Source organism: Mauremys mutica, chromosome 5 (assembly GCF_020497125.1).
Source record: "Mauremys mutica isolate MM-2020 ecotype Southern chromosome 5, ASM2049712v1, whole genome shotgun sequence".
In the NCBI taxonomy this organism is placed as follows: domain Eukaryota; kingdom Metazoa; phylum Chordata; order Testudines; family Geoemydidae; genus Mauremys; species Mauremys mutica.
The window spans coordinates 142,504,400-142,789,354 of NC_059076.1; the positions used below are offsets into that span (position 1 = coordinate 142,504,400).

The 284,955-nt window shown below is 52.7% G+C and overlaps 4 protein-coding genes and 2 long non-coding RNA genes across 6 annotated transcripts; 5 read left to right on the forward strand and 1 right to left on the reverse strand.

Annotated features, from left to right (window-relative positions):
- The first annotated feature begins 38,346 nt into the window (after positions 1–38,346).
- LOC123371767 (ventral anterior homeobox 2a-like) lies at positions 38,347–85,831 on the forward strand. The gene is made up of 3 exons (XM_045019647.1): positions 38,347–38,678; positions 53,311–53,498; positions 85,244–85,831. The coding sequence occupies exons 1-3, from the start codon at positions 38,390–38,392 to the stop codon at positions 85,721–85,723; spliced, it is 957 nt and encodes a 318-aa protein (XP_044875582.1). The 5' UTR covers positions 38,347–38,389; the 3' UTR covers positions 85,724–85,831.
- A 10,964-nt stretch (positions 85,832–96,795) lies between these two features.
- LOC123371745 (V-type proton ATPase subunit B, kidney isoform) lies at positions 96,796–173,966 on the forward strand. Its single transcript, XM_045019592.1, has 14 exons — positions 96,796–96,904; positions 128,389–128,444; positions 138,576–138,674; positions 146,071–146,164; positions 154,721–154,798; positions 157,659–157,798; positions 164,547–164,648; positions 165,725–165,822; positions 167,379–167,502; positions 169,535–169,685; positions 171,023–171,105; positions 171,544–171,648; positions 172,092–172,221; positions 173,051–173,966. The coding sequence occupies exons 1-14, from the start codon at positions 96,796–96,798 to the stop codon at positions 173,215–173,217; spliced, it is 1,536 nt and encodes a 511-aa protein (XP_044875527.1). The 3' UTR covers positions 173,218–173,966.
- Positions 173,967–205,488: 31,522 nt separating this feature from the next.
- Positions 205,489–210,540, forward strand: LOC123371742. Its single transcript, XR_006579937.1, has 4 exons — positions 205,489–205,533; positions 207,926–207,975; positions 209,848–209,960; positions 210,519–210,540. It is a non-coding gene; the product is annotated as an uncharacterized LOC123371742 (long non-coding RNA).
- A 2,210-nt stretch (positions 210,541–212,750) lies between these two features.
- Positions 212,751–216,218, forward strand: LOC123371511. The gene is made up of 3 exons (XR_006579819.1): positions 212,751–212,951; positions 213,779–213,950; positions 215,326–216,218. It is a non-coding gene; the product is annotated as an uncharacterized LOC123371511 (long non-coding RNA).
- Positions 216,219–219,762: 3,544 nt separating this feature from the next.
- Positions 219,763–237,975, forward strand: LOC123371820 (ankyrin repeat domain-containing protein 53-like). Its single transcript, XM_045019678.1, has 6 exons — positions 219,763–219,816; positions 222,200–222,338; positions 227,157–227,356; positions 228,112–228,276; positions 230,931–231,051; positions 237,307–237,975. The coding sequence occupies exons 1-6, from the start codon at positions 219,782–219,784 to the stop codon at positions 237,973–237,975; spliced, it is 1,329 nt and encodes a 442-aa protein (XP_044875613.1). The 5' UTR covers positions 219,763–219,781.
- Positions 237,976–243,331: 5,356 nt separating this feature from the next.
- LOC123371728 (protein TEX261) lies at positions 243,332–258,143 on the reverse strand. Its single transcript, XM_045019559.1, has 6 exons — positions 258,004–258,143; positions 252,433–252,512; positions 251,344–251,497; positions 246,910–246,977; positions 245,898–246,000; positions 243,332–244,936 (listed from the first exon to the last, which is right to left on the reverse strand). Exons 1-6 carry the CDS (start codon positions 258,071–258,073, stop codon positions 244,821–244,823), a joined length of 591 nt encoding a protein of 196 aa, XP_044875494.1. The 5' UTR covers positions 258,074–258,143; the 3' UTR covers positions 243,332–244,820.
- Positions 258,144–284,955: the final 26,812 nt, after the last annotated feature.

Genomic DNA, 284,955 nt, shown 5'->3' on the forward strand with positions numbered 1-284,955 from the left:
CTTGGGTTGGCTCTGTGCATCCTCCCCTTGTATCGGTTGTACTGTCAGTGCGGGGCATTGCGGGAAGGCTCCTGAAAGCCAGCAACAGGCGACATAAGCACCGTGGGGTCCACACTGACCCTGCGTCGACCTAATGGCAGCAACCTTGCCCCTGCCCTGCTGGAGAAGGGGGTAGCTGGCGCGTCGGCGGGAGTGAAATTGAAGTGTAGACACTTCCTTGGTTAGGTTGACATGGGCTGCCTTGCGTCGAGCTAACTCTGCAGCACAGACCAGGCCCATTTCATGTGCCTGCTGGGTGGGGGCTTAGCTAGCAAGGAGACAGGCACAGAGAGGTACCTCTCCCCTAAGAAAGCCAGCCCCCCTCTTGGCTCCCTTCTCCAAGAATTTGATCCTCCAATCTCCCTGTCCTGGCTCCATCCACCACCACCACAGGCAAAAACTCCTCTCCTAGTCCCTTCCCCACGTGTCCGGGCCCTCCTGGCCCCTCTCGGTGTGTCCTCGCTTGTGCAGCCGGTGCTGGAGCCCATAGGGCAGCACTCTCACTTCTATTTTTAGCAAGGTCGCTAGAGCGCAGCTAGTGGATGGGAGCCACACATCCCGCCCGCACTGCAGTGTAGACGCACCTGCCACCTCGGCGGGATTCTGGCTCCCCAGCCAGGTCCCACAGCAGTTATTCATCATGTGACCACTTCCAAAGTGGGCCTCCTTCCGGAAACACGACGCTCACTGCTCGCCAGCTAGGTCGGGGAGGCGGCGGGCCCCAGTGGGCAGAAGTCAGGAGACCTGGGCTTCATTCCTGGCTCTGCCACTGAGCTACGGTGTGACCTTGAGCAAGTCACTTCTCCCATCCGTGCTTCTGTTCCCTTCTCATACTTTGTCTGTCTCTACTGTGAGCTCCTGGGGGCGGGGCCTGTCTCTCGTTAGGGGTATGTACAGCACCTAGCCCATGCAGCCTGATCTCGGCTGGGGGCTTTAAGTGCTGCCTCCTCTCTGCTGCTGCTGATCCCATTGCTTATAATCCCAGGCTCCCAGTCTTGCAAATACAGATCATCAGGCTCCCAAGGGCCTGACCTCAGAGCAGGGTCAGTGGCGGGATAAGCTCCACACCCCCACCCCGCCCCACAGCCTGCCTGCATGCGGAGAGGGCTGCCCATTGTCTATGCCCGCTCCAGCCCTTGGCGGCTGTCGAGCGGTGCCGGGTGCTACTGGCTGCAGCGTGCGTTCCTGGCTGCACAGACCTAGCAAACTCATCTTGCACCGGACCACTGATGAGCCATCAGATGGTAACTTCCTTTGGCTGCCACAGGCCTACGGCCAAATCCTGAGCTCCACACTTGGCAGTTACACGTTCCTGACTTATGCTGAGCTGCCGTGGAAGTCAAGGGGGGCTTGTATCCGGAGGGGCTGGATGCCGTAAGGACCTTGGGCCATTGGGCTGCATTGCCTAGTGGTAAGAGTCACCCCTCCCCCAAACTATTTCCATTCACTCCCCACACAGATGTTCCTGATGATGCTAATTACATGTGTGGCTGCTGCAATAGACCCCTGTTCACTGCAGCTGAGATTCCCTCTCTCCGTGTCGTGCAGGTCACTAATGAGCCAGCAAATGGCAACAGTTCTGGTTCCCTGCCAGCCATGGCCAGCATGGACCCCGTGATCTCCAGGGGAGGGACTGCATTCCCCCATGGCCAGTCTCCTGACTCCCACTGCTCCCCCCAAACGGCATAATCTGTCATAGTTTACAGCATAAAATGAGATTCTCTATGAATCTGTCTATCCCCATAGATGCTCATCGAGCTAATCCATTCGAGTGGCCCACCAGGGCTGCTGTCATTAAGGTTTAGACCAACTTTCTGTTTAAAGCTCAAGTCTTCTAAGAGCTCCCAGCCCCCCCAGGGTTTCTTGGATCGAGCCTTCGTCAGCATGAACAATAGGTGGCGCTGTGAGGCTGGGTCATCACAAAACCTAAACTTAATTTCCCCAACACTAATTTCTCCCTATTGTTCCTCCCACCTTCTTGTCAACTGTCTGTAATGGGCCTCTCTCTTACCACCTCAAAAGTTATTTTTCCTCCCTTGGTATCCTGCTGCTAATTGATGTATCTCGTTAGACTGACCCAACACTTGGTAAAGCAACCCTATCCTTTGATGTATTTATACCTGCTCCTGCATCTTTTACTTCATACATCTGATGAAGCGGGTTCTAGCCCATGAAAGCTTATGCCCAGATAAATTTGTTAGTCTCTAAGGTGCCACAAGGACTCCTTGGTTTTTTTGCTCATACAGACTAACACAGCTACCACTGAAATCGGAGCCAGCAGGAATTCACCCATGGGGGGGGGGGGGTTGAACTTGCACAGCACCGTGTGGGAGAAAGGGGCTGTATTTTGTGTAAGGACGTTGGGATCTTTTCTAAACCAGATTGAAATTTCTCCATGGGTTTGTTTTGCTCGCATGGGCCTTACAGCATGTCTTGATCTAGATGGCTGCTATTTTCTCCTGCTTATTTACTGTCCTGAAATAATGTACCGTGACTTATCCTGCTGGGAGGAATGTTCTAAAGGAAAAGTATGTTAATCTCTCTGTGTTATGCAGAAGGTCAGATTACATGATCATACTGCTCCCTTCTGTCTTTATAATCTATTTTATTCCTAATGCACTTTGATACTCACGACACTAACTCACACAAAGAGGCTCTTTTCTTGGAGATTAAGAGCCATTCACATTTCTCTGTCCCAGAAATTCCCAGACGACTCCGCCTGACTGGGATTCGAGCAAAAATATAGACCTGGCCTTGGTTAACACTGGTTCAGCATCTTGACCCATAAATGGGATTAGACATGCAAGGGTTAAAGTGATCCCTCCGTGTCTGTGAAAAACGGTCACGTACCGCTGGCTGGTGTGTTAAAGGAGGCATCCACCCCAGGCTCATGTGAGAGGCTCTTCCGTGGTAGTGACCGTCCATATTCCTGGCATGCCATGGGCACGGCCTCCTTCACAAAGGTGAAGGTCGCCAGCTGGAGAACGTGAGCATGGCCACGCCACATCACTGCAGAGCACCAGGGAGACAACTACAACTGGCCTCTCACAACCTTAGGTTCAAACCTCCTGAAATTCTGCGCTGGGGCTTGTTATGCTTATTCATGTGACGTCAAGAAGTATCCTCCTTGAAATACCACACACCATGGCTAAGCCTGGAGCCATTGCTCCATTGACTCTGGCACCCACTGCTGACAGCCCCCTCAAGCCAGCAGTGCTTTGCCCCTTCTCACAACTCAACCTTCTGGCCAGGTGGCTTATAGTCCCCATCCTTTCCTGGGTAGCCAAGGCTCCAACAAACAAAGTCTAGTGGCCTTATGCCAGGTCTTTGCCCCCACTCTGGACTCAATAGTCTTTGGCCTCCATGCATTGGGAGGGGGCTCTCACATCCATTTCTCTGGTGACAAGAGGGGGACCCAGGCCCTCCAGCCAGGGATGCAGCTAAGGTCTGTGTGCTCAGACTCACTGCTGCTTCCCAGCACACCGCTTTCCTGGGCTTTGTCCCTGGAGGTCCCTTGAGCCATTTCCCACCTTTCTTCCTCCTTTAAATATCTAGCCATGACCTTCTGCCTGCTCCCTAGACTCTTCTCCCAGCTGTTGATGGTTCCCCAATTCACCCCAGCGGAGGCGGTATCTACTCTGTCTCTGAGCCCCTCAGGGGCTGCGGCAGGATGGATTCCCCCTCATCCCAGGCTCCACTGACGACCGGGCAGGCCTGGGGACTTTGGGAGAGACGTAGCTCACTGACCAGAAGGAAAATGCCAAGGGCTCTCCTGCAGTCCTCATACAGAGGGATAGAGACTCCTTCTGGGGCTCTGTATTAGAGGGCGCGGGTGTTCCTCTGCCACTGGTGCCAGCTGAGCTTTGGCTGGCACCTCGCACTGTGTCCAAGGCTGCCCCCTTGAAAGCAGCGCCGTGACTCTGGGTATACGCTGGGGTGGCTGAGAGCAGAACCTGGCAGAGAAGGGACAGGACTGGGCCATGACGAATCCAAGAGGAATTCTTTCTTGAGGCGGCTGGACACAGACACACCCTGCCGTTCCCTCTGGCTCCCTAGCTCACAGCCTGTTCTGCTTAGTGTCACCCCAAGGGGTCTGCCTCTGTCCTGGTCCATGGGAGGAATTGCGGACTACCCCGGAACTGGTGTATGTGTGTGTCACCTGGCTACCTGCACCGCCGGCTCTTTGGAGGGGGGTGGGCCAGAGCCAGACCAAAGCCGTGCAGCATCTCCACGGCAACCCCGGCGCAATCAGACACGATGGCATTAGAATACTGTTTACCGTGCTGCATTCAATCAGTTCCCAAACGTACCACTTAGTGTCAGACAAGCATAAAAATCCCGGCCCGCGTGTTTGGGCGAGGTGGCAGCAATCTCTGTCAGGAAGTGTCACGCTGCACAATGGAGACACAGCACATAATTCCACAGCTCTGTCACATGCAAATCGGGTGCTGCCACACAGACACTCCTATCGCTGGCATCCGGGATCCTGATTTTCCCCCTCCATTGTCATGCAAAGCGCTGCCTAATGCCATGTTGTCCCCAGAGCTGTTGGCAACTCGCCATCCTGCTCTGCAGAGAAAGAACGGGCTCTGGGTCTTGGGGCCTGGGTCTTCAGTCCCCCTCCCCATGGCTTTGCGGAGCCCAGCGTCCGCTGGAGCCAGCAGCCCCTGGCCCAAAGCAGGTGGCACAAGGATAAACTAGGACCACAAGGAAAAGGAAAACAGACTTGGGAAAAGATCAGTGACGGGACTCAGCCCTCAGCCTGTGTAAATCAATAAAGCAGAAGCAGGGAAGGGATAAAATCCCCCTAGCAAGAAGGAATTGTAGCTTTGTGCTGCGTGGAGCAAGACTTACTGAGCATACGCAGAAGATCCCCAGTGCTTAGCCTGGGTTAGCTCTGCAGGGCATGAAGACATTGCTTCTCAGTGAAGCGTCTATGACTTTTTGAAATGTAAGAGTGGAACTCGCCTGTGTGTGTCTCTGTTCACCTGCTTTAACCGTGTAAGTAATGCTCTCCTTTCCTGTGTAATAAATCTGTATATGTTATTGTAGGATTGACTACAAGCGTGGTCTTTGCTGTGAGGTCTAAGTTGCCACTGACTTGGGTTAAATGACTGGGCCTTCGGGACTGGGAGTAACCTGAATAGTGCCGTGAGGGACCATCCATCGCAAAGGCAGCTCACCGGGCAGCGAGACAGATCGGAGAACCCCAGGGACTGGCTGTGACGATACCCGCGGAGTTCACACTTGATGCTCGGTGGATGAACTCGAAGTACAGAACTCACAGCCCATGGGCGGGGGGGGGGGGGGTGCCCTGCTTCCTAACAGCCTCGCCGGAGGCTGGTCCTTGCGCTCTCGGGTCACTGCAGACAGCTTGACGTGCAGCCCCGAGCGTAAGTGAGGCGACGAGACAGAGCCTGGCTCGTCTGCAGGGTGAGCGGGGCTCTGCCTGTCCCCGTAAATACCTCAGGGCGGGAGAAGAGCGATGGTGGCCCACAACACATGGGGAGAAACATGGGCGGCAAGGGAAGCTTACCCAAGGGGAGGCTAGCGCCCTGTCCCGCCTCTCCTGCCTGAGGCCCCGCCCACACTCCACCCCCACTCTGCCCCAGGCCCTGCCCCCTCCCCGCTCCCTCCTACTCCCCCGCAGCTTCCCAAGGTCCCTCCTCTCCTTCACCCTACTCCGCCCCCCCAGGCGCCCGCCACTCCCACTCTGTGTGTCCCTCCTCTCCACCCATGGAGCGGGGGGGGGGGTGAGGAGGGGTGCGGCGAGCGGGTGGGGTCTCGTGGAGGAGGGGGGATGCAGTGAGCAGCAGAGACCTCAGGAGAGGGGGGCTGGAGGAGAGGAGGGGCTCCCCAGGCAGTGGGGACCTTGTGGAAGGGGAGGAGGTGAAGAACAGGTGGGGCCACCCAGGCCCAGGCATCCAGCGGCGGGTCGGCGGCGGCTGCACCAGGAGAGGCTTAGCCTCCCTTGGCCTATGATACCCGCCGCCTAGGGGGAGAAACCAGCCAGGAATAAACTGAGGCTGGAAATGAGCAGAAGATTTCTAACCATCAGAGGAGGGAGGTTCTGGCTCAGCCTCGCAATGGGTCCAGGGGGAAGACCGAGCATGCTAAGTCTAGGAACAGGATGATTTGACAGGAGAGGCTGTGTTAGCAGGGACTGGACTTAATGGCCCAGGCATTCCCTTCCCGTCCTAGACCCTAACTACTGCGGGTAGACAAGGCCTCGGCCAGCTAAAGAGAAACAGAGGCACAAGCTCTGCCCGCCGGTCACCGGCAGAGACAGAAACAGAACCGTGGTCTCCTCACAGATACTTTTGAGCCTTAACTCCTAGATCGCACCCGGAAAGCAAACCTGTGACTGCGTCTGCAGGGACGAGCTGCAACAGTCTATTTCTCAGCTTGTCTTCGCTCTCTCCTTTTCCTTTCAGGCTGGAGCAAAGCGTCTTACACCAAATCCTTCTCTAACACGGTTTAAAGGCAACGCGAGTAGCTCACATTAGGTCAGAAGGTAAACTGGAGGGCAGGGATTTACCATCTGGCCAAGTATCTTCTAAAAAAGCACCAGGCCTTCCTCCTCAGATAAATCCACTAGAGTATTCTATTTGACTCACTGTTTATACTAATCCCTGGGATGTTTGAAATGCACATTGATTTGTTGGAGGCAGAGTTTTGGGTTGCTCCTGACCATTGCATAAAGTGCACGGGTTTGAGGTCACAGGGCTACTCCTAAGAGCTGACTTAGGCTTGCTACAGTATGTTATTAATTATTGTTATTGCTGTAATTGGGTTTTGCCTTATGTGGAGCCTTTCATCCTAGGATAGCATCTCAATATGCCTTGCAATGATCTCTCACGTAATACATTAATTAAAGCTCACAACCCTGCCTCCCCCCGGCCGTAGATAACTAAAATAAAATGGGGATAACGCTTATTATATTTGTTTCAAGTGAAATACTAATTAAAAAGACCCCCAGTCCAAGGGTCTAGGAGCCCTAACACATAATTAATGCTACAACACAGCCCCAGCAGCATTCAGACAGGAATTATTAGCTGAACACAAGCTCCCAGTGCAACACGGTGGCCGAAAGAGCTAATGCAATCCTGGGATGCACAGACAGAGGACTCGCAAATAGAGTAGGGAGGTGATTTTACCTCTGTATCTGGCACTGGTGCAACCGCTGCTGGAATCCTGTGTGTCCAGTTCTGCTGCCCACAATTGAAGAAGGATGTGGATACATTGGAGAAGGGTTCAGAGAAGAGCCATGAGAATGCTGAAGGGATCAGAAAACTGCCTTGTAGCGAGAGACTCAAGGAACTCAATCTACACTAGGCCAGGGTTGCTTTGCCTTGATCTGCACCAGCGGATGCATTTGGTATGCCAGCCCAGGGCTGTGTCTGTCTCGTACCCCAGATCCCCAGGAATGGGTGTGCGGATGTGTGTGAGGAATGGTGCACAAGAACATTCACTTTGTATTACTGCTATAGCTGTACGTGGTTCCGAGCTTTGGTGTCTTCATTAATTGTGCTAATACAATTGCAGAGTTTTGCTTTCCCCTCAGAGAGTGTCTTCACGGCGCACGCTGGGATTCCCAGATAGATATTGCATTTAAAAACCTTCAATCTGTTGTGCCTGATTCTGGGATTAGAACCCTGCAGTCCCCCAGCTCTTTCAATCAGAATTAATTGGGAATCACTAATCAATCAATAACCACAAAAGAATCGGGCAACACGCTGTTGCCGTGTTGTTAACGGGAGCTGGGCTGTTCATGCTCGTTTGTTATTGGAATTATGCCTGGTGTAAAATAGTCATGAAAAAACAGGCCAATATTAATATGCCAGTATCATAAAGCCCATTCCCGTAGTTTCCCATTATGTATTTCATAGAACAGAGATCAGAGCCAGAATAGAGTTACGAGATCCCCATACACTCCCTGCCAGGCAGTGCAGGACTGCCTGTGAGACACTGCCTGTGAGACACTGCTTCGTGTTTGCCCAGGCTGGTTTTAAATAGCCCAGACTGGGTGATTACCATCTCTTCCCTTCGGGAAACCGGTGGCCAGCTAAGTTCATCCCATCGGCAGGACACTTCTCCTGAGCTTCAGCCTACGACTATCTTACTTCTATGCCAGCACCCCTAGTTACACCCCCCTTGGGTCAAGGGACTCATCCCTGTCCCTCCAGAGAGCTCACAAAGTTGTAGGATGTTGGCATGGCACACACCCCTGCCCATAGCCGGGCTTTTTCAGTCTTGCCTCCTCAGTCCTTGATCATTACGACTGCAATACAAAGACAGAGTGGACAGAAGTCCTACTGGACCGGGACTCCACAGTGCCAGGTGCTGTACAACCATGGAACAAAGACAAGCGCCTTGGGGCAGGGCCTACAAGCTACATAAATCTTAGTCTGGACACAGGGGTCCCAGTGCAATCCCAGCCTGGCTGTTCAGAAAGAGTCTATTTCCCCCCAAGCTGATTATTACCCCTGCACGTGGCTAGTTGTAGAGCGGGAACAGTTGTTCTTGACTCTGGCAAGTACCTGCCTTCCTGCCAGCTCCTCAAGGCGACCATCACATCCATTCCCTTGGTTTCCCACGGTGGCCTCTGGATGTTTTTTCCTCCTTTTCTGGCTAGCAAGGCCAGGTGGAACAGAGAATCAGGTAGAGTAGAGGGCTGATCCTTAGAGTAGAGTGCTGATCCAGTTCCCACCTGTAGATGGCAGCGGTGGAGCTAAGATTTGCAGTTAAAGACCTTAGCCCAGAGGTAGGCAACCTATGGCACGTGGGCCGATGCCCGCACACAAGCTGATTTTCAGTGGCACTCACACTGCCCGGGTCCTGGCCACCGGTCCGGGGGGCTCTGCGTTTTAATTTAATTTTAAATGAAGCTTCTTAAACATTTTAAAACCCTTATTTACTTTACATACAACAATAGTTTTGTTATATTTTATAGACTTATAGAAAGAGACCTTCTAAAAATGTTAACATGTATGACTGGCATGCAGAACCTTCAATCAGAGTGAATAAATGAAGACTCGGCACAGCTCTTCTGAAAGGTTGCCGACCCCTGCCCAACAGAGACCTCAGCCACAATAATATAGACCAGAAAAATCTTATAAAAGCTACAGCCATTCGTCTAGCTTCTCTCCAGTCCCTCTGGAGCATCCCAGTGTCTTCCCCATTCCCCCAGTCCCTCCACCGCTTCTCAGAGTCCTTGGGCCCTGTGTGCTCGGACTCCCACAGCAAATACAAACTAAGCAGAGTGTAAGAACATCAGAACGGCCAGCCTGGGTCAGACCAATGGCAAATTTAACCCAGTATCCTGTCTGCCGTCAGTGGCTGGTGCAAGGTGCTTCAGACGGAATTAACAGATCAGGGCAATTGGTGAGCAATCCATGTTTGTCCACTCCCAGCTTCGGGCAGTAGGATTAGGGACACCCAGAGCATGGGGCTGCATCCCTAACCATCTTGGCTAATAGCCATTGCTGGACCTATCCTCCATGAACTTGTCCAATTCTTTTTTGAACCCAGTGATACTTTTGGCCTTCACAACATCCCCTGGCAATGAGTTCCACAGGTTGATTGTGCATTGAGTAAGGTAGTACTTCCTTTTGTTTGTTTTAAACCTACTGCCTGTTAATTTGGTTGGGTGGCGCCTGGTTCTTGTGTTATGTGCAGGGGTAAATAACACTTCCTTATTCACTTTCTCCACACCCGTCATGACTGTATAGACCTCTAGCGTATTCCCCCTTAGTCGTCTCTTTTCCAAACTGAGAAGGCCCAGTCCTTTTAATCTCTCCTCATACGGAAGCTGTTCCAATCCCCAATCAGTTTTGTTGCCCTTCTTTGTACTTTTTTAACTTGTATCTTTTTTTGAGATGAGGTTACCAGAACTGCACACAGGATTCAAGTGTGAGCATACTCCGGATTTATATTAAGACATTTTCTGTTTTATTTTCTAGCCTTTTCCTAATGTCTCCTAACATTGCTAGCTTTTTGGACTGCCACAACTATCCACAACTCCAAGTTCTATTTCTTGAGTGGCAACAGCTAATTTAGACCCCACCATTTTGTATGCATAGCTGGGATTATGTTTTCCAATGTGCATTACTTGGCAGATGAAATTCAGTGTTCATAAATGCAATTTTCTTGTCCCAAGACTCAGTTTTGCGAGATCCCTTTGCAACCGTTGACAGTCAGGTTTGGATTTAACTATCTTGAGTCATTTTGTCTCTTCTGCCACATGTGCAGCTTGACTATTGATCCCTTTTCCCAGATCATGTATGTGTTGAACACCATCGGTCCTAACAAAGATCCTTGGGGGATCCCACCATTTACCTCTCCCCATTGTGAAAACTGACCCCCTACTCCTCTTTGTTTTCTATCTTTGACCAGCTACCAATTCATAAGAGAACCTTTCCTCTTATCCCAGGACTCCTTACTTTGCTTAAGAGCCTTTGGTGAGGGACCTTGTCAAAGGCTTTCTGAAAGTCCCAGTACGCTATATCCACTGGATCACTCTTATCCACAGGCTTGTTGACCCCCCTCAAAGAATTCTAGTAGATTTGTAAAGGGAAATCACACCTCACCAAAACTGACCCTTCCCCAGCATATCATGTTCATCTAGGTGTCTTATAATTTTGTTCATTAGTACTAGGCAAATTGACTGAAAATACAATGAAGTTAGGCTCACCAGTCTGTAATTCCCAGGATTGCCTCTGGAACCTTTTTTAAAGATCAGCATCACATTAGCAGCCCTCCAGTCATCTGTTCCAGAGGCTGATGGAAATGAAGGGATACATACCAGGGTTAGTAGTTCTGCGGGTTCATACGGGAGTTCCTTCAGAACTCTTGGGTGAATACCGTCTGGTCCTGGTGACTCCTTTCTGTTTAATTTACCAATTTGCTCCAAAACCTCCTCTAATGACACCTCAATCAGGGACAGTTCCTCAGATTTGCCTCCTTAAAAGAATAGCTCAGGTATGGGAATCGCCATCACATTCTCTGCAGTGAAGACAGATGCAAAGGATTCGTTTAGCTTCTCCACAACAGCCTTCTGTTCCTTGAGTGCTCCTTTGGCACCTCCATCATCCAGCGGCCTGACTGATTGTTTGGCAGATTTCCATCTCTCTGGATGTAAGAGAGCTGTGGTTAAGATGCTCAGTGGGAACTTAAGCCATCTGAGTTCAGTCCCCTGCTCTGCCCAGGGGAAGCTGGCCTCTCTGTGTGCAGTTCCTCAGCTGTAAAGTGAGGAGAATTATTCATCTGTCTTGTCTGTTTTGATGGTCAGCGTGCTGGGGCCGGGACTGTCTCTCACTGAGCGTTCGTAAGGCACCCAACACAATGGAGCCGCGATCTCAAGCGGGGCCTCCAGACTCAGTAGCAATACAATCATCATAGCACAGCTGACAAACTGGGTTTCCCCTCCTGCTGCCCTCCCAGCTCGGGCTGTGCTAAGAACGGAAGCTCTTGTGATCAAGGCTTGAGTCAAAGGTCTCACCCACCCTGGGCCTGTCACTTCATCTTTCTGGGCCTCGTCCGTCCAACAGGGAAGATCATCCTGGCCTGCCTAACATGGCAACAGGGATAATTCATCTAGAGACGGGTCAGCGCTTGGCTGGGAGACCCAGGGATGTCAGGCAGGGTCATCGGCATGTGACACCTTTCTCTCCGGGTCTGTGGAGAACCCCATTTCCCCCCCACACCTCCCACAGTGCCAGCTGGGACTGTCAGGATCTGGCCACTTTTCCCACAACCCCAGTCACGACACTCACCCTCCTCCAGATCTCTCCTAGGAAGAGCAGGTCGAGGGGGAGGTAGGTATGATTGAGCCCTGTCCCCCAGCCTCTGCATGCTGCTTGTCTCCTTGGACTGTCTGCTCCTATGGGCAGGAATGTCTTCCCGAGTGGGTAGCCCCCAGCTCAACGGGGCGGCTGGGTGCTGCTCCAACCCCCTGCCTGATTATTATTAGGGTAGCAATGGCCCAGCCTGAGCACTGTGCCGCTGGAGGCACGGCCTTTCAGGTGAAACGTGAAGCCACATTCCTGAGTGGTTTAGGTCCTTAAAGGTCCCACCACCCTCTTTGTAGGTGTCCTGGGTAATTACATCCTGCTCCTGGTGTCTCCCTTGCTGGTGCAACTGAATATGGAATTCTTCCTCCCTTTCTGCCTGGACCAGTGTGAAACCTCTCCCGAGTGCTGCACTTTAATGGCCGCTCGCTATGGCGCGCTCCTGGATGGGCTGCAGTCCATTTATGGTGATTAGTTTTAAGGTTAACCCTGTCCCCCAAAGCAAAGACTGGAGCCATAGCGTACAAGGCCAGAAGGACCCCAATGATCATCTAGTGAGGCCTCCCGCCTAGCAACCCACTGCTGCCTCGCTGAGTTCATCCTCTTCTCCACAGCCCCCCCCCATGCCCCTCCTCCCCTCCACCACCACCACCCCCCCCCCCCCCCCCCCGTGAGCCTCCCGCCACTCACCATGTCCCTGCAGGTGGTGGGGGAGCTCGTGGAGGGAGGGGTGGGTAGAAGTGAGGATCACGGGGAGGGGGCTGATCGGGACCAGAGGCGGGGCCTGGGGCGCAGCCGGGGGGAGTGGCAGGGCTGTGGGCAGAAGAGAGGGACAGGGAGCTAGCCTCCCCCAGGAGAAGCTTCAGCCACAGCCCAGAGACCTTCCCTGAATTCATCCCTGTGGAAGCTAGAGGAGATTTTAGGAAAACAGCCCATCTCAATTTTAAAAACAGCCCGCAGTGGAAAATCCACACTCCTTATTAAATCCTTCCCATGGTTAATTCCCCTCACTGTTAACAATTTACTTTCATATCCAGTTGGAATTTGTGTCGCTTCAACTTCCAGCCATTGGCTCATGTTAGACCTTCCTCCGCTAGACTGAAAAGCCCCTTATCGAATTTCTGTTCCCCAAGTAGGTACTTATGGACTGGGATCAAGTCGCCCCTGAACCTTCTCTTTGTTCAGCTAAATAGAGTGAGTTCCTGGAGTCTGTCACTACAAAGCAGGTTTTCCAGCCCTTTAATCATTCTCATGGCTCTTCTGTGAGCCCTCTCCAATTTTGCCAACCAACAGCAAAGCCTGCACAAAAGCCCTACTATAAATTCAGACAGTCACATGCATCTTCACTCCAAATGACTGAAGCAAACAGCAGAACAATGACTAATGGTTATTTTCTTTCATCATTGGGGAAAATACAAATTAGCTGGCATCCCTTTAACACAGCCCATTAAGAGTCATCATTTCAGACTGATGCTTTTTTCCTGGCCTCAGAGAGGTAACTGCAGGAGAATGCTTTGCAGACAACACTGTTTGGTAGAACTAATAGAATCTCCCTCTGCTAGCCCTTCACTGCGACCCTCAAGATGTCAGTGGTGCTACCACACCCCACCGCACTGGGGCAGGGGGCACAATGGGGTTTGAACCCAGGAATTTCAGTGCTACAGTTCAGACCTCTGCTACTGGAGCTAAAGTCATAACTGCAGCAGCTGGTAGCACTAGTAGGCTGTTATCCTCTAGTGGACTAGACACAGTGAGTTACAATAGCAAGGTAATAGCATAGAACTTAGAACAGGGGGTCGGGAACCCTGAGAGGGTCATGAGGTTATTACATGGGGGGTCATGAGCTGTCAGCGTCCACCTCAAACCCTGCTTTGCCTCCAGCATTTGTAATGGTGTTAAATATATTTCAAAAAAGTGTTTTTAACTTATATGGGAGGGTTGCACTTAGAGGCTTGCTATGTGAAAGGGGTCACCAGTACAAAAGTCTGAGACCCACTGACTTCGAACCATTGGAGCTAAAGGAGACTCTCTCCAATAATTCCTACAAGTAAAGGGCATTTGACACAGAGTTGAACAGACAGGATCATAGGCAAATAGGACTGGAAGGAACCTCGTGTGCCCCTGAGTCCCGTCTCCTGCTATTACAGGCAACCCAGTCCTACAATTCCATTAATAAATGTATCAAGCTTCATCTACAATCTAGTTAGGTTGTTTGCCCCGCACTGCTTCTATTTGGAGGCTGATCCAGAACCTCCTTCCTCTGATGGTTAGAAACCTTTGTCTATTCCCCCAGTGGCAAGCTGTGATGCACACACTGCGCTTTACGCTTTAGCGGTAGCTGTGGGGATTGTGGCTTGGTTCCCTTCTCCTGGTGTTTTCACTGGTCTGAGTTAGTGTCCACCCCCTACAAGCTGAGCAGGCATGGGCACACCATGCCTGACAGGAACAGAGGGCTTAACTGGTACCAGTTAAGGACTATTTCACTTCAAATCTGGAACTGGTAGAAAATTTCCCCATCAAGAATATTTCTCAACTGAAAACAGACACACACACCCCCCACCCCCCCAATGAAACTCTCTCTTTTGAAATTTTCTTGTTTGGGGAACAAAAAAACCAAACCAAATCTGATTTTTCCTGCTTGCTTTCCCTCCCCCTTTCGTACCCCGCCCCCGTCTCGCCTCTGTTTCCAAAGGAGGAGAAAGGACAAATGGGGGGAAGGGAGAGGAGAAAAACTGAAAACAACAAAACCCATCCGTTTGCCAGAGATTTGATTTTTCAAGTCCCCACTTCGGTTTTTCCATCAAAAAACAAACAAACAAAACCACCATGTTCATAAGACCGTAAAGCGTAACGCCTCACCACCGCCTCATGCCGGGACTCAGCATTACAGGCCACCTTCTCCTCTCGCACCCTCCATTATCTGCCATTCTGGTTCTTCAATGGGCTGCCGCTCCTGCAGCCCAACCCTCCTTCCAAGCTGCCCCCTTCCAGGGGAACAAGTGCACACGTCTGCCCTCCTGGGCTTCTCTTCAGCCCTTCTTGTGAGCTCAGTTCTCAGCCCCTTCTGGGCTGCCACTGAGCTCTTCTCTGCTCTATTATAGAACCCGGCTTCCCCGGGCTGCTTTCCCGTCAGTCCCTTTCACTCCCTGCAGGGTCTGGGAGTTGGGGTGACGAGCAGGGAACCCCAGAGTTCCTCCTTTGCTCCCTTAGCTGTGCATTGCCTCCCACAAGACCCTTTTTCCTCCCACTAGCTCCCACCATCCGACAGCCCCTGCCTCAGGGTCTCACTAATCTGTTTCCTGTCATTCCTCTTTTAAGTCCATTCTCCCAGACCTTCTCAGGAGGCCGAGGTGTCCATCAGGCCCGGACCCCAACTAGGTGTTAGTTAGTAACGCCTGACCCCATGTAGTCCTGCTCCCTTGGACTGGGAGGCAGCTAATTATGACTCAAGTGGGGGTGGCCCCCCCATTGCCCCTCCATGGGGCCAGTCACCATGTGATTGAGAAATTTGGGGTTTTAAGTGAATTTTTTTCCCCAAAAAAATTTCCCCTTCCAAACATTTGTCAGTTTGGAGCCAGCGCTGCCCCTTGCGCAGAGGCCTCATGGGGGATTTATTGTTCCCAGAGGAAATACTGGATCTGTTCCTTTAAAGGGAGGGGCACCCTGCCCAGTGACAATCCACTGGGGCCAGCGGGCCTGGCTCTGACAGAGTTTGCAGCTCAGGATTTGCTGAGTAGGGACCGGAGCCCGAAGGGTTTGAGTTCCGAGGCTCGGCTCGGCTCAGGCACGCCTCGCTGATCACGTGCGCGGCTCAAAGGGGGAGGGTTAGAGAGGACTTGAGGACATTTTAAAGTGAAGTTTTGAATTTTGCCCTCAAAAGCGTGAAAATAAATATAACATTTTTATCACACACACACCTCCCCTTTTATTCCAACCGGCTCTAATCTGAGCTTTATCCAGACTTCCTGAGGCTGCAAAACTATGCCAATAATCTGAGCATCTTGGCCAGCTTCCACTTACTCATTTATATCACCAGAGCACCTAGTGGCCCTACTCATAGGCTACAACCCCTACTTAAATTCCCGTCAGGTGGATGCAGGACTCTTCTACACTTCCCATCCCCATCTGTTGCATAATGCTGTTGTGAGCTGTTAAACTGCTGCTGTGTCCCACCCCAGAGGTGGCTGCTCCTTAGTAGAGGGTGAAATTCCTCCAACAAATATGTAACCCTTCTGCCAGGCCGAATTGATAGCAGCAAGGGCCAGGTTCAGTACATAGGGGTCCCCTCCTTACAACGTAACACAAAACCAGCTTGAGCCCCCACCCAGTGACCTGGGAAAATCTTACACACACCCCTGGGCACCTCGAAGAGGCAATACTTCCCCTCTTGCAAGCACAGAGTCTCAGTGCAGCAGAAAAATTTTAACAACATGAGGTAAACGACATCAGCATTCAATTGAGAAACCACCACAACCAGAGTTCATAGACCAAACCATGAGCAAAGACCCACCCCAGCAAATTGGGCCGTGTCCTTTCCCTTTGGTTCTTGAGTTCAACACCCCCAAAGTCTCTTGAGTCCAGCACCCAAGAATCACCCAAAGTCCCAAAAGTCCAACAATCCAAAAGTCTCTGTCCCTGGTCAGTGCAGCTCCAGAGTTCAGAAGTTTATCTGCAGAGTTTACACACACCCAGCCTGGGTGGAAATGGGGGGTTGAAAGGGGCACATGGGGTGTTAAGGGGCACTTACATGGTCCGAGGCCGACTGCCCTGCCTCTCCGTGGGGTTCTGCTGCAGCCTTCACCACGAGCCGCTCCACTCCAGCAGCTGTGCTGTGAGCCGCTCCAGCCATCCCACTAACTGCTCCACTCTGCCAGCCGCGCCAGTCCAGCCGTCCCGCAAACTGCTCCACTCCACTCATCGTCACGTGGGCCACTCCAACCATCCCATGAACTGCTCCGCTCTGCCAGCTGCTCCACTCCACCAGCCGTCCCGTGAGCCAGTCCAGCCATCCCACAAACTGCTCCGCTTCACTCACTGTCACGTGGGCCACTCCAACCGTCCCATGAACTGCTCCGCTCTGCCAGCCGCTCCACTCTACCAGCCGTCCCGTGAGCCACTCCAGCTGTCCTGCAAACTGCTCAGCTCCACTGGCCAGCCTGTAGGCCACTCCAACCATCCCACAAACTGCTCCACTCTGCCAGCTGCTTAGCAATATATCTTCAGGCTTCCACACTAGTTAACACAGCACTCCATGATCTCAGCTCTTAGTGATTTCAGCTTGTAGGAGGAGAGCCCCAGTGCTGGTGCACCATTGGCCTAAAGTGAACTCAGCACAGCAGCCTGTAACAAAACTTACAATGGAATCAAAACTAGCTCTGCTATTCAACAATGGAAAGAGAAAATGCAATTGGTATTTCAGGCTTTTAAAAGGGGGCTCCTACCACCAGATACAAATCCCTATTCCCAGCCTCTCTCAATTCACTGAGTTGTGGAACCCATGTCCCTTGTCTAGCAAGTGCTTCTTAGTTGATGGTGAGTCCCTCTGTCATAAAACAGTTCCACTGGCCTTGATTCACGTAATCAGGGTAACTACACTTTATTCTTCCTGCCCCAATAACAGAAAAACTGCAGATCCCACAGCAGCCAAAGTGACCATTTGGGCAGCCGTGGGCTCATGCTAGGCGGGGTGGGTGTGCCTATGCAAACAAGACCAGCCCCTGATGTTCTTTTGCACAACTTGCCACCAGATGTCAGGGTACAGCTCATCCTGATTCCGCTTACAAATGTATAGTGGACTTATTGTTCAGTGCACCCATCTCTGTTGTCTCTGGTTGCATGCAGGTATCTCACAAACACTACAGCTACTTATACGCACCTGAGAGGCCCTTACTCAGGTGAGTTATCCAACTAAAATCATAGCAACATAGAAAAATAGGAAAATAGACACAGAACTCAAAGGGACCTCCTGGGTCTTCGAGTCCAGTCACTGCTATCACAGGCAACCCTATCACAGAATCCCATTAATAGACTAATCACGCTTCATCTTCAGGGCAGTTTGGTTCTGTGCCCCTGATTACTCCTATAGGGAGGCTGTTTCAGAGCCTCCTGCCTCTGATGGGAAGAAACCTGCTTCTAATTTCCACCCTAACTTTACTCCTGGCCAGTTTATCCCTATTTGTTCTTGGGCCACTATTGCCCATTAGCTCTTCTCCCTCCCGGCTGTCCTCTGTACCAGGGTTCACCCACCATTGTGGCACCTCCTTGCAGCTAGCTCTGGGGAGTAACTCTCACCCAGTTTGTCGCTCCATTTCATCACTGCAGAGGTCTCTCCTCCCATCCTTCACAGCACCCTCTCCTCATGACTCAGCCCTCTGGCTAGGTCACTAAACACCCCGCCCCCCTCCAGGGTATCAAGGTCTTCCTGGACCCAGCTGTCCCAATGGCACCTCCAACAGCCTTCTGCCACTCCCCAGTGGCTGGTAGGGGAACCCAGATCTTCCTGCTACACTTGGCTCCAGCAGCTTAGGTCTACAGAGTGCCCCCACCTTGGTGCTGGTTCCCTGGGCTTCTTCCTACCCTGCCTTCTCAGGGCCAGCTTTCTCCACAACTCCTCCGGGGGTGACCTATCTTCCTGAGGGACGATGCCAAGGCTTTATTCTCCCCTGGGCTTTCACCCTTCCCACCAGTCTGTGCCCAGAGTGACTGCAGACTCTGCCGCTGCCACCCTCCCAATTTCCTTTCCTTATCTTCCTCACCCAGCTGGGCTTCATCAGCCATCAGTATTTATAAATCCCTGGGCCTCACACCAGGTGTGACTGTGAAGGTTAACTGTCCCCTTCTGAGCCACCTTCACCCCTGCAGGGCTGGTGTGGGGGTGGACACCCCATCACAATCCCCCCTGATGCATTTAGAGTGGTTGTATCCCCTCTCAGCCTGCATTTTGCCAGGCTAAAGAAGACAAGCTTTTCTCATCTCCTCTCATAAGATCTGCTTTCCAATCCCCTGATCACCCTAGCAGCCCTTCTCTGCACCTGTTCCAGTCTGAATTCCTCTTTCTTGACTGTAGATGACCAGAATTGGGCACAGGATTCCAGATGAGATCTTCCCAGTGCCTTGCCCAATGGCATTGACACTGCCCTATCTCTGCTGGAAACACCTCACCTGATGCCACCTAAGAATTCATTGGCTTTTTTTATGGCGGCATCGCATTGGTGGCTCATGGTCATCCTGTGATGGACTAATGCACCCAGCTCTTCCTCCTCCTCTGTCATTTCATAGAATCACAGAACTGGGGGAGACCTTGAGAGGTCAGCTAGTCCAGTCTCCTGCACTCGTGGCAGGGTATTATCTAGACACCCCCCTGCCCCCCGACAGGGGTTTGTCTAACCTGCCCTTAAAAATCCCCAATGATGGAGATTCCACAACCTCCCTGGACAACTTCTTCCAATGTTTAGCCACCCTGACAGTTACAAAGGTTTTCTTAATGTCCAACCTAAACCTCCCTTGCTGCAATTTAAGCCCATTGCTTCTTATCCTGTCCTCAGAGGTTAAGAAGAACAATTTTTCTCCCTCCTCCTTGTAACAACCTTCTATGTACTTGAAAACTGTTATCATGTCCCCTCTCAGTCTTCTCTTCTCCAGACTAAACAAACCCAGTTTTTTCAATCTTCCCTCCTAGCTCATGTTTTCTAGACCTTCCATCATTTTTGTTGCTCTTCTCTGGACTTTCTCCAATTTGTCCACATCTTTCCTGAAATGTGGTGCCCAAAACTGGACACAATACTCCAGCGGAGGCCGTATCAGTGTGGTGCAGAGCAGAAGAATTACTTCTCGTGTCTTGCTTACAACACTCCTGCTAATACATCCCAGAATGATGTTTGCTTTTTTTGCAACAGTGTTACCCTGTTGACTCATATTTGGCTTGTGATCCACTATGACCCCCAGATCCCTTTCCGCACTACTCCTTCCTAGGCAGTCATTGCCCTGTTTGTATGTGTGCAACTGATTGTTCCTTCCTAAGTGGAGGACTTTGCATTTGTCCTTATTGAATTTCATCCTATTTACTTCAGACCATTTCTCCAGATCATTTTGAATTTTAATCCTATCCTCCAAAGCACTTGCAATCCCGCCCAGCTTAGATCGTCTACAAAATTTCCATCAGATGAGCCCCCAGCAAAGCCATTCGGTTTATTCACAGGGGTAGGGGCTACAGGATTGGGCCCTGGGTTAGCTAACGTTTATTACACATCCATAGGGTCATCCGCAGCCGGCATAAACCAGCACCACTGCAATGAAACCGGCGCCGTCTGAAAGCACTGTCACAACAAGCACCTCACAAAGGAGGCCATTGAGTTCTGCAGGCACTGTTCTCTCCCAGTGTTTGCAGGGCCGTTTCTAAAGCTTGGGAGGGAATTTATTTATAGGCTTTTCTGTGGGGTGCTGGCCCCCCATCGTTCATAGATTCCAAGGCCAGAAGGGACTATGGTGGTTGTCTAGTCTGACCCCTGCATAGCCCAAGCTAGAGACCTGCCCCCAAAGCATTCCTAGAGCAGAGCTTTTAGAAAAACAGCCTCTCGTGACGTTAAAATTGTCAGTGGTGGAGATGCCACCGCAAGACTTGGCAAACCATTCCAAGGGTTAATTACTCTCCCTGTTAAAAACATACCCCTTATTTCCAGTCTGAAGTTGTCCATCTTCAACTTCCAGCCACTGGATCATGTTCGATTTTTCTCTGCTAGATTGAAGAGCCCGTTGTTAAATATTTGTTTTCCCTTGTGGTGGGGCAACAACTCTCTGGCACGGCGCCTCCTGCTGGTCATCTCAGGAATTAGTTCTTCCAGCCTGGAGGGCCCTCTGCAGGCCAGTGTGTCACCTGCCGCTGGCCCCCATGCCCCTCCCAGACCCCGGTGCCCCTCTACATCAGGGTTCTGCCCCCTGCAGTAACCCACAATCTGGGTCTCCCCACCCAGGGGAACCCCCAACCCTCTATCCCCACCTCGCCTCAGTGGCTACTGCCAGTCACCATCCAGCCCCCGCTCCCTGGGGCAGACGGCAGCCTGTGAACCACTCATCATCGGCAAGGGGGGGTGGACCAGCCGCCTCCGCCTGGCTCTGGGCTGCCTCTCTGCAGCCTCAGTACCTTTTTGTAGTCCTTTAACTCAGGCTGGGGCTTTGCTAGGCCGGAGCTCCCCAGCTCCCTCTGCCCTTCCCCAGCCCTGCTCCACCCTAGGTACCTTCCTTGGCTTCCCAGGCAGCCAGGCCCTTCTCCCTCAGAAAGCCAGAGAGAGAGTGTGTGTCCATGCTAGAGTCTGGCCTCAGCCCTTTTATAGGGCCAGCTGTGGCCTGACTGGGGCATGGCTACTTCCCCCAATCAGCCTGGCTTTCCCCCCCCAACAGCCCTCTCCAGGGCTGCTTTAACCCCTTCAGGGCCAGAGCGGGGTGACCACCCCGCTACACCCCTGGAGATATTTACAGACTGTGATCAAGACCTTCCTTAACCTTCTCTTTGTTAAGCTAAATAGATGGAGACCTTTGAGTCTATCGCTATAAAGCAGGTTTGTTAATCCTTTAATCCTCCTTGTGGCTCTTCTCTGACCCCTCGCCAATTTCTCAACACCTTCCTTGAGTTGTGGGCACCAGAACCGGGCCCAGGATTCCAGCAGCGGTTGCACCAGTGCCAGATACAGAGGTAAAATCACCTCCCTGCTCTGACTGGAGAGTCTCCTCTTTAAGCACTCCAGGATCACCTTAGCTCTTCTGACCACAGTGTCCTCCTGGGAGCTCAGGTTCAGCTGAGGATCCACCATGACCCCCAAATCTTTTGCAGAGTCACTGCTCCCCAGGATAGAGCCCCCCGGGGCTGTAAGAATGGCCTGCATTCTGGAGCCCCTCCCCAGTATGAGCTGAGTCCTTGACGCACTTCAAGGGAAGGGTAAATATCATGATCCCATTTTATCAGTGGGGAAACTGAGGCACAACAAGATGTGGTGACTGGTCTAAGCTCACACAGCGGGCCAGGACTAGAACTCAGAGTCCAACTCTAGAGCCACAGCCATGGAGCTGCACTGCCCAACCCTTAATGGACTAGGCCTCACATCCTCTCTGAGACGCGCTCTCTCTGCTTGTCACACCTAGGGGAGCCGAGACACAAGACTGGTCCCAGAGCTGGGATCCAAGTTACAACCATCCTGCCCCTGGCTGAACTGTGCTATGGCTGTAGGAAGCGGGGACGGAGTGGGAGAGGAAGGAGGCCAGTGGGGGAGCCCCTGGCACTGCAGTGCTGGTTGCTAGCACATAGCAAGAGAGGTGATGGGGGAAGCTGGCTGATGTGGGGAGCGTCTGAGAATCACCCCCTGCCTGAAATAAGCAACCTGCCTTTTGTGCCTTCCTGGCCCCAGCCACTCTGAACCTCCGAGAAAGGACCAGCTCAGAGACAGCCGGGCCACTTCCATGCTGGGGGAGAGGAGGGCGAGTCTGCAGCAGACTGCATGACACCCTCCATGCAGGCCCTAGAGGGCAGTGCAGAGGCCTCCTCCCAGTCAAGTCAGGAGCTGCAGCCGGAGCCTGGGCACAGCAGCAGACCCATCTGAACCACTAATCACAACCAGGACCTGGCCGCTGCCTTCCTGGGACCAGCTGAAGATGCTTGAGTGGAGCAGTTTGAGGGGATCCTCTAATAGACACTCTCCACGTTCCCTTCGGTTTGGGTGATTTACTGAAGTGCATTTCAGCCCTACTTCTGCTCCCTAATTAGTTAGAATCTCTCTCTCTAGCTAATTGGCGGGTCTGTATTATCCTGTGTAGATAGGATGTGCTCTGTGAATACAAACGGACAGAGATAGCTAGAGAACAAACTGGGGGCAGGGGGAAGAGAGAGAGAATTCAGGAAATATACATTGAAATTAGATGTATAGGGCGGTGCGCTAATACTGTGTGTTAATTTCATTCAGTAATTTATTCCATGACTTAGCTTCTGTCTGTCCCTCTCCCCTTTTCTCTACATGTAAATGCACACACACACACTGCTTGTTAGTCACCCCCCCACACACACACACTGCTTGCAATTCACCCCCCCCCACACACACACTGCTTGCAATTCACCCACTCACCCCCACACACACACTGCTTGCAATTCACCCCCCCCACACACACACACACTGCTTGCAATTCACCCACTCACCCCCCCCACACACACACACTGCTTGTTAGTCACACACACACACACACACACACTGCTTGCAATTCACCCCACACACACACACACATACACACACTGCTTGCAATTCACCCACTCACCCCACCACACACACACACTGCTTGCAATTCACCCACTCACCCCCCCACACACACACTGCTTGCAATTCACCCACCCACACACACACACTCACTGCTTGCTAGTCACCCCACACACACACACACTGCTTGCAATTCACCCCACACACACACACACTGCTTGCAATTCACCCACTCACCCCCCACACACACTGCTTGCAATTCACCCCCCCACACACACACACTGCTTGCAATTCACCCCCCCACACACACACTGCTTGCAATTCACCCACTCGCCCCCCCACACACACACTGCTTGCAATTCACCCCCACACACACACACACTCACTGCTTGCTAGTCACCCCCACACACACACACACACACTGCTTGCAATTCACCCCCCCACACACACACACACACTGCTTGCAATTCACCCCCCCCCACACACACACTCACTGCTTGCAATTCACCCCCCCCCACACACACACACTGCTTGCAATTCACCCACTCACCCCCCCCCCCCACACACACACATTCTATACATTTCTCCCTCCTTCCCATTTCAGCCTTAGCCTCCTGACCCTCGCCTTCAGGATAAAACGCAAGGGAAGCCATTCAAACTGCTGGTAGAAAACCTTGACTTTGTCCCTTGCTAAAGCTGGCTGAACTAAAGCCGGTTTTCTTTTCTACTGGGAATCGGACTTTATTTCTCTGATGTCAAACACTTGAGCCCCACTGGAGTTTGGGATTTCTCTTAGTGTTATTAATCGATGATAATGATGTTAAGAACCTGGCGAGGAAATGGGAGTTCGTTGGGAGCTCTCGATTCCTCCTATTTAGATTCGGGGGAAGGTACCTTTTGACCAGGCTGCAGGTTCTGACAAAGAGCATCAGACATCCTGCTTCGAAACAGACAAGCGAAATCTCAGCGGCCGGTAGCAGCAGCCGGTGCCGAGCATTGTGAAATCTGAAATGACAGAACTAATATTCTGAGCCCCTCTTGCACAGACCAGGCAGTCAATGCAGGGGATCTGATTCCCTCTGATTTTAGAGAGAAATTCTCTCTCCCCCGGCCCGTATTTATTATTTAATCCGAGAGAGAGATCGCTTTCCCCCGCTGTTTATTTTTCTCTCTCTGTATCATCTGACTCTCCAGAGACACAATACAGTTCCACGTTTAGCTCTGCAGCTGAATTGACTCTCAGAAATTCTGTAACTTTCCACCTGGCTGTTTAGTCACCGGCTTGACGCTGGCCAGAACCTATGCCCCGGCTTCTGACAACCCACCAAGCTTTCCCCGCAAACATCCCCGACTGGCACATTTTGCAACAACTAGCGCGGTTTGCTTTTGTTCCGCTTGGTTTCGTTGTTCTTTACAGTATTTTTATTTCAGTGACTTCTTTAGAATTTCCACTTTTCCTTTGATTCTGGTTAGGGGGAAATCTCACATTTCTCAACGGAGCAAAAACCGGAGCAGCGATTTTACGAATAATGCGGCTTGTGTCGCGCCTTTTAATACTCGTGTTAAAACGACCCTCTTCGGGGATAAATTCGTTTAAGAATGAAAATCTCCATTAATATTTCAAGCGTTTCCACTTCTCACTTAAAGGCATTTGAAGGTGCCCGGTGGATCTGAGAATGGAGACTATTAAGGAGAGAGAAAGGAGCTTTTGAAAACTAACTCCTCGCCTTAGAACGAAACCCTCATCTAACAGCAGCCCTGAAGCGAGTCCCGATCGCCTGCCGTTTCCCTTTGCATCCAGTTATTTGCAAATCAGAATTTTTAACCAAAAAGCATTTTAAGGAAGATGTTGGGTAAATGGATGGATTAAAATCTAACACTCACCCCTGACATTTCTTTGTGAAATTGTAGCAAATGAAGAGTATTAAACTGTTTACTTGAGGAGTACGTGATATTAACAAGGATCTGGGTAGAGCCTTTGCTATTTAATATTTATTGAATGGTCGATTCCTTTTGAAATGTCCACTCCTTTCCTCACAAACACGGGTTCATTCCACCCCTTTCTTCTGATCAAAGCTTTTAGTTAAGAAAATAGCTCATCTATATCCTCCCTTGGCTTGCTATTTTCGATTCATCCATTAAAAATCTATTGGGGGGGGGGAGAATTGCACAATAATTGATAGAACCCAAATATCCGTGTTTACAAGCGATTTTGTCTCGTTGTCCTCTCCTTTTGTTTGTTTGTTTGGTTTTGTTTACATCAGTGAATCCTTTGTTAGGTCGTTTTCAGGAGACAAAAATCACATTGGTTCAGTTTTAGGAGAGCCAATACAGAACCAGGATTTTTTAAAATTTAAAATATCCTTGTAAACCATCTTTTAGAATCACCCGAAACTAAGAAACATTTTTACAAAAATCCAAACGTGAGAATGAAAGATTCGACTTTTTTCCTTTTGTACATGTTGATTTTTAAAAGAAAAAGAAAGAAAGAAAGAAAGAAAGAAAGAAAGAAAGAAAGAAAGAAAGAAAGAAAGAAAGAAAGAAAGAAAGAAAGAAAGAAAGAAAGAAAGAAAGAAAGAAAGAAAGAAAGAAAGCAGGCTACTAAAATAGAATCGGGGTGAGAAGCAGATTCTGGTGTCTGTTTGAGTTCTCCCCCCTGTAATCTCAGCTGTAGGGATGGGAAAACATCTAGTCTGTTTCCAGTATCCTCAGCATCAGATGTTTTGTTTCCTTTTTCTCGAGTTCATTCGGAATTCACATGCTCTGATTTCTCAGAGCGTGTTAGGAAACATCTCAACTTTTTGGCTTTTCAGATTTTAATTCTGTTGTACAAAGAGAGGGCCAATTATTTTCCCCAGGGGCTATTCGGTCCCAGTCCCAGTCACAGAAGGCTTCGGTGAAAGAGGGGGAATATTTGTAAACACACTCAATGATTGTATTCAACAGAGGAAACAAAAAGTGCTTGTGTTAGCCAGGGTCTAGAAAAGCACCTGGAAGAACAGACTCTTTGAAGCAGAGCCAGACTGTCTGCGGTGTGTGTCAACAGCGTCTTTATTTCCCCCAAATATTGATGGGGGGCATTCAAAATTGTATTAACAACGCACATCGCTGAATTGAGGGTAGGGTCAGGAAGGGAACATACTCCTCAAATGAATCTTCTTCGCGGATTTACGTATTCGTTTTTAAATCGGGGAGAGGAGGTTAAATGGGGGTTGAAAGTTGGGTCAGAGAGAGGCCATAACGATCGATCGATCGATCGATAGATAGATAGGGTGGCTGGGGATAGATAGATAGATAGATAGATAGATAGATAGATAGATAGATGGGGTGGCTGGGGATAGATAGATAGATAGATAGATAGATAGATCCTCCAATCCATGGGAATTATGCCTAAGGATCGCAGATTTGAGCTCTTGGATCTTCTTTGAGATATTGGTGATATTAACCAAAAGATTTAAAATTATTTTTAGGACAAAGACATTCAACGCAACGCACATCCACAAACACCGCTACCCCACGCCCACCAGTGATATTATATAACTGCGTAAGGGACGAGTTTACTACGCAAAATGACCCGAGAGGCATACACCGGAAAGGAGGAATTTTGCCTGAAATACTCCTTTCCATTCTGCCGTAACAGGGCAGAGTCTGAAATTGACGAGACCCTCAACAACCGAGGTTCCAAAAGGTGCTACCCCAAACCCAGGGCAGGTCGGGAAAATCGAAGTCTGCCAGATGAGCGGTGTTTGACCAGAGAGTTACTGAAACCCCCCAGAATGCAGCCAGTTCCAGATTACTGGGGTTTATTGTCTCTGTGGTCCTGCATCCTGGGTTGATTGGTTTGCTTCCTTTTCAGTCTTCAGGTGGAATTTCCCCTCCTCTCTGCTTTGATTTTGCAAAGTGTCTTTGTCCGTATTTGTGAGCCTGGATTTTTCTTTAGAAGCAGCAAAGAATCCTGTGGCACCTTACAGACTAACAGACGTTTTGCAGCATGAGCTTTCGTGGGTGAATACCCACTTCTTCGGATGCAAGCCCGATTTTTCTTGTAAACTAAAAATTGAATCTGATCTAAATCGAAGTTATAGGAGTATAAACCCTGCCACAATAGGTCCCAATGGTCCCACCCCCAGAAGGATTTTACTTTAAATCAAAGGCGACAACTTTAATGATTTCTTCCTTCCCCCACCCCCCGTTTTTTCCTGATCACACGAGTTTTTTATTTTTTATTTTATTTATTTTTTTAAGGAATTTCTCACTCATCCGCACTAATACCCAGAGGAGACAGAAAATGCCCCTGCACAGCCCAAGAAAGATTCCTTCCCCATCCTTGCCTAACACATGCCTTCCTGGGAACCACTGACAATTGAGTATGTTCCCCTAGTGACGATAATATTTCCCTCTGGCGCCTGGCACTTGAATCAAAATGCCCCGGCGTGGCTGATGTATTGAACAACGTGTTTGGGTTTTGGAGTAGCGGTGACCTGTTTAAAATCGAACCCTAGATCTGGGGCGCTCTGCCCAGCGTGTCATGTGGCGAAAAGAGGGGGCACTTTTGTCCGTTTCACCCTGCCCTCCAGCCAGCCCCCAACGCCCCTCGCCTGGTAGGGACGTGAACTGTGTGGGGCGGAAGGGGCTAGTATGATTTCAAACCGTGGCTGGATCTCGCCTGGTTTGTGCACCTGTGTAATAAATTATCGGTCATTCACGGGGGCTTTGGCTCTGCAGGGGAATGAACGGATGCACACGGAGAGGTTGTGAGGCCTGCGGCTTCCCCCTGGCCTTGCCGATGTGACGCTGCCTGTCCTCCCGCTCTTCGCAGCCAAAGCCTGGCGAGCAGGCAGGGGGGAGTCCCCCCTCGGGGCGCTGTGCAAAGCGGGGTCCCTTATCAGGAGGGGTGGTTGGAGGAGAGAGGCGTTGTTTTTGGAGCAGGCCCTTGTGGCAAACCCCCCACCCCCACCCCCGGGGTTCCTGTCGTTGGGGCAGATTCCCCAAGCTCCAGTTACGTTTCTTTTCTGGTGTCTGCCCCGATCTCCGCAGGACCCGGCCCACAGAGCCCCAGGGAAACCTCTGGGAAGGAAGGGGGGTCTTTGGTCTGTTTTCAGGAGGTTTAGGAGAGCAAAACCACACCCACACGGACAACCTGCACAACACGCACAAAATACACCCATGCACACACCACCTGCACAACACACACATACATACATGCACACACAACGTGCACAACACACACAAAATACACCCATGCACACACAACCTGCACAACACACACATACATACATGCACACACAACGTGCACAAGACACAAAAACACACACTTCCATGCACACACAACCAGCCCAACAAACACCAACCATACACATACATCCGTGCATACACAACCTGCACAACACACATACAACAGCTACAAACACATACAACAAAAAATACATACATTCACACTACATACACAGCACATACAAATACCCACTCACAAAACGCACACAGAGAGACCATACATATACACGACACATACACAGACACACAACATATGCACAGAAAACATATATATACACACACAACGTGCATACCACGGAAACCCGCACATAAAACATATCCATGCACAGCACAGCCACACACTCGACATACACACACCACACAGGCCCGTCCCGCTCACACACCAAACAACAAGTGCTAAGGCACAAACTCTTGTCCCCTCTTCAGCTCAGTGGGGCCTGTAACCCTTTGCCCTGTGCTCACTCTGAGCTGCCCTTAGTTCGTGTCACTGCCAGCCTTTGCTACCGCGCCCACACCCGGGGCCTGGCAGACTCGCCCCTTCGTTTCCACCGTCTAGCAAATAAGCGCGCTCGCTCTCTCTCTCAGAGAAATAAGTGTGCCCTGTTCTGGGGCGGGGATGGGGGGGGGGATCTCTCTGCTCTTGACCATGAAGAATCTCGGAACACCCCCCCCCCCAGCCCAGACTCCACTGAGGATGGCCCCTGGCTGGAAACACCTACCTTTCCCCGGAGCTCCAGCTCCCAGTCTGGCTTGCTGACAAGCACCCTCCCTCTCGTATTCATTCATAACATATGTGAACCGGCTCCCTGAGCTGAGCTCTCTGAGCTCCTCGTTAAGATGCCCCCACCCTGTGCTCTCCCTCCCGCTTGCTACAGGCGCAAAGCCCCCCAGAAATACCCTTTGCTAAACAACCAAGGGATCCCGGAGCGACGCGCACGTGCCAGCTCCGTCCTTTCCCGGGGGCGTGTTGGGTTTCTTGTCTTGCAGGGCTGGAGATCTCTCTGGGCTGGAGCTGTGGGCAGAACTGGACTGTGGGGGTGTGATCGCCCTGGCCAGACAGAACCGACCCCCCTCCCCTTCGCGGGGAGCTTGGCAGAGAGGCGAGGGGTGTTTGAGGACGGACGGGGATGGGTGTATTCTAGCCGCGTGGCAGGGGTGCTGAAAGGGTGGGTGACTTCGCACAGCCCGGGGGTTAGACAGGGTGACCCCCACGGTCCCTCCAAGCCTGTGATTCTGCCTGTGAAGACTTTATACAACCAGGAGTGGGTGAATCCAAGAGCTTGGAAGCGGAAGTTGGACAGATTCGGACTGTGCACGAGGTGACATTGTTACCCGGGTGGGGGATTAGCCGCGCCGCGGAACAACGTACCCGGGGCCCCGGTGAAATCTCCATCACGGGCCAGTTTAAAACCCAGGGTGGCTGGTGTGTGTGTGGGGGGGGGGGAGTGTTAATAACAGATCTGCTCTCAGTCAGCCAGGCGCTGTCCCGAGCAGGTTCGCTTGGCTGGGCCATGCAGGAGGCCAGAGCAGAGGATCACAGGAGTCCCTGCTGGCCTAACCATATGGATCTGTCCCGCTCACTCCTACAGGTACTTGCTGCCTGGGAGCAGAGCGGGGATTTCCTCTCCCAACGGAGGGAGCATCTAGTGAAGCTGCATTTCGCTGCCCCTGGCCACGCGACAATGGGCCACCTTCCTACTGGCTTGGGGATCGGGCCCCGGGTCCCAGTGGCCCGGAGGTCAGGAGATGAAAGGCGGGATCGGGGGTGTTTCTGTCCTTCGGCGGGGATTGTCTCCTCGGTGTGCAGGGAATGGGGGGCCCTGGTGAGTGCGTGTCACAGGCTCAGGCCCTGGCGATTTCAGCTCCTGGTCTGGCGCGTGGTTTAATCTACATTTCCCGAGCCGGGGGCTAACCAGGAGTGTGGGGGGGGGGGGATAAATCTGCACATTGTGAGGGGGCGGATTGTGCTCGTGGGCTGGGAGTGTCTCGCGCTGGAGGTTCCGGGCTCAGGTCGGTGGGTTCCAGTGGCGGAGGTGGAAGAATCAATCCGGACGCATCTTCCTTGGGCGAGCGCGCCTGGTTTCCCGGCAGGCTGCACAAGCCCAGCCCCCCTGAGTCCCGCCCCCATTGGGGATGACAGGCCCGCCCCCCCCCCCCCTTGCCCTTTTCACATCCCTGCGCACAGGTCACCTCCAGATCCCTCGGTCGGGGGTCGGACACCCCGCCCCGCTTCCCCTATTAACCCTGCAGCAGCAGCAGCAGCAGCAGCAGGGTGGGGGAGGGGGGGACGTTCTGCATTTCACATAGAAAGATAAACAGATACACCAAAAGTCATGGGGGGGGGAGGGGAAGCGGGACTTTCCCTTGGCTTGTTCACCGCTTCTTCTCCCCCGGCCCTCTGGCTTTAGACACCCCTCCCTCCCCCCCCTTTCCCGGGCACCGGCGGGCTGCGTCCTCCGCAGAGCTCCCGGGCTTCAGAGGCCGGGTTTGCTGCTTGTCGCTGATTTGCAAACTACAGGTGGCGTTTGGGGGAATCCGCAGCTAGGTCCAGAGACACTCCCCTCCCCTCCCCCAATGCTGGTGCAGTTTCCTGTTAGTTTATTTGCAGTTTATATCCCTCTCTCCACACACACACACACACACAACCTGCCCCCTAACACACACACAACCCCCAACACACACACAACCTGCCCCCTAACATACAAACAACCCTCCCCCAATGCACACACAACCCCGCAACACACACACAACCCTCCCCAACACACACACAACCTCTCCCAACACACAAACAACCCTCCTCCAATACACACACAACCCCCCAACACACACACAACCCTCCACAACACTCACACAACCTCTCCCAACACACAAACAACCCTCCTCCAATACACACACAACCCCGCAACACACACAAACCCTCCCCAACACACACACAACCTCTCCCAACACACACACATAACCCCCTGCCCCCCCCCAACACACACACACTCGCCAGAGAAGTGAAAAGTTTAGGCGCATTAAGTATCACACTGTTGACACTGTTGAGAGTTTGGGTTGATCAGAAAGGTGGGGTGCAGGCGTTTTGGGGAAGACACAATCCTTCCTTCCTCACTCAGTTGGACTTTTGCCTGAGTAAAGAGGGCAGGGATCGGGCCCTGCATTTGTATCTGAGTAATGATACTAATTCATTACTAGAATGCACGCCCAGGCCTTCCTTTTGCTGAGCAATGAGTGTCTCGTCAGACCCTGCGGAACGTTCTCTGTTTAAGGGACACTCCCCACCCCCGCCCCCGCCCAGTGGGGTCAGGAGTTTCAGGATTAGGTGGGAGGCCCGGCGAGGTACAATTTCGAAACCGCCCCCACCCCCCAATTTCAACCCAATTCCCTCCCCGCTTCCTCCACATCTCCTGATATTGGATTTATCCCCAAGAACGGAAATCATTTTTATCTCAATCGCTCCAGATTTTGACTCTGATCTTTGTTCCCCACCATCATGCAGCATTTTTAAATGACAGGCGTGGAAACGAATCGGCTTGTAGGTGGAGCCACGAGAAATCTCTGGTGGCGGAGACACCTCCCGAAAGTTGCAAAGGGGAAACGGATCGCTCTAGAAATCGGAGGTGGACTTTCAGGTACATCGTCTTTCTCCCCCTCCGAGCTGATTTCAGTGTCTGATCTTGAGTCGCTGTTTTATTTTGCTGACACAGCAGCGCGCCTGCTCCACACCTGGGATTTCATAAACTCCGCCAAGCAGACTGAGTTCTGGGATGAACCTTTCAATGTTACACTTCCCCCGATCTCGTTTCTCTTTGCTCCGCCCTGGTCTAGCGGTCCCCTCCTCCGCTGGGTCTTAATAAGAACATAAGAAAGGCCGTACCGGGTCAGACCAAAGGTCCATCTACCCCAGTATCTGTCTACCGACAGTGGCCAATGCCAGGTGCCCCTGAGGGAGTGAACTAACAGGCAATGATCAAGTGATCTCTCTCCTGCCGTCCATCTCCATCCTCTGGAACAGAGGCTAGGGACACCGTTCCTTACCCATCCTGGCTAATAGCCATTCATGGACTTAGCCACCATGAATTTATCCAGTCCCCTTTTAAACATTGTTATAGTCCTAGCCTTCACAACCTCCTCAGGTAAGGAGTTCCACAAGTTGACTGTGCGCTGCGTGAAGAAGAACTTCCTTTTATTTGTTTTAAACCTGCTGCCCATTAATTTCATTTGGTGACCCCTAGTTCTTGTATTATGGGAATAAGTAAATAACTTTTCCTTATCCACTTTCTCAACATCACTCATGATTTTATAGACCTCTATCATGTCCCCCCTTAGTCTCCTCTTTTCCAAGCTGAAGAGTCCTAGCCTCTTTAATCTTTCCTCGTATGGGACCCTCTCTAAACCCCTAATCATTTTAGTTGCCCTTTTCTGAACCCTTTCTAGTGCTAGAATATCTTTATTGAGGTGAGGAGACCACATCTGTACACAGTATTCGAGATGTGGGCGCACCATGGATTTATATAAGGGCAATACTATATTCTCAGTCTTATTCTCTATCCCCTTTTTAATGATTCCTAACATCCTGTTTGCTTTTTTGACCGCCTCTGCACACTGCGTGGACATCTTCAGAGAACTATCCCTGGGTCTTCACCACAGATCGACCCAGGGACCTTGTAAAGGTTGTTATGGGATTTATTGAGACCTTCTTCAAAGTTCCCAGACTTAAAAATCAGAATAAAAGCCGTATTTCTCCCCCTTTAAGATGCACCGTGTTCTAGCTCCTAACCCGTTTAGGTCCGTAGAAATAAGCAGGTGAAAGAGATTATGGAAGCCGGGCTCGATGAATGGCAGAACCCAGGCCAGCTGAGTAGGGAATAGAGCCGAGTGTCACTGGGAACTGCGTTTGATTTCCCCACTCACCTGTCCTGTTAAGGAACACACCCTCTAAAGCCACTGTCTCAGAGGGGTGTGTGTGTGTGTGTGTGTGTGTGTGTGTGTGTGTGTGTGTGTGTGTGTGTGTGTGTGTGTGTGTGTGTGTGCATTCTCTGCTCCTTTGATTCCCGAGGGTGCCTTTTCTGAGCTGCAAGAACTCGTGTCTGCAAAGGAGATGCAACATGTCTATGTATCAGAGGGGTAGCCGTGTTACATGTCTATGTAGTATCTTCATCTCAGAACCGCGGATGCTGACAAGATTCATTCCAATTTGCCCTCAGACGTTTCTTCCTTCCTGTTAGTTTTAAATCATTACTCCCCGAAAAAGTTTAATTTAATCTATTTTCACCTACTTTTAAAAAAATAAACGATGGATAGTTTCGGCATGATCTCTGGGTTTGTACATCTCGCCAGGTTCCCGACTTTGAGCGATTACAAATTCACTCCTCGCCTTGGTACATGATGAGATGAACATGATCAGAAATGGGGTGGGAGGTGTAAGGAATTTGTCAGATCATTAAATACAGACCCCAGAGGTGCTTTCCTCCAGTCCCGCCAGCTCAGCGGTTCCCAAACTTAAACAACTGGTGAACCCCTTTCACTAAAATGTCAAGTCTGGGGAACCCCCTCCTAAAAATGAATATTCCCAGGGATTTTCTCCTTTAACTGAATATAAATTATAAAAGCAGCGATCTTGGAAATATAAAATTTGTTTTTATGACATTCATATTACACATTATTTATTATTATTTATAATTACAGTATTTTATTACATTATGAAAACGGCAACACTTCCAAGATCTCACTGTCTTGGCTTGTATCACTTGGAAGAAGCCTGTTAGAGGACAAGGCTCCTATGTGTCATCAGGGAGTATGAGATGTGAAACAGCAGGAAGGGATTTAAGAAGCCAACTCAGAGTTCCTCCTACACAAGCATTCAGGTCTTGAGCAGCGCAGGCAAACAACGCGCGCGTTACAACAAAGCTTAAACTTGTTGTTCCTAATACTTTTAACAACACTAGCTGCCTATTTCGTTTTAAAAACAGCAAAATAATATCCACCTCCCTTTCCATTTCTTATAGGGAGGCTTGAAGTTTAAATCTCCCCAGTGTGACAGAGATGTTGGCTTTGATCGGCTCAGCTCCTGGAAGTCCAGGGACTCCAGCCCGAGCTGCCAGGGGTTCCTAGGGGCGGCTCTGTCCGCCATTAGGGAATTTTTTCCAGAGACCCCCCTGGAACATTTCATGAACCCCAGTTTGGGAACCACTGCTCCACCCAAAACCTGACTGGTTCCCAGTCGCAGCGACTATCTGCAGACAGACTCCTATGCAGAAGGGGGCGGGGGGGAGTTTGTTACCAATTATTTTTTTGTTGCTGTTATTCTGTTATGACCTGAAAGAAACCAGCCCCGCACCATGCAAAGCCGCCTCGGAAGGGAGAAAGGTGGAGGTGGTGGGGACGGACTCGCTGCTTCAGGCTCTGCACCCTGGGCTGAGAACCTCGTCTAAGGAAACATCCTTTCCCCAGCAGACCTCCAGTAAGGGCCCCGCCCCCCCACCCCCATCACTTTATTCTGCGTCCCGTCCCTGGGGTTGGCTGGCTGTGGAGAAGAACCTCAGCACGGACACAGGAGCAGGTACCGGAACTGGATCTCCCAGAGTCGGTAAATGGTTTTTGTCGGGGCGGAGGGGGGAGTTGGGGAACACCGCGTATTTTTTTTTTCAATAAATATGCACCATCCGGGGCCCGATCCTGCGGGAGATTTCCCGGCAGAACTCAAGTGGAAAACTAACCACACTCCCTAGTTCTCACATGCTAAGGCCTCATTTCCCCACGCACAGAATCCGTATAGGCGCATATCTATCTCTATACCTATATATTTAACATCAGAGGATCTTATTTATCCGGGTGATTCCCACAGGAAATCTACCCCGGGATTTAACGTGGGACATGATACAGCTCGGATTTAAATGATAGCTCTATCTGTATTCCAGTCAAGTCCATGTCCACCCCATCATACACACCGCCCGCCCCACAAAAAATAGCCAAATCAACCAGATTATTCTTTTGCGTCCCAAGCTGTGGTGCTGACACCAGTTAAGCAGAAGACGCCGCCTGTGAAGTTTCAAAGAAAGGCGGGTACATTTCATCGCAAATCTCCCAAAGGTTCCTAGCTTGGGGCTTGCGAGAGAAGCGCGGTCGGTCAGTCGCCAACTGGATTAAAAGCAGGTTTATTTGTTTTGTCCAGAGGAATTGTAACCGAAATCACTTCGGTTTTGAGGCTTTTCCAAATTAAATTGCGCAGTTCCGCGTCTTTTATTTAAAGTTGACTTGATGATGTAAAGAAAGAAAAATAAAAAAAAAACCCAAGGAAGGTGAGTTAAAAGAAAAAATTGCTTCTGATTTTCCAGTGTATTTTGCATGATCTTACAATGCCAATAAAGAGAGCTGTTTCTTTACAAAATAACTCAATAAAATCATGTAAAACGCCCACGCCTTTATGTTTATTAAGACTCTGAAACGGCTGTAACAAACAATGGGAAGAAACATCCTTAGGAACCCAGTAATAGAACGGATTCCGCGATCCGTTATAGCGGTGTCAATCAACGAGATTATTCCAGATTTGCACCAATCTAACCTGACCTCAAAGGGCGGAACTGGGCAGTTTTGGGGAAGTTGTACGGTCAAGATTTGGGAACTGATTTGCTTTGCGTCAAGCTGCAGAAATGTGCCGCCTGGTGTGGAAGTTATAAGAGAAGACGCATTTTGGGTATTCGGTTTTGTTTCGAATAAATCCTGGTCATTATCTGAAATAATTCCCCCGTTCTTTTTTCTGCGGTCTATATAAACTGTAGGACCCCACGTAGCAGTGAGCGAGAAGGAAGCGAAATGGGTGAATCGATTAACATTTTGGAACCATCAAAAGTAGGTTGGGGCAAAGTTTCAGAACTATCGCAGGGTGACAAGAATCAATCAGGCACCGGATCAGCACCAGTCAAGGTCTGGCGGTCAGTTGCAGGTGCCCCTTTCTGAATCACTCGGTCGTTTACACGAGTTGCTGGGAGATTTCGGGGAAGTCAGTGGGACTGTACAGAAAATGAAGGGAGGCTGGGGAACACTGAGCGCCGTGGTGAACTAAGATCTCAGCTGGGCTGCGGTTTGCTGCCCCTTTCCGCCGTCCGCCCCCAGCACTGTTAGGAACTCGCGGGCGTCTAAACAGGGGTGACCCAGGGTGGGGCTTCCATCGGGGCAGCGGCAGAAAGCCATCGTGTCTCGGCAATGAACATCCGTGATTGCAAATAAAAAAACCCTTCCGTGTGTTTTCCTAACTGCCAGGCTCCGGAGGCTAATCGCCCCCACATCTACGTTCAATAATAAAGGCCTCGGTAGCCCCCCCAAATGGAGACACGAACTCTAAGGAGAGGAGAACATGGCCCTATCCACAGCTGGGGGTTTCTGTAGCACTCAGTGACCAGAGCTGACGAGGGGAATTGACAACTCCAGGAGTCACTCTGGCGTGTCCGCACCAGACAGGCTCAATCACAACAGTCACAAACATTTACCAAAAATACTCCCCTTAGGAGAGGGGCGAACAATTGCCCGCTTGGATCAGCGATGGGGGAGAGGGTACTCTGTCCGGGGGGGTACTCTGTCCTGGGGGAGGTATTCTGTCCTGGGGGGGGTACTCTGTCCGGGGGGGGCAATTCTATAATAGTCTATATGCAAAATCCAATCAAACAAACAAACAAGAATACCCCGATCACGTACCTTTTTTTAAACAAATTGTGCTTATAAAACTAAAGGGCTGGGTCTGTTTTCCAACGCAGCCCACGCCAAGCCTCCGCCTACACCAGTGTGTGTGTTAGTTTGTTTGCTGCTCGTTCAGCGATCTGGGAGCCAAGGCTCTGTCCGCCTCCCCCTGCACTGAGCGCCTGCCTGCCACCGGGGCTAGCGGCCCGCCAAGGACCCAGTGAAGTGACTGACCAGCCCGTGGCCTTCTGTTCCTCTCCCGCTCTTCCTCCCCAAATCACCCCCTGACAATGCCCCGTGCGCCCTGGGCCTTTATAGCCCGGCCCGGCCCAGCTCCCTGGGAAAGGAGCCGAAGGGGGTTCGCCTGCCGGGGGGGGGGGGGGGGCAAAGCACAGGGACTCTTTGTTTGCCAATCAATAGCCAGGGAGGCTGCGGCAGGAAATTACGTGTGTGGCGAGCAGTCAGTTTCAAACGGCTGCTTTACTCCCATCGCTCGGCCGGCTCACTCTCCTGCCTCCCCGGGGAGAGCGGGCGGGCTCGGTGGCGCTGCTGCGAGCCGCAGGTGGAAGCGGGCGTTCTCCGTCCTCCGGTTACCGCTGATGATTGGTTATTCGCGTCTTTGGCGGCCGGGGGATGAGAGATGGAGAGAAGGAGGGGGCGCCTGAAAAATACCCCGGACTATTTTAATTAACCCCCCCCCCTTCCCTCACTCCCTCCCCCCCCAACCCAAATCCCCCCACCTCCCCAAAGCAGGCGCGATCGCTGGGCACGCGAATCAGCGGCGGAAGGCCGGCCCGGCTGGCTGGCAGGCAGGGCTTGGCGAGACACTGGCTCGCTCCTCGGGTTTTGCTCATCAGAGAGAGACACGGGAGACAGGAGACACGGAAGGAGCGGTCCGCGCGGGAGGCAGGCTCTGCTCTTGAAGTTTGCAGGAAGAGGGGTGCTGGGCTGGGCGGGGGGGGGGCGGGACGTGAGAACGGACCAGGACTGTCAAAGTTTTTAACTCTTCTCCCACCCGCCTCTGCCCCAGGCGCCCGGCGGGCACCGGCATTTCTTGACTCCTGCATTGAAATTTGGTCTTGGGGTTTCTTTCCCCTGGAGGGGGGAGCAGAAGGGGGGTCCGGGGAAGGGGCTGTTTAAATGGATCGAGCCTGCCCCGCAGCCCGGGGGGAAAGGCTCCGTGAGTAGGGCGAGAGAGAGCCAGGAGGGAACCGGGGGGACCTCGCTGGGTCTTCCCGACCATGGTGCTCGCCCTGGGGGAGGGCTCCTTAGCTGCACCCCGGGGCTGCCGCCGGCCGGAGCCAGGGCGCTGATCCCCGCCTGGTCTTGGGGGGCAGGAGGACAGCCCCCCCCCCGCGCACCGCTCTCTGTCTCTTGATGTTTGATCCCTCCGCGGCGGCCACAGGCATGAGCGATGGCGGTGCCCAGGCCGGCAGGAGCCCCCTGCTGCTGGGGGAGCCGGGCGCCCCGGAGCGCGCCCGGGGGAAGAGCGGTGCCCGGCGGGAGCTGGAGACCGCGCTGCGTGGAGCCGGCGGCGGACTCGGACTGAAGGACGTCCCGGGAACCTCGGCGGCCAGCCCCGGCTCGTCCCAGGAGTGCGTCCCGGAGAGCGACAGCCAGTCCGGGGGAGGAGAAGCGGATTACTGCCGCCGGATCCTGGTGCGAGGTAAGGGGGGAGCGCGGGCCGGCCCCCAGCCGATCCTTAGGGCGCATCCCCTGCAACCCACCCCCTGCAACTCCATCCCATCCCCTGCAACCTCATCTCCTGCAACCCCATCCCCTGCAACCTCATCTCCTGTACCCCGATCCCCTGTATCCCCATCCACTGCAACCCACCCCATCCACTGCTACCCACCCCATCCACTCCAACCTCATCTCCTGTACCCCCATAACCTGCAACCCCATCCCCTGCAACCCATCCCACCCCTGCAACCTCATCTCCTGTACCCCGATCCCCTGTATCCCCATCCACTGCAACCCACCCCATCCACTGCAACCTCATCTCCTGTACCCCCATAACCTGCAACCCCATCCCCTGCAACCCATCCCACCCCTGCAACCTCATCTCCTGTACCCCGATCCCCTGTATCCCCATCCACTGCAACCCACCCCATCCACTGCAACCTCATCTCCTGTACCCCCATAACCTGCAACCCCATCCCCTGCAACCCATCCCACCCCTGCAACCTCATCTCCTGTACCCCCATAACCTGCAACCCCATCCCCTGCAACCCCATCCCCTGCAACCCATCCCACCCCTGCAACCTCATCTCCTGTACCCCGATCCCCTGTACCCCCATCCCCTGCACCCCACCCCATCCACTGCACCCCACCCCATCCACTGCAACCTCATCTCCTGTACCCCGATCCCCTGTACCCCCATCCCCTGCAACCCACCCCCTGCAACCCCATCCCATCCCTTGCATCCCAACCCATCCCCTGCAACCCATTCCACCCCTGCAACCTCATCTCCTGTACCCCCACCCCCTGCACCCCATCTCGCCCCCTGTATTTCCAACTCCTATACCACTTCCATTCCCACCCCCTGCACCTCATCCCACCCCTGCCCCCCCATCCTCTACACTCCATCCTACCCCTGTCCACCCATCCGCCCCATATAGAGCGCCTCGAGCCCCGCTCCCTTCCCCCCGGAACAGCACCGATCCCCCCAACAATAATACCCCCAACCCGGCTCGTTCCCTGCCCCGGGGCCTGTCCGCTCCCTCCCCATCCCAGCGCCCCCTCGCCCCCAGGCCGAAGGCGGCCCGGAAGAGGAGAGCGGCGGGTGGCTTTGGTACAGGGCAGGCGAACGGCGCCCCTCCCGGCCCCTTTCCAGTCGCCTCCCTTGCCCACGAAGGACCAAAGCAAAAGGGACGATGGTGACTGGGGGTGTGTGGGGGGGTCCCTGCTTGTCCGCTGCCCCTTCCCCCTGCGCCGCCCGGCATCCCCCTCCCTCCCTCCCTCCCTCCCAGCTCCCGTGGGGCTTCATTGAGAGATTTGGGAGACTGGGTGCGTGTATTCGGCAGAGGGCTGTGCTGTGCTGTGCGGGGGGGGGGGGTGCGGAAAAGGGATGGGGGGTGACACCCCCCCCAGCCTTTCTGCCCCAGCCCCTCGTTTTTATCGTCTTCTCGTTTAAACGGTCGGTCTCTGCGATGCATTCAGCTCTGGTGGGGGAAGGGGACCCCTCTCCCCGAAATAAACACACGGGGGGGGGGAGGATCCCAGGGGGCTGCTTTGGGTTTTAAACCTTTGTCGCAGGAAAAAAGCGTCATGGAAGCATCATCGAGTTAAGAGGGTTTTTTTTAATAGCACTTGCTCCAGGGAAATAAATAAATAAATCAATCCATCCATCCCTCCCCGGGATCCTTTCAATCGTTTGTTCAATCGACGCCTCTCGGCACCGAGGGGTTCGAGCAGGAAATCCCCCAGCGAGGGCCCTGCCCTGAGACCCCGGAGATTTCCGCGTGGCGGGGGGGTCGGGAGGACGAGCGGTGTAAACGCTGAGCATCCAGCCCCCAGAGACGGTTCAGTCTCTCTGTGTGACTGTTTATTCAAAATAACAATCGCGTAATGGCTAGAGAACAGCGGGTCCGAGTAGGGAGGGAAACCCCCCTCTGCTACCAGATTTATTGTCGAAAGCCTCGATTTTGTTGTTTGCCTGGTTTTTAAATGAATATGGCAGCGGGGTTAACAGCTTTGGAGGGAGCATTGCAGTGGAGGAAAGAGACATTCTGGGCAGACAAGAAATTCGAAACATCCCTCGTCTTCTTTCCCTTTATACACTCAGAAATATCCCAGTCCCGCTCCCTTCCTCGGGGATTTTTGTATTTCCCCTCCAAGACTGATTTGTTTTTTAGTCAACCCTCCATGCAGAATTATAAACAGGTTCCAAGAACTGCGCTGTCTTGCATTTTAAGATTCCCTTCGGAAATATAGGGGCTTTTATAGAGGAATCTATTTTTAAAAAGGAAATCACGCGAACCTATTTGTTGTGTTTGTTTGTTGATGGGTTAGATAGATAGATAGATGGGGTGGATGGACATAGATAGATAGATAGATAGATAGATAGCGGGGGTGTCTGGGGATAGATAGATAGATAGATAGATAGATAGATAGATAGATAGATAGAGGGGGTGTCTGGGGATAGATAGATAGATAGATAGAGGGGGGTGGATGGAGATAGATAGATAGATCCGGGTGAAGCGGCCACATTTTCCCCTTGGCCCGAGCAGCCGGGGAAAGTAGGAGAGATTCAGATATTTCTCCGTACCCAAAGCGATTGCGAGTCACGTTAGAAAAGGCCTCGGACGTTTCTAATTCTTCTCTCCGCTTTGGCTTGTACCTTGTGGGGTGACATAATGTTGACCCCATTTGACAATAGCATCTGTTCTGCGGAGACCCTGCACATTTCAGCAAGATCCACTTGTACCACGGATTTTCCTTTTAGATCAGCTCATTTGCGTGAAATTACTCAGATAAAAAGAACGGCTAAGAATGGTGCACAAACTGCTGCCGACATGGCGAAAAGTTCGGGGTTTGCAGCTTTAGATTTCGTTCAGTGAGGCGTGCGGGGCTCTATCTATACGTATCTCCGGCTGAACCTCCGTTTGGGATTATCTGTACCTTTACATTTACTGTGTATCTATGCAAAAACAGCATGTGCCCAGGCTGTAACACTTCGAATCGGTCTATCTACACACGGATAAACACACAGATGTACAAATGTCTGCGAGTCATAGACGTGTGTGGCTATCTGTGAGAGAGATATATACCAGGTGCACATGGATATATTTGTAAATATGGGCGTGTATGTTTGTGGATATATAGTGTTTGTGCGTGTGTATATCATATAGGCAGTAAAGTATAAAAATACGCGTGTATATGAAGAGACGTGTGTCTGAATATAGAGATCTGTCACCATATATTGCTGTATGTGTATTTATACACAGAAACTCTCTCTCTCTATATATATATCACCATATATTAGGCTTGGAAGGACGAATTTTTGTCAGCAAATGTCAGTAAAAGTCCAGTTTTCACCGCAGACATTCAAACCAAAGGAAAAAATAGTCCCCTCAGTAATAATAATAAATTACAGCTAGGCAAAGTGAGACAAAGGCTGCTTGGGAACTTACTCGATTTTCAGTTAAACTTATTTGCTTTGCATGTTGGCCGGTGATACTGACAATTCGCGTGTTAATGGTTATAAATCTTTCACTCTTTGAATCTCACCATTTCTGGTCATTAAATAATTATTGTCTGACCGCTCCCATAATTCCCCCTCCCCGCAACTGTGAGCATTTAAATAGACACAAATAAACAAAATGCTTAAAAATAAACCTCAATCATGTCTGTGATAATGATCACGACGTTCAATTCGGATTCTGAGAAGCCTGCACATATCGCCAAACGTGTATGGAGTGCGTGTCCACACGGAAACCAATTATTTCTGGATGTGCATGTAGCGCGTGTGTCCACAGAAACGAAATATATATGCAGCCATATATGGCCAGATGTGCATTTAGTGTAGATATACAAAGAAGCAAAGTATATCTCGCCATATATTGCTAAATGTGTATGTCGTGCGTGGATACAAAGAAACGAGATGTATATCACATGTATTGCCAACCGTGTATGTAATGTACAGATACACTAAAAACGAGTTATATATCGCTATATATTTCTAAATGTGCACGTAGTGTATATATACCCGGACGAATATACATCGCCAGATATTGCTAAATAGGCATGTAGTGCATGTAGACACAGAAACAAAATATACATCCCCACGCATTGCTAAATGTGTACGCAGCGCATTTATACACAGAAACTAAACGTATTTATAACCCTATATTGCCCAACGTGTATGCAACCAGTGTGTATATACACCGAAACAAAATATACGTCGCCATAAATGTGTCTGTAGTGCATGCATGCAAAGTAACTAAATATATTTAGCCATATGTTGCCATGCGTTTGTATAGTGTGTGTATACACAGAAACTGACGTGTGTGTACATATATACGAGGTGTGGGTGTCCATAAGTGACCCGTATCTATATCTGGTTCGGTTGGGGTGTGCAGGCATTACAGGCACACACAGCACTCTGTGGCTATATATACACACACAGTCTCTAGCAACAGTTGTGTAACTTAACCGGGTAACATAGTGACATGGGGACTCGGAATCTTTCTCTGTAAGCGGCTGGAGGTGGTGAGCAAGAGAGGGCGGCATCTCAGTCCTGCCCTTCCCTGTTTCCCCCCAACTATTCGCTATTGGGGCGGGGGCAGAGATACTCGCTGCCTTTGGGGGAAGGATGGTGCCCCACTTCCTACAGCCTTTTAGGCTGCCACTGCTTTGGTGCCTGGCTGGAGGCGGCCCCAGGCGGGACTCCCGGGGTCTCTCGCTAGCTCTGCACGGAGAGGGAGTTGGGTCAGGGCTCCTAGGTTCTAGCCCGGGTCCCTTCGCTGTCATTATGTAACCATGAGGTGCCTGCCATCCTGTGCCTCGGTTTCCCCGTGCCCAATCCGGGGATCAGTAACACCTGGTTCAAGTTTAACACATGAACAGCTGATTGTTAGGGAAGGCCGGGAGGGTGGTTAGTTATCCCCCCCGGTTCCTCCTGCGGGTGGGGGGAGACTCGGGAGTGATTGGGGAGGGGTCCCTGGCTGCCATCCCATCTTGGGGTGGGGGCAGCGGAGTCCAAGGGGGCACATGGCGGTCGGGTGAGCGGGGCCCTGTATCCCTCACCCTCCTTGGAACACGGGCCGCCCCCCGGCAGCTGCAGGGCAGGGGAAGGGGCCGTCGTCCCGGGCGCTCCTAGCAGCGGGGTGAGCCGGCTGCACCGGGCTTTGCCCTGCGGACGCCGAGCGAGCAGAGCTGGGTTCCGGCGGCGGGGCAGGGCGCGGGGGTGTTTGCGGTACGCGCGGGCCAGGCCGGGCTCGGAAGCCGGGGTTCGAGCCCGCTGGGGTCAGCCTGAGCTCAGCAAGTGTCTCCCTGGCCTTGACTGACACCCCAGCGCCAAGCCACAGCCAGGGGCCCTGGGCTCGCGTGCCTGGCAGGCCGGGTCCCCCCACGCGCGGGGCTGAGGCTGGGGAAGGAGCGTGCGAGGCTCCTTCTGCACCAGAGGCGACTCAGCTGGGGCCTCCCTCTTCCAGCGCAAGAGGAAAAGGCGCCGCAGCCGAGCCCCGCTCTCCGGAGGGGCCTGACCCCCCACTCCGCTGGCGGGCCTGGGCCTTCGCCTGGGCAGGGCTCCACCATTTTGCAGGCTTCCCCACCGCGGGAACAAAATGGTGGCAGAAGCATAAAGTAGGGAACTAGCTGCATCATAATATTTAAAATATCGCCCCTCGCAGCCCTTCCATATCGGCCTCCCTCTGTCTGCCCGCCCGGTATTTCTCCCCAAAGGGAAAGAGCCCAACCACCGCCAGGCCAAAGCAGCAGCGGATCAGACACTCTGGCCAGGTAAAAAAAAACAATTCAAATCCCCCCAACATGTGATGAGACACGCGCCGTGTCCCTTACCAGTCCGGCCCTGGGCACATGCACCGTCCGATACAGGCGCGTTCCCTAGCAGCAGCCCCGGGCAATTGGCGCGGGGCGGCTGGAAGAGGCTCTGAATTTCTGGCAGTGGTGGCGTGAGGACCATGGGACGGGCCATTGCTCCTGGAACTGCTCCTTTCTTAATTTAGCGGTGGAGTTAATATTTTTCTCAGACCAGGAATAATTTGACGCGTAACTTCGGGCGGAAGGGGGCAAAGGGGGTGGACTGGACCGTGTGGCTTTTACATATTGTCCGTTGGAAGGGTTTGACTTTATTTTAATGCACTTAAAAAAAACCCCACCCGTGACTTTATTCCAGCCGTTATTTAAAAATCATCATAATTTCCTTGAAAAAAGACATGGCACTCGCCGGACGGAATATTGTTTGAACGCCTTTTCTGTGGTTATCTCAGGAGCGTTGCTGAACGGGGAAATCCCCTTTAAAACCCCCGGGCCTGATGCCGTTTGAACAAAGACAAGGGCGCATTGTCTCGGTTTTTCGGATCACCGGGATTTTTGCTTTAAAAATAGCCGGCGAAGGGGAATCAGAGACAGGTCCCTGCTCCGAAGATCCGCCGCCGCGTGAAATATACATGGTCCATAGCTTGACTCTGGATATTTCTCGCAGTGGCCTGTGCAGGAAATGTTCCCCATGTCCGTGCAACTCACATGTAAACGGGTTTTGAGCTTCCTTCCCGTTTGGATTTTAAAATGTAATTTATCTGCGATCAGTTTGCTTAACAACAGCGGATTCCGCTCCCCCCCCCCCCAGCCACAGAGACCATCCTTTATAAATCCACGTCCCTTTTTGGGGGGATGAGCTGTCAGCAGCACACAGCGATGACTTGAGGGGACTGACGGGTTGTCTTGCAAACAAGATACAGTGCATCGCTGCTCACAGATTGGAAAACGTCAGAGCGTATTTTTTCCCCTTTTTTAAAAATTCCCAATCCCCACAGGAGTCTCTCCATTTCCTATTTTAAAAATTGCAATGTTCAGTCCTCGCAGCTCATTTAAAAACCCAGGGAGTAAATAACTAGCGGGCGCCAGGTTGTTCGTAGGAAGCGGTTCTTGCAGGGGCTGGTTTTGCTGCTAAAATCGAAGGGGAATGGGAAAAAAATCGGTCTCAAACGTGTCCAGGTCTGAATGTAGAGCCCCGAGCTAGCAGCACTTCGCCGGCCTCCACAAAGCGGCCGGAGCGGATCCGGTTTGTCGAGGTTCCTAAATTGCACCAAAGCGGCTTGTGATTTACGTCCGAAGGGTCAAAGAGCAGCGCGAATGTAGCCGCGTTTTGAGAAAGAAACGGCCCCCCCCCACCCCAGTTCCTCACCCCCCGCCTCTTCTAGCAGGGTGCTTGGCTTGGGGCTTTGCAGAAGAAATGTGTGTTGGAAAACAGGTCTCCTTGTTTTCTCTCTGAGTGCGCCTCAAGCTATATATATATATAACAGGCTAACAGAGGCAGGTTTTTGCTTTCCTTTGAGGGGATCGCTTTTACGTGGCACGCTTTACAAAAACGGGTGCGATAAACTGCGGAGGAAGGTGCGTTACATTAGATGCAAAATAGGAAATACGATTCGGGAAAAGAGTCGCTACTTGCATGAATCCATAGTGGGGGCTTATGTACCTAGAACATCGCTGGGTTTTGCTGTACGTATGTTGGTGTGTGCGTATTAATATCTGTATCGTTATAGACACATCAACACGCGGGTGCATTTACGGCCGCGTCTAGACACCTGTCCGTAGAGTGTGTGGAAGGCACAGATTAGACAAACAGCACCTGCAGAGCCAACGAAACAGAAGGACCCTTTGCGCGTTCGTTTATGAAGGCGGCGCGCAATTTAAATATTGCCCTTTTGAAATACGCCTCGGATCTACAACCTCAAACGTGCAGCCGGGGAGTCCCTCAGCGCGGCGGGGTTTTCCCTCCGCTACCCTACGGACTAGAAGGGAAGTGTCGTCAGCTGTTGCTGAGATCTGACAGTGCAGGAAACGAGCAAGGGAGGCCTGGTCCCAGCCGCTGGGAGAGGAACTGATCAGGTTTAAACCCTCTCGTTGGTTCTCCGTTGTGGTGTGGACTCATTAGCACGATCCGCCTTCAGGGAGGTTGGAAGGTGCCTGGTGGTTTTCAAAGAAAATGTGCTTAAACGTAGAGATGGGGGCGGGGCACTTTGAGAGCCACCCCCCACCCCCGTCCCCGACCCAGCAGTCCCGGGTGTCCCGTGCGCCCCTCGCGGAAGGGCTGTGACGGTGCCCGGGTCTGGCACGAACGGGGAGAGGGACCCGGCAGCCGGGACAATGGGCGCCCTGTCCGCAGTTAAAGGAGCCGCGCGCTATTTCGGGTCGTTAAAGAAACAGCTACTGTTGGGGTGCGGGCTGGGGAAGCCAGACTCGATACTTCGGGCTGGAGCCAAGGGGAGGTTAGCGGGAGAGAGGAGGCTGAGTTCAGGGCCTGGGTGTATTGGTGTAGAGACACGCGTGGGAGGGGAGCGACTGTGGGTACCTAAAGAGGGGCCGGGATCATTCACCCGCATTGCCGCCTCCACCCCAGACACACCCTCACCGCTCCCCGAGTCCGAGCAGTGCTTGGTGCATCAGGGAAAGAGGCGTTTCACAAAGCAAGCAACCAGCCGAAAGAAACCCCACTAGAAACAAGCAACGGACAAACACCCCGTTAATATAGTAGACAGGTTAGACATGAGCATCTTGGAGGTTTACAACATCCCCCTCAGAGACCTGACATCCTGATCTATCGGTAGTGGCTTAGATCTGTCCCGTATTGTTCTGTCCCGAGGGGAGGGCTCAACTCTCAGCACGTTAGTTATACAGGTGAGGAAAGGGGAGGGGGGAGAGACATTGCCTGGTTTTCCCAAAGTCTGCCTCTGCTGGGGTCTGTACTGCAGTATATGGACATGGGGTAATATACATTTATGTTTAAGATACAGTATATATCTTGCCTATTCATAATGCATATACTGTAACACACACACACACAAAGTGTGTGTCTGTTTGTGCATGTGTTTATACACACACACACACACACACACAGACATATAAACTCAGAACCTGAGTTTATTTGCTTGTAAGAGCTAGAAATGTGTGGGCTGGAAGTGGAACCCTCACTGAAGATATTATGTTGTGTGTATAACTCTATAGACGCACACGTAGCTCAGTGGTTTAAGCATTGGCCTGCTAAACCCAGGGTAGTGAGTTCCCTCCCACTTTGGGAACTGGGGTAAAAATCTGTCTGGGGATTGGCCCTGCTTTGAACAGGGGGTTGGACTAGATACCTCCTGAGGTCCCTTCCAACCCTGAGATTCTATGATACAAATATGTATATATCTTATACATATGTGCATATACCATATAAATATATGTGCAATGTTGTAGCTGTGTTAGTCCCAGGATACTAGGGAGACAAGATGGGTGATGTATTATCTTTGCAGTGGTTCTCAACCAGGGGGTACATCAACTCAACTAGATATTTGCCTAGTTTTACAATAGGCTACAGAAAAAGCACCAGCGAAGTCAGTACAAACTAAGATTTCAGACAGACAATGACTTGTTTGTACTGCTCTCTATACGATACACTGACATGTAAGTACAAAATTTATATTCCAATTGATTTATTTTATAATTATATGGTAAAAATGAGAAATCAGCGAGTTTTCTGTACGGGTGTGCTGGGACACAGTGTTATTTTTATGTCTGATTTTGTAAGTCAGTCATTTTGAAAGGAGGTGAAACTTGGGGTACGCAAGACAAATCAGCTTCCTGAATGGGGTACAGTCGTCTGGCAAGGTGGAGAGCCGCTGGATTATTGGACCAACTCCTGTGGCTGAGAAAGCCAAGCTTTGGAGCATACAGTGAGCTCCGCTTCAAGGCCTCAGTTCTCTCACCCACAGACGTTGGCCCAATAAAAGATATTATCTCCCCCACCTTGTCTCTGATATAGATATACACACACAGACACAATGAGAGTGTGTTACCTATATCTGTGTATGTGTGCTGTAAACTGTATCTACTAAACACAAATAGTGTGGCGTACAGTGCGGGGGGGGGGGGTGTAGGGAATTTTTGCAGGTGTAGTTGGAAAGGACCCGCCAATTTCTCCATTTGATTTCCCCCATTACAGTATTTTCCCCTCCTCGCTGTTTCAGGTGTTAGGTCAGTGTTTCCCAGCGACCAGCGCCGGTCCCTGAGATCTCGCTGACACAGCTTAGGAAGGCAGCAAGCCGGTCCCCGGTATCAAAAAGGGCGAGAAACACTGTGTTTGAGCCATCTCAGCAGCCAAGGGCTGTGGGGCAGGGAGAAGATTCTGCAGACAGCTGGAGTTACCACTAAAAGCTCTTTCCCCATGGGCGATCGGCTCAGGAGCTGGGTCATCGGGGTCTGATGCAGCTTCTGCTCCAGCTGGACCGGTGGCTTCTCAAAGCCTATCCACAGGTCCAGCCCGTCTGTAACCTGTCAGCCAGTCTCAACCCCTCCCACCCTATTGTAGTAAAATGGTCACCCAAGGGTTAACTGGGCTACTCAGAAGAGTATTATGGGCTGGAGCTATGCTCCACCCCCTCTCCTAGTTACATCCTGTTTAGTTAGCCGGTGCCCCTCCCCCGTTACATGGCTGGAGACAGCATCACCATCCCAGCCTGCGGTGCTGTAAGTGGAGTGTGGGGTTTTGTGCACTGAGGGGCCCTTTGTAACACCGGCCATGAGGATGGGCTCTGCCTGGGAATGGCAACTGATGGGGCAAATGAGGGTTTAATGCAGAAACCGAGGACTCGCCGCCATGTATTAAGCCTGGGCTGCTCGTTTCTTGCAAATTAGAGGACAGTCAAGGACCCACGGTTAGGGCGGCCAGAGAGCAAGTGTGAAACGTCGGGACGCATTTTTCCCCGGGGTGGCGGTGGTGGTAATGGTAGCGGATATAAGAAAAGGCCCCTCAGAGCTGCCCGTCTGGTCCCCCTCCCGACCCACCGAAGACAATTGGGCCCATGGTCTGCGGCAGTAACACCTGCTCCCCCAGAAGGAGTTTGTTCCAGCCTCAGTCACCCCGAGAGAAGAGTTTAGATTTGCCACAATCGTTGACAGAGCCCTGCCCCCCTCGATGGCCACTTCACTGCACCCATCACAGCCCCCCCATAACCAGCCCCAAGAGCCCCATTCCTAGGCTAGCCGCGCTTGCCTCAGCCCCACTCCGCTTCCAAGCCTGCTGGCCCTCCTCTCTTCCTTCCACATTCCCATGACTGACCTCCAGCCATAGCTCCATGCCCGGCCTCATCACACTCCTCTCCCCGGCTGCCCCCTGAGCCGCTGCCCCCTGGCTCTGCCCTCCCTCGCTGGCTTTGCAATCTCCTCCCCTCCTGGCCCAACCAGAACGAGCAAGCGAGGCGTTCAAAGGCCGGGGCTCAGGGCTGAGCCCCATAACTGATGGGAGCAAAGGGGGATGAAACCAGAGCCTGATCTCCGGGCTCATCATAATGAATAATAGTAAATCTGCAGGCGATTCAGACGTGGTTTTTACTGTTATATTTAAAGACCCGCATGCAGCTCCCTACCCCGTGCACGCTCTGTCTGCCAAGCCCCATCCGTGCGTCTACCCCAGCTCCCGCTTGCACTAGCATCCATTGCCCAGTATGGCCCAGTTGGTCAGTCAAGGAGTGCTGCAAAGGTGGCCTTTGCTCTCCCCTCACCTGAGTGCAGCTCTGTGCCATGTCGGTGTCCCAGGCTGCTCCGAGTTACATCGAGAAAGGAGCCAATGTGGCATCCAGGGAGCTGCAGAAGGCCCTGGCCGCCCCTTCTGTGCCAGCGGGAAGGAGGGAGGTGGTAGAGAAGCTCCTTTGACATCCTGACACTATCAGAGGATTTAGTCCCCTGCACCGTGGGTATCTCCCAAAGGCCGACGGCACAACCCTCGGCCCAGACGCCACCGTCCGTGTGACGCAAGCAGCGGAGAAACTGGGCCTGGTTTGTGTGTGCTGGTGCTGATGGCAAACGTGCTGGGGAAGGGGCCGTGACTCCACAGGAGACCGGGGAGCAGCCTTCATAACGAGTTCAGTATTCGGCGACCTGAGCCTCTTTCACAACTGTCCCCTAGCACCTTGGGAATTTTTTTATGTTACAATTTGTTTTTTTGTTCACCAGGTAATTTCTGTGACTAATTCTTGGGCTGCAGGTCAAGTGAAAGCAGCTTATCAGTAAGCGCTCAATGATTCAGAGCTTAAATTTGGAGCTTGAGTTGCTTAGATTTGATTGGTCACATAGATCTCTAGATCTCTCACCCCCATCCACAGATCTCTCTCTCTCTCTAATTCATAGTTCCCCTCTCCCCACCCCCAGGCGCTAGGTGCCTCAGAGAGCAAATTCTTAGCTTGATCTTAGAGGCAAGTCCCCTCTTTCTGTTTCTTTCTCTGGTATTTGGGGGCCACCAAGGTATCTGGATTCCAAGTCATGTTGTATTGTTCCTGCTTCCTGGTTGGATGAGTGTAGTTTTAGAGCCACGTTTCTAGCATGAACGTTCACGATCTCGAGTTCAGATTTTCTCGTCTATTGATTTTTGTTGGTATTTGTTTAGCATTGGCCACTCTCTTACCAGGAAACGCATTCAGTCGAATATGTGCGCAAAGCAGACACGGAAGGGGAGTGAACACGGGCCCATTGCCCTTTATGATTTGAGGGAATATTTTTAGGAAATGTGTCTGGGTATTTGCCACTCTCCACTCCTTAAGTCTTTCCAGCGCCACGTACTTTTTTTGGCACCGTGTAAATAATGAACGTATAATCCAATGAGACTGGAGCTTTGTGCTTTCCCCATCAGTCCATGGAAAAGGGAAATTGACTAGGACATTTACCCCTAGCTGCTGAGGGCTTTACTGTTGTATCACAATTTTGGAGCTGATCACAGATACCTCTTGGGGGGAAATTTCCTCCTGTATGGAGGACCAGTGCAAGGGAAATGCATCACTTATGTCCCACATAAGCCATTACATGCGTTGTATGTGTTACACACCAGGGAATTTCACCTTTTGTGAGGTTTTTTTGTAAGGATGACTTTAGCTAACATTGGCCCTGGCCTCACATACCTGTCATGTTGAGAACTTCCACAGACTCTGTACGTGGAAGGTTACAAGATCACCCAGGTTTTTAAGTATCAGAGGGGCAGCCGTGTTAGTCTGAAGCCATAAAAACAACGAGGAGTTTGGTGGCACCTTAAAGACTAACAGATTTATTTGGGCATAAGCTTTTGTAGGTAAAAAAACCCACTTCTTCAGTTGCATCGGAAGAAGTGGGTTTTTTACCCATGAAAGCTTATGCCCAAATAAATCTGTGAGCCTTTAAGGTGCCACCGGACTCCTTGTTGTTTTTCCAGGTTTTTAAGTGAGATCTTTTTTACCTTGTTGCTCATCTCCCACTCCTCCATGCCCAGAGTGCTGGGATCTAGCTAGCTCCCATTTAGCACCACATGGGAAGGGCAGGGTGGTTACAAATCCCTGACACCTGTTCACCATCCCGCAGGTTGAGAGCCCGTGATAGAGAATTCCAGACAGGGTGTGGTCCCTGCTAAACAAGGGAAGCAAAGTTGGAAACCGAGCTGGGTAGAAGCCGGCGTGTCGGAGTTTATAGTTTATAGCTGTTCTCTAATAAATGTCTACTATATAAGACCACGACTTATTCCCTATGTCATGACACGGTGTCTGAAGCTAAACCCACGAGAAGGTGCCAACTGCGGTGGTGGAGTCCGTGATACAGACATGGGTAATGGCCATTGCTCACTTCTGAACTGGGTTAGGTCTCTCCGTGACCTAAACTCACCTCAGGCCCAATCCAGCAAGGTGCTGGCTGCTTTTCCCTCCCATTGCCTTCAGTGGTACCGCAGGGTTCTCAGGTGCATCCTAACAGGTGCACAACATCGTGGAGAGCCAGGCCCCAGACAGGCAGCTAGGAGAACAAACCCCACAGCTAGGGCCGGTGGGCATTTTTTGGCAGAACATGTTTTCCATGCAAAATGGCTTTCGGACAAAAATAAACATTTGTGCGGAAAATTTTTGATTCAGACAAAATGTTTCAGTTTTCCTGTGAGAAGTGGAAACCAAAAATGAAACGCTTTTGGTCTTAAAACGAGAAGCAGCTTGTTTGAAATATTTTCTTTGTTTCATAAACAAATTTCTGGTTTCAAAAATCACACATTTTTTGACCAAGAACACTTTTTAAAAGAGGAACATTTTTCTGCTTCCATCTTAAGTTTTTCATCCAAAAATCAAATAATCTTAATGGGAAATTCTGATCCCCCACCCCCAGATTTGTAGATTATAAAGCCAGAAGGGATCGTTAGATTAGCCTCCTGTATAAAAGGCCAGAGAATTTCACCCCCTTATCTTTGCATTGAGCCCAGTAACGTGTTTGGCTGAAGCATCTTCCAGAAAGGCAACTGGGCTGGATTTTAAAGGATTTATTTTTTTCAAGACCCCCCACAAAAAGAATTGGTGGTTTTTGACTAGCTCATAGACTCCTAGACTTTAAGGTTAGAAGAGACCATACCCAGGAGTCTCCGTCTCTTTAGCTCTGCCGTTGGGGGTTTTGGGGACTGGGTTTTTAAGGGCTGAGTCTCTGGACAGAGAGTCTGGGCAGGAGCCTCTGGAGCTCTTGGGAACTGGGCAGAGACTCAAACAGCTCTCTCGCTGCGCCCTCGCTGAGCCCACCCCCGGCCTCTGAGAACGGGAGCCTTCTCTTCACGCTGCTCTCCTTGTGCTGACTTACAGATGCCAAAGGGACCATCCGGGAGATTGTTCTCCCCAAAGGGCTGGATCTGGACCGGCCCAAGAGGACCCGAACCTCTTTCACAGCCGAGCAGCTGTACAGGCTGGAGCTGGAATTTCAGCGGTGTCAGTATGTCGTCGGCAGGGAGAGGACGGAGCTCGCGAGGCAGCTCAACCTATCAGAGACACAGGTAAGAAGCAAGGGGTCTGGTGGCTATTCCTCTCCACTCTGCATGGGGGGCAAGCTTCCAGGGGGCCATGCAGGATGTCCCTCGGCACCCTGCAGCACAGCTCTCTGGCAGCTCCTAGTCCTGGGGTGTTAGGGCTACGGCCGATTTGCTCCATGGCCTGGCTGTGTTGGTGTACCGCTCTGCAGTGTCGAGGCTGGCTGCTCCGGCTGGGTGCTGAGACGGGGATCATGCAGTGACTCCTCCCTATGGTGTTTCCCCAATAGAGAGGATTGTAAATCATCCAATTAATCAGCAGCCCTCGCTTGCCTGCTTCCCGCCACGGACGGACTCTGTGGTGACGAGGTCCTTGGGAGTGTGGGGTGATGCACACCGAGCGTGGTCAGGGTGAGGCATATATTCAGCCGTCTCAATCAATTTCCCTTTATTGGGTACCAAACCCCCACCACCTTTATCACCACAGTTTGAATCCAGGACAGTCAATCAAGAGCACAGGCTTCTGCCACTTGAGCTAAAGGAGAAGCTCCATTACCTATTTAGTAGTAGTAAGCTATCATATGCTGTGTGGACTAGCCTCAAGAAGAGGACATGACATGGTTAATCAGTGTTAACTTTCCTGGGAAGCTCATCCTAAGAGCTTGAGGTTCCCAAAAGGAACAGAACCATTTTGGGAGGAGAAGAAATACTGCTGAGAATCTGACAGGTACCCATCATGCACCTGTGAGTTCTAAAGCAATTCCCAGAGAAAACCTTGAAGGTAAAGTTAAAAGTCCATACTAGTAACAGAAAAGTAAGAATTATTATAAGGATGCTATTGTTACCAAACATGCTCATTGAGAGGCTAGGAAGTTCATAGCTAAGGTTAAACTTACATGAAACTCAGACTTTTGAAAGTAGGGAAAGTCTCAGCTATGATCCCCAAACAACCTTAACTCTACCCCCTTGACAATACCAGTCTCCAGTCTTCCCTGCCTTGTTCTTTCCATTGCAACCCGGTAAGAGGTGTTATTTCTGCAAGCAAAGACTTTCTCTAAGGACTTTAGAAAGCCTCTGAGCTACCATATGACTCTGGGCAGATAATATTTGGAGAGGACATTGTACTTATCTAGCTGGCTGGTGATGTACTGAAGGGGTGTATCCCAGAACATTGGTTTTATGCCTGATTTCATCGATACACATCTCTGAGAGCAAGTGTGATGCTTCATCATGATGCTAAACTTCACCTTTTTCATGTGCATGCTAAGATAAGATGATCTGTGCCTAGGAAATGTATATAGGGAAACTCTTTATCTCTCTGTCTAATGGCACTTGGAGAACTGCCTGACACACAGTCATAAGGTTTGATCCCGAGAGTTGCTGAGTGCCTTGCTTAGGTCAGCCTGCAGGATAAGGCCTTACAGGAGCTGAGGGGAATGATTGCCTTCAGCGGGCTGGTTGTGTGATCATGGGTTTGTAGGGTAGGTTTGTGTCCGTGGAATACATTTTTTTTGACAGAAAATGGCATTTGTGTCGAAACAGGCCAAAACTGAGAGGAGATGGTGAGCATTTTCATTGGAATTTTTCAGGTTTTTGTGAAAAAAATCTGAAAAAAATGTTGCCATTTCCGGCAACTGAAAACCGAAAAGCTGTGATTCAGACCTTCTGCGTGTATGAGGAAGGTTCTGTTTCTCCATGCGTCCAACCCAATGCCATTGAAATTAGTGGAAAGATTCCCATCCACTTTGATGGGAGTAGATGCTGTTGTGTATCTATTAGAGCTGGCAGAAACTAGATTTTCCATTTCCTGGGAAATGTTGCATTTTCACATTTTTCTTCCATTCCGAAATGGGCCCAAATGAAAAAATGACAAAATTTCACATGAAACAAAATCATGTCCCCTCTCCCACCCCGCTTTGTTTTGGGTTCATTAAAATGTTTTGTTTTGCTAAAATGGAAATATTTTGTTCCAATTTTGAGCTTTTTTTATACTTAAAAATTGCCAAAAAAGAATTTCATTCCAAAAAGTCGCTTCAAAACAAAAATCAAAGCATTCCATTCTGCAAACGTCAAAATGGACCATTTCAGCATTATGAAAATGCTGTGTTCAGGCAGGGTTGGGGGCGGTGTTTTGAAACACAATTCAGCTGAAATGGGCACTTTTTTTAAAATGTTGAAATGTAGATGGAAACCTCAATTTCCACTGAAAAACCCTTGAGATGAATATTTTCCGACCAGTTCTAGGGTCGGGGGGATCAATCTCATTCTAAGGAACAAGCTGAATTCCATGCTTGAGTATAGCCTATAGGCCGGGGGATCATATGAGGGTGATATAGTCCCCGCAGTGCCCTGGGGAATGCCCGCTGACATCGGTAGAAGGCTTGCGTCGAGCTCAAGGGGAAGGATGCAGCTTTTATGTAGTAACTAAATGTCTAGTTATTTATTAATTGTTCTGTGCCTCATTATTGCATTCATCACTCAGTGAGAAAATCTCCCCGTCTTCAAGCCGTGGCTATCTCTGCTCGTTACTCTTCCTTCTCTAACGTCTTTCTCTGCATCTCTCCATCAGCTTGGTTTTTGCAAATCCTTTCTGTGCTTTTTGCTGCATTTCCTTCCCTTTGGCCATTCCCAATTCCCAGCCCCTTGGGCTTCACTTCCCCATCTGAGCCAAGAAAAATGATCGGTGATTAAATGGTGAATGTTGACACTGAGACATCATCGCTGGGTTTTAAAGCTGAGACTCCAGTCAGATGAATAGGGGACAGTGGTGCTCAGCCCTAGGGGTCCCCGCCAAGATCAGGACCCCACTGTGCTCGGCACTCCACCAGCTCACAGGAAGTGAGAGTCTTGCCCCCAAAGGGCATAAAATCAGTAGGAGATGGAGAGAAACAGAGGGGACGTGGGTAGATGAAGGTCACACAGTAGAACAGCTGTGACTAGAACCCAGGTCATCTGACTACTCTATCCACTAGGCCAAGCTGCCTCTCTAAGCACTTCAGCATATTTCTTTGCTGCGTACTCATCAGTTTGATCCAGGACCACATTTTACTAGAGAAAAATGAAATTTACTCACCCTCACACAGGAAATGGTGAAATCCGAACACCAATCCCGGGGCAAGAAGGGAAGTGGGAATTTATTTTGGTCTCTTCATTTCCGGTGGAAATTCACCTGCTTTTTCCAGCAAACGAAACTGCTTCCCCTGCCTTATGCTCTTTCACGAGCTGTTCTGGACGGGAGCCACAACTGTCCGGCTATTTTACTAATCCATGGAAATGACTTCTTATTTTAAGCCAGTTTCATCAGCAGTGAGAATTTTTTCATACAGCTCCAGATGCAATAGGCTGGATTTAATCTATTAGAGCCAGAGCCAGATTCTAAATTACACCTGTGTCAATGCCAAGTGACTCTGTTGAGTCTCTCCAGATTTACACCAGTGTAAATGAGGATAGAATTTGGCCCTGTATTCCTGGCATAAGAGCAGGGCTTTCCCTAGGCAACGTACCCTCAGAGATTAGATGCAAATGACCCCTGTTTAGCATCACTGAGAGATGGGAAATGTGATACCATTGAAGACATGGAGGCGGAGATGTCACAGAGGTTTGTTTGAGGGCGGATAATTCCCACAAATCCTCAGGCACCAGAGAGGCAAGAAAGCAGGGGAGTGGTTAGCTCCTGGGACTCTCTGGCCTGGTCTTTCTAAGTCATGAGTTCAATCAACCCTGGTCTGGTGCCCATTGCTGGATGCTTATTCCCTGCGTGAAATGAGGTGCTGGGTCTCAGTCCCGGGCATGCCACATGCAAACTATCCAGTCTGCATGATGCACTATCTGGCATCTGTTAGTAGACGCGTCTATCTCAAGCTCTGGGCATCCAGTCCAAAGTCATCATGAACGATGATGAGAAGAAATCTTGCCAAGCAGCGGCACTGGCTCCCACAGGCACCTAGATTCATAGACCCCAAGGCTGCTGCTGTCCTGCGGTCCCATTGGGTGCTTGGGGAGCAGTGCAAATGCCTTGTCCCTCCTGTGCAGATGTCTTGGGGTGCATGGGATTTCCCTGTGGATCTTGGGGCATTCATACCAGTGGGATGGGTCTGCTCCCCAATCTCGTCCTCATCAGGGCATGCCCCACCCTGCCTCATCCAGCTGGGATAACGTGCTGGGTGCTCCTGGAGCAGAGACTCTTGGAAGATTCCTGGCTGCTCCTTGAGTTTTTTCCATGTAGGAATCAATCCGAATCTTAGAACACAAGGAAACGGTGCTCTCATGAGTCCTCCTGACTCATCTGAGCTGTCCCACGTTGGCATGAGCCAGAAGTACTCGCCAGGGTAAGGAACAGAGGGTGGGGCTCCGGAAAACCTCTTTGTGATTCAAAACGTCTCTGTCAAGGCCGCTACTCCAGAAACAGACGCAAGGGGTCTATTTATAGCATCACAATTAAGATGCCGCCATTAAAAATTAATCTCACATCTAGTCATTAACAATTCACAATCTCCACCAAGAGAAGATGATCAGATGCTGGCCTGCAACCCCACTCGGTGCCCTCCTGTCGCACAAAGAACCCACGACAATACACACGAGAGCTACAGTGTGCAAAGGGCAGCAATACATCAGGAGAGTATGATTGTCCGGGGTCGGCATAGGAGCCTAAGGAACTGGGTCGGAGCTTTTCAAAGGCACCTAGGGGAGTTAAGTGCCCGACTCCCTTTGGCTTACAGTGGGGATCGGGGACCTCATTGCCCCTGGTGTCTTTGGAAACCTCCCTGTTAACTCCCAGTGGGAGTGGGGAGCTGAGTACCCACACACGGCATTGAATACCCCAGCCTAGTGGAACAGAGGAAAGTGACAGAGCCGGGTGCTGTAGCCAAACAGCCTTTAGTCATCTGTCTCTCTGTCTGTCATCATAACTATGTGCTCATCTGACAGTGCTGCCCCAAGGGTCCTAGCAGGATTGTGGCCCCCCTTGTGCTGGGTGTTCTACAACACATGGGACGACCCAAAGACCATACGCCCAGATCCTCACAGGGGTTTAGGTGCCAAACTGCCTTTGAAATCGATGGAAATCAGGGGCCTAAATCTCTTGGAGGACCTGGGCCTTAAAGGCTAATTCTAAACAAGATGCAAAATGAGTGACAAACGTTAGGGAGAACGCATGAGGGTGATGAAAAGACGGTCATGTTGTTACGCAGGTAGCTAATATTGTGTGGTTCTTGATGGTACAGAATCTATCCAGTTCTCTAACTTGCCGGTCCGTCTGTCCTCCACAAAGGTAGAAACACTTAGATGAGAAGTGTTGCATTTAATAAATCTCCAATAGGAACTTTCTTCCCTTCTTGGCTCTAGCAGGGTGTAATTTTAAACCATTGCAGTGCTTGGCTATGGCTATATTTACAATTACCAGATGGGCAGTTGCTGAACTGAGCCAATCAACAAGCCCATGTGTTTTGCTTGGACTGATTAAATCTATAGATGGGCTCATAGCACAAGCCTCGTGTTCGGGTTTGGCTTTCGAATACCACCAAGTTGTGGGGTGCGCAGATCAGGGGTTTGGGTTATCTCTATAAACAGAACCTCTTTTTAAAAGAAATCTCCTAGCTGTGTAGCATCTCTATGGGAAGATGCAGGTGAGGAACCAGATGGGTTTTTAAGGACAGGAACAATAATAAGCTAAGGCCAACGTGTCGGTACAAGTCTCTTAACCACGTCATTTCTGCAGAAGAATCCAGCTGAAAATGTGGTAACCCGGAGCTGGATTCTGATCTCATTGGCACTTGTGTAGACTGGGAGAACCTCCTCTGAAGTTAGTGGAGTTACAACAACGCGAACCTGGTGTGAGATCCGAAATAGACCCGCTGTGTTCATGTTTTCGAGATGATTTCCATAAAACTTGACGATGAGCACGTTGAGTAGCACTGAGTGCTTGCCCCACAATGCATCCACGTACTGTAACAAGCCGAGTCACGGGGCAGCCTCATTGCTGTAACCCTGGCACTCCCATGCACCTCGTTTTTTATTACTCTCATTCCATTCCCCATCTTGTGTAAACTTACTCACATGAATACATCGACTCACGTGGGCAAATCTTTGCAGGATCGGGTCCCCAGATTGTAAACTCTTAGTGGCCAGGATCAGATCTTTGTATTTGCTCTGTAAAGTACCCAGGAGACTGTGGGGCTTAAATAAGTATTAAAAGAAGGAGAGATACTACTTTGATTGCAAACTCTTTGGGAAAGGACCATCGCTTTGTCCTGTGTCTGGATAGCACCTAAAATGATGGGATCCTGGTCCATAACTAGGATCCCTGGGAGCTACCACAATACAAATTCATAATGTGAATTATTACATAGCTAAACCATTCTGTTTTCCCTTAAACCCACGGAAATCTGGAGTCTGTCATAGAATCAGAATAGCAGGGTTGGAAGGGACCTCAGGAGATCATCTAGTCCAACCCCCTGCTCTCGTGCAAAACCCAAAAATCTAATACAAATCACATGCTTTCCCCTCCCTATCCAGCCAGCGCTACTCAGAATATATATGCACGGGGCTCATCCTGCTGCCAGCTACACCGGCATCCATTCAGAGGGAGCCCACCGACTTCCACTGGATTCCTCCAGATTTATACCGATGTAACTGAGAGCAGGAAGTGGCCCCCATGTCTCTAGCAGGATACGTGCAGCAAAATGAAGCCTGCTGCGGGGAATGGTTTAAAAGTCAAATGCATCTTGTGGGAGAGAAAGAAGAGACTGACTCCTCCGTGGTGCTGATGGAGAATTAAAATCACATGCAGCTTTCAGGAAAGCCTCTGAGAAGCGTATAGAGGTGCCCCCCCATTTCCCGAGCGCCACATCTGCTAAATAGACTGTAAAGAGCATTTCTGCCCCTCTTCTCCATGATGTGACCAGCTCGGGCCACCAAGGAGGTAGATGGTCGAGTCCTTGTTTTATTCTTCTCCGCACACTCTCCAGGCCCCATCACCACTCGTGGTTGCTAGTGTGTTTTGTTTAGAGAAATCTGTCTCATTCCCAGGAGACTCCCCCCTGTTGGGCTCCTGCTGTGTCTCGTGAGGTTACTCTCCTGAGGAACAGAAACTAGATCAAAACCGGAGGGCAAAATTGATGCAGGGACAGGTTTCCGGCCTCTGGTTTTGAGACTGACATTTGGGCTCCTTGTCCTCACAGTGGTAACAGATCACATGCTTAGACATTTGCTCCTGCAGATAATTGTGAGCACAAATTGTATCTGTGGAGTATTGAAAACTCTGTTAAAATTGTAGGCTGTCCATTTAAATTTCAGGGTTTTTTTTTCCTGGTCTTTGTTGCAGTCTCAGTGGTGACTGGGCCTAGCATCTGTCAGTGTGTAGTCAGCCCATCTAGAGTAAAGTGGGGTGAGTTGTGTCGCTAGGTTATACGGAGCAGCCTGCTTTGTCTCTCTCTGTTTTGGGGTTCTTGTGTGTTGTTGTGCTGCATTCTAAGGAATAAAGTAGGGTTACGCTGCAATCCTCCAGAAAGGATATTGATGCTTTTACCTAACTTCTCTGTGTGCACACTATGAGCATAACAGTATCTGCAATTTCCAGGCCTCCTGATCAAGACCTTGCTAAAGCCAGGCTTAAAACGTGGCTCCTGCTCTCATCCGGAGTTGGGCCTCAAATCCAAATCTTGGGTCTAAGCACCCGCAAACTTTGCAGCTGGCTCCTTTGTCTATAGTGGGCCAAACCAGAACCCAATATCTGACGCTTCCCAAACTTGGGGGAAATGTAGATCTATGCTTGGATTCACACTCCATGGCTTGGACTCAACTCTAGACTCAGCTTGGTGTGGCTGCACTTACTGGCCAAGGGAACTGCATGGCTAGACTCTTGCCCAGTGATCTGAGTCGAGAAACTCCCTGGCTGTTCTCCCAGCCCCCTGCTTACCTGACTGCTGGGGCGGGGCAGGGTGAGCCAGTTGAGGCAGGAGAACTACATCAAAGGGGAGGTTGATTTTGCAAAACCGTGTTGGCTGGAATAGTGGTTCTGTAACCAGGGCTGGGTCCCATCTGGGCTCCACAGAGTTCTGAGAGGTTCAGCTAAATGATTGCAGTTTGGCCCTGGTCCCAACCTCTTCCTGACCCTCGAGTCAACTGCTGAACTGAACCTTGTCTGTGGCTCCAAATATTTTGGCTAATGGGATTTGCCCTCCTTGTTTATCCTGCTCGCCCACCGGTTCCTGGCTTCCAGATTCTGGCTGAAATAGCAAACGGGGGACCAGAAATCTCACGAGCAGAGAGAGCTTCAGAGCGGAACCCCCGTGCTCAGATCTGGTCAGAACACTGAGATGCAGGCTCCTCTCTGCTCATAAAAGCGACGGCTGATGTGTGATTTCCAGCCCACGAAGTGCGGCTCAGCATCTGGGTACCTATCCAGAGCAATCCACTGATGCTAGCCCAGTCCTCAGTGCAGTGCATTCATACCCTAGATCCTTTGAGGGCTTCCCATCACTCCTCCCTCCCTCCTGGTGTTCCTTCTGCACCGCTAGCCACGTTGGACTCTGGGTTTCCTGGGAAGTTGGCCACCAGGGCCTGGGAGGATGGGCCTTCCGAGTCACAGCAGCCCTGCCGTGAGAAAACCTCCTGACCCTGCTGCAGCCTTGCTGTAAATGTTGGTTCATTTATGCAGTTCTAAGAGCCCGATCCTGCAGGTTGTCCTGCCCCCCCCCTCAGCTCTGACTGAAATCCATGGGGACCGAGAGCGCTCCCCAACCCCGGAATGGAGGGGCAGGGAGGGAAGAGGACAGATAGATGCTGCTAAAAGGTGGCCTGGATCCAGCCTTCGCCCTCTCCACAACCGTTGTCAGCTGATTGTCAGCATGAGCTAATCCCAGCGCGGGTAGGGAAAAAGGCCTCGGAGGGAAGCTATGAATAGCCCAGATGCAGGGAGTAACTGACACATGGCACAGAGAGCTTTAAACCTCCGAGGTCATTCGCAGGGCAGCCTGTTAAATAATAATCGTAAAAAAAAAACCCTGCCCAGCTCTGCCCATCAGCCTGGGCTGCGGCGCTGCCTGCTCCCAGCCTTGGGCACTTTACAAAGCAGTGGCCCAGGTGAACCTCCGTCTTGTCAGTTCCAGCATGGGCGGGCGCCGTGAAGGGGGAACCTTCCCGTCAGGATGCAAAATTCAGGCAGACACTGAAGGCCCAGACATTTAGGAAACCTTCACTGTCAGGAGCGGGGAGACGTGCAAAGAAGGCTTAACAGGAGGGATCACACGCCCGTCACGTAGGATGAGGAGGGAGGAGACAGGTGCAACAGAATTTCCGTCCGGTTTGGCGTGCGGATTGTGATGGGGAGGTAGAAACATGCCCCATTCCTGCTAACACCAGCCTAGGCGAAAGGCATTTCCTGGGGGTTGGATGATACCAAATATATCGAGAGAGGGCAGATCCTCAGCGGGTACAAATCGCCACACCTGTCTGGCCCAAAGAGAGACAGTACGGGGATGTGAAGGGAAACACTCGGTGTGTAAATGGTCGGCATACGGAGAGATCAGGAGCGTGTGTGAGAGCTACCTTCTGACTGAACGAGCAGAATGGTGGTGTGTGCAAGGCTACCATAACGGTGATAAGATAAACTCTAGAGTGGGGGGAGGGATAGCTCAGTGGTTTGAGCATTGGCCTGCTAAACCTAGGGTTGTGAGTTCAATCCTTGAGGAGGCCACTTAGGGAGCTGGGGCAAAAATTGGTTCTGCTAGTGAAGGCAGGGGGCTGGACTCAATGACCTTTCAAGGTCCCTTCCAGTTCTAGGAGATTGGTATATCTCCAATTATTACCTTAGGTCCTTAACTGATGTCACTTGCCATAGCTCCACTGAACTTAATGGAGCTTCACTGATTTACACCAACTGAGAATCTGGTCATCTAGACTATTTTTGCTTTTGTGTGACACTTCAAATTGCTTAAAGTTCTTTCTTTCTTTCACAAGGGTGGAAACTCCCCTTTCAAAGGCATGGTCATTAGATAATCTTGCCATCGTAATTACATTAGAGTTGGTGGAATTGCTCCGGATTGACACCACCGTCCCCGAGGGTGGAATTTGTCCCACTGATTTTGGGGATGTTAGTCTGGAGTTACCCCAATCTCACCACGATCAGAATCTGGCCCTTTTTTACATCTGGACATTTTTGGGGAGGGGTTTTGTAACTAAAATTGATTTTGTTCAAAGACCACAAAGCTTGGCTATGGCCCCAAATGTTTCCAAAATTGGGCTCCCAGATTTCAGCTCAGCGCATTAGGGAGAGATGGGGGCAGCCAAGGAATTTGGATCCAAACTTGCCCAGAGTCTGAGGTGGATTGTGGGAGCCAGGGGTTGGATTTGGGTCCACCTGATGTTTTTCCCCCCTCTCGTTGGCTGGTCCGTCTCTGTCTCCCTTCTGTCACTTTGCCCGGTGCTCCCGCTGGGTAACTGGTTGCGCCCCTGGCTTGCGTCCCACTTAGCTAGCTTTTCTCCTGCTCGCTCGCTCTTTCTCCCGTTCTCTCCTGATGAGTAGCGTGTAGATTAGTGCACTGGATGCAGCCTAGCTCCCAGGCGAGGTCCCTGACCCTACAGAAGCCAGACCCAGGGGAGCTGCAATCCTGTGCCTCGCTCCTGGAGCGGGATGCGTTTGGGGCCCTCAGATAGATTCCCCTGATTGTTCTGTCGTGTCAGAATCGAGGCAGCAACTGGAAGAGGAGGGAACGGGGGTTCCCAGGCACCCTCAGCACCCCTGACGGAATCAGACCGCGGCCGTGGGCAGCAGGTGAAATGCGAGGCTTTCACCAGGCTCACTACTCCATTGCAGCACTGGTTTGGGTGCAGTCGTAGGGGGACCATATGCCCCAAAACAGGACAGTGTGTGCCCCCCCCTGCCACTGGGCTGGCCCGAGCCACTTGCCCAATCCCCCCCACCCCCTGCCATTGGGCTGGCCCGAGCCACTCGCCCAATCCCCCCCTGCCATTGGGCTGGCCCGAGCCACTCGCCCAATCCCCCCCTGCCATTGGGCTGGCCCGAGCCACTCGCCCAATCCCCCTCCCATTGGGCTGGCCCGAGCCACTCGCCCAATCCCCCGCCCCGCCACTGGGCTGGCCTGAGCCACTCGCCCAATCCCCCCCTGCCATTGGGCTGGCCCGAGCCACTCGCCCAATCCCCCCCCCATTGGGCTGGCCCGAGCCACTCGCCTAATCCCCCGCCCCGCCACTGGGCTGGCCTGAGCCACTCGCCCAATCCCCCGCCCCGCCACTGGGCTGGCCTGAGCCACTCGCCCAATCCCCCGCCCCGCCACTGGGCTGGCCTGAGCCACTCGCCCAATCCCCCCCTGCCAGTGGGCTGGCCCGAGCCACTCGCCTAATCCCCCGCCCCGCCACTGGGCTGGCCTGAGCCACTCGCCCACTCCCCCGCCCCGCCACTGGGCTGGCCTGAGCCACTCGCCCAATCCCCCGCCCCGCCACTGGGCTGGCCTGAGCCACTCGCCCAATCCCCCCCTGCCATTGGGCTGGCCTGAGCCACTCGCCCAATCCCCCCCGCCATTGGGCTGGCCCAAGCCACTCGCCCAATCCCCCCCGCCATTGGGCTGGCCCGAGCCACTCGCCCAATCCCCCCCTGCCATTGGGCTGGCCCGAGCCTCTCGCCCATTGCCCCCCCCTTTGTGCTGGCCCAAGCCACTCGCCCAATCCCCCCCCCCGCCATTGGGCTGGCCCGAGCCACTCGCCCAATCCCCCCCCCTGCCATTGGGCTGGCCCGCGCCACTCGCCCAATCCCCCCCCCTGCCATTGGGCTGGCCCGAGCCACTCGCCCAATCCCCCCCTGCCATTGGGCTGGCCCGAGCCACTCGCCCAATCCCCCCTCCCCGGGGGGGCTGCAGACAGAGCTTGGGTGAGCACCGATGCACACACTAGATAGAGTGATCATTTTCCCCAAAGGCTGGAACTGGCATTGCTGCTCTCTCTAGCCCTGCTTGCCCTGCGCCTGAGCCCTGCCTCCCTCCCTGCACGGGGCTGGCATGGCCACTCGCCCCCCACATGTTCCTCCACCCCCCGTTTGCTCTTGCCAACTGGTTACGTTGTCTTTTGTCCCCAGGAAAAGGCTCTCCAGCTGGTGGCGTGGCTGCTTCCCCCCAACACACAGCCCACACTAAGGCTGTAGGCCTGAACGCCCCAAGGAAGTTGCCTTAGTATAGGCTGGGATGATTCTGCGTGAGCATGGTTACCGTATGGTGCCGTTCGCTGTGGCCTGTATTGGATGAGCTGGTGGGTGGGGGAGAGGCCTACGTCTGAGTGGGACGGGGGGGATCAGTGTTTCCAACACCCCCCAGCATGGCCAGTGCTAGCACCAACAGGACCCTGCACTGGCTCCCCCAGCTGGGAGGCTGAGCTCCCTTCCAACACCCATAGGAGATCCCTCCTGCCCAGACGTGGGGCTTGTTGGTGGGACAGCACGGGGGTGGCTTGTGCTGATGCTCTCTGGGTTTTGCCCTGTCTTGGGGAACCAGCTCCTAGAGCTGCCAGCTGCCTGCTCTCTTCGGCACCGAACTCTTGTGAAAATTGGAGGATGTGTGTTTATAGAACTGCCCCGAGGCGGTGTCAGAGGCAAAGCTGGAGTCGCCCTCTGCATGGCAGGCCCTGTTGCCAGCCCAGAATGTTACCAGCCCACGCTGTCTGCCGTGACAAGAGACAGCCCTTTAATTTCTCCAGCCCTTTCCCAGAGGAGCAGGGCTTGGCTTCCCCCTCCCCCGCCCGCCATCACCCCACCTTGCCAGCGATGTATCCAGAGATGTTTTCACTAAGGAAAGAGAAGGAAATTTCCCCAACAGAAATTTCAAGAAAAATTTGTTTCCAATTGTTCATTTTGGAACAAAACAAAAAATGCAATTTTGTTTCAAAATGAAACTTGTGTTTCAATTTGTTTTCATTTTGATATTATTTTTATTATTTCTACATTATTTCATGCCATGTCAGTAGTAGTACATAATATGACATGTCACGTTATATTGTGACATTGCTGACATAATATGATAGTCAAAGTATTCTGATCATTTTATATTATTTTATTATACTTTAAAATCATTATGAGCAGCTGTTGCTTAACACAGATTTAAATATCTTATGTTCTAGACCAGGGTTTCTCTTATTTGTGTTGTAATGAAACAGTGTGATGCTTTGACACTTTCAAGAAGAAAATAAGATAAATACTCAGTGTATTCATTAGAGCAGCAGTTGTTGTCAATATCCTAGACAAATGAATCCAGGCTAACACAAGGAGAGGAGAGGGCAATGGGTTGCGGTGGTGAGATGGGGCTGTTATGGTTAGGGCCCTGTGATGATCACAATTTCATGGATGGTGTGTAAATCTGAAATTAGCCCAATCCTGAGATTTTCCCAGCAGCCTTTGCTGCTTGGAATATAAGCAGCTGTGTCCCCAGTGGGGAGGCAGGAGCTGGCATCTGTGCGAGCTAGTCTCTGGCTTGGTGCAGCTTGTAGTGTGTCTTCTAGACAGGGGTGGTGCTCACACGAAAACGGTTGCCAAATCCCTGCTGTATTGCTGCTCTGACATGATGCTGCTGCCGCATGCTTTGAGCCATGCTGAGAACGAGACCTGTAAGTGTGGATGCCCGTTTCCACCTCTCCGTTGTTGGAAAAATCGCAGCAGTTCTGATGAGACTTGACGGCCGTGCATATTCCATGAAATTCTATCATTAACCGGTGACACTGCCGGGATTGTCTTAGGGACCAAACTGTGGTTCTAGGTCTTGGAATGAACGAGTGGTAAAAGAATAGGAAAGATGGCCTGATGGATAGGGGATTAGACCAGGGCCTGCTTCAGGTCCCAGCTCTGCTACAGACTCCCTGTGTGACCTTGGATGAGTTACTTAAGGTCCCAGTTCAGGACAGTCCCAATAACTTCAGCTTAAATGCTATAATAATGAAAAGTGATTTTTTTTCTGAATTGGGTTCTAAATCTCTCTGTGCCTGGTCAGTAGAAGAGGGACCATCATTCTTCCTTGTCTTGGGATTGTCTCTCACTAGGTGTATGCGCAGTGGCCACCACAACAGGGTCTGGATCTTATCTGGGGACCTGAGGTGCTCCAAAACAATAATAAAATCAGGTGCCACCTAGATCTAGGGACATCCAAGCTCTCATTCTGTCCTTTCAAGGGGCAAAAAAATATCCCTCGTTTCCGGTGCCTCTGAGCTTTGATGAAAGTAGCCAGCAATGAGTTTGGGTGATTTTGACCTCCCTCATCTATTTGAGATACAGCTTTAAATATGAGACTCCAGCGGGTGGCTCATTTCCGATAGCCAGTGAGGAACCTCCAGCTGGGTTCTCTGAGCAAGTCACTTAGCGTCTCCCAAAAACAAGCTTTCAGAGGCCACTAGCTGGAAATCTGAACACCCCTGTTCCTGCAAACGCTGCGTAGGGGCATGTGGCATTAGCGCCGCATTTCTCTCCAGCTGGGGACCAACATCATTGCAATTGCTCCTGCGTGCTTCTCTTCAGAGGTGGGGGGGGGCACTTGTGATTTTAATTTCTGAGCTCTTCTTGCCCCTCTGTCCCCCTTGATTGTTTATTTGATTTCCCCCTCGTCCCCCGGAGCAATTAATGGAAGGGTCTGTTGGAAGCGGAACCAGGGATGGGGGAGTGCAGGGAAGGGCTTTTCACTGGCAGTAAAAATGGGGAATAATGATCCATTCAGCCTGTATTTCCCCTCTCCAACGGTGCCTAATTAAGCTGCTAACTCCGACAAGCCCCTTTTCATGGCGATCCCCCCCCCCAACACACCCTCCCCGCAAGAGTAAAATGTAATGGAGCCGCTTAACTCCACGATGGCGAAATTCAAACAAAGCTCCCCCGAAGGCGACCCTCTCTGCTGTGTCCCCAGGTGATGGCGGGGAAGGGAAGGAAGGTGGGAGTCTGCCTGGGGCTCCTGGTGGGGGGAATACAGTGTGCCCCCAAACGCATTTCATCAACCAGTCCTAACAACCCTAATAACAGGACTCCCTGCTCCAGCCGCCGGTTGGTCTGTCACGGAAACGTGTGTACCTCCCTTGCCTTTCCTCTGGTGGTTGCTGGTTTTTTTATTTGTACTGGGGTAGCAGCCAGTGGGCCCATCTGAGATCAGAGCCCTGTTGTGCAAGGTGCTGTACACACACATACGAATGGAGTCTCTGCTGCAGAGAGCTCCCAGTCCAGCTAGAAGGGATGGGGGGTGGGAGAAGAAACAGAGGTGAAGGGAAGTTGTGTTAATTGAGGTGGAACATCTGAGCGAAGGCGTTAACATAACCCGGTCACTGGCCAATATCCGTTTTAAAGAAGGTCTGGGGTTTGGCATACAAAGACTTTAGGCTATTTAGTACCGTGTCACCATTAAAAATCCTTAACCTTTTATTGAAGACACAGAAAAAGAAGGGGAAGCAGGTAAAGCCTTTGAAATGTAAAGTGGTTCCTTGTTCCCTTTCCCGTTAGCTGGAGAGAGTTTTTAGAAGGAAACTTCCCCTCTTTGATAGTCTCTTAGATGGCACCAAAGATGGCGAACGCTGTCTTTTTCGGGGAAAAGAGAAGTGAATTGAGATAGGCTGGAGCTGATGTTGTTGTTAAAGTTGGATCCTGTTTCATCCCAGGTGGTGGCTGGGATTCATCTGGAGCTGGTCGAGGTGGTGATGTCATGTGGGTCCCTCTCTCTGGCCTGACCTGGTCAGGACATGTCTTAGGATCAGGAGGACGAAGGCCCAGAGTCCCAGGAGATGGTGGGGGTGGCAGGCATGATGGTGAAGCTCTTGCCAGTAGCCAATTTTTCTCCTCAAAGTCTCTTTCTTTAAGGACTCCACAAAGGGAGTGGTGGGTGGAATAGCCCGACCCCTCATTATTTTGTCCACCAGTTAGGTCTAGTTTCCAACACACCAGTTTGTATTTGCTAATTTCTGGTTCCACACTGTTCTTGTTTACCAGGCATAATCTTGACCCAGTCCTTGAACTATACCAGTTAGGAGGCCTTTTTTTTTTTTGATTGATTTAGTCTTTTCTGTCTCTTTTTCCCATCAACGTTTGTTGTTATAGGTTGTTGTGACGACTTATAAACTTTCACTCACTTTTTACAGTTAAACTCACAATTATGGTAAATTTGTAGGCCCAATTATCACAACAGTGACTCGTTCAAGTTCACACCGTGGGTCAGTTTCAGAGCTGGGAACCAGGTTCCCCATTGCCCCATCCAGTGCTGTGTCCCTTGGACCATGCTTCTTCCCTTGCATTTGTAAGTTAGATTTGCGTGGATTTGAGTAACTCTTGTGGGACGCGAAGTGCTTGTTTATCTGCGCATTAGTATGTCTGTTGGGGAAGCCAATCCTTCTACTAGAATATTTCTGTGGGTCACCATGTTTAGCATTAAGAGATCTCACCTTGTCTGAATGGCTCTCTGGGCCATCCCGTTACTCAGTGGGTATTTTGGCAAAGAGGTGATGACTGACATGGCTGGGTTTTAGCAAATTCCTGAAAGCGCACTCGTCAGAGTTGAGGTCCTTTGTCAGTGATCAGAACCTGTGTGATTCTATGTCCCAGACACTGAGATTTGATGTGGGCAGCTGCCATTCCACATCCTCGTGTTTGTTCGCTTTGAAACTTCCATGAAGTCAGAGTAGTAACCAACTAGCAGTAAATTCAAACAAGTCCTGTCTTTGCCGTGGTCTGTCTAGGATCTCCACGCTGATTTTATTGGCTGTACTTTTCAGAAGCAATGACGTACCGAAGAGTCTGTTATCTAAGCACTCAGTCCAGACTGGAGCAAAACGTCTCTTGGCCTTTGCTCGCATTTGTTAATACCTACATGACTGTCACGTTTTTCAGAGTTCCAGAGATTTTAAGACCAGAAAGGACCATTGTAATTATCTAGTCTGACCTCCTGCATAACATGGGTAGAGCGTCTGATTTTAGGGTTTAACCAATGAACACCGTTAAAACATCCCAATTATAAAATAAAATTAAATTAAAATAAATAAACATTTGGTGTTTATCCAATTAGCAGCGGAAAAGCACCTCAGATGGTTTTGGTATCTAAGGTAGGTTTTATCTACACGGAGCAATAATGCAGACTTCGGGGGGGGGGGGTGATTTATAAAGCACACTAACGTGTTGCTCATTAATTGGTCTGTGTAGACCCTTCTGGTGCACATTAGAGGTTCCCTCGTGTGCTTTAACATAGTGCTGATTGAAAGAGTACTACGTTAAAACGCACAAGGGAACGTTACAAAGAGATTAGTCATTAGAGTATATACTTTTGTAATGAGCAGTGTATATAATATGCATTAGTTAGTACAGTATATGCAAAGAGAGAGCCCTGACATCTACATAAAACTCAAAAATTGCTAAAAATAAAGCCTGAAAAATTAAATTAATAAATCCTGAGTGATGGAAGCCCTAAACACAGGCCATAACTATGGTTGAGCTAGAGCAGGGGTAGGCAACCTAAGGCACGGGTGCTGAAGGCGGCACACGAGCTGATTTTCAGTGACACTCACACTGGCAGGGTCCTGGCCACTGGCCCGGGGGGCTCTGCATTTTAATTTAATTTTAAATGAAACTTCTTAAACATTTTAAAAACCTTATTTGCTTTACTTACAATAGTTTAGTTATATATTATAGACTTACAGAAAGAGACCTTCTACAAACATTAAAATGTATGACTGGCACGCGAAACCTTAAATCAGAGTGACTAAATGAAGACTCGGCACAGCACTGCTGAAAGGTGGCCGGCCTCTGAGCTAGAGCGTATCTTTTAGAAAAATGTCTAATCCTGATTTAAAGACTTGAAGAGATGGAGATTCCACCATGTTCCAAGGCCAGTTGTTCCAGTGCTTCATCACCCCCAGTGTTAAAGTTCTGCACCTTATTTCTAATGTGAATTTATCTAGCTTCAGATTCCAGCCCTTGGGTCTCATTCTGGCTTAGTCTGCCAAGTTAAAGAACCCTCTACAGTTGGAAATCTCTTCCCCATGTAGGTGATGTAGACTGTAGTCAAGTCACCTCTTAACCTTTGGGATATGCTAAATTGAGCTTCTGAAGTCTCTCACTGTAAGGCAGGATTTCCAGACCTTGAATCATTCTTGCAGCTCTTTTCTGAATATTTTGCAACTAGTCAGCGTCTCTTTTGAAGTGGGGCCAACAGAATTGAACACAGTACCCAGTAATGGCCAGATACAGAGATAATACCACCTCCCTACTCCGTCTCAATATTCCCTTGCTTACGCATCCAAGAACCATGTTAACCTTCTTCACCACAGCATCATCAGCTCATGTTCAGTTGATTCTCTACCATCACCTCTATGACCTTTTCAGAGTCATTGCTGTCCAGGATAGAGTCCCCCATCCTGTAAGTGTGACCTACATTCTTTGCTCTTAGATGTGTGACCTTGTGTTTGGTCATATTCAAATAGATGCTGTTTGTTCCTATCACACTGTTTGATCCTGATTGCTCTGTATAAGTGACCTCTCCTCATCATTATTTTCCACTTCACTCATCTGTGCGTCATTTGCAAACTTTACCAGCAATGATTTTACATTTTTTTCCAGATCATTATTAAAGATATTGAATGACAATGGGCTAAGAACTGATCGCAGTAGGGCCCCAGTAGAAACTTCCCCATTGGATGATATTCCCCAGTTACAATTACTTCTTGAGATCTATCAGTTAGACAGTTTTTAATCCATTTAATATGGGATGCATTGATTTTGCATAGTGCTGACATTTTAATTATTTGGAATTAAATCAATTGCCTTACCGAAATCTGCCTATAATGTCAACGCAGTTACTTTTCTCAACCAAACTTGTCATCTTATCAAAGAACAATATGAAGTTTGTTTGACAAGACCTATTTTCCATAACACCATGTTGGTTGGCATGAATGATGTGACCATCCTTTAATTCTTTATCGAGTGAGGGTTCAAAAAAGAACTAGATAAATTCATGGAGGATAGGTCCATCAATGGCTGTTAGCCAGGATAGGCGGGGATGGTGTCCCTACCCTCTGTTTGCCAGAAGCTGGGAATGGGAGATGGGATGGATCACTCGGTGATTCCCTGTTCTGTTCATTCCCTCTGGGGCACCTGGCATTGGCCACTGTCAGCAGACAGGATACTGGGCTAGATGGACCTTTGGTCTGACCCAGTCTGGCTGTTCTAATGTGAGTCCGATATCAGCCATTCCACATTTCTGCCTGAGATCAATATCAGGCTAGCTGGCTTATATTTAGCAGGGTCATCCTGTTTATCTTTTCAATATTGTCACATTAACTGTTTTCCCAATCCTCTGCCCCACCCCCCAGTGTGCCCAGCTATGCAAAACTGAGTCTCAGTATATGAAATTAATATTAATCAGTATCACTTTCAGCTAATACTGATCTATTTATTGCACTTGCTCAGGGTGTCTGCTATGTGTAGTATTATTATTAATTATTTGTATTACATTTGCGCCCAGGGGCCCCAACTGAGCTCCATCTATCTGTCTGTCTTAGATACTTACCTGACCCCATTATGGTCATATCTGAGCCCTCACAATCTTCAATGTATTTATCCTCACAAGGGTAAGGGAAAGATCAGGGCCCCATTGTGCCAGGCTTTGTACAAACACCTAATGAGAGGCTGTCCCCTGCCCTGAAGAGTTCACAGTCTAAATGAACCAGACACACAAAGTCTGGGAGGGGAAACCGAGGCACGGAGTGGGAAAGTGACTGGCCCTAGGTCACCCAGCAGCTCAGTTGCTTAGCTGGAAATAGAACCCAGGTTTCCTGAGTCCCTGTTTATTGCTGTGTCCAGGCTGCCTCCCCAGACTGTTATTTATATTGTTGTATTATGGCAACACCTAGCGAGGATGGGGAACAATTTGACCTGATTTCTATTGCACGTGGGCCAGACTTTCAGATGCGGTGCGGCTGCTTCGTGTCAAATCCCTGGCAGCTGGCTACAGAGGTAGCACATCTGGACCAGAGAGGATCACTCCATGTGAGGGGACCCTCTGACAGCATAGAGACGACTGCACCCTGTCTTGCTATCAGCGGAACAGGGAAAAGGGGTGGAGCTTGTACCAAGGGGGCGTGGCCTGGATGCCCCTGTGTCACGCCTATCCCCGGCTGTGACTTCGGCATTTGAGCATCCCCGTATATACCTCTCCTGGTCGAACTTATTAGAGTTAAACACAGTGACCACGGTCTCCCTTTCGCTCGTTCGTGCCTGCCAGGCTTAGGGATCCCCAGGCAGACGCCAGTGACCGAACTCCAGGGATCCACGTCCTTCATGAGATGCACCTGTAGGTAATGCAACAGGCTGAGTGCAATCATAAGGGTTTCAAAGTGATAGGCCAACGATCATGGCTTGTTGCTGCTCGAAGGTCTGCTGATATTGGTCTGCTCAATGCCAGACAGGGTCAATCCCCTGCCGTCCCCTGGGGGAGCGTATTGACTGTCCGTTGGTTTAGGGTCAAGGTTTGTCAAAGAGTTTGTCGTCTCTTGCAAATCTCTGCAGATCGCAGAGCAGACGTTTCAACCATGCCTCTTGATCGGCAGAGGAGCCAGCTCTGCACAGCTCCCATCCAGAATGCAGGTCATTCTAGACTGCAGTCACCGGGCAGGCGTGCAGCTTGAGCAGACATACCTGAGCTAGCGTTAGTCCAGCTCGCTTGGGCCACGGAGCAGGGAGGCTGTGGCTGCAGGAGTTTCAGAGCAGGCGCTACAAGCCCGTATGGAGCCCTGAGTTTAAGCCCAGAGACAGCTGGGTGGGAGTGGTCCTGGCCTCAGAAGTGAGCAAGATACGGAGATGGGTGACACGTAGGTATTGTCGACCCCTGGGACAGTGTCTCAGTGCTTCCCCCCCATCGGCTTCAGGAACAGGGTGACAGAGCAGAACTGGGGGGCGATATTCAGTGAAAGTCATTGCCAGGGGGGCAATTAACTTCCCTTTGTGTCTTTGAAAATATGCTACAGGAGAACAGCCTGGTAGCCGAGGAGAGGTTGCCCACGGCCACGCTGAGTGTGGGCCTACAGGAAGGGTCTCCTCCAGCTTGGTGCTTTGCATGGCTTGCATCAACTAACAGGAATGTTTTATTTAAATTGCATGGAGAAATGCACATCCATCCTGGATTTGGCTTTTCATCTGCAGCTGTAGAATTACACTAACATATGGGTTTTACCGTTTCAGTAGCTCTCCTCTGTATTACCAAATTCAACGTTTACTTTACCTGCTGGATTTTTTCTAGGTGGGTTAGAGTTACAGGTTTGTCTGTTTGGGTGCAACTCTAGAGATGCTTAGGTGAAGTTTAACCGGGATCAGAATGCAGGCTTTAAAATCGTGTTCTCCTTCCCTAAATCCTAGGTGTTCTCCGACATCCAAGAATTCTCCGGGCTATGTCTATACTTTCCATTGGCAGTTACCAGTAAACATCTTTTTAACTAACTGCTTAAGTTAGCAGGTTTCCAGGTGGTTTATATGCATTTACTTTGTAGAAAATTATTGGCCCAGATCCCCAAAAGGAGTATGATTTTTAAAAGCAATTGTCAGAGTTTGTTGTGTTTATACAGATATTTTATTGCTTGACTATGAAACAAGTTTTGCCTTTGAATTCCATACCATTTCCTTAGCAACGGGGCTCTATATCTTCCTTGGAAAAACCCCATGCAGTGCTCCAGTCCCTAACTTAAAGGCTACAGCTCTGCCATGAATTCTTAGCAGCATCCATCCCTCTGAAGCAGTAACAAGAAGGAGATTTGTATCTCTATATCTTTTAAGCGTGTAGCTTTAATGGCAAATGTGATTTTTCTTTTCAGCAGCATTAATGACAAATGTGACCTGATGCTGGGCAAATGTTTCTCTCATCTCAACGGCACTGAGTGCACTGGAATTATTCGCTTTTCAGGAAACCTTTTATTCCTCGTCTGAACAGCTGATTCTTTTTGAGAAAGTGCCAGATGTTAGCGAGCTGTTTACTCTGTGCAGAGTCACTTAGCGCTCGCACTGCATTCCGCTGGCTCTAGAGATACCCCTGGCTTGGGGTCAGGAGAAATGAGACTCCTGAAGCAGTGCCTAGCAGTGCGGTGACTCCCTGGTGCGGCGCCTCCTGCTGGTCGTCCAGGGAATTAGCCTTTCCAACCTCTGGAGTGCCCTCTGTTGGCCGGTGTCTTGCTTGCCACTGGGCCTGAGTTCCTCCTGAACCCCACTGCCCCTTTCCTCCGGGGTGCTGCCCCTTGGTAGTACCCCCACAGATCTGGGTCTCTCCTCCCCGGGCCCCCCCCCATCCCCACCTCGCCTCAGTCTATGGCCACTGCCAGTCATCGCCTAGCCCCCGTTCCCTGAGGCAGACTGCAGCGTAAGTGCCACTCATCACCGGCAAGGGGGGGTTGGACCTGCTGCCTCTGCCTGCCCTTGGGCTGCCCTCTGCAACCCCAGTGCCTTGTGTGGCCTTTAACAAGGCCTGCGGCCTGGGGAGTTTCTAGGCTGGAGCTCCCCAGCTCCTCGGGCCTTCCTCCAGCCCTGCTCCAGTCTCGGTACCCTGCTTAGCTCCTAGCAGCCGGGCCCATCCCTCTCCACATCTAGCGAGAGACTCTGTGTGTTCCTGGCCCACTGTCATAGAATCATAGAATCTCAGGGTTGGAAGGGACCTCAGGAGGTATCTAGTCCAACCCCCTGCTCAAAGCAGGACCAAACCCAACTAAATCATCCCAGCCAGGGCTTTGTCAAGCCTGACCTTAAAAACCTCTAAGGAAGGAGATTCCACTACCTCCCTAGGTAACCCATTCCAGTTCTTCACCACCCTACTAGTGAAAAAGTTTTTCCTAATATCCAGCCTAAACCTCCCCCTCTGCAACTTGAGACCATTACTCCTTGTTCTATCATCTTCTACCACTGAGAACAGTCTAGATCCATCCTCTTTGGAACCCCCTTTCAGATAGTTGAAAGCAGCTATCAAATCCCCCCTCATTCTTCTCTTCTGCAGGCTAAACAATCCCAGTTCCCTCAGCCTCTCCTCATAAGTCATGTGCTCCAGCCCCCTAATCATTTTTGTTGCCCTCCGCTGGACTCTCTCCAATTTATCCACATCCTTCTTGTAGTGTGGGGCCCAAAACTGGACACAGTACTCCAAATGAGGCCTCACCAGTGCTGAGTAGAGGGGAATGATCACATCCCTCGATCTGCTGGAAATGCCCCTACTTATACAACCCAAAATGCCATTAGCCTTCTTGGCAACAAGGGCACACTGTTGACTCATATTCAGCTTTTCATCCACCGTAACCCCTAGGTCCTTTTCTGCAGAACTGCTGCCCAGCCATTCGGTCCCTAGTCTGTAGCAGTGCATGGGATTCTTCCGTCCTAAGTGCAGGACTCTGCACTTGTCCTTGTTGAACCTCATCATATTTCTTTTGGCCCAATCCTCTAATGCAGGTGTCCCCAACCTTTTCAGGACCAGGGACCGGTCATGACTGCGGAGGGAGCGCTCGTCCCGCGGCTCGGGTAGACCTCCCGCAGGCATGCCTGCGGGAGGTCCACTGGGTCGGTTCGGGGCCCGGTTTGTAAGAGGCCGCGGACCGGTACCGGGCCACGGACCGGGGGTTGGGGACCCCTGCTCTAATGTGTCTAGGTCCTTCTGTATCCTATCCCTACCCTCCAGCGTATCAACCACTCCTCCCAGTTTAGTGTCATCTGCAAACTTGCTAAGGGTGCAGTCCACACCATCCTCCAGATCGTTAATGAAGATATTGAATAAAACCGGCCCCAGCACCGACCCTTGGGGCACTCCACTTGATACCGGCTGCCAACTAGACATGGAACCATTGATCACTACCCGTTGAGCCCGACCATCTAGCCAGTTTTCTATCCATCTTACCGTCCATTCATCCAGCCCATACTTCTTTAACTTGCTGTCCTCTTATAAGGGCCAGCTGGGCCCTGATTGGGGTGTGGCCACACCTGTGGCTGGTTCCCCAATCGGCCGAGGCTGGCTGCTTTCCCCAGCAGCAGCCCTCTCGCAGCCTCAGCCCTCTCCCAGGGCTGATTTCAAGCCCTTCAGGGCGGTAGCGGGTGGCCACCCCGTTACATAGTGTGTCTAATGTATTTAAACTTATCTGGCCCCCTTATCGTCATATCTGAGCAGCTCCCACTCTTCCATGTACTGATCCTCAGTACAGCCTCACAGTGCTATTAGCCCCATTATACAGATGGGGAAACTGAGACTAAGTGACTCGCCCAAGGTCATGCAGATCCGGGAGTTCAACTAGGTCTCCCAAGAGACAAACTAGTATCCTAAGCAATGGACCATCCTTCCTCTTCTGCTGAACCATCCAGCCACGCGTCGCATGGGCATAGGGCATTCCACATACACGGCTCTCTGCCCAGCATCTTGTAGATCTAGACCTGTGTGTAGCCGGGACTTAAATATTTGTGTGAAAAAATCTATTTCCGCATCTCCAATCACCTTGGCATGTAAGCCCCGTTTACCAGCCCAGACCTTGTGCATGACAAAGTCTGAGTTGGAATTTTCCATGGGCTTATGCTCGAGGGTTATAGCAGATTCAGAACAATGTCCCTTTTTAAAGAATTGCTACAGGGTGTTTGCCTGGATTCCTGGATCTGAGTTCTGTAGGGACTAGTTTGAGCTGACGTTGGTGGAACAAAGCTTATAAAGTCAGGGACAAGCGTCATACCTGAGTATATGTGCTGTGTATGGGGATGCAATGGGAGCCTTTGGTGAGGGGTGAAGGGCTGATTCTGAGTGGGGAATACGTTCTTTATTTGTGAAGTGTATTTTGAAGCCCATAGAGGCTGGCAAAGGCTCACAGCAATCTAGGAGATCAGAAGTGGGTTCTGCTAGACTGGAACATAGAACTTGCCACACCAGATCAGATCAGGGGGCCATCTAGTTCAGTAATCTGCCACCAGCACTGACCAGCACCAGCCAGTTGAGATGAAGCCCTTTCGTGCTGGACAGTTATGAAGTCGCCTGCGAATGGGGGAAGCTTCTTATTAGCTAGAGTTGATTGGGAAATGATTTTTCCCCCTGTGAAATATTCATGGAGTCATAGATTGGAGTCATCGAGTCTGACCTCAGGCCAGAGAACTACCACACAATAATCCCTAGAGCAGAGCTTTTAGAAAAACATCCAATTCCCATGAAACCCAAACCAATTGTTATGTTTGTTTCCATCAAAAATTCTCTCTGAAATTTGGCAGGTTTTCATTGAAAAACCCAAAATACTGAGAATCATTGCAACTGACAATGGAGCACTGGGGGTTTAAAACAGAAAAGTTTTGATTTTCAGTAACCAAAAATCGGGGAAAAAATATAAATTTGGCATTTTCAGCAAATTTTTGACAAAAATGGACATTTTTTCCCGCAGAAATATCCATTTTGTCAAAAACATTTTGATGAAAATTTTCTATCAGCTTTATCCCTAATCCTAGCTCTTCAGAAGACGGGTCATTGTCTGAGGCATGAGGGCTGACATCCTGTAAAGGTTTTACTCTAACTCATATATCTGCTATTATTTTTATCCACATAGGGCTTTGTTTTCAAAAGATCGCGGCTCCCACCTAGCACTGCGGTTGCCAGAGAATGACGACTCTGTTTCATGACAACTTTAGAGGTTTAGAGATTTGATTTTGTTTTGCGCTGGAATGAAACCGAAACCTTCCAGACGTTTCCATGAAACAGAATTGTGTCAAAACGTCTTGGGTTGGGATCAAAAAGGTCCAGTTTTCTCTCTCTCTCTGGAGGTGACCAGAGAGTTCACCCTGAACCTTCCCATCAAAAACGTTGTTAACTTCGAGATCTTCCCGTGAAACATTTCTGCTTCACGAGACAGCCTCGTTTTCTATGAAAAAACGTTTAATCAAAAATGCGCCAACCGGGACCAAAAGAAGTGGCCAGGTCAACAGGCCCAGTGCATGATGGGTGCTGACTCTGAGCACTTTTGAAAACCTGACCCCACTTGTGGTGCTGAGGGCTTGATGCTCTGAGTCCAGAGCTCTTTTGTAAGTCTGCCCCTAAATAGCTCATTCTTTTTATATCCTGTTAAGTTATTTGTAGGGATGGGTGAATTGATAGCAAACGGCTTGTTTGTCTAACAGAGCCCTCCTTGTATGTTGTCTGTCCACTGATCACAGGTTTGACAATCCTCTCTCTCATCTGTCTCTCTGTTCCATATGGAGCATAGAACCTTCCCCCCGCCTTCCATCTCTGGTCTCCTGCTGCTGCCGCCTTAGCTTCTTCCCATGTTATTTTAACAGTACTATTGACATTATAATAATTACGCTATTGCCCACTATCTTCTTCTGGATCCATCCTAATGTTCCCGAGTTATTTTTTAGTGACCGTGTACATTGTTCAGAGGTCTCCATTGAACTGTCCGCAATGAGAGCCAGGTGTTTCTCCTCAGGGGAACCCAGCGACGCAGCGGGGCAGTTCGGTGTGGATTGCTTTGCACTTGTGGATACAGAATCTCAGCTGCTACTGGCCTGCTCATTCACCTGGATTTGTGAACCTTTCCTGGAGTGCCTTCCGATCCTTCCCGGATCTGATTGACCCACTTCATTCATGGCATCAAGAATCTATTTATAGTGTTACAAATCCCTGGCCCAGAGGACTTCACAGGTATCTCTAAATATGCCGTGTATACCCCTTGGCCTGGACTTTACAATGAGAACGCTGATCCTTCTGTCCCCAGTCCAGAGCTTCCCCTTAGCTCGACAAACCGGGTGTTTGCCTTTGTATTGTCCTTGAAAACAAACTGATTTACAAGCCCTAAATCACAGTGAAACTGGTTTGGTGAACACCACAAAACTAAGAGCACAGGGAAAGGGCAGGCCAGTGGTTAGCATGCAAGTCTGCAGCTTTGCAGGTGTGAGTTCAATTCCTACCTCTACCACAGCCGCCTTGATAAGTCATTCAGGCCTAGATCTGTAAAGGAGATTTAGGTGCTCAAATCTCATTGACAATCAGTGGGATTTAGATCCCTAAGGGCTTAAAACACTTTAAAAAGTGAGCTTTAAGCTCTTGGCATTGTGATGCTGGGTGCAGCAATGCCCTAATACCTTTACAAATCTGGCCTTAGGCTCGCTCAGTGCCTCAGTTTCCCATGTTGGCAATCTCAAACCTCAGACTCCAGTTCAGTAAGGGAGTGTCTGAGGCTTCCCTGAACCTTGCAGGGAAACCTTGAACCAGCGGCTGGAGTTGGCATCAAACCCGAGAGGCATTTGTAGCTTGACACGAAAGGAGGTGAAACTGGACAGACTGTGCCTTGCACTGAAAACTCAGCAGTGCTCAGTCAGGTGGGTGCAAAACCCAAAGGAAAAGTTTGCACACAGCTCTGGGCAGTAAACCTGGGCTTTGCTGGGGCAGAGCGTTAGCCCCCTCCCAGCTGCAGTGTAGCTACCCCCCATGCGCTACTGGACTGCAGCAGGAAGAGTCGCACGTTGAAGGGTTTGCTGAAGCCTAGTGCCGCTTTGTTACGGTAGGGTTAGCTCAGCCGGGCTGCTTGGGAAGCGCGTGGTTCAGGCGGGGTTTCCTTGTGACACCAAGCTGGGTGTTGCAGCGTCCTGGCTTGAGGCTGAAAGGTTTACACACAAAAACCAGCAGAAGGAGGGATGATCTACACTGCGGCGGGGAGCGGGTCTCCTGATCTGGGTAGACAGACCAGCGCTGCCAGCTCCACCCCACCTAGAGTGTTAAAACACTGCGGCAGGGGTGGGGGCACGGGCTAGCCAGCTGAGCATGGCCCCGGGGGATCAGGCAGGCCTTGTGCTGCCCCCATCCGTGCATGAGCCCGAGGCCACCGGTGACCTAGCATGGGTCTGTCTACCTGGGCTTGGAAGCTCGCCCGCGGCTGCAGGGTAGACACACCCGCTTTGCTGCTGGACGGTTATCCAGAATAACAGCACATGGAAGGCTTTGCTCAAGGGTGCTGCTTTGGTACTGTAGGGTTAGCTAAGCCAGGCCCTTTTGTTATTGTAGGGTTATGTGAGCCATGTTGACCCACCAGAGAAAAGAGCCTGGACACTATTTATACGCTGAAATATACAAGACCTTTCTAAACAGTGACATTTGCTGCAAGCCTGGGCACCCCAGCGTCTGATTGCAGTCCTTTCAGTCCTGTTCTCTTCGGCGGAGGGGACAGCAACCACCATCTAACCAGGTCAAAGAACAGATAGCCAGGCTGGGCGGGGATGGTGTCCCTGGCCTCTGTCTGCCAGAAGCTGGGAATGGGTGACAGGGGATGGATCACTTGGTGATTCCCTGTTCTGTTCATTCCCTCTGGGGCACCTGGCACTGGCCACTGTCGGCCGACAGGACACTGGGCTGGATGGACCTTTGGTCTGACCCACTGTGGCCGTTCTTATGTAGATACGTGCCTCTGAATCTGCTTACTAACAGAAAGAAAAGAGATGGCTGAGCCAGACACATGACTTGGAAAGAAGCCACTTCCCTTCCACCACAGACTCTTCTGCGAGCCCCGGCCATGCCCTGCCTCTGGCCTGTTAATCGGGGTGGATAAAAACTGACTTAAAAAAAAGAGAGAGACTCTAAATCAATGTAAGTTAAGTTTTATAGCTGTTAAACAAATATAGCTAGATATGGAGTATCCTCCTGGTTTGCAAGAAGCAGCACCACCTTTCGTGTAAAAGTTCTATTTAGTTAAAATCGGCATGTTCTACTGGTTACCAACCAATGAATAAACCTGGTTTTAGGAAAATAGCTAAAAAGCACAAATGCAAAGCTCAATAGAAACACAGGTTTCCTGCCTGCTGATTTAAATCAGGGTTAAAACAGGTGATTTAAATCACTTTGATTTAAATCCACCCACCCTGCTATTAATGGGAGCAGCGAATGTAAATCACCAGGTGCGGGGAATGAGCCCCTTAGATCTTTAATTACCCCCTTGCATCCTTATTTGTAAGCTTGTCCGGCCTCGAGCGGTACTGAGCTCCCACTGAACTGAACAGGATCGTATCCAGGCGCTCAGCACCTTGCAGGACTGGGCTCCCTGTGGGTTTCACACTCGCTTGAGAGCCCTGGGAAATGAAACCCACTTGTTATCCCCAGGAAGGACAGAGTGTGGGACATGATCCCCCCTCCCCCACAGCCCAACCAAAGTGTCTCCTTGCCCCTGGCTCAGAGGGACCAAGCCTGGGGGGCCAGAAGGGGCTCAGTGTCTGTGACCTATTTGGTTTGTCTCCCGAGCCCCCCGTTCCCACCCCCGTTTATCCCCAGTGCTGCTTAGAAACGGGGAGAGTCCTGCCCAGCCCTGTGCAGGGAATTCCCCAAGAAGCTCTTGCTTTGTGGGCAAGGGCACACAGGAACCAGGGCCCATCCCAATGAGTTGAGAGGAATCTCCCCCTCCCCAGGTTGCCATGCCCTCTCCGCCCCTCTAGCCCCTCGCTGATCCCAGGGATTGTGCTGCTGGCCCCAGAAAGAGACGCTTTTCTCCCAGAGATCTCAGTGCAGCTCCAAACTGGCCACTAGGTGGTGCTAGGGAGGGGCAGCAGGTGGGTGCCGCCCTTCAGGTGAGCTTTGGACCTGCACTGTGGGGTTCATGAGGTCCTGTCTCAGCAGTTATAGCCTCTGTCCGCAGGCCTGGTGCCGTTCAGCCCAGAGGCCGGGTATCGTCTATAGGATTTGCCTAACAGTGGCCAGTGCATGTTGCTTCGATAGAAGTTACTGGCCCCAGCATGCATCAGGCTGTGCTATATCATGGGAAAGGGTTTTCCCTCCTGACCCCAGCTGGTCTGGTGCCCTGGAGCATGAGGATCTGAAGCCTCTGTCCCGCCTGTCTTAGCAGGTGTCACTGCAGATGCTATTCCTGCCGTATAAATCTCCCAGGCTTTATCTAAGTCTGCTAAGCCACTTGCCTCGCTATTATCTTGGGAGAGGGTCCAAGACCCACTCCTTGCCCGTGGTCCAGCAGCTCAGTGCAGCAGGTCTGAGGTATCAATGGCTGTGTGAGGGCTGCGGGTTATGATGATGCGAGTCCTGCTGGCATGATTTGTCAATGACGTGGGTAAGTGAGATGCTCACTGCCCACAGTGCTAGAATTTAAACACAATTGAGATCTACAGTCTGACTGTCCGTCCATCCGTCCCCATCCAACCCCCCGCCTCATCCACCTCATCTATCTCCCTATACAGACCCCTCCCTTATCTGTCTGTCTTTCCATCTCATCTCTCTTCCTGGCATCTCGGTACCCGCCTCTCGCTCTGTCGCACTTCTCTATCAGGGGCACAGTCAAGTGGGTCCTCGGCCCTTTGGCGTCTAGGCAGTGAGGTCAGAGCAGGCCTGGGTCGGCCACGGGTCAGAGGCAGAGCAGCAGGAGGAGCTGATTGCTCTAGGGTGGCTGGGCTGCCTGGATTGGGAGGAAAAACAGAGACTTGGGATTTCGAAGGGCAAGTGTCATCCAGGGGTTGAGGCAGAGCCTGCGGTTTTGGTGTAGCCAGGGGTGGCTCTATGTTTTTTGCTGCCCCAAGCACGGCAGGCAGGTGGCTTTCGGCGGCACGCCTGCGGGAGGTCCGCTGGTCCTGCGGATTCGGCGGCATGCCTGCAAGAGGTCCACCGGTGCCGCGCCATCGGCGTCCCTGCCGCCGAATTGCCGCCAAAGCCGCGGGACTGGTGGACCTCCCGCAGGCACAGCACCGAAAGCCGCCTGCCTGCCGCCCTCACAGCAACCGGCAGGCTGCCCCCCGCGGCTTGCCGCCCCAGGCACGCGCTTGCTGCGCTGGTGCCTGGAGCCGTCCCGGGTGTATCTGGAGCCCACTGAGCCTTAACCCAGCCCCGCTCCTTATTTCAGTGAGAGGTGGCCATGTGCTGAGAGCTTCCACTCTGGACATCTCCAGAGTCCAGGCACGTCCAAATCCGGGGGTCTGGTTCAGAGATTTCAAGGTCAGCAGAGGCCGTTATGATGATCTAGTCTGACCTGCCGAACACAGGCCAGTGACTGCCACGCCCTGATTCCTTCCTCAAGCCCATGTCTTGTGGTCGAGCTAGCGCGTGTCTTAGAAAGAGACACCAATCTCGCTTTGGACAGTCCCCGATGGAGAATCTGCCACGTCCCTTGGTTTGGCCTGGGACAGGGCGCGTGCTCAGCTACAGAGGTCGGTTCCAGATTCGGAAGCAGCTCCACCAGAGCTTGGGGCTGCTCTGAGGTCTGGTTTGGTCCCATCTCTCTCCCTATTTCTACCCAGCCATCGCATTGCGCTCTGGGTAAATGTGCTGAGCGGCTAATGGGATCCCTCCCCCAGACAGCTTGCGGTCTAAAGGAACAATGGATACAGCCCAATGGGCAGCCCAGACGCACATCTGCTGGATCCATTTATCCCTCCACCTGCCACGTCCCGCCCTTGAGTGCTCCATGTCGCAAGGGCATCTTCTCCCCTGGGGGGACACAGCGTTTGCCACGGAGGGTCTTTTGCTCCAGATTTTGCTATCCCCTGGTGGCTGGAGACCATTGTCTCTCTGGCTCCTGGGAAGGTGAGTGGGTGGCTGGGCTGCTGAATCCATTTGCTCTAGGACGTTTAACACATTGTGACAGTCTCTTTCTCTCTCTCTTTTCCCATTCCCTCCTTTTCTCTCACTCCCTCTTTCTCTCCTTCTGCCCTTCTTGCTTGGTTGCTCTTTCTTCTTTTCCTACTTCCCGTTGCGTGCTCTCTCCCCATTCCCCCTCTTCCCCCTCGCCTCCTTCCCCCTGTTTTTCTCTCCTTTCCACTTCTGCTGCACTCTGTCCGTCTCCCACCCCCTGCCCAGGTGAAAGTCTGGTTCCAGAACCGGCGCACCAAGCAGAAGAAGGACCAGAGCAGGGACTCTGAGAAACGCTCGTCCTCCACCTCCGAATCCTTCGCCACGTGTAACATCCTCCGGCTCCTGGAACAAGGGAGACTTTTGTCCGTGCCGGCCCCTTCCAACTTGCTCTCTCCAAATGCGAATCCCATCGGGAGCCCTGCCGGGAATGGATCCAGCCTGGCTCCCTCTGGCACCACCTCGCCTGGGCTGAGCAGTGGAAACAGCCCTCCTGGGACAGGAGCCTTCAGCCTGCAGGTCCCGTCGCTAGCATCCTCCTCTTCCTCACCCAGGCTCCCTGCCACCCCGCTCTGTTTCAGCGGCCCGCTCCTGGGCAGCCTGCATGAGCTACCCAGCGGCTACGGACTGGGGAGCTCTGCCTTTGAGCCTTACATGCGGCTGGAGAGGAAAGACAGTCCTGTACCCAGCAAGAAGCCGAGTCTTTAACTAAAACCCAGTGTCAAAATCACCCCCACCCTGTCTCCCGCATGGGGCTGTTCTGTGGCCAGTGGAATTGCAAAGACCGTTGAACAAATGTCCAGGTGACGTGCGTGTGACTGTGTGTTCCTGTCACGGAAATAAAAATACAGCTGCAGGCAACACCCTGTTTGAGATGCTCGACTCGGCAGGGTTCCCCGGGGAGATGCACAGGGAAACCGCTGCTTCTGGGGGCCCCCCGATCCCCGATTGCTAGAGGGTCAAATGTGCCCCTCTTCAGGGTGCCAGCCAGGTAGTATTTATACACTGATGCTCTGTCTCTTGCCGTCGGGTCCAGGGTGGGGGAGCGAGGGACGGGGGAAGGTCGGCTGGCACCATGTGTTTTATTCTGCCTTTGTTTGCCATGGAGTGAGACTGCGCGGTCGCTGTGTGATCTATTTGATTGCAGGAGCCAAAAATCATCCAATACCCTGGATATGGAGCCAGACCTGGACTGAGGCCAAGTGGGACTGGAAACCCCTGGCAGCTAAAGCCAATCCCAGGGGGTGGGGTGGGGTGGGGGGGTTGAGATGTTACAGAATTCAGGGGTGGGGTGTGACTTTGGAAGAGCAGATCCCCGCTCCTGCATGTTGGGTAGAGAGGCAGTGGGAGCTAGTGGTTAGAGCAGAGACATGGGCGTCAGGGCTCCTGGGTGCTATTCCTGGCTCTGCCTCTGGGCAAGTCCCCATTGTGTGCCTCAGTTTCCCCATCGGTAAAGAACTTTGTGCTCCTTTGTTTAGGTGGCTTGGGAGAGTTTGGGGAGCCCATCGCAGGAGGGGGAGGCTCAGAGTCCAGTCTCTGTGATCTTGCCTTAATCTGTCCCTGTTGCACACGGGGACAGCACGACTCTCGCTTGGTTTGTTAATCCCATCAAGCTAGGGGGGTGCGCTTGAAGGAGGAAGCAGGTACTGAACATACAGGCTGGCGTTGGTGCCAATGATCCCTTCAGTCGTCCGTCCCCCCCCAGCACTTTTGGCACAGAGAAGAGTGGGACTCAGAGAGCCCCTTGCACAGATCCCGGTCCCCCCCGTCACTGTTCTCCTGCACTGCAGAGAGGCCTGGGGGCTTCTGGCAGCTCTTCTGCAGCAGTGCAAACGCAGGTTCCAGAGCAGCAGCTTTAAGGATGGACCTGACCCAAAACATTGCATCCCCCCCAGGCCCAACAGGGGTGTCTGGTGTCTGGATCAGCAGCCGTTGGCTTTTGACAGGGTCTATACCCAGCTGGGAAATGAATGGGGAGCCCTGCCGGTTGTATACAGCTTCTTAACAAACAGTCTCGGGATAGTCACCAATTTCATGTATCACACCAACCGCCCAGGGTCCATGCCCACTTGCCAAGCAGGATAATAAACACTGCTCCCAGGACGGCTGCCAGCCTGGACAATACGGCTGCTAGAGGACACTGCCACGCAGGGATGTTAACTCACGTTTTGACGGCTTTTCTGCTAGGGACATGGGAAAAGAGCCTAAGACCCAAACATTTCCCTGCCAACCAACAGTGACAGCATGTGGGTTAGTCATGAAGGCCCAGACCCTCAAAGGTATTTTGGTGCCTATGGGAGTTAGGCACCTCAATCCCTTGGAAGATCTGGACCTAAGCCTTTAGCAAGACCTTTGCTGACCCTTAAGATCGCTCAGATGGTGTCGGAAGATTGAGGCTGGTCCTTGCCTTAAAGAGATGCCACCCGTGGGAAGTTTGTCAGTTTCGAACAATCCAAGTTCAAAGCAAGCTGGGAATTTTCCTCCCTCCTCCCATGACAATTTTTGACCGAAATGAAAATGTTTCAGGTTTTGACTAAAAATGCTTGGCTGTAGAAAACCAGCCTTTGGAGTTATTTGTGTGTGGAGGGGAAAGGTTTAACCAAATGCTCAAAACATTGAAAACTTCCTGCAGTGACAGCAAGCCAGTTTGCACCGCAAAACAGTTTGGATTGAGCATTTCTCGTTAAACGTCGTTTCAGGCATGACACTGACCCCACATGCCGCTGGCCGTTTCAGTCGCCTGTTCTTACTGTTTTAGAAACCTGTGAAAGAGGGACACAAACAACAGGTGAAACAGACTAAGTGACTGGACAGGGGACAGCCTGAAAATGACTGTACAGAAATTTATCATCAAATGCACAAAGCAACCAAACTGAAAAGCAAAAATCGAACTCTTTTGCCTGTTTCAGCCCCCTCAGTTCTAGCTTGCGTGGTGTCACAGTGGGTAAAGGGTTTTCAGAGAGAAGAGAAATTGCTGGTACAGTACCCCGGTAACTGGAACTTACAGGTGGGATCAAGAGAAAAAATTGTCATCCAGATCCAGATTTTGAACCCTCCCGAATTCAGACCCAGGTTTTGGTTCAGCCCTCTATCAAGTGGGAAGCGGGCGCAGGCCTTTACAAAAGGGTTTCAGAAGCCCCCTGAGGCTTATTGGAATGTGGAAGGTCGGTTCTGGCCCATTTCTGAGCAATGGGGATCAGACTCAGATCCAGACTCCCCAGGCAGTGGTAGTGCAGATCAGACAATACCCAGATTCAAACCACCCTTGAGCTGGTTCTGTGAGGCCCAGTGAATGCTGTTTCCCTCCCCTGTTTCCCTCCCCCCATCTCTAATTTAACCCCCCCGCCGTGGCCTCGCTGCTGCCCTGTCTCCTTGCCGATGCAACCGGTGCAATAGGTGATTTCTACTGCTTTGCCACGGACACCCAGGGGTGCCTGATGTCCTGCTGATGGGCATGACTGATCGGAGTCGAGGCAGGCCAGGACTCCTGCCTGCCTGTCCAGCTGGGTCCTGGGAATAGGGATATAGACACAGAACCAGGCAGAAAGCCGGTGGATCCAGGATGTGTGGGCTGCGTAGGAGGGAAGAATGGCTGTGAGAACACAAGTGCATTATTAGCAATGGGCCCGATCCTGCAGTCCTGACGTGGGGCCAAACTCCCATCGACTCCAGTGGGAGCAGGGCTGGACTGCTGAGCACCTGCCCAGCACTTGCAGCTTCTTGCAATATCGAAGGGGTTGTGGGCGCTCAGCGTCAGTACCGCTCAGAATTGGGCCCAGATGGAGGGCCTGATCCTGGCATCCACATTTATGCTCTTGCAAGCAGCCTTCTGGATGTCAATAGGCTTCCTCATGTGAGTCGACTTGGAAGGGCTTCAGGATTTCCTCCTGCCCTCTTGGTCCTGATCCTGCAAGCAGCTGAATCCCCACTGGCTCTAAAAGAGATTTGGGGAGGTTGTGGGGGCTAATCAGCTGAACACAAACTCCCAGTGTGGCCAAAAGGGCTAATGGGGTCCTGGGGTGCATAACCAGAGGAACCTCGAGTGGGAGCAGAGAGGTGATTTTACCTCCGTATCTGGCACTGGTGCGACCCCGGCTGGAATCCTGGGCCCAGTTCTGGTGCCCACCATTCAAGAAGGATGTTGATAAATTGGAGGGAGTCAGAGAAGAGCCAGGAGAAGGATGAAAGGTTTCGAAAACTGCCTTGTAGCGAGAGACTCAAGGAGCTCAGTCTATTTAGCTTAACCAAGAGAAGGCTCAGGGGTGACTTGATGACACTCTATAAGTACCTACGTGGGGAACAAATATTTAATTACGGGCTCTTCAGTCTAGTGGAGGAAGATCTCACAGGATCCAATGGTTGGGAGTTGATGCTGGACAAATTCAGATTGGAATAAGGTGTAAATTTTGTAACGGAGGGTAATTAACCAGTGGAACATTTCCCAAGGGCCGGGGTGGATTCTCCAGCACTGACAATTTTTGAATCAAGATGGGATGTTTTCCTGACAGCCTCGGGTCTAGGGATTATTTCGGGGCAGGTCTCCGGCCTGGGCTATGTGGGAGGTCAGACTAGATGGTCACATGGTCCCCTCTGGCCCTGGCATCTGTGGCTTTGATGGCAGGGTTGGGCCCCACAGGCCTTCAACTGGCCATTGACAAGTCACAGGTGCCACCCCCCCCACCCCCATTGTAAACTAGGGCCCGATCCTGACAGCTTTACCCACCCTGCGCTGCCCCCATTGAGACCAATGACTTCCATAAGGCCAGGATTTGGCCTGTGGCGTATGGTGCTTGGATTGCTGTCTGCTGCTTAGCATGGTGTTTGGCCTGGCCTGACCTTGCTATCTCTAAGGGGTGGTGGGATGTGGGAGCGAGGGATGAGGCAGGGGGACAAGATTCTTGGGAAGGAGCACGACTTTGCACCCCGTTGAAATCTGCCATCCTCAGCTGCGTTGTTTGGTCATCACCTCACAGGATCAGGGCCGTAGGCGGGGCCTGCATTTTCACTGCTAGCAGGGGCTGAGGGCAGAGCCTGCTAATCCAGCCCATTCTCAGGTATCTGGCAAGCGAAATCAGCCAGCCACTCCTCCTTTGTCAAAGTCAAAGCCCCCGGAGCCAATGGCTGGTGGGGCCGACACGGTTCAGGCATGTCAGTTTCACAGCGGTACGCCAGGGCGGGATGTGGCCAGCAGGCAAACCACCTTTGGCGGCTCTCAGCTGAGCGATCAGGCAGCCATTGTGCAGCTGGGTGAACTCGAGAGGTGTGACTCGAACCCGTGACCTTTAGGAGCATGGTCGAGCAACTCCTTTGTCCCACGCCTGCATTAAAGGCCCGGCTTTGGGAAGCAGGAGTGGATAGATCCAGACCCATCACTATTTTGGCCTGGTAGGGCCCAGCCACCCCCCCCCCTTCCACAGCCCCCAAACCCAGCACTTCTGCTAGTGCTCAGGGTGTCCCTGCGTTGGGGTGATGAGGAGGGGGCGGAGTTTGGAGGCTAGGGCACATCCCACTGCGTAGCACTGAGGCCGGGCCCTGCCCGCTGGGTGGATCCCAGGTCACTTCATCTCATGACACCCAGGCAGACTTGCTCACCCGGTCGGAGCCTTGTGCAATATTTGCTGCGTCTTGGGAGCCAATGGAGGGGTGTGTGTGTGTGTGTGTGTGTGTGTGTGTGTGCGCGCGCGCAAAGATTAACCCTTACAGGGACGGACGATACCCACAAGCTCGCGTTCTGCCCAGGGAATCCTTAGCAAGGTGCCAGTTGACCTTGCCCGCCTGGCACCCCTCCCAGGGCCCACTGAGATCCCAGCTGCAAATGCCTTGTGGGTTGCAGGGAACTGTCCCCACGGGCAGGATCGGCCCTGGATGTTTGGGGGTGGGTGGGTTTCCCCTGCGATCCCATCAGTGATTGGGTGTGCAGGGCTGCTGCCCGCCGGGTGGGGGAGAGAGATCATGGGAGTGGGCGGTGCTGTGACACAGGTCGGGAGGGGGGCTGAGGTGGTACCCTCAATACCAGGATTGATGACACCCTGTGGCAACTGGGATGGGAGGAGCCCCCTGAGCTACACACGAACGTGGGTTCTGTCTGATTTGTTCCCCTTGTCCCTCCCCAGCTCTCCTGTTCCCTCTCTCCAGCTCCCCTTTTTATCTTAATTTGCCCCCCCCCTTTCCCCTCCTCTGTCTGCATCCCCGTTCCCCTGCTCGGCTCTCTGTGTTTAGCAGAACGGGGCCACGGCGCTTTCAGGGTTTGTTACAGCCCGGTCTGCGTTTGGGCTGGGACAGCAGCTGCCACGGGCCCAGGACGGGGGGGTTAGCGCACTCGCCATGTCAGAGCACTGGGCCGCGTCCACTGTGCCAGAAATGCTGCCCCTCAGGAAGGAGGTGGGTGGGGAATAAGCAATGGCGAGTGGAGACACCTTTCGAGGCCTCTTAGTGGGTGTGGCTAGGCTACACTCTAGGTTGTAACTGTAAAGCTACAGGTTCAAATCCCCTACGTGGTGGAAAGGTCATTTCTCATCCTGGGGGGTATAAATCCAGGGCCAGCTCCAGGCACCAGCAGAGGAAGCACATGCCTGGGGTGGCACGTGCTAAGCAGCAACATTCTGCCCATTCTTGGGGCAGCACAGTCCAGGCATTTTGGGGTTGGGTTTTTTTTTGTTTTGTTTGTTTTTTGTGCTTGGGGCGGCAGAAATGGTAGAGCCGGCCCTGTATAAATCAAAACCCTAGGGGCTTCCTGGAGAGGTAATTAATGCAGCATTGGTCAAAATACCTTTTGCAAACCCGGCTTTCCCACCAAACGGCCTGTTTTCATGGGAAATTTTCACCTGGGTCCCGTTTTTCAGCAACAAAAGTGCAAACCGAAAACAGACATTGGTCCGTAAAAATTTTGGCTTTTCAACAATGGAGCAGTTTCACCAGAAACCAATTATTTCAATCCATTCTCCCTCAGCTTTTGGCTCCATTTTTTTGTCTAAACACAGAAACGTTTCATAAAAAATATTTACAAATTAGTTACTTGCTGGCAGCCACTGATTGGCATTTTCCCCACCTGCTCTAGTTAAAAGCAAAGCCCTGTCCGGCCAAGGATGCTGTGATGCTTATTATGTAAGGAATCTTTGGCCTAAATTCCTTCCCACCCATACCCCTTAGTTGCTGTTTGTAAACCCCTGTAGGGTCATTAGTGGGGTCAACCATTCATCTTTCAAAACCCAGACCCCGGTTCGGGAATGGTACTTATGCACATGCTTAAAGTTAAACATGTGATTTAGTGCTTTGCTGAATCGGGCACTAAAAGCACATATCTCTACTGCTTTAACTCAGTGACCAGCTCCACAACTGCTCTCAGGAATAACTTGTTTTCCTCTGTATGGACCAGTCTCTTACCCTTAGCCAGTGTGTTAAACTCCTCCCCCTATTTTGAAGGGAAATATTTAAAATAAGTGTTTTTATAAAGAAGGTTTCACTCATTTTTTTTAAATCAATATCTATGAAATAATATTTATCGTGCATGTCACTGTCTGAGCACTTTGCAAATATTAGCTAATTGGCACTTTTGGGGGGTAGCAAAGTGTCACTATCACTTTTTCAGATATGGGGAAACTGAGGCACAATGCGGGGCCTGTGAGTTGCTCAAAGTCATAGACATCATTGGCAGAGCCCAGAATAAGGAGCTTCTCTCTCCCAGGCTGAGAGCCTCAAAGGGGCACCTTTGCTTGGACCACATCTCTCTATTCTTACCAGGGTTTGTTACCATAGCCCGTTTCCAGTTCCCCAAATTTGACTGTTCACTGGACTTTTTGGTTGACTTGCAACAACAAAAAATTGCAACAGCTTTTTCACGCTACGTTTTCCTACAAGCTCTGGGGCTGGTGGCAGTTTGGCAAAGGTCAGCATTGTTTATTACATTTTTTGGTTGACATATGGTGTTTCGACGGGAAAAAACGATACACTCCCAAAAATACATTTTTGCTATTTTTTTCTTTTTCATTTTCCTCCAGCTCTGTTTGCAATCCGTTTGTCTGAAAAACCAACACCTAGAATCGGGGCCTTATGCTAGCAAACTGCTTCCTGTTAATGTTCAAGGGCATTGCATGGTTTACTCCTGGTGAGGAGTATTTCTGACCTTTTGAACTTTGACACAGCCACATGCGGCAAAATTTGTGCACAGACCCTGTAATTAAAATACGAAGAATTTCGTATTTGCCTGGAGGCCCCAAACTTGGCAGAAATAGAATCCTCTTGCTTTAGGGTCAGGCTCCTCTCACAGAGGGGCATTAGAAAGCAGAAACTTTTGAGCAGATTATCCCATATCTGCCTGCTGCAGCTTTCATACACATTTCTCTGGTGCTGGCCTCTGGCTGAGACAAGATCCTGGGCTGGACAATCATCTCCAGTACAGCAGTCCCTTTGTTTCAAACGCCTGGGAAATATTCATGAGGAAGTTTGACAGCTTTGCAAGGTTTCTCGTGTCTTGTTCTAATTTGGGGGAAATGGTCCGATCTGGTGACAAACACATTGGACTTTGAGAGCTGTTTTTTGTCCTTGTAAATTTCGAGGAAGAAAGGGCCAACTTTCACCCCAAACAGGGCCGGTTTTCTTGCAAGAGAGCCTCCAAAGTTTTGAAATTCCAAAATGTCATGACACAATTAGGCTTTGTGAGCATTTGAAATGTCACAAGTTTGGATGTAAAAAACAAACAAACGAACCAACTCCCCCAAAACCCTACCAACAAACTGTTCATACTTCAGAGAGGATTTTGCAGAAAGTAATGTACTGGGGGAGGAAAGCCACTAATGGACCTAGAACAAAATGGCAAATATTTTTCCTAAAACTCCTGGGTAGGAGGGACGGGATAATTCCTATTTTTACCTGGCTCAAATCCTGATCCTCAGCTGGCACTGCTGCTTATTCCTTACTGCACAGAGAGTTCCTTCCAAAGTCACTAGCGTCCCATCTAGAAATGTTCAGATGTCTGCTTTAACCAGTCAATGAATCACCATCAAACCTGAAATCAGGAACACCAACCATTCAGGAAATAACCCTGTAACCCTACCGCCCTCTCTCTCTCTCTCTCTCTCTCTCTCTCTCTCACACACACACAGAGTTCTAACAGACTTGAACACCAGAGATAAATCCTGGAAATGTATCGTAACGTGTACAATTTGAAAAAGAAAAAATAAGTACTGTATGTCAAACTTTAATGAACAACGTGGTTTCTGATGGTTAATAAAAGTGATGTCATGATGCCCACCTGCCTTTTCTTCCTTGCTGTCAAAGTGCGCGGAGCAAGCGGTCGCTGTGAGCCAGTCCCACAGTTTGAACATCAGAACGCCAGCAACATCACCCACTTGGACTATTTTTAAGGGGAAAAAATTGAAACACGGTTCCCAATGTCCCCTCCCCGCTTCTAAACCAGCTCAGCAAAATATCAACTTTCTACAAATCAAATCTGATAGATGCTGTCAACCCGCCACGCTGGAGTAAGCCAGTGCTCCCGCGCAACCCTACACTAACAACCCAGTGCGTGCAGCCGGCGATTGAGAGAGAGCAGACGATAACCAACCCTGGGGGGAGGGATAGCTCAGTGGTTTGAGCATTGGCCTGCTAAACCCAGGGTTGTGAGTTCAATCCTTGAGGGGGCCACTTAGGGATCTGGGGCAAAAATTGGTCCTGCTAGTGAAGGCAGGGTGCTGGACTTGATGACCTTTCAAGGTCCCTTCCAGTTCTAGGAGATTGGTATATCTCCAATTATTACCTATTACCTTTTACCCAGGGGGAGGGAGGAGATATGGGGCCAGGGTAGGGGATGTGTATAAGAGAGGGCGTCTTTAAGGCCCTGTTGTGGCAGAGAGATTGGCCTAGGGAAATAAAACGCATAACAGACGTTTCCTCACAGCCACACAGTGACACACACACGCAGACACACACGGGCTCTCACAACGCTTTCATCCAATCATAGAAATTAAAGCTGGAGAAGGTACTGCTGCCTCTCCACTGCCCCAGCCCAAAAGCTGGGCCTGGATGATGGGATGGATCACTCGCTAATTGCCCTGCTCTGTTCACTCCCTCTGGGGCACCTGGCACTGGCCACTGTCGGCAGACAGGCCACTGGGCTGGATGGACCTTTGGTCTGACCCAGTCTGGCCGTTCTAATGTTCTCGTCAGTCCTCTCTCCAGTCCAGCCCAGTCTCATATACCCCCCACCCTCAGGGCTGCCCGAGCACTGGGACTGCACTGGGACCCAGCACAGGGCACATGACCATTGTATCCACCCCACTGTGCCCACCGGGGCAGGGAATTGCTGAGCCCTAAGTGACTGGACCAAGGCCACAGACGGAGGCAGTGGCAGAATGGGTTAGCTCCTGGCTCACAGGCCAGTGCTCAGATTGCTGGGCCATGCTGAAAGCTCCACAAAGACTGACCATGCTGCCACACACACACACACACACACACACACACACACACACACACACACAATCACCTTCCCGCCCACACTGTTACACAATCTTCCCCTTACATGTGCACACACACACAGACACACAATCACCTTCCCACCTACACTGTTACACAATCTTCCCCTTACGTGTGTGCACACACAGACACACAAAGCCATCTTCCCACCCACACTGTTACACAGTCTTCCCCTACACACACACACAAAACCACTTATACAAGCACACACACTTCTCCTGCATACACACACATTACAAAACCTCCTACACACACATACACATTTATCTCCTCCAAACACACACAATTTCACAACTCTTGCTCCACCCACAAAAAAAAAAACCCTTCCAACTCCCTCAGGACACAGATACACAACCCCCTGCCACACACAACCATCATCTACTCCCTGGCACACAGGTACACACAACCCTGCCACACACAACCAACCCCTACTCCCCCGACACACAGCTACACAACCCTCACCACACACAACTACCATCTACTCGCTGACTACAGCTATACAATCATCTGCCACACAAAACCACAGCCTACTCCTCTGCCACACAGCTAGGCACACCCTTGACACACAAGAAGCCACCACCTACTCCCCTGACACACAGCTACACAACCACCACCTACAACCTCAAGTACTACTACACACACCTCTGTCACACACAACCACCACCTAATACCCCAACACAAAACTACACACCCACCACCTACTCCCCCAGCACAGAGCTACACAACCCTCTGCCATACACAGCCACCACCTACTCCCCTGGCACACAGCTACACAACCCTCTGTCACACACACAACCACCTACTCCCCCAGCACACAGCTACACAACCCCCTGCCACACACCACCACCACCTACTCCCCTGGCACACAGCCACACAACGCTCTGTCACACACACAACCACCTACTTTCCCAGCACACAGGTACACAACCCTCTGCCACACACAACCACCTACTCCCCCAGCACACAGCTACACAACCCCCCTGCCACACACAAAACCACCTACTTCCCAGCACCCAGAGCTCAATGCCAAGCCCTGAGCTGCGGCCACACTCAGCCGCCCCCAGGTGGGAGCTCTCAGGTGACCTTCACCTGCGCTCTGGGCCCGGGGCTCCCAGCCAGGTGCTGAGGCTTTCCCAGTTTACAGTCAACAGGGGCCTGTGTGGGCAGGTCTGACCCCCGCCGGGGGCAGAGCGACGCAGCCGGGAAAGGGGCAGGTCTGACCGGTGTGGGCCAGCGAGGGACGAGCAGGGGAGCGTAACCCTCTGCTATAAAAACCCCCCGGCTCCCTCCCGCCCCGGCTGTGCCCAGCGATGGCTGCCAAGGTAGAGGTGAGGCTCGGCGGGCACCCAGCAGCGCTGGCAGGGAGCCAGGAGCATGCCCAGGCCGTCACCAGGAATTACATCACCAACCCCAGGCTGAGTGAGTACCGTCGGGGGGAGGCTGGCGAGAACGTCCCCCTCCTCCTGCAACAGCCGTTCTCACCCCCCCCATAACGTTAGCCCTTCTAGCACCCAGCCTGGGGCTGTGTATGGGGCGGGGGGCAGCAGGGGGGACTCGAGCTCTTTGCATTTAGGCCCCCCAAGAGTTTCAACCTTGACAGTGAAGCCAGAGCCATCCCTGGATCTCCGGCAGTGTTATCTAGTGTTTAGAGCAGGCGACTGGGTGGAGGGAGCTGGACTCCTGGGTTCTTTCCCCTGCTCTGCGGCCCTGGGCAAGACACGTCCCTGCCCCGTGCCTCAGTTTCCCCACCTGTCCTTTCTGAGTGGCTGGAGCACCTCCGGTGAAGTGCCGAGCCCGGTACACGTTTCTGGGAAGTGCACAGATGGATCCTTACACAACCCTGGCAACTGAGTGTGTCTGTCCTGCAGGCTCGGGGGGGCTCCCTTCCCCCAGGGGGTGTTGGATTGGAGTCCTTAACTCCCTCTAGGACGGGAACCCGTTTAGTCTCTGTCTTCTGCCTCCTCCTTGTGTTAGCTGCACCCCCAGCCCAGAATGGCTGAGAGGAAGTGACCCTGGAATGGTGGCAGGGCACCATTTCCCTGGGGCTATGGGGCTGAGTCCCTACCCGGGCCCCATAGCTTCATACAGCACCTGGTGCTCACACTGAGGCTGGCTGTCTGGGAGGCTGTTTCATACTGAAGTAAAAGGGTGGCATTTACCCCAAAGAGAAGGGCACTGGGCCAGATTCTGTTCTCAGCGACGCCGGCGTAAAAGTGGAGTGACTCCAGCAAAACCGATGGACTGACTCCAGATCTACACTGGTGTAAATGAGAACAGAATCAGGCCCAGAAAGTGGATTGCTCAGTGAGAAACTTTAGATGGCAAAGGAGTCTCTCTCTTCCCAAATTCTGTATAGAAGTCACTTGGCAAAGTACTCAGCAGTCGCCACCATGACCCCTCTTCCCCCCAACTGTTGTGGGTGGGTGAGCAAGAAAGAGAGAGAGATCGGGTTCTGTTTGTGTATTTAGTTGTGTGTGTGGGGGGGGGGGGTGAGAGAGAGATCAGATTCTGTTTGAGTATTTAGTTGTGCGTGTGTGTGTGAGAGAGAGAGAGTTTAGGTTCTGTTTGTGTATTTAGTTGTGTGTGGGTGTGTGTGAGAAAGACACATCAGGTTCTGTTTGTGTATTTAGTTGTGTGTGTGTGACGGAGAGAGAGATCAGGTTCTGTTTGGGTATTTAGTTGTGTGTGTGTGACGGAGAGAGAGATCAGGTTCTGTTTGTGTATTTAGTTGTGCGTGTGTGTTTACTTGCCTGTCTTCCTCTCTGGCTCTGGACACATGCAGACTGCAGGTCTGGGTGTGCGTGGCTGTCTCTGTGTGCAGACATGAGTGTCTGTGTCCCACCCACACAGTCAGTGCCTCAGGTTCCTGCCTTGCAAATGCTCCCAGCTAACCTTGCCCAAGGAGAACTCCCGGAAGAGGTCCCAGCAGCTCCGTGCTCCCTGACGTCAGCCCAGCCTGATAGCTCCTCAGAGTAATACACAGCCCTGCAACGGGCACTGGGACCCCGAATGTGCACCGCTCCCAGGTCACTGCTTCTTCATGAGCAGAAGCAACAGATGAGCTGAAGTCTTCAAACAAAATCAGTCTTCCCCCAACCACTCCGACAGCAGCACCTGCTGCCTGCATGCATCCCGTGGACTGGCTCGTGTCTATGCAGCACCCCCACCCTCCACTGGATGGAATCAGAACTGCTCAAGCGTGTGTCATGGGCCCTGCACTGCACACAGCTACCGGAGATGCTCTCCAGGCTTGGCTTTTGGAACAGGAGGATCTGAGTTGTGTGCCCCGCTGCTGCTGTGAAATGCTGAGTGGCCGAGGGATGCAGGGGAAGGAATCTGCAGGGGACTGGCTAGTGTGGGGGTGGGTTACAGGCCATTTTCCCCTCTAAGGCACGTGTTCCAGCTCAGCCCATCAGTCGAGACAGGTGACGGCTACTGAGTGGACTTTGAGCACTGAGTCTGGAGGGGAGGGAGGCTCCGTCCCGGTGTGCACCTCACACGAACGGCCAGCATGGTGGGCATTAATTGGCCCCGGTTGGCAATCTGTGTAGAAAGGGCCTCTGGAGAGAGACCGACCCGCTGGTCCCTCCCTGCAAGAGCAGCGTGGGGGAGTCTTCAATTCCTCAGTCCCAGTCCAGGGCCTCAATTGCTTGGCCACCCGTGGCATGAGCCGGGGACAAAGCCGTTATCCACCCAGCCCCCTGGGTTGTGGACACAGGGCAGAGGGGCTGAATCTGCCCCAGTAATTCAGCACAGGTGCAAAAACCGGTGGGTGCATTTTTCGCAGGCCCAAGTGTGCTCGTGACAGGACCAACTGGGCCTGATTCTCTTTGCACTTCCCCCAGCTCTGCGCTCGGGTGCGCCCATTGTTCCTCCTGATTGACACCCGTGGAAGTGAGGGGGGGCCCAGGCTTTTTCTGCCTATGGCTGAACAGCTGGGGTGAGCTGTGGCAGCAGCTTTCCAGGTAGAAACGTATCAGCTCATCGGGACCTGGTGCTCCCTGTCCCCCTCAGTCTGTCCTTAGCCGGCTGCTGTCTCCTGTCTTAGACTGTAAGCACCTCGGGGCCCAGACCGTCTCTTTGTGCAGTGCCGAGCCCAGGGGGCCTGGGGTGTGACTCAGGCCCTAGATGCACTAGCAGTACTGAATACCTAGAAGCTAGCTGGCTGTCATCAGCGTGGTGTTCCGGAGCGCTCCCTGCCTCAGTTTCCCCCGCTGTACAATAGGGTTAAGAACTGTTCAGCCCCGTCTCCGGGACGTGTTGGGTGCTTGTCAGGTGGTATCGGGTTCATGTGGGGCAGGGACCAGGGAGGGGGAAGGATCCTACGGCTGCTGTTCTGTACAGCTGCTCTGAGATCAGGAAGGCCTGAAACACACTTTCCTTTGCCTGAATGCTCCCCTCGCCCTGCCCGCCACAATCTCCTTGTGCAGTTCAAGGTGAATCCAGAACGCACGGGTCAGGCTCTGCCTCAGCCGCATCTATTTACCCTCACACTGGGCTGAACTGGTCCCGCGGAACAGCTCGTGTTTGCTGTCAACAGCGCGGGCTGGGCTCCGCGGGAACGGCTCCCCTCCTCGCCCAGCCCAGCCAGGGAGGGGTGGCTTTGCCCAGCTGCAGGGGGCAGGGGGGGGCGTCAGCTCAAGGCCGGAGCCGGCTTGCGGCAGGGACCGAGGGCCAGGCTGCTGCTGATTGAATTCAGGCTCCACAGGGCGAGGGGGGACCTTCTTGGGAGGAAATGGCTCCCCTCCTTTTACTATGGTAATTACAATGTTTGGAGAAAAGTCTCATTTAAAACTGATTTTTCTGGTGTGTGTTTCAGCAACTGGGTTAGGTCCCCCCCCTCCCTTTTTTTGTCCGTGCCCCATTTTTTCGTTTTTTCCCCTGAGAAAAGAAGAAGGGAGGCGAAAAAATGAGAAAAAGTCAATATTCGGGGCTTTTTGTAGAAAAACTAAAACGAGCACAATTTGTCAGCCAATAAAATCCCAGAACCTGCCCGACGGGACCTGGGCTGGCTCTGCTCGTAGGCCCGAGTGCTCTCGATCCCAGGATTTCACCCCCAGCCCCTCCTCCCGTCAGGGTGCCACGCAGGCTATATTTAGGCTTAGCAGAATGCGGTTTTTATTTTGTTATAATGTCACTGGGTAATACCGAGGTTCATTTCGAAGCATTTTTCCCCGGTTCTGATCAATGTACATTTTCCCAGATGTGGGAGATGGAGCGGGGGGGGGCGGAGGGGATGTCGGAGTAATTATTTAATGAGAGGAGATGCTGAGATTTTAAAGCTTTATAACCGTTAAAACACAAAGTGTCAATGTCCCGTGTCGAAATATACGGAGTAAATAGCCTCAAATCGAACTGGAATAAGTTCCCAAGGAGCATTTTCTTGCTTTGCCTCACTACAAATTCCCACGATTATCAGTGGAGACCTGTTTTCGCCGGTTTGTCTGCGTACGATGAAATGGAAGTTTGCTGACATTTGCCCCTCCCAAAATCAAATCCTTCCACACCAAGCAATATGAGGCCCTGCCGCATTCAGGGCTGCACCCTAGAAGCGATTTTCTGCCCCTGGTCGCATGTTGGCATGCTGGCCATGCATGCTGCTTGCATAGAGATTTTCGTTTCGTGGGGGCAGGTTATCAGGATGGGGGGGGGTCCATGCTCTCCATCTGGCTGTCCCTAGGGCTGGTCCCCTCCCACCCAGCTCCCAGTAGGGGTGTGCTAGCCACACAGCATGAAAGAGAGGGGCCACACCGCCGTCACAGAGGTTGCTAGGAGGGGCTCGCTTGGTCTGGCGTGCACCTCTGGTGCTTAGCGGAGGCTGAGCGCCCGGGGCTGCGGCACCGGGCTCACCCCCTAATCACGCCTCAGTGCCCAATCCCAATCTGGAGCCAGCGCTCAAGGCTGTTCGGATGTGGGGATCTGGTTCACTCGCTGGCTTCATTGGGAGCTGTGGCGAGAGGCTCTGGGTTTAGCCCAGTGGAATTTCCTGCCCATTTTCTAAGCTGAAAAGTTTCTGGCCGTTCAGCCAAAGCTTCAGAAAAAGTAACTTTTGGATGCCTCTCCTGGCCGACCATCTGGCCCTCCGGGCTGCTCCCCCGACACTAGTTCAGTAGTAAACCAACTCGGCGCTGCTGTGAGGTCTTGTCTGTATCACAGGAGCCGCTACCGGCCCCGACTAGGACCACGACCCCACTGGGTTAGGTGCTGCACCTGCGCAGAGTCAACAGTCAGTCCCTGCCCCGAGGAGCTGACGGTCTGAACAGGCAGAGGGGGAGAGGGGAAACTGAGGCCCAGAGAGAGGCGGGGACTGGCCAGCGGTCAGACAGCAGGTTTCCTGAGTCCCAGGCTCTCGCCACTAGGGAACACTGCCTCTCGTTTGAATCTTTACAATATGGCTGGTGTCCTGGCCACCAGCTGCCAGGGGACCCCCTGCTGCATTGCTGGGACCCCAGGCTTCCTTGTAACTAGTACGTCAGTGACGTGGGTGCCGAACGCAGCCCTGAGCCTGCCTGCTGATTTACCTCCCCGCCGGGCTGACGGGCTAGGCAGGGGCAGGGCTTTGGCCCGGAGCTCGCCAAGGAAAAGGCAGCAGCTGCTGGAGATGTGGCACGGATGGCCCCTCCCTCTGAGTCTCTGCGCCCTGCTAGGGGACGCTGTGCTGCTAGAGGGCCTGTCTTTTGGCTGAGATTGAGAAGGCAAACCAAGGTCCTGCCCACCTGCAGTCACTGACGATCCCCCGGCTCTCCCCTGGGGGCAGGGCTGGGAGCCTCGCTCCATGGGCCAGAGTCCGGAATTACGTTCTCCCTCTCTGGGTTCCCCTTGTGGCTTCAGCTGAATAGAGGAGTCTCCTTTGCCTCCTAAGCTGTTGTGTGCTGCGGCCATGGGGCTGCTGTGTCCCACCCCAGAAGTGGCTGCATTTCTGGCATTGGTGAAGTCGTTCTATAAGCTGTTGGGAAGGCACTTTGGGATCCCTCTGAGCCTTGCTGTGCCCATAACGGGAGGATCTTTTCACTAGACCAGGAACGCAGGACTGGGGGCCACTGAGGCCAGACCCTGCCATCCCAGGCAAGCCCTTTGTGTCACCCATTTACTTATCAAGCTCCACCTTCAATCTGGTTAGCTGGTTGTCCCCCAGCTTCTGCTATTGAGAGGCTGGTGCAGAACCTCCCTCCCGTGCTGGAGCTAGAGCTCACTGTAGGACCGTCGCTGTCTCTTCCTCCTCCATCTGGCTCAGCTGAAGGTCTCCCAGCCATGAAAGGCACCTCCAATGAGCAGCCCCCTCCACGACCCGCCCTGCAGTGCCCCAGAGGGTTAGCTCCAGAGAGGCCGCTGCAGATCTCCCCACGCTGCAGATGCTCGGCCGGGCCAATCCGCCTGGTAGCCCCCGCAGCATGCGTCTAACCTCCGTGACCTCCCGTCTGCCAGGCGTGAAGGCACACGCTGTTCCTAACAGGGATGTGCTCGGCGGGGTCAAGGGCTTGGAACCGTGTCTGAATGTGTCTTTCCGATTCCAGGCCTGCTCGTAAAGGGGCCACTTTCGCACTGCACAGCCGAGGCTGGAGGAGAGGGGGCAGGGGGAGCCGAGACTGAGGGCACTGGGTGAAGGGTGGGTCTCAGGGTTCAGGGGTAGTGGGTGTCCGCAACAGAAATTACACCGTAACTGTAGCAAAGTCGCCTTGTCCGCTATAGCTCTGGTCCCCCAGTGTGAGCTTTGCCATCAGTTCATAGATTCATAGACTTAAGGTCAGAAGGGACCATTATGGTCATCTAGTCTGACCTCCTGCACGACGCAGACCACAGAACCTCACCCACCCACTCCTGTAACAAACTTCTACCCTATGTCTGAGTTATTGAAGTCCTCAAACTGTGGTTTAAAGACCTCAAGCTGCAGAGACTCCTCCAGCAAGTGACCCATGCCCCATGCTGCAGAGGAAGGCGAAAAACCCCCAGGGCCTCTGCCAATCTGCCCTGGAGGAAAATTCCTTCCCGACCCCAAATATGGCAATCAGCTAAACCCTGAGCATGTGGGCAAGACTCACCAGCCAGCACCCAGGAAAGAATTCTCTGTAGTAACTCAGATCCCACCCCACCTAACATCCCATCACAGACCACTGGACATACTTACCTGCTGATAATCAAAGATCAGTTGCCAAATTAATTGCCAAAATTAGGCTATCCCATCATACCATCCCCTCCATAAACTTATCAAGCTTAGTCTTGAAGCCAGATATGTCGCTTAGCCGGCCCGTACGGGATGGGTGGCGAGAGGACCAGCTGGCACTGAACCAGGGGCTTTATTTTCTTGGCACGTCTCAGCTGGCACAGCCATGACTGCAGTGTAAACAGTGGTGAGCTGTCAGTTCGTTGGCCGCTCGTGTTCCATAGTCTCTCTGCAGCCCGGTCAGATAGTCGCGCTCTTGACTGAGAGTTTTGTTTCCCTCCCTCCCAAAATTTCGCTCCCCCCTTTCCCCTGGCACCTGGCCGTGCCCCTGCCTCTGGCACTGCTCTGGCCAGCTCTCCGTGCCTGGGGAGGCAGAAAGGAGACAGCCACGGTTAGTTACACCAGTTGTGAAACATACAACTCTGCCAACTCCAGCTACGTTTACCCCAGGGAGAGATTTGGCCTGTTAATTGGAACCCAACACAAAGCGATCGTGGTGGTTGGACGGGGCCCTAGTCTGCCTGGAGGCATCCAGCTCCGGTTCGTGATCAAGGCAGTTTTCCCAAGCTCAGGAAGGAGACTCAGGCCGGCTCAGTACCTGGATAAGAAACCACCGCGACATGGTGCTAGTGGGTGAGTGGGGTTGTAGATGCCGTAGGTACTATTCTACCAGCTGAGGGCGCTGTTCTGCTGGAGCTGCTGCCCTTTCGGATAAGATTGGTCGCTCTGAACACCTTTTGCTAGGCAGTGAGTGTGATTCCCAAAGCCCTGCCCGACTGCTTGGCTAGAGAATGACATTCTGCCAGCCTAGCTTGCAATTTCTGCTGGTTACAACGGTTTTCTACGCTTTCCACCCAAAACTGTTGTGCAGTGCTGCTACCTGTTAAACAGCTGCCACAGTCCGCCCCAGAGGTGGCTGCATCACAGTGATGGTTATAGTTTGCAAAGAGCATTGGGGAGCAAAAGGCCTTCTAGAAACCCAAGATATTTTCCTTTCTTTCCCTGAGCCCCAAAACAGTCTGTGGTCAATGAAACCGAGAGCGACCAGGAGGAAGAATTCAACACCTGCTCCCTACAGGGTCTTGGGGTGTGTTTGTCCTAACGTTTCACTTGAAATCCAGGCAAATGACTTGTTACAGCTTATACCTCAGGCTGGTGACTGATTCAGCGACTGAACTGCTGTGCTCTGAGCAGCTGCGGGTGATACCTCAGCGCTTGTTTCTTACAGCCCTTTGCAGGGACTGGAAAGTTGGCGGTAGGACAGTTATTCCCCATCCGACCCCGTTCCTTTCTCCTCGGGCACTGCAACACGAACGCTGCCCAGCGAGAAAGGCATTTGCCGGCTAACGGCATGCTAGCACGTGAGAGAGAGACGGGGCAGGGGAAACGGCCCAGATGGACGGCTGAGGGAAAATGCGTGTAAGTGAAATGACTGATCAGGGAGTTATACAGAGGGGAAAGAACAAGCAAAGCTGGAGCATGAGGGCAATAGAGGAGAGGGGGAGGGAAGAGGAGGTGACTAGGAGGTCAGAGAGTCTGAGGGGGCCCAAGGCTCTACAGCCCTGGGAGTGGGGTATTAAGTTCCTAAAATCTCATGCTTCAGGGCCCAGCCAGTCATCTGCAGGGATCAGGAAGGTGTCCCCCACCCCCAGTGTATTCTGGGCTTTGTTTTGATTTGTCTCCTTCCTCTGAAGCGTCAGGGATGGCCACAGCGAGACGTGGGACCCAGGAGGGGGTGGGCCGTGCTCGGAGATGGCAGCAGGTCTCTCTTGCTCAGCTGCTTGGCTGGCTGGCTCTTGCTCACGTGCTCGGAGTCTATCTGATCACCGTGCGTGCGGTCAGGAAGGACTTTCCCCCCAGCTCAGATTGGCAGGGGGCACTTCCTCTGCAGCGTGTGAGTGTGGGTCACTTGCCAGGATTATGTGGATCTAGCTCATATAACCATTTCCCTGCTATCGGGGCGGCCTCGGGCACTGGTGCGCCTCAATCCTTCCTATTCCCCGCCTGTGGCACATACTCAGCCGGTCTCCGGCAGCCAGGCGGTATTACTGCAGACTCATTTCCGTTGCTGGGTTTAGTGTGCGGGAGGTCAGACTGGGTGCTCTGGTCGCCCCTTCTGGCCTCAAACTCTCTGACTCCAGCTTGGAGCAGCAGGGAACCATCATGAGTAAGGGAGAAGGGGGATATCAGGCCAGAGGGCCGGGGGGTGGAGGGATAGGGTGTGAGGTCAGAGGGAGTGGAGGAGGTGGTGGATGGAAGAGCAGAGAGGTTGGGGGGTCAGGGGAGCGGAGCGGGTTGGGGGTCAGACTCACTGTGGGGCTGGGAGGAGTGTCGGATGGTGACACAGAGCCTGCTCCTGCTGCCATTGCAATCAATGGCACAATCCCCACCGGCGCCAGTCGTGCGGGACCAAACCCTTAGCCGTCCCTGGGCGGCTGAACGCTCGCTCCCAGAGCAGCGGTGCCGATCAGCGCCCTAGCTGGCGAGCGAGCCAGGCACTCCAAGTGCGTGCAGACGGATAAGCTTGTGCCTTGCAGAGGTGTTACCCGGGGTTCTTTCAACCCAGCCCCCCTCCCCTCCTGCCTTGGTCAAGCTGAGATTGCTTAATAGGTTGCTTTTAACAATAAGCCATAGTGGTTTCAGGCACTTTACTGGTTTGCCAAAGTCTCCCCATACAGAGGGATCTCAGCTCTGCTCGGGTAACGGGTCAGTGGCATCACAGAACCTGCTGTGGCCTCGCTAAGAAGCACGGCCCTCGGCCAGCACGCAGCGCCAAGCTCTGAGCGCGCGGCCAGGGAATCAGGGAGGCACAGCCTGCCACCTCTCCGAAACCACGGTGGATATTGCCAGTGAGCCGTCGCGCTGCTGGAAATCTCCCGCACCACAGCTGCTGCTGGTGACCATTTACTTGTCACGCTCAGCCAAGTTTATACCTAAAGACAGTTTCCGATTGCATGTCAGTGGGCGAGCTGGATTAATGCAGGTTTTGCGAGTGAGGCCAGCAGCATCCCTGGGTAGCCCGTCGGTGATTTGGCACTGGTGTGACCGCTGCTGGAATGCTGGGTCCAGTCTGGTGCCCACAGTTCACGAAGGACGTGGATAAATTGGGGAGGGGTCAGAGAAGAGCCATGAGAACAATTTAAGGCTCAGAAAACTGCCTTGTTGTGATAGACTCTCGGAGCTCAATCTGTTTAGCAAAAAAGAAGTTAAGGGGTGACTTGATCAGTCTACAAGTATTTGATAACAAGCTCTTCAGTCTAGCAGAGGAGAGTCTGACACGATCCAATGGCTGGAGGTGGAAGCTAGACAATTTCGACTGAAAATAAGGCGTGCGTTTTCAACGGGGGACGTAATTAACAACTGGAACAATTTAACAAGGGGCGTGGTGGATTCCCCATCAGCGACAATTTTTGACTCAGGACTGGCAGTTTGTCTAAAAGCTCGGCTCTAGGGATTACTGTGGGGCCGGTCTCTGGCCTGGGCTATGCAGGAGGTCAGCCTGGACAATCCCTTCTTGCCTTGGAATCTCTGACTCTCTTTGGGTTTGGGTTTCCGAGCTGGAGCAGGCCAAAGGCCCGAAGATGATAAGTGCTTCTTCCACTCACTCCTGCTAATGGATTGGGGGTGCTTCGAAACAGCTGCTAATACCTCCCCGGGATCTCAGGAGAAATGGCCCCAGCAGAGATTGTGCCTGTAACACAGCCAAGAAGTCAACAGTCGAGCACTGTGGCTTGCGTACTGTGTCCCTCTACTGTCAAGGCAGGTGTCTGTGCATGGGGGAAGCAGCACCAGGCTTCAGGCCTTTCCCCAGCTCCCTCTAGCATTCTCCATTATACTCTGCACTTGCTCGGTGCATTGGCATTACGTTTAAGCTGAGTATTCAGTGCAGGGCCGGCTCCAGCGTTTTTGCCGCCCCAAACGGCGAAAAAAACCAAACAGGCGCAGCGATCGGCGGCACTTCAGCAGCAGCTCTACCACCGACGCTTCATCCTTTGGCGGCAATTCGGCGGCAGGTCCTTCCCTCCTAGAGGGACCGAGGGACCCGCCACCGAATTGCCGCCAAGGACCCGGACATGCTGCCCCTCTCCATTGGCCGCCCCAAGCACCTGCTTGCTGCGCTGGTGCCTGGAGCGAGCTCTGATTCAGTGGTTCAGTGTAGGCCCAGGAGGGACCAGATCATCTCGTCTGACCTCTTGTACAGCACAGGCCAGCGAATTCTCTGCAGGGAGCCCAGGAACTTCTGTTTGGCTGAAGACACCAAGAGGACCCATTGTGAACATGGGATTGGAACCACCCCAGGCAGAGGAACAGCAAAGGGCTCCCAAACTTTGCCCTCCTGAAGGCTGCATTGAGGAATGACCGGAAGCCCAATGATTGCACAAAACTGGGCTGCAGGTGTCCAGGGGTTTGTTTCTGAACATACAGAGGAAGGACCCAGCGCTGATGTGACTGTTGCAGAATCCGAGTCGTGTCAGATCTCGATACAATTACAAAGCAAGTCGAGCCAGTTGGGAAACAGTTTTCCCATCCCACAAGAATTTCAGAGATTTAAAAAAAGGAAATCCTGTCTCGAATTGCAATGAAAAATTGAAATCGCAAACATTTTCACAAGCCAAAAATCTGAAAAAAAAATCACCAGATCAGGCTTTGCCAGTAAAAATGTTTCATTTTGATGTTGACCTTTTTATGTATTTATTTAGTGTGACAGACCCAGACCAGTGGGGTACAGGAGTCTGGTCGAGGGCAGATATACTGGTCACTGGATGAGCAGTTTTCTGTTCCCTGAGTGACCAGAGCAGGGGCTGCACTAGAGTGATCAGGAACCTGCTAGAACCAATTAAGGCAGCCAGGCTGATTAGATCACCTGCAGCCAATCAAGGCAGGCTAATCAGGGCACCTGGGTTTAAAAAGGAGCTCACTTCAGTTTGTGGTGGGCATGTGAGGAGCTGGGAGCAAGAGGCGCAAGGAGCTGAGAGGGAGAGGCTGCTGCTGCTGGAGGACTGAGGAGTACAAGCGTTATCAGACACCAGGAGGAAGGGCCTGTGGTGAGAATAAAGGTGTTGGGAGGAGGCCCTGGGGAAGTAGCCCAGGGAGCTGTAGCTGTCATGCAGCTGTTACAGGAGGCACTATAGACAGCTGCAATCCACAGGGCCCTGGGCTGGAACCCGGAGTAGAGGGCGGGCCTGGGTTCCCCCCAAACCTCCCAACTCCTGATCAGACACAGGAGGAGTTGACCCAGACTGTGGGGAAGATCACTGAGGTGAGCAAATCTGCCAATAAGCGCAGGACCCACCAAGGTAGAGGAGGAACTTTGTCACATTAGTCATTACATTTTTTACTCTACGTTCAATTAAATTTTGAAACAAAAAATCATTTTGACCCAAACAACAGAATGTTTTTTTCAAAAACTGTTGAAAGTCCCGTTTTAACAATTTAGAAAGGGTTGGGTTTTTTTTTTCTATTTTTCAAAATGGGGAAAACCAGCCCTTTCCTGCAAATAGCTTCAGTTTCAATGAATTGTCATTTTCCAATGAAAAAGTCTTGTGGAAACACTTCCAGGCAGTTCTCAAAGCAAGGATCTATGAGAGACTGATTGGGACCAGGGCCAGATTTCCAGCTAGGCACAGTAGGCACGTGCCAAGGGGCGCCAGCGTTTTAGGGGCACCTCACCTCTCTAAAACTGTGTACAACATGAAGGTCTGCTGTAGACAAGGGGGGTGCTGAAGATGCTGGGCCTAGGGGTGCATAAGGTGGCAGTATGATAGACAGGGAAATCAGTGACCCGCCAATGTTAAAACTGAAAACAAAGTTGGTTTCAAATAGCCGTCATCGAATAAGCAAAAGCCACGCGGTGGAGAGATGCCATAAGCAGTGTTTGACATAGTGAGAGCAGGATGCTTTAGGAAGTGGTAAATATAGTTCAGTTATACCGTTTCTGAAACAGAATCTGACCGTCTCAAACATTAAACATAGAATGACCTGGCATTGCAAGAACTGGAGAGAGTAATTCTAGATGGCTGGCAAATTTAAAAAAAGCCAGGTACTTCTCAGTACGAAAACATACTGGAACTAGACCAGATTAAATGGTTGCATATGCTATTGTGTGTGAAGGACGTTTCACAGAGGATGAAGGTTGGAAATATCTACCATAACCCACAGCACCCATTGGAGTACTGAGACGTGTCACATGAAAGTCTGACTTGTCCTTTGGCCAGGCATAAAGAAAAGGCATCATCCAAGTATGTACAATAAACACGTGAAGCAGAATGCAAAAGACCTACTGCTACCACGTGAGCTTCCTGAGTGCCCATGAAAGGGTGTAAAATTTGGGAGGGTGAAAAAACTCTCAATCAAGAGGGCAAATATCTGGAAGGCCTGCAAAGAGAGTACAGAACACGAGCAGCCCAGGGACTGACAGCTCACCACTGTTTATACTGCGGTCATGGCTGTGCCAGCTGAGAAATGCCAAGAAAATAAAGCTCTGGGTTCGGTCCCAGCTGGGCCAAAGTTGGCCCATGTGGACTTCAGTTAAACAAGGAAGGTTTCCTATTAGTGGCGGAGTGCTAACCAATGGTTTTGTTCAATGGAGCTGTTGCACAACACATCAAGCAGCAGTTAGTAGTACATTGCAGATTGCAGTTAGCTAGCCGTGCTATTGTGAGTGAGTTAATAAGCGATATTGGTTGTGGGAGCTCCCCCAAGACCTCTTCCACTCAGTTCCCCAAGAATTCAGTCCTGGTCCAGCATCATCACTCAGGTCCCTTTACGTGGTGTACAGCACAACTATGCTCAGTTGATCAGACTCAAGCGTAGGGCGTGGGTATAGGGCACAGCACACATCCAAAGTTACACAGCAACCCTCTTCCTTTCTAGACATTTACACACTGCATTGCACTTACTCTACATTGCATCACACGCTTTGGGCTTGGCCGCTTTGTAGGAACCAATCCCTGTACAGCATGCTCTGGCCACGCACTGTCCACGCACGACTCACTCTTTACCTCCTCTTATGTTCCAGGCTTAGCTTGTCCATTGAAAATAGTTCGCCGGGTTTTCCCTCTTATCAGAGCTAGTACAGACATTCTGTTCCCAGCCCGCTGCTCCATTTACCTCCCTGATCCTGTCTCCCAAGAAACGAGGCCTCTCCCATATCCAACTCCTCATGTCAAACTAGGCCTATGATGATCCACAAATATTTAATTTAATCCGTTATCTTTGATACATCAATACAAGCCCTTATTAGGCCCAGTCAGGTGGGTTATCAAAAAATAACAAAGGATTTGATTTTGAAGTCCAAGCAGAGTCAAGATATCTGTATTTTGAGAGTATCGCAATACAGCTCAGGATGATTTATTAGTATCCAATACTTATGGGGCAGAAGGATAAAAACCTGAGTGCCAACAGCTTGCCATTTGATGCCAACCTTCTTGCACCAAGAACCATTAAAGCAAGTCCAAACTTTTTAAATAAACAGGGAGTTGGTTTGGTTTTGTAAAAGATGGTCTTTTTTAAATAAAAAATTCCATGAAAATTTGCAGGAAAGGAACATTTTTTATAAAAGTGTTGTGCCTTTTTTAATTCAAAAATTGAACAGAAACATTACTGAAATGGTTTAGCAAAGCCTGGTTTTTTTTGGTAAATAATTTTTAATAATTACCTTAATAAATGTTTTTGATATTTTTTAAATCAGAAAAAAATTGCAAAAAAAGTTTGAATGAGAAACAAAAACTGGTTGTGCTTCAAACACTTCTAAATGAAAACAAATTAGAAAGTTTCCATAGAATTATCCTTGGATTCGTCAAACAGATATACTGGGCATCTTTACAAAACAGGTACTAAGACATTAAAGAACTTTTCTGATAAAATGTCCAACAGTAACCAAGTGCCATTGGCAAGTGGGAGAGAAAGTTAGAAGGAGAAAGTGTCAGATAACTTACTGATCAAAACTCAGAATTTCCATTTCCATCCTGTAAATCCCCCAAATTTCCATTTCAGAACATTTTATTTTAGGAAAAGTTCTACATTCTATTTCAGTGTTTAAAAAGAAATAGTCCCTGGGTAATTTGGTTGAAATAGAGAGAGGAGTTTGTTTTAAAAAAAAAATCAGTCTTGTCAAAACTGTTTCCACTAAATTTTCCAGTCGGCTCTAAACTTAACCACCCTAGTGGTCAGTCTGACAAGAGAAACCCCCAAAATGTCCCAAAAAAGCACAGTGCTCTATTTCTTGGGGACATCAGGGCTGCCATTGACAGTGCTTCATATGGGCAGAAGTAATCCGTGCCCACCTGGCCACTGAGCTGGATGGACACAGGAAGCAGTAGTATTGTATCTGCTTTTGGGGTTGGTGGATAGCGATTTTGGCCCATGACAGGGGTTGTAACCCTGACTCATGCCATGTGACGCAGGTCAGTGTCCAGTCTCTTCCCAGCCAGCACTCCTGTGGCTCAGGGTTTTATTACACCTGTAGCTTCCACGGGACTCCACCTCCTCGTGGAATGCAAGGGCCATTGTAGGCTCTGTAAACCAGTGTGGGCTGCATTTGAGCAGTAGATTCTTTGGCCACTTCAGCCTCCAGCCCTCTCAGACCCTCAGATACAGCAGTGAGGGGTGTACAATAGACAGAGACCATCAAACACTTTGCATTCGCTAGACTGTGGATTTAGCCTAGAAGGATTGGCCTGGTCACTGCTTGGATGGGATATCTCCAAAGAAACTCCAGGATGCTGCAGCAGATTAGGATCTATCGTATCTCCTTGGAGTGTGCCATTCCCAGGGTATCCAGGCATATCTTTCAAAAGGGTGGGCTCTTGTCTCCTTCAGTTCAGGACTGATGCCCCAACACAGTTTCAAGGGGTACTGTGTAAAATGGAGATAATAGAATTGTAGGACTGAAAGGGCCCTTGAGAGGTCACCTCGTCCAGTCCCCTGTACTCATGGCAGGACTAAGGATTATCTAGACCATCCCTGACAGGGGTTTGTCTAACTTGTTTTTAAAAACCTTCAGTGACCGAGATTCCACAACTTTGCCTGGGCAATTTATTCCAGTGCTTAACCACCCTGACAGGAAGTTTTTCCTAATGTCCAACCTAAACCGTTCTTGCTGCAATTTAAGCCCATTGCTTCTTGTCCAGAGGTTAAGAAGAACAATTTTTCACCCTTCTCCTTGTAACAACCTTTATTGTACTTCAAAACTGTTATCATGTCCCCTCTCAGTCTTCTCTTCTCCAGACTAAACAAACCCAATTTTTTCAATCTTCCCTCCTAGCTCATGTTTTCTAGATCTTTACGCATTTTTGTTGCTCTTCTCTGGACTTTCTCCAATTTGTCCACATCATTCCTGAAATGTGGCGCCCAGAACTGGACACAATACTCCAGTGGAAGCCGTATCAGCACAGAGTCGAGCACAATTACTTCTTGTGTCTTGCTTACAACATTCCTGCTAATACATCCCAGAATGATGTTCACTTTTTTTGCAACAGTGTTACACTGTTGACTCATATTTAGCTTGTGGTCCACTATGACCCCCAGATCCCTTTCCACAGTGCTCCTTCCTAGGCAGTCATTGCCCATTTGGTATGTGTGCAATTGATTGTTCCTGCCTAAGTGGAGGACTGTGCATTTGATCGTGACCACTAGTAGCCTGAAGATCCTTTTGCAAAGACGGCAGGGTGGATCCCAGTGTCCGGGCCAAATTCCAGTTTGGGAGAATACATCCCGCCGGCCTAAAATAACCCCTGTCATACTGGACACTGTATTCATCTTCTCTTCATGTCCTAAACTGTTGTGTTGTGCTGCTGTGAGCTATTAAACAGCTGCTGTGTTCGAGTCCCCAGAAGTGGCTGCATTTCAGAGGCAGGCGGAGTGATTCTGGTATGTAAGGGGCTGTGGGGGCCTTCAGGATGCTATATAAATACAGGTTTCTTGCACTTCATAGGAACATAGGACTGGAAGAGCCTTCCTGGGTCCTCAAAGCCAGACCCCTGCTATCGCAGGCAACCCTGTCATCCCATCCCATTCATAAACTTATCAAACTCCATCTAAACATTAGTTAGGCTCTTTGCCCCCGACTCTTCCTAATACTATTTATTATTTGTTTAACCACAGTGTTCAGGGCCTGGAAGCCTGTTACGCTAGGTGCTGTACAAACTCAGTGCAGAAAGACAGCTCCTGCCCCACAGAGCAGTCTAAGGACCTTTCTAAAGCAGCCAGTGCTGGCCACAGTCAGCGAGGCCCCAGCTGAGACGGGCCTGCTCCTCAGGCAGGTCCTGGGCCAGACCGGCTTTGCCTGGAACATTCCCAGCTGACTACCCCACATGTTGAGCGATATTGTCACACCCGGGCAGGAAAAGTGGTTTTTCGGGGGGCTGATTTTTTGGGGGGAGTTTCCAAGGTTTCGTTAAACACCTGTTTCCAAAGCGGGATCCGGCACCACCAATCGTCTCTCCCATGAAGCCAGTTAAAGCCGGAACCCTGGGCCCCGCCAACGCTCGATTTCACCGGGATAGGGTCCTTCTCCCGCCCCCCACCCGCCGAGGGCCCAAGTCTGTTTTGTCTGACAGAAAACGTGACAGCGAATCCAGCATTTTTTCCAGGCTAGCTCATTGGCTTCACGCTTGGGCGAGCCTGCCATTCAGGGGGCCTCCGTCACATGACCGTGCAGGTGTGTCTGGGAACCCTCCACTGCAGGCCCTAATTAGTGGCATAGTGTGTGACCCCCTGCTGGGCCTTTCACAGGGTCCGGTCGGCTTGGATAGGCCAATGTGTTTGACAGCGCTGCACAAACTGACACATCGCACAATGGGCAGGTCGCATAAGAGCGAAAGCTGGTCACTGAGGGAGCGTCGGAAAAGTTCGAAGCAAGCGCGGGCCTCTCGGGCAAGGGGAGGGGGGGCCCGGTGCATACATCAGCTGTGGAGCAGGAGATGTGTCTCAATGGTTTGTCCAGCATTACAGCCCCGGCTCAGGGTCTGATCCTGCGAGATACTGAGTGGCCTTAACTCTGTTCGCCAAGGATGCTCAGCGCCTTGCAGAATGTGGCGGCTGGGCTGAAAACTGCTGCATTCTGGCATTTAAGGCGTTGGCTGCACTGGAGTATCAGTGTTGCTTTGTAGAATTCACAGCACTTCACACAGGGTGGTGGGCATCATTCTCCGCATTGCACAGTGGGGGAAACTGAGGCACGGCGAGGCAGAAGTGACTTGCCCAAGGGCACTCAGTCGGTCAGTGGCAAAACAGGGGATAGAGCCCAGAGGTACGTCTACAAGGCAAAAAAATATCCCCGCAACAGGTCTCAAAGCTGGATCAACTGACTCAGGCTTGTGTTACAAGGCTACAAGCAGCCTCCATGTGTCACAACCTGAGCGGGAACGTCCATGCTGCTAGTTTTAGCCCCGCAGCATGAGCCTGAGTCAGGTGACCTGGCTCTGAGCCTCGCTGCCCCGGGTGCTTTTGTGCAGTGTAGACGCACCCCAAGTGTCTGGCGCCTGCATGTGGATTGAGGTGCGGTGCTGGGTGAAGACTGCAGGGCAGTGGGCAGCTTGGGTGTGCGAGGGATGCAGGGTCAGAGCAGCTGCTGTGGTTTGCAACTTCCCTTAGGGCACAGGGGGTTTTGCTGCATGGCCTTTTGGAGCCGCTCACTTCACCATCTCAAGGTTTTCAAATGCCAGCGCTAGGAACGAGAAATAAGAAATGTCAGCATGGGAATGAGCTGGCTAGTGTGTATGTGCACCACTGCCCTCGGCGGGATGGAAACTGTGTGTCATGGCACCCGTACTGCTAATGGCTGCTCTCTTTTTAGCTCAAGTGGAAGGAACCTGGGTTTTCAGAGCAGGGGGGTCTGAGTTTTATTCCCATGCCCACTGCTGCCGTATTTGAGGGACTGCTTCCCACTGATATGGAGACCCTTTTACACGGCTTTGGCAGAGCAAATGGGGCCCCGACACACTCTGTGAGTCCCCTTTAAATGTACCGAGGCCCTAGTGTAAATGAGACTCGAGGCCTGTGTGTCCGCAGCAGAACCAGGATTCGAGCTCGGCTCAGCCCCTCTCCTGAACAGTGTGTGCTCTCCCTTGCGTCTGAGTACTGCAGAGTAAAGACTGACACCAGAGCACAGCTACCGGGAGCGTAGATGGAAATGAGAAATCTGTCTGGGTCATGGAAAGTTATGAACATTGGGTGTTGGTTTGGTTTTGTTTTGACCGTTATCCCTCTTGCCAGTCCTTATGGTTTTATTGTGAATCATGCAATATTTGGTGTCTTTCCTTAAAGCCCCAGCTGCTGGAGTCAGGTGATTAGGTGACAAGTATCAGAGGGGGAGCCGTGTTAGTCTGGATCTGTAAAAGCAGCAAAGAGTCTTGTGGCACCTTATAGACTAACAGACTAATGTCTGTTAGTCTATAAGGTGCCACAAGACTCTTTGCTGTGATTAGGTGAGTATCCCAGCTCTCATGTAAAAAGGAAAGTAAGTCTCTAGTCCCACCCTCCCCCTGCCCCCGGTTCCAAAGAAAAGCTTGGAAACGTGAGCCCAAGTCTCAAAGACCAGGAGTCCAATAAAAAGACACCCCCACCCACCCACCCAATTTGCTCAATCAGAAACTCCTCCCAGATTCATCCAGGCTCATGAGCCTTTTTTAAGGGGTACGTAGGCCAAATTTTGAGCGACCCTTTGGGGGACACGGTCTGCATCCATGCAAACCAGCTGTGCCCATCCCTGCCCTCGAAGGGGTCCTTGCAGGTCAAGTCCGAGGCAGAGCAGGGAGTTTCCATTTGTGCTCACGCTTGCCCAAGGACCCTCCCAGGCCAGCGCTGGCGGCTGTTGGTTCCAGTCCCAAATGGCTGTTTGCTTCGCCTGTGTATGATTCGCTCCCTGTGACTATTTCCACGACCGGGTTCCCTTTGGCGTGGATGCCTGGGAACGGCAGCTCTCTACATATACCCACGCTCCTGCAGGAGTCACACACCAACGGCTGGGACCCCGATTCCTCAATCCCCTTTCATTTATCCCCCGGCTTCAACCATTCCCACCGTCCCTCGTGACCCGGGCGGCCAGTCCCAAGCTGCACCTGGAGGCTGAGCTTTGTTGGCAGCCAGCCGCTCGGCCAGTCCATTGGAAGAGAAATGAGCACTTTGCACCAGAGCCCTAAACTCCCGTACAGCCTCCCCTGCCCCCCAACTGCACAGAGGACCCACCCTAGAGATGCCAGGGGAAGGGGGGCGAGGACGGGAGTGGGGAGAGGGTGGATGATTGGAAACAATTAGTGCTTTGGTGTGGTTGGGCCGGTTGTCCTCTTTGTCAGCACGGTCAATTTCCTCTGCTACTTTGCCACCCCCCCCACCACCACTTGGCTTCCCCCGCTCCTGCCCCAAGGGAGTTAACAGTGCATGATTGTCAGGGCTAATGGAGATTACATGTGACAGGAGCTGTGAATTTGGGGATGGGTGTGTGGAAAGGCCAGGTTGAAAGACTTTCTTTTTGATTTGTTCCCCTCCGCTCCTTGGGCGGAATTGGCAATCGCGTCCAACAGCTTCACTCCCCCATCTCAGCAAAACTCACAGCCCACCCAGCCAGCCGCTCCGCAGAGGAGTGCCGGGCTTTTCTTCAGAACAGCTCAACCCCTTCATTAGTGGAATTGGTGTTTCCTGGTGGAGGAGAGGGTCTCTCTCTCTCTCTCTCCTTCCATCACTCATTCTGTCTCAGTCTCTTTACGGGTCTTTCCATCTTCCTCTTTCTGTCTTTTCTGTCTTCTCTCTCCCTTCCTCCTCTCTTCTTCCTGTCACTCATTTACTGTTGCGCGGCGCCCATCGATGGATTCTCACCATGGCACGATCAAGGTCCATTTTCCCTTTTGCCTGGTGCTGTTGTTTCCTCTTTGCAACAAGGTGGCCCCATTTGCGTGGCAGATCCGGGGCCTCATTGCGCAGTACAGACAAAAGCACAACGCTCACAATCTAGAATTTCCAGCCTATGCAACAGGTGGATAAAAGAGAGTGGGCCCAAGCAGAGGAGAATCCCTTCTTCATCTGCTTTTTATCAGAGAACATAACTGAATACACTAGAGAAAAGCAATGGTGGGTGGGAGAGGCCTGAATTCAGCACAGTAAGGACCAGGTTACGTACCACAAGCGTGTGTAATTTCAGACAAACCACTGTGCTGACGCAGAGCTGGTTGACAATTTTTTATTAAAGCTTTTTGCTGCGAAACACGGTTGTTTTGATTAGCTGGGAAATGTCCCACAAATGGATCTGTTCATAAAAATATCACTTTGGCGGCTGAAAGGCTCAAAACGTTTCATCGCTCAGCAATTTGTTTTTGTTTTCAAGGTTTACAAACCGAACGAAGTTTGTTGTTGGCTTTTCGGTGAAAATCGGAAAAATTTGCCAACAAACTTCAGAAGAAGAAAAAAAAGAACAATGCCGGTGTTCCTCGAAAATACACTTTTTGACTAACTCTATGTCCAAGCTTTTTGTCCTTATTTCTATGGGTATGTCTACCCAGCAGCTGGGGACATCAGCTAGTGCACTAAAAATAGTGATATGGTCACAGCAGCGGCTCAGACTAGCCAGCCAACTACGTATCCCGAGGGTCAAGTGGGTTTGTACCTGGGCTCTGGCTACCTGAACTGGGCAGCACCCTCCAAGCTGCTAGGTAGACATACCCTAAGACACACTCAGCCCCTCTGCTTATCCGCTCATCTACCATATTATCCTGTCCCCTCCTACCATCCTTCATTGACTTTTTGTCTGCCTCTTCCACCAACATTTTCATGTGCTTTCATCCACACGGCACATATGCCTGGAACACCCTCTCTGAACTGATCCTTTAAACCATGTCTCCTTCCCATCCCTCCTCAAGATCCAGGTCTATCTAAGGGTTTTATCCTGTCCACCCATCCCTGTTCTGTCTGAGCGTCTTGCCCATAAAATCCACAATAGTAGTGATGTCCCTAACGGATTTCACAGAAACTCTGGCGCTTCTCTCTTTTCAGGGCCATCTCTCTGTGTGGGATGAGGGGCGGCTGATTTTTCATTACGATGTTACTTTCCTTTGGGATTTGTTGGGTGGCTGGCGGGGTTTATTGGGCTGAAGGGCTGTCAGCGTTGGGAGTGTCATTCTAACGGAGCAGAAGTCTTTCCAAAGAGGAAGGTTTTGCAGCATTTCCTAAAGGTGGCAATTCGCCTGATCTCCTCCAGACAATGATCTTGGGGGTGGATTCCCTCGACAGAGAGCGCTTTGCCCCCTGCCCTCACATGCTGCATCCTGGGCTGTCGCGGGGGCTGCACAGATCAAAATTTGGTTTTTGCTCTAGCTGGGGCTTGATCCATGGATTGCTTTGAAGATTAAGACAAAAGGCTTCAGCTGGCATCGGGTGCTGACTGGGAGCCAGCAATGGCCTGATGTTCTCATGATGTCCTGAGCCACGGTGAAGGTGGGAAGCTACAGTCATGCACACCAGGTAGGTACACAGGCAGAAGAGGCTGGAGATGCAAGGGGAACAAAAGCAAACCTTGTGGCAATGGAACACGCAGGTGGAGAAGCTGGCTGGGCAGCTACTGAGCCAACCAAGGAGCAAGTATGAGCAATAGGAAGTGGGAACCGGTGTATAATGGTCTGATGATCTCTGGTGGCTGTAGGCTTGGAAAGGGAATGCCGCTGCCAGCTGTGGGCAGAGTGTCCTTCCGCCCCAGTGGAAGAGTAGCTACTTTCAGGTACCAGAGCTGCTGGCTGGAGTGGACTCTGCCCAAGCCCTCTGCTGGAAGGAGTTGCCCGGTCCAGCAGCTGCCCAGGAGCCAATGAGTTTCCTGAATGGGGTCCCGGCGGCGAGTTTGCGCCAGATGGCTAGGAGCCGGGGCCGCTTTTATAGACAGGAAAAGACTGAACCGGCCGGCGGCTCCATCGACTACTGTATCGTGTGGGTGGTTTCTAAACAACGGGCTGGCTAGGAACGGCGAGGAGAGAAGAAAAGGCCCCAACAAAACCTCCCAGGGGAAGGGAAGCGGCCGGAGCAGCAAAGGATATTTGTGAAAAAGTGGGGAGTGAAATAATAGGAAGAATGGTCACTTTGGGAATAAAAGAGACAAAGGAGGGGAGACCAGTGACTGGGGGAAGCAGCCCCCGCAACCCCCAACCCCCCCCCCCCAGGCTGCAGAATGGGAGGCTGGTTTGCTGGGCAGAATTGTGAGGTAATTGGGTACCAGAGAGTTGGCTAATTGTAAAACTGGAAGGAATTAAGGGAATATGAGCGTCGACGAGGGTGTGCGGGAGTGTGGGCTGGAGCTATAGACAGCGAGCGGGGAGGCAGCCGTTGGCGGTGAGAGAACAGAGATGGGGTAGCAGGAAAGAGGGTGGGAGTCCAGGGGGATTGGCAGAAGGCGCTAGCTATGTACTCAGAAGATCAGGGTTTGCTTGCTAATTCTTCCACAAACTTGCTGTGTGACACCTGGGCCAAGTCAACGAATCTCTCATTGTTGGAGGTCTCCATCCCCCAAACGCAGCTCCGTCTAATCCCTTTGTCTTGTCTGTTTAGACTGCAAACACCGAAGGGCACGGCCTGTCTCTTACCGTGCTGATGTAGTTTCTAGGTGCCTCTATAGTATAAAGTCAGACCTGGAACTGCTTTTTCTGGAGCACAATTCCCATTGACTTCAGCGGAAATGGCACCTACTCACCGCTGACAGAAGTGAAGTCCCTGCACTCTGCTCCTGGCTTTGCCTCTAATGCCTTCCGTGATTGTGGGCAAGGCAGCAAGCCTGTCATGCGGACCGTGATATTTAACGACCCCGCAGAGGAGTTGCGAGGATCAGTCAGCTCACAGAGTGCTTGGAAGACAAAAAGCGTTAACAACTATTCATGTTTTTTAAAACGTCTTTATAAACTGGATGACATTGCACCTTATGCTGGGACTGTGTCAGATTCCCCAGCGGAGTGGAATTGAACCAGGCCAGTACTTGGAGGGGAGATTCCCACCCCCGCCCAGCCCAGGAAAAACCTAAATGCTGCAAGAAATCTTCTGAAGTATTTTGCAGTGTTGTAGTAGCCGTGTTGGTCCCAGGATATGATAGAAACAAGGCGGGAACTTCTGTTGGTGTAAGCCGGAAGAAGAGCTCTGTGTAGCTTCTTTGGGGCCGATAACAGATATTCCATCACCCACCTTGTCTCTGACACGAAATCATATAAGAACATAAGCTCGGCCCAACTGGGTCAGAGCAATGGTCCATCTAACCCCACCACCCTTCACTCTCAGTCAGTCCTGAGATAATGCCCCTGGGTGCTGCTAGCTGCCAGAGATGTCATCTGCAGGAGGAGATGTCATATCAAGCTGATGAGCGCGTATAGTCATTACAAACCTGCTGATCCTTTCCGCGAAGGGCACGGTGTGAGTCTGCTGTCCCGTGCGAACGCCAGCTTGGGAAAGAACTCGGCGGTTTCCCTACCTTGAGCCCCACTAATGTTTCCAGTCAGTGTCAGCTTATGCTGCTCATCAAAATGAATCTCTTGTTGCTAAAAGGTGCCTGCTAGCTGGACTGCCAGCCCCATCTGTCCGTCTGTGTGTCACTAAGGCACCTGTCACCATGATACGTAAGCACTGTGGAGAGTGAATTTAAGTACAGAACAGGCACATGAGAGGCAGCAGCAGAGCAGATCTCCATTGTCAATGAGCATCAAAGGCTGGGGGGTGCAGGATGAAGCTTGAGAGGGCAGCTCTGTCTCCGTCGCCCCATTAGATCCCTTGCTCCTTTGCAGAGTCTGAGGAGCCAATAAACTCCAGGAATAAGGGAAATACGAAAGAAAGTGCTTTGAGGTTCTTGACTAGACGGAGCAAAGTACTCTAAGGTGTTAAGACACCATGGTGAGCATAGGAGTAGTATCAAAATATGCAACCCGTGCTCTGGGGTCCCTAAGCCTCTGACTGCCAGGTGCTGGGACTGGGTGACAGGGCAGAGATCACTTGATAGTTGCCTTGTTCTGTTCATTCCCTCTGGGGCACCTGGCATTGGCCACTGTCGGCAGACAGGATACTGGGCTGGATGGGCCATTGGTCTGACCCAGTCTGGCCGTTCTTCTGTAGATGGATGTCTGGGGATGGAGGAACTGATAGACAACTAGATGGGGATGTACGGGGATCGACAGGAGGGTGGTTATGAAACATGCCTTTGCACACCTGGAAAAGTCAAACTATCTGTACAGCAAACGTAAGAGCTGAAAATACAATATTGTCATTGCTCAGGCGTTTTCTGTCCATTCTGGGAAGAGCATGGCAGGATCCCAGCTCTGCCAGCCAGGCACTTCAGGATCCTTCCCTCATTTGATGCCAAATAATAACATAACGAAAAAAATAAAAACCAGACACTGATGCCAAGCCAAGTTCTGCTCAGCTGCTGCTCTGGATTTCCTTCTGGGAAGAGGCCCAGGAACCTCTAGGACACATCCATGTGGCTCAAAGATCAAGTGGTCATAATATCACCCACCATGAACCACATCGTGAAGGTAACACATGGAAAGAGGGTCGTGTCGCCCAGACCTCAGCTTGTTCCCAAGTAGAATCACCCAAAGGGGCAGGAGAGGACAGAGCCAGTGAAAGTGATGGACAGAAAACAGCGTGGGACTGATCAGTCTGGGCTTGAGATCTGGCGGGACTCAACTTGAACGGGAAAGTGGCAGCTCAAGGGAGTTGTGGGGGAGGGACAGGCTGGAGGAAAGATCTGAGTCCTGCGTGTACTTAGCTGGGTATCCTGCTTGCCGTGGAGATGATAAATGCTGGGGCATGAGCCCAGGTCGGGGGACTGGAGCAGAGCTTCCAGAGCAAGCACATGTTTTAAAAGAGGTGTTACCAGAATGGCCAAACCCTCCATCTAGTCAGCTGGTCTGTCTCTGAGAACAGAGGCAGGCGTAAGCCCTCCTTGTGCAATAGGAAACGAAGGCCTGATCCCCATTGGAAAGACTCCCATTGACCTAGATGGGGCCCTTGTCTCCGGACCCCAGCTGAGGATCAGTTATGTATGTCCCCACGCATGAGGTGTGCGTTGGCCCTTGTCACCGTATCCTCCGGTTACGTCATTGCACGGGCTGTGCATATCAGCAGAGGGTCCTATTCGACTCGGGAGCTGGGATTCAAAGTGGATCTCTGTAGGTACCAGATCTACCCACTCCCCCGGAGCGCTGGTGAGTTTGTATCTAGTGGGATTCACTGACATCGCCAGTCATCCAAGCAGCCCAGTGGGTGGGTTGCAAATGGGGCAATGTAGAGATGTATGAACTAAGCAGCTCCACTGAGCTCAGGCGTTAGGGCAAATGCGTCTCAAGGGCGATTAACCCTGGTGCTTCTGGATGGGAGCCAACCTCCTACAAGGACCAGGGAGGAATTTCCCCCTCTCACAGGGCATCACACTGAGCTGTTAATACAAGTCCATTATGGGAGGGCAGGTGCCCTCTGAAGACTCACGTGCTGGCTGTTCACAAGACCAGTGTTGTGTCTTTTGCTCTTTACACAGCACTACCACTAATCCAAGCGTGGTGGGGTCCAGAGAGCCATGTCTGCTGCACTCGCACCACGGGGAAGGCCTAGCAACGTAGACACACTGCAGTTCTGGCTGCTTTCTAAAATGTGTGAGAGCCCCCGCAGTGAGAGCCAGGAGAGGGCTCGCAAGCTATTGAAAGGCACGCTGCCCTATTCGTATGCACTGCAACAGGAGACCAGACTAGAGGAGAAAATGGTTTGACGTGATAAGGCAGGGAAGGGAGCACCGGAGTACGCGGGCCATTGAGCTGTAAGGCAGAAGGTCGGGTAGCCGAGCACATGGTCAGACTGAGTCTGGCAAACCAATATTCCTGCCATGCTGGACACTGGTTGGGCTGCCACCTGCAGGGCTGCCACCGATGCCACCTGCACAGGTAACCGGCTTCTGAAAACTGCATCATTCGAGGCGGAGCCATCAAGGCTGAGGTCAAAGGGCGCGCTCTCCCGGCCTGCGAGAACAGGTTTCCCAGTACGGAGCCGTGCAGTGGGACGGCTGCCCCACTCCAGTAGAACAGGGGTTAAAAGCAGCCCTGGAGAGGGCGGCCGCTGGGAAAAGCAGTGAGAGCAGCTGAGGGAGTAGCTGGCCACAGGTGGGGCCAGCTCAATCAGAGCCCAGCTGGCCCTGATAAGAGGGCAGGGGGGCAGGACCTGGTAAAACCCCAGGCTGAGGCTTTGTCGACGGCCTACGAAGGTCCTGGGGTTACAGAGGTGCAGCCCGGGGTTAGGCAAAGGCGGCTGGTCCAACCCCCTTGCCAGTGATGAGTGCCCCAGGGAGCGGGGGCTGGATGGTGACTGGCAGTAGCCACTGAGGCGAGGGGAGTTTAGAAGATTGGGGGTTCCCCTGGGAGGGGAGACCCAGAGCGTGGGGACTGCCGTGGGGGCAGAACCCCTAGGGCAAAGGGGCCCTGGGGTCCGGGAGGCACACAGGGCCTGAGGCAGGTGAGCCACTGGCCAGCAGAGGGTGCTCTGGAGCTGGAGTTGAGCTAATTCCCAAGGCGACCAGCAGGAGGTGCCATGCCGGCGAGTCCGCGGTCTGCTACAAGGCAGCAGCGGCTCCGCAATCCTGCAGGGCCAAGTTCTAAATAGATGACCCACGTCAGGCAGCCAAAACCCTGACAGCCTCTGGATTCGTGCTGGCCTGCAATCAAAGGGGTGCGTGTGCGCGTGTGTGCGTGTGCGCGCGGGCGCTTATGCCGTGAGGTGTAGTAAGGTTCAAGTAATGTTTGTAAGGCTCCTTGAGGCCCTAACATGGAAGGCAGAGACGAGCCCGGTGGGGCAAGGCGTAGATTACTCAGGGGCAGGTTTTTTCATCACTTTGCCATTGCTTGCTGCTCAGGACTGGGCTAGAAAGTACCCTGGAGTCTGACGCCTCTCACACCAGCTTTATGCCTGGCTGTGACTCTACTGGCGTCAGCAGAGTTACGCCCGATTTACACCAGGGGAAGTGAGGGCAGCGGTACAGAGAAATGGAGAGCGCCGCTCTCTGGGAATGTTACTTTAGCATCTAGAGCAGCGGTCCCCAGCCTTTTTGTCTGACGGGCGCCAGATAAAGGACCGTGGCAGCGGTCGAGCATCCGCCGAAATGCCGCTGAATTTCAGTGGCATTTCGGCGGCTGCTCGACCGCCGGCCAGAATGCGGGCGTGTTGGGGACCGCTGACCTAGAGGCTCCAATATGCTAGGTACTGCACATCGCAAGAGACAGTCCTTGCCCTGAAGCTCTTGCAGCCTGAACAGACAAGGTGGGAGAAAGGAAGGATTATTATCCCCATTTTACAGGTGGGGAAACTGAGGCACAGCATGATCTAGTGACTTGCCCGAGGTCACACAGGAAGTCTGTGGTAGAGGCACAAGACCGTCCAAACTACAGAGGGAACCAAGGCACAAAACTCAGCTTCAGAGCCAACCTCCCTCCCAATCCAGGTGCGTCTGGATCAGGGGATCTGTCCTGGCCCGATGCATTAGAAAGGCCAGGTGCAAAGATAGGATCAGGACCTGAACTTTCCCAGAGCTCTGGAGTGACAGTCTGGGGCCATCTCCAGCCAAAACCTTGGGAGACTTGTGACTTCCTCAGTCCTTTGGGCTGAGCTGCATCCAGAGCTTTGGGTTCAAAAGAACCTGAGATTCCCAGGGAAGCTCTGAGACTATAAACCCCTGGGAAACAAAACTGGGGCAAAGGCCTTGCAGAGAACCACTGATCTCCTTGCAGCCTGTCTATCAACCTCCAGATGGGCCCCCACTGCAAACTCCGAACCCAGATTTCAACTGCTGAGCTAGGTTTGGGGCTCTTTTTTAGAGGCTCACCTGGGCTCCGCGCTGCACCCGTTTGAAATGGTGGGTCTGCTCTGTATAAATGGCAGTGCGGGGCTGGGTGGCGATTGTCTCAGTGAAGCCAGATCACACGTGTTTCATTTACAAGTAGAAAGATGGATTTTTTTCTAACAGCTGGGCCTGCAGCCTTCCCCCTGGCCGGGCTGCACAAAGCTCTTCCTAGCATGCTGGCCAGTATTCTCCTGGTTCACGTGTAGTCCTCCATCTGTCTGCATCCATCTGTTGTCTCTTGTCTTGTACTTAGCCTGTTAGCTCGTGGGGGCAGGGACCATCTTTTTCTTCTGGATTTGTACAGCACCTAGCGCAGTGGGGTCCTGGGCCATGACTACGGATCCAGGCACTGTCATAATACAAATAATAACGTTTGGTTTTCTTCTAATGGCCATACCCACAAGCTGCCCCCTGGGATCTGAGATTCAAGCTGGTGTCATTCCATCTCCCAGCTCGCCGCCAGGAATAGAGGTTCCACAGGCTAAACCCCGCCCCTCCATCCTGTGCAGCCCCATTGTCCTCCTGCCCCCACCTGTGCACCTCCACTTGCCGTCATGGGGTTGCCCAGGTGTGGGTGCTGGGTACACAGCCTTGCTGGTGATGCACAAGTCCGGCTCCTCCTGTCTTTAACCGAGGTAGCTCCAGCAGGAGGAACAAGCAGCCAAAGCGCCAGCGGATCTGGCATCGCTGAGCCCAGGGAGCGGCTGAGTAAGAAGGTGCCATTTCTTTTTGAGAGCGAGAGCCGCTTTTCACAGCTTCCGACAAAACCACAGTGACATTTCTGAAGTGCTAAACTAACTTGTCGCCCAGTCACTCCACTGTCACGGTGTATGATGTCACCAGAGCCCTGCCATGGGGCTACAGCCGGGCAGCTGGCGGGGGCGGCGCCGTGTGCCCTCGTGAATTACACTCCAGGCAGCTCCACCGCCTGGGCTTGGGGGAGAGGCTGACGTAGGTTTCTCCTTCGCTTCCCTTCCAGCAGCGTTTGCGAGTTCAGTGCCTGGATTTTCGGTTGCAGCCGGGGTTGGTTTGGCCAGTGGGGGAGGAAACAGCCCCCTTTTGGGTGAAGGGGTCTGAAATCTGACTAATAACAAGGTAGGGGCTCCCATCCCCCCCACATCCCCCCTCCCCACCTTTGCCGCGGGGCAGCCGGGGCCTGGGGCTCCCAGATGTGCAAGGCCTAGTGGGCAGGTTGTGACCTTTACAGAAATGGTGGCTATACATGTCAGAACTAATGGACTTGACGCTGCGAGAGGGGGGCAGGGGAGAGAGCGCATTCAGGAAGAGATCAGCACACGTGCGGCTCTCGTTGCTGGAGGAATTTCTGGGTCTGGTGCCTGGGCGCACGGAGCTAGGGGAAGGGGATGGGCGCACCCTGCAGTTCTTTGCTGAAGGAGCTCTCTGGAGCTCGCTTTAGTTCACTGGCGAAAGGGGGAGCAGAGTCCAGCGTGACAGACCCACCGTGGGGATTTTCAAAGGAAAGCAGCCATCTCTCCTCCTGCTCACCTCTCTCACCTAGCAATGTCTGCTCACCTAGCAATGTCACAGGTGTCACTAAACCGCACACCGCAGCCACCTGGCTCTTCATGGTGGTAACGGGGATAAATATCCCTGCTCCAAAAGCCTGGCCCCTGCATGCTTGAGCTAAAGGAGAACCTCCGCTGGCAGTACAGAGCCTATGACACACAGCTGGCCAGTTCTGATTCCATCCGGTAGAGGGCAGTTTGCCATCTAGCTCGCTCTCTCTCTCTCACTCACACACATGTCAGTTCCCTACACATGTCATGGACCAGCCTTTTCACAGTGGGCTGGATGCTGAGTTCGGGGCACCTCTGTGGGCCGTGTGCAGACATATAATTCCAGGTCCTAGAACCCAGTCCTGGCTTTAGGATTTAGCCATGAAGCCAGTCATGGGGTTACACAGTCAGACAATTAAATAAGATAATGGCTCCCCTCTTACTTGAACTTCAATGACATCTCAAGGGGGGGCACCCCCAGAAATGGTTCAGGTGGTACATCTGCCCCTCCCACTGCGGTTCAGGGAGGAGACCGGCAGCCGCCTCGCTGCAGTTAGGACTCTGGCTCAGATCCTTCGGCCCATGCAGTGCTAAAGAATCCCCCCACCCTGTCTTGGGGATGGGGGCGCCAGCTGCACTGACTACAGGAGGCCCCTTTGGACGGCTCTGAGGCTGCAGAGACCCAGCGAGCACTGCTTCCCCTCCCAGCCGTGCCCCAGACACTATCAACCGGCTAGAGAAGATTGCGCAAGAGCTTTTATTTGCATACAAATACAAAGACCAGGAGGCATTCAGTGAAATTGAAAGACGGTAGATTCAAAATTGATGAAAGGAAATATTTTTTCACACAGTGTGTAAGTCGCCTGTGGAACTCATTGCCACTGGATGCAGTTAAGGGCTTAGAAGCTAGACAGCCAGAATGTTTTCATAGTTAACACTCACCCAGATTTTGGAAGGGACAAACCCTCATATTTAAGGGGTTTAACTAATCTCTAATTTACTTTATCAGCTCTTTGAGGGACAAAGGTATGCTTGTACAGCACCTAGCGCAGTGCGGTCCCAGCCCATGACTGGAGCTGCTAGGCACTACCACAATGTAAATACTCTTCATAGGAAGTAGGATGAGACCTTAATAGGGGGCAGATTATCCCACTGCTGCCTGCTGTGGGGTTCTTACACCCTGCTTCTGGTGCTAGCGACTGGCAGCGGCAGGAGACTGGACCAGTGACCCAAGGTTCAATCTACTCTGGCAGGTCCTAAGATTTACAGCTTTGACCTTTCGATAGCCTGGCTGCTGCCTTGATGTCCCCGGGGCCATCCCTGTCTTGCCTGATCCTGGGAACCAGCCTATTCCAAGTCCGTTTCTAATGCCGTGCTCTTTGCTCTGCAGCGTACCGGACGGTGTGCGGGGTCAATGGGCCGCTGGTGGTGCTGGACAATGTGAAGGTAACCGAAATGCATTCCCTGGTGCTTTATCCTATGCCAAACGACTGGGCAGCATGTCACTGCGTCAGCCTTACGCTTTCTCCCACATTCTGCTTTGGGCTCTCCCTCTCGCTCGCACACAGCCCTTGGCCCCCGCCTCTCCCGTGAGCGGCCCCGTTTTCTCCGTCTGGTCCCTCCTTAGTGGTACCGTAGGAACAGCACTGCTGTGCCGGCCCGTTGTGCCAAGTCATGTGCTTTCACTTTAACTACAGGCACACACAACGCTCCGGGCTTGTTGTCACCTCTCGGCTGAGGTGAGGAGAGAGTTTTCGGGGAGATCTGTTGTGTACAACCTGCAGGATCCTGAGGGGCTTAGGGTCTGTCCGTCAGGTAGTCCACCCCGGGGGGGTCATGTCCAAGCTGAGTTTGGCTTAACCTTATCTTCTCCTGAGGCAAATGCACTTGGAATCTCCTTCCTTCGAGGTTTTTAAGGTCAGGCTTGACAAAGCCCTGGCTGGGATGATTTAGTTGGGAATTGGTCCTGCTTTGAGCAGGGGGTTGGACTAGATACCTCTTGAGGTCCCTTCCAACCCTGAGATTCTATGATACGAGTCTAAGCCGGGGAGGGGAGCAGGAGATGTATTTGAGTTCCCCGGGGGAGGCATCTCTCTGTGCCCCCCATGCCAGTAAGGCCCTGACTTGGCCCATCTTGGAATGACTGAAACCCCCAGCCCAGGGCTCGGGGGCAAAGAGAGGCACCCACAAGCCGAACCCCTTCCCCCCTGGGTTTCCCCAGCCCCTAAGCCGCCCAAACTCCACATCCCACTCGTGGGCTGGGGTGGGAGAACGGGGACTGGGATTAGCTCTGCTGAGCCCTGATGCCTTCTCAACAGGCGCCTTCTCTCCCAGCCCCCACAGGCAGCGCCTGGCTCAGCGCATAGGAGCCATTCGCTGCCGCAAAGACACGGCGCCCGCCCAGCCGCGGCCTTGCGCAGAGAGCCCCAGACCTCGGCCGGGGAGAGGTTTCCGATCTGGCTGCCTCTGAGCTCAGCGGGATCAGGATCGGGCCCCCTGTGTGGCATTTCCCCTCCAGTGCAAAGCGGGAGGGAAGCTGCCTCCGGGGTTTGTGCCCATAATGAACAGAGGCCTCCCTAGGGCCGTGTGATTGGCCTCCTCGTTACTGCTTCTCCTAATGACCCTGCCTGACAGGCTACGGGGCGAGGGCCCATTCAAGGGGCTCCCGGGGCCTGGCATGGTGAACCTCCCACTGAGCTTCTCCGGCTGGCCGAGGAGGGCCAGCAGCGCAATCGCCTGGAGCAGGGGGTTTGCCCCCGGTGCGGGGAGCAGTGAGTGCACAAGAATGAACCTGACCCCCTCGGGCCCCCAGCAGAGGACCAGGCTGCTGCCCAGCTGAGTGGGGGGGGGAAGGGTCTGGTTCCCCCCACGTCATCTCCTCCAGCCTCCCCTCACAGAAGCACGTGTCTCCCCTGGGCGTAAAGGGCCATAAGCGGGGCCTGATTTGAGCTGCGTTCAGTGAGCAAGGGGGAGCCAAGGTGGCTTGTAGCTCTGCAGCATCTTGATTTCCCCCTTTGCAGCTGCTGGGAGTAGCCAGAGCACAGGGACGCTCAGCCCATGCCCCTTACACCTGGGGCTGCCCGGGGGGGTCTGGTGCAAACAGAGCTGCTGTGCTGGTGATTCCAGGGGGGCTCATGTGCAGCTGGATCCACGGGGTTGCTGGTCTTTCTGCCCCCGGGGAGTGGGCCATAGCAGAAGGAAGGATCGAGGCTCAGGTGCACGGCAGTGGGAGTCAGGCCATGTGTGTAGGAGTGGGAAGGGGACTCTGATTCTGATCTACATCTGGACTGGGCAGCTGGGCTGGGCCCCGGGAGGAGGGGTGGGGTTAGCTGGATTCTCCTTCTTGTGCAACAGAAACAGGATTATCTGCCTCGCTTCAGGTAGTGATGCCCTTCTTCCCCCCAACCCCCCGTCAAGCCCACAGCGACAGCTGGGTGGCACAGGTGTTGCTACTGGCAGAAGGGTGGGGGAAAGCTGTATGGTGGATTAAGGTCGAGGCATTACAAGCCTGTACCAAGGGTGCCAGCTCCTGGAGTCACGTGAACCAGGGGTGCAAAGGAAAGCTTGAAAACATGACCTAAGGGTAACCAATGCATCAACTTTATCCGCCTGAGTCTGCTGAGAGCCTGCACCAACAGCTCTGAGAAGTGGGAATTGCCCTATACATCTCAAGGGGGTGTTAACCCCAAGACCCACTGTTCAGCTCAGCAGTGGAGCCTTCAGGCAGCAGAGCCGGCTCCAGGGTTTTTGCCGCCCCAAGTGGCAGGGTTGGGGGGAGCCGCAATCGCGATCGGCGGCAGCTCCACCGCGCTGCTTTCTTCTTCGGCGGCAATTCGGCGGCAGATCCTTCCCTCTGAGAGGGACCGAGGGACCCACCACCGAATTGCCGCCAAAGAGCCCGACGTGCTGCCCCTTCCTCTTGCTGCCCCAAGCACCCGCTTGCTGCGCTGGTGCCTGGAGCCAGCCCTGTCAGGCCGCACAGTGGGCCTGGGGCACTCACCCAAACATTTACACCCCTGACGGTTGGGGTGAGTCCTGGGCAGGCACCCTGCTACCTCTGCTCCTGTTCCCCTGAGGGTGGGTGGTGTGGGGGGGAATGAATCCCAGCTGTTGTCCCCGATGCTCCTGGGGGAAAAGGGCAGCTCTCTGGGAAGGGGTGGGCCCCCCTGCCACCACCACTTTAAGAGGGGACCAGAGACACTGGAGTCCTTGTGTCATGCCCAGGGCCCCCGAGTGGCTGAATCGGACCCTGCCCAGGTGCAGTGAGGGGAGGAGGAGAGCAGGGCATCTCTCAGGGCCCAGCGATGACACGGGACAGGGAGAGGGGCCCTGATCCTGCCAAACTCCCATGGGGTGGAGGTGCCTAAATGCCTTGGAGGACGTGGGCCTGAGATCCCGACGGGGGAAGGCAGCTGCAGGGCACGGGGGGTGGTGGATCTTGCAACTGGAGCCCATTTGGTGTGGCCGGATCAAGGGAACCAACAAGGGGAGCCCTGCAGTGCCTCCCCCCAGCAGCTGATCTGTGGTACGGGTTGCCCAGAAGCACCTGCTGCAGGTGGGCTGTAACCAGAGAGGTGGGATCTACGTGGGCCCTGGGTCTGAATTAACACTCATCAAGGGGCGGAGAGACGGCCTGTCCTGGCACAGCCAAAGCCCCTCTTGGGCCGGGCCGAGAACAAGGGAGCCGCACAGTCCTTTCGGAGCCCTCCCTGGATTCTGTCCCCTTCCCTTCTTGGCACATGCTGCCTGCTTAGAGCTCTCCCCGCTGGCTGGATGACGTGATGCAGCCACGCTGGAAAGGAACCATGGTATGTGGCACAGACACATGCAAAATCACGCTTAGTTTGTGTTTGGCCAAATCCTATGCTAAGCAAATGGTGTGTGTGTTGGCAGACAGCTAAAAGGTGACACATTTTATAAGTGCTTATGTACAAATGCTAAAGTCTATATACCAGGGATTGGCAACCTTTCAGAAGTGGTGTGCCGAGTCTTCATTTATTCACTCTAATTTAAGGTTTCGTGCGCCAGTAATACATTTTAACGTTTTTAAAAGGTCTGTTTCTCTAAGTCTATAATATAGAACTAAACTATTGTTGTATGTAAAGTAAATAAGGCTTTTAAAATGTTTAAGAAGCTTCATTTAAAATTAAATTAAAATGCAGAGCCCCCTGGACCGGTGGCCAGGACCGGGCAGTGTGAGTGCCACTGAAAATTAGCTCGCATGCCGCCTTCGGCACATGTGCCATAGGTTGCCTACCCCTGCTATATACTAAGATGGAGGAACTCTAGTGCCTGGTATTAAATGAGACTATGGATATAACAGGCATCACAGAAACTTGCTGGAATGATGATAATCAATGGGACACAGTAATACCAGGGTACAAAATATATCAGAAGGACAGAACAGGTTGTGCTGGTGGGGGAGTAGCACTATATGTGAAAGAAAACAGAGAGTCAAATGTAGTACAAATTTTAAATGAACCAAACTGTACCATAAAGTCTCGATGGATAGCAGCATAGTGCTTGAATAATAAGAATATAGCAGTAGGGATATACTACCGACCACCTGACCACGATGGTAATGGTGACTGTGAAATGCGCAGGGAGATGAGAGGCTATACAAATAGAAAACTTAGTAGTAATGGAGGATTTCAACTATCCCCATATTAACTGGGTACAAGTCACCTCAAGATGGGAGGCAGAGATAAAGTTTCTAGACACCATAACTAACTACTTCTTGGAGCAGCTAGTCCTGGAACCCACAAGGGGAGAGGCAGTTCTTGGTTTAGTCCTAAGTGGAGCACAGGATCAGGTTCACAAGGTGAATATACCTGAACTGTTTGATAACAGCAACCATGATATAATTAAATTTAACATCCTGGAGGGGAGGACACCAAAGAAGCCCAGCACAGTAGCTTTTAATTTCAGAAAGAGGAACTACAGAAAAATGAGGAGGTTCGTGAAACAGAAATTAAAAGGTACGGTGCCAAAAGTGAAATCCCCGCAAGCTGAATGGAAACTTTTTAAAAACACTATAATAGAGGCTCAAATTAAATATACCCCAAATTTAAAAAAACATAGCAACAGGACCAAAAACCTGCCACCCTGGCTAAACAGCAAAGGAAGAGAAGCAGTTAGAGGCCAAAAGGCCTCCTTTAAGCATTAGAAGTTGTATCCTACCGAGGAAAATAGAAAGGAGCCTAAACTCTGGCAAGTGAAAGGTAAACATACAGTGAGACCGGCCAAAAAAGAATTTGAAGAGCAACTAGCCAAAGACTCAAAGTAACAGCACAAAAAAAAAAAAAAAAAAAAAAAATGTTAAGTACATCAGAAGCAGGAAACTGCCAAAGAACCAGTGGGGCCACTGGACGATCGAGATGCTAAAGCAGCACTCAAGGACGAAAAGGCCATTGGGGAGAAACTAAATGAATTCTTTGCATAGGTCTTCACGGTTGAGGATGTGAGGGAGATTCCCAAACCTGAGCCATTCTTTTTATGTGACAAAGCTGATGAACTGTCCCAGATTGAGGTGTCATTGAGGAGATCCTGGAACAAATTGACAAACTAAACAGTAATCAGTCACCAGGGCCAGATGGTTTTCACCAGGGCCGCCCAGAGGGGGGGGCAAAGGGGGCAATTTGCCCCGGGCCCCAGGCTCCGCAGGGGCCCCCAAGAGAACAGCGGAGGCTCCCGCCTCCGCCCCTCTCCTGGAGCCTCAGCGCATCAAGCGCCGTGTCTCCGCCGGGGCCCCTGAGCCCTGCCCCGCTCAGAGCCGCGTGGGGAGGGGGCGGGGCTGGGAGCTCCGGGCTGAGCTCAGCTCCCTCCGCTCGGCGTGGAGCTCCCAGCCCCGCCCCCTCACCACGCGGCTCTGAGCGGGACGGAGCTCAGGCCCCGCCGGCCACACGCTGCGGCTGTCGGGCGAGGCGCTGAGACTCCGGGTGAGGAGGCAGCCGGGGGTAAGAGGCTGGGGCGGGGGGAAGCGGGACCCGCCGCCGAAGCGCAGCCCGGTCTTCGGCGGCGGGGGGCCCCTTCCGTTCCGGGACCCGCCGCCGAAGTGCCCCGAAGACCCGCAGCGGGGGCCCCCCTCCGCCGAATTCCGCTGAAGACCAGGCTGCACTTCAGCGGCGGGTCCGGCTTCGGCGGTAATTCGGCAGCGGGGGGCTCCCGCCGCGGGTCTTCGGGGCACTTCGGCGGCGGGTCCCGGAACGGAAGGGCCCCCCGCCGCCGAAGACCCCGGGCCCCCGGAATCCTCTGGGCAGCCCTGGTTTTCACCCGAGAGTTCTGAAGGAACTCAAATGTGAAATTGCAGAACTACTAACTGTGGTATGTAACTGATCATTTAAATCAGCTTCTGTACCAGATGACTGGCGGATAGCTAATGTGATGCCAATCTTTAAAAAAGGATCCAGAGCTGACCCGGGCAATTACAGGCCCGTAAGCCTCACATCAGTACCGGGAAAACTTACAGAGATGAACATGATTTGTTGGGGAATCTTTGAGGGAGTCAACGAACGTGTACAAGGGTGATCCGATGCATATAGCGTACTTAGATTTTCAGAAAGCCTTTAACAAGGTTCCTCACCAAAGGCTCTGAAGCAAAATAAGGAGTCATGGGGGTTAAGAGGGAAGATTCTTTCATAGAAGATTAGGGCTGGAAGAGACCTCAGGAGAACATCTAGTCCAGTGGTTTTCAAACTTTTTTTCTGGCGACGCAGTTGAAGAAAAGTGTTGATGCCCATGACCCAACGGAGCTGGCTATGAGGGGTTTGGGGTGTGGGAGAGGGTTCTGGCTCTGGGCTGGGGGTGCAGGCTCTGGGGTGGGGCCAGGAATGAGGAGTTTAGGGTGCAGGAAGGGGCTCTGGGTTTGGGAGGGGGCTCAGGGCTGGGGCAGGAGATTGGGACATGAGGTTGGGGCACAGGGTTACCTCAGGCGGCTCCCGGTCTGCGGCGCAGCAGGGGCGCTAAGGCAGGCTTCCTGCCTGTCCTGGCACCATGGACTGCGCTGCGCCCCAGAAGTGGCCAGCAACAGACCTGGCTCCTAGGCAGAGGTGTGGAAGTGGCTCCGCACGACCCCCACCTGCAGACACCTCCCCCCCAGCGAAGCCGGTGCTCAGGGCAGGGGCAGCTCACGGAGCCCCATGCCCTCTCCTCCCCCCGCCTAGGAGCCGGACCTGCTGCTGGCCACTTCTGGGGCGCAGCGCGGTGTCAGAACAGGTAGGGACTAGCCTGCTTTACCCGGGCAGCACCGCCGCCGGGACTTTTAACGGCCCGGGACTTTTAACGGCAGTGCTGACCAGAGCTGACCAAACCCGCAGTTTGAAAACCACTGATCTAGTCCAACCCCCTGCTCAGAGCAGGACCAGCCCCAACTAAATCATCCCAGCCAGAGCTCTGTCAAGCCTGACCTTAAAAACCTCTAAGGAAGGCGATTCCACCACCTCCCTAGGGAACCCATTCCAGTGCTTCACCACCCTCCTAGTGAAATAGTGTTTCCTAATATCCAACCTAGACCTCCCCCACTGCAACTTGAAACCATTGCTCCTTGTTCTGTCATCTGCCACCACTGAGAACAGCCGAGCTCCATCCTCTTTGGAACCCCCCTTCAGGTAGTTGAAAGCAGCTATCAAATCCCCCCTCACTCTTCTCTTCTGCAGACTAAATCCCAGTTCCCTCAGCCTCTCCTCGTAAGTCATGTGCTCCAGCCCCCTGATCATTTTCGTTGCCCTCCACTGGACTCTCTCCAATTTGTCCACATCCTTTCTGTAGCGGGGGGCCCAAAACTGGACGCAACACTCCAGGTGTGGCCTCACCAGCGCTGAATAGAGGGGAATAATCACCTCCCTCGCTCTGCTGGTAACGCTCCTACTAATGCAGCCCAATATGCCGTTGGCCTTCTTGGATCAGTCAGTAACTGGTTAAAAGATAGGAAAGAAAGGGTTGGAATAAATGGTCTGTTTTCAGAAGGGAGAGAGGTAAACAGTGGTGTTCCCCCTAACGGCCATCCTGCAAAGCCAGCTAGATTTCTTTGCTTATAGAATTGCTTTCTCACGGGGTGTGTAGATATTCACCTCCACCTGTGATACCCAGTATGTAAAATGCCTGTATTTCCCCAACGCCAGAAAATCTGGCATGTCACCACGGGCTCTGAAAGAAATTCCTCCCCATTGACACCAGTGCCCAGAGACAGTTCCATCCCTTGTGCGAACTGACTAGCTCTGTCGGGTGTAGCTCCTGTTACCGGGAGGTTTTAGTAGCCGGGGGAAATGCTGCGGCTTGGTTTGACAAAGTGACCTCTAGTGGACACGGATGTGCTCATCCTGCATTTTCAGGGCAGATTGAGCCTGGCTGAAAGCTCTGTGGACACGGATGGGCTGGAGTTGTGTGTCCACTCACACCAGGCCCCGGTATGCTCACCGTCTGCTCAGTTATGGGGGCCATGATCTTCCGGCTCGGGCGCGGGGCTGGGCGTTCAGCGTTCTGTGTTTGTCACCAATCTCGGTGCTTGCCTAGAGACCAGGGATCGAACTCCCCTGTCTCAATGAGTCACTGTTATTGTAACCCTGGTATCCAGGCCCTCGTCAGTGGCATTAGGGCAGCTCTCGAGTTAAAAGTGGCCAGCGCTGAAGCCAGGAAAGCTGCATTCCATACGTAGTTGCCCCTGGCTCCAGAGGAAGGGTTATGCCTGGTAATAAATAAATGCTTTGTTGATCAATTGCAACATCCTGGGTCGTGGCGATAGCGCCTTTCACTCTGACACGTGCAGGATGGAAATGAATAAGATCAGTTAAAGAGCTGGGCCACGTGTTCGATTGTTTTAAAAGAAGGTTTTTACTGGAGATTTAAAGTCCAAAGTTCACAGGCGTAGATGCCCAGTGGCCGGGGAAACTGCACCGTCCTGGCTGAGGCTAAGCCAGCAGGCCGGTGGCTGGTGCGTGGAACAGGACTGCTGGAGGTTTGGCGAAATGCCCATCCCTTGGAACGTACACAATTCGGCAACTTTAGGGAAGGAAAGTGGGCCAATGCCAGAGCTTAGGAAGCAACGGGGGGTCTGGGGGGTGCCATAATGGGATATAGGCCCATCTGTGCTAGCTTTAATCTAGCTAGCATGGGTAGGGTGACCAGATGTCCCGATTTTATAGGGACAGTCCCGATTTTGGGGTCTTTTTCTTATATAGGTGCCCCCCGCCGACCCAATTTTTCATATTTGCTGTCTGGTCACCCTAAGCATGGCTAACAGCAGTAGGGAAGATACGGCAGCAGACTAGCAACCTGGGTACGTCCCCAGGCCCCCAGCAGCCTTGTGCTGTGGCAGCTGGCCCATGTTGAAGTCGGAGCCGCCACGTCTCTGCTATGATCGTTACCTGTGTTCGTTAGAGTCAAGCCTACCCGCACTACAGCCTTCACGGGCTATGTAGACGTGAGCCTTGGCTCTAATCCAAGCCAGGCCAGTAGAGAGTGACCATGGTGCATCTCCCTCCCTGCTGTAACTACATGGGGGTTAGTCTGGGGGATGTAGCTGTAGCCAGAAGGTGAACTACTCCCTTGCTCAAAGTGGGGGCTATCGGAGGGCAGGGCAGTGTGTGTGTGTGTGGGGGGGGTAGCTTGCCCTGCTCTGTGGCGAAGGAGAGGCTTTCCGATGTGGCAGCTTTCACCAGCCTGGCATTGACTGAAGGTCCATTTCAAAGTACCCAAGTGCAGACTATGATTCTGAGCCAATTTCCCTGCTACCTTTAGCTGTTTGGACATCTTACGCCCTAGAGTCTGAGCCCCGCCCCCACGAATGTGCATGAATTTATCCTTGCAGCACCCCCGTTAGGTAGGGACGCTCACGCTCTAAATAGACATGGGAGTGGTGTTAGCCCCACTTTACAGATGGGCAAACTGAGGCATGGGGGCATGAAGGGACTTGCCCAAGGTCCCCCAGGAGGTCAGTGGAAGAGCTGGGAACAGACCCCAGATCTCCGGCGTCCCAGTCTGGTGCCTTATCCATAGAAGTGATTAATACGAGGCGTGAGCATGAAGAAAGGATTAGAATGAAGAGAGACCTTTGTCCAGGCGGGGCAGGAGGGAGCTCCAGGCCTAGGGGCTGCATAGCAGGGGAGCAGGGGCAGGATGAAAAGGGCAGAGTGGTGCAGGAGGTTTGGTCGGGAGCAGGGGAAGAGAACAGGACGAAATGAGCACGAAGGGGTGGGGGGAAGCCGAGGAGCCCTGTGAAAGTGTGGGACGAGGAATGGGAGGTAGGCACAGCATGGGCCGCTCATCTAGGGCAGTGCCCCGAGGCAGCGAGCACCCAGGCAGCGCTCCTGCTGCCAAAGGAACACACAGATATATTTCCGATTGTTCAGCTGGAAGCAGGGTCCGGGGGGCACCAGCCCAAGGGGTTACACCAAGGCCAGGCTCTCCCATTGACACTCCCACTGAGCTAGGGAGGGAGCCGGGCATTGCACAATGGTTGTACCAATGTGGGGAGCTGGCTGGAGTCTGGTTGTGTTGTGAAATTCAGCCGGGGCAGGATTTGCTTCCCACAGAACAGCGACAGCTCAGACATTAACCCCAGCCTTGCTTCTCTCTGCGCAGTTCGCCCAGTACGCCGAGATTGTCAACTTCACCCTCCCCAATGGCACCAGCAGGAGCGGGCAGGTCCTGGAAGTGGTGGGCTCTAAAGCTATTGTGCAGGTGAGTGCACAACGTGCAGCAGTTCCTTGTCACTATGTTCACGGCATACACACACAGAGATCAGCTAAAACCAGGAAATCCTCTTGCTGGAAGCTTGCGATGTAACATGACTTTGGTTCTTCAGACCCAGAACCATAACACACAAGAGCCAAAACCAGATAGAGACAAAGCAGGCTGCTCCCTAAGGAAGGATTCACCCACCTTGCTCTAAGCTGGCTCTTTGTTGAAGACTCAGCTTGCATGCCTTGCAGCGCCCCCTTGCAAACAGATCATGAAAATCTCTGAGACTCACTGGGATAGCTTATCATTTTAATACAGTCTCAACACACCACAACTACAACTCACCCGGCCCATTCTGCTGCTGAGCGTCCGTATTGATTTTCTGTAGGTTCCCTTTTCCAGTTCGGTTCCATATGAGTTTCATTCTTTGCAAAGCGCATTGTCAGAGTGACTGGATGGCTCAGGAAACTGAGAAGGATATCAGTGTATCTGTGTTATGGTAGCACCTCTAGGCCATAACCTAGATCAGGGCCCCATTTTGCTGGGCGCTGCACAAACCCATAGTGAAAAACCAGCCCTGCTCCAAGGAGCTTGTGAGCATGCAGGGGCCACAATGTGTCTCCACAGCCACTAGACACCGCGGCTGGCCCGTGCCAGCTGACTCGGGCTCCCGGTGCTCGGAATGTGGGGCTGTTTCATTGCAGTGTAGACATCTGGGCTCAGGCTGGAGCCCGAGCTCTGAGACCATCCCACCTTGCAGGATCCTAGAGCCCGGGCTCCACCTGGATCCCAGACATCTTTACTGCAATGAAACAGCCCCACCAGCCTGAGTCAGCTGCCATGGGCCAGCCCTGGGTTTCCATTGACGTGTAGACCTACTCTCAGTTCTCCTCTCCTTTTACACACCCCCTCAGGAGCAGGGCCGTAAGAGCAGCTGCTGCAGAGATTGGATTGTGAGTGTCTTTGGGGAAGTCAGGCTCTGTACCCACAGTGGCACAAGAGTGGGTTGAATCCCCACGCGGGAGAAGGGATGTGATTTTCTCTTCCCTTTTCTGCCACCGTCCACTGAATTTTCTTCCTCCCGCTGACCGCTAGCCCTGGAGGAGACATTGCCAACTGTATGGTGTGCTTGCAAAGTGCGTGTTATGGTGGCTGGTCTACCCAGAATCATAGAATATCAGGGTTGGAAGGGACCTCAGGAGATCATCTAGTCCAACCCCCTGCTCAAAGCAGGACCAATTCCCAGCTAAATCAGCCCAGCCAGGGCTTTGTCAAGCCTGACCTTAACAACCTCTAAGGAAGGAGATTCCACCACCTCCCTAGGGAACCCATCCCAGTGCTTCACCACCCGCCTAGTGAAATAGTGTTTCCTAATATCCAACCTAGACCTCCCCCACTGCAACTTGAGACTATTGCTCCTTGTTCTGTCATCTGCCACCACTAAGAACAGCCGAGCTCCATCCTCTGGAACCCCCTTTCGGGTAGTTGAAAGCAGCTATCAAATCCCTCCTCACTCTTCTCTTCTGCAGACTAAACAATCCCAGTTCCCTCAGCCTCTCCTCATAAGTCATGTGCCCCAGCCCCCTAATCATTTTTGTTGCCCTCTGCTGGACTCTCCAATTTTTCCACATCCTCCTTGTAGTGTGGGGCCCAAAACTGGACACAGTACTCCAGATGAGGCCTCACCAATGTCGAATAGAGGGGAATGATCCTGTCCCTCAATCTGCTGGCAATGCCCCTACTTATACAGCCCAAAATGCCGTTAGCCTTCTTGGCAGCAAGGGCACACTGCTAACTCATATCCAGCTTCTCAGCCACTGTAACCCCCAGGTTCTTTTCTGCAGAACTGCTGCTTAGCCAGTCGGTCCCCAGCCTGTAGCAGTGCCTGGGATTCTTCCTTCCTAAGTGCAGGACTCTGCACTTGTCCTTGTTGAACCTCACCAGGTTTCTTTTGGCCCAATCCTCCAATTTGTCTAGGTCCCTCTGTATCCTATCCCTACCCTCCAGCTGTTCCCTGTTCTCCAGAAGAGACCAGCCTATTCCTGTGAGCAGGTAGCTGAATTGCTGCTTCATTCTAGTGGCAGAGGGCTTTGCTGTAACGGGCTGGGCCCTCAGTTCAAATCCTAGCAGCAGCACTTGTTAGTCCTCATTCCCACTACTAAACCATTCTGTCGTTCATTCTAATATGGGTAAATGTACATATCTACATCTGGGAATCAAGATACGGTCACACATACAGGAAGGGGGACTCTATCCTGGGAAGCAGCGACTTTGAAAAAGATTTGACAGTCGTGGTGGATAATCAGCTGAACAGGAGCTCCCGGGGTGACGCTGTGGCCAAAGGGCTAATGCGATCCTCGGATGCATAAACAGGGGAATCTCAAATAGGAGCGCAGAGGTTGTTTTTCCTCTGTATTTGGCACTGGTGTGACCACGGCTGGAATCCTGCGTCCAGTGCTGGTGTCCACAGTTCAAGAAGGATGTTGATAAATTGCAGAGGGTTCAGAGAAGAGCCATGAGACTGATCAGAGGGTTAGAAAACCTGCCTGGTAGCGAGAGACTCACAGAGCTCCATCTATTGAGCTTAGCAAAGAGAAGGTTAAGGGGAGACTGGATCACAGTCTATAAATAACAAATATTCAGTTACGGGCTCTTCAGGCCAGCAGAGGCAGGAATAACACAATCCAGTGGCTGGAAGTTGACGCTCAACAAATTCAGACTGGAAATAAGGGATAAATTTGTAATAAGGAGGGTAATTAACCATTGGAACAACCTACCCACGAGTTGTGGTGGGTTCTCCATCACTGGCAATTGTCAAATCAAGATGGGCTGTTTTTCTAAACTCGGCTCTAGGGATTATTTCGGGGCACTTCTCCGGCCTGGGCTATGCAGGGGTCAGACTAGAGGATCGCAGTGGTCCTGTCTGCCCTTGGAATCGATGTGTCTCTGACTGTTGGGTGGGGGGGCTGATTCCAGCTCCTTGTGACGAGGCAGCCACAACACACTCACAGAACCACCCTTGCAGCTGGCTCTCGGCGTACAAGCAGGCCGGCACTAAGGGGACGGGCAGGGTTCGAGGACTGTATGTAGCGCCTCTAGATAACACTTCCTGTTATAACACCCCGTTGTCAGCGGCTTATAACTTTGCCAAACTGTAACCGTTGGGGCTGGAATTTACCCTGCTGAGCGTCTGCCTTGGGCTGAAGTTATTTTCCGCCCAACAAAAATGGTTCCGCCTTTTCTCAGAACAAGACTAGGGAAAAATCGGCTGTTTTTGCCCATGTTAATAAAACTCTCAAGCATTTTGTTGGGAAGCTGTAGCCCCATCATGCTCTGGAGCAGGGACTTGGCATTTGGCTGCTGGGGCCAACACTTGCCCTGTCATTGCGCTTCCCATCTGCTGAGGGGCCAGGCACAGAACCCAAGAGCAGGAGACTGTGTGTCCTGTGCTCCCAACGGCCACCCCCCGGCTGGCCCCCAGGCAGCAAGGAGGAGATGACTCTGTCTGCTTGGAGAGGAGAGGAGTCTGGCGGCAGTGGAGGGAGGGCAGGTTGGACAAGGAGCCAGACAGGTGGTGGGTGAGACTGGGACAAAGACCCAGGTGGGCAGCATGGAGAAGAGAAGCCGAGGGTTTGAGGGCACTGGGACAAGAAGCCAAGGGGGTTGGGGACTGGCTGGGGTGTGCTGCTGGGCCATGGAACCAGTGAGCGTGGGGACATGGAGCCAAGGGGGCCAGGGAGCTGGGGGATATTGGGACAGGAATGAGGACTTGAGACGGGGGGTGGAACTGGGACAGTGGCCTGGAAGGGTCAGGCTACAGGAGTCAGGCCAGGCGGGCGCAGGGGCTGTGTAACCACTAGAGTAGATACTCCCCTCGGCCCTAGACTAGAACCCAGGATTCCTGAGTCTCAGTATCCCTCGTCTGCCAGCCCGTAGCAGTGAAACCCACTGGCAAAGTGTGTGTCTCATCCCCATCTACTGGTTGGTTCATGTTGGGGATGACAACCTACTAGCGCTGTCAGTTGCTCCGGGACAGAGGTCTGCGCTATGGAACTAACAGTTCGGACCCTTCCGGTGACCCATGTGGGTACCCGCCTAGTTCCACAAGCTGGCGCTCCTGTTTTGTCAGTTTGGTTTCTTCAAAAAGCTACGAAATACACACCAAAAACTATGTTAAAACGCACCGTTCAGGTGGCGAAGTCAAGCACTCAAAAGCTGGGAAATGCCAGAATGAGAGTTGCCTCTTCCAACCTGAATTTGGCCCCGTTGTGTGGGCACAGCCGGTCTGTTCCCTCTGCCTCATGTCATTTCCCCCTAAAATGTGCCTTTGGCCTGGCCCTGCTGGAGCTTTTCTCTCTCCAGTGACCCCTGCTGGAGGTCCCCGGAAATGCCAGTTTCAGGTCCCATGCCCCCTACTTCTCCGCCCAGTCAGCAAACTCTGCATTGTCAATCACCTGTTCACCCCTCACCCTCGCAACAACTGGCACAAAAGGTCTCGCCCTGTGAGATCCTTATCGTGGCCCTGATCCTGCACCCTCCATGCGGGTGGATTCTGTGGGTCTCCATGGGGGCACCAGGGCCCGTCCAAAATAGAAGTCACCGTTTTCTCTAAAAGCGTCCTGACCTTTTGTAATCTAACTCCCTGTCCCTTCCAATCAGCCCACCTTCCCTCCTGGCTTGTCCCTCTCTAATCATTAACGCCTTGAGCTCAACCTAGTGAAACTAGGCAGCTGCACAGTTGACCTGCCTGGGACCTCTGCCGGCGAGCTGCGAAACTTCACTCCTCCAATGCCGCAGAGACCTCGGCAGTGCCCTTCTAATCCTATTAGGGAGTCAGCCTCCAAAAACCTGAGTCTTTTGCAGAAGCGGCTTAGAAAGGGCCTGACCCACACACATGCACTGGGGTAGGGCAGCCTTTTCCTTTCTTCCCGGCTGCCGCAGCTGCAGCTGGATGAATGAGCCTGCTTGAATGTGCCACATTCTTTCACAGTCCGGTCTTTCCAAGGGGCCACACGGCTCTAATTAAAGCAGCGGTCGGGAGGTTAATTAATACAAATGGTGGCAAATATTATACCAATCAAAGTGCCTTTGGATTCCCTCCTCTGGTAGAGCACACTGCTCTGGTAGGATCTCGTTAGCGGGCTGGGAGAAAACACAGCCCTTAAAGCCCCTGACTGTTACCTCCACTGCATTAATGAGACTGGTTTATGCTTTCTTTATTCCGGCCTCTCCCTGACTCATTTTGGAATTGCAGGGATCTCCAGAGCTGCCTTCTTTGAGCAAATCTAGGTTTCAAAGCAATTTTAAAAGAACCATTTCTCATGTGGCAGGAGTTGGAATGGAAAATTGCAGTGATCTCTTAGCTAGCTAAAGAAATTGCATGTAAATACTGGTGTGTAATGTTTATATAATAGATGTGCGTGATATATAAATATGGCCCTGACCCTGAAGTTGGCTCTGCTCAAGAGAATCCCTCCACCCATGCCGAGTTCGTTGCAGAATCTGGGCTTGTGTGCCATATATGCTACTGAACTTCCCAGCAGGATAGCTGGTCTGATGATAACTCTTGAGACCCAGGAAACACAGCTCGTTATATGCGAGTGTTATATCCTTGGGGCAGCCGGTGTAGGAAGCAATCACTTGAGGCCAGAGAGCAGGCAGCTAACCAAAACCTCCATTTTATTTACAGATATACAGAGAGCTCACTCAGCTGGTTGAAACCGGCTGAGCTAACCCATAATAATCTAACTCAGTTGCCATAGCAACAAAAACCATGACAACCAAATACACAACAGCGAGCAACACATGTGCCACTTTCTCCCATAGCGGCTGGTCGACTACTCAGCTGATGTTTCTTCATTTGTCCACATGGCAGAGGTCTGTACTGCAGCGAGCGCTGAGGATTCAGACCCCACTGGTGACCGGGTAACTGCACATTTAAATGCAGAGGGGAGCAGGATATTCTGATGCCTGCTTCCATTTCCTGTGTCTCAAACCACAACAGGGGCTGGCTTCCTGTCTGATTGCTAGGGGTTCAGTTTGTGTTGTACTGAAGACGCAGCTTGTTCACGCGCATGTGCGCACACGCGCACACACACACAACCAACAGATCCCTGGCTGAGGACTTTCACAGCTTGCAAGGGCCTGAGCTCTCTTCCCCCCTGCGAAGTCAAATCTGAAAGGTGGTGCCATGCTCCAGTTCTGCCTTGGCTCAAGAGCACCACCCATTGAGACACAAACTCCACTTCCTGCAGCACCTGGACTTTTGCCGCAAGGTCTCTCATCCAATTGCTGACCCGGTCCTACCCTGCTTAGCTTAGGAGATGTAAGAATTCTAGCAGCAGCTAGAAAGCAAAGGACCACCGTGCGCTTTGTGCCCAGCACAGAGCTCTGTGCCCAGAGGCGAAGAAGCAGAGCACTACCCTGTCGCTTTGTGAAGGCAGGGCTGCTGAGCAGGGATGGACAGGTGACCTGCTTTTGAATCTACATAGTTACATTTAGGGGGCAGGTCCTGAGCTGGTGTAAATCAGACCAGCTCCACTGGTATCAGCTACACCAGTAGCTACGGCTCGGGCTCCTTCTGGAACAGTGACCCACGGGTCAGTGTGTGCGACCTGTCCACCTCTGCATCTGATCTACACAGGAGATGAATCTGTTCCAGGAGTGCAGCTGGAGGGACGGGTTCTTTCGCTCATGTCATAGAGGGTTGTGTATTTAGCTCTGGAGGGCCCCACTTCAATCCCCACTGTTGGCCAAGATCACCAGGCCCAGATCCAGCCATGACTTAAAATCGACTGCAGTACTGATTACGTACCAGCTTTACAGAGTCATCCCTGTTCGACGGCCCCATCATTCTCCAGGCCAGCCAGGTCCGTGAGGGTACAGGAAAGGGACAGAAATCTCCCTGGGGTGGGTGCTCCAGCAGCCGTAAGACATGAGGGAGATTGTAGGTTTAAATGGAGGGGTAGCCAGGTGAGCACCAGTTCCCCAGATCCACGCGCTGCTGCTGCATTAAGGCCATAAACTGGGAGTTGTGCAGCTCTACGCCAGGCTAGAGAGGGGGCATGCTGAGACACATGCATACGGGGTCCAGTTACATTGTGGAGTAAAGGTTTGAGCCAAAGCCCATTGAAGTCAATGGAAAAACTCCCGTTGACAGGCGTTCGATCAGGTCCTAAAAGAGGAGCAAAGCTTCTTTCCTTCCTTCCTTCCTTCCTTCCCGGTCTCCCCCACCCCTCTCTCTGGTGCATCTTTTTAAACAGTGCAGATCACATAACATTATCTTCTAGATTCCCTTCCCCTCCGTTCATTTGAACTCGCCTGGCCCTCTCCAGCCATTTGCCGTTAATCCCCACTAATTGCCACTAATTCGATTCCTGTCCCCGGGTCTGTGCAGGTGTTTGAGGGAACATCTGGGATCGACGCCAAGAAGACATCCTGCGAGTTTACCGGAGACATCCTCCGGACACCTGTTTCCGAGGACATGCTAGGTAGGTCCATAAGAGCAGCTGAGAATGAATTTATCTCAATACATGGATCTCAGTGGGAAAAATAAACAGCAACAAGTTACTGCGCCTGCAACAAGGGGCTGCCAGAGCCTGTAGCCTGCTGCTGATTTTACATTTGCAACTTGTGATTTGTCTGCATAGAGATTCACTTTCCTTTGCACAATATTTACCCTTGTTTCACCTGCCCTGAGATAGGGGCTGCAGGTAGGGTGACCAGACATCCCGATACGTTTGGGACCATCCCAATATTAAGGGCTTGGTCTTATATATGCAACTATGCTCCCATCCCGAAAAAAAAGTGTCCCGATTTTTCACCCTTGCTCTCTGGTCACCCTAGTGGCAGGCGCTTTGGGAAATGGATTGAAAGGCTGGTCCGGTTCCACTGGAGCTGTTGGAAATGCTTCCTGACCTCTGCTGAAAAGCTGCTGGGTGACTTTTGATAGAGCTCCTCAGTGAGTCTGAAAAGCCAAATTCCAAAGGCGCCAGAAGCAGCCAGTGAGTCTCTATTCAGGACCGGCCCCGCAAGCAGAGGGAAAAAGAAGCAGTAATGGAAACAGAGAAGGGAGGGGGGAGGAGAAGTGGGGGAGGTCACACCATCTATAAAGGCTGGTAGGGGAAAGCAGAAGGCAAAAAACCTGAATTAATGCTGCCAACAGGTTTCTGCTGATGCCACACATGGGCCCAAGGTGACGGGCTGGGATCTGGGATCTGATCCCACGTTCAGGGGGTGTCTGGTGCCATTAGAGAGAGAGGGACCAGCTAAGAAATCCCTATTCAAATTCAGATTCTAAACCACCAAAGTTTGGGGGTGTTTGGATCCTGGGGTTTGGTTCAGCCCAGCTGCAGAGTGCAATCTGATACTCCCCAGCGTTGCTTCCGGCCGGTCTCCAGCGAATAGATCAGGGCTGGAGGTACCCGGAACACACAGCCCCGCTAGTAGGCGAAGGGAAGGATTGAAATCAGCAATAATAATAACGGCAAAGTGGGAAGACAAGGCACTAAAATTGTTTGACGATTGCAAAGGGCAGGAGGGTTTAGTGGATTGGTGGCGGACTCCAGGATCTCTTGTTTCCGGGTCACTAGTTCAAATCTGGTCTTGGGTTGGAGGCGAGTTAAAGGTAGTTCCCATCTGATGATTGGTCTGTCTCTTATATCAAATGAGTTTGTTGGGTCTCAGTCTAGTTCCTACTGGATGACAGGTGGCTGCATCTTAAAAAAATATAAAATAGCACCATCCTTGTTGGAACTAATTGGCCCCTTTGTCTCAGAGGAGTGACCGAGGATGCAGTAAGTGTAGAACCTGAACTCCTTTCCGGTGAATAGAACAGGAGTACTTGTGGCACCTTAGAGACTAACAAATTTATTTCAGCATAAGCTTTCATGGGCTCCAGCTCACTCTGAAATCTGTTTCCTGTGAATGAACCAGTAGCAGTGAACCTAGGTGAGACCAGGGCCCCATTGTGCAAGGTGCTGTATATAAACATAGTAAGAGACAGCTTCTGCCCCAAAGAGCTCATAATAGAAATAAAGGGAAGGAAACAGAGGTACAGGAAGGGGAATTTGCCCAAGGTTACCTGACTCCCACTGCAGTTCTCTATCCCCTAGGCCACAGGCCTCTTTGGAGACATCTACGCTGCAGCTGGGAGAGGTGATTCCCAGCTTGAGCTAGCGTACTAACTTAGAAGTGTGGCCAGAGACACAAGGGCAGTGCCTCGGGCTAGCTGCCTGACTGGGTACCTAGGAGCTCGGAGGGGGTGTCCCTGAGCCGCTGCCTGTGCTGCACACCAGCTCGATCAGAGCAAGGGCGTGTACATCTGTGGCTAACCAGAGAACTTCTGCCAATGTGACACCTTTCTGTGGCATGAAACTGGCTACCACAAGAGAGGAACCTGAGCAATTTCAGACCAGCAAATGTAACTTTGATCCTTAGTAATGGAATAAAATCAACGTGAAGGGGAAAACAATTCTGTAACCGTCTGGAAGCTAACGATGGAGTCATGAGCAGTGAAACAGCATTGGGGAGAACAGATCTGGGCAGACCCAATCCCAGGGACAAAATCAGCGGGGGACGGGAACTCGGTAGATGTGACGTGTCATTGTCTGGACATCAGTAAAGTATTTGCTAGAGTGTCTCATGCAATCTTACTCTCCTGTCGACTTGCAGTAGGAAAACTGGCCACCGACCTGTAAGCAAAGGGCAATGGGAAAGGGCAATGCATCTTGCGGGGGCAGGTGTCAGTGCAGGAACTCAGGATAACACGATCGCTGGACAGTGGATGGTTCCTTAAGGGGTCTGTTCTCATCTCGCTGGAACACTTTAGGAGACCGTCTGTCTCCCCTCTCCTTGCCCACCGAGGCAGCGCTGGGGTAAGTGCCACATTCCAGGGTGTGTCTGCTACCCACCTAGTATGGTTTGGTTTGGTTTTGGTGAGGTGGGAAGAAGGGGGGAAGAGTGAGATGCTAAAAAGTTAATCGTGCCCAGCCCAGATGCAGAGCTTTGGTGCACAGGAGGTGGGGGAACCTGGCCCTGCCTTGCTGTGACACTGGAATGTGCAGCCAAGTGTCCCCTTAGCATGGTGGGGATCCGACGCCCCCATTCTCCACCCCGACTTGTCCCTTGTGAAGACAGGAACAGGAGTGCAGGAGGCTTCCTACTGCTCCATGCTTAACCTAACATATGCCCACACCTGGCCCCTGCTGCACACCACTTAGGGACTCGCAGGCTCAAGAGCTGACGCCAAAGTCATCCAAGCCCAATGTGCAGTGGCCACTGCACCTTCCTAGCCTGATGGGCAAAGCCTTCCCCTGGAGTGCGCTGAGGCCTGCTGGGGCATGTTCATGGCTAGGCCGCCAGCCGACACCAGCGTCTTGGGGATACCTTTAGCAGCCCACTGGCTCAATTGGCATGACACAGGCCAGAGCCATCCACACTGGGGCTGCCCCATAGGAAGCCAGGCAGGGCAAGGTCCGCAGAGCGCATTGAGACACAATGAGAACTGGCCCCAAACCCAACCTGGGCTGTTTGCAAGGGTCCAGAAATCACTTCGATCGCCCCGACAATTTGATTTTGTTTTTTGTCTGATTATTCTGCTCTTCAGGGTTCTGGCTGGGAGCTGAACTCCCACAGTGCCGTGAGGAAAGGCTGGTTTCGCCTTATTTAGGGCCCAATCCACAGACTATAGAGACGGGGGGCAGGGAGCTATTAAGTCACTCCAACTCCTTATGCAGGTGCATTCCCTTCCGTTCGTTTTCTAGCGCTTGGTGGGCCGTGCTTCCAGGCTGGGGGAATCTATCCTGGCCAGCAGTGACTCTGAAACAGACTTGGGATCATGCTGGCTAATGAACATGAGCACCCAGTGCAACCTTGTGGCCAAAAGAGCTAATGCAAACCTTGGGTGCATAAACAGGATTATTGAGTAGGAGCGGGGAGGTTATCTTACCTCTGTATTTGGTGCAACCCATGCTGGAATCCTGTGTCCAGTTCTGGTGCCCACAATTCAAGAACAATGTGGATAAATTGGGGAAGGCTCAGAGAAGAGCCACAAGAATGATTAAAGGACTAGAAAACCTGCTTTATAGTGATAGACTCAAGGAGCTCGATCTATTTAGTTTAACAAAGAGACGGTGAAGGGGTGACTTGATCACATGAGTACCTACAGGGGGAGCAGAATTCACAAGTGGGCTCTTCAGTCTAGCAGAGAAAGGTCTGACATGATCCAACGGCTGGAAATTGAAGCTAGAGAAATTCAGACTGGATATAAGGTGCAGAGATTTAACATTGAGGTTAATTAACTGCTGGCTCAACTTCCCAAGGGTTGTGGTGGATTCTCCATCACTGTCAATTTTTAAATCCGGGTCGGATGTTTTTTCTAAATGCTCTGCTCTGGTTCAGACAGGAATTAGTTCTCTGGCCTGTGCTGTGCAGGAGGTCAGACTAAAACAGTGATGCCTTCGAGCCTAGAATGGGCATTCTGGGCAGATTAGGCCTTATGGTTATTATGCAGATTTCATGACTATCCCTAGGGCTAGTCCAGGCCCCCTTTGGGCTTGTGTTAATGCACTGGGCTGGGACTCAGGAGCTGTGAATTCGAGTTCCCAGTTTCTCACAGACTGCCTGGGTGACCTCTGGTAACATTTTTCTGTGCCTCAGCTCCCCATCTGTAAAGTGGGTATAATAAGCCTCTCTTTTCTTGTCTAGATGTCAACTCTTCAGAGCAGAGACTGTCTCATAGCAGGTGTATGGAACAATTTGTATAGTGGGGGTGCTGAGAGCCACTGAACCAAACTGTAAACGTGGTATATAATGGAGACCAGGGGGTGTGGCAGGCCCCCCAGTTCCAGGCCCTATGGTATGGACACAGTGGCCGATTAACACATGGGGCCCGTGCCTGGGGCCCCGGTCAATTTAGGGTTCCTCACAGGAGCGCTGGAACCTGCGTAGAAGGGGTGGGGCCACTGGTACTGAAATGGTGGCCCTGCCCCCTGCTCCCTCGAGGCCCTGCTCTGTGACCAGGCCAGAAGCCAGAGTCAGGCGGCGAGCAGGGTGCCCAAGAGCAGCCCCCACCCATGCCCCTGCCCCCTGGGTGCCACCCACGGCAGGTGGAAGGTCTGGGGCTTCCCACAGCAGCCCAGGCTCCCTGGGAAGCTCTTACCACAGCCCAGCTCCAGCTTCCAGCCTGGCCAGGGAGTGGGCCCTCAGGGGGAAGACGTAGGGTTGCCAGGCATCTGGTTTTCGACCAGAATGCCTGGTCAAAAAGGGACCTGGGTGACTCTGGTCGGCCTGCCCTAGCTCCACACGGCTCCCGGGAGTGGCCGCCAGGTAGTTGTGGCCCCTAGGTGCATGGGTGACCAGGGAGACTCTGCGTGCTGCCCCCGCCCTGAGGGCCGGCTCTGCAGCTCCCATTGGCTGGGAACTGTGACCAATGGGAGCTGCAGGGGCGATGCCTGTGGGCGCGAGGGCAGCGCATGGAGCCTCCCTGGCCACCCATGTGTCCAGGGGCTGCAGGAACCTGGCGGCCACTTCCTGGGAGCAGCGGTAAGTGCCACTGGGACCCCGCCCCCCAAGCCCTCTCCCACACCCCAACCCCTTGGCCCAGCCCAGAGCCCCCTCCCTCACCCCAAACTCTCATCTCCTGCCCCACTCCAGAGTCCACACTTCAAACCAGAGCCCTCACCCCCTCACCCTCTCCCACACCCCAACCCTCTGCCCCAGCCCGGAGCCCTCTCCCACACCCTGAACCCTCTTCCACACCCTGAACCCCTCATTTCTGGCCCCACCCAAAGTCCACACCCCCAGCCCAGAGCCCCCTCCCTCACCCCAAACCCTCATCCCTTGCCCCACCCCAGAGTCCACACCCCAAGCCAGAGCCCTCACCCCCTCACCCTCTCCCACACCCCAACCCTCTGCCCCAGCCTGGAGCCCTCTCCCACACCCTGAACCCCTCATTTCTGGCCCCACCCAAAGTCCACACCCCCAGCCCAGAGCCCATACCCACCCCCGCACCCTAACCCCTGACCCAGCCCGGAGCCCTCTCCCACACCCTGAACCCCTTATCCCCAGCGAGCCCCACCCCAGAGCTCGCACCCCCAGCCAGAGCCCTCACCCCTTCACACACCCCAATCTCCTGCCCCAGCCCAGTGAAAGTGAGGGAGGGTGGGGGAGAGCAAGCGACAGAGGGAGGGAGGATGGAGCAAGTGGGGGTGGGGCCTCAGAGAAGAGGTGGGGCCTCAGTGAAGGGGGGGCGCTGGAGGTGGGGCAGGGCTATTCGGTTTTGGGCAGTTAGAAAGTTGGCAACCCTAGGAAAAGAAGGAGGAGGGGATGGGGCTCCGTGGCGAGGGGAGTGTGGTTGGCCCAAATGTTGTTTGTGCCCAGGGCCCCAGTAAATCTTCATCCACCTCTGCGTGTACAGCGCCTGGCACAGTGGGCCCCTGAGCTCTACTTAGTGCCTCTCGGTGCTAACTGCAGGGTTACTAATGATGACTGGCCAGGTGTTTCTTTCATTTGAAACAGTTGCATTAATTCTGTTCCATAAACACCAGCCCGTATCGCCCGAGCTGCAAGGGTTTTCAGAGAATCCCAGAATCGTAGGACGGGAAGGGACCTCGAGAGGTCATCTAGTCCAGTCCCCTGCACTCGTCGTGGCAGGGCTAAGGATTATCTAGACCGTTTTCAATGAGCGAGGGTTTCCTTTAAAAAATGCAAACCTTCCCCTGCAAGAGCCTTGGGCTAAGACCTGGAAATCAGGAAGTGAAGGTGACCGGTCTGGGTTTCATTGCTCACCGGGGGTGAAGTATAAAAAGCAGCTAAGCAGCCTCCGTGCTGAAAGGTGAATGTGATTTGTCCAAACGTCTCTCTGTGTTAATAACTCGGCTTGTTAGTAGTAACCCAGGAAAGGGCCTTTTACTACTGGGTTTTGGCCTCCATTTTCAAAGCGACTTCGATTGTTGGGTGGTGCCCAAGTTGAGACACCTTAAAGGGGCCTGATTTCCAGAGGACAGGCGCGTGGCCCTTGCTGCTAATCAGGCCTCTTTGAGGCGCACGGAGCGGGACACCCAAAACCCTAAGCCCTTTTGAAAACATAGGCCACTTTTTTTATCTTGATGGCGTCCCTGCGAGTGCTGCAAAGAGTGTGAAGTCTGTCCAGGCAGCGTACCTCTCCAGGCGGTCCGCACAAACCCGGTTCAGCCCTAATCTGCTCTGCTCTGATCAGGGGAATCGTACGTAAATCCCAGGTCGTTACAGTGCTGCGCTGAAACTCCCTTTGTCCCACCTTTCTCCAAGCCACTCACCCATATTCTCTGGGGGCAACACAGGAGGGGAAACAGTGTAGCAGCCACTGCACTGGCCATTGACCACCCAGAGATTCCCATACGGAGGGGAAGTCCTCAGGGAACTGGATGATCCAAGTTTCCAGTGGCTTTGCACTGCCAGAGCAGTGAAGCCTCGGCAGAGTCCAGGATCCGGGCCAAGGTCAGTGCCTCGCTCGTCCTGAGAGTCCAGGAAGGAGAGAGGAGAATGGGAGAAGGGCCAGAGGAGGGATACAAAGGCAGGGGGGTCCGTGTAGACTGTGGAATCTAGGCAAGGAAGGGCTCTGTGTAGACTGAGCCATGGCCACAGCCTGTACTGTCCCCTTGGGCGCACACTGCAAAGGAAGCGACGTGGTGCACACTCCCCAGAGCCAGCTACCCAAGGAGCAAGGAGCTGTGGCTAAGGCAGGGAAAGCTTAGCCTGCGTCTTCAGGGGGAGCCCCCCCAGCAGGGCAGCCTCCCAGACGGTGAAGATGGTGGTGGGAGCAGCTTGACTGAAGAGGTTCAAGGGTGGGGAGGGAGACCTGGATTAGAGGGGGGAGAACCGCCTTGCTGGGGGTTACATGTTGGTGTGAAGGGAGGAGTCCAGCCAGGGGTCAGGTTGGGTGACTCTCCCCATCCTTCCCCTGGGCTCCCATGACCCTCGTTAAGTTCTAGACCAGTGAACGAGGCGCTCCAGCGAACCGGCCTCAGCGCGCAGGTGTTCTCCCGAGAGAGCGAGTGAACGTTCGCGCTCTGCGCCTCTTTCTCCTGAGCACGCTCCGCCGGCGCTCCCACACTGAAGCCCCATTATAGATCTGCTATCAGCCATTGCCGCACTGGGGAATCGATAGCGCTGCGTCAGTGCTCCCCCGCTTCAGCCCTTTCTCCCCCGTACGCCGGCGATTACCCTATAGGACTCTCTTCCGGCCCTTTAAGAGGGCCGGGGAAAGCATTGTCCTTGTCACAGCAGATAAAGATCAATACTGAGATGGCGCTGGGAAGAGGGAGCCACTGACCATGAAAGGTCAGTAATCTTGGTATTCACTGCGCCTCTATTTGTCTTAGACACACAGCTGTTTAATTTAGCACCGAAGCAAAAGCAGAGGCGGAGCGGGGGGGTGAGCTGCTGAAGGAAACATCCAGTAAAACAAAGCACCTGGCTCATTAGGGCCCTTCGAAGTAGGAGGGAAGACCCCATTGATTTCAGTGGGCTGTGGGTCAGGCATTGAGCAACCAGCTGACCGCTGCCTGTTGGATGGGCAGGTGTTGCATGCAAAATGGCTTCCATTTTCAACCAGCCCTGGGGAGAGCCCAGGCTCTGCGGGAGAGGGAGGATGGCTCAGTGGTTAGGATGCTAGCTAGGGACTCTGAAAACCTCGCTTTGATTCCTTACTCTGCTATGCTCTTCTGGTGTGACCTGGGGCACGTCCCATCTGGGGACGGGAGCCGCGTTAAGTGGACTAGCTGGGTCTGCAGCTTTTCTGAGCCTAGGAAACAAGCGCTGGAACCGGCGCAGTTCTCAGTGAAGGGTGCAAAGCCCAGCAGGGATGAGGGGGTGTCCCCGACACATGTTGTTTGCTTGCAGCAAGTTTACCAAGCAGTCCGGCTCTCTCTGTATTACTGACCTGTCCTCTGTGTTATTTACCGCTCCCCCAATCTTTGTGTGGTCGGCAAACGCTGTCAGTCATGACTTTGTTATCCTCCAGTCCATTGGCGAAAACGTTAAGTAGCGTTTATTTCCCTTTGCAGGTCGGGTTTTTAACGGTTCTGCAAAACCCATCGACAAAGGCCCAACTGTTATGGCCGAGGATTTTCTCGATATTAACGGTAAGCCCGATGCAAGAAATTAAGTTGGCAAGAGATGTTGAGCGCATGATCTAAGGGGCAGGGACCGTGTCTTCCTGTGTGTTGGGATGACAGTGAGTGGCTCTCTAGCTGTCAATCATAGCAGAGAGGCCAAGGAGAATAGGTCCATCGATGGCTATTAGACAAGATGGGCAGGGATGCAACCTCATGCTTCTGGGTGTCCCTAAACCTCTGACTGCCAGAAGCTGGGACTGGACGACGGGGGACAGATCACTCAATAACTGCCCTGTTTTGTGCATTCTTTCTGAATAGGGTGACCAGCTGTCCCGTTTTTAAAGGGACTGTCCCATTTTTTGGGACTTTTTCTTATATAGGCGCCTATTACCCCCCACGCCCATCACCAATGTTTTTTCACAGTTGCTATCTGGAAACCCTATTCTGAAGCACCTGGCATTGGCCACTGTCGGCAGACAGGATACTGGTCTAGATGGACCATTGGTCTGACCCAGTCTGGCTGTTCTTATGTTTGTACTTTGCAAAGGGGGGCAGGCAGATCCCAATTTTACAGGTGGGGAAACTGAGACTGAGACGGGCCATGACTCGACCAAGATTACAGAGCAAGTCAGTGGCAGATCCAAAGAACCCAGGTCTCCTGGCTACCAAGGGCCAGACCCTAGTCCCTGGACTATGTGAGCCAGCACTAAAGGTTTCAGATCACGTTAGCGAGAGGCTGCTGGGCTTGAATTTGACCAAGTTACCAAGGTTTTTTTATTCATAGGTAATAAATTCCAATGTGAACAGTTATTTTTGTGAACAAGTAACCATTGTACTTTGGTGTTTGCAATACAAACATTGCAGCACTGGGCTTGTGCATGAGACTCTGCAGGTGAAATTGTCTAGGGACTGACAAGAAGGACCAATGAAATGGACCAAGCTGTTTTAATTGCCCAAGCCAAGTGAAGGGTAAGAAGGGAACTGAGGTCAGTGGGGAGATCTTCCTGGCCAGTGTGAGTTAGATGAGGCTCCAAAGAATAGTGTTGCCTCTTTGGTCCCGGGGGTTAGCCAACATCCGGGGCCTTGCTGGGCTGTTTCGGTGAGGATGAGAAATCGAAGCTTGGACTCGGGTATATTCTTTGGTGAAGGGCTGTTTGTTTACAAAAACTGTACGCAGAGTCCTGCTTCCCAGAGCACAGTGGGAACAAACAGGAACAGGTTCCCTGCTCGGAAATCCCTGACTGCCCCTCCAGCCAGCTCTGTGCCCAAGAAGCTTTGTCTCTCTGTTTCCTCTCTGCATCACACTCACAACACCTCCCTCTGCCTCCAACACCCACAACCCGCAATCAATAGTCAATCAAAGAGTCAGCCTAGGGAGATTGTGGAATCTTAGTCACTGGAGGTTTTAAAGAGCAAGTTAGACAAACACTTGTCGGGGATGGTCTGACTCTAGATAATCCTTAGTCCTGCCCTGAGTGCAGGGGATTGGACTAGAAAGACTCGAGGGTCCTTCCAGGCCTATGATTCTATGAATATCCAGCCTCTGCCTTTACAATCAGCGAAACCTCATTGAATCTAACGGGGTTAGCTCTGTGCTGCCATGCGGCCTGTTGCCTTGCACGGTTGCAGCTGTTTTTACTACATAAAGGGGCTTGATTGTTCTGTCTGTTGAGTCAGGCGGAGAGCCTGGCACCACTGGCTTTAACAAGGTATGTGATTGTCTTTGGATCTAAGGGCTTGTCTACACTGAAATGCTGCAGCTGCACTGATGCAGCCCTTCAGGGAAGCCGCTACCTACGCCAATGGGCGAGGTTCTCCCGCTGTTGTAGGCGCTCCACCGCCCTGAGAGACGGTAGCTAAGTCCGCAGGAGAATTCTCCCGTCGACCTAACGCTGTCTACAACAGGGGCTAGGTCGGTGTAACTGCGTCACTCTAGGGTGTGGATTTCTCACACCTCTAAGTGTAGTTATACCGACCTAATTTCCTGGTGTAGCCCAGGCCATAGACTCATCTGATAGCGACCATTGGCACATTTCAATGTAACAGTATGTTAGGTTTCTCAGTTCCATTCAGCAGTAGTAATCTGAGGTGGTGTTAGAGCCAGAAGCCCTTATGTAGCTTTTATTCAGGCAAAACCTCCCTCCGTGAAGCTGAGTGAGGTCTACACGACTTGGCCAATGAACCTCTAACAACAGCCGGCTCTTTACTACCTTCAGCTATGTGCTTGCAGCTCCCACTGACTTCACTAGCATAACCCACCGTGGAACAGCCCCCGATGGGCCCCCAGTTGAAATGACACCACTGTGCGGGTCATCTCTGGGGACTGAACAAGCACAAACCTCACTGCTTGATCTAAAGGGCCCAGTCTGTTAGTTCAGAGGCGGTAGCAGACTCATAACCTCTATATGGCCCAGCCGCTGGGGAGATCTGGAACTATGTCCTTCCTGCCATGGTTACATTTACATGGGTGTATCTGAGGGGGGGCAATGTCAACCTCCAGGGGGCACATTTCCACACCTGGGCGTCTAAGTGATGCCTGTGTAATAACACACAGGCTGCCCCCAGGGACCTGGATTCCTGCCCACCTGACGGGACTGCTCAGTCACCTGATCACCCTCATGCAACCCCTGCCCTATAGATTTTAAGGGGCCACTGTCCAGGTCAGCAGACCCAGAACGACACTCATCTTTCTGGGCCCTTCTCTCTCTCTCTCTCTCTCTCTTTGGACTATTTTCCCCCTCTATGTGAGGTTTTTGTATTTTTTCATATTTAACAGTTTATTTCCCTATCCCCACAAAACCATCCAGGTCTCTTAAGTGACCCTACAATAACAAATCAGGTCCATGAGTGTCCCATGCAATAACCCCTTCCTGCCTTCTTGCTTCAGGTCAGCCTATCAACCCGCATGGTCGCATATACCCTGAGGAGATGATCCAGACTGGCATCTCGCCCATCGACGTCATGAACAGCATCGCCAGGGGGCAGAAGATCCCCATCTTCTCTGCTGCTGGACTTCCTCACAACGAGGTAGGACCTCGTCTTTCTGCCCATCCTTCCCTGTCCCCTTCTGCAGCAGGGGCGGCCAGGACACGTAGGGCGAGGGCGGACCCGTCGCTACTTTATGCTAACATCAGACGTGCTGGATGTTGGGTTCTCGTGGCATTGCAAGTGCTGGGACCACCGGGCCCCCGGTAACCATGGACGTTTCTTGCAGAGAGGGGTGGCTGGCCCGGGGGATTGGTAATGGTGGCCACAGTTTGAACCCCGTGTTCCTAGCTGGCCCAGTTCGCCCTTCCCAACAGCTGTCCTTCATTGGCTGGCTGTGAGATGCACCTCAAAGCCTCCTTTGCCAGCAGGCCAGCCCAAGAACCCCCCAGTACCACTGAATCCCCCCTTACCCCCGGCTGGCAGCCTCAACAGGGGTGCCAAAAACTGGGTGGGCCCTGAAGAGTGAACAAGACCTTAGAGAAGGTCCTTCTGAGTCAGAGCTGAGACCCCGGGCAGAGCCGTGTGTGTGTGAGAAGCCTGCCCTGGCTCTGCCTTGTGTGCTGCCTGCCCTGTGTGGCACCTGGCTGCACGCCCAGGCTGTCGCCATGACACCATCTACAATCCATCCATTCGTATTGCTGCTCTGCAGCAGGTTCTGCAGGCAGGGTGCTGGCCTGGCACTCAGGAGACCTTGGTTCTAGGCCCAGCTCCGACCTGCTGGGTGACGTCCAGCAAGTGGCTTCCTCTTCCACCCTTGTCTCTCCTAGAATCATAGAATCTCAGGGTTGGAAGGGACCTCAGGAGGTCATCTAGTCCCACCCCCTGCTCAAAGCAGGACCAATCCCCAACTAAATCATCCCAGCCAGGGCTTTGTCAAGCTGGGCCTTAAAAACCTCTAAGGAAGGAGATCCCACCACCTCCCTAGGTAACCCATTCCAGTGCTTCACCACCCTCTTAGTGAAAAAGTTTTTCCTAATATCCAACCTAAACCTCCCCCACTGTAACTTGAGCCCATTGCTCCTTGTTCTGTCATCTGGTACCACTGAGAACAGCCGAGCTCCATTCAATCAGGGAACAGAGCACATCATGTGACCCAGCTGGGCCTCCACACACCACAAGTAAGAAACAGCGAAAGCTCGGAGCAAACATTTTGTAAGCGTTGCACTGGCTGAAGGCCTGTGGTCCGAACGGTTCAGCAAGTCTTTAGGAAGAACAGGTGTGTTTGCAGGAATTATTTCCCAAACAGTTTCGGGCTCAGTACTAAGTGACTAATCTCTACAATGGACAGTTTGACCAGCTGTAAAAGCACAGTGTTTTCCTAAGGGAAGGCCTATGTAAGCAAGATACATCAGGAATTTTGGATTCAGTGCCCTACTCTGTGGGCAAGCCACTTCCCTGCTCTGTGCCTCAGTTTCCCCAACTGTAAAATGGGGTTAATGCTACCACACCTACTTTTATGAAACACCTTGAGGTGATAATAATATATAACAAATGGAAGAAAGGGGAAGTTGACAACAATCTATCAGTCAGAAGCTAGGACGTATAGAAAATTGATAAGGGAGGCATAGAGAAATCTATGGCCAGCAGAGTTAAGAACAACAAGAAGGAGTTTTTAAAGTATATTAGGGACAAAAAAATACACATGTAAACAGTAGAATTATCAATAATAATGCAGAAAAGGCAGACGTGTTCAAAATATTTCTGTTCTGCATTTGGAAAAAACAGATGATGTGATCTCATTATATGATGATGATAACTCTCTTTCCATTCCACTGGTATATCAGGAGGCTGTTACACAGCAGCTATTAAAGTCAGACACTTAAATCAGAAGGTCAGGATAATTTACATCCCAGAGTTTTAAAAGAGCTGGCTGAGGAGATCACTGGATCATTAATGTTCATTTTCAATAAGTGTTGGAACAGTGGAGAACTTTCAAAAGCTAATGTGGTGCCAATATTTTAACAGGGTAAACAGGATGACCCAGATAATTCTAGGCCTATCAGCCTGACATCAATCCTAGGCAAAATAATGGAGTAGCTGATATGGGACTCAATAAAAAATTAAAAGAGAGTAATATAATGAATGTCAATCAACATGGGTTTATGGGAAATAGATCCTATCAAACTAACTTGATATCTGTATTTGATTATATTACAAGTTTGGTTGATAAAGGTAACCGTTCTGACATTATGCACTTAGACTTCTGTAAGGCGCGCGACTTGGTATCGCACAACATTCTGATTAAAAACACTAGAATGATATAAAACGAACATGGCGCTTGTGAAATGGATTAAAAGCCAGCTAATGGAGAGGTCTCAAAATATAACTGTAACGGGGAAATCATCATCAAGCAGGTGTGTTTCTAGTGAGGTCCCACAGTCATCTAGGCTACACCATTTTAAACATTTTTATCAACGAGAAGAAAACATAAAATCATCACTGGTAAAGTTTGCAGATGACACAAAAATTGGGGTAGTGGGAAATAATGAAGACGAGATCAGTGAGCAATACAGAGCAATTTAGATTGTTTGGTAAACTGGGCACAGGTAAATGATATGCATTTTAATACAGCTGCATGCAGAAGAATGGCCATATTGGGTAAGACCAATGATCCAGCTAGCCCAGTATCCAGGCTTCAGACAGTGATCAATGCCAAATGCTTCAGAGAGAATGAACGGAACAAGGCAATTAGTGAGTGATCCATCCCCTATTGTCCACTCCCAGCTTCTGGCAGCCAGAAGTTAGGGACAGCCAGAGCATAGGGTTGCACCTCAGACAATCTTGACTAATAGCCATTGCTGGACCTATCCTCCAGGAATTTATCTAATTCTTTTTTGAGCCCAGTTATAGCTTTGGCCGTCACAACATCTCCTGGCAAGGAGTTCCGCAGGGTGACTACATCGTGTGAAGATGTACGTCCTTAGGTTCGTTTTAAACCTGTTGCCTGTTCATTTCATTGGGTGACCCCTGGTTCCTACAAATATATACCTCTAGGAACAAATAATTTAGGCTATACTTACATGATGGGGGACTCTATCCTGGGAAGCAGTGACTTGGAACAAGATTTGGGGATCGTGGTGGATAATCAGCTGAACAGGAGCTCCCAGTGTGATGCTGAGGCCAAAGGGCTAATGTGATCCTGGGATGCATAAATGGGAATCTTGAGTAAAAGAGGTTATTTGACCTCTGTATTTGGCACTAGTGTAACCACTGCTGCAATCCTGTGTCCCGGTCTGGTGCCCACAGTTCAAGAAGGATGTGGATAAATTGGAGAAGGGTTCAGAGAAGAGCTGCGAGAATGATGAAAGGATCAGAAAACTGCCTTATAGTGATGGGCCCAAGGAGCTCAGTCTATTTAGTGGAACAAAGAGAAGGTTAAAGGTGGAGTGATCACAGTCTATAAATACCTACATGGGGAACAAATATTTGATAATTGTCTCTTCAGTCTAGCAGACAAAGGTCTGACAGGATCCAGCGGCTGGAAGCTGAAGCTAGACACATTCAGACGGGCAATACGGCGTGCATTTTGAACAGGAGAGTAATTAACCATTGGAACAATGTACCAGGTGTTGTGGTGGACTATCCATCGCTGGCAAATTTTAAATCAAGACTGGCAGTTTGTCTAAAAGCTCGGCTCTAGGGATTACTGTGGGGCCGGTCTCTGGCCTGGGCTAGGCAGGAGGTCAGACTAGATGATCACGATGGTCCCTTCTGGCCTTGGGATCTATGAGATTCCGCATGGAAGATGAAAGATGTTGTTTTTGTTTGTATCTCTCTGCACCTCCGGCACCAGTGCCCGCACTCATCGGCCAATCTCTAAAAACCAGACCTGGGTTTGGAAGGGCAGGGTCTCCTGAGCTCTGTGCACTGAGCCCAGCAAGGCCATCAAAGCCAGTGAGAGCCGAAGCCGGGCTGCGCTAGAAACGTCAAGTGGAGTTTGTGCTGAAATGCCAAGCTGCATCAGCCCCGATCAGAACCACTCGGTCGTGAACTTTGATGAACTCGAAATATCAGGTTGATCTATAAATGCAACTGGTGCTGCTGCTTTGGCAACGAACCGGAGATCCGCGGCCCAAGAGGTAATCAACCAACTTCCTCCTCTGACAGCAGCCGCACACGCCAGCCAGAGCGAGACAGTGATGCAATCGGATGGAAAACCTGGCCTGACAGATCGGGAGTGACAGACGAAAGTTAATATAATAAAGTCAGGGCCCAGTGCAATGGATGCTGCGGCAGCGCAAGCCAGAGGTGGGGGGGGATCCAGGAGCAGAGCCGGCCGATAAAGGAGGGCAAGGAAATAGCTTCCACCTCAGCCCCTCTTTTTTGGAGATCAGGGGGCACTAGTAGGCCTGGGACCCTGTTTTAAAGCCAGGCCTCCAATTGGTCCTGCCATGATTCTGAAGCGGATTGAAAGGCAGAGTTAGTGGAGCAGATGCCCATGGTGGGTACTTACAGGAAGGATCAGGTTAGAGCATGAACTCTCATTACAGGGAGCGAGTTATAGGTCCTTCCCCACCCGCCATAACTGCCCTCTGCCCCCCATCCTCCATCACTTCCCTCTGCCTTCCCCCCACCCTCCATCACTGCCCCCCCTTCCCCTCACACACCACCCAGTTCCCAACAAGGTCCCACCCCATTAGCAGAACAAGTATTATCAACCCGGTGCAGGGCATCGGCGAAGCTGCCGGCTGTCTGATGGGAAAGCAGCCCCCTGAGCCCTGGCCTGGACAAGGGCAGTGAGTGCAGGTCAGGCGGGCCGGCTTGGTGGGGAGCGCCCTCCCTCCGTAATACACCTAATAGCAACAAAACTGTACAGCACCTGGCGTGTTGGGAACAGCACAGCCAGGTCTGAGCAGGGCTCTCCCCTCCTGCGTCACCGGCTCCCCAGGCTTTTCAGCTCGTGTTTCTAGCTGGAGCTCCTGCCTTTTTGGTACCAGCTGTTTAAATGCAGGCCGCAAGAGATGGGACAGGCCACGGAACTATACTCTTCTAGAGGCCAAGGCAGGCTCCTCCCTACGTCCATTCTCCAGGGCTTCGTCCAGCATCGGTTTCAACAGCCCAACCATCTATCCCTCTTCTGCAGCCTACTAGATCTCACTAGGGAATGGCAGCATGAAGGCCACTAGCTCGGCTCATGCTAGGGATTGAAGACAGGCCCTTCCCAGCTGGAAGTTCGAGTTGAGCAGAAAGCCAGGCTTCAGAGCCGGGGCTGCCGCAGACTCGTCCCCTCTGTGGATCAGGCACAGAGGCAGGCAGACACATGACCCCCACAGGCCTGTGGATAATTATTATTATTATTGATGTTATTTATTATTTGTACTGCCTGCAAACCCTAGTCATGGGCCAGGGCCTCACCGCGCCAGGCCCTCGCTGCGCCAGGTGCTGGACAAACACAGAAGAAAATGTTAGTCCCTGCCCTGAAGAGCTCACAGTGTAAGACAAGAGACAACAGATGGATACAGAGAGATGGTGGCGTACAAGGAAACAATCACAGAATCACAGGACTGGAAGGGACCTCGAGAGGTCTTCTAATCCAGTCCCCTGCACTCATGGCAGGACTAAGGGTTATCTAGAGCATCCCTGACAGGGGTTTGTCTAACTTGTTTTTAAAAACCTTCAGTGACCAAGATTCCACAACCTCCCATGGCAATTTATTCCAGTGCTTAACCACCCTGACAGGAAGATTTTTCTAATGTCCAACCTAAACCTCCCTTGCTTCAGTTTAAGCCCATTGCTTCTTGTGCTACCTCAGAGGCAGTATTAGCCAGCAGGAAGGCCGGGGTCCCGTTTTTTGTACGTATTGCTGCAAAGGAGCATTTCGGGGTGGGGGGGAGGGGGAGGGGGAGGTGGTTCGGGGCTGTTTACGAGGAACTCCTCCCCAGCACGTGGAGCAGCAGGGGAGGAAGCACCAAGGGGCTTCTCTGAAAATGTAACAAGTGGGTGCTGGTGACAGACATCAGGAGCCGTTTGGAGATGAGCTTCGACATCGCAGTAGTAGAGAGGTGGTAGGAAAGGTGGGGATTGGCCAGGTGGGGCCCTGACGGTGAAAACAAGCAGCTGGTGTTGGATGCTAGAGAAGGGGGAGGCAGTGGAGGGAGGCAAAGACAGGGGTGACGTGGTCACAGTGCCAGGCTAGGAAAACCACTTTTGCCGCCATCCTCTGCGTGGAGCTGAGCGGGGCCAGGCTGCCGTTGTCCAGGCCAGAGAGAAGGCTGCTGCAGCAGTCAAAAGACACCCGGCGATGGGAGTTCTGGCTGTGCGGAGGGACAGGAACGGCCGTATCATAGAGACATGGCACAGGCAGAATCAGCAAGGGTGAGACGTAGCTGGAGGTGGGGACCTAGAGAGATGGCCGAGCCAAAGGGGGCGCCCGGTTCTGCACCTGAGTGACAGGCAGGACGGTGGTGGTGGTGTCCACGATGCTGGAGAACGGCAGTGCTTGGGAGGAGATTAGGATTCAGCCTCCATTTTCCTTTCCTTAGCAACATCCTGTGACTCAGCCCTCTTCTGTTACCTCCCTCAAATACTCCCAGAGGCAGTTTCCATGTTCCCCCTGGCTCTGTATTTGCTGTGGTTTGACCAAGCTTCAGTCTCCGTCAGCCAAATTCTTCGCTGGCGTAACGCGGCTGGCTTCCGTGGAGTTACGCCAGCATGCAGTTTGGCCCCCGGATCTGAGATGGGCCGGATCCAGAGCCCAAGTGAGCTGGCGGCCTGGGCGTCGGGCTCTGAGGCCGGGCTGAGGTGCCCGTCTCTGGGTCTGAGCCCTGCGTCTCTCCCCCCCCCGCAGATCGCCGCACAGATCTGTAGACAGGCCGGCCTGGTGAAAAAGTCCAAGGATGTGATGGACTATCACGAAGACAACTTCGCCATCGTCTTCGCAGCCATGGGGGTGAGTCCGACCGGGGGCTGGTGGGGACGGCACAGGCCTCCCAGCTCCGTGCAGGGCCTTGCCTCAGGCAGCAGGTCCTGGGGCGAAGGGCTGGGGACAGTCTCAGCAACACAGGCTGCTGGGAGGGTGTCTCACCAGCTGGGCCCCTTGCAGCCCCATGTAGCAAGGCTCTGAGGGTGCCCTGGACTAGGGGTTTGGGTCAAACCCAGAGCCAGGTGTCCAGACCTTGGCTGGGGACCTGGGGGTCACAGTCATCGTGCTGGGGCTGGGTTCGGGGACAAATCTGGGGAGCTCGGGCTCAGGGCTGAGTCTGGGGCTGAGCTTTGGGATCAGCCAGGGCCCTCGGGCAGGGGCATCCCTGCGGCCCAGGGTTTGGGGCTGAGCCCAGGCCAGCGGGTTCGGGGACAGCCCAGCCACTGGAGGGTCAGCACGAGCGTGGGAGGATCCGACGTCCTGCCTTGGTCTCAGGGCCAAGGGCTTTGAGAACTGCTCCTCGGCAGAGCGAGTGGTCAGTGGGGAAACAGGCTAAGCCCTGGAACTGCCTCCCGGCCCCCTCGGGCTGGACCCGGGGCCAGGGAGAATCCCCCCTGTAAAGAGCCGGGTGGTCGAGATCGGCAGCACTGTGCTCCCCCCTGCTGGACAGCTGTGTCCTTGCAACCTGCTCTGCTCCCCGGCCCCACACCGCTCCCTGCCCCTGGCACCGGCTGCTTCCTCCAGAGACGGTGCCCGGCGACCCAGCGCCACGCGGAGAGGTGCCCTGCAGCCAGGCCAGTGCCCCGAGGCGCTCCGTGCCACAGCAGCCTGCCCCATCCTGGCAGGCCCTTGTGCTGCGTCCCCAGGGTGGCATGGGCCCAGAGGAGTAAGAACAGAAAGGAATTAAAAGAGACAAGTTATACTGAAGAGGCTGGGCTGGGAACCAGAGTCTGGGACTCAGGACACCTGGGTTCTAGTCCCTGCTCTGACTCCCTGTGGGACTGTGGGTGAGTCCCTGCCCTCCCCTGGCCTCAGTTTCCCCATCTGTACAATGGGGACTGTTGTGTTGCTCAGCCCCGCCCCGTTGTGGATGTGATTGACAGGTGAACATGGAAACTGCCCGCTTCTTCAAGTCGGACTTCGAGGAGAACGGCTCCATGGAGAACGTGTGCCTCTTCCTGAACCTCGCCAATGACCCCACGTGAGTACAGCCCCTGCCTGCCATCAAGAGAACTGCACCAGATCAGGCCCCATTAACCATAACACGCCCAGCCCCCTGCCTTTTGTTCTGCACGTGTGCAGCGCCTAGAGCAACGGGGTGCAGTCCATGGCTGGGGTGCCTGAACACTACCGTAATACACCTAATAGCAACAAAACTGTACAGCACCTAGCGCAACGGGGTGAAGTCCATGGCTGGGCTCCTGGGCACTACCGTAATACACCTAATAGCAACAAAACTGTACAGCACCTAGCGCAACGGGATGCATCCATGGCTGGGGCTCCTGGGCACTACCGTAATACATCTAACAGCAATAAAACTGTACAGTGCCCAGCGCAACGGGATGCGTCCATGGCTGGGGCTCCTGGGCACTACCGTAATACAGCTAATAGCAATTAAGTCGTACAGCGCCAAGCACGATGGGGTCCTGGTCTATGTCAGGGTTGCCTGGGCCCTATTGTAGTACAAATAATTAAAGATACTGAGACCTGGGCGGCTACAGGCATCCTCGTCTTGGCTCTGATCTCCCTCACTGTGGTGTAAAGCTGGAGTAACCCTGTGGAAGTTGATGGAATTGCTCCGGTGTAAGTGAGAGGAGGATCAGAGCCACTGGGCCTAGTTATCTCTGGAGTAATTCTACTGAGGTCAGTAGGCCCAATCCCCCATTGCATTATGGGCCCAAATGCCACTCTGGAGAGGAGCTCCTCTCTTTGGGCGGAGCTCACACTCCTCTTCCGTGCGGTTCATGCCACATGGGTGCTACAGATCGGGCAGCCCTCCTCCTGCATCAGGAGGAAACCACCGGTAACTAGAAGGTGCCTCCACTCCTGCCAGGGGCACCAGTCCTGCTGAGGGGCCAATCTAGCATTGACTCTAATGGGAGCAGAGCCTCGGCTCCCCTTGACTCCAGCTAGAGTGGATGCTGCCCGGCCCCTTGCAGATTTCAAGCCCTTTCGCAATGCCCATCCCCATTCCCCCTCATCCCTTTGCTGGGTGGGGCGGCTAGGACACATTGCAATGCAGCCTGGTGGCCAGTGGCGGAGAGGGACCACAGCCAAGGGTTGGCTCACCCAGATCAGGGTCCCTGCCATGCCAGGGGATGGCCCAGTTCCTACTGAGAGTGTAGCATACGGGCTGGTGTGCGTACGCGGCTGCCCTCTGCTAGATAGACTCAGCACTGCTCCCCGGCACGTCCTAGCCCAGCTGCGGCTCCCAGCAAGGGGAGCCTCATCTCCTAGCTCAGTGGGGAGGGGCTGGTTTGCGGGGCAGGAGGTTCTGGCCTCGCTCTGCATGGCCCAGGGGTGCAGCCGTGCCGTTCCAGCTCCCCGCCGGTGTGTGCCGATGCTGTCCGCAGGCTTGGGGTGCTCGCCATTGGGGGAAGGGGAACTACGAGATGAGCGAGAGTGGGGCCATCTGATGCCCAGAGGGGATTGGCCCCCTGGTAACCTGGTCTCTCGGGGGAACGGCGTGGCTGTGGTGAACGCGCTTTCAGGGGACGTCCCAGACCAGCCTCCGCTACCGGCCGTCTCCTCCCACAGGATCGAGCGCATCATCACCCCGCGCCTGGCGCTGACCACCGCCGAGTTCCTGGCCTACCAGTGCGAGAAGCATGTCCTGGTGATCCTGACCGACATGAGCTCCTACGCCGAGGCCCTGCGGGAGGTCAGTACGGCGACGCCTCCCATCCTGACGCCGCAGCTGGACTCAGGCCCCAGCCTTCCCAAGAGTTGGAGGCGCCTGTGAACGGGCCGCACTGGGTCCCACTGCCCAGGGAGGGCCAGACTGTCCCCGGCAATCAGCTCCCAGCAACTCCCACTGAGGCAGGTGAACAAGCAGCGGGAGCTGCTGGGAGCTGAGGCCTTCATCAAACCCAGTCGCTTCCTTTGAGCTCCTAAATGAGAGACAAATGCTTTGGAGACTCTGCTCCAAACGGGAAACTCAGGGGTGATGTGACCCTGTTCCCCTGCCTGTGTCAGGCTCCCGTCCACTCCCTTCCAGCTGCTCCCATCCCCCTCCCGACACACATCGTCACATACACCCGGGGGGGTGGGGGCTGGCAGGTTGGGGTGAACGTGGCCAACTCTCTCCCACAACCTTCTGGGACTCGCTTTCCTCGCTACGCTCCTTCCTTCTGGCTCCTCGGGCCTCACCCCCCGGCTGCACCCTGCATCCAACGGCCGCAGGGTAACGTGCATTGCAGGGCGCTGGGGAAGGGGAAAGTGACTCCAGTCCACGCTTGCCTCTGTCCTGGGGCCACGTTTGTGGTTCCCGTCGGGTGTCCTCCCTCGGGCCCTGAACCTGGAGATGGCTAATCTGAGCAAACCGCCTGGCTGGCAGCCCAGTGACCAGCCAGCGAGGGGTCCTAGGCAGTGCCAAGGGTTTTCGGAGGCATCGTGGCAAAGGCGAGTTTTCAGGAGGGGTTTGAAGGAGAACAGAGGTGGCTCTGTGGGTGTTGCTGGGGAGCTCCTCCCGAGCGCGAGGGGCGTCAGGGGGGAAACGCAAGGGGGCTGGTGTGAAAACTTGCCGGGTGGACGATGGTGGCGCACGCCCATCGGAGCCGAGCGCCCGCAGCGTGACGGCAAAGGAGAGGTAATGGAGCCTCAGAAGCGAAGACAAGCAGCTTGTGTGCGATGCGAACAGGCCGGGAGAGCAAAGCAAGGGGGGACGGGCTCAAAGCGGCTGGCTGGGAGACTGATCTTTGCAGCAGACCCCGAATGGGTCTGAGCGGGGCAAGATGGCGTTTGTCGAGGCCGGCGAGAAGGATGCTGCACGTGGGGAGAGCCTGGGGGAGTTTTACGGTGTGGCTGCAGGAAAGGCAGGGAGAATCAGCTGGGTTTATCCATTCACACTAACAGCCCGGGCTCAATAGCTCAATCAGTCGGGCCCTGTCCTGTTACCCCTGGAGGCCCTGGGCTCGGTCCCCACGCAGTGACCCTGCCAGGGGGCATCCACCAATGGAATGGCCCGAATGCGGGTTACACCGTGCCCCCGGGTCAGCGGGCTCCCTGTGGATGGGAGGCTTTTCAAAGCTCTGGCAGAGGTGCGACCCGCTGTCCTTTGAAACATCCATCTCCGCTGGAAGGGCGGTTTCCCTTCCCGGGGGGAGAGCTGAGCTTCAGGGGCTGGGTTTTATTTTGCCGGGGCATCTTCTCGCCCCAGAGCCATTTACCTGACCCAGTAAAACAGAGCACTCAGCGATTCACATGCACCCAGCCCCAGCGAGCGCTGCTGACCAGCCCTCTCCAGAGCGAACCCGGCACTGGGGGAAGGGGCCAGCCCGCTGGATCGCAGTGGGAGGAGGACAGCATGGGTTGTCCCTCAGGCAGAAAGAAACTGGGATGAACTAAGCGCAGGGGGAACCCAAAGGCAGGGCAGGAATGCGATCCGAGGTGCAGCAGGAGCGTGCCACTGGGCAGAGAGCTGTGGAGGGGGCAGGCTCACCAGGCCTGGGGGCGGAATCGCACAGGAGGGGCGCTCCTCAGTCACTGCCCCCAGCCGGGATCCACCAGAGGGGGGCGCTGCACCTACGGAACAGCCGGGCAAGGGGAGCATCCTGCTCCGTGTCACAGACCCGGTGATGGGGCCGAAGCTGGGACAGGTCTTCCCCACGCGGCCCCTCGGCGGATCCCAGGAGGGTGGGACCCACGACCGCTGTCCTGCAGCAGTCACTCTTGCTCCTCGCTCTTCCCCTTAGGTGTCGGCAGCCAGGGAGGAGGTGCCAGGCCGCAGGGGCTTCCCTGGCTACATGTACACCGACCTGGCCACCATCTACGAGCGCGCCGGGCGCGTGGAGGGGAGGAACGGCTCCATCACGCAGATCCCCATTCTAACCATGCCCAACGACGGTGAGCGGGCACACGGCGGGCCAGCCCACGGCCCCCCCAGCAGTCAGGCCACAGCGGGTGCCGGGGGCATCAGCAAGTTGCTCAGTGATTTGCTGCTGCTGCATTAGCAGCCAGGATCCCAACCAGTGGCCACGACCCACACCTGATGGGGGGAGGGATCTCAGCAGGCGGCTGTGCCTGCGCACCCGATGGGGAGGATCCCAGCAAGCTGCTGTGCCCCCATGCGCTCCCCCACATTGATTTTGATCCCTGCAGAGATGTGGGGGTGTCGGACTCAGCTGATGCCCCAGGGAGCAGGGCGAGAGCCGGCCTCCTTCAGCACCCAAAACACCAGCTGTGGGCTAATGGACACCAGCCTTCGCTTCGGCTAGCAGTGGTAGATCCTTTATCCTCTCCGCGGCCCAGCCACCAGAGGGCAGCGCTGCTCACTGACTCCTGCCTGCTGCACACAGGTCTCCCAGGCCCCTCTGGGGGACCCGGGCTGTGGCTGTTTCTCTCCTGGCGGAGCCTGGCCCTCGAGCGTAGGAGAAGCAGGAAATGGAAAGAGGGAAGCTGCTGCCCAGGCATGACTTCCGCCCCCGCCTCCCAATTCCTTATCTGAGGTCCCACAAGTTCCCCTATTCGCAAGAATCACTCAGGCTGCGGCCCTCCCTGCCACCCCCCCCTTCCCCCCTCCAGCCGTCAGCATCCTGTCAGGAGGGAGGGGATGGTGGCCGAATGCGGCTCCGAAGTCCTTTACACGGGGCAGCGCCCTGGGGAGCTGCCAGAAGGTGGAGCCCACGTGGGCTTTTCCTGGGATTGTTCCAGGGTGTTCTCCCCTGAGCTGCAGCTCTGCCCCCCACAAGCCCTGCATCCCCTGGGGCCAGCAGGAGGCCAGGCTGTTTGCACTGGGGCCCTGCATCAGCACCGGGCCCCGATCCGGCTCCCTGATCACACGGTTTCATGGCAAGCACCGAATTGTCCATCCACGGTAACATATCTGTCAGCTGGGGGCTGAGCCGTCCAGTCAGGGAGAAGCGCTGCCATGTGACTGGCATCTGTAACAATCCGTCGGGAATGGAGACGGTCCAAGAGCTAATATTTGCGCCCGCTTCCCTACCTGCCAGGGCCGGCGTCCTGGCTGAGGGTGCCGGGTGGCCTTGTGGGTGGGGTGGTCCTGCCCTCTACCGGGGGAGTGGGTGAGGGTCTGCCCAGGGCAATTCCCTCAGGCCGGGCATAGGCTGGCATCCGGGGCCTGGTGAAGTGAGCCATGCCAGCTGTCAGAGGGTGGGGTCCTTGCGGCGGGGGCCCTTGGCAGGCCTCACAGGCTACCATTGGCTCTGTCTTTTCCTTCCCAGACATCACCCACCCCATCCCCGACTTGACAGGCTTCATCACGGAAGGGCAGGTGTACGTGGACAGACAGCTCCATAACAGACAGGTTCGCCGCCCCCCGAATCCGAGAGCCCCTCCTTCCGCCCCGGTGTCTCGGGGTGGAGCAGCGGGCTCAGGCTCTGACCGCAGCCAGGGAAACCCACTGCCAAAGGGGACGACGCCAAGGCTGGAACCGCAGGGGCGCACGGAGCCGTGGCTTTGGGGGTGCTGACTGGCTAGCGAGGGAGCACATGATAAAGAGAGGCCAGATCTACTGCCCAGGGCACAAACCTGGGTGCCAGGAACTCCACCCTTCTAACGCCAGCTGGCCACTGGCCGCTCCTGTGAGCCTGGGCGAATGGCTGTAAAAGGGGGCTCACAATCCCCATCTCCTGTCGGGGTTTCTTGTGGGGGGTTCGCTAGCGGGTGTCCGGCCGGCACTTACCACACCCGCCGCGCAGGGCGTGCTAAGGCCATCGTGTTTGTGTGCTTTCTGCCCCCACAGATCTACCCCCCCATAAACGTGCTGCCCTCCCTCTCCCGCCTGATGAAGTCGGCCATTGGGGAGGGCATGACTCGGAAGGACCACGGTGACGTGTCCAACCAGCTGGTAAGTGCAGCAAGAGGGGGTAGGAATAATTTGCTACGTCAGCCCCACTCACTGAGGGATTCTCCATCCCGACCCCTCTCTCCTTCCCCTTCATACGGACAGCTGGAGGCTGCCCTCAGCCACACCGGCAGTGAACCAGGGTAAGTGCGCTGACGTCCCCAGAGGAAGTATGGTCCAGTGGTTAGGGTGATAGCTTGGGACCCTCAGGTCAATTCCCTGCTCTGCCCCAGACTTCCAGCATCCTAGGATCGGGTCTCTGCCTCGGTTCCTTACATGCAAATTGAAGATAACAGCCCTGCCTGGGGGATAATCTATCTTACATGGCCCCCAGCACTGTAGTATCTGGGCCCCTCACAGTCTTCAGTGGATTTCTCCCCACGCGCCCCTGTTGCGAGTTCTCTGGCACCCCATTCACCGGCCCATCCTTTCGCTCGCACCCCCAGTACGCCTGCTACGCCATAGGCAAGGACGTGCAGGCCATGAAGGCCGTGGTCGGGGAGGAGGCGCTGTCGGCCGACGACCTGCTGTACCTGGAGTTCCTGCAGAAGTTTGAGAAGCAGTTCATCGCCCAGGGTAAGGAGCCCGGCTTCCAGCTCCACGCACGGGCGCCCAGCAGGCAGGCAGAGCCCACGCGTCTGCAGCAGGGCGGGGAAGGGCACGGCTGAAGCAAGCCACTGTGTTTGCTACAGAGTACGGGCTCGGGGTCCCCGCTTGCAGTGCCTTGGCTCGCAGGCAGGCCTGGCGGCCCAGCGCCCCCCTTCCACAGAGAGCCCACAACCGAGTGGTGCTCAGTGCAAAGAAACCCGCGGTGGAGCCGACGTCGGGCTTTGCAGGCACAGCCTACGGCCAGCTCGGGACAGCAGGGCCTGAAAGCTCCCGTCAGAAAAAACTGTGTAGCCCTAGTCTCCAGAATCCCATTCTCCAGCCTGCCCCAAGGCCCCAGGGCCCCCTGGCCATTCTCCAGTCTCTCCTGGGGCCCGGGGCCCCCTGGTTGTTCTCCAGCCTCTCCCAGGGGCACCCTGGCCTTTCTCCAGCTCCTCCTGGGGCCAGGGACTCCCTAGCCATTCTCCAGACCATCCTGGGGCCCCCTGGCCATTCTCCAGACCATCCTGGGGCCCCCTGGCCATTCTCCAGACCATCCTGGGGCCCCCTGGCCATTCTCCAGCCCCTCCCAGGGGCCTGGGTGTCCCTGGCCATTTTCTGGGACTTAGAGGGGTGTGAGGCTCTTTAGCCCTTTCAACCCTCCTGGTGCTCTCGTATCTCTAGCCGTTCTCCAGACCAGCTTGGGGTGCAAAGGTCCATATTCATTTCTAGCCCCTCCTGGGGCCTGGTTTAGGTGTCCACTCTTGGGCCCCAGGTGTCTGCAACCAGTGTCCCAACATGCCTCTGTCCCACTCGCCAGGCCCCTACGACAACAGAACCATCTTCGAATCGCTGGACATTGGCTGGCAGCTGCTCCGCATCTTCCCGAAGGAGCTGCTAAAGCGGATCCCCGAGAGCATCCTGGCCGAGTACTACCCGCGGGAGGCCAAAGCGCCAGGCCTGCAGCACCACGACACCGCCCTGTAACCGCCTGCTCCGCTGCGGGCCAGCCCCTCGCTCAGAGCCCAGTTACCAGCTCCTGTCACCCCCTTTGGGCCCCGCGGCGGGTGTATTTATGTCAAGGAACAGCCCCTGGTACTGATGAGATGGATCTGCGGCTGGGTGGGCTGCGTGGTATTTACACAGCCGGCAGCTAGTGTGCTCTGTGCTGTCACAGAGTTGCTGTCCCAGCACGCCCCCTTGTGGCTGGAGGTAGTGATGCCACAGACCTGCCTCAGTTTCCCCATGGCAATTTTCGGCCTGCTCTGGCTGTAAAGGTGACTGGCCCTCCAGCCCAGCCACTGGAAAGCATTCCACTTCCTTTGGGGGGTTGCTATTATTAGAAACCAAAGGTCTTTTCAGCCAACGAGGTCCAAATCAATACCCGAAAAGAGCCCTAGAGTGCCCCCCACCCCTGTCCTGGGGTGCCTGGGTCCCTCCCTCCCAGCTCTCCTCCCTGTGCTTCTGGCTCCAGTCTGCCCAGCACGGCCACAGCCCCTGTCCCCGCTTGGCCTTAAGCCACAGCAAAGCAGCCTGTTGTACCGCACAGTCCTGCCAGGCGTCCTTCTCATCGAGAGAGATCGCTCGCTTCCCACCACCTGCCCTGGGCCAGGAATCCCGGTTTGCGCCCCCTGGCCTCAGCAGCTCCAGGCCTGACCAGCCATCGCTATTTACAATGTACCATGGGCTGGGACCCGCAACGGCGAGCGGCTAATTAACCTTCAGTAAAAAAAATGTCGGGGAAAAAATCTGTCTCTGGCTCTTTAATTGGGACATGAGGGACCCTGTTTGGAAATGAGCCCCAGCCTTTAGGGGGTGTTGAAAAAGCGCCATCCCACCCGGGTGGTCGGCTCTCACCAGCTAACCCTGCATCCCCACTTTCCAGCTGATCGCAGGGCGGTCGCACAGGTTTAACTACATCAGGTCTTAGCCCGAAGGCCGTGAAGCCAAGGCCTGGCAGAGGGTGTGGGTCGGAACGAGGAAGTTCCAGCCCGTCCCGGTCTCTGGAGTTCTGCCGAGTGACATCAGAAGCGAAGGGGAGGAAAACAGGCTCCAAAAGCTGCTGGCGCTGGTTGCTCTGGAGTCACACGAGAACTTGGGGATGTCCCGGGCAATTGTGTCCACCCTGACCTGGCGCACTGGCCGGTTCCTGAGCAAAGGAACGAACGCCGTGGTGTTAGAGAAGCCTGGTGGGGCACGTGGGGGGCACAACACATATTGACGATAGCTGATGGGTTCATTGCCTGAGGCAACATGCCACTGTGTGGGCCCTTCCCACTTGGAGCCCTGCTCCTGTGGGAAGCTGGAAGTGAGCAGCGTTTTGTACATGAGGGAACATCTCAGACCTGAGCTCCATCCACCAACAGAACGTTGCATGGCCTTGGATCTGAGCAGGGGAGACTTTCCTATAAACATTGGACATGTTCAGCACAGTCCCCACTGCTGGCCTCTCCCCAGACACAGCCTGGTCCACTTTCCCTTGCAGCTCCACACGCTGCGTCTCAGCCCAAGGACAGTTACAGTACTTAGACTGGGATGCTTCTGAGATCACTGTCGGTCCATGTGGGGCTTGCAGACGCTGCCGTGACTGACGGGGCCAGGGCAGGTGGACCTGGGAGCTGAGTGGCAGAGAAGCCCGGGCCACCTGGCACGGAGGAAGAAGAGGGCACCGTACGGCTCCTGACGGTTTGGCCTAAGACTTTATGCTCTGAAACGAACACAGCATGTATAACCCGATGCAGGGAGGCTTCGGCGCAGGGAGGCTTATGCACAGACTATTTCAAGGGGAGATGGCTCAGGAGCTGGGTGGAGCATGGGCTCCGCCGGCCGCTCGGCTGCTGTGGACTTGTGATGAAATCAAGCCCAGCACTAATGAGTGAAGTGCCCGTTGCCATCACTTAGTGTCAGGGAACAGGGCCTGCAGCAGAGCCCGTCTCCGGGCTACCAAACGAACACAGCTGGCCTGGAGTCAGCTGCCTGATGGGTGCACCGCCTGGCTGGCCGGTGGGAGGAGGCAGCAGACCGGCTTCTAAACCCAGCAGCAGTTCAGTGGCTGCTCAAAGCGCTCACCCAGGGCTGTGATAGCTCCTGTGCTTGCCTTGGTCCAACCTTGCCCCGCCTTGTTGCTCTCTAGGTAACCTGGCTCTGGCCATCCGCCCCGATGTCTGGCTCCGGCCGTGACCCTTTGCTCTGGCCCTGCCGCTGACCATGGGCTGCTATTCCTGACTAAAACAACCAGGAGTCCTTGTGGCACCTTAGAGACTAGCATTTATTTGGGCATAAGCTTTCGTGGGCTACAGCCCACTTCATCAGATGCATGGAGTGAAAAATACAGTAAGCAGAATATATAGCCTAGCACATGAAAAGATAGGAGTTGCCTTACCAAGTGGGGGCGGGGGTCAGTGCTAATGAGCCAATTCAATTAAGGTGGAAGTGGCCTTTTCTCAATAGTTGACAAGAAGGGGTGAATACCAAGGGAGGGGAACTTACTTTTGTAGTGCTAATGAGGCCAATGCAATCAAGGTGGCCCATTTCCAAGAGTTGATAAGAAGGTGTCAGTATCCGCAGAGGGAAAATTACTTTACTGACTCCTGCCCACGTCCTGGTCTCTGACACCAAGGGAGAGCAATTTGCCCATGGATCAAACACATAATGTGAAGTTTTGCGGAGCACATTGCTATTATTAGCAGGTATTCAGCACTGACCTTGCAACATAGGAAGCCACAGAGTGGCTCAAATCCAAGTAACCCCTCTATGGCAAAAAGAACAGGAGTACTTGTGGCACCTTAACAACAGGAAAAGTCTTGACTTTTGTTATGCATACTTCCACCTTTTCATGTTCTCTGTATGTATAAATATCTCCTGTCTGTGTGTTCCATTCTATGCATCCGAAGAAGTGAGCTGTAGCTCATGAAAGCTCATGCTAAAATAAATTTGTTAGTCTTTAAGGTGCCACAAGTACTCCTGTTCTTTTTGCGGATACAGACTAACACGGCTGCTACTCTGAAACCCTCTATGGCAGTGGCTAGTATCAGGTATTGCAGAGGAAGGCATAAGAACCCAGCAGTAGCAGCTGAGGGATAATCTGCCCCCATGCCATGAAGGCTTCCTGTCATGATCCCTAATGTTAGAGACTGGCTTAAGCCCAGAAGAAGGAGGTTTTATGCCCCTGCAAAATGAGTTCACATTAGCTGTTACAACTGGCTGTTCGTTATATGCAAAATCCAGTCCCACTTTGAATCTTGCTAAATTCTAGGTTTCAGTTACATCCTGTGGCAGTGAGTTCCACCGGTGAATTGGCTGTTAGATGACAAAGCGCTTCTTTTTAGTTCCCGTTATCTGATGTAAAGGTCCTGTTTAGTCCCTGGAGTATCCCAGCTCTGGCTCCCCTATTCTAGTCATGAGCCTTAGCCGTGGGGAACCAGCTTGGCTCAAGAAGAACAGAGGGGGAAGGCTGTCTGGTATGAAGAACACCCTGGAGATGTACCAATTAAGGGCCAAAGTTATCCTTGATGTAACTCACTAAAGCCGGCACAGTTGCCCCAGGGATGAGTTTGATCCTGAGAGAGGAGTGATTGTGCAGCTCGCCGGGGGTGCAGAGGGAGAGATGCGATTGCTGTTACAACTAGATTCGATCTGAATTCCACTTGCCCCACTGCCCTTTCCCTGGAAATCCGAGCTCTCCGAATGCACCGTGCGCCCCCGGGAGTCCTATGTTACCGCACCCCCTGCTGATTAACCAGCATGAACTCGGATTTCGGAGGATTTCCAGGGTTGGGGAGAGAAAAGGGGAGGGAAAGGGGACGTAGCCGCAGGAGACAGGAGCCACTTCCTGGCACTGGCAGCCCCAGGCGCTGCAGCGACAGTACAAATGGAGAGGGGTATGACCGGCTGCCTCCAACCACGGGCCACTGTCAGCTTGATATACTCTGCAGGGACCTTTCAGGGTCCATAAACCTAGTGAGGGCTTGTCAGCCCTGGACTGTCCTTGTGTCTGTGCAGCGCCTGGCGTAACGGGGTCCCGATCTCGGCTGGAGCCTCCAGGTGCTACCGAACTATAAAGAATACGATGAAGCCTGCCAGGGGCTGCTGTAGCCGTCGCATGGGTTAAACAAAACTGTAGCCACTCACTGGAATGTGAATTGTCAGACAGATGGACGATACCTTCGGCGAGTAAGAGAAACCCTAATGGCTTCTAAACTCTCCTAGGGATTGCCAGACTGGCTCAGCCCCAGACGCTGCGGAGGAAGGTGTAAGAACCACGCAGCAGTGGATGTGGGATAATCTGACCCCACGGAGGGCTCATCCTGTTCTGTAATAATCAGATATTGGCTTAAGCCCTGAAGCAGGAGGTTTCATATCTCTACCATTATTTTAGTCAGCATTAACTATTCTACCTCTGGATGGTCTTGTTATCCATAGAAATGTCTAGTCTTCCTTTGAACTTTGTTAATTCCTTGGCCGCAACATCATCATGTGGCTGGGGGTTCCACGGGCTAATTACCCACTGTGTGAAAAACTTCTATCTGTTTTCAACTGCATTGTGTGTTTCCCCCTCCAACCCTCTGTATCTCTGAAACTCCTTGCTTGAAAAAACACAGACTATCCTCCAAAGCTGTCCTCTTGCGGGAGATGCCCAAAGAGACAAGTCAAGAGGAAACAGGTATTTTAGAAGAATTTAGAAGTACAGGGGAGGGGAGAGGTGATGATGGCGCTGGCAGCGTAATGGACAGCTGGTTCAAATCTCCGTGCTGAGCTTCCTGGCGAGATTGCACAATGAAACGGCAGGAAAAAAGGCCCGTGCAATGATGGGCTGCCTCCACAGGGCATCCCATCATGGGCAAGGGAGGGAATACAGCTCTGCTACCTGGAATATTCTTCTGGGCACCTCCTCCCCAGAAGGCGTTCAGAGAAGGGCCACAAAAATGGCCAGGGATCAGCTCACAAGGCAAGACCTGGATCTGCTCAGCGTGGCTCAGGGAGGGGACGTAACCGCTGCGTACAGGTATCTGAAAGGTGTAAAGCCCCTGGAGGGGAACAGGTGACCTGGGCTGGCACCGAGCGGGATCATGAGGAGCACTGAGGTGGGAGTAAGGAAGGTGCATATAGATTGGGCAAAACTTCAGAGGAAGTATCGCGGGCAATGACGTGGTGCTGGCTGCGCGAGGGGCTGGCTAAGGGACTCACTCGGATGAGGCCTGATTCATTCTTCTGATCACTTATGATTTGTTGTCCCCATTTGGTATTGGTGTAAAACGGGATCAGATCAGATCGGTGGGGCCCAGGTCTCATTTACACAAAGGCCCCGTCCTGATGCTCTGGCAGATTAAAGGGGCCATAAAGCAGGTGTATTCACTTTAAAGCCACTTCAAGGCTAGCAGTGTAAACGGTCTAGGGGCTTGTCTGCGCCATTGACCGGAGTAGCTATTGCAGGGAAAATTATTCCACACTAGCGACACTGGCATAGCTCCTGGAGTGGGTGCTCTGTTCTCTCTTTGGACTAGCGAGCCGTTTACATTCACTCCCTGCCTTCCGCTGGAATAGCTTCCCCCTGCAGACGAGGCCTTAGTGTAAAACAGAATCTCTCCCACAGTATTTGGTGCCCCTTTGCACCTTGAGATCACAAGGTTCAGGGCTCCTTTAGACCCTCATCATTCCTGCAAGTTGCTGGTGAAACAGCCCTGTCGTGTCACAGCAGCTGAGTCCCTGCATTGATATAATTGCTACCGGTTGCATGCACCACTGCAGCTGCTGGTTCACAGGAAGAGGGAAGGTTTCAGTTCCCCATGTGGCTGAGGAATGGAATACGCCCAGCCTCCTGGGCAGATGGGGAAGGAGACCGGTCGACTCACATCAGAGGCAACAGGCAGCACCAGCGTGGAGACACGGCTCAGTCAGCTCGGATCAGAATGGATTGTGCCGACGACAGCATTAGCCAACTGCCAGGTAAGGGCCCCCCGCCTCTGAGTGCATGTGAGAACATGAGCTGCGAACCACTGAGCAGGTTCTTAGAAAAGGATCAGAGTATTTGTTAATGAGAATACACATGTGCAGTTGCACTTGCAAGTTACAAGGGTGATCCCATGCTCTGCGGCATCAGCTGATCATCAGCTGAGTCAAGGAGAAAGGTCTCCGCTGTGTGCCGCACAATGAGCCGTCTACTGGAAATGTCTCTCTTCCTACGAGACATCTGGCATTGGCCCCTGGCAGATTGGGCTGGCTAGTGGTCTGGTCCAGTGTGGGAGCTGCTGGTTGTATGGGGATCTTAACCCCACTGCAGTCTCATTGATGTCAGGGGAAGGGGTGAGGCTGGAGGAGTCTGACCAGTCCATCTAGGTCTGTCTGCTTTGCTAAAGTAACCACACCTGTAGAATCCAGATAATAAGGACAAATGCAAAGTCCTCCACTTCGGAAGGAACAATCAGTTGCACACATACAAACTGGGCAATGACTGCCTAGGAAGGAGCGCTGCAGAGAGGGATCTGGGGGTCATAGTGAATCACAAGCTAAATATGAGTCAACAGTGTAACACGGTTGCAAAAAAAGCAAACATCATTCTGGGCTGTGTTAGCAGGAGTGTTGTCAGCAAGGCATGAGAAGTAATTCTTCCGCTCTGCTCTGCCGTGCATAAGTCTCAACCGGAGTGTTGTGTCTAGTTCTGGGCGCCACATCTCTGGACTTTCTCCACATCTTTCCTGAAAAGAGCAACAAAAATGATGAAAGGTCTAGAAAACAGGACCTAGGAGGGAAGATTGACAAAACTGGGTTTGTTTAGTCTGGAGAAGAGAAGACTGAGAGGGGACATGATAACAGTTTTCAAGTACATAAAAGGTTGTTACAAGGAGGAGGGTGATAAATTGTTCTTCTTAACCTCTGAGGACAGGGCAAGAAGCAATGGGCTTAAATTGCAGCAAGGGAGGTTTAGGTTGGACATTAGGAAAAACTTCCTAACTGTCAGGGTGGTTAAGCACTGGAATAAATTGCCTAGGGAGGTTGTGGAATCTCCATCACTAGAGATGTTTAAGAGCGGGTTGGATGAACATCTGTCAGGGATGGTCTAGATCAGTGGTCCCCAACCTTTTTGGCTGGCGGGCGCCAGCCGAAGGACCACTGCAGCGGTGGAGCACCCGCCGAAATGCTGCCGATTTCGGCGGCATTTCAGCGGCATTTCGGCGGCGACGCCTCTCGATGACGTCGCTTGCCGTCGACAAGTGACGTCATTGAGAGGTGTCCCCGCCGAAATTCAGGAGCGACGCCTCTCGATGACATCACTTGTCAGCGACAAGCGTTGTCATCAAGAGGCGTCCCCGCCAAAATGCCGCTGCAGCATTTCGGCGGGTGCTGTCCCGGGGGCCAGGATGCGGGTGCATTAAAATGCCCCCACGGGCGCCATGGCGCCCGCGGGCACTGCGTTGGGGACCCCTGGTCTTGATAATACTTAGTCCTGCTATGAGTGTAGGGGACTGGACTAGACGACCTCTCAAGGTCCCTTCCAGTCCTATGATTTTATGATTCTATAATTAATACTTTGCGGGGCTCCAGTATGCAGGGTTTTGGTGATGTGTGGGGGTCGTGGAGGGTGTTAGCCCAAGGTAGGCGAAAACCCTGCAATGTCAATGCAAAGTGCAGGGGTGACCACATGAAATATACCAGTCGTGAGAACCACTATGCATAATAATGGGAGCCACTTAAATTAACCACTAGCTACTTCCTTATGTGACTAGATGGTGTGGGGCTTAACCCAAATCGCAGCCAAGCAGTGAGGCACAGCAGGGTAAGCATGAGGTATTAGCCAGAATCACTGTCAGGACTCAACCTGTAGGCTCCAGGAAGCATGATACTAATTGAGTCTCATTAACACGAAGGAATGGAGTACCTTTAAACACACCTCCATGCCCATGCAACCTAGATGGAGCTACTATAAGGTGGATGCAAAACTGGTTGGAAAAACCATTCCCACAGAATAGTTATCCATGGTTCACAGTCATGCTGGAAGGGCATAATGAGTGGGGTCCCACAGGGATCGGTTCTGGGTCCGGTTCTGTTCAATATGTTCATCAATGATTTCGATAATGGCATAGAGAGGACACTTATAAAGTTTGCAGACAATACCAAGCTGGGAGGGTTTGCAAGTGCTTTGGAGGATTAAATTCAAAATGATCTGGACAAACTGGAGAAATGGTCTGAAGTAAATAGGATGAAATTCAATAAGGACAAATGCAAAGTCCTCCACTTAGGAAGGAACAGTCAGTTGCACACATACAAACTGGGCAATGACTGTCTAGGAAAGAGCACTGAGGAAAGGGATCTGGGGGTCATAGTGGATCACAAGCTAAATATGAGTCAACAGGGTATCGCTGTTGCAAAAAAAGCAAACATCATTCCGGGATGTATTAGCAGGAGTGTTATAAGCAAGACACGAGAAGTAATTCTTCCACTCTACTCTGCGCTGATACGGCCTCAACTGGAGTATTGTGTCCAGTTCTGGGTGCCACATTTCAGGAAAGATGTGGACAAACTGGAGAAAGTCCAGAGAAGAGCCACAAAAATGATGAAAGGTCTAGAAAACACGACCTATGAGGGAAGATTTTAAAAATTGGGTTTGTTTATTCTGGAAAAAAGACTGAGAGGGGACATGATAACAGTTTTTGAGTACATAAAAGGTTGTTAACAAGGAGGAGGGAGAAATTTTTTTTTCTTAACCTCTTAGGCTAGGACAAGAAGCAATGGGCTTAAATTGCAGCAAGGGAGGTTTAGGTTGGACATTAGGAAAAACTTCCTAACTGTCAGGGTATTCAAGCACTGGAATAAATTGCCTAGGGAGGTTGTAGAATCTCCATCAGTGGAGATTTTTAAGAGCAGGTTAGACAAACACCAGTTAGGAATGGTCTAGATCAGTGGTTCCCAAACTTGTTTACCTGCCGCGTCCGCAGGTTCGGCCGATCGCGGCTCCCAGTGGCCACGGTTTGCTGCTTCAGGCCAATGGGAGCTGCTGGAAGCTGCGTGGGCCAAGGGACGTACTGGCCGCCGCTTCCAGCAGCTCCCATTGGCCTGGAGCAGCAAACCGCAGCCACTGGGAATCGCGATTGGCCGAACCTACAGACGCGGAAGGTAACCAAACCGGCCCGGCACGCCAAGGGCTTTCCCTGCACAAGCGGCGGAACAAGTTTGGGACCCACTGCTCTAGATAATACTTAGTTCTGCCATCAGTGGAGGGGACTGGACTAGATGACCTCTCAAGGTCCCTTCCAGTTCTATGATTCTATGTTATACAACTGTAATGACCTTGCTGGTGTTTGCATACCACTGCCCTCTGCAGGATGGAAGCTGAACTGCTTCACTGTGTGTCATGGGCCCTATACTGCTAGCAACTAATGGAGATTACCATTTTGCCCAGGTAGTGGGGGGCTTGGCGGATCAGAGCTCTGTCTCTGCTCTTGCTCTGAAGTTTGGCCTGGCTGTGGTATGGAGCCACATGGCAGCCCTGAACGGCCCCGGGTTTGTTACCCTATAGTCTGAACAGGAGGGCACTGGGAATCCAGCATATCCGGGCTGCCCAGTAATGTTCTGAAAGCTGCTTTCCAATTTTTCAGTAACCTTTTTGAAGTGTAGATAACCAGAATGGGACACAGTGTCCCAGTAACAGTCCCACTAATGCCATATACCAAGGCAATGCCACCTCCCTACTCCTACTTGATATTCCTCTGCTTATGCAGCCAATGGTCATGTCCTCCCTCTTAGCTACTGCATGGCACGGGGAGTCCATGTTCCACTGGTCATCTGCCGCGGCCCCTAAGTCCTTTTCAGAATCACTGCAGTCCAGGATACAGTCCCCTGTCCTGTAAATGGGACCCACATTCTTTGCTCCTTCACATATGGCCTGGGTAGGCAGTAGCGGCCTATGAATTGCAGCACTTTTCACCTACACCAGGACGGGTCAGAGTCACTGGGTCTGCTCTTTCTCATAGAGTGGGGGAGAGTGTTTCTTTGATGGGGAGTTCACCCCAGAATTCTATCCCTGGGGGCCCCGGCTGCTGTGGTCCCCATTCCAAACCCCACCACCGGCGCCCCCAGCTTCCTGCATCGCATCAATCAGAGACGTTAAGAGATGGACAAGTCACGCGTGGTCTGTCTCCCCCGGATACTCTTCCAGCCCATGTCGGAGAGATAGCTCAGTGGTTTGAGCATTGGCCTGCTAAACCCAGGGTTGTGAGTTCAATCCTTGAGGGGGCCATTTAGGGAACTGGGGTAAAAATCTGTCTGGGGATTGGTCCTGCTCTGAGCAGGGGGTTGGACTAGATGACCTTCTTAGGTCCCTTCCAACCCTAATCTTCTGTGATTCTATGGATTGTTCCCTGCTAAACCCAGATAACACCGTACATGGAGCCTTCTTTCCTGGGCTCCAGCTGCTTCCATTGGCCAGCGTGGCTCCCAGGGCTTCACTTCCTTGCACGCCTCTTTAAGCACTGCGGTCAAATCCTCGCAATGAGGAAAGGTGGTGTAGGGAGCTAGGGTGGCTTCCCTCTGGACCTGAGGGTAAAGAGCCGCTCTCTCAGCCTGAGGGGTGGGGCCAGACCAAGCTTACTCCACCCCCCGGAAGGGGAGGGGTGGAACAGGAAGTATAAAGGGCGGGGCCCTTAGCCCAGTCAGACCAGCACCAGGGAGGGAGGCAGATGCAGGTGCTGGCTGCTCCCTTCAGACCCTGCTGCTGAGCCAGGGGAGGCCCTGGACCAGGAGAAACCTGACCTGGAGGAAGGAGTGGGGCTACCAGGGCTGCCCGCCACCGAGTACCTGGAGGAGCCTGAGGCGGAGCTGCCCGCCACCGAGTGTCGGGAGGCACTGGAGGAGCCTTAGGTGGAGGCAGAGCTGGAGCTGCCAGCAGCCGAGTAACCGGAGGAGCTGGAGGAGCCTGAGGCGGATGGGGAGCTGGAGCTATCAGCAGCAGAGTACCCAGAGGAGCTGGAGGAGCCTGAGGTGGAGATTGGAGCTGCCAGCAGCCAAGTACCCGGAGGAGCCTGAGGCGGAGATGGGAGCTGGAGCTGCTAGCAGCCGAATACCCAGAGGAGCCTGAGGCGGAGCTGGAGCTGCCAGCAGCCGAGTAACCGGAGGAGCTGGAGGAGCCTCAGGCGGAGCTGGAGCTGCCAGCAGCCGAATACCTGGAGGAGGCGGAGCTGGAGCTGCCAGCAGCCAAGTACCTGGAGGAGCCTGAGGCACAGGGGGAACTGGAGCTGCCAGCAGCCGAGTACCTGGAGGAGGCGGAGCTGGAGCTGCCAGCAGCCAAGTACCCAGAGGAGCTGGAGGAGCCTGAGGCAGAGATGGGAGCTGGAGCTGCCAGCAGCCGAGTAGCCGGAGGAACTGGAAGGACTGGAGAGACTCGGTCAAGGGACTGGGTAGGAAGGGGCCCAGGGACAGAACTGCCCAGTGCAATGAGTCTATTTGGTCAGCCTGTTGCAGAGGGACCCCGCTGAGCCGGTAGCGGGACCCTCGCCCCGCCACTGTCCGGGCCCTGGGCTGGAATGCAGTGGAGTTGGGTGGGCCTGCGTTCCCCTACCCCGGCCAACCCACCTCGGGTAGCAAAATCCCGGTAGCGCTATAGACTCTTGCCAGCACTCCCCTGCCTAAGGGCCGCATAGACCTTTGCCGGCGTCCCTAATTCCCTAGTGACAGACAGCCTGACGCAGGCCGGCGAGCAGGACGGAAGCTACCCACCGCCCCCTAGGGCTCGTGGGGCCAACTGACACGGGTCACAGGTGGGTAAAGTGATGCAAAGCGATCAGCATCGCCAGCCCCAACCACGCCACAGTCCTGAGTCAGGCCCCTAAAAACTCATGAGATTGGCTTGGCAAGCTGTCGCGCGTGGGCTCAGGGGGCGTGAGGACCAGCCTCAGGGCAGGCTGCTAAGAAGCAGGGAACAAACCCCAAACTGGCTGTGAGTTTTATACTTAGATTTCACTAACCAATTATCAAGTGTAAACTTCTCAGATGCTATAACAGCCTGAATATGGAGTCACAGACAGTCCCTTTGGGTGCTCTGATCTCTCTTGCCACCCAGGTGAGCTGTCTTTGTGACAGATAGTCCCTTACACCAAAGATCACAACAATATCCAGGTTACTCCCACTCCCAAAGGACCAGTCACTTACCCCAGATCAGCTGCACCTTAGATCTGACAACGCTTGTAGCCAATCCTACAATAAACTGTCTAAAGATTAAGTATCAGAGGGGTAGTCGTGTTAGTCTGGATCTGTAAAAGCAGCAAAGAGTCCTGTGGCACCTTATGGACTAACAGACGTATTGGAGCATGAGCTTTCATGTACCCAGAAGCCTCCTACTGCAAGACAAGCAAGAAAGAAACCAACAGAACTCCAGTGGCCATCACATACAGTCCCCAGCTAAAACCCCTCCAACGCATCATCAGGGATCTACAACCCGTCCTGGACAATGATCCCACACTTTCACAGGCCTTGGGTGGCAGGCCAGTCCTCGCCCACAGACAGCCTGCCAACCTGCAGCATATTCTCACCAGTAACTACACACCGCACCATAGTAACTCTAACTCAGGAACCAATCCATGCAACAAACCTTGATGCCAATTCTGCCTACATATCTACACCAGCGACACCATCACAGGACGTAACCAGATCAGCCACACCATCCCTGGCTCATTCACCTGCACATCTACCAATGTAATATACGCCATCATATGCCAGCAATGCCCCTCTTCTATGTACATTGGCCAAACTGGACAGTCCCTATGTAAAAGGATAAATGGACACAAATCAGATATCAGGAATGGCAATATACAAAAACCTGTAGGAGACAGTTCAACCTCCCTGGCCACACAATAGCAGATTTAAAGGTGGCCATCCTGCAGCAAAAAAACTTCAGGACCAGACTTCAAAGAGAAACTGCTGAGCTTCAATTCATCTGCAAATTTGACAACATCAGCTCAGGATTAAACAAAGACTGAATGGCTAGCCAACTACAAAAGCAGTTTCTCCTCCTTTGGTGTTCACACCTCAACTACTAGAAGAGGGCCTCATCCTCCCTGACTGAACTAACAACCTCGTTATCTCCAGACTGATTCTTGCCTGCATATTTATACCTGCCTCTGGAAATTTCCACTACATTCATCCGACGAAGTGGGTATTCGCCAATGAAAGCTTGTGCTCCAATACATCTGTTAGTCTATAAGGTGCCACAGGACTCTTTGCTGCTGTCTAAAGATTAGTTAAGTAGGAAAAGGAAATTAGAGTTATTTATAAGGTTAAAGCAGGTAAACACAGATACACACATGAGTTCCGATCTTAAGTTTCAAAAAGTCATAGAAGTTTCTATAATAAGCAAGCTCTGTGTGTCTTTTAGGGCTAAACCAGGCCAAGAACTGGGGATCTTTTGCTTATGCTTAGTAATCCTTGCCCCTCAGAGTCCAAGCAGCATGAAAGATACAGTTCCTCCTTGTCAGGGCTTTTTATTCCTTCCCCGCTTCTGCTTACAGCTGCAAATTCAGCTGTTGGGAGGAATTCACTCGCATGTCTCCTCTCCGTGGGGTGGAGAGCAAACAACAAAGTCTTTTATCCCCTGATGTTCCACAATAGCTCATCTGGCGTTGATGGGCCTCCTTTGAGGGACAGGAGACAACACCTCCTGTTGGCCTCTAGTATTTCATGCTCGTTAATGCTCCTCTCCCATCTGGTGATTCGCAGTTACAGAGCAAACACTTAAATGTCACCTTATCACATGGGATACGGGTATTGTAAATGGGATTAATGCAGGCAGCAATTTACAAGCAGTCCATAAAGTCTGTATACCAAACACATTCTTATCATTCCAATCCCTATCTGAACAACACTAACACACAGCTGAGCCAGATTGGTTTCCAGCTACGTCAGTGTTCAGGTGAGACCTAGGGATCTTGGCATGACATGGCTTAAAAATCAAGAGACTTTTTAAAAAACAATGAACGGTGGATTCTCACATCCTCACATGACTCCAGGAGCTGGGGCTTGAAGGAGAATACTAAGACTTGTGGTACAATCGCAGGAGTTGGCAATACTGTGGTATAAATGCATAAAGCTACCAGTGGTGGCTGCTTTTCTGGAGCAGATGACTTAGTCCCAGGAAATGGCCCTAAAAGGCACAAGGCACTCTCGACTCCCATAGATGTTGGGGTATTTGAGGGTGCTGGGTCCCTCCCGGGGGGTTGGAACACACATGGGGACCCTTCAGCTGAAGGCACTGCAGGCATGTAAGTGTGATGACCCACAGCTTGAATGCTGAGCGCTCCTGCAAAGGTTTCATGCTTCTTGCTGACTGTGGTAACTTCCTGCTCTGCTTTCTGTTCCCTGCAGCCATCCCGGAGTCTGACAGCGAGTCCTCTGAGGATGAAGAAGTGGCTACGGTACAGAGTTGTTTTCTGTTTTGTTTTTATTCCTCAAGCAGGGATTTTCCTACACCCCCCCTGAATTTCCCCAACACCCCCCCCCTCCAGTTTTGTGAACTAGTTACATGCAGTGTTGCCAATTTAGTGATTGTTTGGACATTTGAATTATAATTGAAACATTAATACACACTTTAAAAGCATATAAAGTGTATGATAAAATACGTGTATCTAAAAAAGTATAATAGATTTGAAAAGTATGAACATAGACTAGCTTCCCTATACAGCTGTTGTTTTTTATGACAATGTCAGTGGATTAATTCAGTCTAACTGAGCTCTCCCTGACAGCTAGTGATGAGCTGGGGGGAAAGGCTTCAGGACCAGATTGTATTTACATTCACACCTAATCTACCCAGGTATCCAGCACACAGAGCTGTGTTGCCCAAGTGATAGATTTTGGCTGGGGCTGGGTTACAAATCACTTGAATGCGGGGGGTAATGAAATGTCGTTGTTCTTATTGTATGAGTAAAGGGCAGTAGAGCTGTACTTAGCCTGTGCTGATTGAGGGCATCCAGAGAGAGGGTGGGGACAGGTGTTTCGCTTGATGGTCTGCCTGAGTCACAAGTACTATCTGACCTGCCCCTCTCCACTGTTTAAGCACAGAGCTGATTAGGCTCCATAGAGAGTCTTTTCTTCTGTTAAGTGACCACTGCACTGAAATCACTGATAATCAGGTCTAAGTGCTTAGACCTGCTGTGGGACAGTGTTCCTGTGGAAGAGACGGCCCAGTCTGCATCAGCAGCGAGGTTCCTCCACTGAGAGCTCAGCTGACATCAGTGAGAGCTAGTTGGAACCTCAAGAGACCGACTAGCAAAGGTCACAGTGGCAGGTGGCAGCAGAAGGTGATGGCGCAGGGCCATTGGCAACAGAGCGATGGAGTGAACGGTGGCACAATGAACAACAGTGGCCAGAGCAACAGTGAGCAGCTGGAGGAACGAGCAAGGTGCCTTCTTGTCCCCCACCTGGGAGATGAACTCATGTGAAAGCACCTCTGAACTCTGAGTCTCCACTGACCCAGGGCAGCACCGGTGAGTATTAATAGGCTGTTAAGAATGCTGGAGACACAACACAGTTCATGCAAACAAACATGGCTGTGGCATCATACTTTCTATTTATGCAAGAGATACCACACACTACAAACTGAAGGCCAATGTTAAGTGCATTGTCACTTGTTCATCCTGAAGTTGAACACTGGTTCTGAACAAGACCAGCAAATGCTCACTATCTTTCTGCAAGAAACTCAACTGACTTGCTAGAAGCATGTGGTGCAACAGTGAAAGACACAACAGTTGAAAAAGTGAAGAACTCTTTCACCACATTAAAAAAAATTGCATATATGGCTGATGAATGCACTGATACAAATGGGCATCAAGTGTTAAGTCATTGTGTATGTTATCTTGATGTCAGTGGTAGGCCAGTAGATGCATTTCTAGATGTTCAAGTTATAGAAGACACATCGGCTGCATCTGTGAAAACACACATCTTAGAGTTAAATGCTTGTCACCTGGACCCCAAACAGATGGCTGCTTGTGCATTTGATGGAGCTGTAAACTTCTCTGGAAGACATGGTGGAGTACAAGCTTTGCTCGGAGAAAAGTGTAAGTCTAATCTCTCCTATACACACTACAGAGGCCATCTACTCTAACTAGCACTAGTACGAGCTGCAGAATCTTCAAAAGATATTTAAAAAGCTATAAAATTAATGTCTTCATTATGTTCTTTTTTCAGCAAGAGTCCAAAAAGACTGAATATCTTGGAAAATATAGAAGATACACTGGGACTGAAGTTCAAATTAGTCCAACCTGGGAAAACCCTCTGGCTTTCTCATGAGCAATCCCTGGTTGTTGTCTTAAAATTACTCCAGCTGTTATTACTGGCTTTGGAAAGCATCTACCAAGATGGGATGGATCTAAGTAGTGAGGCTGGTGGATTACTTTTGCTACTACATTCAGAGAAGACTATTGCCATTCTCTCTCTCGTAAGTCAACTGTTGAAACCACTTGGGTCATTAAACAATGTCATCCAGGCATCTGCTTCAACAATAGAAGAGTCTTTGTCCAGCAATAGAAGCTACATTTGGATCAATCAGAGAGCTATCCATTGAAAAAGTACTGGAAGAAGCAAAGACTTCAGGCCAGAAGTTGACTAATGAAGGCATTTATATTGAATCCTTAAGTGAAGAGGACCAGAAGTGTGTGTTAAGACAATTGAAAAAGTACACAGACTTGATTCTTAAAAATCTACAAGAGCGACTTCTAGATTCTACTCAACCTCTACGTAGCTTTTACAGATGCCTGTCCTATAAAACACCAACAGTTGAGTGGAGTGAGGCACTACCAGCAATGGGGCTGCCATGTGTTCAGGACAGAATAAAGAATTTGAACACAGAGTGGACTATCATACAATGAATGAATGAAGATTTGACTTCAACTTCTTTTTTATCAACACTAGTGTCTCGATGCGACCTTTATGCTATGTTTCCTGGGATGAAAGAAGTAGGAATTCATCTCTTGCTACTCCCAGTCACAACAGCTACAGTTGAGCGTTCTTTTACCTCATTGAATAGAATTTTGTGTTCTGAAAGAAGTCGTCTTCTGCTTGAGCATAACAATTGAAGGAATGGAAGTACTGGACACACGAGAAGCCACCAAAGATGAACGCATTGCATTCAAGGAGTTCATTAACAGAGTTGTGCAAAATTATGAGAAGAAACCAAGAAGGATGTAGATGTCGTGCTTCATAGAAGGCTTGAGTAGCCACCTTTTATTTGTGTGATAATTTTAAAACATGAGTTAAATCTAATAAAATGGTCATGAAACATTTTTCAGTTTTTACTATGGTGCCATACATCCCACCTTCACCCTCACGGTCTCATCCCTCATCGGCCCTGACCCCCTCCTGTAAATTCAAACACACACACACCCTAATTTCAGTTCCTGGGGAAAGCACTGTCCCCAAATCCACACGTTGGGCAGAGTTCACAAAGTGCTGGGCAGAGTGTCATCAGCCCCTGCCTTTGCGTTGCATGGCGGAATACAGGGGCCGTCTCTTGCTGGGTGTTCGTACGGAGCCTGGCACGAAGGGCATAATCTCTCTGGGCATAATCATTCTTAAATGGAGAGACTTATTATTTCAGCAGAGTCTCCATCTTCCCCAGAGGCCCCCCTTTCCACTCAAAGCCCTCCACCGGTGCAAATGGATCAGGACCAAAATAACTAACCCAGCCTGGCCCAGAGACGGTAGAGCCCAGGGGACCGATTATGGGCCAATAGTCCCTCTCTCATGGCCCTGTGCCATGGGGGGCATTGGACGAAACACAAAACCAACGTCCTGATCAGTCATGGTCAGTGAAAATGACTTAACTCCAGAGCAGCAGGTAGCCCACTAGTCTTGACCAAATCCTAACTCGGGTGACTAAGTTTCCTTCCTCAAAACCCCTGCAGTTTGAATACAGGATCCTTTGCTTCCTGTCCCAAACTGTAGCCTGGTGTTAAACAAAGGTGCCATACACCACCCCAGAGGTGGCTGCTTCTGAGTGGTGGGTGAAGTGCTTTGGAATCCTTTGGGACAAAAGGTGCTGTGTAAATGAAGTGTTGTCTCCTTGCTTCTGCCTGCAGCATGAGGCCCTCCTCCAGGAGAGGGATGAAGCTAAAGAGAAGCTGTCTGAGTTTGAGCAAGGTGAGTCCTGTTCCTTGGCCTCCCTCTTCTTCCTCTCCTTTCCCCCCAAAATTCCCAGGAGAGAGACACGGACATTTAGGAGGTGTGTAGTCTCCAGGGTCATTAAAGATCGCGGGATATGGAGGCTGGGAAGTAGATAGCGGGCCTGGTCTCCCAAAGCCAACCTCCTGCCTGTGCAGGCAATAGGGCAGCATGCTGTGAGCCAGGAGACGTGGGTTCTCTCCCTAGCTCTGCCACCAACCAGCTGGGTGCCTTTAGACAAGTCACATCCCCTGCCTGTACTGCACCCAGCACAACAGGGCTCTGAACTCAGTCAGGGCCTCTGGTGCTACTGTACCATGGTCAGAGTACTGGTTAAGCCAGGGCATGGGAGATTCTAACCCCCATGTTGTCCAGACCTGTTCCTCTCATCCGGCAGCCTGGGATGAGCAAAATCCTGGTTTGGTGAATCCATTTTTTCTGCCTACCAGACAAGCTGTGGATTAAAGCCATGGGGTGCACTTACTGCCCAGTGCATCCGACTTGAGGATGACGATGAAATCTGGCCTCCTGCCTGCAGTTCCTTGTGACCACCGGGGGACACCTGGGAAAACAGGCTGTTTGCCTGGCTGGATGAGCCGTTCCACTCCTCCTGCAGCTCAATATCATGACTCATGTTTATTATAGCAGTGCCACCGGGCCAACCATGAGGAAGGCCCTTTGTGCCAGGCGCTGCACAAACACCCTGATGTGAAGGGCCCTGCCCCATAGAGCTGGCAGTCCCAGGGTATGTCTACACCAGTGCTGGAGCTGTAATTTCCAACTCAGGCAGACATATGGGCACCAGCTTTGTTCAAGCTCGTATGCTAAAAATAGCAGCCGAACGAGCAGAGGGACACACGAGCCCAGGGCCGGCTCCAGACACCAGCCGAGCCAGAGCCAGAGCCCTGCATGAGCCGCCTAAGTACAGATCTAGGGTTTCAGATGGGATCATATTTGGATGGCTAACCCGTCCCACCACTCACGCCACCCCATCTATACGGCTATTTTTAGCACTCTGACTCAATCAGAGCTAGCCTGGGTATGTCTGCTCAAGCTGAAGAGGACACCCCTGGCTTCAGTGTGTAGCCATATGTTAATAGACCAGACAGATAGCTTCCTCCCACCCTGCCCTTTGGGAGCAATGCACGGCCCACTCTGTGCACTGTGCGGCTACAGAATCGGGGCCCCTCCTGCATCACAGGGAGGGGAGGGGCCCAACAGCTGAGCTGCAAACACGTGCCCTGTGGTTGCACAGACAAGCGACCCTGTGGTGCTAGGAGCAGGAGTGCGTTCTAGTCAGGTTCCCTGCCCAGATACGTGGGACCTGTGCTGCTCCATCACCCCCCTTCGCTACCCTGGGATGGTGCGTTGCACAATACTGAGTGTCCCCAGTGGCTTTCCAACCTTGCCCACCTTTGCTCTGATCTCCCGCACCCTCTTCTTGAATAACCACGAGCTGCAGACGGGTCCTCGCCTGGGTAGCTGGGGGAGAGCTCAGCCCAGCCCCCAGCCCCTCTTCGCAGGAGCGTATTAGGGTGACCAGACGTCCCAATAAAATCGAGATCATCCCGATATTTAGGTGTTTTTCACATGACGCACAGTCAGCCTGTGGAACTCTTTGCCAGAGGATGTTGTGAAGGACAAAACTATAACAGGGTTCAAAAACAAACTAGATAAATTCATGGAGGACAGGTCCATCAATGGCTATTAGCCAGGATGGGCAGGGATGGTGTCCCTAGCCTCTGTTTGCCAGAAGCTGGGGATGGGCAACAGGGGATGGATCACTCGATGATTCCCTGCTCTGTTCATTCCCTCTGGGGCACCTGGCATTGGCCACTGTTGGCAGACAGGAGACTGGGCTAGATGGACCTTTGATTTGACCTACTCTGGCCATTCTTATGAGTTTATCTGGAGGTCAGCAGACCCCTTAGCCCAGCTTTTTCAATGTGAACAATCCAGTTTGACCCAGGCTCTGGGTCTCCAACTTTTGCTGACTTACATAAAATTGTTTATGAGGCAGAGCGGGGCTTGTGCACTGGGCCCTGGCACTGGCCACCGTCGGAAGACAGGATCCTGGGCTAGATGGACCTTTGGTCTGACCCAGTCTGGCCAGTTCTTATGTTTTTAGTACTGGGAAAATTCCATGAATGAGTGTGGGGCTGTAGTGATGAGGGCTAGAGCCAGACCCCCGGAGGCAGGCTGTGTGGAGGGAGCGCTCTGTTAAGAGCCCTGTGTTGAAGGTGGAGCGTGGTGCTTGAATCCTGCCTCTGCCAGCTTCCCCTTCTCATTCGCAGCTTCGCAGAGGCTGCTGGCGGAGCTCTCGGCGCTGGAGGTGGAGTATGAAATTGAAATATCGTGTCGCAAACAAGCCGAAGTCTACGCAGCCCAGGTAAGGCCCAGGGAGCTGCGAGGGCAGCGTTAGCCAGCTGCCAGTCTTTGCTCCCCAGCACGGGGCCAAAGCAGGCAGGGGAGGGGAAGCACCACTCAGCAGCAGTCACACCGCTCCTCAAAGTGACCCCTGCCTGCTTCCCGGGGCTGTCAGACCCAGTGCTAGGGCTGCTTGAAAACTGTCCAGCTAAACTGGGCTTTCCACAAGATGAAATGGTTTGAAAAGAGTGGGAAACAGAATCTTTTCGCTGAAAAACCAAGCACCCCCAACATTTATTTGGAAATGTTGCCATGGCACCTCATGGGAGCTGTAGCTCGGGTGCCTCATGTGCTCATTCTTGTCTATAGGCTGGGCTCCTCAGCTGGACTACATCTCCCATGATGCACCATGTCCCAGGACTCCCTGAGAGGGGAGATTATGTTGCATTGGGAGATGTAGTCTAACCAGGGAGCCTGGCCTATAGAGGCAAATGTGAACATGAGGCGCCTGAACTACAGCTCCCATGAGGCACTGTGGCAGATTGCCAAATCTACATATTTTGGTTTGGCTGAGATCTTTCTGGAATTCAAATTTCTGCTGAATAGTTACAATTTTCCAAATTAAAATCCTCACCAAGAAAATGAAATTTTCTTAATTTTCATCAGTTTTCCTTGGGGAAATTTTACAACTAGCTGTATTTTATGATGCAATTATTATCACTGTCTGCAGTGTAAGCAGCATGGGACACCTGGTGAGGGGATAAAGGGAAACAGATGAGAGAAAAATTGTTGGCATTAAAATGCAGCTAGTTCAAAAGTGAGAGGGGGAAATATGTGTCTCGAAATGCACAGTTGGCCTGTGGAACTCATTGCCACAAGAAATTATTGAGGCCAAGAGCTTAGCGGGATTCGGAAAGGGACTGGTCAGCTATGTGGATAAAGAGAACATCCAGAGTTGTCGTCATAATAAACACTAAAAATGTAACCATGGGTTTCAGAACAGGGTTGCATGGTATGAGGAGACAATAACTATAACATGCTAAAAAGAAACTTTCCTTTCCTGTGAAGCAGCTGGCGCTGACCACTGTCAGAGACAGTTTCCTGGGTTAGATGGTCCTTGTTCTGATCCAGTCTGGCCTATGCTCCCATTTCCTCTGGGTGTAAAAGCCGCTCCGGGTTCTATGTCCAGCAGCCTCCCTGCACGCTGCCTCAGTTCAAAGGGCTCTTGTCTGTTCTTCTTGTACCCCGGTGGGTAGGTGAACAGGGAGAACAAAAAGCTGAAGCGGATCAGCGTGGCACTGCTGCCCATGTTGAACCAGCTTCCCGAGGATGTGTTGAGTCTGGCCACTGAGGAAGACTCCTCCTCCGACCCAAGCCGAGATCCAGCGTATCCGTACCTGCAGCAGATCAAAGGTGAGTCACGTGTGTCTGCCCCAGGGTCCCGGACCGAGGCTTGGAATCAACCAGAGAAGAGGTTCTCCCCTAGGAATCCATTCCAGGTGCTTACACTGAGCCGGTGCTGGGATGGGGTTTGGGCATTTAGCTAGAGCTGTGGAGCAGAGCGGAAACCTCATGGTTTACCTGACTTTAGACGTAACAGTGCAGACACCTGGAGATCCATGCCTAGGGAGTAGTGTGAGGGGTATTCCAGGACTTAATTAATCTGAATCCAGTTTTTAAACTTGGACGCTAATATAAGGTCTTTCACTTTGCCGTTGAGACACCCAGATGCCAATTCGGAGCCTGTTATTGTTATAATTTATTGCTTGTATTACTGTAGTGCCTAAGACTGTGGCTCTCAACCTTTCCAGACGACTGTCCCCCTTTCAGGAGCCTGATTTGTCTTGTGTACCCCCAAGTTTCACCTCACTTTAAAACGACTTGCTCACAAAATCAGACATAAAAATACCGAAGTGTCCCAGCCACACTAGTACTGAACAATTGCTGACTTTCTCATTTTTACCATCTAGTTATAAAATAAATCAATTGGAATATAAATCTTGTACTTACATGTCAGTGTAACGTATAGAGAGCAGTATAGGCAAGTCATTGTCTGTCTGAAATCTTAGTTTGTACTGACTTCGCTGGTGCTTTTGATGTAGCCTTTTGTACAACTAGGCATATCTCTAGATGAGTTGATGTCCCCACTGGGAGAGCTCTGCCTGCCCCCGGGATAGGCACACCCTGGTTGAAAACCACTGGCCGACCTCGGCATGGGCCAGGACCCAGGTGCTGTTGTGTTAGGGTGGGGGGGGCCCCGGCCCGACACAGGATAAGTTAAGGACACCCATGTTCACTCTTACAACAATCAACCCTTCAGTGAGGTTTGGATTCTAGTGTCACGTTATGGCTGGCGACTCCGCCATTCAAATCTTTTTTCCCTTTTACTAAAGACACGGAAAGAGAGAGGACAACAGTTAAAGCCCTTGAAACGTAAGACTTTGATTGTAACAATTTCCCTTATTCTCCGTCTAGAGAGGTTGTCATAGGAGGAACATCCGGTTTGACAGGCTTTTCTATGGCACAGACGGGCTGGCCCCATGAAGATGGAGCAGACCCAGTCCACCTGTGCCTGGTTAACTGCTTTCTAAGGGGACTGGAGATATAAAGGGTCAGGCGGCAGCTGGGAAAGGAGACAGGAAGGAGCAGATGGAGCTGGCAGAAAGGCCAGAGAGCAGACGAGCTAGGTGCCTGGCTAGATGCCAGCGTTCCCCCGGGGAGGAGTTATGGGGAGCAGCCGGGTGGGAAAGCTTAGGGCCAAGCGGTCAGCGGAGGGAGATCTGCCTGCTGATGTCCTTGAACCCAGGGCAACGGAAGGTCCAATAAGGGAATAATCCTGTGTTGGGGAGAACCCAGGCGGGGCTAAGAACATAACCCAGCATGGGCAGAGCTTGGTTACTTCACGTTTCTGTTAAGTCCTGGGTGGGTGGATGCTGCTTACTTTGTGCGTTTCATTTGGGCTTTGGGTTTGGGTAGGGGCCATCTGAGAACCCGCTACTCCAACTGAAGAGGGAGGTGGAAGAAGAGCCCGGTTTTGTATGATGGTGATGGTCTCTAGACTTTGACTTTGGAGGGGTTAGTTGGAAGCATTTGTGTTAATCAACTGGCCTGTAGCAAGGACATGATTGAACTAAAGAGCGAATATGGACTTTGAGGAACTTTATGATGGGGAAACTGAGGAAAGAGAAGGCATAAGAGATGACACATGAAGGATGGAGTGAGAGCAGGAACCTCGTCTACCATCCCAGAAGCTGTTGAGGATTTAGCCAAAGCCGGTGGAGGAGGCGATCTCATCTGATTCGCTCTCTCTAGCCTGATCTCGTCAGGAGGCCTTGCAGGACCAGGACAATGAAAGCCCAGTGGTGTCGTGGTGCATCCTGGGAGATGGTGACAGTGGAAGCACTGATGATGAACAGCTGAAACACGTCAGATTTCAGCTAGTCACATGTTTCCCCAGCTCAGGGATTGTTCAGCTTGTTGCCATGCCAACCTGTGAGTTTGTCATGCACTGCACAGTCAACCTGTGGAACTTCTTGCCAGAGGATGTTGTGAAGTCCTGGGGGGGAGGGATAGCTCAGTGGTTTGAGCATTGACCTGCTAAACCCAGGGTTGTGAGTTTAGTCTTTGAGGGGGCCACTTAGGGATCTGGGGCAAAAATCAGTACTTGGGCCTGCTAGTGAAGGCAGGGGGCTGGACTCAATGACCTTTCAGGGTCCCTTCCAGCTCTATGAGATAGGTATAGCTCCATATATTATAACAGGGTTCAAAAAAAGAACTAGATAAGTTCATGGAGAACAGGTCCCTCAATGGCTAGTGGCAGGGATGGTGTCCCCAGCCTCTGTTTGCCAGAAGCTGGGAATGGGCGACAGGGGGTGGATCACTTGATGATTCCCTGTTCTGTTCATTCCCTCTGGGGCACCTGGCACTGGCCACTGTTGGAAGACAGGATATTGGGCTAGATGGGCCTTTGGTTTGACCCACTCTGGCCATTCTTATGAGTTTACCTGGAGCTCAGCAGACCCCTTAGCCCAGCTTTTTCAATGTGAACAATCCAGTTTGACCCAGGCTCTGGGTCTCCAGCTTTTGCTGACTTACATACAATTGTTTACGAGGGGGAGCAGGACTTGTGTGCTGGGCCCTGACTCCGGTGGCCCAGTTGCTAAATCAGACTCCATTGGTGCACTTCAAGGAACCAAAGGGTTGAAATTCCAAGGGTAGAGGTGACCGAAAACCACAGCTGGGGATGCGTTTGGGCTAAGGGCATCTGTGCCTGTCTGACCCCAGGTAGGGGGCACTGAATGTGCCAGCCACACAGAGAATGGAGTACAAGGTACCGCGAGAGGCCAGGCTGAAATCCAACCACAGGCCGGTAGGAGCTGTATGCAGCTGCTGGCTGTTGGTCACTTATGTGCAATGAGTTGGTGGGTCTCATTCCAGTTCCTGGCAGGCAGTCGGACACATCCCAAAACCAACCCTGGTGCTGGGGCACTGCTTAGAGAGGCTGAGGACAGCCTGGGCCATGGACACTGACTTCCCTTCCTGTCCGAGGGGGGTTTTCTCCAGGTCACCAATGGGTGTGCGTCCATTACCTTTCATTACCCACTGGGCATGGCCTGCAGTCGCCAGAGCTGCCAGGATGGCACCTTTCCCCCGGAACACGGAAATGCTTGGAGGAACCTAAGGCCTATCTCCCTACCGGGCACCGTTCATATGCCCCTCTCTCCCCCTGACAGCCCTGCCCCCTTAAGCCCTGTGTGGCCCCACACGTCCTCTCCCTTCACAAAGTTCAGAGACGACTAGGACGACTTTGCTTTGGAGGCAGCATGCTCTAGTAGATAAAGCAATGACTTGGGTGCTTAGTGAGTTCGGGCAAGTCACCTCCCTGCTCTGTGCCTCAGTTTCCCATCTGTCAAACGGGGAGGGTGCTAGTGACCCACCTTCCTGAGAGCGGGGGATGAAAAGCACACTAGGAGAGCTATGGTCTGAAGCACACGCCCTGCCCTAGACAGAGAGCAAGGGCCTGTAGACACAGAGCGGATCTCGCCCTCCTCTCAGGCCTGGCTGCCTTAGGCCCAGCGTCTGTTGCACGAAGCAAGGAGGGAGAAGCCGCCTCGTTTTATTTCCCTTCCTCTGGCTCCAGATTTGCAGGAAAAGGTTTCCAGGCTGCTGGGGGAGAAGAAGGAGCTCACCATCCAAGTGCAGGAGCTGCAGAGCCAGATCAGAGAGCTCGGGGACCAGGTACGGTGCCGACGCCGGACCCTCCTTGGCGCTCTGCTCGGCCATGGTGCTCGCTGAGCTCGGCCGCTGCTGCGCTCAGACCACCGCTCCCCTCGCTGGCGCCTCTCGTTACCTCGTGCTCCCCTGTCTGTCGCCGCCTGTTGTCTGTAGCCTGACGTGCTGATTGTAAGTTTGCGGGGCAGGGGCTGTCTCTTTGCACTGTGTCTGCACGGTGAAGTGCTCAGTGGTACCGTAATCCAAATCAATAATCAGTGCACAGGTGGTGGGCTGAGCTGCTGGCCCCCTCGCTATCTGGGGAATGCCCAGGCCTGGCTCCCCTTTCACTCACCCTGGGGTCAGTCCGGAATAGCTCCCCTGAGCTCAACGGGTTTGCACTGGTGTATGTCAGAAAATAAAGGCTGAATTCCTTCCTGGCCTTGGCTCAGAGCCCCAGGGGGCTGGGAGATTCCTCCTTTGTGTGTCCCCGATGCTGGGGCTGCCCAGGGCAACTCCCCTTCACCACAGTATAGAGCAGCCTGAGGGCTGCCCTGAATTGCACTCAGCTGCCCATGGCCTGTACGGGCCGCTGCTGCATCTGGGAATAGCCAGACTGCAGCAGAGCTCCGGCTCGCCCCTGGGGGTGACGCAGAGCCACCTACGCTGGCTCCATACCTGCTGGGAATCCCCCTCCACCAGGGCTAGTCCCCAGGGGCCAGGTCGAGCTGGCTGAAGGCCCCTTGATGCTGGCAGTTGCTCAGTCTAAGCCACTGGCTTTGGCCAGCACAACCCAGCAGCAGACGCCTTTCACAGTGAGAACTTTTCTCCTAGGGGCGGAGTGATGGCTTCAGTATCACCGCTAACGGCAGAGGGTTTGACACAGACCCTCCCTGAGCTCCAGCCCCATAGAGCCCAGTACAGAGCTCACTCCATGCCACCCTCAGCCTTCAACCTGCCTTAGGAAGCTGGTGCAGTTACAGGCCTTCCCGGTGCCTGACTGTCCTCACAGCTCTTTGGGTGCAGATTCCCTGGACGTCTGAGCCAGGGAGGGAGGGGGGAGCCTGCCAGATCCAAAGGCCTCTCTGTGCATAGCCACCTGCCCTCCCTGGGGTGAACGCTGCCCTCCCATAGGTGCCGGGGTTGGATCAAGCCCGGGATCTGCTCAAGCCCACGGGCCACTGAGGTCAATGGGGCTGAGTTTGGTGCAAATAAAGAACCGGCTGCAAACACCGGGTGTCCCACGCAGGTGGAAGAGGAGCGAGCGGAGAGGCGGTCCCTGCAGGCCGCTATGGACCGGAGTCACAAGGCCCTGAAGAAGTACAAGAGAGGTGAGTCCGCTGCACAGTCGTGGACAGAACTGCTCCAGACTTCTCCGGGGCCGTGTTTTCAGTGAAACACTGGCCTTCCTGCCACACTCCCAAGTTTCCCAAACCGTCTTTTTTTTAATTTCCCTTTTGTTGTCCAGTGAAACTAACGATTGAAAACTTCAGCCATTTTCGTTTGTTTTTTTCCTTTGTTTTTCAGTTTAGCATTTTTCCTTTTTTCCTCCCCCTTTTCCATGGCAAAGGGGGGGGAGGGCAGGAAAACCAGAGAAACATAACACCCCCCCCCCCCAACAAAAAAAGGTGAATCAGAGCATTTTCAAAAATGAATATTTTCAGTGCGAGGTTTTCTCAAGGGAAAAAACCCACCTGGGAAGTGGGAGCTGGGCCTTTTGGAAACCGGTGGAATGAAAATCCAGTTCTGAATTTTTGACATGTTTCACGAACGTTTGCCCCCATTTTCCAAGCCCAGGGCACCGAGCACGACTTGGGCCAGGTCTATCCCGGCTGATGAAGTTTCCTGTGGCCCTGCTCCCATGTGGGTTTTTTCCTTTCTGCGTCCTGTCCCCTCTGCTTGCTCCTCGCGTCCCATTCGCCGGCTGGCTCATTCCCAGAGCTCGGCTGGAACTTGGGGGGCGGAGGGGTGGGATCAGTGGGTTTATTTTGATGAGTACCTAGACGTTTAGCTCTTGTGCTCCAAATACCTTCTCCAAAGCACCTGTGTGACTGATCCACACGTCCCATTGAGCACCTGATGAAAATCCATTGCTAGAACTCCTGTCTGAGCCCATCAAAGAACCTACCTATAGGATTTATCTTCTTCCCAAATTCAACCCGGCAAGGCCGATTTCAGTGCTAATCCCCTCATCGGATTAAAGAGCCTGTTAAAAAAAAAAGGGTTTCGTTGTGTGGCCGGGTCCAGGGTTAAATCGAGGTAACCCTGCTAAATTCGACCTAAACTCATAGTGTAGACCAGGCCTTGGAGCAGGTCACTGTCAATCCAGTGAGGGCCGGGCAGCTGGACCAGGTCTGAGAGCTGCTGGTGTATTACTGATCCTGCAGTTCTTACTCAGGCAAAGCTCCCAATGACGGCGGTGGAATTTGTGCTGAGGGAGGAGGGCAGGATCAGACCCTCCTCACTGCCCCAGCCCATGCGGGTGCTGTGGCTCTAGAAGCCAAGGGTTGAATGTGTCTCACGGAGCCGGCGATTGGTTGGTCGGTGCCGTGGCTGGTGCCCCGGAGACGCACGTGGGGAGAGGCTGAGCCACGGCTCCTCTCCCCCCGGGCAGTGTCCCAGATGGTCGCTCAGGAGTACAACGAGGCCGTGCAGCAGCTGGAGGTGGAGCAGGACCTGAGGCAGCATGCGGAGACCTTTGCCCACAAGGTACAGGATGGCGCGGGGGCAGCGATCTGTGCAGGGGCTGCTGCGAGGACCGAAGAGGGAGAGGAGGGAGGTGTGGGGGGTAGGAGGAAAGGATAACACCCCTTGGGTCCTACACCCAGCTCTGCTGATGCCCCTCAGTCCTGTCCTGCAGCCCTCCTGCTACCTCGGTCCTGGGCTCGCCTCCTCCACCCCCCTCCCCAGCGGGGCTCATGTCCCTCCGTCCTGTCCTGCAGCCCCCCTGCTCTCCCAGCCCTGGGCTCCACCCCCTGCTCAAGCTGGCCCGGCAGGGCTGACGGAGACAGGCCCCGGCTTCCTCACCTGGAGCCAAGCTGGCCTGGCGGGGCTAACGGAGACAGGCCCCGGCTCCCTCACCTGGAGCCAAGCTGGCCTGGCGGGGCTAACGGAGACAGGCCCCGGCTCCCTGCTCCACAGCTGGGCTGGCCCAGCGGGGCTGACGGAGACAGGCCCCGGCTCCCTGCCCCACAGTCGGGCTGGCCCGGCGGGGCTGACAGAGACAGGCCATGGCTCCCTGTCCCACAGTCGGGCTGGCCCGGCAGGGCTGACGGAAACAGGCCCCGGCTCCCTCACCTGGAGCCAAGCTGGCCCGGCGAGGCTAACGGAGACAGGCCCCGACTCCCTGCCCCAGGGCTAACAGGAGTAAAAATACAAATTCCTGCCTCTCCAAGTGCCTGGCCCGTGTGCACTGAAGTTAGCGGAAGCTCCTGTTGCCTGGAACGGGCCGCGGGGCCCAGCACCTTCCACGCGTTCCTCTCCAAGTGCTTCCCAATGGAAGCACCTTACAGATGCAAAGCGCGCCCCGGAGAGGAGAAGAGACTTGCCCAGGGTCACCCGGCTGGTCAGTGGCAGAGCCGGGAATGGCGCCTGGTGACTGCTCCGTTCCAAAAGCAGCAGAGAGTCACCTCACGTGCTGTGACGCCAGACGCCCCTGGGGGGCAGAGCTGGGAGGGCCCATGGAACAGCGGTGTCGATGCAGGCGTTGAAGGACGGCTGGGTCACTCGGCCAGCGGGCTGAGTTCAGCAGCAGATACGGTGCCCACGAGCCCTCGACTGAACCCTCCCCGATCTCTTGGGCGCAGATGCTGGTGAAGCAGAAGGAAGCCAACAGGCAGAGCATGATCCTGCTCCAGAACGTGGGCCCCGACGCCCAGCTGCTCCAGGCCCTGGACGAGGTGGCCAGCCTGACTGGGATGCTGGAGGAAGCCAAGCGGGAGCACCAGGAAAAGGTGAGGGACTGTCTCGGTAACCAGGGACGGCCTGGGCTAACCCCGGCGTTCGCTTGGATCATCCACCCCCTCCCCACCTGCGCCCCGTATCTGCTTACTGAGCTGTGGGGCTCCCCATGGCCCCTCCCTATAGAGCAGCAGGGACCTTTGTATGGGCCCGTGAGACCCAGTGCTTGCTGCTCCATAGTGGTGGTGGCGTGTGGGGGGGGGGGTCTGGCCATGAGCTCCCCCTCCCTGGAGAGCCCAGCTGCTCTCTGAAAGGCCTCGGCCATCAGGAGTATCCCGCTGCAGCTTGGGCGGTCCCGACACCCAGGAGTAGGGCTGGTTGTCAGCCCCTCCCTCTTCCCTTCTGGAGCCCTGTGGCTCCCGGGGCGGGGGTCAGGGCTAGCTGCTCCTCAAACCCTTCTCTCTGAGTGCTCCCCTCAGGGTCGGGCCCCGGGCTGCCACCTGCCCCAGGGTGGAGTCCTGCCCTTCTCCCACTCTCAGGCCAGGTCCCTGGGCTCCGGCCCTGTGTGCCCCCGTGGCTGCCCAGCAGGCGCCATGGGCTCCGGCCCTGGGAGTCTGCCCTTCGGAGCTGCCACCAGCAGGGACTACGGAGACCCAACAGCCTGTTACCCCAAGTGCTGCTGAATGGACACGGCCCAGCAGAAGGGTCAGCCCACATCTCTGTCACCCAGAGACTGGTGGGGCGGGGGTCTGCACTGCACTGTGAATCCAGGTCTGGGGGACCCCGGCTTGTGACTCCACCCTGCATTGTAAACCTGGGTAGGCAGTGGCCGGAGCCAGGCCTCACAGCCAGGCTAATGCGTCCACACTGCACTGCGCAGGCCTCCTGACTCAGATCTGTGGCTCGAGCTGTGTCCACACTGCAAAATGACAGGGCCTGGATCTGAGTCACAGCAGCCACCCCGCTAGCAAGGTCCTAGGACGAGGGTCCCGGGTGCTCGCTGACCCAAATCAGACTGAGGTGTGTGTGGACAGACGTGGGGCTTGGGCTCAAACCTGAGTCAGTCAGAGCCCGGCGTAGTGTGCAACATGGACACACCCAGGGAGGCCTAGCTTATCCCAGGCACCCTCAGCTGTGGGCATTGGGATCAGTCTGTTCCCCAGGAGTCCCTGCCTCCCCCTCTGCCGCAGCATCTGGAGAGGGGCTGTTTATCCCCCACGCCCCGCAAAGTTCTTGGCTCCAGTCTTCCCCACTCGGATCCTCCCTGGGCCCAGCCGGACTCTCGAGCTCAGCCTGGTCGCAGGGAAAACTGCCAAGCGAATGACGCTGGAGTGGTCCCATATGTCCTGCTCAGTGGGGCAATCCGGGCTAAGGGCCCCACTCCTGCATATGCCCAGGTCACCCCTGCTTGGCTGCCCCCTCCCTGTGTGGTCCTAGCGCAAACCACACAGACAGATGGAACGTGTAATATTGTATGTTCCAGGCAGCCCCACGGGTGTCCTGAGTGACCTCTCCCCACGCAGCCAGGCCGTGGCCGCAGGCACGTGCCCTGGTGCTGGCGTGGCGCCCTGGGTGGAGGGCCAGGGAGCACAGCGTGGCTCTTGGGTGGCTGACTGGGGGACTCCTGGACTGGGACGAGGCCAGCGCTTCCAACCCTCCTGCCCCCTGCACTCCACTTCTCTTCTGCCCTCAGGTGAAGGGTCTGGAAGAGCAGCTGGAGGGGAGCCAGGAGGAGCTGGGCGCCGTGCGAGCAGCCCTGGCTGCAGCCGAAGCAGAGAAGCTGCAGCTGGGGGAGCAGCTGCACCAGGCGGAGGAGAGGAACGTGGTGTTGGAGGGGAAAGGTAGGTGCTCTCCTCACTGCTCCTGTGCTGGCCCCTCCACCTGGCGATTAGCACCCAGCCCCCCCTCGCTCCTGGCGAGGGGGCTGGCTGCACGAGAGCCATCCCTGCGGAGGGTCTCTCCACCCTCTGGTGTTACAGGGGACGTTACAGCTGCTGGACTCCAGCGCTGCAGTTCAGAACCTCAGACCCTCCCCCGGCCCCCACGTCTCAAGCTGTGTGGACGAGACCCCAGCACTGGAGCTGGATTTCAAACCTCTCCAAGCTTCGGGGGCATGCGGATCCGATTGCGGGGGGGTGACTTGGGCCGATCTCTTTCCTAGCTCGACCCCCACAGCCTCCCCTCCCCTCCCATCACTGGGTCCTGCCTCCCCTCCCATTCCCCCATCGCCCAGCCCTGCTTCCCCACCCCACCCCACCATTCCATGGCCCCCCACCTCCCTTCTCATGTACAGTCGCGTCACCTCCGTCCACTCTCGGCCCGGAACAGATGTGGTGTATTTTTTAATGCAAATTAGCAGCTGGGAAGAGAACAGAGGAGCCAGCACCGTGTGACCAGCCAGCTGTCCAAGGCGGGTTCTCCCCAGGCCAGCATCTCGGGGGGAGGGAGACATAAGAACGGCCCTACTGGGTCAGCCCGCTGGGCCACTAGCCCAGGATCTGTGGCCCCACCGCGCTGACCGTATTCCTACCTGCATTCCCTTTCAGTGGCGGTGCTGGAAGAGAAACTGGAGAGGGCTGAAGCCCCGCCTTCTGAACCTGATTCGCCAGAAGTGGCTCCTCCCCCACCCCCACCCCCACCCCCACCCCCACCTCCTCTGCCACTGCCAGCATCTTCCGCCCCCGTGGAGTAAGTGCCACCCGCCCCCAGACCTTCCCCTACAGAGACCCCTGGCCCTAAGGGAGTCGTTCCTCTAGCGGGGCATCAGCAGCTGCCTATCAGTCAGAGCCCAGCCACTGGGGGGGACATGGCACACGCCTAGTCCATGCGTGGCGTATGCCTGTGCCAGTGTTTTCTGCAAACCGGCGGTTCTCAGCCTTTCTGGACTCAGGACCCATAGGTGACCCTAGATGGCTTTTCAGGAGCCACTCGATAGCTTTAGTGCAAAAGCCACCTGGGTTAGTAAATACGTCTTACCCATGATATACAGCATACGGGTTAATGTAAAGTGCTAATAAGTACCCGGGCATCCCATAGCCGGAGCTCCTATCCTGCAGGGCTCTCTGGGTGTGACTCCCCACTCCAGGCCTTGCGACCGCCTGGTGCTGCGGGTTTGGTCCGGCCCCCGGCCGAGGACCGGCCAGCGTGGCATTGCAGCCCGGTGCATGGGGCCGGGGCACCACTCGCTCCGGTTTGGCCCAGCCACTCTGCATCACCATGACAGGGGGGCGGCTGGGCCAAACCTGAGCCGTGCTGCAACCTCGTGCTCTGGGTCGCAACGCCCGGAGCGGGCAGCGGAGCCCAGCCAGCCCATTGGAGCCACAGGAGCTGCCTCTGCAGGGTGAAGACAGGGCAGGCTCTGCAACACACTCCTGGGGTCCCCAGGCAGGACCCACCCTGGATCTCCCCCCCACCCCCCTCCTTTGACACATTCTGGCAACCCAATTTTGGGTCACGAGCCACGGGGTGAGAAACCTTGCTGTGAATGCCTCGGGGAGGCAGGGGGAGCCCAGCGGGGTAATGAATCGTACAGCCTCTGTCCTTCATGCTGCCTGGCTCCATCAGGTCAGCAGCCACTGGAGGTTCTGATGTTAGGTGGCTTGTGTGAAACAAGTTTGCTGGGTCTCAGCTCAGTTCCTCTCTACGTGGGTAGTCCGAGGGTAGAACGGACCACAGAGATGGGTCTCCCCATTGGCTGATCAGGGACCCCAGCCCCCTTGTACACAGCCAAGTGGGGGAGCCTGCCCTGCTACAGATTGCTGGGGCGGGAGGGGTCTTCCTCGGGGGCTGTAACCAGCACTAAATGCAATTTACATCTGCCCCCAGCCCTGTCTACTGCTCTCCCAGCCTCGGGTCCCACACGGCTTCCCTGTTCATTCACGCTCCTCCCCTGCACGATCCTGTGCCTGCCGACAGGGGAGACATGGAGTTACTGGGTGGGGGACAAAGGGCATACGGAGTTCTGGCAGGGGCATTGTCCAGCTGGGGGTGGGGTGCAGAGATCCGGGCCAAGGGGCGCATTGTGGGTGCTCCAGGGAACTGGCGGGGCATGGAGGGCTGGAAGAGGATGGGGGGATGGAGGGCTCGCTCAGGGGCATCAGAGGGTGTGGGGGTTTTGCCAAGGGGCAGTTGTGAAGGGGCTCTGAAGGGAGCACCAGGGACATGGACTTTAGTGGGGAATATGGGGAATATGGGTGGTGTGGGGGTCTGGACAGGCAGGGGGAGTCTGGGGCTCTGGCAGGGGGCACCAGGGATGTGTTGAGGATGAGGGGTTCTGGCCAAGGACTGGGGCATTTGGAAAGCCTGGCATAGGTCGGGTAGGGTGTTGGGGTTCTGGTGGGTCGGTGTATCAGGGCACAGGGCTCTGACAGGGGGTTGGTCACACTGGAGTCAGTCTGGGAGCTATAATTGTGGGGGCCTGGGACTCCCCTCCAGCGAGCCATGGCCTGTCTGTCGGCTGGAAGATCCAGGGACGCACAAGTGCTCCCTTGCCTTCTCCTCCTGCAGCGCTGGGTTACTCCTAAGCACCCTCCATTGGCCTCCACTCTCCCAGCAGCCCTCCAGCGCCTCCACTCCTGGGCTGCAGGAGGGGCCTGACACCCCTTAGAAACCAAGGACTGCAGCTGAGAGTCCTAGAAAACACCAGCTGGGGCCTCGTCTGTGACATGCTCCCGCCCTGGGGGCATCGTGTGCCAATTGCCTGTCAATTCCCAGGCTTTGAACCCTGTCCTGAGTGTCAAACCCGACCTGAGCTAGGGGCCAGAAAAGAAAACCAAAATGTTGCCATCTTTGAAGTGCTCTGGGACACCCTCTGCTCTGTGGTGATGGGGCCATACAATGACCTGGACAGACAGGAGACACTAGGGTTAACTCGGTCCTTTGCGGGATTTTCTGGAGAGACTCTCCCTCCCTGGTGCCTCTGTGATGCTCAGGGGGCTTCAGGGAGCTGGGGGGGCACTGAGGGCTGGAGGGCTGGGAGAGGATGGTGGGGTTGGGATGGAGGCAGAGGAGCGGAGTGGGGCCGGGTGGGGCCCGGGGTGCTGTCCGTGGCAATGGATTCATACGTCTCTCTCCTTTTCAGTCCCCTTTTGGCGATCAAGCAAAGGAAGGGGATGCGGCAACAGAAACCCAGTAAGCCAGCCCGGACCGCTGCCCGGCCCTGACTCGAGAGGCATCCCTCGTGGCGCTAACGCCGACTCCCCTGGCGCTCCGCTGGCGTGGGGGCACGGCGCTCTCGAGTGTTCTCGGCCCTCGGGGCGCTGGCCTCTCCGCACGGAGAGGGAGGTGATGGGGGTCGAGGCAGTTTATCATCCAGGCTGCCTCTCTGGAGGGCTATTGGCCTCTAGGCTGAAACCAGCCTGCTGCTGCAGGGATACAGCGCGTCACCGGCTTGGGGCATTTCAGGGGTGCTTGGGTGCTGGAGTGAACGTATTGAACGGGGCCAAGCTGGTCACAGCTGCTGAATGGGCAAGGTGGTTACAGTGCTGGCCTGAGACTCAGGTTTGATGCCCTGTGTGACCTTGGCCAAGTCACTGAGGCCCAGATCCTCCAAGGTATTTAGGCACCTCACTCTCATTGATTTTAACCATTGGGCCTTAGTCTCTTTGTGCCTCGGTTTCCCTACCTGTAATATGGATTGTGAGAATAAGTACATCAAGATTGTGAGGTGCTCAGATACTTGGGGAGGGGAGGCATAGAATCATAGAATATCAGGGTTGGAAGGGACCTCAGGAGGTATCTAGTCCCACCCCCTGCTCAAAGCAGGACCAACCCCGACTAAATCAGATAAGTACCAGAGATAGATACAGATCCACGGGGGAACTAAACCAGTGTGGAAGGGAGTCTTCCCCCCTGCTCAAGCGCAGAGAGGCTACCAGAATACGCAGCTATACAGGAGAGCGGCTGGGCTTGTGCTTAAAGCTCGGATCCAGGAGTTCTGCCACTGGCTTGCTGTGTGTCCTTGGCCAAGTCCCTCCCACTCTCGGCTTCCCCCAGGTAAAAGAGGGCTGACAATGCCTGCGTCATTCTGAGGGAGGGTTGTGAGGCTGGGATGTGTGACGTGCTTAGAGATCCTCAGATGAGAGACACGCTAGAAGGACAAAGCGTTACATCGGAACTGCCAGAGTGGATCAGCTCTATGGCCCATCTCGCTCAGGATCCTGTCTCTGACAGGCACCAGCACCAAATCTTCAGAGAAGGGTGTAAAACCCACAGTACAGATATGGGATACTCTGCCTGCCTTCCCCCCACATGCACTAGGTCTCATCCTGGCCTCTAACTGAGATCAGCTTAAGTCCTGAAATACAACGTTTAATATCTCTTCCAAACTTTGTTATCCGTAGAACCATCCAACCCCCTCTCTGAATTTTACTAAGTTCTTAACCTCAACGGCATCTTGTGGCGATGAGTTCCACAGGTTAATTACACACTGTGTGAACAACTATTTCCTTTGCTAGTTCTGGCTGTGCCACCGCTCAGTTTCATCCAATGTCCCTTTGGTTCCTGTGTTCCTGCGATGTCATGTGGCCAGTCTGTGCCTCTCAGCAGGATCGCAGACCTCCTAGTGGGGCTCTGAACCACCCCCATTGCTGTTGGACATAGAGCGAGATTTAAACACTGCCTCCATTTTATTTTCCTTGATCTTTTACTCATCACACTCTTGGGATGCACTCCCCATAAAGTCACCTCGTCATCTACTGTTAGAAGTCTCCTTTGCCATGCTGCCTATAAAACACGGGGCAATGGCCAGGCTGCTGGAGTGCAGAGACCACTGCCTGTTGTACTGACCAGTGCTGAATCATGGTTTCCTTGTGCTCCCCATGTCTGTCTCTGTCTGTTGTCTCTTGTCTTATATTTAGAATGTCAGCTCTTTGGGGCAGGCACCATCTTTTTGTTCTGTGTTTGTACAGCACCTAGCGCACCGGGGGCCTGGGTCATGACCGGGACTCCCAGGTACTGCGGAAATACGAATAATACTGAGCTTCATTCTTCCTACGCCTGCAGGCGAACCTGCTACCGATGACGTAAAAGCTCGAGCGGTGGAGGAAATGATGGCCAGGATCAAGAGTGGGGTTGCCCTGAGACCAGCAAAGAAGGACAGGGCTGCATTGTCCCAGGTAAACAGTGGCACTGGGGTGTAGGAAGGGAGGCTTTGGTCCCTGGCTTCCACCGGGGAGTGCAGCCCCCTGATATCAGTGGCGCTTGTAATAGCCAGTGTCACAGGGATGGCTGAGGCAGGGGAGTCAAGGAGACGGGTATTGGGCCTTTCGCCTTGGTTCCAATCGAGCCATGGATTCCAGGGGCAGTTGGCTGGCTCCAGGAGGGAAACAGAAGGATGGGACAGGGCCTTTCATCTGTAGGGCCCCAGATCCAGCCGGCCCGGGCTTGGGGACCAGGCTGTGGAGCCCTTCCCCTCTGGCACACCAGTCTGACTCCGGCACGGGGCAGATAGATGCCAAGGTTCTTTACCAGCTGATAACTGCCCCTGTGATGTGAGGGGGTGGTTTCCCAGGGGAGGGGTGTCCATGTCACTGAATGCCAGCCCTAGCTGGCCGGCTTCTTTGGCAGCCTCGGGAACGAGGCAAAGGACCCCGGGCCATTGGGAAATGAGCCCCGGGGTGTCTGTGCTGGGGGAAGGAGAGCAGAATCCTCTCTCAAGAGATCTCCCCTTTCAGGATCGCTCACCAGCAGCCAGCAAACGCAAGAGCACCGTGATGGAGCTGCAAGGAATCCTGGTAAGCAGCTTTAGCCCTCAGCTTGCTGTGCAGAAAGGCACCGGTGCCTTTACATTTGCACCCAGGACAGGACAGGTGCAGAAAGCTGAGCACGGTGGGGCATGCAGGGCAGCCCCCCATCCTGCAGGAATGTGCATTCATCAAGCTACTCCAGGGGGCACCAGGGATGTGTTGAGGCTGAGGGGTTCTGGCCAAGGACTGGGGCATTTGGAAAGCCTGGCATAGGTCGGGTAGGGTGTTGGGGTTCTGGTGAGCCATTCCCTTACTGAGTAGCAGGATGTGCATCACGATTAAGCAGCTGCTCCTTCACCCCCCTTCCTTGCTCCTTTTTCCTCTGGGCCCTTATAATGCGCTCGCTCCGTGCAGAGAGCCTGATCGTTAACTTTACTCACATGCCTTGCCCTCCTACCCCGGCTGCTCACCGCAGGGCCTTGAAGCTCTGCTCTAAGCGTGTGCAAATTGGGGAGCCTTTTTTTTGTTGTAAATGAACTCCCCCCCCCCCTTGGAAACTCTTGAGGTGAGTTTCAATTCCCCCCCGCCCCTTTTAAAAAAAATTAAATTAAAAATAAAAGCGTCTCTCCGCTTTGGAAGCTTCGATGTTTCCCCCGTACGACGTCTGAATGGATATTGAACGGCTCACGCTGGGAGGACCTGAAACATCCAGCTGTTTACTGCATGATCCCTGCCCTGTTCACATGTTGGGAGGGGGGGAAGAAAGCAAACTGGACAATTTTGCCATCACTTCATTTTCCTGGGTTTGGAAAATCCACAGAATCAGATTGACAGCAGAGTCTGGAGTGCCACTCACTGAGCTTTGACCCTGACTGTCTGCGAACCTGTCTCGCTAGACGGGCTGAGACTTGTATGTGGGGGTGTTTTCTGGCTTGAAAGCTTATCACAGTTACCATGTGTGTCACTTACCTCTCTTGCAGCTGGATAATAGCCTGCTATTGCTGCGCTGGGCTACACTACAGAGTTAGGTTGACATAAGGCAGCTTATGTCAACCTAACTATGTTAGTGTCTACGCTACAGCCCTGCTCCTGCCGATGTAAGTTCCCTACTACACCAACATAGAACTCCCCCTCGAGGAGCGGTGTAGGGCTTGTGTTGGTGTAGTTAGAGTGACGCAGTGTCTGTGTAGACTCTGCATTACTTATACCACTATTAGCTGTCTTGTCAACTTCATGGCTCCAAAATTGCTAAGAAAGCCAGCTCCCGGCTCCCCAGCCGGCTGCTGCCGGGTCTCCACTGCAAGCCAGGCTGCCAGCCGGGCTCTTCACTGCCTGCTGGGAACCTTGCTGAGCCCCGGGGTCCCAGCTCCCTGCTGGGAACACAGCAGCTGACCGGCCTCCGGGGGCAGATTTCCCCACTGGAGATGAGAGGCCCCACGCGGCAGCTAGGCTCCTAGAGGGGATCTGCCTGGAGTGGAGAGCCCTGGCGCTCAGCCCCCCACACTGCCCCTCCTCAGTCAGTGGACGTGTTCCTGGTGAGGACGCGCCCACCAGCGGGAGGGTAGTGTGGACATCAGCCACCACAGCAATTAGGCTGGAAGTTGACCTAAGTCGATTTAAGATTGTAGTCTAGATATGCCCCTCCCCTGCCCCCCCCCGCTCAGTGGAGCTTCTCCGTCAGCTCAAGGGGTTGAGGTCTAAGCAGGGGACTTTTTTTTTTTTTGGACAAATAGTTAATTCGAAGAAAAATGTAGCTTCGGGTGACTGGAAACTATTCTCAAATGTGACATAAATAGTTTCAGCCATGCCCAAAACAGTCAGAGAAGGAAGAGGAGGTCATGCAGCCCCTACACGCACACGGAGACCCAGCCTCTAACTTAGTGGTTAGCAAACTCACATGGGGCACGCAGGGTCACATCCCCTCTCTGCCACAAACCTGAAACAGATGTTTCTGATTTGCTGAAAATTTTGCAAAATGTCAGATTCGTTCCATCCATACCAATTTTTTTTTAACTGCCGCCAAACCACAAAGCTGGTTCCTTGCCAAACTCTAGCCCTAGGTTCAAACCTCACTGCTGGTCCACGCAGCCCTGCTGGGAAGTTCAGCCCCTCTAAGCAACTGGAGGCTCAGCCCCAGGGCATCCCTGAATGTGGACTGAGTTGACTGCGCATGCAGCCACTGGGTGGGTGGGAACTGTGCTTCTCGGTGGCTGAGCCGTCCGCTAACGTGCGCCGGCTTCTCTCGTCAGGGCACGATGAAAAGGCCGGTCAGAAAACAGAGCTGGCGTAAACACAGCCAGAAGATCAATGACAACCAGCTGCAGTCCGTGCTGCAGAGACGGCGCAGGATGGTGGACTCTTCCACTCCCGCCCAGCCCTCGCCGCTGCGGGCCGAGCTCAGAAAAGAGGTGCAGAATCAAGGTGCAGTGACTCCTCCTCAGGTCTCTCAGATCCAATACAGGAAGCCATCCTGCTGCAATACCAGGTCCCAGCATGTTCCTCCACAGCCAGGGTAGCCTTCTGCTTAGTGGAGCACTGCATGCTGGGAGCCGTGGTTGGGGCAGGCCACACCTTGCTATTTGAGAGATAGTTGACAGAGGCCACACTGTAGGTCTCTATGAGTATTTCTACCCAGCAATTAAACACCCACAGCCAGCCCATGTCAGCTGGCTCAGGCTAAGGGGCTGTTTAATTACTGGCGCTCTCCTGGGTTCTGTTTGCAGCTCTGCCACTGACTTGCTGGGCAGTCCCAGGCATGTCACTTTGCCTCTCTTTGTCTATCCATAAAATGGGATGATACTGACCAACCTTTATTTAGTGCTTGGAGATCTACTGATGCAAAATATTCTCATCAGTTCATTATTTGTTAGTTTTGCTTAACACTGTAAGTTTCAGATGAGGGATGAGTAAAGTCCTATTTCTGTGGCCAGTCTGTCATAACAGGGATGATTCAGCAGAGCAAATCAGGGCAAGATATTTGAGTGGCTGCTGATTTTAGCCACTGTTGGGAGGCAGGTTTGACAGCTGTGGAATCTCAGAATACATACGTGCTGGAACTATGCGTGCAGGGGGATGCTGCAGCACCCCTGGGCTTGAAGCGGATTCCATTAAATACAGGGTTTACAGTTTGGTTCAATGGCTCTCAGAACCCCACTATACAAATTGTTCCAGCCCCCCGTCAGAATAGCAGCATTCTGTGAAACACGGTCTTGTCACACAATATCTATGAGACTTTCTTATCTTTTAAGGTGACGGTGAAATTTGCAAAGCTGTGTCCAGCCCATGCTCTGAGGAGAATGTAGCTGTCGTCCAGTTAAGAGCGAGATCGGTGCACCTTCAGAAAAGCAGGCGACAGGCTCTCCTGAATGAAGCAGAGGACAAGCCGGCACAGAGAGAGACGACCTGAAAACCAGCCATCCTGTAAGAAACAGCCATGACAACCCACCTCATTGGGGCATTAGGAAGGGTTGGATCTGGGACCTCCAGCACTGAAGCACAGGCACCTCTCACTTGAGCTAAAGGAGTAACTCCACTAACAGGCAGCAGTAGTAGGTGGTTATCCTCCAGGTAGACCAGCCACGCGAGGCAGGGATGCCAGACATGCTGCACACATGTGTTACAACGGTCACTCTCTGTGCATTTCGTTCTGGTTAGTTTCAGTATTTTCCCCGGAGGCTAGCCTGTGCCTGTTACACCAAATCGTGACAGTTTCTGTGTGGTGGAAGGGCAGCCGGCCTCAATAATGGGTCCGCAAAGCACTCTGGAGTGCAAAGAGAGGGAGGCCAGCTAGGGCTGTCTGCAGCACCCCAGGCTCCAGGAACGTGGCAGAGCCCTGCCCCCACATGCTTCCAGTCTAACCATCAGCTCCCATGGAATTCAGTGAGCGCTTTGGCACTGATTCCAGTGGGCGCAGATCAGAGGCTGTGGATACAATCCAGAAAGGTGCTAAGCCCCCACAGCCCCAGGATAGGTGCTGGGAGATGCTGGTGCTCCTGGAGTTGGCCGTTTATTGGCTATGACCAAAAAGGGTGACATCATACAAAGGGTGACATCATACAAAGGGTGAAAGGAGGGGTCATGAGAGGACACGGGTTGGTTGCTACGGCAGAAGATCGTGAGTCAAGACTGATGTGGTCACTTCTCAATCGCTCCTCTGTGGGTGTGTGGGGACAACGTCCGGTATGGAGGCTGCCAGCCTGGGTCCTGACCCTGTGCCCTCTGAGGGCAATGTCAAAGCTCTCAGGGGCTTCAGTGGGCCAGGATCTGGCTCCAGAACTTTTCTTTGGCTCTGTGTCAGCCTTGAGCGTTGACTAGCACAGCAGCGCGACAGCCTGCTATAGCCCAGCCTTGCCTTTCCCCGCCAGTTACAGACGGTCGGCTGCCATCTGGGACTCCAGGGGTATCCCTGCCACAGGCAGCTGATGGTGTCCACAGTGGGGTGGAATCAATGGGAATTGTGCTACTGAGGCCAGAGTTTCGTCCAGAGGATTCAGTTGGGACTTTCATTTGTGGAAGTTTGGTGAAGTTACTGTGAATAAGCTACATCTCTGAAAGGGAAGATGGGTGTGTGGGTAAGGCTTTAGCATGGGACTCCGGAGTGCTGGGCTCTAGCACTGAGTGCACTGGTCTCTCTGTGCCTCAGTTTCCCATCCATAAAATAATCCTTCCTTTGCCTGTTTCTTATGACGTGTTGGTACAGTACAGTGGGGTCCCAATCTCCGCCTCCTGGCACTACCGCAGTGCAAATGGACTCTCATGCTTTTGTTCTAATGTTCTAAACATGCCTCTCTTTCAGGTTGGACCACAAGACACTGCATGGCTGCCTGGTCTCACACCCTGCCGATGCTCCTTGCAGTACCTGCCCCACCTGTGTATCTTTCAGGCACGCAAACATTCAGATCCTGAGCACAGCCTGAGGATGCGGTTCTCCAGTCGAGCTTGTTAGCGCCAAGTGCAGCCAGATGCACAGCCTGCTTGTTACGCATACTAGCTTGCTCCACTTGCCTCGGTGGTTGCTGGGAGGTGCGGTCAGGAATCTTAACACTGACAAGCTTCATATTGTGGTCCTAGAGTGGATTTGTCATTGGCCAGTGGAATGTGGTTTTGTTGACAGTGGTTTGTAAAGATCGTCCATCCCTTCTCTTTCAAAGGCCAGACATAATTTCACACTCTTCCTGAGGACTGCTGGGCTGCAGATAAAGAAGGCTGCAGCTTTCAAGCCCATTCTTTTCTAACTGAGCTGCTCTGACAAGAATAGATCCAGCAGAACCCCGTCAGCTGCTGAGCTGAGCATCTTGGGGGATCTGAGTGTCCTTCTAAGAAGCCCCACATTTGAAATTTGAGCTCTGTACCTTTTAACTAGACAACCTGTTAGAGAAAGGGGCTAAAGAGACAGAAACTGAATTTGGATGTACTAAGTTCTGTGTCCACATTTCATCAACCAAGTATCAAGTCTGAACTCCTCAAGGACTGTGACAGCCTTAACATGGAGTCACAGACAGTCCCCTTGGGCACTCCGGTCTGTCTTGCCACCCAGGCAAGCCTGCCTTTGTGATAGAAGGTCCCTTACACCAAAAATCACAACGATATTCAGATTACTCCCAGTCCAAAAGGACCAGTCACTTACTGCAGATCAACTGCACCTCAGATCTTATGCTTGTAGCCAATCCTATAACGAATTAAAGACGTATTAACTAAGAAAAAAGAAGTGAGAGTTATTTACAAGGCTAAAGCAGATAAACATACACACACACACGTGTTACAATCTGAGATTCCAAAAGGTAATAGAAGCAGCTGTAATATTCAAGCGCTACGTGTCCTTTAGGGCTATCCCTGGCCAAACAGTTGGGGATCCCTTGCTTATGCTTAGAAATCTTCACCCGTCAGAGTTCAAGCAGCATAGAGATATGGTTCCTTCTTGTCAGGGATCTTTATTCCTCTCCCCCAGAGTTCAAGGGTGATGGGACAAGTGCTTGTGCATGTCTCTTCCTCATGGGTGCTGGAGGAGCAATCAACAGAGTCTTTTGTCCACTGATGTTCCACAATGGCTTGTCTGGTGTCCATGGGCCTTCTTTTGTTGGGCAGGAGATGATGCCTCTTGTGGTAAACCAGTATTTCACCCTTGGTAATGCCTCTCTACTGAGTCGGGGGGTCACAGTTTTAGAGCAAACGCATGTATAGTTACAGAGCAAACCCTTCTATATTGCCTTACAACATGGGGCACAGCTGTTATAAGTCAGATTAATACATGCAGCAGCCTACCAGCATTTCATAAAGTCTAAACACATTTTTTTATAAATCTAGTACCTATGTTAACAATACCAACACATGGGTGAGTCAGACTGGCTTCAAGCTGTGCATTTGTCAGTGTTCAATGAGGCTTAGGGGCCTTGGCATGAGCTGGCATCTGGTCTGCCAGTGTCACAGAGAGCTCTTGCTATACCATGAATAAAAAGGTACATTGCGAGACCTCCCTAAAGTTTCAGTGGTGGTCCCACTGTGTCCTAAATCATCATGGGCTGGAAGTCATCCCAGAGTCCTATTTCACCTTGGTCACTTCAGCCCCCTTGCCTCTCATCTCACTTTCCTGCAGACAAGAAACTCCCGCTGCTCTGCTCAAGTTAAGATCTGCTCTGGGTCCCTTTCCTGGCTTCCCCATCAAGTTCACACCCCTCAGCCTCACACTCAGGAGCTGTCACGTGTCTGCTCATGAAGCAAGAAATGTGTGGCTCTTGTCTTTTCCCCCTTTCCATGGTCCCTGTACCTCCCCTTCCCTCTCATCATTCAAACAAACCCATCACCCCAGCCGCTGAAAACACACACCTCCTGTGAGGGCTTTGAGTGTTAACACCCTCCAGTACAGCAAGCAGATGTATCCACCAGAAGGTAGGCTGAATCTGCTGAATCTGGTATGGGAGGATCTCATTTTGGGCCATGAAAGACATGACAGAGCTTGCAATCGATTCAAAGAGCTCACGCTATTTACCGTAACACAGAGACAGTTCGGGGGGAGGGGGTGACATGATTACAATCTATAAGTACCTGCAGGGGAAACAAATATTTAATACTGGGCTCTTCAGTCAAACAGAGACATTCATAGCACACTCCAATGGCTGGAGGTTGAAGCTAGACAAAGTGAGACTGGAAATAAGGGGTAAATGTTTAAAGGTGAGAGCAATTAACCATTGCAATAATTTACCAGGGATTCTCCAACATGGACCAGTTTAAATCAAGATTGGATGTTTTACTAAAACATCTACTCTAAGAATTATTGTGGGGCAGGTCTCTGGCCGGAGTTATACAGGAGGTCAGACGATGATCACAATAGTCCCTTCTGGCCTTGGAATCCATGAATGGGTCTTTGGGCCAGCGAAGGCTGATGGGCTGTGAAAGGAGATAAGAAAAAGCCGACATCCGACGCTCTCCTTAGAGCAAGCCTGCAGCAGCAGGCAGCGGATCAGTGTCTGACTGCAAACAGCCCGGGCAATGCCTGCCCTGAAGGCTGAGGGGCCTCTGCTCTTCCAGCCCTTAAACCAGAGTGGCACACGTTAGCCTTCCCCTAAGCCAGTGGTTCTCAACCAGGGGGGGTACATGTACCCCTGGGGGCAGGCAGAGCTCTTCCAGGGGGGACACCAACTCATCCAGAGAGTTGCCTAGTTGTACAACAGGCTACATCAAAAGCACTAGCGAAGTCAGTACAAACTACAATTTCATACAGACACTGGCATGTCTATACTGCTCTCTATACGATACACTGACATGTAAGTACAAGAGTTATAATCCAATTGATTTATTTTATAATCAGATGGCAAAACTGAGCCAGTAAAAGCAATTGTTCAGTACTAGTGCGGCTGGGACACTGCGGTATTTTGATGTCTGATTTTGTAAGGAAGCAGTTTTTAAGTGAGGTTAAATTTGGGGGTGCGCAAGACAAACCAGACTCCTGAAAAGGGGACAGGGGTCTAGAAAGGGTGAGGACACTGCCCTAAACTGTGGAACGTCCCAGCCAAGAGCAATGACCCTGCCCCATCACTGCACAGTTTCCTGCCCCTCTGCACTAGCATTAGCACACGGACCCCAACGCACTTACACTGTATGGTCACAAGCTCAGTGAGAAGCATAGTCACCCACAGACCTGTCCCCGTGGGACAAGGGGGGGCCCAGGGGGAGTGCACTCACCCACAGACCAGCCTCCCTTGGCAGAGGAGGGGGCTGGGGGAGTGTGGGCCCCCCCCAGACCAGCCCCCCAGGGGAGAGGAGCGGGGCAGGGGGGAGTGCAGATCCCCACAGACCGGCCCCGAAGGGAGAGGATGGGGCCGGGGAGGGAGTGCAGATCCCCACAGAGCAGCCTCCCCCCAGGGGAGAGGAGGGGGGCGGGGGGGAGTGCAGATCCCCACAGACCGGCCCCAAAGGGAGAGGAGGGGGCCGGGGGGGAGTGCGGCTGCTGAGCTCTTGCCGTCGGCCAAACAGTACGCAGCCCCCCCGCCCCTTTATCAGCGGGGCGGCCCCCAGCCATGGCTCACTGGACTGGCTCCGCCCTCAGGTCAGTCCCGGGGAGCGCCCCGGATTTGGGGGAGCGGCAGGCAGCGCTCCTGTGGAGCATGGTGCTGTTGCCATGGCAAGCAGCTGGGCTAGGAGGTTCAAGGGTGGGGCCATGGGGGCAGTGAGCGGGGTGGGGGGGTTAGGGTGCCAACTGTCTATTTGCAGAAAACCCAGCACCCTTGCCCCGCCCCTTGCCCCATCCCTTCTGAGGTCACACACCCCAGGTCGCTCGCTTTCCCCCGCCTCGCTCACTTGCTCATTTTCAGTGGGCTGGGGCAGGGGATTGGGGTGCCGGAGGGGGTGAGGGCTCTGGCTGGGGGTGCGAGCTCTGGGGTGGGACCGGAGATGAGGGGCTTGAGGTGCAGGAGGGGCTCCAGGCTGAGGCAGAGGGTTGGGGCCCAAGGGGGGGTGAGGGCTCCGGCTGGGGGTGCAGGCTCTGGGGTGGGGCTGGGGATGAAGGGTTTGGGGTGCAGGAGAGGCTGGGGCAGGGGCAGGGGGTTGGGCACCAGAGAGGGTGCGGGCATCTCTCTCCGGCTCCTAGGCACAGGGGCAGCCACATGGCTCTGCATGTTGCCCAGGCCGTCAGGCACCGCCCCCTCAGCTCCCATTGGCTGTGGTTCCTGGCCAATGGGAGCAGCTGAGCTGAGCTGGGGGTGGGGGTAGTGTGTAGAGCCCCCATGGCTGCCCCTGCACCTAGGAGCCGGAGGGAGATGCCGGCAGCTTCCCGGGAGCCACGTGGAGCTGGGTAGGGAGCCTTAGGGCGTTCCGGTCGAAAACCGGACACCTGGCTACCGGTGGGCTTGGGGGTGGGGCATTGGGGGAGGCTTTGGTGCTGGGGGGGTCGAGAGTAGGGGGTTGAGGGCAGCTGGGGGGGTGTTTGGGGGTGTGAGTTGGAAATGGAGTGGCTGGAGGGTTGGGGTTTGTGTGTTTGGGAATCAGGGTAGCTGGTGGATTGGGGGTGTGAGTTCGGGAGGCGGCTGAGGGATTTGGGGGTCATGAGTAGGGGGTTAAAATCAGCTTGGGTTGTGGGTGTGGGAGGTGGGGGGGGGGGGCGGCTGGGTGTGTTGGGGATGGAGGTAGGTGGGGGGGAGTGGCTGTGTGTTTAGGGTGTGATGTGGGGATGGGGTGACTGGGGGATTGTATGTTGGGGATAGAGGTGGCTGAGGGGTTGGGTGGCACTGGAGATGTGGGCGGTTGGGGGTGTGATCTGGGGTGGTTCCTGGGGGTGTGAGTTGAGTAGTGGCTGTGGGTTTGGGAGTGTGAGTTGGGGATGGGATGGCTGGGGGGTGGCTGGGGGTTTGGGGAGGTGGGTTGGGGATTGGGTGGCTGGGGGTGTGAGCTGGGGGGTGGCTGAGGGGTTGGGGATCTGGGTTGGGGATTGGGTGGCTGGGGGTGTGAGCTGGGGGGTGGCTGTGGGTTTGGGGGGGTGGGTTGGGGATTGGGTGGCTGGGGGTGTGAGCTGGGGGGTGGCTGAGGGGTTGGGGATCTGGGTTGGGGATTGGGTGGCTGGGGGTGTGAGCTGGGGGGTGGCTGTGGGTTTGGGGGGGTGAGTTGGGGACGGGGTGGTTGGGGGTTGTGTTTGGGACGGCAGTGGATGGGGGGGTTGCGTGCAGTGGGGGTTGGTTGAGGAGCTGGGGGACAGGCACTGTGAGGAAGCTGGAGATTTGAGTGAGTCGGGGATGGATGTGTGTAGGAGCTGATGAGTCACTGGGGTAGTTCTGGGTCTGAGATATGCCGGCTAGCCTGTGGGTGGGTCTGGGGACTGTGATTGTGTAAGTGTGTCCGTGGGGTTGTGTGTTTACATGTCACAAATAAAGTTTCCCCTCTGCCCACTTCCCGAAGATAACCATTCCCGCTGTGAGATATTTCATCCTCTGTGCTTCAGGTGTTGTGGGGTCAACAGACACCAAACCACCGTATTTTCTCATGTCATTATTTATATTGCGCTCACACCTCAATTGTGTCTGGCCCCTTTGCGCTAGGTGCTGTATAGCGAGCAAATGACAGGCTCTCACCAAGGAGCTTAAAACCTAAAAGACAAGACTCAGAAGACAGGTCAGCAAAGCCAGCTCCTGTGGAGCTTCAGCCATTCAGTACATGATGTGTGGGATAACAATGGACCATTCATTTCTCTTCAGACCACACAGGTGTGCAGCAGGGAGAGACCTCAGATCTTTAGGCTTCACAATGCAGAGCCCTATCGATATCTATGTGGGGTTTCCAGTCAATATAATAGTCTTCCCTTCCTGTCCCAAATTGTGTAGTGTTGCTGTGCATTGTTAAATCAGCTGCTGCCTTTCAGAGATGGCTGCATTTCCCCCTTCCACTGCCTCCACCGCCCTCTCCAGATGAAAGGTCCTCTCAGGGGAAAGGGGCCATCATCATCTCCCCTTTAGCCCCCTGGAAGAGGCCCCAAAAATTAATACATGGAATCATAGAAGATCGGGGTTGGAAGGGACCTCAGGAGGTATCTAGTCCAACCCCCTGCTCAAAGCAGGACCAACACCAACTAAATCATCCCAGCCAGGCCAGGGCTTTGTCAAGCCTGACCTTAAAAAACCTCTAAGGATGGAGATTCCACCACCTCCCTAGGGAACCCATTCCAGTGCTTCACCACCCTCCTAGTGAAATAGTGCTTCCTAATATCCTGAGGACCTTTGCTCCTTGTTCAGCCCCAAGCCATTTTCCCCCGGGGTCTCTGGAAGCTGTGGCAATCGGAGGGTGAATCCCAAGTAACTGGAGAATGACTGGAAGCCAGAGCTATGGTTTTTCACTTGGGAGGAGACAATGTGCCCCTCCACTTAGTTAATTTTAAAAATTACTGAATTTCTAGTCACTTGGCACCTTTTTAAATTCAATTTAACTTGACGCAGGGCACTTTGAGGTTAGAAGAAAACCTCTGTTGCTTTGTGTGCATCCGATATGGAGCATAGCGGACCTTGCTGTCCAAAGGAACTGGCGGGCTGAAGCCAGCTTGTGTGGAGATTAACATGGAACATCTAAGGGACGATGACCTGCCCCTACTCATTAAGCTTAGCTCCGTGAGCACAATTCTAGGCCTTGCGCAGCAGTGAAGACGACGGTGGGCCAGACAGAGTGATGGGTCTGTGTGTCTGGTTCTCGTTTAGCGGCGCTCCCAGATCGGCCAGAGTCTGTAAGAAGTTGTATGGAGGAAAGTATGAGCATATGGCAGCCTCCGTGGGAAACCTGTACTGGCTCCAGGAATGTCTGCAGAAAGCTGAGTCGCCCAACCAAGCCGATATCAATGTAAATCCCGTTTGTTAAGTGACCGTCAGGCCGGTGACAGATGCCAGCCTGTTTGCTAACTGGGGAGACGGGCGTTCAGGCTCCCCTGGCCCATTCAGGCCTTGGTTTCTCCGCCAGAGTGACAACACGGGGCCCATTGTGATGGACAATTGTGATGCTGGTTTTGTGAGCTGGACACTTGTCTCTTAGCAACTGCTCTGAGACCCAGACTCATTGCAGCGTGGCACAGGGACTGAGCAGGGGAAGGGAGCCAGAAACTCCTGAGTTCTGTTTCCCCAGTAATACTCTCTGTGATCCTGGGCAAAACATTTGCCTTCTTTGTCTCTCAGTTCCTCCATCTGTAGAATTGGAATAATGCTTACCTACCCCACAGAGTTGTCGCAATTAATGTTTGCACAGCACTTGGAAGATATAACTAAAAAGGGTGTTTATAATCCAGTGATCTCAACCCCCCTTATAAAGATTAGAATAATTAGCCACATATTACAGATGGGGAAACTGAGGCACAATCACTTGCCCAAGTGAGTACAGTAAGTCAGTAGCAGAGCTGGGACGAGAACCCAGGTCACCTGATTCCACAGCCTGGGTGCAAGCTCCCTCACTGTTCTTACAAGCCCACCAGACACACTTCAGAAGAGAGCTTCCAGCTTTGAACTAGCAACCTAGAGGCAAAAGGTTCTGTGTACTAATCCTCTGAATCAATGGTTCTTCACTTGTGCTCTGCAGAGAGGTGGCTGCTCACTGGGGCTCTGATCTAGCAAACCATTCCCACTGAAGCCCCTTGCTTCCAGCGGCTAATTTTCTTTAAAACAGCTAAAAAATGCATAAATCCTTCGTTCTTCCAGGTGAACAACTGCTCTATGGCTGCCACAGGGATGTTATGGGCTCCAGTGGGAGCAGAGGTGGTCTGTACAGCTATGAGTGAGAGGGGCGGTATTCCCAAGATAGTCTCTGTTAAGATTTGATCTGCCGTTTAAGACACTCGCTGTGAGCCATGCAGGCCTCAGTCCCATCTTTTGTCCTGCTTCCAATTACATCAAGGAACTGTTATCTAATGGGAATTTATTCTGTGGCATCTGGGCGCTCAGCACCTCTGAAAAATCAGGCTAGCTGTTTAGGGCCGGATTTTTAAAGATATTTAGGCACCTCCAGATGGAGATGGGTGCTGCATGGGATTTTCAAAAGCCCCTAGGTGCCTCATGCCCATGAGACTCAGTGAAACTTAGTTTCAGAGTAGCAGCCGTGTTAGTCTGTACCTGCAAAAAGAACAGGAGTATTTGTGGCACCTTAGAGACGAACAAATATATACGCTCAAGTAAATTTGTTACTCTCTAAGGTGCCACAAGCACCCCTGTTATTTTAGTGAGACTTAGGTGTCTCGGTGCTTTTGAAAATCCTACCATGCACCTCTGAAAGGCACCCAAATACCTTTAAAAATCTGTCCCTTTGTTTCCAATGGTAGACACCCAAGTTTGAAAATTGTATTCCCCAGAGCTCTGCCAAGCTGAACCCTACCTAGGGTGACCAGACAGCAAATGTGAAAAATTGGGACAGGGGGTCAGGGGTAATAGGAGCCTATACAAGAAAAAGACCCCAAAATCAGGACTGTCCCTATAAAATCGGGACATCTGGTCACCCTAACCCTGCCATACCTGCTCAGAAATTCCCTATATGTGCAGATGAAATTTTTTCTACTGTTTACACAGTCAGCATGTCACAGAGTAGGGAAGTTAACAGACTCTTCTATCCAGCTGAAGCGAGGTGGCCAGCTCATAGAATGCCACATTCAACTCTGGGATCTTTATTGCCAGAAAAAATGTTATGTAAATTGGAGGGAATTTCAGAGAAAAAGCAACCTAAATAATTAAGGGGCTAGATGGATTGAGAATATGTAAATAACTGACTCTGTATAGCTGAGAGACAACTCAGAGAGGAACATAACTGTGTGTCTATCTTTGAAGGGTGTAATTGCCAAAGAGGCAGAGGAATTGTTTGGGTAACGCAGGGGCTATAAATAGGAGAAATGGAACGGCACTGAGACAGTCAGCCTAAATTCACCCATCAGGGAGGACTTCCTGACAATCAAACCTGTAGCCATTGAATTAAATCTCCCAAGAGAAGCCCCAGCACTTGAGACATAAACCAGGGACCGTCAATTATTTTTTTGTCAAGGCTCAAATTTCTTGGTCAAAAGGTGTAGTCAAGGTCCAGACTCCAGAGCAGATATTTTAAAAATAACAATAATGATAATAAGTAAATAAAAAGATTTTGGGGTTCATTCAAAAGCGTCTGGTGGTCCGGATTTGGCCGTGGTCCACCTGTTAACTACCCCTGCTCTAGACACTAGATTAGATGAGAAATACTAGCAAATAAACTGTAAGGAACCATCCAGCGCTGTCCAGGTTGCAGTGAGGTTAACATGGATTTCAGTGGGATTTGTGCTTGAAAACCAATGGCACGATACTGCCCCACAAGATGGACAATAGGAGTTACTAGTTGGGGGTTTCCATATGTAAGTGCTGTGGTCTTTTTGCCCAAAGGACAATGGAACCTCCTTGCCGTGGGAAGTATTCTTCCCGCCGTGCTCCTGCCTGCGAAGGAGAATGTAACTGACGGAGTTCTAGTCTTCATGGCAGCCACAGTGAATTAGCCAGAAAGATTCTCTGGTTTGTTTCATGCACGGCTTGATTGCAGTGTGCAATTCAGGCACTGCACGTCTAGTCGGGGCCTGATCGAAAGCCCGTTGCAGTCACTGGAAAGCTTTGCATTGACTTCAGTGGGCTTTGGATCAGGCCCCTAGTGCGAGATGTAATTTCATTGAGAGACGAGGTATCTGAGTGTGACTCTTCGAAGCCAAACGCTTGGAGCTTGAGCTCCAGATCACAGGCTTGCTTACAAACGGGCCCCTCCGACAGCACCGCTGAACGGAAGGAGCTGGGACTTAGCAGCCTTTTTGATCCGCGCTCATGCAGAATAAATGCAGTCATTTAGCTGAGAGCACAGTCCTATTAAGTGCTTCCTCCTTTGCCACCAAATGTTCCCACTGTGAAAATTAGGGCTGCTTTCACTGCACCAACGCAACGGTGACATGACCGCGGGAATCAACTGCACTCAGCCCAAGGCTGTGTTTGTCCTGAGCGTCTGGTGACAAATAAAACAATTCAGCTTCGCTCTTGGGATCTTTGCTTGTCAGCAGAAACCAGACAAAACAATACGACTGCTTCATGAAAGGGCCTGATCCTGCCAAGGGCTTCCTGTGAGATGCCAAGTGTCCTCAACTTCCCTTGACTGGAGCAAAAGGTGTTCAGCACCATACAGGATTGGGCCCTATTGTGAGAGGACAGATGTAGCCCCTGTTTCCGCTGAAGATATTGGAAAGATTCCAACTGACTTCGGAAGATCAGGATCACGCCCTTGATGATAATGCTCAAGAATCAATAACCATTCCCCGGCCTAACTGGCTGAATGTAAAACTTTTTAAAAGACACTATCAGGGTAGGGCCTGATCCTGAGAAATGCTAGGCACCTGTAATCCCCATTGAAATAAATGGGAATTGCAGGGCTCAGCTCCACTCAGGACCAGACCCTTCGGTCCCCGATCCTGCAACTGGATCCACACAGCCGGATCTCTGCACCTGTACAAAGCCCAAGTGGGGATCCGCGTGAGTGCCCTGTTCTCCCTGACACAGGCCTGGTTGCAAAATTGGGACATTAGCTTGTGGTGACACAAATGAGTGAGAGTGGGTGGGTTTAAAAACCCTATGGAGAATAGAAATGTTTCAGGAAACAAAAAATATAGTGAGGGGGTATTTAAACATTTCCCTGCAGTGTGTCCTGCAAGTAAACGAATAGGCACTGAAGTGAAATTGACTGGACACAAGTAGAACTGATGGGTCTACTTTCACTGGCACAGAAAGATGAAAAGTAAATCTGGATTTGTATTTTGTCACTCTTTCCGGTTCAGTAAGCTACGGTATTTAAAGTAACACCTGAAAAGACAGGCATCTTAAATAATATAGAGTTTCATGTTGAGTATCTACCTTTAATCCTTTAGTAAAATGACATCTCTTCTTAATGTGTGTTTTCTCCATGCACCTGCCCCCCAAACTTGGCAACATTTCTGGGTGCTTCAAAAACAAGAGGAAATTTGGGTATTTTTAGGACTATTTTTGTAAACTACTGATTTCTAGGGTTAATACCCTGTATGTAGTGTCACACCTGTAATGAAATAATGCCTCTATACATGTCGTTGTGTAACACGTGGGCCTAGTACATGTGAGCATCATGCCCTCTAGTGGTTGTCCTGAGTAATTATAATAACCTTATACATCTTCACAATTAGAAGCAGTTTGGTGCAGGTGATAAAGATGTGTGTGTCGGTGTTGACAGTGGCCACTGAAAAGTATAAAGACACACACACACACACACACACACATCTAGTATGTCAATAAAACATTGGGATACAGACACTTGTTACATTTCAGATACCGTTTCTGTTGTAACCCTCCATTCTCAATTACTTACAATCACTGGTCCTCAAAATAAATAAATAAATAACAAACATACACCACTACACCAAGAAGGTAGGAAAATATTATTAGCCCCCGGGGGAGAAACTGAGGCACAGAAAGACAGTGTGACTCTCCCAACCTCACAGAAGGAGTTACTGTCGGAGCCAAAATTAGAATCCAGGAGGAGCTTTTGTGCTCAGAACATTAGCCCCCACTTCTCTGGTATGAAAAGCATCCCCGTTAGAGTGGATTAGTTAGAGTACAAGTCTGAATTTAGAATTGTCCGTTGCCTCCTCCTCCCTGCTAGGGCTTCTCAGCCATCCATCTAGCAGCTCTACACGGCCGGCTGGAGTGCCTGAAACTGGTAGTCGAAAAGTTTGAGGTTGATGTGAACTTGGCCAGTCTGACAGGATGGACCCCCATTCACCTGGTGATGAACAAGGAGAGTGGCCCCAGGGCATTGGCGTGTTTGCAGTACCTCATTGGAAAGGGGGCAGACATCAATATGTGAGTGATGGCTTGAGACTCCCTAACGCTTTACCTCATCTGAATGGGGTTTTCCCTTTTAATTTGTGTGGCTTTAATGCCCTTTAAAGATGCTGGCTTGGCAGCCCTGGAGGCTGAAGTCCTGTGTTGATTCTCAGAATAGGTACAGCACAGGAAGTTGTAGTGTAAATTTCCAGCACACCATCATAAGGTACCTCAATCCTGACCTGAAGAGAGGAGCGAAAAGTTGAGTCTCCATAATCCATTCTTCCTTTGCTCTCTCTGCTGTATCTGCCACTGAGGAGGCCTATTTGGAAGGGGATTTCTATCAGCTAGGAACATTCAGTCACTTCCCATCCGTGCAGGCCACCCAAAAAGTGATTTCCAGTCACTAGCAATGCAAGCCGCATTAAAACCAGAGCCTCTGTGTGAAAGGCACTCTGCCTCATTACCAAAGTCCTGAACCAGCCATCCACCTGGACTGAGTTGAGACTTGGAGCCACCAACTTGAAAAGAGTTTGGTTGTAATTAGAAGAGATTCGCCTGCAGGCCTGGCCAAAATTCTCCCTATCCAAACTCTGTTAAAAAAAATAAGGGGCTTGAAATCCTGTAGTGGTGGGGGATGGACTGGAGGGGACCTGTAGTTGTCTTTCATCACCGACCACCATAACTGGTTTGTTCTGTAATGCCACATGAAAGGAGATACTCTCTGAAGAACTCAGGGGCAGCCTCTCGGAAATCGGGACTAGAATTCGGAATGACAGTCTGTTTTTCAGTCAGAACCAGGGCGGAACGTCGCCACTTCACAAGGCAGCCAGTGAAGGACGCCTCAACTGCATCATTGAACTGGTCAAGGCTGGAGCTGATGTCCATGCCAAGGACGCAGAGGGGCAGCAGCCCATTGACCTCTGCAGGATATGGGCCCACAGGAGCTGTGCTAGGTGAGCGCTGCACACCAAATGATGGCTGACTCAGAGTTTCCAGCTACAATACTGGTTAATAGAATCATGAAATATCAGGGTTGGAAGAGACCTCAGGTCATCTAGTTCAACCCCCGTGCTCAAAGCAGGACCAACCTCATAAGAACGTACATAAGAACATAAGAATGGCCAGACTGGGTCAGACCAAAGGTCCATCCAGCCCAGTATCCTGTCTACCGACAGTGGCCAATGCCAGGTGCCCCAGAGGGAGTGAACCTAACAGACAATGATCAAGTGATCTCTCTCCTGCCATCCATCTCCATCCTCTGACAAACAGAGGCTAGGGACACCATTCCTTACCCATCCTGGCTAATAGCCATTAATGGACTTAACCTCCATGAATTTATCCAGTTCTCTTTTAAACCCTGTTACAGCCCTGGCCTTCACAACCTCCTCAGGCAAGGAGTTCCACAAGTTGACTGTGCGCTGCGTGAAGAACTTCCTTTTATTTGTTTTAAACTTGCTGCTTATTAATTTCATTTGGTGGCCCCTAGTTCTTGTATTATGGGAACAAGTAAATAACTTTTCCTTATTCACTTTCTCCACACCACTCATGATTTTATAGACCTCTATCATATCCCCCCTTAGTCTCCTCTTTTCCAAGCTGAAGAGTCCTGGCCTCTTTAATCTCTCCTCATATGGGACCCGTTCCAAACCCCTAATCAGTTTAGTTGCCCTTCTCTGAACCGTTTCAAATCCCAGTGTATCTTTTTTGAGATGAGGAGACCACTCCAACTAAATCACTCAAGGTGGGCCTGAAAAAACCTTAAAAAAACAGCTAAGGCGCAACCAGCTGTGGGTGTAACAACATGAACTGATAACCAACAGTGGGAAAATAAACACATTTGTAGTACGTACTTTAAACATGGGGGAACCTGCGGGAGGTGACAGTGGAGAAAAAACACTGGCTACAGCCCCACCAAGGCCACATCTACCCTAAAAAATGTACTTAAGATAGTTATGTCCAAGACTGACCACGAAGGGCTACAAAGGGATCTCACTAAACTAGGTGACTGGGCAACAAAATGGCAGGTAAAATTGAGTGTTGATAAGTGCAAAGTAACGCACATTGGAAAGAATAACCCCAACTGTACCTTCAAAATGATGGGTCTAAATTAGCTGTTACCACTTAAGAAATAGATCTTGGAGTCCCTGTGGATAGTTCTTTGGAAACATCCAATGTGCAGCAGCAGTCAAAGAAACGAACAGAATGTTAGGCACCATTCGGAAAGGGATAGATAATCAAACCGAAAATATCATAATGCCGCTGTGTAAATCCATGGTACTTTGAATATTGCATGCAGTTCTGGTTGCTCCATCTCCAAAAAGATCTATTTGAATTATACAGAGAAGGGCAACAAAAATGATTAGGGGTATGCAACAACTTCCATATGAGGCGAGATTAAAAAGACTGGGACTGTTCATTTTAGAAGAGAGATGACTAAAGGGGGATATGATAAAGGTCTATAAAATCATGAATGGTGTGGGGAAAGTTTTATTTACCCCTTCACGTAGCACGAGAACTAGGGATCATTCAATGAAATTAACAGGCAGCGGGATTAAGACAAACAGAAAGAAGTATTTCTTCACACAATGTGCCATTAACCTGTGGAACTCATTGCCAGGGGATGCTGTGAAGGCCAAAAATATAACTGGGTTCAAATATAAATTAGATAAGTTCATGGAGGACAAGTCTATCAACGTCTATTAGCCAAGATGGTCAGGGATGCAACCCCATGCCCTGGGTGTCCCTAAACCTCTGACTGTCAGATGCTGGGGCTGGACGGATGGATCACTCAATAACCACCCTGTTCTGTTCGTTCCCTATGATGCGTCTGGCACTAGCCACTATCAGAAGACAGGATACTGGGCTAGATAAACCTTTGGTCTGACCCACTATGACCATTCTTATGGCCTCTAAAGACAGGAGGTTGCCTGATAAGGGTGGACATGTTCCTTTGTAATTAAACCTTGCAAGACCCTTGTGACATAGGGTAGTATTGGATTAAGAGATTTTAAAGCCAGAAGGGATCATTTTGATCACCTAGTCTGACCTGTACAATGCAGGCTAGAGACTGCCACACAGTGGTTCCTTCATCTAGCTCATAAACATAGCACAGCTTTTCGAAATAAAACCAGCCTTGATGTAAACACAGCAAGGAATGGACAGTGGACTATGTCCCTAGGTAAACTGTTCCAATGGTTTCTTACCCTCGCTGTTAAAAATCAGTCTGTCTGTCTCGCTTCAGCCATTGAGCATATGATGACATTTTCTACTAGATTAAAGGGCAGTCTGGCTTCAGGGGATAATATTACTGCTGTACTCAAATGTCCCAGCGGGACTAGGAAATGCTACCAAATGCATTTGATATAAGCCACCCTACAAGAAAATGCATGAGAGAGAAATATCCTTTTTTGAAACCAGACAAGGGGCAAATCTTTGCTTTACCCAAAGGAGACGCTCCAATGACTCCAACGGGACTAAGCCTTCGGGTAGGGCAGGCAGGGCTGGTCCTGTTCTAACAGCTTTGGGGTTTAGCGTTTTAGATTTGTTTGTGGTATTAAACCTCCACAGATGAAATTACTTAAAAGCTGACTGGTCTGTAATTCTCCAGGTTCCTGACTGATGCCATGTGGAAAATAGATAAGCGCAATTTTGCACGTGAAATGCACAAGCTGAACCAACTCAAAAGTAAATGTCAGCGCTCTGAACAAAACTTCTGGAAGATAGAGAAGGTAAGATCACCATGGCTGTAGCACCGGCACAGCCAGGGCCTCTCCTGACCATTTTTGGTTTCTAGTTAAAATAAAAGGTCTTTTGCTGGCCTTGTTGCCAACTAGCAACCTAAAAGGTCGTTGGGGTGGAAAAGACTATTAATGCCCAGCTAGTTCAGCCCCTCAGCAGCACTGGTCCCTGTGAGAACTTCTCCAGCGCTCCAGGAGTTCAAGCACTCAACTGTGAGGGCGCTACCCCTTGGCAAACTGTGCCCCAGCCCACTGAATCGGAGGGCAAGTCTGCACTACAAAATGGAGATCTCTCAGTTATGTCAGCGCACAGCCACCACAGTCATTAATTCCTTTTGCATGTCCACGCTACACTCCTGGTGTCGACAGTGCGCATCCTCGCCAGGAGCGCCTGCGCCCATTGAACTCCGCGTGGGGCATTGTGGGACGGCTTCCGAAAGGCAGCAACAGTTGACATAAGCAACCCAGTGTCCACACTGACGCTGCGTTGACATAACTACATCGACCTAAGCGCTCCACCTCTCGCGGAGGTGGAGTTAGGAAGGCGGTGTAGTGGGCGAGTTAAATCAGTGGGAGCGACATTTTAGTGTAGTCGCTTCCAGAGTTAGGTCCACGTAAGCTGCCGTATGGCGACCTAACAGTGTAGCGTAGATAAGGCCTAAGCTGGAAGAGACTTCTTAGGTCACCGCCAGGTAGGCTGGTTCCCTGTTTTACCATGTCCATTTCTAAATATGCTTCCTGCCCTTCTGCTGCCTAACAAATCTCATTGTCCGGAACCTTTTCCTGTTACTCAGTTGAAGTTTCCCCTTTCCTGATCTCATTCCATTGCGCCTCATTTTACCCATTCACTACTGGACTAATTCTTCCCCCTTTTTCGTTACACACGCCAAAGACTCACAAAACCAGCATTGCCTGCTCCCTCCTGAATCTTATGCCCGAGGGCCAGAAGGAGCGTGAGATATGCTTGTCTCGGTGTTCATATGTAGCTGAGGCTGCATCTCCCTGCAAGCTAGGGGCATGTGCTCCCTGCTACCACTAGTAGAATAGCAGTGTAGCCATGGGAGCGTGTGCAGTGGCAGTGGAGGCACAGCTTAGCCACGCTCCGTGCCCCCAGGTGGGTTCATACTCAGCACGGCGGAGATGCACTTCCACTGCCGCTACTCGTGCCACGCTGCTGTTTACTCGTGCGAGCTTGACGAGAGCTAGCAGGAGTGTGTGCACACGAGCAGGGCTCACACCCCTCGCCCGGCGGGTAGAGTTCTCCTGAGACCAGGTGGCGCACTCTGCCTCAGGAGGGAGGAGGTAGCTTGCTTCATTCAGCCAGGATGCCTCAGTGCCCATTCAGCAGAAGCACGCACCGACTCCGTCCCATCCACTAGCCCAGGACTCCTTGACCCCTAGGGTGTCAGCAAGAATGCAGGAGTGGGATGAGCCACTGTGTGACACTAGCCAAACCCACCCTAGAACAGCCAACAGCTATTTCCACACACACATCTGGTTTCAGTCCATGGGCATTTTCCAATTAAAAAAGCATGTAGTCAAACAATTCCCCATCAGCTCTACATAGCATGCAGGGGAGAGCTGCACTGTGGCTGCCCCTGCTCTGTAAGAATCCATGCCACATCAATTTGCATAGAGATGTCACCTGGCCTAGCTGAGAGTCAGATTTGAGGATGAAAGTTAGTCATGGGCTTAATTGCGTTATGGGTGAATCATGCCTCCAGGGCCACAACCCACAAGCAAAGCTGCAGCTGCTGTTTGCTGACTACAGGCTAGACTGGTTATAGGAATATACTGTCTAAATCTGTCCAGTCAGCTTAATATCAGAGAGATCTTCTGTCAAGGGGATGCTGTGCCTATCAGGAAGCTGATGGATTCCGTTAGCTAATAGGTCTGTTCCACCATGGCTGCAGAGGTCTGGCTAGCTTTTCTGTCGCTTCTCAGGACTGTCGTTTACTCTGTACAACACCCAGCGCAAAGCATAGGTCCTCTGGTTATAGATTCATAGATTCCAAGGCTGGAAGGGACCACTGTGGTAGCCGGACCTAGTCAGACTACTGCGTAACACAGGCCAGAGAACTCCCCCAAAATAATTCCTAGAGCCGAGCTTTTTAGAAAAACATCCCATCTTGAAAAAGCAGCAAAGAGTCTTGTGGCACCTTATAGACTAACAGACGTTTTGGAGCATGAGCTTTCGTGGGTGAATACCCACTTCGTCGGATGCAGCATCCGACGAAGTGGGTATTCACCCACGAAAGCTCATGCTCCAAAACGTCCGTTAGTCAATAAGGTGACACAAGACTCTCTGCTGCTTTTACAGATCCAGACTAACACGGCTACCCCTCTGATACTTAATCCCATCTTGATTTAAACATTGTCAGTGATAGAGGATCCACCGCAACCCCCAAATCTTTTTCAGTGTCACTGCTTCCCGGGTGATGGTCCCCCATCTTGTAAATATGGCTGACATACTTTGGTCCTAGATATATACATTTATATTTAGCTGTATGAAAAAGTGTATTGTTTGCTTGTGCCCAGTTTACCGAATTATCCAGATCGCACTAAATCAGTGATCTGTCCTCTCTATTTACCACTCCCCCAATTTGTATCATCTGCAAACTTTATTAATATGAGGATTTTATGTTTTCTTCCAAGTCATTGATAATAATGTTAAATAGCTTAGGGCCAAGAACCATCCCCATGGGACCTCAGTGGATACATATCCACTCAGTGACAATTCCCCATCTACAGTTACATTTTGAGATCGGTCACTTAGCCAGTTTTTAATCCATGTAATGTGTGCCATGTTCATTTTATAGAATTATAGGTTTTTAATGAAAATGGCATGCAGTGTCAAGTCAAAGGCTTTACAGAAGTCTATTACATCAGCACTGTTACTTTTATCAACCAACTTGTAATCTCATAAAGAAAATCAAGTTAGTTAGATAGGAGCTGTATTCTATAAACCCATGCTGATTTGCATTAATTACATTACTCTCCTTGAATTCTTTATTAATCAAATCCTGTATCAGCCACTCCATTATCTTGCTCAGGATCAATGTCAGGCTGACAGGCCTAAAATTACTTGAGTCGTCCCATTTACTCTTTCTAAAAATTGGCACAACATTCATGTTCTTCCAGTCTTCCCCTGTGCTCCAATACTTATTGAAAATCAACATTAACGGTCCGGCAAGCTCATCAACCAGCTCTTTTAAAACCCTTGGATGCAAGTTATCTGGACCTGCTGATATAAAAATGTCCAGCTTGAGTAGCTTCTGTTTAACATCCTCCAGATGGAATGGAAAGAGTGTTAACATCACCGTCTGATGAGACTACACCATCTGTTTTTCTTCCAAATACAGAACAGAAATATTTATTGAATGGCTTCTGCCTTTTCTGCATTATTATTGATAACTCTACCCTGTCCACCTAGTAATGGGCCAATTCCATGGTCAGGATTCTTTTTGTTCCTAGTATATTTCAAAAATGTACTTATTGTCCTTAACTCTGCTGGCAGTGGGGCAGCAGAACTAGTTGATGACATCAAGAAGGCAGAGGTGTTTAATGCCTGTTTGGCTTGAGTCTTCACTAAAAAGGTAACCAGTGACCAGATAATATGAACTGTGTTGACTAACAAGAGGGAAGGAACCCAGGCCAAAATAGGGAAAGAAGAGATTAAAGAATATTTAGATAAATTAGATGCATGAAAGTCAGCAGGGCCTGAAGAAATTCATCCTAGGGGACTTAAGGAACTAACTGAAGCAATCTCAGAGTCATTAGCAATGATCTTTGAGAACTCCTGGAGGACAGATGAAGACCCAGAGAACCTCCTGAGGTCCCTTCCAACCCTGAGATTCTATGAACTGGACAAGGGCAAACATGGCACTTATTTAAAGGGGGAACAAAGACGACCCAGAGGGATTGTAGACCAGTCAGTCTAACTTCAATACTTGAAACGATGCTAAACAAATGATTAACCAGTCATTCTGTAAGCACCTAGAGGATAATAGGGTTATAAGGAATAGCCAATAGGAATTTGTCAAGAACAAATCACGCCAAACAACCCTAATTTCCTCCTTTGACGGGGTCGCTGGCCTAGTGGATGGGAGAAGCAGTAGATGTGATACAGCTTGATTTTAGTCAGGCTTTTCACACATGATACTCTCATATGCAAACAAGGGAACTGTGGGCTAGATGAAATTACTGTAAGGCGGGCGCACAACTGGTTGAAAGACCAACTCAAAGAGCAGTTATCAATGGTTCGCTGTCACACTAGGAAGGCATATTTAGTGGCATAATTTCATCAATGACTCAGTTAATGGAGTGGAGAGAACACTTACAAAATTTGTGGATGATCCCAAGACGGGAAGGTTGCAAGCACTTTGGAGGACAAGATTAGAGTTCAAAACGACCTTGACAAATTAGAAAATTTGACTGAACTCAACATGCTGAAATCCAATAAAGACCGTGCAAAGTACTTCATGTAGGAAGGAAAAATCGAACGCACAGCTACAAACTGGGGAATAAGGGGCTAGGTGGCAGCACTGCTGGAAAGAGTCTGTGGGTTAGAGTGGATCATAAATTGAACATGAGCCAACGGTGTGATGCAGTTGCAAAAAAGGCTGTCGTCATTCTGGGGGATGTTAACAGGAATGTTTTATTTGAGAGACAGGAGGTAATTGTCCCGCTCTACTCGGCACTGGTGAGGCCTCAGCTGGAGCCCTGTGTCCAGTTCTGGGTGTCACGCTTGAGAAAAGATAAATTGGAGAGTCCAGAGAGAGCAAGAAAAATGAAAGGTTTCGAAAACCTGACCGATGAGGAAAGGTTAAAAACACTGAGCATGTTTAGTCTTGAGGAAAGAAGAGTGGAAGGAATGGGGGGAACCTCGTAACAGTCTTCACGGTAAGGGCTGTTATAAAGCGGATGGTGATCAACTGTCCTCCACGTCCACTGCAACCACGATTTGGGGACTTCAATAACTCAGACATAGGTTAGGGGTTTGTTACAGGAGTGGGTGGGTGAGATTCTATGGCCTGCATTGTGCAGGAGGTCAGACTAGATGATCATAATGGTCCCTTCTGACCTTAGAGTCTATAAGATTATGAAGAGCTTTGATCTATAGAAGAAATAGGGGTTATGATGTTTATATTGCCAATGGCTTTTCAATGCTTTAAGCTGTTTGAAGGACCACAACAATCAGGGCCGGCTCCAGGGTTTTTGCCGCCCCAAGTGGCGGGGGGAAGCCACGGTCGTGATCAGCGGCAGCTCCACCGCTCCGCTTTCTTCTTCGGCGGCAATTCGGCGACAGGTCCTTCCCTCCGAGAGGGACCCGAGGGACCCGCCACCGAATTGCCACCAAAGAGCCCGACATGCCACCCCTTCCCCGTGGCCACCCCAAGCACCTGCTTGCTGGGCTGGTGCCTGGAGCCGGCCCTGACGACAATGCTAAGATCTCATCTCCTCGTGGTATTTCCACCAGGCAGGAGAAAGACCCAGGCCATGATCTTTGGTTTGAGTCGCATCGGGTACCTTTTCTCATGGCATTTTGGACCTAGTGATGAGACATTAAAACCCTGTGAAAATGTAAATACAAATCAGTGAATCACAAAGCCCCGGCCCAGCCCTGCACCTCCACCTGCTGCCCTAGTGACATCCAAGTCATTTCCTTGGACTGCTCAGATCTGTTCATGAGTGTGACTCCCCTGATGCTAAAACCCTCTAGATCAGGAGTTGTCCTAGCCTCATTTGCGTAGGCAGCCAGAGGGAAGCCCTTAGAGCAGATCCTGCTGAGATATTTGCCTACTTTCACCGGGGCTGCAGTTGACTCTTTAGACACACTACTCATTTCGCCCCCCTGCAATGCATCGCCCCTAGGGTGGAACGCAGCAGCTGCTTCCGAGCACATGCTGACACGACCCGAGAGTTCAGGACAGGAATTGAACACTATGCCCCCAGGAAACCAGAGGGGGAATTTTTAGGTAGGCAAAATATTAACATGAGCTGGAATGTGGCCAGAACCCAGGACACTGAATTAACATTACAGCTAAGGAAGAAGGCAGCTGCAGCATCAGTGTCATTCAGCACTGATTCAGAGGAAAGACCTCCCCCTACCAAATCACGTTTAGAAAACACCTGCCAGGCATTCTGGCTCCTTAACACGTTTTAACCTAATATGGCCTGGACTGGACGACAAATGTTCTATCTAATGACACAGGACTGACTTAGTTGTGTGTGTGTTTATTACAGAGGGAGCAGGACTTGTTGAATACAGTGGCATTTTCTAACTGGCTTAGACTGAAGCAGCAACAGCAGTTGCCTGACTCTGCTAAAAGGATGCATTTGCCCGAGGACAGAGCGAAGCTGGATGCTGTCCCCAAGAAGGAAGTGGCTAAAATACCTCCTGGAGAAAAAAAAATCAGCGTACAGGCCAAGCGTGGAGCTCCGGTTAAAGGGGAACCTGCTCAGCCCCCCACTACGAAATCACAGCGAGCGTGGAATGGCAGCGTCAATCCATCCTCTCCTCTGGTGACAAACATATTCCGACCTACAACAATCCGGCTGGGCACCAACCCTGAGGCCTGTGGGGATCACGACTTCAGCTCCTTCTTGTTTCTCTCCAAGGACTCGCACGGCCAGCCGGTGATCGAAATGGCTTACGATGGCAGACTCTCCCCCGTCCCCCACCTGCCCTATGAAGTGATCGAGAGGAGCCTGTTCCCCCACGCTCGGCCCAGCAGAGTAACGATGCCGCAGGGATTTAAACCCACACACATCTTCGATGTGAAAAGGAAGCGGCTCCCGAGCCTGGAGCACCGGTGGACGGACGAAATGGCTGTGAGCTTGCGGGAAACCCTGGACCCAGCATTCAGAGCTACGCTAAAGGATCACCTCTCTGCAATCAACCACAGCAGCTAGAACTTCCATCGGCAAAACCAGGGCTTCATCCTGCGAGGCGCTGAGCCCCCTCCAACTCCCACTGACGTCAGTGAGGAGCGGAGGGTGCTCAGCACCTCAATGGATCAGCCCTCATACGGATACCCTCCCCCCACTTCCATGCTGCCTTTTTCTGACTCTTGGCTTTTGAATATTCCACTTAAAATGGCTTTGACTGGCATAACCCAGCTATGTGACTTCCTGAGCTGGAGCAGGTAAGGAGTCGGTATCACTAACACCCAAAGTGCCTTATGATCATAAGAGAACTAGCCAAGAAAACACTAGCTCAAAGATATCAGCCATTTAAACTAGGACATGCATTAAACCTACTGCTCTTCTGTGCTAAAGCCTGGTGTCCTTGCTCACCAATACAACTGAATTCCGGGTGTTTGGGGATTACCGGGCTGATGTCTCCAGAACCTCGCTTCTTCCACCAGACCAGTAACAATGCCACAGCAGCACAGAACCCGATGGGGAGGACAGGCCGCAGAGTGCCAAGGATTTGCTGCCCAACAAATTCTGAGCTCTCCTACAGAGCCCAAGACCCACATGCTCTCTGCTTCTTGGCACCACGCTGGCAGTGGGGTATGGGCCCTGGCTAAGCTTTCCCTCCCTGCTATAAAAAGATACATAGGCGGCAGGTTTGTATAATTTTTGGTGGGGCCCAAAATGGTGGTGCCCCCCCGCTCCCGCCCTGTAAGTCGATATAAAATGAAGCTACAACGCGTCAGTGCCACAAGATTACAAGGGTCAATTAAAAGTGGAAAGTCAGAAGCAGCACTTGCCTACTTCAATATACAGTATTATATTTTGTTGCACCTGTTGTGATGAAGTGGGAATGTTCTTAATATTTTCTCTGAATACTGTGTGGGTGCCTCAGTTTCCCCTGCAAGATGCCAACTGAAGGTGTTGGGGACAGAGAGATCAGGTGGCCTCCTTGTCCAGAAGAGACACAGAGGCCAGAGGAGGGAGTGTCAGTTTGGAGCTGGCTGGGGAAATGGGGAGAGACCCAGAACTTGGTTCTGGGCTTCCACCCCCCAAGATGGACCTGACAGAGGGGTTCTGTTTTCTGTACCAACAAGCTCTGTTTAAACTGTGTTCCCGTCATCTAATAAACCTTCTGTTTTACTGTCTGGCTGAGAGTCACATCTGACTGCAGAGTTGGGGTGCAGGGCCCTCTGGTTGCCCCAGGACCAGCCTGGGCAGACTGTGGAAAGTGCATGATGTGGAAGGGCATGCTGAATGCTCTGAGGTCAGGCCCAGGAAGGTGTAAGCTTCTTGCCCTGGAGACAGTATGCTCCGAGAGAGGAGGCTCCCCCAGAGTCCTGACTGGCTTTGTATGGAGTTGTTCCAAAGCATCACAGCATCCCCTTCCACACCGTGCACTTCCCGGAAGTCCGCACAGGCACTGACACTCCCTCCTCCGGCCTTTGTCTCTTTTCCAGGCATTAGGAGGCCACCCGATCTCTCTGTTCTCCAACACCTTCAGTTGGCACCTTGCAGGGGAAACTGATTTGGGAGAAATGAAGTAAAAGCTGCCCAAACCGAGCTTGAGCACTCCTGAATTTTGAGGTGTTCAAATCTGGAAGGCAGGTGCTGGGGTGGGAGAGGGCTGTGGGCTCCATGGGGGAGCATGGCAGCAACTATCTGGAGCTGCACGGAGCCAGACACGCTAGTCTGAGTGGCACAGTAAGCGGTTTGGGGGTTGGAGAAGGGGTAGGAGGTTCCGGGGGGCAGTCAAGGGACAAGGAGCAGGGGGGGTTGGATGGGGCAGAGGTTCAAAGGGGCAGTCAGGGGACAGGCAGCAATTGGATAGGCATGGGAGTCCAGGGGGTTTATCAGGGGACAGGTAGGGGGTGCGGTCCTGGGGGGGAAGTTGGGTGGGGTCTCAGGAGGGGGCAGTTGGGGACAAGGAGAAGGGAGGCTTAGATAGGGGCTGAGGTCCCAAGGGGCAGTTAGGGGCAGGGGTCTCGGGAGGGGGTAATCAGGGAACAAGGACCAGTGGTGCTTAGATAGGGGGTGGAGGTCCTGGGGGGCAGTTGGGGCAGGGGTCTGGGGAGGGGGCAATCAGCGGCCAGCGGCTGGAATTCAAAGGGCTCTGGGCTGCTGGCAGCCGCGGGGATCCCAGAGCCTTTTAAATCCCAGCCGCGGCCGGGAATCAGAGGGCTCTGGGCTGCCCGCTGCGGCGGGGAGCCCAGAGCCCTTTAAATCTCAGCCGCGGCTGGGATTTAAAGGGTTCTGGGCTGCCTGCAACCGCGGGGAGCCCGCAGCCCTTAAAATCTCAGCCGTGGCTGGGATTTAAAGGGCTCTCGGGAGCCCAGAGCCTTTTAAATCCCAGCCGCGGCCGGGAATCAGAGGGCTCTGGGCTGCCCGCAGCGGCAGGGAGCCCAGAGCCTTTTAAATCCCAGCCTCGGCCGGTAATCAGAGGGCTCTGGGCTGCCCGCTGCGGCTGGGAGCCCAGAGCCTTTTAAATACCAGCCGCGGCGGGGAGCTCAGAGCCCTCTGATTCCCGGCCGCGGCTGGGATTTAAAAGGCTCTGGGCTCTCCACCGCAGCGGGCAGCCCAGAGCCCTCTAAATCCCCGGCCGTGGCTGGGATTTAAAAGGCTCTGGGCTCCCCGCCGCAGCGGGCAGCCCAGAGCCCTCTGACTCCCGGCCGCGGCTGCGATTTAAAGGGCTCTGGGCTGCCGGCAGCGCAGAGCAGGGGAGAAACCTAGCTCCAAATATTGCTGGAGCAGAGCCCCTGTCTGTGAATATTCCTGGGGCTAAAGCCCCAGGAGCCCATATAAGTTGGCGCCCATGAAAAGATATGCTCAGATGCAGTTCACAGCAGGGGTAAAAGATCAGGCTGGATTGAACTGAAAACATGGCAGGCAAAGCCTATGCTGCTTTCCTTCGGAGTATCCATCGTGCCCATGGATTAAAGAGAGCCCTGATTTCTCTGCATTTCTTTGGTGTGTCAACCTCAGGTTTCATTTTCAAACGTCATTTCTAACCCTTCTGGTTGCCAGCTGTGAGCTGATGCGGTACTGCCTGCCAGAGGTGGCAAACAGTTTGAAGCAGAGCTGGCAGCTGCACCGTTTGTCCCCACACAGTATTAACTCTGAAACCTACCGCTCACATCTCTGCATTGTTAATCTTAAACATATTTGCAAAAACATCCATCTGAGGTGCCTAATCCAGGGTTGTTTTTTTTACTACAGTGGCAGATATTAGGGGGACAATCATAGGATTGTAGGAGTGGAAGGGACCTTGAGGGGTCATGGCAGGACTAAGTACTATGTAGATCAGTGGTGGACCTGCGGCCTGTCAGGGTAATCCGCTGGCGGCCGCGAGAAGTTTTAAATTGACTGTCCGCAGGCATGGCCGCCCGTAGCTCCCAGTGGCCGCAGTTTTCCGTTCCCAGCCAATGGGAGCTGTGGAAAGCGGCACAGGCCGCAGGGACATGCTGGCCACCGCTTTCCGCAGCTCCCATTGGCCAGGAACGGCAAACCGCAGCCACTGGGAGCTATGGGCGGCCATGCCTGTGGATGGACAATGTTAACAAACTTCTCGCGGCCCACCAGCAGATTACCCTGATGGGCTGGGTGCAGCCTGCAGGCTGAGATTGCCAACCCCTGATGTAGATCATCCCTGACAGGTGTTTGTCTAACCTGCTGATAAAACCTGCAATGGCAGAGATTCCACAACCTCCCTGGGCAATTTATTCTAGGATGCCAAAGTGAATAAAATTCAAGCACCACTGCACCTCCCAAAATATGTTATATCAGCCCCCGCCCCACAGAAGGGAGGGGGAAAGAGGGAGATCCTACAGGACTACGCTCATGACTGTCCTGGTAACTATGATGGTATAATCAGGTCCTCACACAGGGTAGTTTTCACAGGGTAGACTGGACAGTTGGGCAAACACGCTAGCCAGTTCTTGGCTTGTCAAAAAATTAGACAAGAGTCCCATCTTTCCCCCACCACGTACTTCAGTGCAAGCTGAACCTAGCTTCTGCAGTAAGATCCCTACAGCAGCTTCATCCAAATTAAACATGGACGTTATTGAATAAATATGAAAAATAGTCAGCAAATTGGAGACGGGTAAACTGAGGCATAGAGTATGTGTCTTGCTCAAGCCCCCGAGTCAAAGTCAGAACCCGGGAGTTCTTCCTGCCGGGTCCAGCAGAGTCACTTCCTCCTTTTGCTCCTCAGTGTTTAAGCTCTGCATTTGGGTTGCAGGGCTGATCCATGCATCGTTTGTGCAGATTCAACCATATGAGTTAAGAGACAGAAACAACTGAATCAATGCAACTCCCAAGTGCAGATGCAGAATAAAGGGGTTTATCAGTACAGCTGGTTCTCGTAATCAGATCAGCACCTTTGTAGTGGTCTAACTCCATCCACTCTAAGAGCTTGCGCTGATGAAACTGAATCAGTTTCTAAACCAGTAGTTAAATCAGCCCAAGAGCTGTACAGCTCAATCTTAAGAACCTCAGCCTGCACTCCTCCACCCCTCTCCTCCTGCATTTTAGCTGTTTAGGGCCAGGTTTTGCAGGTGGATCCATGTGGACAGACCCTGTGCCCACATGAGCCCAGCTGAAGTCAATGGACCTTTACACATCATGCGAGTTCACCTGCTTGGATCCAGTTAACAGATTTTAAGGAACCATCAGATCACCTAATCTGACCTCCTAATAACTCGTGCTTGGCTGAAGCATCTTCCGGAAAGCCTGCCAAGCTGGATTTAGATATCAAGAGGTGGCGAATCCACCACTTCCCCTGAGATTTTATACTGAAGGTTATAATCACTTTCCCTTCCCCAGTTAGCACCTTATTTCCAATTGGAATTTGTCAGGCTTTAACTTCCAGGCATTGGTTCTTGTTCTGTCTTTCTCTGCTAGATTAACGAGCCTGTTTGTAACCAGTACTTTCTCCCCATGAAGGTACTTATACACGGCAGGGTCCTGGGCTGTGGTCAGAGCTCCAAGGTCCTCTGGTAATAAATAACTGTAATCAAGTCACCTCAATCTTTTTGATACACCCAACAGACGTGTTCCTTAAATCTCTTATCATAAGGCATTCGCTCCAGCCCTCAAGTCACGTGTGGCTCTTCCCGGCACCTCCTCCAGTTCTTCACCATGCTTTTAAAAGTGTGACAGAATCTGGGCCTTATATGTTTAGCTCTCTGACGCAGGGTCAGCGAAGTACTGTATAGATCATATCTGGTGCTATACAAATCATACAGCCATCACCCGTAGCCCTCTTACAAACAGGAGCATTGGACTGCTTCAGGGCTTGACAATTATGATTGTGGTGAAGTGTCGAGAGGGAGACAGCAAATTTCAGCTCCTTTGATCATAAGGCAAACTGCATCTAGAACCTTTATTAAAAGAGAGAATTGGTACTTGAACAGAAATCACGCTGCCATTAAATTAAGCATGAGAATGGCAGATATTGTCAGAGGATCCCCCAGTCAAAGCCTGCGGTTTCCAGGCTCTTCTCAATACACAGGATAGATTTCAAAAGCTCTCAGTGGCCCTCATCCAGAGCTGGCCCACGAGAGAAGAGATTCATGTCTCAAGGAATCTTCATAAACCCTTTCAAAATGATGCGTAGACGCTGCCTGGTGGCAGAACTCCCAGTTCCAAAGTGTGACACCACCTTAATGAAAACATCTCTATTCCCGGCACAACGGTTAAAGGTGACCAGCAAAGGGGCAAAAATGAGGTTGGGCCCTGGTTTTGCTTCTTTATTATACATAAAAAACACCTACAAGTTTTTCTCACTGAACATTCAGGGTTGCTCAGATTCTTCCCCGCCCAGAAGACTCTACGGGTGGCTGGAGAACTGGGTGGCATTGGAAACCTGATGGAGAAGGGAAGCGATCGTTATTCACAGCTCTGAACGCTGGCTCTCTGGTTTTGTCAGCACCAATTTAGCTCAACTGGCTAACACAGCAAGGAGAAGAGCTCTTTTTGAGGAAGCGTCAACATCCTTCAATGAAAAGTTTAGGAAGCCTACAAGCCACTTCTGAGCCCTCCAACAAGACTTCTAGCAATCCCAGCGAAAACAAACGTTGAAATGTCTTAGGTTAAAACAAACAGAAAAAAAAATTATATAAAAAAAACCCTTTAGGCCACCTTTAATCATCATCACAAAGCAGCAAAAGAGGCACATGTCCCATTTTTATCCCTGGCCAGTCACCTTTAAGAGCCGCAGGAGCAGAGTGCATCAGTGCACAGACATCCTGTGGTCTTGGCCTCTGTGTCCGGATCACGGATACGCATGTTGTAACAAGCGCGTGAGCTGCGTCACCAGCTCTCTCCATCGCTGGCAAGCTTCCAGACAGAAATGTTTCGGAATTCAAGAGTTTGGTTATTTTTTGAAATCATGGCTGTATGCAAACCCCAGTTAGACACTGCGTGTGTTCCCCTCCTGCCCTCGGACAAACTACGCCCTACAAAGGCTTTTGGCTTTAAATAAGAACAGATGGCAATGCCTCACATCATGGTCTCTGAACACAATGCATCGTTCGCGGAGGCTGCCGCCCTCCTTAAACTCAATTTGAGCAGAACCACCTCCTTGTCAGCAAGTCCCAGGGGATGATCGGAGAGGTATAAAAAGGCAACCTCCTGCATTTGCACCACCAGAGGCGTCGAGCACGCGTGTTTGACACGGCAGCTGCCTCTGGCCGTTGCACAGATTATACGTTCCTAACAAAATCCCTTGGAGAGAAGTGGAGAGGGGGGGTTCGCTGCAGACCCAGGGACAGCGCTGACGTTCACATCCAGCTAGGGTCTTCCCTGCGGCTTCGTCACAGTTCATGCCGGCCGCGGGGGCGGGGTCAATACATCTTTTGTCGACTGGGCAGAATGGCCTCCTTGATGAAGGAGAAGATGATGAGGATGCCGGAGCGCTTACCCCTCTTCCCCTTGGTGAAGTAGTTCGATACCACGTCATCTGTGGAGACAGGGAGCGCGGGCCAATGAGATCAAACCCACCAAATACTGCACCACGAGCTCTCTGAAGAATCACTCGGTCTTGGGTAAAGAAGAGTCCCCTTTAAAGTCTCAGGCCTGGTCTACACTAAAGGGGAGGGGGCGGGAATCGACCTAAGATACGCAACTTCAGCTCTGAGAATAGCGTATCTTAGGTCAACTTACCTCGCATCACAGGGTCGACGGCCGCCGCTCCCCCGGCGACTCCGCTTCCACCTCTCGCCGCGGTGGAGTACAGGAGTCGATGGCAGAGCGATCAGGGATCGATTTATCGTGTCTACCCTAGATGTGATAAATCGAGCCCCGACAGATCGAGCACTTAGATAGCTTCTTCTGGACGCCCAAGTTTTGCCCAAGTGGAAGCAACAGCAGCTACTTGTTAGCTACCCGGGGGCATCTAATACAGCTGCGTTTCATACGATGGAATACTAATACCTGGCTCTGACAGAACTCCTCATCAGCAGATCTCAAAGCGCCCCACTGTCTTTAGTGCATTTATCCTCCCAACGCCCCCGTGAGGCAGCGAAATATCCCCACTTTACAGCTGGGGCACCCAGGCACAAGAGAAGCTAAGTGACTGGACAAGGTCACACGGGAAGTTTGTGAACACACCACTGAACCCACATCTCCCAAGTCCTAGGCTAGTGTCCTAACCACTGGGCAATCCTTCCTCATCTTTGACATGGGGGCCTAGTTCACAAAGACCACAAGGCCCCAGCAGGATTGCTGGCACTGCCAGACCACTCCTTAATAGGTTTTCTAAGTATATATCCTGCCCAGTTTTAAATGCCTTCCGCCCCACTATCCAGCCCTTCAGATCAAGTGGGATGTGTGGTCTCCACAAGTCACACCCTCTGGGGTCGAGGGGAGCGTAACAGCTAAGCATTTGCTCGAGCTGGTTCCAGAACATCAAATGCACTCACCTCCAGGCTGCACCGTAGAAGGTAGGACGTTCTCTCCGGCCGACAAGGACACAAAAAACGCAAAGGGAATTAACCACAAGCAGAACGTGAAGTAGGCAAGAACCTGCAGGTGAAACGTGAGAGGCAGTGAGACACCAAGCTACCATCAGATCACAACAGACTCACTGCAGCAGCTGCAGCTAACAATCCGGAAACGTCGGTTACCTAACCGCTAGGTTTCCACATGGACATTTCTCCTGGGGCAGAAGCCCACAAACTAGCAGCGTCTTGGTAGTCAAATCCAAGGATGGCAAAAATGGTGTTTCAGACATTTTAGCGAGTACGAAGGAAGGGGAAAAAAATGCTCTGAGTGCCAAACAGGCTGCATCCCATGGGCTCAGACAGAAACCTTTCCCTGCTTCTGTGTCATCTGATAGCCTGCCATGCTCTGGGAACTGAGGGGTGGGAGGCAGATATGGAGAAAGCTGAAGCAAGACCAGACTAGAAGATAACAGCTCTCCGAGGTGGAGCCTGGTTCTCCACTAGATCTCCACAATAACCCTCTGGCCATAACTAGCATGCACACATCTTTATTTAGCTGTGTAGAAACCACTAGCTTAAATTCAGGTCTTGTCTACCCCAGAATACTCTAGGATGTCTGGTGAACCGGGAGGTTTCATGCCTTTGTTTAGGCTGAGGAAGCACGAAATCCACATTTTCGGATCCTTCAGAGAATCCTCTGGCAAAAAACATCCCCCAAAGAACCCAAAAGTGAAGACTCGACATTCCTGATATGGGAAAAACAAGCAGAAAAAAATACTTGGAGAAGTCCTGAGAGAAAACACTGTCACGGCATCTTTAACAAGGGCCAACAAAGGAGGGGAAGCCCCCAGATTGGGGACAGCTGTTTTTTTCTCGGCAGGTCACCTCTGACCTCCCTTCTCTTCTCCTCGCCTCCCACCAGCACTCCACTCCACACAGCTCAAACGTCTACAAAGGCTTAAAGAGATGCTTCTCCCAAACCGTCTCTTACCTCGGAGAACGGGTAATACTCGTCAGCAAAGTACTGGAACGCTAAGTAGTGGTTCAATATAACAAGCACTGCCAAAGGAAAGGAGAGAATGAATTGCCAGATATAAAGCAATGCCCATCACCCCGCTTATTTTGCAGGCTCATTGAAGTGAGGCACCTTCCCTGACCATAGGCCCTGGAAAACAGTAGTATGAAAGCCATCAGAGATACAATCATACCGTTACTTTGTCCCCAGCAATGGATCCAACACAAAGTTAGTATCTTATTACCACCAGGATAACCCCTCTCGTCACAACACAAACATCTCTGATGACAAAGGAAGTGCAGTTCAAGTGGCCAGAGCAGAGAGCTAGGACATCTGAGTTCTTTGCCACTTATTGTGTGTGACAACGGTCACACTTCTCTGTTGGGGAATCCCAGGAGGAGGAGTCTAGCGTCCGTAAGGCTCTAGGACACACAACAGTTGAAGACAGTAATGTCCCACTACCGCTGCTGCACAAGGGGAGTTTTAAATGGGGCGGAATAGCAGGCCAAGTTGGAAGGTGGCCAGGAAAGAGGGTTTAACACCTCTAGCTCTTGCAAGAAGCGTCACTGGCTTTTTAAGAGCCAGGAGGAGTCAGAAATTGGTTTTATGTCTCGTTCAAAAGAGAGCATTGCCAACAGCACAGCGCCCCATAGCGCCACGCCTGGGCACTGCTCCAGAACTGACTCAGAGCAGCGACTCCACCTTCTGGAGCACCAAGACCACTTCCTACAGTCCCTTGGAGATCTCCTATGCAAGAACAGACCCGATCCCATCCTGCACACATGCAGCAATCTGAGAGGATCAAACCACCAGGGGGTTGGGCTTGTAGGACACCTGGAATGCCAAGCTCCGGATGACATGCCAGTGGAGAGCTGCTCTCCTTTTCAGGAAGCAGATAGACTCACATTAGACATTTAGAACTAAAGGGTTTTTTTTTTAATCATATACCCAGAGCTCTCTAGAACATACACAGGAACGCTGAGAGGTCACGTCAGGAGTCGTTTAAATAATTCAGTGCTACTGAAATCATTTAAATCTACCTAGCTGCTGACACACCAATGGTCCAGCTAGTCCAGTGTCTTACTTAAATGAAGCTTGTCCCAGCATAGCAGACAAGTACAACGAGGCAATATCAGAGCTGCAGCTTCATACTTGCAGTGTATGAAGTAAAGAATCCAACTAGGGTGCTGGTGTTGGAAGACCACAGCTCAGTACTGCCCCATTGTCCCCCAGTGGTCTCATCTCTGTCTAATGTCTCTTATAGTTTGTTGTGAGCTCCCTGGGACATGGACTGCCTTTCCCAGCAGCGCACAATGGGGCCCTGGTCTACGACTGGGGGTTCCTAGTGTGATGGTGTGTAGCAAGAACGATAACAGGGGCACACTACTGTTACAATCACTAACATATCACTACCGCTGCACAACTGCAATAACTGTGATACAAAGTACGTCACGTAAGGTATCAATGGAAAAGCTGCCATCTGCTAAGTAGGATGATCCTGTTTATATGCATGTAACATCTTTGCATCGGACGTTATGAATATTGGCGGTGTGTTTGTATCTCAGACATGTTGTGTTCGTGGGTGACTACCCCCAGCCCAATTTACATTCAGACTAGCCATCGCTGGTTAGTCAGACATGGAAAGGCATCAGCTCTTCAGAGACCCCTTCCTGGGGACACCTCAGAGTGGAGCCGATGGCTACCCCTCTGATTCAGCAAAGCACGTAAGGACATGTGAGCTAAGACTCCATCTTTTACAGTGACTTTCCATGCCCACGTGAGCCTGTGTTCCATATTCGCCAGGAACTTTCCATTCACAAGAGCCAAGCTAGAAATTGCAAGCTGTGCTATCACTGCTCTGTTTTCCTTCCTGTTTCTCATCTCTGGACTGTGATTTTTCTAAGGAAGCTTGGAACAAAGGACCGAATGACCCTCTACCTGTTGGGTGAACCAGAGAGAGTTATTACAAGCCAGCAAACTGAACATCACTGCTATGATCCTGAGTTAGAGACTCTGGAAATCACTTGTAATGTATACGACTCTTAACTATTTAACAACTCTCTTCTCTTCTTTTTATGTTACTAAACCTTTAGTTTTTAGTTACAAAAGGATTGGCATCAGTGAGAATTTTGGGGTAAGATCTGAGACAGATATTGACTTGGAGAAGTGGCTGATCCTTTGCGATTGGAAGAACTTTACATACAACGAATCTGGTTCTCAGAAACCTCATCGTAAAGACCAGCTGTCTGGGTGGGGATAAGGGCTGGATTGCCTAGGGGACTGTGTTTTAGCTTCTTGATAACCAGTGTGGTGTTACAGAAGCTCATTTTGTTACTGGTTTGGTGAATCTAATGTTAGAACAGCCACCAGTTTGGGATGCGTCTGCCCTCTCATTATCAGTCTGTCCTGAATTTGGCGTTCTCAGCTGTGACCCACACCAGGCCGGTCCGCACCTCGGTGCTATACTAATGCAAATAATAGATAATGAGAATTTGTTCAACTTTCTTTTTAGTTCAAGAACACGGTCAAGTGAAAAATCCTTTACCTGCATTACTAACAGCTAGACATTATTAGACTAAAATCATTTTAACCATCTGAATTCACCATTCCTCAGTGACTGTTTCCCTTTCCTTGTGCTTCACCCAGACTGGACAGGAAACTAACTGCTCAGTTTTGCTTTCTCCTGGGCTGGCAGGACAGTTGTTAATTAATCATACAGCTTGGCCCATCAACGGCATCTTTCACCTGAGCATCTCGAGGAGCCCCCAGGGGACAAAGAAATGTTACCACGCCCAGCTGGGGAGCCTGAGGAACAGAGGGCCAAGGACTTGCCCAAGATCACTCAGGAAGTCTGTAGCACTGCTGGGAATAGAACCCAGGAGGCTGTAAAGCTGGGGTACCCACAGCACAAGGAATGCTGAAATCCAAACCTTAACACCCACTGCTTTAAATCCAGCGAGCCGCGTCTTGTCCTGGCCGATGCTCTCAAATGATCTCAAATTCCCACATGAATTCCTGATCCCACATGGGGTGTATTTTCCTTCGAGTAGGAAAAATTACAGCGTGATGGGGTTTATACGGTCTCTCCTGGCACTGCTGTAAGAGTACACGCACTATCCTGTATTCACCTTTAATCAAATACACCTCCCACAGAGCACCTGATGAGCACAGGGAATTCTGATCCTTAAGTACAGAGCAGCATCTCCTACAAGTGCAGTACTTACAGGCTGATAGCATGGTCTGGTGGGTAGAGCACACCCTCAGTTCTGGTTCCACCTGTCATTGCTGGGCAAATTACTCCAGGAAGGAAGAACAGACTTGAACATAAGAACGTCCATACCAGGTCAGATCAAAGGTCCATCTAGCCCAGTGTCCTGTCTGCCGACAGTGGCCAATGCCAGGTGCCCCAGAGGGACTGAACAGAACAGGGAATCATCGAGTGATCCATCCCGTTGCCCATTCCCAGCTTCTGGCAAACAGAGGCTAGGGACACCATCCCTGCCCATCCTGGCTAATAGCCATTGATGGACCTGTCCTCCAGGAATTTATCTAGTTCTTTTTTGAACCTTGTTATAGTCTTGGCCTTCACAACATCCTCTGGTAAGGAGTTCCACATGCTGACTGTGTGTCGTGTGAAGAAATACGTCCTTTTGTTTGTTTTAAACCTGCTGTCTACTAATTTCATTGGGTGACCCCTAGTTCTTGTGTTATGAGAAGGAGTAAATAACACTTCCTTATTTACTTTCTCCAAACCAGTCATGATTTTATAGACCTCAATCACATCCCTCCTCTTAGTTGTCTCTTTTCCAAGCTGAAAAGTCTGAGTCTTATTAATCTCTCCTCATATGGCAGCCTTTCCATACCCCTAATAGTTTTTGTTGACCTTTTCTGACCTTTTCCTATTCCAATATATCTTTTTTGAGATGGGGCGACCACATCTGCATGCAGTATTCAAGATGTGGGGGTACCACAGATTTATATAGAGGCAACAGGATATTGTCTGTCTTATTATCTATCCCTTTCTTAATGGTGCCCAGCATTCTGTTCGCTTTTTTGTCTGCCGCCGCACACTGCGGGTAAGAGACAGGACTGAAAGCCAGTAGATCTGGGTTCTGTTCCCGGCTTTGCCACGGGCTATCCACCTCTGCCTGTGCTTTATAATCCCCAGATGCAAGGTGTTGAACTAAGCTCAACATACTCCATTAGCACAGCACTTGCTAATGCCACAGGATGTGTTGCAAAAGACTCAAATGTCTGGGACTAGCTGGCCCAGAGACATAGCTGAACCTGTGGTGGAGGTGGCAGAAGCTCCTGAGGTGGTCTCCCGCCGCCCTCTCAAATGCCTGTCCCCTCGCTGGCAAACCCCAGCGGCACACAATCCCCCTGCTCCCCAAAGGCAGCCAGACTCACCGCACGACAGTATAAAGTTTGGCGATGTCAGCATGATGAAAGGGAACGTCTGCAGCAGGCCAAAATAGACCAGGTTGGTGAAGAGGCCCACGCCCACCATGAAGCCAGGAAAGCGTTCAAAGAGGTACAGGCCTATGAGCACCGCTGTAGAGAACTGAAACAGAGAAATGCCCCAGCCCACAGTTAATCCAGCCTCTCTATCACGTACACCCCCTGGCAAGCAGAGGAGTTGCAAGTGCTCAGTTCATCCAAGGCTAGGCCCAGGGACAGCTGTGTGACCTGTGATTGCTCTACAACAAGCCTGTGGATATCTGGGTGACATTTGATGGCCTATTACATACAGATCTGGCCAGAGCTAATGGTCCGTTCTGGCCTTAAACTCTATGGGACTATGAATCTGTCTCCAGGACGTCTCGTGGCAACTTCAGATCACACTAAGTTTCAGCTGCTGCAAGTATCAGTGACCTTACGCTGCCGAGGGGACCTGCTGATGTTACCACCCGTCGCTGATCCCCACTTTGAAGGCCTTTTGGAGCAGCTCTCTAAATCGTCCCTCTCCCCTCTGACGTGCAGGCTCCACTCCTCCATTTAAGAGGTCAGGATGCATGGACTCAGCTGTCCCTTTCAGTCCTGCCCAAGGGGCTCAGCCAAGCAAAGGGAGTTTCTCTAGGGGCACCGTGCCTGAGAAGCACCTTCCCTGGAGGCAGGAGCCCTCTGCCACTCATCTGTAAGGCAGTATCTGCTGAGCAGCGAGGTCTACTGGATAGAGCACTGGACTGGGACCTCAGGAGACCTGTGTTCTAGTTCTGACTCTGCCGCTCGTCTACAGGAGACTTTAGGCAAGTCCTCTGCCCTCTCTGAGACTCGGATTCCCCATCTGTAAAATGGGGCTAATGACTGACCTCCTTTGCAAAGTGCTCTTAGATCTATGGATGAAACGAGTAGATCTGTCCCACCCTCGTCCCAATTTTTCACACTTGCTGTCTGGTCACCCTAGCTAGCCCATGTCTAAGTGGTCCTTCAAAGATAATCTAATCTACCTCCCCGCCACCGCAGGACTGTTATGAGCACAAACAGCCAGAGACTTACCCAGATCATGTATTTGATTATTCTGCTAGTAGCTACGGTGTATTCTTCTATTAGCTCCGCCAGATAGTAGAGGCCAGCGGCTAGAAGGGAAACAGAGGGGTTCTTTCAGGCTCAGACTCTCCCTGCAGCTCACAGCCAGAAGCTGCTCACGCCAACTAGACTGGTCATTTCGAGGGGATTTCGACCCCACAGATTCACAAACTCCAAAAGCACCAGAAGCCTTGTAGCCGTTTCCAAGACATTGTGGCCTGAACTTTCAGAGCCAGGCTCTAATTGGAGGGGCCTCCAGTTTTGGCTACCCAACTTGAGTAACCCTGGCCTGGTTTTCACGGGTGCTGGGCAGTTGACTTCATTTGAAAAATTGGATCTGCGTATCCAGGAAAAACAGTTCCACCATTACTGCCGGGCTTACCAAGCGACTTGGACCGGATGGGCTTGAAGTCGGTAATGATCAGCCCGTTGTGGGGTGATGGACAGATGCAGAACAGATGACAATCCCTGCCCCAAGAGCTTACAACCTAAAGGCGAGACGCACCAGATGCGTGAAACAATTTACAAGCAGAGCAACCCAAATAGGATTTTAAGCACAGACTAGGTGTGCCTGCGATTTGCAGCGAATCAACACCAATGATCATAGTTACAGCTGCTCTTGCAGTTTCAAATGGAGGTTCTTCAGACCCCATCTAAACTGTTGGGTGATGTCATTGGGCACTGTTAAACAGCTGCCTGCCTTCCACTCCAGAGGTGGATGCATTTCAATGATGGGGGAGGCATGATCCAGGGTGGATAAAAATCAATATTTAAAAAATATATATTTTTTTAATTTAAATCGAATTTTTTGACAAAATGCTTTTTGAAGAAAAAACCTATCTAAAGATAGTTTTAATTAAGATACATTATAGCTCAAAGATATCTCCTCATGGAACAGGGATTATAAATTCTAATTCTATAGTATGACACAATATATTCATGTCATGTTTAAGAAAAGTTTTGTAAATAAGTTCCAATGGTTCATGGATTAGGGACCCAATTTTATGGGGTTCCAGGGGCTTCTGTATAGATTATTTAGGTTAATCTTTCTACCAACCCAATGGGACTCAGTGCTCAGTCTAGAAGATACCAGCAGAGATGCTTAGTTTTGCAGTTCTCAAACTGTGGATTTGTTTCTCCAGAGATAACATACTTGTTAACAGCAAAAATGTTTTAAATAAATAAATATACAGAGGTGAGAAATAACAGACCTCAACCCTATTGTCCCTCTGCAAATTTGTGTACACAGAGTCACTCCCTTACCTCTCCCTAAAAGTGCAAAGTTTCAAAAAGTTCAATGAATAGAAGATTGTTGGGGGCGGACTACATCTGGACAAGGAGGAGTCTGGAGATAAATGTGAGAAGGGAGGGACAGGCAGGAGAAACAAAAGTGAAACTGTTTGAGCAGCATATTCCAGAAGTCTTGAGCTCTTTCTGAGTGTGGCCCTCATTGATTTGAGATCTACCATAGCACCCTCTCACTAGAAGGGAAAACCTATAATGGCAGCAGGCCATAAAAAACACCCTGTTTGGGAATAAGAACCATTCAAGAAATATGTTTGCTGATGATGTTTTAAAGAAAGTCACACCAGTGAACTGGTGGAAGTCACTTAAGCACTTGGATTCAGACACTGCTGAAGTGATAATCTCACTTTTAACGGCAGTAGCTGCTTCTGCCAGAAATTGAGAAATCGTTTGGATCTGAAAAAGCCAGAAAGCTTGTTTTTCTTTTCCAGATTATGAACAAACAGGAAAATGAAGGTGAAGACGACTGTGTTAGCTGCAGAAGCCAATATTTTAAGTTTCTCATGTTGACTGGCTGACAAAGTTGATTTTTTGTTTTTTAAAATATTTAATTTAACTATTTTAGTTAAAAACAATTTTAACAAAAACAAATCTGATTTTAAAGAACTTGAATTAACTTGTTTTGTTAAAATATTGTATGTTTGCTGATGAAGACAAATCCAGATTACATAACGTCGTTGTTTTAGTTAAATAAATCAATTTAAATGTCTGTCTGGTGATGTTCTCCTCCTAATAAAACATGGCAAGAAAATCCTCCAAATATTAATGATTAACCTGTTGAATTGGAGATATTTATGAAGTCATTGGGAGGAGAACTATCTGCTTCAATTACCTTTGGTAAAAGAAATAACCAATCATTCATTTTCCGATATAGCTGTAAAACTAATCTGAAAAGTTTTCAAAATAAATCACTGTTTACAAATGTACAGTGTGTCCCTTCTAAAAATGAAACCTACATCGATCTCTGAGTTGTGAAGAATATGTATTAAAGTTGTAACAAGCAACAAGAATGCATTTCTATGTAGGAAACCATGATTAAATTGAGTCTTCCTGACTAGTGATTTAAATCAAACCCACCCTGGCATGATCCCTAAACTCTTTCAGATGAGAGGTCCTAGAGAGCATTAGTGTCATGATTTAGTGTGGTCGCAGTCACGGGCCACAATCCGAACGGGGCCCACTTACGGCAGGCACAGGACAAACACAAGCAGAAAAGGTCTCTGCTCCAGAGAGCTTACACTCTATGAGGCACAAATCTGGGGCCAACACATCAGATAATCACAGAGATGAGAGATGGAAACAGCCCCTTGTATCAGCCAGTTCCACCTTGACCAGGGCAGGGCTGGTCCCAGCAATAAAATTCCTGTTGCTTTGTCCAGTCTTCTGCATCCTGTATTTTTGCTGGTTCTGTTAGCGACCCTGTGGCCTGTTGCTATTTTTCAGCTCCCCTTTGAACCAGGCAGCGGTTTGCAGACAAAGCTGCAGCTGGAAGAAAAGCACATCCCGGGGCCCTCAGAGATGGGAAGCGAGATTGTTCCTGTCTTGGGACGGCCTTGGGAAACGTCTGTTCTAACACTGTGGCTGCCTGGAATTCGCTCCGAGTTGCCCCCTTGGGTTTCACTTGAGTTGGGTGAAGGTGCCACAGTATTCTTGCCAGCAAGTTAAAGAAGTCTGGGCTGGATGAATGGACGGTAAGGTGGATAGAAAACTGGCTAGATGGTCGGGCTCAGCGGGTAGTGATCAATGGTTCCATGTCTAGTTGGCAGCCGGTATCAAGTGGAGTGCCCCAAGGGTCGGTGCTGGGGCCGGTTTTGTTCAATATCTTCATTAACGATCTGGAGGATGGTGTGGACTGCACCCTTAGCAAGTTTGCAGATGACACTAAACTGTGAGGAGTGGTTGATATGCTGGAGGGTAGGGCTAGGATACAGAGGGACCTACACAAATTAGAGAATTGGGCTAAAAGAAATATGATGAGGTTCAACAAGGACAAGTGCAGAGTCCTGCACTTAGGACAGAAGAATCCCATGCACTGCTACAGACTAGGGACCGAATGGCTGGGCAGCAGTTCTGCAGAAAGGGACCTAGGGGTTACGGTGGACGAAAAGCTGAATATGAGTCAACAGTGTGCCCTTGTTGCCAAGAAGGCTAATGGCATTTTGGGTTGTATAAGTAGGGGCATTTCCAGCAGATCGAGGGATGTGATCATTCCACTCTATTCAGCACTGGTGAGGCCTCATGTGGAGTACTGTGTCCAGTTTTGGGTCCCACACTACAAGAAGGATGTGGATAAATTGGAGAGAGTCCAGCGAAGGGCAACAAAAATGATTAGGGGGCTGGAGCACATGACTTATGAGGAGAGCCTGAGGGAACTGAGATTGTTTAGCCTGCAGAAGAGAAGAATGAGGGGGGGATTTGATAGCTGCTTTCAACTACCTGAAAGGGGGTTCCAAAGAGGATGGATCTGGACTGTTCTCAGTGGTGGCAGATGACAGAACAAGGAGTAATGGTCTCAAGTTGCAGTGGGAAAGGTCTAAGCTGGATATTAGGAAGCACTATTTCACTAGGAGAGTGGTGAAGCACTGGAATGGGTTACCTAGGGAGGTGGTGGAATCTCCTTCCTCAGAGGTTTTTAAGGCCCGGCTTGACAAAGCCCTGGCTGGGATGATTTAGTTGGGGTTGGTCCTGCTTTGAGCAGGGGGTTGGACTAGATACCTCCTGAGGTCCCTTCCAACCCTGATATTCTATGCCAAGCCCTGAACACAGGAGCGGCTGCAGCACCAGTACAGTGAGCACAGGGTAGGTGCCCCATCGCACTGTCTGCCAACCTGCCGCGCGGCTGGCACGGGCACCCACCCAGCCGGCGAGAGGGCGTTTACTCTGCACGGCTCAGAGGGGTGCAGCCAGAGGCACAGGGGGTCGTGATGGGGGAGCTGCCCTCACGGGACAGGAGCAATCACCCCAAAGGCAGGGCACAGTGCAGGCGACCTGGAACCGGGTCGGACACTGCCCTGACCACCTGCAGGGAACAGGCTGGGCACCCTATTCCCCCTCCTCCCCCCGCTGCACCTACCCTGGTCCCCCATCCCCCCCTACCCAGCACCACACCCCCAGAACAAAGGCAGCCCCAGGCCTGAGACATCTACAGCCCCCCACAAAGCGCATCCGACTCGCCCCCATCTCTGCACCCCCCCCCCAGGGAGTCCTCGGTTAAGTCCTCTGGTGCCAGGGGGAACAGGAGGGAGATGGGGGGCCGGGCCGGTCCCAGAGGGGATCAGGTGGTCGGGGGGGTGGGGGTGGGACGGGGGGGAAGGAACAGGCAGGCCGCTCGGGGGGGGGGGGGGAGGTCTGGGCACGGTGGCGGGCAGGGCTCTCACCGATGGCCAGGGAGGGGCCGGTCGGTGGGGGGGGGGCACGGACCGGGGGGGGTTCGGGCTCACACGGATGGCCAGGGAGGGATGGGGGGGGCACAGACCGGTGGGGGGGTTCGGGCCGGGGGGGTTTCCGGGCTCTCATTGATGGCCAGGGAGGGGTGGGGGGGTTCGGACCGGGGGGGGGGTGTTCCGGGCTCTCACCGATGGCCAGGGAGGGGCGGGGGGGGCCACGGGCCAGTGGGGGGGTCCCGGGGGGGTCCGGGCTCTCACCGATGGCCAGGGAGGGGCGGGGGGGGCGGCACGGGCCGGTGGGCGGGTCCCGGGCTCTCACCGATGGCCAGGGAGGGGCGGGGGGGGCGCCCGCCGGTGGGGGGGGGCCCCGGAGGTCCGGGCTCTCACCGATGGCCAGGGAGGGGCGGGGGGGGGGGCACGGGCTGGTGGGGGGGCACGGGCTCTCACCGATCGCCAGGGAGGGGCGGGGGGGGCACGGACCGGTGGGGGGGTCCCGGGGGGGGGCTGGGGGGTTCTGGGCTCTCACCGATGGCCAGGGAGAGGCGGGGGGGGCACGAGCCGGGGTGGGTCCCGGAGGGGTCCGGGCTCTCACCGATTGCCAGGGAGGGGCGGGGGGCACGGGCCGGGGGGGGGGACACGATCCGGGGGCGGGGGTCCCCGCTCTCACCAATGGCCGGGGGGGGGCACGGACCGGTGGCGGGGGGGGTTCGGACCGAGGGGTTCCGGGCTCTCACCGATCGCCAGGGGAGGGATGGGGGGCACGGGCCGGTGGAGGGGTCCCGGGGGTTCCGGGCTCTCACCGATCGCCAGGGAGGGGCCGGGGGGGGCTCGGTCCGGGGGGGTCTCTCACCGATCGCCAGGGTGACCAGCGCCACCTGGATGAGCAGCGAGAACCAGCTCAGCGCGTAGATGAACCACATGGCGCCGGGCGGGCAGCGATCGCGGCCCCTCGCTCCGCCGCTCCGGGCCCAGGCCGCCGCTTCCCGTCCGCGTCCGGCCGCTGCGGGGAGGGGGCGGCGCGGCCAACGCGGCGATGGAGCGGCCCGGCCCGGCCCACAGCGGCCCCCGCCGGCTCGGGGGAGACAGCGCAGGAGAGAGACCGGCCCGGCCCCCTTGGCCGGGCTCCCCCCCGGTCCTCCCCCCGCCCCGATCCCCCCCACGGCCGGGCCCCCCCTCCCCGATCCCCCCCACGGCCGGGCTCCCCAATACCCCGATACAACCGGACAGGGACCCCCACCTTGATACCCACCATGGCCGGGTTCCCCCCCACCCCCCGATATCCCCGTGCAGGGCCTCCCACCCCCCGATCCCCCCACGGCCGGGCTCCCCCCACCCTGGTACCCCCGGCAGGGACCCTCACCCCCAGATCCCCCCACGGCCGGGCTCCTCCTCACCCCTGATACCCTCCCTTGGCCAGGCTCCCCCCGCCCTGATCCCCCCACGGCCAGGCTCCTCCCAGCCCCCGATACCCCTGGCCAGGGCCCAGCCCCCCACCCTGATACCCCCCCACAGCCGGGCTCCCCAACTAGGGTGACCAGATGTCCCGATTTTATAGGGACAGTCCCGATTTTTGGGTCTTTTTCTTATATAGGCTCCTATTACCCCCCCACCCCTGTCCCGATTTTTCACACTTGCTGTCTGGTCACCCTATCCCCAACACCCTGATACCTCACCACGGCTGGGCTCCCCCACTCCCCGATACCCCCACAGCAGGGCCCCCAACACCCCGATACCCCGGGCAGGGCCTACCCCCAATCCCCCCTGTTGCCGGGCTCCCCCTCATCCCCTGATCCCCCCATGGCCAGGCTCCCCAACACCCCGATCCCCCTGGGTCCAGCCCCCACCCCGATCCCCCACAGCCGGGTTCCCCAACATCCCAATACCCCCGGGCAGGGCGCAGCCCCCCACCCCGATACCCCTGGGCAGGGCCCCCCAACACCCCGATACCCCTGAGGCAGGGCCCCCTCACACTCTAACCCCCAAACTGGAGCAGGCCCTACACAGCATGATCCTACCACCCGCTGCCTTGTCAGTGATGTGGGGCTGGGGACCCTTGTCAGGCTGGTTTTCGGGGGAGCACCCAGGCTTGTTCCCCACCCTTGGGAGCTCCCCGTTGCAGGCCAGGGCACTGGCTCTGTGTCTGGTGCAGCCCTGGGACTGGGCCAGGGGTTGGGTTTCCAGGCAGTCTGGGCAGTACCCCCCCTTCTGGTGCCATCTCTGGCTGCGCTGGGCTCCTCCTTCCCTGGGTCGCTGGCACTGTCCTGTCCCAGCCCCTGCCCTGCTCAAGCCCTGCCTGGCTCTCCACTCCTCGGGGGGTTCCTGCCGCCACCACCACACTTCCTTCAAACCTCCCCTCAGTCTCCAATTGCCCAGCTCCCAGTGCCAATGCCACTGTCCACCATACAGCCGCCAACCGGCCACCCCATCCAACCACCCAACTCCCACCTGGCACTCCCATCCCAACGCCAACGGCCCAATTCCAGCCATCTCACCCAACCCTCAATTCCAGCTGCTGCTTTCAGAGGCCCCTCCTCCCATTCTGACTCCCCGGGTCCAGCAGCCATTCCCAGAGAAGATGAATGTCGTGGTGGTGAAGGCACTGACATAACAGAACCAGAAATGTCGGGCTGGAAGGGACCTCCAGGGGTAATCTAGTCCACCCCCCTGCGCTGAGGCAGGAGCAAGTAAACCTGGACCATCGCTGACAGGTGTTTGTCCAACCTTAAAAACTTTGTGATAGGGATTCCACAACCTCCTTTGGATGCTTGTTCCAGAGCTTATCTACCCCTAGAGTTACAAAGCTTTTCCTGCTATCTAACCTACATCTCCCTTGCTGCAGATCACACCCATGACTTCTTGTCCTACCTTCCGTGGACATGGAGAGCAATTGATCAACGTCCTCTTTATAACGGCTCTCAAGACTTTGAAGACTTTTATCTAGTCGGCCCCCCCCCCCCCCCCGTCTTCTTTTCTCAAGACGACACATCCAGTTTTTTTAACCTTTCCTCCCAGGTGAGGTTTTCTAAATCTTGTCTCATTTTGGTTGCTCTTCTCTGGACTCTCTCCAATTTGGCCACACGTTTCATAAAGAGTGGTCCACAGAACTGGACACTGTACTCCAGCTGAGGCCTCCCCAGTGCCGAGTGGAGCAGGACAGTTACCTGCAATGTTTTACATACAACACTCCTGGTAACACCCCTTGGAATATCAGTCTTTTTGGTCCATGCATTTCAATAGGAGCTTTGCCCAAATGAAGCATTTAGGAAACAGTGAGAATGGGCTTTGGAAGTCGGCTCATTATCAGGGAGCCCAGAAATCCGTTTGCCACGGAAAAATGCGGAATTTGTGTTTTCACAGAGAATCTTTTGTTTTTACATTTTGTGAAAAAATAAAAATATACAGTGGAAAACCGTTGATCGGCTCTGTTTGGGACCAGGGCCAGGTCAGATCACCAAAAATGGGGATAATCGGGAATTGGCAAAGAGCTTTCTAGCCCTTATTTTAAGATGGAGGGCCCAGACTTGGGTGGTCAGCCCCGGGCAGCCAGGTCTGACCACTGGAGCCCCAGTCACCCGGAGCCGAGCACCTGAGCCCAGCCACTGTCAGCCCCAGGTGGCTGGTGGTTCGGTTAATACGAAGAGCTGGATAATGGAGGCTCAGATAAACAGGGTCCTACTGTCCAGAATACGGGCGTAGAAGTATTTGGTATAAGTAAGAAATACAAACGGCAATTCTATTAATTGTATTTTAGTATAACGATTGGTAAACGTCAAACTTGCTTACAAATTGTAAATATATCAATAAAACATTGTGTGCAATTGATACTTATGTGTATTGTGGCTAGGGAAACTTACATTCAGCACTTCATTTTAACTGCATAAAAACATGGATTTTAAAAAAATTTTATCAGAGAATTTTGGGGGTTTTATCTCTGAAAACTAGGATCCTTGCTCATCATTAACAGCGCTGTGAGCAGAGTGTGCCACCTGGTGGTCAAGAGAGTGATTGCAACAGCCCCTGAATAAACATATGACTTGCTCCTACTGCCCCAGTGGATGGGGCACAGGACTGGGACTCAGGACTCCTGGGTTCTGCTTCTATCTCCGCCACTGAGTGGCAGTGGGACTGTGGACACGTCACTACCCTGGCTGTGAAACTGAGCGGATGATACCGACACCTCTGGACAGGGCTTTGGGATAGATGGGGAGTGAGGCACCTTCTAGGGCTGCCAAGGTCCATTTTCTGGGACATGTCCCTAAACTCATCCCCTTAGGTTTAAGGATCTCCCTGGGTCCCACTCAGCTCTGGGGCATTTCCTCTGATTTCTGTGCAGTTACAGCAGGCATGAATTTGGCCCACCACCAGGAAAAAACACCCAATGAGCCCATTTATGTTAGCTTAAAATCATATTTAATGGCAATATCTTTGCTAGCGAAGGATACGCAGAGCTCCATATTTCTGGATCCTGGGCTAAGGAGACAGACATGGCTTAAAGGAGTGATCAGTGCTTCAGTAGCTCCTAGTCTCCATGTAGGACTCCGTATTTTAGGATTCCTGGGGTCTCTTCTGAGCTTGCCACTGTTACTATAGGGGAGTGACTCCCCCACTCTGGGCCACTGTCTGCTGGACATAATGAGGCTTCTCTCCTTCTCCGGGGTGTTGTGAGGATTAATCCCTCGCAGGAAATGTTTCGAAGGTGCTTGGAGATTCTTAGGCCCAGCTCCTCGAAGGTGCTTAGGCGCCTAACTCCCCTGGATTTCAATTCCGAAGGTGTTCGGGTGCCTCGCTCCGACTGAAGGGATGCGCATGGGCAGCCTGAACTGTGCATTTGCTGGTTTTCAGCCGGTTGAGTTTTGCTCACCTCAGCGTTGGGCAAGGGGCCACCTGCCATCAAGCAAGCTTAATTCTGCGTTAACATCAGCTTTTGCCATGGAAGGTCCTAGTTCTCTGAACCGGAAGGAGAAGTTGTTGGTAGGAGTTAATAGTCATTTAAGCAGTTGCACATATCATGTCCTGCAATCTGCATGCCAAGCCAGCCAACACCCTCTCCCCCCCTCACACACACATCAGCTGGGCCCCACCAGCCCTGCTTCGGCACATCTCCCCAACTATCATCTGGGGGCAGCCGGCGGCCAGGGGCTACTCAGGCCGGCCAGTGGCCAGGGCTGGCTGGCAGCCAGGGACACTTAGGAAAAGGAGCCTGGCGGGTAACGCACACTGACACAGCATAGCATTTTGTCCCCCTCTGCTGGCCAGTCCATGCATTGCGGGTTTATGAGTCCGCTGCCGCTGTTGGACGCTGGAGTACTTGTCAATCCAGGGGTCCCGGCGTCAATCCGGGCGTCAATGCCAAGCGGCGGCTGCCCTGTGTGTGGGGAGCAGTGGATTCCACCTCTTTGCGGGAGATGGAAGCAGAGGAGCCTGGTGCGTAAGTAGGTGGGAGTCTGTCCCCAGCACGACGGATCGTGCAAAGCCAGAGGGGGCAGCGAGAAGCCCAGGCAGAGGGTGGGGGACGGGAGCAGAAGTGCCTGCAGTGATGGAGTTAACTGTCCCCGGCTCGCCCAGGGCAGCTGGCAGAGCACGGCCAAATGCCCCTCTGAGCCACAGGGAAACCCACCCGGAGATCATCCCTCCTCAGAAGCAGCCCTCCCCCTCCCAGTCATGGGCAGAGTTAGGGGCTTTCGCAGAGCCGGGGGGGCTGCCCGAAGGCGCCCCAAGCCTTGACAATAGAGGGCACCTGCCACCAGCCCACATCGCACGGAGGAGGCAGGAGCGCCCCGCGGCTAGAGGTGACAAGCCCCAGCTGCAGCTGAGGGCGGAAACCAGCAGGACGCTGTGTGGGTGCGCCCGGGAGCAGGGCGGTGGGCGGGTGCAACGGGAAAGGGAGTCTCAACTTCAGGCCAGCCTGGCTGTCACGCTGTGCCCATCCATCCAGCCACCTGTCTGTCGGTCAGTCTGGGCCGATCAGCCCCCCTGCCCGTCTCTCCGCTCGGCCTGCCCCATTGTCTGCGTACCGGGCGGCAGAGTGCGCGGCCCCGCCGGTGGTATCTGGCTGTGTTCCAGACATGTCCCCGAGGCAGCCGCGGTTCGGGGAACGGGCAAGCGTTCGTCCCGATGAACCACATGAACTCCCCTGTCTGAACTGTGGCACTGGGAGCATTTCCCTCCAGGAAACGCGAGCCGGAGCCGAGAGCACGAGAGAACCCAAGGAAATGCCATTGAGGAAAGGTAAGGGAGCATGAAATGTGCTTAATGAGCTACGTGCGACGGGCAAAATGTCAGGCCTGTCCTTGTTTATCTTCCTCTTGGAAACGCTCCTGTGCTCGCCGCTGTTCGATCGCGCCTCCCTTCTGCGCCCAGGCTCCTGCCTGCGTCAAGCCTTCCCAGGCTCTGCTCCGAGCCATTCCCATCCCGGGGGCTTTACCCAGAGCAGGCCAAGGCTTGGGCCAGGGACCCGGCTAGAGCCTGGCACGTGAGCGTTCGTCCGCTCGCTAGGTACGCTCCGCTGCTTGCATACAGATGTGTGCACAAAGGGGGGGAGCAGGGAGCCCCCCCCCAGTAACTGTCGGGGACACCGAACTCCTCCGGCCCCAGAGCCACGGCGGAGGGGTGGGGGCAGATAGCGAGCTCCTCCCGGCCCCAGGCCATGCGGGGGGAGGGCGGGAGGGAATGGGAGGGCAGAGCGAGTTCCTTGGGGGTGGGGGAGGCACAGAACGTGCCCTCCCAAAAGGGGTCGAAGTGAAACGTCTGCGCACACCCCTGACTGCGTAGGGGCCTTAACCCCGCACTGGCTCCCACAGCCACGGCTGAACGGCCTGGCTGCGGCCCCAGAGGGAGAATGCCAAAGCCCCAACGCTTCGATAGCCCATTCGCCCGGGGCTGCGGCCTAGTTGGGGGAGTGGCTGAGCTGCCTCGGCTCAGGTGTTGAGTGCTGGGGTCTCGCGCTGACCACAAGTCTGAGCACCAGGAACTCCTAATCCCCAGCACTGCTGCGAGTCACTTCATCCCTGTGACTCGGTTTCTCCCGCTGTGCAAACGGGATGCTCACACCCACCACACTGCGGGGGAGGGGGGCATGAATGTTAGAGGAGGGCTGAGAGACCCTCCAAGGGGAGGGGCCGGAGAGGAGCAATGCATAAAGTCTCAGTAATTAGTTAGGGGCCCGACCTCCCCTTTGAGCACCTCCCTGTAAGGACTCCCTGCCTTGTTCTGCCAGAGGCTGGATTTGTCAGTGAGCTGGATCCACTGCAAAGCCTGGAGCACTGTAAGGGGTGGGGTTCTCCGGAAAACAGTGGGATCTAGGGCCTGGGGGAGTATTTGGGGAGCGGGGCGTCTATCACAGCAGGTGCTCGGTGAGCGGGCACTGTCCCAGCAGGGTTCTCGTTGCATCTTTATTTTGCCATAGCAGGAGGGGCCCGCGTGCAGGATAAATCTAGAGGGAAAACAACAACTCAAAGTGACCAATCGGTACTGTTAAGGAACCAGACCTCCAGGAGTGTCCTGAGCTCTGTGTGCGTGTGAATGGTAGTGGGCTTTTCGTGTGAGCATCCACACACCCAGCATGGTGCAGATCTCACATGGCAGGGTCGGAGACATTGCAATAATCCCGATAGCTAGGAGAGGAGATAACTGGGGTCTCTCGCGTCCCATGCTGCTGGGGTACGTGCTGACTTCAGCCACCGCTGTTGTGGTGAGGTGCAGCCCTGCCCCGGAAGGGAACAGAAGAGATGTCGTAGGACGTGTCTCTAATTCCTATGGCTTTTTAGCAGAAGATACTGCGCTACCTCCCACTTGGGACGCTAGCCAAGACCTGCCGGCATCCCAGTGCAACTCAGGAGCAAAGGGACTTCTCTGCCAGGGCCTTTGATTTGGGAATTCCCATCCCACTGACATCCTGAGATTGACCCGTGGCCACCTAGGACGTCCCAGGCACAGTCAGGTTAGCACCCAGTTCCTTGTGCTCCAAAAGCAAAGGCTTTGTCTGCTAGACCTAGGGAGTCTCCTTGGGCTGTAGCAGCACTAGGGCTTCTGAGAAATATGATCCATTTGGACATTATAGAGGGTAATGGGACACATAGACTATCAGGGTTGGAAGGGACCTCAGGAGGTGTCTAGTCCAACCCCCTGCTCAAAGCAGGGCCAATCCCCAGACAGATTTTTGCCCTAGATCCCTAAATGGCCCCCTCAAGAATTGAACTCACAATGGTGGGTTTAGCAGGCCAATGCTCAAACCACTGAGCTATCCCTGCCCCCCTTGCACACAACGAGCAGGACGGAGCTCAGCCAGCAGAGGGCAGCGGAGTACACCTGCACACACTCATGTGCACACACACACCCCACGTGCCGACATGCACATGCCCACCCACATGTGCACACAGTTCCGCTTGCACCCAGCAGAGAGCACTGAGGCTCAGCGAACACCCCCCCCCCCACATCCCGTCGTGGGGAATTGGGTGTAGGTAGGTTAGCCGGCCCCGTACAATGCACAGCCACCCGCTTCCCAGGCAACCACGCGTGTTTGTCGTCTCAAGGCAGGGAATCCATCTTGCCCTATTTGTAAAGCTCCTTGCACAGCGCTGGTGCTATAAGGAATAACCAATAACACTGGTTTTTGTCACTTTGCTGGACACCACAACCACCGAGAGCAGGGGTGAGCAAACTACGGCCTGCGGGCCAGATCCGGCCCTCAGGGCTTGGGATCCTGCCTGCAGGATTGCCACCCCTGTGGCCCCGCAGGCCTTACACCGCCACCGGAAGCAGCCGGCACCACGTCCCTGCGGCCCCCGGGGGAGGAGGAGGACAGAGGGCTCCACACGCTGCCCTTGCCTGCAGGCACCTCCCCTCGCAGCTCCCATTGGCTGGGAACAGGGAACCGCGGCCAATGGGAGCTTCAGGGGAGGTGCCTGCGGGCGAGGGCAGAGCACGGAGCCCTTTGTCCCCCTCCTCCCCCGGGGGCTGCAGGGACGTGGTGCCAGCTGCTTCCGGGAGCGGCGCGGGGCCAGGGCAGGCAGGCAGGGAACCTGCCCCGGCCCTGGTGCCCGCTGCTGCCACCCCGGCGCTGCTCCAGGTACACGGTGCCAGGCCAGAGCCTGCACCCCGAGCCCCTCCTGCACCCCAACCCCCTGCTGCACCCTGCACCCTTCCTGCACCCCAACCTCCTGCTGCACCCTGCACCCTTCCTGCACCCCAACCTCCTGCTGCCTGCCTCACCCTTCCTGCACCCCAACTCCCTGCCCTGAGCCCCGCCGCACCCCTCCTGCACCCCAACCCCCTGCTGCACCCTGCATCCCTCCTGCACCCCAACCCCCTGCCCTGAGCCCCGCCACACCCTCCTGCACCCCAACCCCCTGCTGCACCCTGCACCCCTCCTGCACCCCAACCCCCTGCCCTGAGCCCCGCCGCACCCCTCCTGCACCCCAACCCCCTGCTGCACCCTGCACCCTTCCTGCACCCCAACCCCCTGCCCTGAGCCCCGCCGCAGCCCTCCTGCACCCCAACCCCCTGCTGCACCCTGCACCCCTCCTGCACCCCAACCCCCTGCTGCACCCCACACCCCTCCTGCACCCCAACCCCCTGCTGCACCCTGCACCCCTCCTGCACCCCAACCCCCTGCTGCACCCTGCACCCCTCCTGCACCCCAACCCCCTGCTGCACCCTGCACCCTTCCTGCACCCCAACCCCCTGCTGCCTGCCTCACCCCTCCTGAACCCCAACCCCCTGCCCTGAGCCCCGCTGCACCCCTCCTGCACCCCAACCCCCTGCTGCACCCTGCACCCCTCCTGCACCCCAACCCCCTGCCACAATCCCTCCCGCACTCCTCTCCGCACCTCTGCCCTGAGCCTCCTCCTTGCACCCCTGCCCTGAGCCCCCTCCCACACCCCACACTCCCTCCCGCACCCCAACTCCCTGCCCCAGCCCTACATTCATGGCCCTGCATGCAATTTCCCCACCCAGCTGTGGCCCTCGGGCCAAAAGGTTTGCCTGCTCCTGACTTAGAGTGTCACAGTGAGAGTAGGATTATAACTCAGACTCTACTGCTGCAATAAAGCCCAGGCTACTTAAGCTAAAGGAGACTCTCCTTTCAATTAGAGCAGTATAGGGCTTATGACACACATCTGAGCCACTCTGACTCTATTCATTATAGAGCAGTGATGCGCACACACAGAGTCAGTTCGTTACAACATTATTATCCCTTGTCTGCCTGCCAGGGCAGTACATTTCCAATAGCAGAACTCCCTAGCCCTTCCCTTTAGTTGCAATTTACCTGCACCTGGCAGAGCTGTTCAGCGTAGGGTCTAATTTACCTGTTTTCCCCTTGCTGTTTCTCTTCCGGTGCAATCCCTCACACAGAGCTCCTGTCCTGCCAAGCCCGATGGTTAGTCACTTCCCAGAGGGTGCTGTACACTTTGCACCTGAAGCTTATTTTATATAACAACCACCAGTGCAGGGAGGGGGGAGCTGCAGAGCATGACAAGGTTTTGACTGAAACTCGGCTTGTTCCTGCCGGAGAGGATAATGCAATAGGGCACCTGCCCAACTCACTGACCTCCTCTGACCCCGCTTTAAAATCGGCCCTGTCTGATCTGAACAGAGCACTGCGCTGCTCAGCTCTCGCTAATGCTCCTGGACAGAAAGTGCCTGTGCGTTGCAAAGATCACTAGGGAGAAGGAGAAAGTTTAGTTCCAGAGTGGGAAGAAAACACAGGAAACGCCTGCTAACCGCAAGCAGCACTAAAGGAGAGCTTCAGTCCCCTATGCAGCAGAGCGCGCTCTAGTGTACGCTAGAGGGGCTGCAGATGTACCGTCTCCTGCCGGAGGCTTTCTCCCCTCTGAGTCGGTCCTGACTGTAATGCCCTGGACACCAAGTGAGCAGGCCCTCCATTTATATTTAATCCAGGGCAAATTCCAGCATGGAGTCATTCCATTCTGCTTCCTCAAACCTCCCCCCGCAGTGGTCCCCTAAGGTTTCAAATGGATCTGGAATCTTTCTTTACTTCCTATCCCAAACTGTTGAGTGGTGTTGCCGTGCGCTGTTAAATACTGGCTGTGGTCCACCCCAGAAGTGGTTGCATGTCTGTAACAGCCGATCCCTACGACGACCAGCAGGAGGTGCTAGTGTCATGAATGGAGCCCCAGCACACTCACAAAAACAAGATACAAGAGGTGGATGAAACAAACAAACAGGTTGGGAAGTGGCATAGGGGAGATGAGGTGACAAAAATAATAGGATGTGCTTTTGTGTACACTGGTTTGTTATTGTGGGGTTGCTCCTGGACTGAGGTGTGCTCATTGGTTTGTTACTGTAGGGCTGCTTGTGAGCACGGAGCTGCGTACACTGGTTTGTTACTGTAGGGTTACTCAGGAGCAGAGGGCTGCGTACACTGGTTTGTTATTGTAGGGTTGTTTGAGAGCACTGGGCTGCATACCCTGGTTTGTTATTGTAGGGTTGCTGCTCAGCAGTGCCCCGGGAAGTACCCAATACCATCGCTTCTGGGAGTTTAAACAAGTGGAATGTTGCTGTGCTAGTCCTGAGGTCGAACCATGCGAGAGCCCCAGTCACGCAGGCAGGGGCTGTCTGGTGCGGCCCATTGCCCTGGACCCACACTGTGCAGCAGGGTGTGCAACTCCATCCCCTGCCTGGCCTGCCGGCCCCTAGCCAGGCCTTCATCCTAGTGCCCCAGCCAGGATCGCTGCTGGGCAGCTCGGGGGCCCAGGGCCGCCCAGAGGATTCAGGGGGCCTGGGGCACAGCGGGGGAGCTGCGGCGTTTGTACTCACCCGGCGATGGTCTGGGCCTTCGGCGGCATTTCGACGGCGGGGGGGCCCTTCAGTGCTGCCGAAGACATGGAGCGACTGAAGGGCCCCCCGCTGCCGAAATGCCACCGAAGACCCGGACCGCTGCCGGGCCAGGGCTCGTGGGGTCCCTGCGGGGCCCGGGGCAAATTGCCCCACTTCCCCCCCCCCCCGGCCAGCCCTGGGACAATTCCATGATTGGGGGGGCCCCAGGCAATGGAACTACCTGGGTGCCCCCTCCCCAGACCAGCCGCCAGAATAGAGGGAGTGTCTGAGCCTGCAGACCCCTCCCTTCTCCCAAGAGCCTCCGGCAATTGCCTGGGAGTAAGGCCCCGACTGTCTGAGGCTGATATTAATGATTGATAGTTACCATCACACATGGGAAAGGCCCAGCAAGGCGGGATCACCCAGCGATCTGTCCTGGCTGCCTCCGTATCTCGCTAGCTGCACCCCTCTGCCTGCCTCTCTCCCCCCGTACCCATCGCTCTAGGGTAGTACAGGCCCTGCCGCCCCAGCCTCCTTCGCAGCCCCTTAGCCGAAGGCTCAGAGCCCACGTGAAATCCAAAGGGAACTGAAGGCCATACCGGCCCCCATCGAACGGGGCTGTTTCTAGTGGGGTCCCACAGGGATCGGTTCTTAGCCCTGCACTATTTAACATTTGTGTCAGTGACCTGGAAGAAATTAAAAAATCATCTCTGGGAAAGTTTGCAGAGGACACAACAATTGGGGGAGTGGTAAATAGTGGAGAGGACCGGTCAGTGACCCAGAGCGATCTGGATCGCTTGGTAAACTGGGTGCAAGCAAACGATATGGGTTTTAATACAGCTAAATGTAAACATCTAGGAGCAAAGAATACAGGCCATGCTTAGAGGATGGGAGGCTCTACCCTGGGAAGCAGAGATGCTGAAAAAGATTTGGGGGTTGTTGTGGAGAATCAGCTGAACATGAGTAGTGCCCTGCAAATCTCTGGATATCCGCAGACCATATTTGCGGATCTTGGATCAAATGCGGATACAAATGTTGTATCCACACAGGGCTCTAAACATGAACCCTGTGTCCAAAACAGCTAATGCGATCCTGGAATGCATAAACGGGAATCTCAAGTAGGGGCAGAAGTTATCTGACCTCTGTATCTGGCACTAGTGTGACCACTGCTGAAATCCTGTGTCCAGTTCTGCTGCCCACAATTCTCAAACAAGGTGGATAGATTGGAAAGGTTCAGAGAAGAGCCATGAGAATGATGAAAGGATCAGAAAACTGCCTTGTAGCGAGAGACTCTAGGAGCTCAGTCTATTTAGCTTAACAAAGAGAAGGTGAAGGGGTGACTGGACCACAGTCTGTAAGTACCTATTTGGGGAACAAATATTTAACAGTGGGCTCTTCAGTCTAGCAGAGAAAGGTCTGACACAATCCAATGGCTGGAAGTTGAAACTAGACAAAGTCAGACTAGAAATAAGGCTACATTTGTAACAACGGGAGGTAATTAACCATTGGAACGACTTACCCAGGGGCGTGGTGGATTCTCCCTCAATGGCTAGTTTTCAATCAAGACGGGCTGGTTTTCTAGGGATTATTTCGGGGCAGGTCCCTTGCTAGACTGTGCAGGAGGTCGGACTAGATGATCAGAATGGTCCCTTCTGGGCTTGGCGTCTATAAAAGCAGGAAGTCTTGCTCAGGTAGCTGGTTTCCCAGCCATGCCCCCCGCCCCCGAATTCCCGAGTCCCAGCCCTTCCCAGGTGCACACAGCGAGGGACCTTTTCAAGCCGAGGCCCAGAAGGGGTTGGATCCTGACTAGCACTGGAGCTGGGTCCTGTGCACATAGAGACAAGATGAACTGGGCTGAGCAGACGGGGGTGCACAGAGGGGCCCGATCCTGCGTTAACGAGATTGCTGTGCACCACCCAGTACAGTGACCAGATGTCTCGATTTTATTGGAACAGTCCCAATATTCGGGGCTTTTTCTTATATGGGCACCTATTACCCTCCCGATTTTTCATACTTGCTGTCTGATCACCCTACCACCCAGACCTGCTGCCAGCTAGCAGGAGGGAGGCCAACATGGGGAACTAAGCACCTCCTTACTTCAGCATGGTGAGGACCTTGTTCAAATGAGACACGCCCACTCTCCACCCATGCCCCGCCCCTTTATTACACCGCTCTCCTATAAGAAGCAAGGAGCTTGACGCTAAGGGTGATGGGGGGGGGGTCCCTCCTAGCACTTAACTTTACTGGCACCCACTTGTACCCCTGCGTGGGGTGGCACTGCCTGGCACACCGCGCAGGGGCTGGCAGGGTCACGGCAAGGACAAAGCCCCTTCTCTGCTATGAGCTGTGTCTCCACACCCCAAGGCTGAGTGACAGGACTGTGCCAGAGTGCCTAATGGCAAGCGGTGCCGGTGATCCAGCAGGGGGTGCTGTTCCCAGCGTGGCAGCACTGAACAGTGTCCTAGTTTGGCAAGGGAGAGGCCTAGGCAGTGCCTGGCGCATAGGACGGGGCTGGGAATCAGTGTCCTGAGGCCACTGCTATCTCAACTCTGCACTGACCCAGGGCAAGTCACTCAGCGGCTCTGTGCCTCAGTTTCCCCAGCTGGAGAATGCAGGTAATGACGCCAACCCCCACTGTACCGTGCCTTCAGAGCTATATGTAAGGACTTTGTTTTGTTAGCGGGTGTAGCTGTACTTCTGGAGACACTAATGGGTAGGCTCAGAACTGAGGCCCTGTGGCTATTAAAGATAGCAAGGGACTTTCAAACTCCAGTCTGGGTAACTGCACTCTGCATCCCCCGGTGGGCTCAGCTGATTGCAGGATCCTTCATTTCCGCTGTGTCCTGAAGTGCTGTATGGTGTTGCCCTGCGTTGTGCTACTAAAGAGCTGCCACCTTCCACCCCAGAGGTGGCTGCTCCTCAGCGGTGGGCAAAGTGATACTTTGCCATAACATGTAAAGTGCGTCAAGATTCTTCTTAATGAACCAATAGAAATGCCGCAGCGGCAGGCCAGAGAGATAGACAGACGCCACTTTCATTGCGGTGTCTGCACTGTATGTATCCTCGACATCATCTCTTAGATAGAGACACTCACTAGTGTGGGGTGTTTTCGGTCCTCGATCGTCTTTCCGTGGCCTGGAACAACGCAACTGACATAGACTTCTCTGTCAGATGAGTCCTTGGTGAGTCTCTAGCCGGGCCCTGAGCCATTGTCTGAGACCCATGGACGGCTTCTCCCTGTCCCAGGATTCTGCTGCAACTCACTGAGCTGCAGCCGGGCCCTGAGGAAGCCGGGGGTGGAAAAACCTATCAGATAAAACAGCAACCAGGTTAATTTACCATGTAGCGGATTGTCGAGCGTCCCAGAATCGGTGATGGAGAAGATCAGCAACAGTTTCCTAGTCGAAGTGGTGGCTTGTCCTGGCTAGACTGAGAAGTCTCACGTGATGGTGCTTTTAGCTCTGCCCTTGGGGAGACGATTCTGCAGCCCAGCGGGTCGCAGAGTCAGGAAGTTTCATCCTGAAGTTCAGCTTCAGTGTTCCCCAATTTTAATTTCAGCCAGTCACTCCAAGGTCTACCTCTGGCTGGCTGCAGATGCGTGGACTCATCCCGCTGGCGCGCCCCCTCCTGGCAGGGCATGACATGGCAAGCGCTCCTCCTGGGGTGCCCTCTGCTGACAGCTGCTCCGGCCCTGCTGTGTTCTGCTTCTTGTGACCTGGCCTGGTCACTTAGAGCCTCCACCTTCCGGAGCTACAACATCCCAGCTCAGAGGAAAACGCTTCTCCCCTTCCTGGGCCCAATCCTCCACAAACTCTTCCCCCACTCCCCTTGGCCCCCGCTTCCCAGCACTGCCTGCCCAGGCTCTCTCCTCCGAGATCCTGCTCCTACTGAGCCCCTGGCCTTCCGCCCTTCCTCCAGCCTGGCTCCAGCTCCAGTTTCTGACCCCATGGCCAGCTGCCTGGGGGTTATCCTGCTCTCAGACCCACTGCAGGGTGCAGACTCCCCCTGCCACCTAAGTCCTCTCACCCTCTCTCTCTGGCCCCATCCTTACCCAAGGCCACCTGAGCCCCAACTGGTCAGGTTCACCTGGGAGCGTAGCTAATGCATCAGGCAAGACTGAGCCTCATTCCCCTTAACCTGTGACCCTGGCCCTCATCCCATAGCCTCTGAGCACCTCCAAGTCGTTAATGGAGTTGATCCTCACAAGCCCCCTGGGAGGCAGGACCGTGTTATTATCTCCATTGTACAGATGGGGAAACCGAGGCACAGAGCAGCTCAGTGACTGGCCCAAGGTCAGTGAGCCTGTGGCAGAGTGGGAAATTGAGCAGAGCTCTCCTGAGATTAGCAGTAAAGCCTAAGGCTCCCTCCCACCCATGAAGCAAGCTAGGGGCTCATGCCCAGATCCTTGAAGGTATTTAGATGCCTAACACCCACTGATTTAGACACCTAAATACTTTTGAGGCTCTGGCTCAGATACTCGGGTGCTGAGCACGGTGTGAGAACCGATGCAGAATTGGGCCTGCCCCTGCTGTGTACCACACACCCTTGTCGGCTGTGATTACGTCCCGTCTTTTGTTGCTGCTACTCATATTTAGCTCTTAAAAACCCTCCTCAGATCTATCCATCTGGCTGGGCTCTTCTCTGAACTCCACCCTGCACTTCATCAGTATCCCTCTGGCACCACAGAGCCCCCAGGCGCACACATTATCTGACAGCATTTCTGCTTGCTTTGAACCTCCTCGCTGGTGGATCTCTGGCCCCAGCACGGCCGGTTCTCACCAGCGCCAATGAATCCACCCTCCCAGTTTCCCTGGGAGGTTGTGGGTCGTTATCAACCAAAGCACAGACAGGTGAAGTGACTTGCCCCAGGTCACATGGGTGAAATGTGGTGGCTTGTGCAACACAGGGTGTCAGGCTACTGATCTAATGGTCCCGTCTGGCCTTAAACTCTCTGAAGCAGAGGCAGACCATGGGTGAGCCATGGACCAAAACCCAGTCTAGTCCTAATCTAGCCACAAGACGACCCCCTTCACACACCCCTCTCCCCACTTCCATGCCTGCTCTGAAAACGGACCCCGGGTCGCTGGAAGTCCCTCGGGGAGTTCATTAGGTCAGCGTCCCTACGGACGGCTCCCGGAAGGATGCCATCTGAATCGTTCTCGCCATCCGCTGTGCATGACCAGTTCGGTTTCCGCAGCTGTCCATCACCCAGCCGCTGCGCGCAGGGGGAGTTCATTCTGGGGCCCTGCTGAACACGCCCTGTGTCTGCAAAGCATTAATGAGGCAGCTAAAGGCAACAAGCAAGTGACACTAATTGAGGCTAGGAGGGCTGCCCTGCCATTCGCGCCACATCACATTTAAAGGCACAGGGTCCCAACTGGAAAAGCCAGGCCGGCATCCAGCAGGCTTGAAAGATGGGCACTGATTTCCTTTGAATGCCTCAGTTAGCGTCTCCCTCCCTCTTTCTGCCTAAACTGCAAACACTAATCGTTCAATTGCTTAATGGTAACCCAGAGCCTTGCAGTTCAACAAGCAAAGGGGCAGCTCCGGGTTACACTGAGGGACCCCACCGCAGCCCAGCAGGAAGGCGCTGGGTTCACATCTGCGCAACAGATCAGAGCTATGATGCTTTTCAGGGTTCCCCAAGGTGCTTGGGATGAATTGCTACCACCTGCACACTGCATGACAAAGCCAGGTCTGTGCCTGCTGGAGGATTGTGTCCAGTTCTGGGCACCACATCTCAGGAAAGATGTGGACAAATTGGAAAAAATCCAGAAAAGAGCAACAAAAATGATTAAAGGTCTAGAAAATAGGACCTATGAGGAAAGATTGAAAAAAATTGGTTTGTTTAGTCTGGAGGAGAGAAGACTGAGGTGGACACGATAACAGTTTTCAAGTACATAAAAGGTTGTTATAAGGAGAAGGGAAAAGTTATTCTCCTTAACTTCTGAGGATAAGACAAAAAGCAACAGGTTTAAATTGCAGCAAGGGAGGTTTAGGTTGGACATTAGGAAAAACTTCCTGTCAGGGGGGTTAAGCACTGGAATAAATTACCCAGGGAGGTTGTGGAATCTCCATCACTGGAGATGTTTAAGAGCAGGTTGGACAAATACCTGTCAGGGATGGTCTAGATAATACTTAGTCCTGCCATGAGTGCAGGGGACTGGACTAGGTGACCTCTCGAGGTTCCTTCCAGTCCTATGATTCTATGAGATCCTCTGGATGCATCTTCCCCAGACTGCAGTACAACGCTAGGCTGGATTGAGGGATGCCGAATGTTCTCCGCATTGACTGAGTCAGCTCTGAGACCCACCTCACCTCAGGTGACAAGTTCCATCTCCACCAGTTTTGGAAACCAATATTCTACGTTACATAATTCTCCAGAGGTTTCCCGTACGAATATCACGCAATCACCAGGACAACCAGCGAGCGCTTCGCTTTTGGGAGAGCCCACACCTGGCCTCCTGGGGTGAAATATTGAGACGATAAATAATTGCAAATGTAATAGACTTGCCAGGGCTCATCTGTGTCACAAGAGCCACAAAGCCAAAAGTGTGTTTCCACTGGGCAGGAGTTATTTAGGTTAAGGGCCAATGTGGGCATAAGAACCAATAGCTATAAACTGGCCCTCAACAAGTTTGGGCTTGAAATTAGATGAAGATTTCTAACCATCAGAGGAATGATGTTCGGAAACAGCCTCCCAAGGGGAGCAGTAGGGACAAAAAACCTAACTGGCTTCAAGACTGAGCTTGCTAAGTTGATGGAGGGGATGGTCTGAGAAAATTGACTACATGGGTATGTAGCCGATCTGCGACTGCTAGTAGCAAATATCCCCCGGGGCCGGTGATGGGACACTGGATGGGCAGGGCTCGGAGGATCCTACTACAGAGGATTCTTTCCCAAGGGTCTGGCTGGTGGATCTTTGCCCAGAGGTCTGACTGCTCACTGTATTTGGAGTTGGGAAGGAATTTCCCCCTGGGTCAGATTGACCTAGACTTTGGGGGTGGGGAGTTTCATCTTCCTCTGCAGCATGGGGCATGGGTCACTTGCAGGTTTAAACTAGCGTAAATGGCGGATTCTCTGTAACTTGAAGTATTTAAACCATGACCTGAGGACTTTGGTCACTCAGCCAGAGCTCAGGGGTCTGTGACAGGAGTGGGTGGTGAGGTTCTGTGCCCTGCGATGTGCAGGAGGTCAGACCAGATGATCAAGATGATCCCTTCTGGCCTTGAAGTCTGAGTCACCCCAGATGGTTGGGATGAGACTTCAGTGAACGAGCCTGAACTTTGGAGGTTTTTCCTTCCATCAGCCTCATCCATGGTCCCATCATATCCCTGCAGCTAACAGGGTAGATTCTGCCCCTTTGGGCAACAATACCAAATGTTACACTGATTTCAGTGGGCTGCCTTGCAGATTATGGGACGACTCCAAGTGCGTAATGGGAGAAAGATACCTTGGAGGATCTGGGCCTTAGTTTCTTAGTCGACCTTAGAGCTGGTCAGGAAATGTTTATTTCCAGCTACATTCCAGGAAAGCAAAACATTTTTCATTCTTGGTGAAAATGTTCTTCAACGTTTTCATTGAAAAAGCACAAATGGGATTTCGTTTTTACCATTTTCAGCCCATTTTCTGCTGTTGAGAACGCCAAGTTTATTTTATTTTCAATGCAAACTAGAAAAATGGCACCCGAAACAGGCATTTCCTGCAGCAGCCCCCAGCTGGGCCAAAAAAGCCATCTTACAAAAAAGTTTTGAAGGCCAAAGCTCTAATGAAACTCTGCTGTTTTACCAGCAGGGGGCGGATGAGAGCACCCAGACTAAGGTGATGTCTATACTTCGGGCCGCATGCAGAGTACGTTCACTGCGCGCCCCCTTTGCAAGGGTATAAATAGCAATGTCGATGGACCTCACCAAACTGGGGTTTGTGAACTCCTGGGGATTCGCAATATGTTACGGGGGGTTCTCGGGGAAAAATCTCCTAATGACGGACAGAGTTGTCCCTAGGGACCCCAGGGCTGGTTTAACTGGAAAGGTAAAGAAACTAGATGGAGAGGGGTGGAGACATGCACTGCACGCCTGAGGAATGTGCTGAGACGAAGCAGCATGAGGCTGACGGGTGGGGGGTGGTTCCCTCTGGCTGGCAGGAGGAACTGGGGAGATGCCCGACAAGCTGATGGGAGAAAGGGAAACTGGTTTCTCCCTCACATGCCCTATAGTTTCTGGGGGAATCTGATTCTGGTGACAGGTGCAAAGTTGTCAGCCTGTTTAAACCCACAGGAGCCTGCTCCACCACTGATCTATGGGCTCCATTCCCCAGTCAAACCTTGGCCTCCATGCCAAGACTGTTAAGAAGGAGCAGCAGCCCACTAATGAAATGCAGCTACCACTGGGGTGGAACCCGACAGCTCACAGCAACGCTACACAACATGTTGGTAGCAGGGAGCGAAGAAGAATTTCAGGTCCAGAGGGATATTGGCCAGAAACCCAGGATTCGCTCTGCTATTGTATACAATTCAGGGAGGATCTTGGTTTTACGCCTGATGAAGCAAGCAGCTTCACTCCTGTGTGCTGCAATCAGGCGTTTTCTAAATGCCTTCTGCTGCTAAAGCAGGCCACCGTGCCGCTGCTGGGTTTGTTGAACGAGGTGACGCCGGATGCTGTTCTGCGCACACAGCATCACCTGCCCGCGGAGCAATGCCTGGCTCACGACCTGGCCCTGGCCCACTGGCCCCACGGGAAGTCGAGGGTGGATTGGGCCCCTTGGGGCGGCATAACCCCTTCCCCACTAGGTCCCTCCTCACCCAGGCCCCGTGCTGCTCGTCTGGGGCTGGTCTGGTCCATGAAGCCTGGAGCCTTTGGTAACGGCCCCTCTGCCACCCCTGGGTGGGGTGATGCCACCCGCCCCTGTCCAGACACCCAGAGCGAGCGGCCCTGAGCCGGGCTCCCTCCCCAGCTCTGCCTGCGCCGGGGCTCTGCCTGCGCCGGGGAAGGCCCTGCACGCGGGAGGCCAGAGAGGCCCCCGCTGAACTTGCCCACATGCTGGCTGGGAGACATGAGATCAGACGGGCACAGCAGGGGCTCGGATCCTCCAGAAGCCGCTGTCCTGCCATCTGCACTGCGGTGACTCGGAGCGGACAGAGGGGCCTTTATCCTCCCAGAGCAGAAACAAAGCTCCCCCACACACACACACACACACGTTACAATAAACCCACTTCAACCATCCCCGATGAACGGCCAGTCTGCTTCCCTGGGACTTGGAGGGGGGCAGGCGGCAGGGGGACCCACCCGATTCACTGTCCCGTGCTGCTCCCGCACCCAAGCACTCTCCAGCCACATTGGACGGGGGCCCAGGACCTGAACTCTCCGCTCCCATCTCAAGAGGCTTTGGATGGGGAGCAGAGGCGCTGGGGGGCAGGGAGATGAGAGGGGAGAGAGGCTGGGACAGAACGGGGGTAGGAGGCAGCAAAGGCCAGATCAGAGAAGAGAAGAAGGAAAGGCAGGCAGGCAGCCTGGTACCCGCTCAGGAATGACAGAGCACCAGGACCATGAGGGATCCAGCCCCACCCACAGTGTTTGACCCCGTCTGGGGGGGCGACCGACCCGAACCCCACAGTCTTTTGCTGACTGTTTGGCAGCCTGCGTCAGGCTTGCCCTGCTGAGAGTCTCCTTGAATTGAATTGGAAAGGCAGGAAAGGGCAAAATGTATCCATCCATCCATCCCCACCCTCCCACCCCCGTCTGTTTCTCCCTTTGGACGGGGTGACCCCTTTCCCTGCACCCCCCGTATGCTGGGTGCTGGCGCCAGCCGCAGGCATTTTGGTCAGGGTGGAGCGACCATGTTTGGCCTCGTTCTGACCCCCCTGGCTGGGGACTCTTTGACATTTTCACATCTTTTTTCAGACAGTTTTTGAATCACAGAATCAGTGGAACTCGGGGAAAGTGTCGCTCTCGACGGATCCGTATTTTTTTGATAAACAAAAAAATGTTTTGCTGAAAATTCCCCAGCCAGCTCCGGTGAAGATGAATTACCCAGTGCTTGAACCACGAAGCCAGGCTCGGTAAGTGCTGCGATCATGCCTGTGTATTATCGATCCTCAGGCTTCTCCAGCCACGCATAAAATCTGCTCCTGGCAGAGCCCCTCACTCCTCCTGCCAGCCAGCACATGAAGCAGCTACCTGACTGCTCCAAAGGAACATGCCTACATTCGTCACCCTGTGCTCCTGGGGAGAGATCCCTGGCAAAAACGCAGCCCAAAGCGGAGAGACCCCAGGGCTGCTCATCAAGGGTGGTAGGGATGGGAGAGACTCAGCTGCTCTTATCTTCCCCACCCCTGACTAATCGCTCCCGCTGAGACGTTACATTCCCCCTGGCTACTCCCCCGACTGGTCTCTGGCCCTGGCTGCAAACTGATCTCATCACACCAGTGATTGATCGGCTTATCTGCGCGTGAGGGGGAAGCCAGCCCTGTGTCCCACGTCCTCCCTGCTCGGCCAGGCAGAGAATTGTTCTCTGCCTTCCTCTGTCTACTTCTGCCACGCGTTGTGCCATCCTTTGCTAAATAAAGGCTGCCCCAGGCTTCACCCCGCCCCGCAGCCCCGGGTCACAACACGTGGAGCCACGGGACGTCTTCCCGTGTGGAGGGAGGGGAAATCAGCTAATGCACGTTGGCACTTCCCTCTCTGACTCAAAAGTCACCGGGCTGACCCCAGCGCTGGTGCTCAGTGACCGTACGCTGAACCCCGGTGCCAATGCACCTGTGCTCCAGCCGGGGGCCAGTGTGAGCCCCAGGCCCATGGGGCCGCTTGTGGGCATTAGCAAGTGCAACAGAAAGAAAAGCTAACAGGGCTGTGCTCTGTGTGTGTGTGAGTGTGTGTGTGTGTGTGTGAGTGTGTGTGTGAGTAAACTCCAGAGGTCACTTTGGGGCGGCAATGCACACACTTGCACAAACGTGTGCCTATTCACACACGTGTAATCGCATTCTCACACAAGTATGCACTCACCTGTGCATGCCCACACACATATGCATGCTCACAAAATCTACTCACGCACACACATTCACAAAAGATGCATATCCACACCTGTTCACATGCTTCATGGCCCAAACACGTGATCATGTGCACACAAGCACGTACAAATATACACACTCACGTGTGCCATCTGAGACACACACAAATATACACACACACTCAGACACATGCTGGCTGAGACACACACACACACACATACAGTACACACATACATAGCTGGTGTCTCTCTCACACACACTCCTGTATGTGTTATTAACAGAGGCTTCCTGTCTTGCCAGGGCTGGGTCCTTTTCTCTCAATGGTCACACAAAACACAACCCTGCCAGGGCACCCCTGAGAGCAGATCTTTCATCTCAGCATCGAGCCAGTGAAATTCACTCTTTTTCTCTGCAGCAAGGCTGGTTCTAGCAGCACAGACCTCTCTCTCTCTCTCTCTCTCTCTCTCTCTCTGTTAGTTGTCACTCCCACAACATTTCCTACAGTCCTGTTGGCCTGAGGATCAGGCCTTTTGGAGGAAGTTGTGGCGTGTATTTAATCACTCTCTGCTTTTGACAATCACTTTTGCCGTTAACTCCTCCCCCTTCTTCTCTCAGTGTGGGAACTAAGCAAACGTACTCACAGGTGTGTGAAACGGCTCCCACGGCCCAGCGGGGAGGACTGGCGAAATCTGCGGATTGTTGTGAGCGATTGCAAAGTCTAGGAGGGTCCCCCACAACAAGGCACCCACAATTCACAGCGCACATTGACCCTAATTATTTACACAAGTGCTGGCGAGGATCCAGCTTCAGCTCCCCCAAGGGCAATTGTGTGCTTCCCAGCTAACACACTCACACACAGAAAAAAAGTGTGTATCTATCTAACACAGCGCCCAGCAAACACATCTCATCTCTCTCTCTCTCACACACACACACAGAACTCACATGAACATAACCAACACACACTGACCAACCAACAAGTGCAGCAGACCTAACATGCACACACACCAACAGCAAACATGTGCATCATATCTAACATACGTGCATCGTAACACCCGCCCCCACAGCCCCAACAAATCTGTGCTCTGGATCTCACACGACATACGCCGGGGCAGGGAAATTTTTTGGCCTGAGGGCCACATCGGGTTTAATAAATTGTATGGAGGGCCAATTAGGGGAGGGGGTCGTGGCCCAGCCCCCACCTCCTATCTCCCCCTGCCCCATTCCCTGATGGCCTCTCTGTAACCCCTGCCCGCCCCCTTCCACCCTTCCTTCCTGACTGCCCCCCAGAACCCCTGCCTCCATTCAACCTCCTGTTTCCCCCCCGCCACCGACCACACCCCTGTCCACCACCCCGAACTCCCCCACCGTGCTGCCTGGAGCACCGGGGGCTGGCGGCACTACAGCCAGGCCATGCTGCTACCACCACAGAGCACCAGGTCAGGGGCCAGGCTCTGCAGCTGCGCTGCCCCAGGAGCTCACAGCCCCACAGCATTGTGCCTGCAACAGAGCAGGCGAGCTTAGGCCGCAAGGGAGGGGCTGGCCTCCCCCAGGCCAGGGGCCAGGCAGGATGGTGCCCGCAGTTTGCCCATCTCTGCCGTACACACATACCAACAGCCAGGGGAGGCTGGGATTGTGGGTAAAGCTCTGGGCTAGGACTCACAGAGCTACAATTCATAGAATCTCAGGGTTGGAAGGGACCTCAGGAGGTATCTAGTCCAACCCCCTGCTCAAAGCAGGACCAATCCCCAGACAGATTTTACCCCAGTTCCCTAAATGGCCCCCTCAAGGATTGAACTCACAACCCTGGATTTAGCAGGCCAGTGCTCAAACCACTGAGCTATCCTGACTCCCTGTCCTTCTGCTGACTCCCTGGCTGACCGTGGCCGGCCCCGTCCCCCTGTGCTCAGCTCCCCGTCGGCAGGAGCAGGATGAGAATAATCCGTCCCAGGGGACATGGTGGATTCTCTGTCACTGGGGTCTCTACCTCCAGGCTGGCATCTCTTTCTGAAAAAACCCACGCTGATTAAACCCCCGGTTCCGGGCTTGAGGCAGGAATCCCGGGGCAAAGGTCTATGGGCGCCATCCAGGAGCTCAGACTGGCTGATTTAACTGCTAGAAGAGGGTCTCATCCTCCCTGATTGAACTAACCTCGCTTTCTCCAGCCTGATTCTTGCCTGCATATTTATACCTGCCCCTGGAAATTTCCACTACATACATCCAACGAAGTGGGTATTCACCCACGAAAGCTCATGCTCCAATACGCCTGTTAGTCTATACGGTGCCACAGGACTCCTCACACTGAGTAGTATCTTACTCCTCGAGGAATCGATCAGTGGGACTCTGAGGAGCCAGGAGAGGCTGGCATGACAGGACCCTTCGTCAGTAATTGTCCTTACAGAAAACACAGAGGCAGCTTTGGCCCCTGCCCCAACGAAATTAAAGAGGGCCCCCCCCCAAAGCTAACCAGCTCACCCCAGGCCAGGCCCCTCACTCACTAGGGCACTGGAGCAGACAGCGGCTAGCCAGTGAGGGGCTCTGGGAATCGCCCCGATCCAGACAGCCCCCCAGAACGATGCTGGCATCCCGGGTTTCCCAGGGCCACATCGCCTCGTGTCACTGACAGCTGTGACTCGCTTGGCCACGGGGCTGATACGAAGTGCCAGCCAGCACCACGCAACCCGATTGCTTAAGAAAGTCTGGGTGTCGGAGGCTAACGAGGGACACTCCACGGCCAAGGTTTCCTTCTGCCTCACCCACTCCTTCCGACAGCGCTGAGGGGTCAAGCCAGGACCCCCTGGAGATCTGCAATATGTGGGACCCCCACACGCAGCGATTCCTCTGGATCTGATCCTCATTGCATGCCGCAGCCCGATGCCTCTGCAGCCCTCAGGCTGGATTCACTGGTGGGCTGCACCACCTGGGGGGCTCCAGGCAGCAAGGGCCAGTTTGCAGAGCAGCAGGGATCTGGCCCTCACGCCCGGCATTGTAGTGAGCTAGATTATCCCCAGTTCAGCACCTGCAGCCGCAGCCTCCCTTACGTCATCACTGAAAACAGGCTGGGTTACAATAAACAGCCCTAGATCGGGGCTTTGCTACAAACCTGGGTGCGAGTGGGCCTGGCCAGGAAATAGACGTCCCAGCCCGGGAAAAAAATCCACATTTTGATAAAAGAAATTTCATCTTGACACAGGACGAACCATCCAACACGCCACATTTTGCACCAGAAATTTTCCACTCGGGGCGAACCCAAATGCAGCTTCATAGCTGCCCGCCCATGGCCCTTGTCAATTTCACGTGCTGCCAGCTCCTGCTGCCAGACAGGCAGAGCGCCAAGGGCAAAGCCTCTGCAGCCCTGGAGCTGGGGGGAGAATCGGAGGGGAGTATCTCCAGCTCCAGAACTGGGGATGGACTGGGAGGCAGAGAGGCAAGGCACTCGGTCTCAGCAGCCCCCAGGGAAAGGTGTGTCCGGTGAAACGGACAAGATCCTGCCAGGCAGGCAGCCGGGGAGCCGTCGTTTCGGTTTTCCCTTCCAGAAAAATCCAAAATTTGGGGCAAAACTGTCATTTTCTCCAGGGAAATGTCCATTTTGCAAAAGGTGTTTTTCACTGGAAAATCACTGCGCTGAAAAATTCCCAAGCAGTTCTGGAGAGGAGGCTGCACATCGATGCACCAGCACAGGGGCAGTGCAGAGGAATAGTCCCCTTGGGTTCCCCCCTCTGGTCCAGGGGAGATGTAGTTTGTCGTTGCTTCACAGCAGTAAACAAACGACTTCGCCTCTGCACCAGCCAGTTCGCCAAGGCCCCGTCCAATTCCCTACCCCTCTCCACTCACTCACCTGCTCCAAGGAGGGGAGTCACAAACAACCAATCTGTGCCCAGAACCCAGGTCAAAGTAGCCCGAACAGGAGCACTGGAAGCAGGGGAGGGGAGTTTCTTCACCTCCTTATGCCCCACTGCAGGGGTGCAGTTGAAGGAGCAGTTAAGCCCTTAAAAGGAAAGAGCTAAAAATCAATTTAAAACCAGGCAATACATGCACGACTCAGATGTGTTCAGACACATGGATGTGGTAAGGTTGAAATCTGAAAATCTGCAGCTAGCAAGGGCTAAATACTAGAACCGGTTGGCATGTTGTGAACAGAAAGCTTTGGGCTATAAAATGGCCTTCCCTCCACCCCATGCCCAATATGATTTTTTCTGCAAAAAATATTGTCAGTGTTAGGAACATTTTCCATTCTTTGCAAAACAATTTAATCAACCTTTTAATCAAAGCCATTATTGAAATGTCTACTTTGCTGAAAAGTGAAAAGGAAAAAGTTCCACATAGGGTTTGAAAGGTTGATAAAACAGTTCAATGAAAAAGTTGCAAAACATTTTTGCAAACTACGAATGGAACAAACGGTTTGACGTTTTGTAGCAGCACATTTTTTGACCATTGCTGCTAAGTACGAAGAAGAAGCAAGACTGTTAAAAATTATTTTTTAAAGACTCCAAAGAGGCTGAAGGGCTAGATATATAAGAAGAAGACGGCGAGGTTAAACGTAATGAGATTAGGATACATAGAATAATAAACAAGAAAAATGAAAGAGGTTAAAATTAAAAGTGTCACCAGAAAATGGAAGTGTTAATTAGAAACAAAAACAGGAAAAAGTCAAATATTTTTTAAAATAGAGAAATAAAGGCAAGGTTTACAATTGGGTTCCAAAGGGGGGTTCCAAAGAGGATGGATCTAGGCTGTTCTCAGTGATTGCAGATGACAGAACAAGGAGCAATGGTCTCAAGTTGCAGTGGGGGAGGTCTAGGTTGGATATTAGGAAACACTATTTCACTAGGAGGGTGGTGAAGCACTGGAATGGGTTCCCTAGGGAGGTGGTGGAATCTCCATCCTTAGAGGTTTTTAAGGTCAGGCTTGACAAAGCCCTGGCTGGGATGATTTAGTTGGGGATTGGTCCTTCTTTGAGCAGGGGGTTGGACTAGATACTTCCTGAGGTCCCTTCCAACCCTGAGATTCTATGATTCTATGATA

Bases quoted from the DNA above. Each gene is read 5' to 3' on its own strand.
- LOC123371728 (XM_045019559.1), bottom strand. From the start codon at position 258,073: ATGTGGTTCATCTACGCGCTGAGCTGGTTCTCGCTGCTCATCCAGGTG. The intron at 252,513-258,003 runs GTGAGAGACCCC...TTTCCCTTCTAG, and splicing joins GCTGGTCACCCTGGCGATCG to CCGCTGGCCTCTACTATCTG. The intron at 246,978-251,343 runs GTGAGTCTGGCT...TTCCTTTGGCAG, and splicing joins AAACTTTATACTGTCGTGCG to TGCTTGTTATATTGAACCAC.
- LOC123371820 (XM_045019678.1), top strand. From the start codon at position 219,782: ATGCCGGCAGCTTCCCGGGAGCCACGTGGAGCTGG. The intron at 227,357-228,111 runs GTGAGTGATGGC...TCTGTTTTTCAG, and splicing joins AAGGGGGCAGACATCAATAT to TCAGAACCAGGGCGGAACGT. The intron at 231,052-237,306 runs GTAAGATCACCA...TGTTTATTACAG, and splicing joins ACTTCTGGAAGATAGAGAAG to AGGGAGCAGGACTTGTTGAA.
- LOC123371767 (XM_045019647.1), top strand. From the start codon at position 38,390: ATGTTTGATCCCTCCGCGGCGGCCACAGGCATGAGCGATGGCGGTGCC. The intron at 38,679-53,310 runs GTAAGGGGGGAG...GCTGACTTACAG, and splicing joins CCGCCGGATCCTGGTGCGAG to ATGCCAAAGGGACCATCCGG. The intron at 53,499-85,243 runs GTAAGAAGCAAG...CCCCCTGCCCAG, and splicing joins TCAACCTATCAGAGACACAG to GTGAAAGTCTGGTTCCAGAA.
- LOC123371745 (XM_045019592.1), top strand. From the start codon at position 96,796: ATGGCTGCCAAGGTAGAGGTGAGGCTCGGCGGGCACCCAGCAGCGCTG. The intron at 146,165-154,720 runs GTAGGTCCATAA...TTCCCTTTGCAG, and splicing joins TGTTTCCGAGGACATGCTAG to GTCGGGTTTTTAACGGTTCT. The intron at 164,649-165,724 runs GTGAGTCCGACC...TGTGATTGACAG, and splicing joins TCGTCTTCGCAGCCATGGGG to GTGAACATGGAAACTGCCCG.